This window comes from Aythya marila (genome assembly GCF_965140915.1).
Source record: "Aythya marila genome assembly, chromosome: W".
Taxonomy (NCBI): Eukaryota; Metazoa; Chordata; class Aves; order Anseriformes; family Anatidae; genus Aythya; species Aythya marila.
The window spans coordinates 3,810,228-4,098,585 of record NC_139081.1 but is presented as its reverse complement, the minus strand read 5'-3'; the positions used below and the strand labels follow the sequence as shown (position 1 = coordinate 4,098,585).

Genomic DNA, 288,358 nt, shown 5'->3' with positions numbered 1-288,358 from the left:
AAAAACTCTGCTACACAGCAGCTGGGAGAGTGAGAGAGGAGTGAGAAACAGCCTTGCAAGCACCAAGGTCAGTGAAGAAGTAGGGGAAGGGGGTACTCCAGGTACCAGAGCAGAAGTCCCCTGCAGCCTGTGGTGAGGACCATAGTGAAGCAGGATGCCCCCCTGCAGCCCATGGAGTACCACGGTGGAGAGCAGGGTTCCACGCTGCAGCCCGTGGAGAGAAGCCCACACAGGAGCAGGTAACCTGGCAGGAGCTGCTGCCCGTGGGGGACCCAGGTTGGAGCAGTTTGCTCCTGAGGGATGGACCCTGTGGTACGGACCCATATCTGGAGCAGTTCTGGAAGAGCTGCTGCCTGTGGGAAGCCCACACCGGATCAGTTCATCAAGGACTGCATCCCGTGGGTGGGACCCCACAGCACAGGGGACGAGAGTGACCGAGAAGGAGTGGCAGAGAAGAAGTGCTGTAGACTGACCACAACCCCCATTCCCCCATGCCCAGGGGAAGGAGGTGAAAAAGGTCAGATGGGGGGAAGGCATTTTTGGTTTCTTTCCTCTGATTCTCACTTCTCTAGCTTGTTAGTAATAGGCAATTAATCTTATTATCTCCCTACTCTGAGTCTTTTTTGCCCATCATGATAGTTGTTGAGCGATCTCCCCATCCTTATCTCAACCCTTGAGCCCTTTTCATCGTATTTTCTCCCCCTTCCCCTTTGAAGAGAGGGAGGCAAGAGTGCAGCCATGGAGGAACACAGATGCCCACCCAAGTAAAACCACCACAATTCAATGTCTATGTAACATTTCTGGACCACAAAGCCACACTTGCAGCTTCTCTAGTTGTCAGACTAAGAAGGATGGATGCAGTAAAACAAATCCTAATATGTTATGGTTGCCCCACACAGAAAGCAACTCAACACCCACTAACGTCTCAGCAGATACAGCTACTCTTCAAAACATGGCATTTTTAGTCTACTTGAACTGGATTCCCATGAAAATGCCGAAGATAACTGTATGTTACATGATCCTGAACCTAATTTGATTTCTGCTCAAATAGTAAAGATGTCTGTCTCTTGCTGGAGAAGGCTGATATTGAAGAGCTAAGACCCAAAATGCGTGTTCATGTGCTGCAAAATATTTCATTAAGAAAGAGACCGCTTCATCCACTGAAATTCTTAAGTAAAAGGATTCATCCCGGGCAGCTGACTGAACCTCACCTTCCAGAGTATCACTTCAGAGAATACCAACGCGTTCTGAGCCTCAGGAGTTTGATTCAGCCCCACCCTGCTTTGCTGTTGGAGTTTACCACAAATACAAGCTCTGGAGAAGGTCGCTAAGTGCAAATGCTGAGAAGAATCTAAAAGTTACTCCTCAGCAAATAAGCAGCTGATGGTGTATGGTGGAGTTACTGCAGCTGTCCCAGATCCTTGAGGGAAGTGACATTTGCCACGCTGAGAGGCAATGTTCGAAGACAATTAGTGATCGTAACAGAGTTAAGGACACCTTGCTATTTTACATTTCCCAAGTACCATACTGACAGCTTCCTACATCAGCTGGTAACACAGAGAGACTACCCTGGAGTTCCCAGCCCCAAGCCCTGTGCTACCCAGAGCACTATACCACCACAGCAGCCTCCCAGCCCTGCACAAAGAATCCCTTGCTTGGTGTCCACTACGAGCTCAGAGAACAAAGAGGAAAATGTCCACCACATTCAGAACTCATGCCTTACTGCATCCTTTTGCTCAGTCTCCTCAGGCCCACTGTAATTTTTAAACTCAAGACATTTCCTTTACAGATATCCAGAGAAGAAAAATTTAGACAATGCAATTTCCGTACAGACATGACCACATATTTGACCAGAAACAGGAAGTCATTAAGATTCATTTGTTAATGACTTTTTTTTTTTTTGAAGTCCACATTAGACAGAAATGCACCAATTTTATAATATGAAGTGTCTGACGGTACCTTCAATTTTCCTGTGTAAGCAGAGAGCTTGGAAATTCGCTAATGTTTATGCCAGTGGACTACACTCATACAAAACTAAAGACCCAAAAGAAAAACAAAGATGTTTTTATTACACAAACACCAAATCATTGTCACAAGAAGTTGTCCCACCCCAGCAACTGGTTGTTCTTTGTTTAAGACACTATCTTCATAATACTTTATTAACCTATAAAATAGTATAAAACATTACTCAACCTTACAAGACACATGATCTTTGCAGTGTTAGGGAAGGTTATTCTCAATTAACTTTGAACTCCCAAAAAAAAGAGAAATGTGCAAAACACAAAGCTAAGTGAAAGTAATAGGCCCAGATCTGATAATAAAATGGTGTACTTATTATCCATACACAATGGAAAATATCTGCAGTGTAATTTCTTACTGAAGGGAACTGAGAGAACTGGCGGAAGAACTCGCCAACCCAGATAAGTACACAACTTAACTACTCTGCTGCTGAAAAAAATCAAGACAATGAGCTAGTCTCAGATACTCAAAAATACTTTTTAATCCACTGATGATTTTCACTTTGCTTTCTGTGAAGACATTGCAAGCAATTCTGTGACTTGCAGATAGATTGAATCATGCTGTAGAACACAGAATGTATCTAATAAAGTTTCTCCCACGCACCCAAACACCTGTATCAACCAGATATCTTCTAGCGTCATGAGACTAGCATACAGAGGAGAAAAATCTGAGGACACCAAGGTCACAGAACAAAAATCCTGACACAAGCATAGGCACAGAATTCCTCACTGATGGGAAATATTGCTGAAAAACAATGCTCATGTAGAGACAAATACAGGAACAAATTAAGGCTGCGGTAGATTACTAAGCAATTGAAGTGAAATTTCAAATATACTCTTCCAAATAAGTCTTTAATTTTTCCATCTTTTCTTAGTTTTTACTGACTTGTAATGATATGCACTTCTTCCACATGCTTGCTTTGAATTCAAAGATCATTATACAGTGGCACGTACCTGTACTACTTGTTTCTGTTGTTGTATTGGCTGTGTGGTTGAAATTTGCGTTTTGTCCCGAGTGCCCCGGGGACGTTCACTGCCCACCGAAGTCATCATATACAGTATATACAAAACAATGTATGTACAAAATAGAAAATCTGAAAGAAAAAAAGCATGAGTTAAGATATGGCTCTGATTGAATACCCAGATAACATAAATGCAGTAGCTTCAGCTTACTTGCCTTTACCAGAAACTCTTGTAAAGGCAAGATTCCTGAGGAAGCAGCTTAAAAATCCTATTATTAGATTTATCACAGTCTTTACAGTAAGAAGAGGGAATAGAGTAGATAAACATTCTTACGAGTTGACAATGGTCTGTCTAGATTTGTACTTGCAGACTACATCTCCCAGACTTTTCCAGGTCTTTAACGTAGACTTTATCTGCTACTCTGCTGGGATTCCAGCTCCAGCTATAGGACTCCTTTAATTTCTATGCTCTCTCCTGTCCTGTTTTGATGACTAGAATTTCACCACACTGGTACCAACTCAGAACACTAATGTAAACATCATATTCACAAACCAGACTGTTTGTCTCTTCCCTATCATTATATGTGTAGGAGAGATTTAAGGAGGTCATTGCCAACACCCACTCAACTCCTCATCCCTCATTTGCAAGAGAAATGCTGATCCTTGCCTTTAAATCCAGGCTCTGTAGACAGGGTTTGTGTTTTCTGTTCTCCCTCATACTAACAGAAACCATTTACCAAACTACCTATTACTCTGCTTTAAACATACTTTTGTTGTAGGCGTTCATAAAAGAAAAACCCAACCTCCCTACACACACACCACTGCTATCTTGTCTGTGACAGTCAGTTTTCATTTCAATTTATCCTCCATCACTAAAAACACTTGGAGAAAAAGCAATTTCTTATTCCCCCATGTTTCTGTGGCACCTAACACAAAACTACCTGATGAATATATAGCTTTTAGCAGCTCTGATAACTGAAAACAGATCTCAGAACAGTCACAGTCAACTGCCAAGTTTCTGTCCCCATGACACTGGGAAGTAAAACTGCAAATTTATGGAACCAAAGACAAAGACACACAAAGCTGCAAAGTCTTTTTTACTGCAACCCCAGCGCACAACCTAGCAGAGCAAATTGCTCTGGCACAAGTTTGGTATTGCTGAGCTCAGGGCACGATAATGCTCAAATGAAAACTGAGCAAACCACTGTGATTACAGACAAGGATGTGTTCAGTACCAAACCAGTCACTAGCCTTCAAAAGCAGTATGTATCCGAAACCTAAGTTGCAACAAGCTGCCACTGTTCAAACACTGATCCCCAGTGCTTAGGAACCTTACCTAGATATCAAAAAGACAATTAACCCTGTTATGATCTTCAGTTTAGAAATATATTTTTGTTGGCCAAAATTAAAAAAATAAAAAAAAAAAAGCATCTTGTTCAATGTGATAGTTAAACTGTTCGACAGAACCTGAGGAAAAATGTATTTCCATGAACTTTTCCATATTTAAGAAGAAAAGGCTTGCCTTTACCAGGAACCAACCGTAGTATGATCTGAACAGGAACACAGTGTTTCTCCAGTTTCATGAATACCTTCACCAAAGCCAAGCTGTTTCACAGTCCCTTTGGGTGGTCTAACTTGGGTGTCTGCAAAAGGCCTGAACAAACAGGCCTTGGGATCACCACATTTTGACAGCCAGACACAGTCAAAGAGGTGATTAAGGAGGCATTGGGGAGGCAAGGACAATCCCCCAGACAAGGGCTGTATATATCGAAACAAGACACTGGAACTCACGATAAGGAAGCAGCAGATGGACAGAGAAACAAATGTAAGGACTATAAATCTCGAAACTGGACATTGGAATTCATGATAAAGATACAACAAACGGAAGAATTAGAAACAACCAGCTCTTGCAATTAGGAAACATGCTGACTCAGCAGATTCCTGACCAAAGGTAAAAAGTACACTGTGAGAAAGACTCGGGGTCTTCCTTCCAAAGGCCACTGCCCATATCCTGAAGACCCCTGCCCACAATTCTTGGGAGGCTCTACGCAGGCGCAAGGTGCCAAAAGGCTAATTAGCATGAGAAGCGAGGGAAGGCGGGGATAGGTGATGAACATGTATGGGCACTTATAGAATATTGATAGATTGATTGTATAAGTTCAAGACTGCTTTCCGCTTTGGGTATGCACGATAGGTGGAGAGATCCCCCCCGTACATCCAGCGCTGCAATAAAGAATATACCACTTAAGGAGATTTCAGCTTCGATCTTTCAATCAGAGGGGTAACTCAAACTCCTGACAAAGTGTTTGACAGAAAGCAAAATATTAAGTAGCTGTGGACACACTCTGAACAAGTTCAACACTTATCTCAGGCTCTCTGCTCATGGCTGTCCACTGATACTTTAAACATGTTCACAGAATTGTCTAGGTTGGAAGAAACCTCCAAGATCACCTAGTCCAACCTCTGACCTAACACTAACAAGTCCTCCACTAAACCATATCACTAAGCTCTACATCTAAACGTCTTTTAAAGACCTCCAGGGATGGTGACTCCACCACTTCCCTGGGCTGCCCATTCCAATGCCTCACAACCCTATCAGTAAAGAAGTTCTTCCTAATATCCAACCTAAAAACTCCCCTGGTGCAACTCTTGCCCATTCCCCCTCGTCCTGTCACCAGGCACGTGGGAGAGTAGACCAACCCCCACCTCACTACAGCCTCCTTTAATGTACTTATAGAGAGTGAGAAGGTTGCCCCTGAGCCTCCTCTTCTCCAGACTAAACAACCCCAGCTCCCTCAGCCACTCCTCGTAAGACTTGTTCTCCAGACCCCTCACGAGCTTTGTTGCCCTTCTCTGGATTCACTCGAGCACCTCGATGTCCTTCTTGTAGCGAGGGGCCCAAAACTGAACACAGTACTCGAGGTGCGGCCTCACCAGAGCCGAGTACAGGGGGACAATCACTTCCCTAGCCCTGCTGGCCACACTGCTTCTTATGCAAGCCAGGATGCTGTTGGCCTTCTTGGCCACCTGAGCACACTGCTGGCTCATTCAGCCAACTATCCACCAATACTCCCAGGTCCTTCTCTGCCTGGCAGCTTTCCAACCACTCATCTCCCAGCCTGTAGTTCTGCTTGGGCTTATTGTGCCCCAGGTGCAGGACCCGGCACTTGGCCTTGTTGAACTTCATGCAGTTGACCTCAGCCCATCGGTGCAGCCTATCCAGATCCTCCTGCAGAGCCTTCCTACCCTCAAGCAAATCGACACACGCACCTAACTTGGTGTCATCTGCAAACTTACTGAGGGTGCACTCGATCCCCTCATCCAGATCATCGATGAAGATATTAAAGAGGACCGGCCCTAATACTGAGCCCTGGGGAACGCCACTACTGACTGGCCTCCATCTGGATTTGACTCCATTCACCACAACTCTTTGGGCCCAGCTATCCAGCCAGTTTCTAACCCAACAAAGCGTGCACCAGTCCAAGCCAAGAGCAGCCAGTTTCTTGAGGAGAATGCTGTGGGAGACGGTGTCAAAAGCCTTGCTGAAGTCAAGGTAGACCACATCCACAGCCTTTCCCTCATCCACCCAGCGCGTCACTTTGTCATAGAAGGAGATCAGGTTCATCAAGCAGGACCTGCCTTTCATAAACCCATGCTGACTGGGCCTGATCGCCTGCTTGCCCTGCAAGTGCTGCGTGATGACTCTCAGGAGGATCTGCTCCATGAGCTTCCCTGGCACTGAGGTCAAACTGACAGGCCTATAGTACCCCAGGTCCACGCTCTGGTCCTTCTTGTAGATGGGCGTCACATTTGCTAGCCGCCAGTCAACTGGGACCTCCCCTGATAGCCAGGACTGCTGGTAACTGATGGTAAGCGGCTTGGTCAGCTCCTCTGCCAGTTCTCTCAGTACCCTTGGGTGGATCCCATCCAGCCCCATCAACTTGCGTACATCTGAGTGCTGTAGCAGGTCACCAACCATTTCCTCATGGATAGCGAGGGCCACATTCTGCTCCCCATCCCCTTCCATCGGCTCAGGGTACTGGGCATCTAGAGAACAACTAGTCTTGCCACTAAAGACTGAAGCGAAGAAGGCATTAAGCACCTCAGCCTTTTCCTCATCTTTTGTAACTAGGTTTCCCCCTGCATCCAGTAAAGGATGGAGATTCTCCTTAGTCCTCATTTTTGTGTTGATGTATTTATAAATACATTTTTTGTTATCTTTAACAGCAGTAGCCAGATTGAGCTCCAGATGAGCTTTGGCCTTTCTAATTTTGTCCCTGCACAGCCTCGCAACATCCTTATAGTCCTCCTGAGTGGCCCGCCCTCTGTCATAAACCCTCTTTTTTCTTTCTAAGCTCAAGCCACAACTCTGTTCAGCCAGGCCGGTCTTCTTCCACACTTGTTTGTCTTTGATCCTTATTTCATCCCCATCCCCCTTCTTACCTAGTTTAAAGCCTTATATATCACAATCTTATACCGTATACAGTCTTTGGATCATCAGTGGGAAAACAGATATGTATCACCTTTCCTGAGGAGCAGTCCTTGATGCCCAGCCTCCTGGATGCTTGTTATCATTCACTTGTTATGAAGAAGGACCTTATAAATCTTTGGAGGTGCTTTTATCAAACAGGAAAGGAAGGTATTATCAACCAACATCAGGACAGTTTGCCTACCGCAGCATACATCTATCTAGAAGTCATCTGGTCATCTTAATATTTCCCTTTCACAGGCCAAACATGTAATATCCACCCCTCCTCTACCAACAGCCCTACCTTGGAAAGGCTCGCTTCCTCCACCAGCTCATTAACTCAATGCAGGTCCTGCATGGGGAAGAAGCAGCAAGCCAGACATTTGTCTTGCAAGACAGGGCCGGCTGCCTTGGAAGATCTTCACATGGCTCCTTCCACCAAAGGCAGCTTACTGCAGACTAATAATTTGTACAGCTTTCTCTGAAATGAGCTCAGGGGTCAGCTAAAAGCCTGGGTGAACTCAGGACACACGCACAGAGGTGAGGAGATAGCTGTAGAGTATGAACCAAACAAGTTATGGAGGTTCTCTTCAAAGACTACATGGAAAGGACATATGATCTCAGGTCACGCTCTGGTTAAGCTATCAATACCACAAGGAAAAAAATATCTAAGCAGCCAAAGTACTTCAAATAAGACTGGTGTCGACCACTAAAGCTGCACCGTGGTGTGTATTCTTCTATTAACCGCAATTGACTTGTCTCAAAACCCCTGTTCCCCACACCTCTAGTAACAGTGTCAGGAAGATACGTAAACCACAGTTAAACTGTTCTGAAAGTATGTACAACACTAGACATGTGCACGCATCAAGGACATGTCAGGCTTGCATCTGTCAGTCCCACCAACTGGAAGGCACAGGAGTTACACTGAAAGCTTGGTTTTATCTCCTACCTATCAATCACTACCATTACCACCAGGTTAGCTATACCCACAAGATGAGTCATCCATGCAACAGCAAAAACAAAACGTCAGCTATTAAATCACACAACAAAAAAACAACTTACTAGGAAAGTTAATCATAGTTTAAACTGGTACCAGAACTAAAGATGCTGAACTGTCGGGGTGCAGCTTTGGCTACTGAACTAAAAAAGGTGTATTGCAGCGATTTGCTCTGGTATAACCACCCATATCTACACAGCCCCCCCAGATTAACCCCATTTTACACATTCAAACAGCCCCGTAAGATTCAGGCTGAAAGCCAGGTGCTCCAAGCAGCAGAAATCAACAGTTAACATGAGCTGGGAGACAGGCCACCATGCAGACCCCATCATTTGCTCTGAACAGGGTCCCATCACCACGGTGGCACACAGAAAGCGGCACTGGGTGCAGGGCATGGTAAAATCACCACCTCACTCCCTTCTCCCCCAGCTCCCTCCCACATCACTGCACTTCTCCTGGAACAGCTTCCAAAGGAATTCTCTGAATAGAAACAGATACAAGCAGCAGGGCTAAAAATAGCCAAGTAGGAGCTGAGACATTTATGACATCCTCAAACTGGTGGAAATGCACTCAACTGCCTCAAAGAATGGCACCAAGTTGTTTCACACTATGACAGACACTGAGGAACAAAGTAGGGAGTGCCACCACGAAGCGAACTGGAAGGGGAGGGGGCAATTCTGACTTGCAACACCATCATCAGATCACATTACAGCACTACAAAAAGCAATGGTTAGATTACAAGCCACAAATGAAATAAAAGCAAATGCATGAAGTAACCCGTAAGGCTGCTCCTCTGAAAAGGCGTTAAAACCTCCTAATATCAGATTTTGGAGCCTACTTTCAGAGTTTTGTTGGCAACACTGAAGAGCTCAGATACCATTCCTATGCTTCTACCAAGCCCTGCTTCTTGAACTAGATCCTCAGGGAAAAAACTGCAAGACTGATAACTTGTGGACACCCGCATTGACAAAAAACAATGTAAACCAGAAGTCTCACTGACATAAAAATCCTTTAAATATAGCAGGATATTCCTGAATATCTTCCTGTAACTTCCCCAAGATCATATTTCACAGGGTTCATCTTAAGCAAGATAAGAATCCACCAAAATAAAAACTTTTGACTGACATATACCATACGTCACTCAATAAAAAATAAAGTAACAGTAAAAAGTTTTACCATCTGGAATAAAAAATTCTAGAAAGAAGAAACAATAGTTTTAAGACAGCATTGAAAGTTCCCTTCCTTAACCATCTTAAGTTTTTACTGTGCATAAAAACTTGATGAAAACTCATGGCTGTTTGATCCAACTGGAAAAAAAAACACCACCTTTGGGAGTCTTTTAGCTGTCTTTCAGCCCCACACTCACTGTTCCAGTCTCCCACTATTTTTATTTATTTTACCTGGCTTGGCTGCCACTCACTTTCTGCCAGCAGCAGGAGGCTCTCACTCCCCTCACCAAACCTCCCAGAGCCGCACCAGTTTATAATACAGGTGAATCTGCACAGAATCTCTTATGATTTTGAAAAACATGTTTTTCTTCCTTCTAGAACATCCTTCCTATCAATGGACCATTAAGAAATCTGTTTTTGCATTAATTTATTCACTTGTTTTCATAAAGCTTACTTTTTATTTCAAATGTGTCTTCTCGTATTTTGCAGGGTCATTTATCACTGTGCTGTACTAAACAGCCCCTGGTTCTGCAGAGGTATGCCAACTTCTCACTGTACAACACATTAGAAACCCCCAAAATGTGTTTTCTGGAATATCCTCAGAAAGCATTAGCTACCTGTCTATTTTACCAACCATCCAAGAGACCAAGCACTGCGCTGCAAGATCAAGTCACTTTTGACAGAAGTGGGCTCTTCACATCTCAGTTTCTGAACCAGCTAGCTTATTTATATTAATTGCAGCACCTCACCCTTAGTGCACGTGTGAGCCCTGAGATTGCATCTGGAATACACACACTGTTAATTGCAGCATACAACTCTAACAGCAGCATTAAAATATTACAACTATCAGCTTTAGCGATTACACTGTACTTATAAAAACACTACTGAACAAATGCTTTGGCAGTGACAGCCTTAAAGGCTTAAACCATTTCAGCAGATGTGTTGTAAACACCAATTTCACCCTAACAAAACAAAAAGCTGTATGGATGTGAGTGGCAAGCAAGGGATGAGCAAGGGATAAGATAAAACATTACAAGTTTTAGAAGTTGCATTACAAGCTTAAGTAACAGTTGTTTAATCACAATAATAATTTTCAGCCATTTACAGAATGTTATGTAGAAATCCTAGCACAACAGGGGACTGTTACTTTCTGTAAAAGCCATGATGACACTGTAAATAAATTAAGAAAGCAGCAGTAGGCAAGTTTAAAATGCAGAACATTTTAAAGATGGTCTCAATTTAACACGAGGGCCGTTTTCATATTCAATGAGCACGCTGCGCAAAACATGGGTTTTTGAAAACTAGTGAGGAGAAGCTGACACACGGGTACAAGGTGAATATAAGTCATAATCAAGAGCAAAAAAACACAGCAACTCACCATTTCACATTCCCCCTCTGATAACAGCAAGAACCCTGAAAAGCCCACTCATCTAAGAGGGCAGCATTCACCCAAAGTTGCTATCAGCAGCAAGTGAACCGCTAAAAAGCTGCTCACCATCACCACTTGGGCACCTGCAGGGGTTTGGGGGTGTTCACAAGGATGGGGGCCTCTGACATGCAGGTATTGCCATTTTGGTCCCTTCGCTTTCCCTCGTCTAAAACCTGGACAACAATACTTGCCAACCCTTCTGCTGTGCTCTAAAACTACAGGGAAGAAGGTATTAGCATACACAGAGTTCTGATGTGCCCAAAAAAGAATCTTGAGTTTTTCAGATTGGTTGTCATAGAAGTTCCTGTGAGATCACAGCTACATCACAGGAAATTTCTCCCCAGGATCGAATACAAGAATGGTTGAATGCGATGAAGCCACTCTCAATACGTTGCATTTAAACGTCACTTAATACAGCACCTGAAAACAGCAATTTTAAGGAGAAATAAGTTTTACTTCCACTTATTCATGCAAGCCATTTGAAGAGTTATGAACACATCCAACAGAAACATTATGCCCTTTCCAGATTTTTTTTTTCAGAAAAAGAAGAGAAGGAAAAAGCATGTTTAAATAGATTATCTTGTTCCCGAAGCCAGAGACATAAAATGATTCAAGGGAAGTTCCCTTAAGTTGTTCAATATTCTACACATGATGAATAAAAGCCAGAAAATTCCCAGAACGTGAAGCTTCAAGAGTAAGGCCTTCCACATGAGTTAGGCATTAACATATATTCAAATGTGCAAGAACTTTTGACAACAAAACCCTTTGTCCAGTTGAATTGTCACAATCCCCATCAAATTAAAAATGTAAAACATAGCCCAAAGAATGCAACTGAATTGGGTCAGAAGAAAAACTAGGATTAAGCCTGAGGAGTCAAAAATCAACCTTACACACTTGTGGATCCATAACAGTCTGTAATTTTAGTTTATAGGCAACTAAAAATAATCCAATGTTTATCTGGGTCTCACTTGTCAGTGGAGATTTCAACATAGTGAAATACAAGTTGTTGTTTAAAAGCTAAAGTATACTGGTGTCAATCTAAAGTTCTTTCACTGTAAAGAAGTATTTCTTTGGCCAAACTTCCCAAATCTTCAGTCAAACATCCAATTGCTGCATAAGATTTGAAAGCCTAAGTTCAAAAAAAGTGTAATCCTCATTACCAGAAACCACCTTTTGTCATCACAAAAATAGGCATTTTAAAGGCACAATTTAATATTTGTTCTATTTTTTTATTATTATTATTATTACCTTTGGTTTCAGTTACAGCACAGTACGATAGCGTTTTAGTTAGCTTTCAGATTCTTGGAGCCAAAATGTTTTGGATTTAAATACAGTTAGAAAATATTCCTGGCATCATGGAAATTTTTATTTTATTTTTTTACACCTGTACTAAGCATACTAGTCTTCATTTTATACAGCCTTAGAAAAAAAATAAATCAATGTCTTCCTTCCACTTTTTTTTTTTTTTTTTTTTTTTTAATTTTGGTCATTTCAAAAATAATACAACATCTGAAACAAAGGAGTAGATGCTAAATACAGCAGGTCAATATTTTCACAGATACATCCCAGAAGCTGAACTACTTGGAAATTCAATTTAAAATAGGCCCTGGAATAGTTAAGCACGCCACTTCCCAACTGGTCTTTGAGATTTCAAGACAGTAGAGCTCCCCTCTTCTCTAGTCATAAAATCCCATACTGGTATAAATATATCCCAACGCACCTTTGGAAAAAACAGCTTAGTGTAAAGCTCTATTTTCTGTCTTTCATGCATTGCCTTCAGCTGGATGTTTTTAGACCTCAACTAGAATAAAGCAGATAGCATTTAGATATGCATTTTGGCAAAGCTTTGCAGTTTGAGCTCTGCTTATGTGAGGTCACTTCGCCTGGCAGAGAAGTTCCAAAGTACAAAGTTGAGATTCTTCAGGAAACGTAAGAGGTGGTTAAGGTCTCAGCATAGTAAACAGAAGGACTATGTGAGTCAGTCTCTAAACAGAGATGGCTTTCCCCACTACGAGAATGCCAGGAGAGAGAGCTTATCCTTTCCCTTTCAACATTTCTCCCTCAAAAGAAAACAAATATTATCTTTTATATATATATATATATATATATAAAATGTATTTCACAGTATGTCTGTTCATATACAAACTTCTAGGAAAAAGGCGACTCAGTGCTGCACTACACAGACAAAAGCAGAACAAAAATGCACTTACAGGAGTACCAGGAGAAATAAGGTGCAAACCAAGCCCTTAACTTTCCAGCTGGCATTACTGCAGTCCAGCTGCTACACACTGAGCAACACCAGTTCATTGCTCTCTTACAATTACCTGAAAGGAAGGTGTGGGGAGCTGGGGGTCAGCCTCTTCCCACAGCTAACCAGGGATAGGACTAGAGGGAATGGCCTCAAGTAGCACCAGGGGAGGTTCAGGTTGGAAATGAGGAGACATTTCTTCTCAGAAAGAGCAGTCAGGCATTGGGACAGGTTGCCCAGGGAGGTGGTGGCATCACTGCCCCTGGGGGCGTTTAAGGAAAGGTTGGACATGGTGCTTAGTGACAGGGTTTAGTGGGGGATATTGGGGGTAGGGAGGTGGTTGGAGCAGATGATCACAGAATTGTAGGGGTTGGAAGGGACCTCGAAAGATCATCGAGTTCAACCCCCCTGCCAAAGCAGGTTCCTCAGAGCAGGCTGCCCAGGTAGGCATCCAGACGGGCCTTAAATATCTCCAGAGAAGGAGACTCCACAACCTCCCTAGGCAGCCTGTTCCAGTGCTCTGTCACCCTCACTGTGAAGGTCTTTCGCATGTTGGTGCGGAACTTCCTGTGCTCTATCTTGTGGCCATTACTCCTTGTCCTCTCCCCACAAACCACTGAGAAGAGGTTGGCCAAATCCCTCTGATCCTGGAGGCCTTTTCCAACCTTACTGAGTCTCTGATTCAGAGACACAGTTGCAGGACCAAGTATTTCGCTGGGCCGACGTAAGAAGGGGTACAGAGAAGAGGTTCCCCTTCCTCCTCCCTGGGTGTACCAGCAGGGTTCCCTATTCCTGTATTATTTCATTACTAACTTTCAGGGCAACTCAAAGCAGGAATTTTGTTTTCAAAGCAAATCAAAGGAGAAACCCATCCTATCAGCGCTCAAACCAAACTCTTCCCCCTTCCCAAACCTGTTGCGTAACCACCCCAAGCCACATCCTCCTCCTGTTCACCCACACTCCACAGGCCACTTTTTGCCTCTCTCCCCCAACACATTGCCTTAAGACCTGTTTAGTCAGAAGGAAAACACCATCAAAAGAGCATGCCAGCGACAGACCCCAACTTCTCTCTTATACAGTGCAGCAACTGGAAGGGGCGGAAGAGCCGCATGTCAGCATCTATTGATAAAGGGACCTATGACCATAAAACCAGTTCCCTACCACCCACCTCTCCCTCAGGTCCTGATGAGGGAGCCAATGACAGCTCCAGCTGCCACGCTCTCCCATTTGTTCTCTCCTGCAGCCAGTTCCCATCCCAAACAGCCACTTAGCCTCTGCTAGGTGAAAAAGCTTTTCGTTACCACAGCCTGACTCAATGTTCAAAACCTGCTTGTTCTGGCCTGCAACGTAAGATGCATCACGCAGTGTGTTTTTATGCTCAAATTTTGCTTAGATATTAAAATCAGCTGAAAAGGGAGAGTTCTGGAGTTCCTTGCCCTATGTTTGATCGTATTTTCCAATAAGCAGGTCATTTCACAACTACAGAAACTTAGAATGCCTTCTATTGACAATTTTAATGGATTTGTTTACTGAGATGAAATATACAAGTTAAATTTTCTCTTCCCTCACTCCCATGACTCAAGCATTCAAAGCACTCCCCAGTAATGAACAGAATCAGCAAGGGAGATGAGTCATAATTATTTGAGGTAAATATCCTAGCAAAAAAATAAATTTTACCGAGGTTTCGTTTCAGAAGACTGCACAAAAAGGGCTGTCCCAGCTTCTCTCAGATTCAAGATCCCCAACTATGAAATACTTTTAGCCATCTAACTTTATTTTAACCTTTGTCTACAGCTGGGGGGGGTCTTGGGGTTTGATGGAAGACGGCTGGATTTGCAAGAACTGGAAGAATAGGTAGATCTAGTTCACTCGTATTTTACCAGGACTTGTCTAATTCCAGAAAGTTTCAGCTTTACACTCATTAAAAAGTAATTCCAAAAACCACGTTGACGCACAGAGCTTCATAAAATGGACTGCTCGGTATACAGAAGTACAAAAAGACCTTTTGTGAAAGGTTAGGGTGAGTTAAGTGCACATTAAACCCTCGTTTACAATCCGTGCAATTCCTAGACAGAACATACGTGGGACTTTGGCAATATTATCACTCCCAGATGATCAAATGTTTGACCCATTTCCCTCACAGAACTGATGAATTACAGCCCTCAGTTCAGCTAGCACCAAGACACCCAATTACCCCTTATTTACAAGCAAAGAAATCACTCTGATTTAAAATACCTTATTGCATTTTCACAGCATTTCCCTACGCACATCTCCAGCGCCCACTCAACTTTCAACCTGCAAGCAGTCACGGATGACTGTTACCTCCGCCCCTCCTAAACTCCATCCCTAATCCACCGCCTTCTCAAAGGCGCGCAGGAACAGATGGCCTTGGGTTTGCCCAAAGGACTATGGATTTGTCAAGCAGTTGAACCCAGAGAAGGCAAAGCTCAAGGGGGATCTCATCACTGTGTACACAAACCTGAAGGGATGGTGGAAAGACAGAGCTAGGCTCTTTTCGGTGCCCAGTGCCAGAACAAGAGGGAATGGGCACAAGCTGGAACACAGGAGACTGTCTGCACAAAATGAAATGGGTTTTCACTGCACAGGTGCTGGAGCACGTGACCCCAAGAGTTTGTGGAGCCTCCCTGCTTGGAGACCTTCAAAAGCCACCTGGACGTGGTCCTACCAGCCTGTTGTAGGTGACCTGCTTCAGCAGGGGGTTGGACCAGGTCATCTCCAGACACTCACTGCCAACCTCAGCCAGTCTGTGGCTGGGTGAAGAAAAAAAGGAAGCAAATCTTAAAACTAGAAAGCTGTATTAGAAACACCCCACAAGCAGCTTCATTTGGGACAACTCTTAAGCTCCAGCAACTCTGCTCAGACAGTCATAAAGAAAAGTGAAAGCTTAATCATTCCTGCAATTAAACCAGGCAGTGAGAGAGTCATTAGGACTTCAATCCAGTAACACATCAAGAGATGAAACGGTAGTCAATGAAGACTGGAGTATACGTATACAGTTGCAAGCAATTTTGTGTTTGCAATCATAGCAGAGACCTATTCAATAAAGATAACATCTTTTCCTAAGATGCAAAGAGAAGTTCCTGGATATGGCTGTTATCTGAACATCAAGAAGCAGCAAAGAAACCCAACAGGTTGAGGATGTGTATCAGGAGCCAGAAACTTTTCTCAAACACTTGAAACAACTTTTGCATGTTAGTTAACTTGCCTCCACCAAGCTCATAACACTGGATTTTGATTTTAACACTGAATTTCAGACAGCTACCCCTTGGCACCTCACCACATTCAAAACACTCAAATCCATTCAGTGGCTATCGAAATGAAGCAAAATACAAGGTCGGGAAGCACAGTGCTGCTCCTCCTCATCACATTCAGGCACCCAAGGTTAACAACAATAAGCCAGGTCATTCATATTCATCTTAAAATGGATCACAAGTCAGTGCTCTGAAGAATGTGGGACTGAAAGCTAGAATTAAAGCCCAGCAGAAGACATCTGACCCTTGGGGTACCCCCCCCCTCAAAAGGATGGAGCACAATTTCTCAAATGCAGCGCTGTACATACAGCCCAATAGCAGAGCAGGGTTTAGCACCGGGATGCCTCACACATCCACATTGCTAAAACAGCATCTAAGACAATAAGCACTTCTAAAAAGTGAGGATGAAAACACAGATTTTCAAAGAAAAAATAAATCGGTGGTTGCCTCCAAGAACAGGGCAACAGGCACTGTGTGATAATACAAAATATCAGTCCCATGTTTACCATAAAACAGCCATGATTCAGTTAACATTTAAAACCAGAGAGGAAACAAAAGATTTAAGAACTATATGCTCTATTCTACATTATTTTATCCACCACTCTCAAAACACCTGTCATTAAATAGTTTTCTCAAAAGGAATCTCAATGTGGTCTCTAAAGCAGCTTCCACAAAGACAACTGGACAAAAGAGAATTATTGCAAAGGAATTTAGAGTTACAAGAGTTACAAACAACTCTGCCCAAAGGAGCTGTGCAAAGTTGGTCACATAACCTATATCTTGCCAGCTCTACAACCTGGAGAGAACACCAACAAAACAACGTGCTCAGCAAGAGTTAAGATGCAGTAAAAGCAAGCCATGAGATCTCAGGCAGAGTGTATCAGCTTTAGTCTGCCTGTCTTCAGCCACTGTTCACTCCTCACAGTATTGAGAAGTCATGGGGGGAAAAAGGGCTGAAGGTAACACACTTGTGAAACAGATTGCAAGAGCCCCCAGATGGACTGGGAGCTCTGACAGTTGGTTGGCCAAAATTAAAGAGTGTCCTTTCACATTAGAGCAAAGCAGAGAAACCTTTTGTACAATTTTTTGGAATATGTGAACCTTAAGTAATTGCAGAGGAGCTTCTTTACAACCTTTCATCCCAACTCACACTTTAAAGAGCATAAGTTGTTTAGGGAAGCTGTATGAAAAACAATACAAGCCCAAACTGGGTCCCTGAAAAGCAAAGAGGACGCAATGGGCTACCAGTGAGCAGACTGCAACAGAAAAATAAATAAAAGCTCCAGCAGAAGGACAACACTGAAGTAGGTATTACTTGTATTTCCTCTAGCACCTTCTATTCACTAGTTTTGAAGCATACAAATATAACACCAAGTTTCTTTCAATCTATTATCTAATGAAGGGGACAAGTCACTGGGCTTCTCTTTTACCAAGGTCATATAAGGCTGCTGCAAGTCTGAAAGCAGGACACATTTTTTCAGAGTCCTGCTCCTGTGCTTTTATCAAACAAGAGGCAAAGATAAAAAGATTAATAAAATATAGATATTTATTTTCTTACTCTTTGACAAATAACCTATTCCAAGTATGGTATTAAACAGTACCAAAACTATAAGTAAACATTACTAGTAATGCTAATTATCAGAATATTAACATTCTATGATACACGCATTTCTGAAGCACTATTAAACAGCTTATTATTCTGCTATGATCACTATCACTAGAGGGACATCAGCAACAAAAATAGAACAGAGCAAAAATGTGATGATTACTTCATTTAGGACCAGACCATAAGTCCATGGAAGAAATAGAGAACATCAGAAATTGCTTCCACAATTGCAAAAAAGACAGCTAATAATAATAATAATAATAAAAAAAATATAAACCCAATAAATAGTAGATTCTAGTAACTGGCAAGACTTCGTTGATAGGATTTTTCTTAGCTTCCCCTACACTGTAGCAGCAAATTTAACTCCTATCTGGAATGGTCAAATCCTTTTGTAATTCATGGCACCAGGAGCTTTTTTGAAGCCTAGCCAAAACAATGCAAGTGAACCTGCCTAAATGTCTGAATTTCCCTGCATTTGATTTTATTACTATAAACAAATTTGTAATCAATACACTGATAGAAGTGCAGCTAGAACAAAGAAGAACAGAGATTGCCCAATTCCCACTCCTCCCTCCCTCCTTGAAGTTACCAAATGCTCACCCATTTTCCAGACTACACATCAAAATCAGTTTACACCAGTTAATCCAGTTTCTTCGTGTAACCCTCCAGGAGTCCCAAAACATCATTAATGCTACAAACTGATTTAGTTTAGCTTGCTTCAAAGTTACCTAGGATAAGATTAAAAATAAATTCTTTCAACAAGTTAAGTCAAACCACCAGAGATCAGGCTGAGGTATAAACACTGAATCAGTCAGGTAAGAATTCAAACCCATACTCCTCTGGAGAACATGATACAACTGAGAGAATTGCTGAAAGGGCCTAGTAAATACAAGAAAAAAAAAAAAAAACTGAGCTGCTGCCCTTTGCCGTACAGGGCTCCATTTCATTGGAAAGTGCAGTTCCGCCAGGCCTGGCACATCCTCCCCCTCCCCTCTCTCACACTCAGCTCCAATTTTTTTTTTTTTTTTTTTTTTGGGGGGGGGAGTGGACAAAACAAACAAACAAAAAAAACCACACTGCTCTCACACCAGGACAGCCCCTCCATTTCGCCAGCCACCACAGAGGGGATCACCTTGATCTGCTGTTTTGTTCTGAGCAAACATCACTTAAATTGAGAGATCAAACATCACTCGAATTGAGAGATGACTGGGGCCTGAGTGCTGCTGGAGAATGGAAAAGCAGGCTGGTCTCGCGACCTTCCTCAGGCAGAGCCCAGCACAAAGCCCTCAGTTTCTGTTTCACACGGCTCTGCACGCTCCTCCCAACACCACCAAGAGCCCTGTGCCTCCACACACGCCTGTAAGAGATCGACCTCACACCTAGCTCCCCCTGAACGAGCCTCATGTGCATTAGAACTGCACCACGGGCATAGCAGCACTTATTTTTTAGTATTTATTGCAGATTTTGGAGTTGAGCTCCTCACCATCACACACAGCAGGCCTGATCTCCACCCAGCCTCTTCTAGAAGGACTCACTTTCCTGCTGTAAATTTTTTTTCTTTTTTAATATAACATAAGCAAGACTGACGGCAAAGCCCTGCCTTGCCGCCCCCCCTCCTCACATAGGGACTGGGTGAAAAGCCAGAGGAGACCCCCAGCGAGCAGAACTCCTTCCCCAGGTAACCCCCCGGTGATCGGGGACACCTCGTCGTGCCACCACCGTCCCCCTGAGCACCAAGTGGGCACCCAGCAAGAGAAACAAGGAAGGCGACACCGAGGCGAGGCCAGGCACAGGCCGCCAGAACGGGTGCGGAGAAGGCCCGGATGGCCCACGGGGACCATGAGGCACAAAAGGAAGGGGGGCAGGCAGCGGCGCGGCGCCGCCAACGCATTGCCCCGGTCGGGCCCGAAGAGCCGAGAGCCTCCGGGCCAAGCCCGAGCGCTGCCGAACCGCCCAACGGTTACAGTGGAGGAAAAAATGGGGGGGGGGGGGGGGTTGTTTGGCGCGCGGGCTCCCCCCCGCCCTCCGCCGGTACCTGCCCAATGTGCTCACAAAGCAGCAGCATCCACGGCCGTCACGTGACTGACCCCTACTCGCCTCCGCGCGCGCCAGGCCGCTACCCCCAACCCCCACGCACTCCCCGCCACGTGACGCCGCGGACGCCCACCCACCGCCTTTTTTTTTTTTTTTTTCTTTTTCCCTACCCTCCCCGCGCGCCGCAGCCCTACACCCACCAGCAGCGCGCACCCATCCGCTAACCCTTCCACCTAATTTCCCCACCTTTCCCCCCCCCCCCACGTGAGCAGGACGAGGGAAGTCGGCCGCTTCCCCCTCACGTGACCGGGACACCGCCTCCCCGCACGGCGGAAGAGGAGGGGTGACCACGCCTACACGGAGGGAAGGGGCGCTGGGGAGGGGCTTGGCCCCGCCCCATTCCGGTTTCGAGGGGGCGGGGGAGGGAGTTGGATGCGCGATAACCACAAAGTACGTTATCACCCGTAAGGTCAGTGTAGTTACATGCCTTCAGGAGTCCTACTTGAAACCGTTTCTTATCACTATTGTCACCACCTAAACCCTGTCCCAAAGCACATCGTCCAACCTTTCCTTAAACACCCCCAGGGACGGTGATACCACCACCTCCCTGGGCAATGTGTCCCAATGCCTGACTGCTCTTTCTGAGAAGAAATGTTTCATCATGTTATATATGGAGTGGTAATTCGTATCAAGAAAATGGTTGATGTTAATAAAGAAGGGGGAGATGTGGGAGTGTGGCCATGGGGGTCGGAAAGCCCCATGGCTGATGATAACATCAGACTTAACGATGAGGCCATCAGGAATGTAAAAGAGTTTAGAGGGAACAAAGAAGGGTGATTCAGGAGACTCCATGCAGTCTCAGGGTTGCTTGTTCTCCAGCTATTACGGCATGGAAGTTTCTGGGGGTTTGCTGTTGTTGTTACATTCAAAGTTGTTTGAACAATGAAAAGTTGTTTTGAAAAGAACTGCTGTGGAGAGAAAGGTATAAGAGGGGAGCCTGCCCTCAAGATAAAAAAGGCAACACGATGAAGTTACGTCATCAATAAAGAAGCAACAAGAAGGAATGAAAAGGAACAGGCTAGCAGAACGGAGACCAGGATGGGAACAGGCACGTTGATCACCTCATGAAGATAGGTTTGGACAGACTCAGCAAACTGCTCAAAGAAGCTCGTACAGAAAGTCGTTGGAAACGGGCACACCGGAGCTGGGAAGAAGCTCAAGCTGAGAGAAGCAGACACGCGCACACAACTGCCCCTCGCTGGTAAGCAGTTGTGCATTATGGGGAATCAAACGTCCTTAGAAACAAAGACTGTCCTGGTAACCTTACAGCTTATTCTCCTTATTAACAATCAGACAGTTTATGATCCTGAAATATGGGACCAAATTGAGGTCAAGGTGTGGGACTCTGCAACTAAAAATTACAAGGTTGCAGTGGGATTGGTCGGCACTGGGCGAGCAATCTCTGAGGCCTTGAAGAGCCGTGTGGGACCACAGTCAGAAACATGTGGTTTGCCAGACAGTGAGGGAGCTGCGGGCTCCTTTACTGATCCTGCTGCTACGCCATCAGCCCCTCCACTGCTACATCCATCGAAGGCTTTTGCTGTTACACCCCCAGGTGACCTGGATGTCCCTTTTGACCCAGGCCCTATTGGCCTTGAAAAGGAGATGGATATGCATTTCTTCGATCTGGGAAGAACAGGATACATAAGGCCCGAAGACTGAGTTGCTTGACAACTTAAAGCAAGACATATTGTTCAAAAGGAATGGAAAATTGAGACTTGTTTGTAATTAAGAAAAGGAATGGAAAATGGAGACAGTTAAGTCATGGAACTTAAAGGATTGTTTGTTACCTTTCCTGATTGTACATATGTATAGGCATACTCGGGTTTAGCATGTAAAAGCAGTGTTCTATATATTTAGAATGTTTGATATTCGTGTGTGTGTGTTGGTGGAGCGTAGACTCCCTGCACACCCAGTGCTGTTTACTTGCCTTTTATACCTTTTATAAATATTTATTTTATAAATATTACTAGATTCAGATTGAGTTGAGACTTCATTTATAACAGTCATTTCCAACCTGAACCTCCCCTGGTGCTGACATGCGGAAAGCAAACTCCACAATCAGTAAGACTGTAAAGTAGGTATGTTTATTCAGCGCTGGGCAGCACAGAGGGGTAGACCCACCAAAGTCGTGTGCACCCCAACACAGCACTTGCCTTGTTTATATGTGGTGAAGAGTTACATATGCATGAAGTTTCTTGAGACTGTGGGAATAGAAATGTTGTTTTTGCAGAGTTACGTTGTTTAAAGTTAAGGAATGTGGTATTGAGATATGCTTACAGTGATAAGAAAGCTTAGCAGGCGACCTTGTAAAATGCAGACAACCAGACTCCTTAGAACAATTAGGTGAAACTCAGGGTGTCAAGTCAAGTCAGATAAGTGAAGAAACATTACCACTTTAAACAGTAAAAAAGTCAAAAGAAATTTGAAATTTAGCAGGCCGGCAACTGAAGGCCATGCATTGTTTGTGAAGCATGGGATAAACTGTGAACCTGGATTACCCTCTCAGTGGGGAAACAGGGAAGGGTCCTGTCATCAAAAAGTATATAAACTGTGTTTTGGATCTAGTAGGTGTTATAAGTTAGACCACACAATTTACTGGTCTATTGAAATTATTTTATTAATCAAATAAGCAGACACAAGCAAAACAGCGCTGGGCGGCTGGGGAGTCTCCGCTCCACCACGGCACGCAACTTCCCCTTTCCAGTGTTGCTGTTTCATAGCACTGAAGTTCCGGCTTGTCAAGACTTGTCGAGACCTGTCGAGACCTGTCGACTTGTCGAGACCTGTCCTGAGACTGCGCAGTCTGTTGTTGGGGGTCGTTATTCTTCCTCCGGTGATCATGCGTTGTGCTTGTGTTCAGGTGGGGGCAAAACAGGATATCTTGCGGTGGGTGGGTGGTATCTTACAAAATCTTTGTTTTAACAAGGATGTTCACCCAACCCCCCTTCCCCATTTGTCCCCATGTTACAATGCCGTGAGTTGTGAAACATTATCTCCTCAGTAGATTCTTTAAATTCTCAAGGACAATGAACAAACCCCTACTAATTTATCACAATCCCTCCTTTTTCTAACATATTTTGTTCATTGAATTTTTGCAATATCTGCTTGCTGAGCATCAAAGTTTCTGCGTCGTCCTCCTCCTGCTCAAGAGATTCATACTTATCACGCACGAGCATAAGATGAGCAGCTTCTAATCGACTTTTCACAATTGCGATTACTTGATTGAATATACATGGTCCAAAAGTCAGTGTTAATATAAGTAACAACAAGGGGGCCCTGCTATGGTTGATAGCAGGGTAGTAAGCCAAGGTGAGTAATTAAACCAGGATTCATACCAATTCTGACGAGCCTCATTTTCCCTTTTGCGTTTTTCTAATCCTTCCCGCAATTTAGTCATTGTATCTCTTACCACCCCAGTATGATCTTTACCAGATGGTATTCAGCCACTGTGTGATGGGTATACATATACTCTTCAGTGTGGTATAGAATCCTTGGTATAATGACCACCTGTACACAAAAATCATGAGATGTGTTAAAAAATTTTAAAGATAGGCAAGGAATGACTCCCAACAATGAACATACCCACCTAGTGTTATTTGCAGGAATTAACCATTTGTGTGTTTGGTACATTGTTTTTTTTTTCAGTGGCATGGCGCAGATCATTTTTATCTCTTGGAACTGTGCCGATACATCTACCTTTTCCCGTAACTTGGGTCAAAGTTATCCCGATTTCCTGACCCCAACTGCACTTGGAAGAATTTGAATATGGGGGCTTAACACTTACACATAGCCAGCACCCTTCAGTTATCTCCTCGGGTACAACCCCTTTCTTTTTTCACAATGCTTGGAAGCAGCGTGGGAAAGGATAACTCTGTCGACTTATTAGAAAACACTGTAGTAGGTTGGGCAGTCCCAGGTATATTTACAGTCTGGACAACCAAACCTTCCCCCATTAACTCTTTATTAGGCCCGACTACCTTGGAAGTCTCGGGTTTTTCCTTCTTTATTAGTATGAGTCCTCCCCTATCTGTTCCGTGTTCGTAAAATCTGACATTTTTCCTAGTACCCAGCTAGTATCGTCCGAGTTTGTTATATTTATATATAGAACCTTGCAAATTTCTTTATTTCCGTGGAAGGTTCCTGTATACCCTATACCATGCCCTCGCCACCTATAACGGGGATCCAATTGTCGGTTACAACCTTGCAGCCCATATTCCACTTGTAAGAATTTATCCCGACCAGCCCCGAGTGTCCAGTCTGTAGCAATGGTTTCACACCCCCGGTATGCACAATAATACACGTTCAGGCATTTACAGTATCCCTTTCCCGGGTTAGAACTTGGGCAGAAATAAAATCCCATATATTCCCAGCATCGGGGCCTCGAGATCAGCTGACATAGTGTAGAAGTAAAGCTTGGCCCCCCCCGATGTTATCTGGGTTGCAATAACCTGTTGATCTTCGAATCGACTTAAAGTCCATTTAAAAGGTTGGTGGGGGTGGTGTTGAGTCGCTATGCAGGATGAAATCACTGCGAGAACCCCCAAATACCGATAGGAATGGCTGAGGCCCATTTCTTTCCCCACTTATTCACTCCTCTGCCTCACTCGTCAGTTGGGTTGCAGCCAACTACGAGGTTTTAGTTCTTCTCGGCAGCAGTAGTGATCTTCAGGGGAGAGCCTCTACCTTAACCCACGATACCTATCGAGTTCGTCGCAATGTGAGCTTCAGGTCTTTGTTTCCTGGAGCGATCTCCCACTTCTCGTCACAGATGGGTCCTTTAACACGGCTGGCATGTGTCCATCCTTTCTCCGCAGTCCGGACGACTGTTTCTGTAGTAAGCAAAACAACATAGGGGCCTTCCCCATCGTGGTGTTAAAAAAAAGTCTCTTTCCAAGTCTTAATTAGAATTGAGGGTGATCAAGTGGCAATTCCAAGTCATAGGGCATACCATATAGCATTTCAAAAGGAGAAATTCCTACATCAGTTCTGGGCTGCGTCCATATGTTTAACAGTGCAAGGGGTAAGCATTTTACCCAAGAAGCCTTAGTTTCCAGCATAAGTTTTGTTAGTTGTTTCTTAATTTCACCATTCATTCGCTCTACCTTCCCAGAAGAGGAGGGGTGCCAGGGGCTGTGAAAATCCCACTCAATCTCTAAGGCCTGCTTTAATCCTTGCAGTAAAGCTTTACACCCATTCAGTCACGTGGTCAATTAGGACAAACAAGTAACTCAGTAAAGTCTACCTGTATACTTTGGAAAGGTCAAAGCCCTGGCTCCCGTCCCCCTCTAGATAGGTTACAGAAGACCTTTTTATTTACCCTTTGACATATAGTACATCCTCTGCATGTGTGCTTCCCTAAAGTATATATTTCTACACAGACATGCTTTCTTAGAACAACATCACACATTGCTTGCACCTCCCAATGACTCTTCTGATGTAAAACAGTTAATATTTGCCTCATTATCACTTCATTCAGCATTTCTCTCCCATCAGGGAGTATCGATTTTCCTTAAAATGATCCACATATTTGTAACATTAATACCTTCTTGGGAGGTTGTAATTGCTCCAAAATCTTTTTTTAGAAAATTCTAAAACCCAAATAGATAGGTGGCCCTGTAAACCCCTGAGGTAAAATTGTCCACCTATATTGTTGCTTCCGCCCCCATTTCAGGGTCTTTCCAGTCAGAGGTGAATATACATGTATGTTTGCTCTCAGGGCCAGAGAGCACTCCATTAATAACACTGTTATTCCAGTCTAACAATTTACTAGTTGAATGCCCAATTTCATCATCAAATCCCTTCCCAACAAGTTAGTATCGGCCTTGGATACATACAATAATTGCCCAGTGATCATTTTATCCCCTGGTCTCAGCTTAGTATTCCCCAAAAGTGGCACTGTTATCCCAGTACCTTCTACCCCCATCACATTTAGGGTTTCATTAGTTAATTTAATCCCTGATGCTTTACAAGTCAGTAATGACTTAACTGTCCCAGTGTATTGGGTTTGATGGCAAGGTTCGGGGGGGTGTGAGGGGTGTGGGAAACTGCAGTGGCAGCCCCCGTGAGAAAAACCCAGAAACCTCCCCGTGGTAGATAAGGGACACTTTCATCTGGCCCCGAAGGGGCCCACTGCTGCCCAGAGCCAAGCCATGAACAATACAGTCCGTGCCTCTGTGAGAGCACATCCACGAAAACAAACAAACAAAGAAACAAACAAAAACCTGCCGCTCAACAGCAGTTGGGAGAGCGAGAAACCCCCCCCCCCCCGCAGACACCAAAGTCAGTGCAGAAGGAGGGGGAGGAGGAGCTCCAGGCGCTGGAGCCGAAGCCCCCCTGCGGCTGCTGGAGAGGCCCCTGGTGGAGCAGGCTGTTCCCCCCCTCCCCGATGCTTGGGAAACTGAACAAACACCACAGCAAATATGCAAATATACCAAAACTTCTTAGACTGTTACTTAGATAATGCCTACATCACCTTTCCCTGCTCATTCAATTTCAAACAGCTCTGTTAAATACTACATGCCACACCTTTAACACCTTCAGCAACCCTTTTAACACTTCCTTTATCTTTCTCCAGCCCATACTTTTCTAATACCAGCACCAAAGGCTCAGTCAGAGTCCAACTTAATTCCATACCTTTTCCTTCCCAGATACTGAAACAACATATCAATCAATATACCATATTTCATCCCATTTTCCTTCTTTCCACAAAAACAACATTGACTGTAATATGGTGTTATAATTAATAGTTCCATTTAGGGGCCACTCCGCTCCATCCTCTAGTTTATAAAGTGGCCACCATTGATTACAATATTTGATAAGAGTTCTTTACTTTCTGTACCCTCTCACCCCACTATATCCCTCCAATGTGTTAGTATACATCCTAGAGGGCTTTTCCTCGGGATTTCTTTGCTTTGAACTTTTCCTATTGTAATCTACAGTGGTTAATATTCCACTGTTTTCCTAGAAGCTCTTTACTAGTCAATCCCAATCCCTCCAAAATCCACAATATATAGATACACAAGTAAAATCAGACCACTGTAAATTAACTGCCTGTTGACAATTATACTGAGGACATTTAAACCTGATGAGCCGATAATATGCCTGGGCAAATTTTGTTCCCTTAGATATACACCTCAATGGCAGTTCTTATATTTACATATTTACATATTAACATATGAATAAAAGAATACTTTAACAAATATGCCCGGGCTTTTATATATATAATATAAAATGTACAGTTATTATTCCAGTTAGAATTATTCCTCAGCAGCTGCAAACATTATGCCAGTTGCCATTAAAGCTCACTTACCCTCCTCCTGTCCTTTTCTTAAAATCTCGGACATCCCCAGAGTTAATGGGGATGGCCACATATTCCATTCCTTGCTGGGGTCCCCCCATCGCTATTTCTCGTAGGGGATATAATCCCTCCCTTAAAGCAGATTTCTGATTTCTTGCCCTGCTTCTGGTTACCGGCCCCTGTGTTTCATGATCCGATTCCAATTCTCCTGGGTTAGCTAATTCGTGGAGTCCATTAAGGACAGGAGCCGTTGATGCGGGCGGTGGAATATAGGGTGGGGGCGGTGTCGGGACTTCCAAGTCCTTTCTCTTTTTATCCCGCCCTCCTTTTTCTTTTAGAGGATATAGATGCATCCTCGTATCTGAATTTATCCAGAGGTGCGCATACTCACTTTCTTCCAGACTAAAGGGTTCCTTTGAGTTTACATAAATATTTAGGCCTGACAAACCCAATCTTTAAAAGACCCAAATACAGGCCAGTAAAGGTGGTCTCCTTGAATCTGTTTACCACCCCAAACTTCAACACAATAATGTATCATTTTTACTTTATTCCTTCCCCGCCTAAAAGGGGAATCCTCCCAATTTTTAATCATTAATCCCGGGGTAACCTAACATCAGATGTTACCCCACCCATGGGACCAGAAGGCTTACTCTTCTTCTGTCCCATCTTCCGGAACACCTTCACACACACACGCATGGATCGCTTCCCCCTTTTCGTGGCCCAGTCCCTCGCGGGATGTGGGAACCGCACTACCGAGGGGTCCACACTTGCTTCGTCCGCAATTGGACGTCTCGTTTGTTGTGTTCCGGGATACCCAACCCCAACCGAACGGATCACCGGCCTATACTTACCCACCCTGTGGGTCTTCGTTCGGGCTTCGTGTACAAAGGTTGCCTGGGGTTTACCGGTTTTATTTGCTTGTGTCTAATTTTTGGGTTCGTCGGTGAAGGATTTGAATGAAAGTAGTCCTAGCGAAGGCCGCTGAAATCAGCGGGGCGCCCCCTCCGAAGATCTTTCAGCACACTGACAAGGGCTGGGAAAAATGGGACATATGAGTTCCAGGAGACAGGGAGATATCCCTGGGGGAGTGCCTACCGACAGTTCTTCCTGAAGAATGATAAGAAATTGGAAAAATAATCTCAAAATTAGAGGAGATGATAAAAGAAAAAAAAAAAAAGGTCAAATATTGTGTATCAGTCTGGACAAAAGAACCAATTAAGGAAACAGCAGTATTTTGGACAATATATGGGTCTGATGAAAATTCAGGCTTTGTTGCAAGAAGAACGGCCAAAAACGCAGCAGACACCAGTATGGTAAGATCATGCTCTTTCTTTATTACCCTAATAGCCTGACTATTTTTATAGCCAATTTAATAGGGGCGGATAGTGTCTCACACAAGATTATTGGTCAAAAGCACTCAGACAAACAACTGCAAGAAAACAACCCCACCTGCAAGAAAACAACCCCCTTGTGATTAGCAGTCACGTAGATCCCGGCCTTGAAGCCAGCTGCTGGCAACAATATTTTTTAATTCCTCAATCGGGTGATATGGGAACACTGTCATGGGAACTCCTCGTAGTCGTCCAGGTAGCTTGGTTTACTCAGCTGCAGCAAGTCATGGCCTCCTTGCTGTTTCAAAAATCCCGTTGGGCCTGTCACAGGACTTGGAGTGGCCACAGGGTCTGTCACTAGGTTGATAGTAGCATCAATTGCAGCTCAATAGGCATAGGCCAGACCCCCAGCACGCTACAGTGATTTGTGTCTCTTTGGAACTGCCAGAGTCACAACACCCCTTTTTCAAGCAGCAAGTCATGTCCTCCTTGCTGTTTCAAAAATCCCTCAACAATTCCCCCTTTTTCTTTTTGAGCAAACCAAGCCCGATGTAACACTTTTGCAAGTAACCTTTTAACCACATTTATTACAATACAACACGCAATGATGATTAACACCACAACAAACAGAATCCTTAATCCGTCTTTGATTAATCCCAGTAACCATCTAGGCATCGTTCCAAACAAATCAGTGAGCCATTGATTGAAAGGATTGATATCATATTGAATCTTTCTCATGTGCTCTTTCAGGAAAGTAATGGATTTGTGAATTGACTCATTATGATCAGAAAGGTTCATGCAGCACATTCCCTCAAAGTCATCACACCCATGCCCTTGAGCCAAGAGCAAGAAGTCAATAGCAGCTTGATCCTGTAAGAGCGCATGGCGCAGGCTATTTTGATCTGGTAACATCTCCTCAAGTATCTCTGTCGTGGCATGGGCTTGCTTCTCGGTCCAGCATACCAATTTTTCTAAGTTATTAAGTGTGGCCGCAGATGCCACTCCTGGCACTAAAATTGCCAATGCCACTCTAGCTGCAACACCAAGCAACTCAACATTATCATTGCAATCTGGTGTGAGCAATGCCTATTTATGTGTGGTGATATCACGCAACTGTGAAAAGCTAGGAGCAAACATAGTAAGTTTACCTAAGTAACATGGACCTCCGATAGCATTTGCAGGGATACCTTGTGTGTTGGGTCTTTCTGAGTGTTGTGTCTATTGCTGCGTAGTGCTGGCACAGCATCAGGACTCCTTCCAAGCCCCCAAGAGCCAGCAGGCTGGGGGTGGGCAAGTGATGGGGAGGGGACATTGCTGGGGCAGCTGACCTAAACCAACCAAAGGGATATTCCATAACACCTGATGTCACACTCAGCAATAAAAGGGGGGGCTCTCGTGGGGGAGGGGGCTGTTCCTCCTGAACAACCACTACGCATTTTGAGGCCCAGATTCCCAGGACGTGGCCGAACACCGCTCACTGATGGGAAGTAGAGAATAATTTTTTTCTCTCTCTTTGCTTCCGCGCGGACTGATTGTTTCTTTTGTTTCTGTTTTTCCTCCCCATTCCCTTTCCCTTTAATTAAACCTTTCTCATCTCAAACCTCGAGTTCTCTGTGTTGTATTTTCTCCCCCTTCCTCTTTGAGGAGAGGGGGAGTGAGAGAGCGGTTTTGGTGGAGCTCGGCTGCCCACCTGAGTAAAACCACCACAGTCCTTTTTGGCGCCCAACGTGGGGCTCGAGGGTTGAGATAACAATAGCATTGATTGAAGGATTTACAACTAACATATTGGTAGTCATAATGCTCGGTTTTCTGGTAATACTTTTCTGTGTGGATATGTTGTATGTAGTCCACTCTCTGTTTTCTTTTTTCCTTTACATCCGATCGGAGAAAGTGTTGAAGTCTGTGCTTGTTTTTTTTTTCATGTTGTGCTGTAACATACTGGCCTTCAGTTTTGTTTGGTATTCAGGCCCGGCATTGTTATCCTCCCGGTCTCATGGAGATTATCTTATTGAAAATATTAAGAATTACAGCGCCTTCTTTTTTGCCCCCAGCAGTCAATCAGTGAATAATATCGGGTGTGGTGCCTTCTACTTTTCTCCCTGTGGACTAATTACAGCAGCCTTTCAGTATCTTGGATACCCCTGGTCAGATATTATCCTCCTATTACTAGGTCTAGTGTTTGTCTTCTTCCCCAAGGTAAAGTAATTTATTAAGAATATTATCCAAGGACCTGTCCCCAGACAAAGTTGTGGGTGGCAAGGTGTGTGGGGTGATTTGGGCAGGTACCTATCACGGTTTTCTCCTCCAATGGTTCTAAATTTCACCCCTGAACAAGTACAAAATCCAAGAAAACTGGTACAATGTTTGAAAGATGTATGCCCTGACCCTGGCAATACTAGAGAACTCCACCAGCTTGCTGTGCTCTGCTGGGGTCTGGCTTACGCCTATCAGATGTCAATTAACATTGCCCAGCACTCTCAAGGGGATAGGGAGGTTCTTGAATTTGATGATGAGACAGCACACATTGTGACCACCCCAGAGGACCGACCATCTATGGTATCAGTCGCCCCTATAGTAAAGACAAAACAGTGGAAACGGAGATCAGGTCGTTTAGTAAGGGAAGAAGCTCCTCCTACAGATGAGGGAGAAGAGGAAAAGGCAAGCGGCTCTAAAGCAGCATTATCACGGCAACATCACGAAGAAGAGACTGAAATCATAGATGAATCAGAAACTACTCGGTCTCTATCCTTGAGTGAGCTGCGAGAAATACGGAAAGACTTCAGTCGCCATCCAGGTGAGCACATCCTCACTTGGCTGCTTCGATGCTGGAATATTGGGGCCAATACCCAACAGCTAGAAGGCAATGAAGCCAAGCAGCTGGGATCCCTTTCTAGAGAAAGGCTCATTGATAGAGTAATTGGAAGAGAGGCACAAGTTATCAGCCTCTGGAGGCGAATCCTAACAGCTGTGAAAGAAAGGTATCCCCACAAAGAGGATATTGTCTACCAGGTAAGCAAATGGACCACTATGGATAAGGGCCTCCAGCAGCTGCGGGAATTAGCTGATGTGTGGAGGAATGGTTAAGTGAAATAGGACACGAGGATGTTGGGCAGTTAAGAGGCAATGGGCTAGTAAAGTACCGTACTCAACTCACAAGAGTCTGGGCACTTACGCAGCTGGCTGAGAGCCAATCAGGCTCAAGGACACGATGCCCTTGAGCGATTGGGAAAGTCCCTAAGGCGGGACGGTAGCTAAAAGAAGGAGAAACTACCTGAAAAGAGCGGGAAAATGTTAGCCAATCCTGAGCTTAGTTTTTGCAATATGTATGAGTTGATTATGTTCGAACTAGATAAAAGGCGACTGAGCTATCCATTAAAGTTGAAGTTCACTGTTCACTCATATTGAGCGTCTGTGTCTTCCTTTCGTCGACAACAATTGGCGCCCGAACAGGGACCGGTCTGAACGGGAACAGGGACTCCGCTGGAGTTGAATCTGCGAGCCACGGTTGGACGGAATACGGGAACCGATCCTGCAACGCAGCTCAGGAGGTGAAAAGGATTAAAAATTGCTGAATCCCCGCACCCGAGGCCTGAAAGGTGAAAGGGACGAAAACTTGGAACCCCCGCACCCGCAGCTCGGAAGGTGGAAGGGAGTCCCCGTACTGAGGATGAGCCTATAAAGGGTCCCGCCGGAAAAGCGCCGCCGAGGTCTTTGCAAAGGCTGCAACTGTATATATAAAGGTATGAAAGACAAGCGGCGTATAATTTGCTCAAATGCTTTTTAGAAAAGCGGAGCATTTTATAGATTGTAAAAAAAAAAAAAAAAAAAAAAAAAATTAATTACCAGGGTTATTAGCATATGCAGTAGCGCAGGGTTGTTTTACAAATCCTGATACAGTTTTTTGAACAAACAGAGTGGCGTAAATTTGGGGACAAATTGTTTGATAATGTTATTAAAGATATTAAGTCTGCTAAAAAACTTAATGAAGCCATGGAGAGCAGTGGCTAATGCATTAGACATACATAAAGCTGAACAAAGAATTGCCGCTGCTGCAACAGAGCGGTCAGGACCACCAGGAAGGGTTAATAAGGTTAATCCACAGCAAATAAATATGGAAGGAACAGATTGCCCATTGCCACCTTCCGTTAGAACTTTTACTATTACACAGGGGGTCTCGGGAAATTCGGAGGTGCCTGTGACAATGTCCTCTGTAGCAGAGGAGAAGCTTTCACTACCAGCAGCTCCAACCGCTCCAATAGAAAGTGAGGAAGGAGCAAGTGGAAGGACCAGTGCTAGCCTATTTCTATCGAATACAAATCCCTTCACAACGGGGACGCAGGGGAGAGAAGGTCTATGGAGGCAAATAGCAAATGAGGCACTGTGTGAAGGGAATTATGAAATGGCAACACAGTTAACACAAGCTTTTCCGGTAGTATACTCGCCACCAGATGCACAGGGGAATGTGACGGTTAATATGACAAATCTAGACTGGAAACTATTAACTCAATTACGATCTACTGTAAATGATTCTGGTTTAAAGGGGGAACCTACTCGGCAAATGTTAGATTATATTTGGGGAACTAATATATTGCTCCCCGGGGACATACGTAGTATAATGAAGCTGATCCTAACACAACATCAACAGCTTCTTTTTAATGCGCATTGGCAAAGTGTTTGTCAAGAGGCAGTAGCTACGATAAGGGCACCTGGAGATCCGTTACATGGTGTCACGTTGGAGGAATTGATGGGGCTCGGACCATATTATAGATTAGAAGCACAAGCGTTGCTGGGTCCAGACAAAGCTAAAGAATCAATGAGATTGGCTCGGAGAGCCTTGGACCAAATTAGAGAGCCAGGGGGGATACCATCCTATATGGGCATCAAGCAAGGAAGGGAGGAACCATTTGGGTTGTTTATTGATCGAGTAGCAAACGCAATACAAGCGGCTGGAGTACCTGATTATCTAAAGGGCACTATTCTAAAGCAGTGTGCAATTCAAAACAGCAACCCTTCAACTCGTAGTATATTAGCTACATTACCGGGAACTTGGACAATTGAGGAGGGTTTAGAAAGGATAGCTCAGGTACCCGTGGGTCCGCAGGCTATGTTGGTAGAAGTAATAAAACAGCTAGGGGATAGTATGAAAGAACAGGCACAGGTATTAAGAGAGACTGTGCAGCAAACGCAGAATCAAGCACTCGCTGCCCTTGCTCCTTTGCAAACGCCCGGAGGCCGTCCTCCGCGACCACGTTGTTTTCGCTGTGGGATCATGGGACATATGAGACGAGAGTGCAAAACGAAATCAGTGTGGTGTCAGAACTGCCAATCCAATATGCATAACACAGTGACCTGTCAACATGGTGCGTCGGGAAACGGCTGGAGCAGCGGGAAGGACCGCCCCGCGACGACACAAAAAGCGGCATTTACGACAGCAACCGGAACGGATCTGTCACCAATGTCTGCCGACCAGCCACCAGAGGGAGCCTCGGCTTGGATTTGGCAACAGCAGTAGATGTAATGCTATTGGACTCTAAACCCACCAGGGTAAAGACAGGAGTTATGGGACCAGTTACTATTAATGGTGATCCTGTGGGAGCTTTATTGATCGGAAGATCGTCTGCTACCCTGAATGGATTACAAATATTGGTTGGACTTATAGATAAAGACTATTTTGGGGAAATACAGATTATGGTTTCTGCAATGTTTCCTCCAATGCATGTACCAAAGGATACAAAGATAGCTCAATTAATTCCGTTGCCACACTTGGCGGCATCTCTACCACCGATGGTCAATAAGGACCGAGGACTCGGAGCATTTGGCTCCACAGGAAAAGTAGTGTTATTAACGCTTGGCATGCAGCAGAGACCACGACAGAAAATCACAGTATGCTTAAAGGATGAGAAACTGCAAATTGAGGCATTGTTGGACACTGGCGCAGATGTGACAATAATCAGTGCGCAAACTTGGCCACCGCGTTGGCCTACATTCGAATCCAGTACCACTGTAGCAGGAGTAGGAGGTATGACTATTGCTCGTCGATCACCAGTACTGCAATGGACAATAGGTGACAAAGTTGTAAAATGCAATGTATCTGTCTTACCGTTGCCAGATGGAGTACAAGCACTGATAGGGAGAGACATTCTTGCTCAGATGGGAATGGTTCTTACGTCAGACCACCATTTATAGGTATGGCCATTGCTTGGACTTTCCCAATCCCACTAAAATGGAAAAATGATGAACCTGTGTGGGTTGAGCAGTGGCCGCTAAAACGGGAAAGTCTAATACATGCTCACGGACTAGTACAAGAGCAGTGTCAACAAGGGCACCTAAGACTGTCAACAAGCCCTTGGAACACTCCAATTTTTGTGATTCCCAAGAAATCGGGGAAATACCGTTTACTTCACGACCTGCGAGCGGTTAATAATCAAATGTGTGCCATGGGAGCACTGCAACCTGGTCTACCTAATCCTGCTATGATACCAGAGGGTTGGCATTTATTGATTGTGGATCTGAAAGACTGTTTTTTCACAATAGCCCTCCATGAAAATGACAAACAGAGGTTTGCCTTTACTCTCCCGGCAATAAATCGTGAAGGTCCGGATCAAAGATTTGAATGGACTGTATTACCCCAGGGAATGCGTAATTCACCTATGTTATGTCAGCTTTATGTTGACGCAGCTCTGCAACCGATTCAACGAAAATGGCCAGAGACAATAATCTATCATTACATGGATGATATTTTGTTAGCCCAGAAGGAACCGTTTTCTCTACAACAGAAAAATGACTTAACACTGACCTTAAAACAAATGGGACTTGTACTTGCACCGGAAAAGGTTCAGGAAACAAGTCCCTGGAAGTTTTTGGGCTGGAAAATTACAGATTCCACCATTCAGCCTCAAAAACTTACAATCCAATCGGACATCAAAACTCTTAATGATGTTCAAAAACTGCTGGGAGATTTACAATGGATCAGGCCAGTAGTCGGGATCCCGAATGAACTATTAAATCCCCTTCGGCCGTTATTAAAAGGAACTGATCCTGCTTCAAAAGTGACACTATCGGAAAAACAACAAGAAATATTACAACAAATCGCATCATTGATCACAACGAGTGTCACGCATCGACGTATATCTGACAGGCCACTCGATCTTACCATTCTATGTGGTTCACAATACCTGATGGGTGCCATAACACAGCAAAAAATAAAAACGGGGGAGAAGGGAGGAGAAACTGTGGTATTAGAGTGGATAGCTCCTCCGTTACAACCTCGATGAACAATTCAAGAAAAAATTGCAACATTAGCAGAATTAGTAAAGAAGGGGAGGAATCGAATATTGCAGGTGGATGGGGTTCCTCCAAATATGATCTGGTTACCCATGAAGCCAGGCGATTTGGAATGGTATATACAAAATTCTGAAGAGTTACAAGCTGCACTACTACAGGATGGCACTACTATAGTAGCAAAAACGTTACAATCAACTGCTCTGACATGGATGGAAAACCAGGGATGGATAACCAAGCCAAAACGATCGCCTATCCCACTTAAGAATGCAGTGACAGTTTTCACTGACGCAGGAAAACGTTCTCGAACTGCTGCAGTGACTTGGAAGGATGAGCATGGTTGGAAACATCAAATTTTACAAGCCCAAGATAAAGACTCATTACAGACACTAGAACTTCTTGCAGTAGTATGGGCATTTATAAAATGGAAAGATACTCCGTTAAATGTGGTATCTGATTCCTTATATGTAGTAGGCATAGCAAATCGTATAGAAGACTCAGGCTTGAGAGACTTAAAAAATGAACGGCTGTCAGAATTAATAATCAGTCTACAGATCGCCATAGCTCAAAGAAGTGAACCGTACGCAGTAATACACATAAGGAGTCATCAGTGGGAAGAAGGCCTGGGAGAAGGCAACGCTCGAGCGGACCGACTAGTTGCCGCAACAGCTACTGAAGCACCACTGTCACCCTTTTGCAGAGCTCGGGAGGCTCATGCTATCTTTCACCAGAACGCTAAGGGACTTGCGCGGGCTTACAAACTGTCTAGAGCTGATGCGCAGGCGATAGTAAAAGCTTGCCCAACGTGTAGTCATTACAATTCGGGAGTGGGAATCGGAATCGGAACAAACCCGAGAGGGATTAAAACCAACGAAGTGTGGCAAATGGACGTCACTCATGTCACAGCATTTGGCAGATTAAGATACCTGCATGTAACGATAGACACTTATAGTCACATGATTTGGGCTACACCGCAGCCTGGGGAAAAAGTTCGGGATGTACGACGTCATCTTGCCAGTTGTTTTGCAGTAATGGGAGTACCACAAACTATAAAGACAGATAATGGTCCAGCCTATGTTAGTGGGCCACTTAAGCGATTTATGGAACTGTGGGACATTAAGCATATAACTGGTATTCCACATTCACCAACTGGTCAAGCTATAGTAGAAAGGGCTAATGGAACAGTTAAGCAGTACTTGGAAAAGTTTAAAGACATTACAGATGTTAGAGAGAGGGTGGATAAAACTTTATTTGTTCTCAATCATTTGTGTGTATTTGGAGATGATGAGGAACCACCCGCGGCACGTCATTACATTAAGTATGAAAATGATAATAAATGTATTATGAGAGTACTGTACCGAGATATGAAAACGGGACAATGGTTGGGGCCTGCTGACGTGATTTATATGGGGCGAGGTTATGTGTGTATCTCTTCCCCTACAGGGCCAACCTGGGTGCCTAGTCGATGTGTTAAACCAGCCATTGAAGAAAAGTCATCAAGTACGGATAACAGCAACCATGGCTGATCTAACGGCGCAAGGGATTCTGGTTGCGTTATCTTTGACAATGACGGTTGGATGTAATAGTGCCATCCTAAGCAAAATCGATCCTCAAACCAATATGTGGGTCACTTGGGCAATCCACGACCAGTTGAAATGGTTAAGGGATCATACGACAAGATAGTTGGTTTGAAGGTTGGCTTAAATCTGTTTTTGGGAACATGGGTGAATGGGTTTTGTTAGTTAAAGAGGGACTTCACTTTCTACTTATAATTGTATTGATTGTGATTGCTGCACGTGTGGTCTTTGGCTGCCTAGCTGAGAGACTAGAGCAACTCACAGAGAGGGTGTTCGTAGCGCAAAATAAAAACGGGGGAATTGTGGAGGAATGGTTAAGTGAAATAGGACACGAGGATGTTGGGCAGTTAAGAGGCAATGGGCTAGTAAAGTACCGTACTCAACTCACAAGAGTCTGGGCACTTACGCAGCTGGCTGAGAGCCAATCAGGCTCAAGGACACGATGCCCTTGAGCGATTGGGAAAGTCCCTAAGGCGGGACGGTAGCTAAAAGAAGGAGAAACTACCTGAAAAGAGCGGGAAAATGTTAGCCAATCCTGAGCTTAGTTTTTGCAATATGTATGAGTTGATTATGTTCGAACTAGATAAAAGGCGACTGAGCTATCCATTAAAGTTGAAGTTCACTGTTCACTCATATTGAGCGTCTGTGTCTTCCTTTCGTCGACAACACTGATGCTTTATAGTGATTTAGACAACGCCCAGGCACCTAAAGACCGCAATGAAGTCCAATGCACAGCGTCCATGTGGCGGAAGTTTGTACGGGCTGCACCCCCAACACATGCCAGCACACTGGCAGTCATGGGTTGGGAGGAGGGGATGGGGCCAACTGTGGACAACGTGTCCAATCAACTTCATAAATATGAAGATGTAGTGGGTTTACGTGGCAAGGTTTTGGTAGCAGGGAGCCATAGGGGTGGTTTCTGTGAGAAAGATCTCGAAGCTGCCCCATGTTTGGGAAGGGCCCCATTGTTTTCCAGATCCGAGCCAATAAGCGATGTTGTTTTGCACCTCTGTGAGAGCATATTTAAGACAGGGAAAAAACGCTGCGCCACACAGCAGCCGGGAGAGTCAAGGGAGTGGGAGAACAGCCTTGCACCAAGGTCAGTGTAGAAGGAGGGGGAGAGGTGCTCCAGGCGCCGGAGCAGAAGTCCCCTGCGGCCTGTGGTGAGGACCATGGTGAAGCAGGATGTCCCCCTGCAGCCCATGGAGTACCACGGTGGAGCAGGGTTCCATGCTGCAGCCCGTGGAGGAGACCACGGTGGAGCAGGTGGCCCTGCACCGACGGAGGCTGCCGCCTGTGGAAGACCCCTGCCGGAGCAGATTCCGGGCCGGACCTGTAGCCCGTGGAGAGGAGACCACGCAGGAGCAGGTGATCTGGCAGGAGCTGCTGCCCGTAGGGGAGCCAGGTTGGAGCAGTTTTCTCCTGAGGGATGGACCCCGTGGTACGGACCCATATCTGGAGCAGTTCTGGAAGAGCTGCTGCCTGTGGGAAGCCCACGCCGGATCAGTTCATCAAGGACTGCATCCCGTGGGTGGGACCCCACAGCACAGGGGACGAGAGTGACCGAGAAGGAGCGGCAGAGAAGAAGTGCTGTAGACTGACCATAACCCCCATTCCCCGTTCCCCTGCGCCGCTCGGGGGGAGGAGGTGGAAAAGGGTGGATGGGGGGGGAAGGTGCTTTTGGTTTTTTTTTTCCTTTGTTTTCTCACTTCTCTCGCTTGTTAGTTGTAGGCAATAAATCTTACTATCTCCTTATGCCGAGTCTGTTTTGCCCGTTACAATAATTACTGCGTGATTTTCTCGTCCTTATCTCAATCCTTGAGCCCTTTTCACATATTTTCTCCCCATTCCTCTTTGAGGAGGGGGAGTGAGAGAGCGGCTGTGGTGGAGCTCGGCTGCCCACTCGAGCGGAACCACGACAGAAGAAAATCTCTCTGCTCCAGTACGGGGCTGCATTTCAGCTGTGGAGAGACTGTCCCAACGGTTAGATGAACACATAGCTTCGTCCTCACCTAGACGGAAAAATCTTTTGGCCATCAAGCGCCAGCAGTCTCCGGCTCAAACAAGGGAGAATCCGGGACGCACACCGCGAGGTACCTTGTGGTTTTATTTACGTGACCACGGGGAAGATATGAGGAAGTGGGACGGTGAACCGACCTCGGCCCTAGCTGCTCGGGTACGTGAGCTACGGAAAGATACAGCAGCAACAAAGAGGGCCCCTAGGAGGATTGCTGCCCCAGTTTCTGTTGAACAGTCCCCCAGAGGCAGTAGAAGGAATAGTATTACTCCTGACCCTGACGAAGAGACTTCTGCTTCACATTTGGAAGAATTAATTGATAGATACTCCGACCAGGACTAGTGGGGCCCTGCCTCTGGCCAGGTAGAGGAGAGGGACAACCGGATTTACTGGACTGTGTGGATTCAATGGCCTGGCACACCGGAACCACAAAAATATAAAGCTTTAGTGGACACAGGCGCACAGTGTACCCTAATGCCGTCAGGCCACCAAGGGGCAGAACCCATCTCTATCTCTGGAGTGACGGGGGGATCCCAAGAGCTAACCGTATTGGAAGCTGAAGTGAGTCTAACTGGGAATGAGTGGCAAAAGCACCCCATCGTGACTGGCCCAGAGGCTCCGTGCATCCTCGGCATAGACTACCTCAGGAAAGGGTACTTCAAGGATCCAAAAGGGTACTGGTGGGCTTTTGGCATAGCTGCCTTGAGCACAGAGAAGATTAAGCAGCTGTCTACCCTGCCTGGTCTCTCACAAGACCCTTCTGCTGTAGGATTGCTGAGGATTGAAGAACAGCAAGTGTCAATTGCGACTACAACTGTGCACTGGCGGCAATATCGCACCAACCGAGACTCCCTGATTCCTATCCATGAGTTAGTTCACCATCTGGAGAGCCAAGGAGTGATCAGCAAGACTCATTCGCCTTTTAACAGTCCTATATGGCCAGTGCGAAAGTCCAATGGCAAGTGGAGGCTAACAGTGGACTATCGGGGCCTGAATGAAGTCACACCACCACTAAGTGCAGCAGTGCCAGACATGCTAGAACTCCAGTATGAACTAGAGTCAAAGGCAGCCAAGTGGTATGCTACAATCGATATTGCTAATGCATTTTTCTCTATCCCTCTAGCAGCAGCATGCAGGCCACAATTTGCTTTCACTTGGAGGGGCATTCAGTATACTTGGAATCAACTGCCCCAGGGGTGGAAACACAGCCCTACCATTTGCCATGGACTGATCTAGACGACACTGGAACAGGGGAACGCTCCTGAACACCTGCAGTACATCGATGATATCATCGTATGGGGTAACACAGCAGAAGAAGTTTTTGAGAAAGGGAAGAAAATAATTCAAATTCTCCTGAAAGTTGGCTTTGCCATTAAACAGAATAAGGTCAAGGGACCTGCACAGGAAATCCAGTTCTTGGGGGTAAAATGGCAGGATGGACGTCGCCACATTCCGACGGATGTGATCAACAAAATAACAGTTATGTCTCCGCCAACTAGCAAAAAAGAAACACAAGCTTTCCTAGGTCTTGTGGGATTTTGGAGAATGCATGTTCCAGGCTATAGTCAGCTTGTGAGTCCTCTATATCGAGTGACTCGAAAGAGGAACTCTTTTGAGTGGGGCCCCGAGCAACAACAGGCCTTTGAACAACTCAAACAAGGAATAGCTCGTGCAGTAGCCCTTGGGCCTGTCCGTACTGGACCAGCTGTGCAAAACATACTGTACAATGCAGCTGGGGAGCATGGGCTTACCTGGAGCCTCTGGCAGAAGACCCCAGGAGAAACTCGAGGCTGACCTCTGGGGTTCTGGAGTCGGGGCTATCGAGGATCAGAAGCCAATTACACCCCAACTGAAAAGGAAATATTAACAGCATATGAGGGGATTCGAGCCGCTTCAGAAGTTGTTGGTACAGAAGCACAACTTCTCTTGGCCCCACGGCTACCTGTGTTACATTGGATGTTCGAAGAGAAAATCCCCACTACACATCATGCAACCGATGCTACGTGGAGTAAATGGGTAGCGTTAATTACACAGCGGGCTCGAATGGGGAAACCCAACCGCCCGGGAATCCTGGAAGAGATTATGGACTGGCCAGAGGGCAGGGATTTCAGAGCACCAACAGAAGAAGTAACTCGTGCTGAAGAGGCACCGACATACAATGAGTTGCCAGAAGACAGAAAGCAGTATGTGTTGTTTACTGACAGATCCTGCCGTGTGGTAGGGAGCCATCGGAAGTGGAAAGCTGCTGTGTGGAGTCCCACACGACAAGTTGTGGAGGCCATGGAAGGGGAAGGTGAGTCGAGTCAGTATGCAGAAGTGAAAGCTATACAACTGGCCCTAGAAATTGCTGAAAGAGAAAAGTGGCTGGTACTGTATCTCTACACTGACTCATGGATGGTGGCAAATGCGCTGTGGGGGTGGCTGCGACAATGGAAACAGAACAACTGGCAGCACAGAGGTAAACCTATCTGGGTTGCTACCCTGTGGCAAGATATTGCTGCCTGGGTAGAAAACCTGGCTGTAAAGGTACGTCATGTAGATGCCCATATGCCTAAGAATCGTGCTACCGAAGAACATCAGAACAACGAAGAAGTAGATTGAGCTTCAAAAATTGAAATAGCTCAGGTGGACCTGGACTGGGGACGTAAGGGTGAGCTGTTTGTAGCTCGATGGGCCCATGAAACATCAGGACACCTGGGGAGGGATGCCACATACAGATGGGCTCGTGATCGAGGGGTGGACCTGACCATTGAGGCCATCACACAGGTTACCCATCAGTGTGAGACCTGTGCTGCAATCAAACGAGCCATGAGGGTAAAGTCTCCCTGGAATAGGGGGAGATGGCTTGGATTTCGATATGGTGAGGCCTGGCAGATTGACTACATCGGACCACTCCCACAAACCCGCCAAGGTAAACGTTACATACTCACCATGGTAGAAGCAACTACTGGGTGGCTGGAAACATACCCCATAAACCATGCCACAGCCCGAAACACTATCTTGGGCCTGGAAAGACAAGTGCTGTGGCGACATGGTACACCAGAAAGGATTGAATCCGACAATGGGAGTCACTTCCGAAACAATTTGATCACTTCCTGGGCCAAGAGACATGGCATTGAATGGGTATATCGCATCCCTTATCACCCACAAGCCTCTGGGAAGGTTGAGAGGTACAATGGACTGTTAAAAACTATGCTGCGAGCATTGGGTGCTGGGACATGGAAACAATGGGACATAAGTCTACCAGAAGCCACTTGGCTAGTTAACAATAGGGGGTCTGACAGCCGTGCTGGTCCTGCTGAAACAAAACCCCTACACGCGGTGAAAGAAGCTAAAGTCCCTGTAGTGCATGTGGGGAAGTGGATGGGGAAGGCACTGTGGGTTGCCCCTGCCATGGGAAAAGGCAAACCCACTCGTGGGATTGTCTTTGCCCAAGGACCAGGGTATACCCGGTGGGTAATGCAGAAAGATGGGGATATCAAGTGTGTGCCTCAAGGAGATTTAACACTGGGAGAAAATTAATCTGTCATCCAAGTTATGTGTTGTAGGAGGACACTGCAGAACCAATGACAGGTCACCTTTGCAAGGAACCGGGCAAGTGCAACTGTGATGTGAGCTAAGCTGGTGCTGGTGTCAAGAAAACCAACTTCGCCTGCGCTGAATGACCACTTTGACAGATGAAGCTGAAGCCATCAACAGTTTTTATGAGCATTTTGGGAAAAGACCTATAGAATAAAGAGAAGTACAGACATAAAAATGTTCAACGGACAGAAAACAATGGTGATGAGAACATCTATATACTAAACTGTACCTGATTGTGACACAAATGTTATGGAATAAGGGGTGGAAGTTGTGTTGGGTAGCCCTAGTGGGGAACGCCTCTGGCCATCCTGAAAAGGTATCTTCATCACCCTAGAAGATGTGAAGAATTGGTATATAGATGGTAGCAGCTTCGTCCACCAGGGATTTCGCCTCACAGGATATGCGGTAACAAACATCAGCCCAAAAGGTAGAAATCATTGCCTTGATAAGAGCTCTTGAGCTGGCAAACATTTGGACAGATTTGAAATATGCCTTTGGTGTGGTGCATGGACACAGGTCAATTTGGAAGGAGAGTGGACTTTTATCTTGCTCAATTAAACATGCAGAAGAGGCTGATAGCAGTTATTAGGGAAGAAGGAAAAAGGAGGCCCAGACAGGAACAGCCCCGGCTAGGCAAGGATCAATGTGCCCTATGTAAGAAATTTGGGCATTGGACAAACGAATGCCCAGAACGGAAAAGAAATGGAAAAGGGAACCAGGGAAGGGAGGTGGTGGTCGCACGTGCAAAAGACGACTGAAGAGCTCTGGGGAAATCTACCCCAGCAGATCCACTGGTTATAAAAATGAAGCTGGAGAAGGAGGGAAAAGAGGTGGAACTTATGGTAGAAGCATGGGCAATATATTCAGTTTTAAATAAAGCATTAGTATCAGTGGGGAATGATTACATTGTAGTGAAGGGGGCAACTGGCCAATCTGAAATAGCATATTTCTGCAAACCATTGAGATATAAATATGGGAAACAGTGGGGCATTCACAAGTTCCTAGACATGCCCAACTCCCCGGAGTCACTCCTAGGGAGAGATTTATTGGAAAGATTACAAGCAACCATTTCATTTAAAAATGGGGAGACTATTCTGGAGGTAAATGATCAAAGATATGTGGAAGTGTTGAGTTTGATATTGACAGCTATTGAGACCAAAGAGGAAATTAGTGAGGAAATCCTAAGTCAAGTGTTTTCCGGAGTATGATCTTCTAATGTACCAGGGAAGGTGAAAAATGCACTTAAACAGTACCCCTTGAAAAAGGAAGATAGAGAAGGAATTAGCCCGATAATTGATTAACATGCTTAACACCAGAGCTAACTTGGTTTACTGTTTTAGACCTGAAGGATGCCTTCTTTTGCCTCCCTCTCCATGAAGCCAGCAAGAAAATCTTTGCATTTGATTGGAAAAGCCCAAAGAGTGGGTGCAAAACACAGATCACATGGACAAGGTTGCCTCAGAGCTTTAAGAACTCACCCACCTTGTTCAGAGAACAACTTACAAAGGACTTGGAGACCTGGGAAGCCCCATCAGGAGAAGGAAGGCTGTTGCAGTATGTAAATGACCTCCTAATAGCCACCCAGACAGAAGAAGCATGTGTGGCCTGGACGGTAAGCCTCCTAAACTTTCTGGGACTCCAGGGGTACAGGGTATTGAAGAAGGCTCAGGTGGTAAAGCAGAAGGTGATCTATGTGGGTTATGAGGTTAGTGCTGGACAACGGATCTTGGGGCAAGATCGTAAAGAAGCGATATGTCAAACCCCCAAACCTGAGACAATAAAAGAACTATGAACCTTTTTGGGAATTATGTGGTGGTGCAGATTGTGGATCTATAATTACAGATTGCTTGTAAAACTGCTGTATGTGCTCATTGCAAATGGGAACAGGGACCTCCAATGGACAAAGGAGGCCACGCGAGCCTTTGACCAACTAAAGAAGGCTCTCATGTCAGCTCCAGCTCTGGGACTTCCAGATGTGAATAAGCCATTCTTCCTCTTCTTCCATGAGAAACAGTGGATTGCCCTAGGAATACTAGAACAGGACCTGGGCCCATATCGAAGGGCAGTTGCTTATTTTTCTAAGCAGCTGGATGCTGCTGCCAAGGGATGGCACGCAAGTTCACCTTGGGACAGAAAATAACTGTGCTAGTGTCTCACACAGTGTCCACAGTGCTGGAAGTGAAAGGTGGTCACTGGCTTTCCCCACAAAGGGTCCTGAAATCAGCAGAAACCAAGGGGAGCCAGTACACCATGACTGCCTGGAGACCATTGAAGCTACCTACTCCAGCCATCCAGATCTGAAGGACACTCCTTTTGATGATGTGGAAATATGGGAGCAGCTATGCCATCAGTGGAAAATGACATGCTGGGTATGCAGTTACCACTTGCAAAGACATAATAGAATCTGGAAAATAAACATCTATAGGGACTAAATAATTAGATTATTGGAAGCAGTTCAGCTGCTTGAAAAGGTAGCAATCATGCACATTAAGGCACGCCAGAAGGTGAGCTCAGCATTGGAGCAACAATTCCGGGCAACAGTGGCAAATTGACTTTTCTGAACTTCCAAGAAAAGGGGGGTGTCGATATTTACTGGTGTTAACAGATACCTTTTCAGGATGGCCAGAGGCTTTCCCCACTAGGGCTACCAAAGCCTGAGAGGTAACTAACTCTCTTGTAGAGAAAACTTTGAAACTACAGTAGGAAGGACTATATCACCTGCTTCTTACTACCTTCACTGCAATTAAGATCAAGGAACAGAGTGCCTGGATTCACCATTCTCAAGTGAAGAAAGCTCTAGAAACCCCCTGGAAAGTAAAGCTGGGTAACAGTGAACTGAAACTAAAGCTCAGTCAAGCAAAATGAGGACATTAGTGTCAGGAGTATTTAGTAATATAATTTGCATAAAATTTAGTTAGCAGAATTGTTTTAGTTTTGTGGCTTATAGTCGTAATTGTGATTCAAGAATTGGAAGGTGCCTCTATGATAATAGAGAATGGTGAGTGGCCTTGGTCCAAAGCCATAACAACAGAGGATAAGAGTATTAATGGAAAGTTAGCAATTGTGGTTATGTGGTGAACAAATGGTAACCATTTATATACATTATAAGAATGGCAAAAAAATAGGAGAAGAATGAACACACCGAAGAACCATAGGGGATGAAATTAAAATAGGGTGCCAAATGATTAACAGCCCCTACAACCATCCTTATTGGCATTGGGAACTAGCCAATGGCAAGTTTCAAAGGTGTTACTGAGATGGGATGTTGTTGACGGAAGGAAGACACAGACGCTCAATATGAGTGAACAATGAACTTCAACTTTAATGGATAGCTCAGTCGCCTTTTATCTAGTTCGAACATAATCAACTCATACATATTGCAAAAACTAAGCTCAGGATTGGCTAACACTTCCCGCTCTTTTCAGTTAGTTCCTCCTTCTTTTAGCCACCGTCCCGCCTTAGGGACTTTCCCAATCGCTCAAGGGCATCGTGTCCTTGAGCCTGATTGGCTCTCAGCCAGCTGCGTACGTGCCCAGACTCATGTGAGTTGAGTACGGTACTTCACTAGCCCATTGCCTCCTAACTGCCCAACATCCACATGTCCTATTTCACTTAACCATTCCTCCACAATGGGAAAAGGCTGAAGACCGAGACCACAAACTAATGATAGATTCAATTAGTATGGTTCAAGATAACATATCTTTAGCTCTTAGTTGTATGCAAGCACAGTTATGGATGCAGGCAATGGCTGCCTTGACCATTAGGGAAGGAAGTGAAGACATTTTTCCAGCTGAAGTCCGAAAGACTGTTTGGGACAATGCCAATGATTTTGAGAAGAAGTTCCAATCTTGGTGGACTCTGGTAAATTTTACCTATGATCCCATTGTTAACATGGCTACTGCCTTCATGCTTACTATACGTAATGGCACAGTTTATGTTATCCACCCCATCATTGCACTAGGATTAAACCATGAGGAGACAGTGCTCTATCCTTCGGAGCATAGAACATGGGCACGGATGGAGAATGGGAAATGGCAGTCTGTAAATCTAGAATCATGTGTTACCCGGGAACAACAAGGATTTATTTGTGAAAGCAATACAATTTATGCTCAGGACGTATGTCTTGACACTGAGCAAGGTGTCTGCCATTTTGAAATTCATCCAAATACTAGTCAAAAGACTGTGCTTGTATATATTAGTCAAGGCTGTGTGTGTTTAAGAACTGCTTGTGCTTTTGTAGAAGTAGATAAGGAGAATATAACTCTCCCTAGCAAAAATCATTCTAACTTTTGTATTTGTAACTTTGTTAGAATCGTCGGGTGTGATTTTCTATATTTGGTACCAGTGGTATCCCACCAGTTGATCAAGTCTAACAACACAATGTATCACAAATTATTACCTACACCTATTGGGATGAACCTCACGTTAGTGAAGCAACTAGTTAAACACCAAGACCTGATCAAAATTTTAAAAGGCATTCAGGAAGACTCTAATCACTGTCCATCATGATACAAAGGGAATAAGCAGAGTTTTTCGAAGAGTAAATCAAGACACAAATAGCAACTGGTGGGACACGCTCTTTGAATGGTCGCCAACTGCAACTGGGATTTTGAACACACTGAGTCACCCAATTATTGTTTTATTGATATTAGTTGGTATAGCTCTATTAGCTTCCTTGACGAAAGTACATGGCAAGGCATTGAGGGATACATATCATAGAGATTGGGAAGAATTTATGTATTAAGCAAAAGAATTTACTAGATTTTCCAGAAAAGGGGGGACTGGAACAAGGGATTAGAAATTAGAGAGCGATTGATTAAGAATGAATAAATGCTACATTTGTGATTGTGGGAATAAAAGTGTTGTTTTTGCAGAGTTACATTGTTTAAGGAATTGTGTAAGGAATGTGGTATTGAGATATGCTTACAGTGATAAGAAAGCTTAGCAGGCGACCTTGTAAAATGCAGACAACCAGACTCCTTAGAAAAATTAGGTGAAAATCAGGGTGTCAAGTCAGATAAGTGAAGAAACATTACCACTTCAAACAGCAAAAAAAGTCAAAAAAATTGAAATTTAACAGGCCCACCACAATCGTGCACACCCACCACGGTAGTTCATCTTCTATTTTCACAACCTGTAAGGATGTAAAGTAGGTATGTTTATTCAGCACTGCACAGCATGGGGGGGGGGGGGGTAGTCCCACCACAATCCTGCGCACCAACCACAGTAGTTCATCTTGTATTTTGTTGTGGTTTAAACTGGTCGGCAGCTGTTAGAGGACACACAGCCGAAAGCACGACAGACACCAGCAGAGTCAGATCATGCTCCATTTTATTGCCCGAATAGCCTAACTTTTATAGTGAACTTAACAGGGGCGGACAGTGTTTCACACAAGATTATTGGTCAAAAGCACTCAGACAAACAACTAGAAGAAAACATCCCCACCTGCAAGAAAACAACCCCCCTTGTGATTAGCAGTCATGTAGATCTTGTCCTTGAAGCCAGCTGCTGGTAACAATATTTTTCTGAATTCCTCAATTGGGCGATGTGGGAATCGTCGTGGGAGTTTCTCATAGTTATTCTGGTAGCTTGGTTTACTCAGCTACAGCAGGCCATGAGATTTGCTAAGGCCTACTCCTGGTTGCTTAAGGCAAGCTCAGATCGAACAATTGTTCCACGGACTCATGTCCACGCCCTGTATGCCAATTCTCAACAGGCAGCTAAACACCACATAGGTGTTCAATCACCCTCCCCCCTCCCTCTCTGGGATGGGGGACAGAAATGGGAAAGTGAAGCCTGTGGGTTGAGATAGAGACAGTTTATTAAGACAGGAAAATAATGATAACAGTAATAATAGTACTACTACTAATAATGTGTACGAAACAAGTGATGCACAATGCAATTGCTCACCACCTGCTGACTGATGCCCAGCCTATCCCCGAGCATCCGGCCCCCCCCACCCTGGCTAGCCACCCCTATATATTGTTCAGCATGATGTCAGATGGTATGGAATACCCCTTTGGCCAGTTTGGGTCAGCTGTCCTGGGTCTGTCCCCTCCCAGCTCTTGCTGCACCCCTAGCCTTCCCACTGGCAGGACAAAGAGAGAAGCTGAAAAGCCCTTGGCTTGGTGTAAGCACTGCTCTGCAACAATTAAAACATCAGCGTGTTATCAGCACTCTTCTCATCCTAAGCCAAAACATAGCACCCTACCAGCTACTAGGAGGAAAATTAACTCTATTCTAACTGAAACATAGGACATATATCCACCCCTTATTCCATACCATTTATGTCAAGCTCAGATTACACTCTTTCCCATACATTCTAATTAATCACCATTTTCATCTAGGGTATATAGCAGTCATGGTAGTGATGACATACAGTATTATATAATAATTAACATGATACAATTCAACTCATGGGCTATTCTTACCCAGTATAAAATCCCCTTGAGGTACACACTGGACCTCCCCATTCTTTTGCATTACCCACCAAGTGCATCCAGGTCCGTGAGCAAAAGCAATTCCACGAATAGGTTTGCCTTTTCCTGAGGCAGGAGTAGCCCAGACTGCTTTACCCAGCATGTTTCTGACGTGCACTACAGGAACTTTGTCCCCTTCTACAGTACGTAGCAAGTTTGATTGGACAGGTCCAGCTAGGTTGGCAGATCCTCTAGAATTGACTAACCAGGTGGCCTTTGCCAAATGCGTATCCCAATTTTTGAACGTCCCAGCATCCATTGCTTTCAGTGTAGTCTTTAACAGTCCATTGTATCGCTTGATTTTCCCAGAGGCTGGTGCATGATGGGAGATGTGATACACCCACTCAATGCCATGTTCTTTGGCCCAAGTGTCTAAAAGGTTGTTTCGGAAATGAATCCCATTGTCTGACTCTATTCTTTCTGGGGTGCCATGTCACCATAGGACTTGCTTTTCAAGGCCCAGGATAGTGTTCCGGGTGGTGGCATGGGGCACAGGATATGTTTCCAGCCATCCGGTGGTTGCTTCCACCATTGTAAGTACGTAGCGCTTGCCGTTGTGGGTTTGAGGGAGTGTGATGGAGGACTCATGGTCCTGAGCTGGAGGACCATGATGGTGGGAATGACAAACTCCCAACCGACCCTGAACGTGTGCAGGATTTGCTGCTCCACCTGGATCCATACAAGTCTGTGGGTCCGGATGGGATTCACCATAGTGTGCTTAAAGAGCTGGCTGACGTCATTGTGGGACCTCTTTCAATTATTTTTCAATTATTTTTCAATTATTTTCCTTGGGAATCTGGAGAGGTCCCAATAGACTGGAAGGTGGCAAATGTGGTGCCAGTTTTCAAGAAGGCTAAGAAAGAAGACCATAGCAATTACAGGCCTATCAGTCTCACGTCAGTGCCTGGTAAAATTATGGAGAAGATGATCCTTGAAGTTACTGAAGTTCCCCTGGGGGACAATGCAGTCATTGGTCCCAGCCAACATGGGTTCATGAGGGGTAGGTCCTGCTTAACAAATTTGATTTCCTTTTATGATAAGATTACCCATCTAGTTGATCAAAGGAAACCAGCTGATGTGATCTTTTTGGACTTCAGCAAGGCTTTTGACACAGTTTCCCATAGGATCCTACTGGACAAAATGTTCAGCATACAACTTAACAAAAATATCATATGATGGGTGAGCAATTGGCTGACAGGCAGGGCTCAAACGGTTGTGGTAAATGAGGCCACATCTGGCTGGCGGATAGTCACTAGTGGGGTCCCTCAAGGCTCCATTTTAGGGCCATTCCTCTTCAATGTTTTTATAAATCATTTGGATGTAGGACTAGAAAGTGTTTTGAGCAAATTTGCCAATGACACCAAACTTGGAGGAGTTGTGGACTCTGCTGAGGGTGGAAAGGCCTTGCAGAGATATTTGGACAGATTGGAGAGCTGGGCAATCACTAACTGCATGAAGTTTAACAAAAGCAAGTACAGGGTCCTGCACCTGGGACGAGGCAACCCTGGCTATATATACAGACTGGGTGACGAGACGCTGGAGAGCAGCCCCACAGAGAAGGATCTGGGGGTTGTGCTTGACAGCAAGTTGAATATGAGCCAGCAGTGTGCCCTGGCAGCCAGGAGGGCCAACCGTATCCTGGGATGCATCAAGCACGGCATTGCTAGTCGGTTGAGGGAAGTGATTGTCCCACTCTACTCTGTGCTGGTGCGGCCTCACCTCGAGTACTGTGTGCAGTTCTGAGCACCACAGTACAAAAAGGACATTAAACTGTTGGAGAGTGTCCAGAGGAGGGCGACTAAGATGGTGAAGGGCCTAGAGGGGAAGACATATGAGGAGCAGCTGAGGTCACTGGGCCTGTTCAACCTGAAGAAGAGGAGGCTGAGGGGGGAACTCATTGCAGTCTACAACTTCCTCGCGAGGGGGAGTGGAGAGACAGGTGACCTCTTATCCTTAATCCTTAGGTGACCTCTCCTCCTTAATCCTTAGGACCCGCGGGAACGGTGTTAAGCCAAGGCAGGGGAAGTTTAGGCTGGACATCAGGAAGAGGTTCTTCACCGAGAGGGTGGTTGCACATTGGAACAGGCTCCCCAATGAAGTAGTCACTGCACCAAGCCTGTCTGAATTTAAGAAGCGATTGGACTGTGCACTTAGTCACATGGTCTAAACTTCTGGGTAGACCTGTGCGGTGCCAGGACTTGGATTTGATGATCCTTATGGGTCCCTTCCAACTCAGGATATTCTATGATTCTATGATGTAATCCATCTGCCAGGTCTCTCCATATTTATATTTCAGCCATCGTCCTCCATACCAAAGAGGCTTTGACTGTTTGGCTTGCTTGATTGCAGCACATGTTTCACAGTCATGAATAACCTGTGCTATAGTGTCCGTGGTCAGGTCCACCCCTTGATCACGAGCCCATCTGTATGTTGCATCTCTACCTTGATGGCCTGAGGTGTCATGGGCCCATAGAGCTATAAATAATTCACCTTTATGTTGCCAGTTAAGGTCCACCTGAGCCACTTCAATCTTAGCAGCCTCATCCTCCTGCTGGTTGTTTTCATGTTCTTCAGTAGCTCGATTCTTGGGCACATGAGCATCTACGTGGTGTACCTTTACAACCAGGTTCTCTACCTGGGCAGTAACATCTTGCCACAATGCAGCAGTCCAGATGGCTTTGCCCCTGTGCTGCCAGTTGTTCTGCTTCCGTTGCTGTAACCACCCCCAGAGGACATTTGCTAATGTTATACTATTATAAATGAAGTCTAAACTCAATCTGAATTTAGTAATATTTATAAAAGACAAGTAAACAGTGCTGGGTGCGCAGGGAGCCTATGCTCTACCAACACACACACACGAACATCAAACTTTCTAAATATACAGAACATTGCTTTTACATACTAAACCAGAGTATGCCTATACATATGTACAATCAGAAAAGGTAACAAACAATTCCTTAAGTCTATTACTATTAATGTCCATGACTGGGGAGCACAGTTGGAGTTGGTAATCCTGGTTGAAGTGCTCCCATATCTTCCATGGCTTCATTAATTTTTCTCAGATCATATAGCAGTCTCCATTTTCCATTCCTTTTCTTGATTACAAACACCGGAGAATTCCAGGGCTAGTCGTGGGAACAATATGTCTCGCTTTAAGTTGTCAAGCAACTCGGCCTTCGGGCCTTATGTATCCTAATCATCCTGGATCGAAGAAAAACATATCCATCTCCTTTTCAAGGCCAATAGGGCCTGGGTCAAAAGGCACGTCCAGGTCACCAGGGGATGTAACAGCAAAAGCCTTCAATGGCAGTAGCGGTGGGGGGGCTGATGGTGTAGCAGAAGGATCAGTAAACGAGCCCGCAGCTCCCTCACTGTCTGGAAAAACACACGTTTCTGACTGTGATCGCACATGGCTCTTCAAGGCCTCAGAGACTGCTTGCCAGGTGCCGAGTAATCCCAATGCAACCTTGTCGTTTTTAGTTGTAGAGTCCCACACCTTGACCTAAGTTTGGTCCCATGTTTCAGGATCATAAATGGTCCGATTGTTAATAAGGAGAATAAGCTGTAAGGTTACCAGGACAGTCTTTGTTTCTAAGGACGTGTGATTCCCCATAATGCGCTACCGCTTACCAGCGAGGGGCAGTTGTGTGTGCGGGTCCGCTTCTCTCAGCTTGAGCTTCTTTCCACCTCCGGTGTGCCTATTTCCAGCGACTTTCTGTGCGAGCTTATTTGAGCGGTTTGCTGAGTCTGGCCGAACCTATCTTCATGAGGCGATCAACGTCCCTGTTTCCATCCTTGTCTCCATTCTGCTAGCCAGTCCCTATTCCTTCCTTATTTTGCTTCTTTATTGATGACGTAACTTCATCATGTTGCCTTTTTTATCTTGAGGGCAGGCTCCCCTCTTATACCCTCCTCCCCACAGCAGTTCTTTTCAAATCAACTTTTCATTGGTCAAACAACTTTGCATATAACAAAAACAGCAAACACCCAGCAACTTCCATGCCTTTATGGCTGGAGAACAAGCAACCCTGAGACTGCATGGCATCTCCTGAATCACCCTTCTTTGTTCCCTCTAAACTCTTTTACATTCCTGATGGCCTCATCGTTAAGAGTCTGATGTTATCATCAACCACGGGGCTTGCCGACCCCCATGGCCACGCTCCCACATCTCCCCCTTCTTTATTAATATCAACCGTTTTCTCGACACGAATTAGCACTCCATATATCACACTACCATCCATGAATCAGTGTACAGATAGAGAACTGGCCAATTTTCTCCTTCAGCAATCTAAATCTAAAGCCAGCTGGATGACTTTCACTTCTGCAAACTGACTCAATTCACCTTCTCCCTCAGCAGCTTCTGCAACTTGTTGTGTAGGACCCCATACAGCAGCCTTCCATCTCCGATGCTTCCCCACAATACGACAGGACCCATCAGTGAACAGGGCATATTGCTTCTCATTCTCTGGTAGCTTGTTGTACAGTGGGGCTTCTTCAGCACGGGCCACCTCCTCCTCTGGTGATATCCCAAAATATTTGCCTTCTGGCCAGTCTATAATCACTTCCAGGATTCCTGGGTGACTGGGTTTTCATATTCGAGCCCACTGAGTAATCAGTGCAACCTACTTGCTCCATGTAGCATCAGTTGCATGATATGTAGAGGGGACCCTTCCTTTGAACATCCAGCCTAGTACTGGCAGTTGGGGTGCCAGGAGGAGCTGTGCTTCAGTACCGACCACTTCTGAAGCAGATCGAACTCCTTCATATGCTGCCAATGTCTCCTTTTCAGTTGGAGTGTAGCAGGCCTCAGATCCTCTGTATCCCCGACTCTAAAACCCTGGGGGTCGACCTCGAGTTTCCCCAGGTTCTTCCTGCCAGTGACTCCAGGTGGGGCCATTCTCCCCGGCTGCAGTGTAGAGCACATTCTTTACATCTGGTCCTGTTCGGACTGGCCCAAGGGCTACTGTATGAACTATCTCCCATTTAGTCTGTTCAGTGTGATATATGGAGTAATAATTCGTGTCAATTAGATGGTTGATGTTAATAAAGAAGGGGGAGATGTGGGAGTGTGGCCATGGGGTTCGACAAGCCCCATGGTTGGTGCTAACATCAGACTCTTAACGATGAGGCCATCAGGAATGTAAAGACTTTAGCGGGAACAAAGAAGGGTGATTCAGGAGATGCCTTGCCCTGTCGGGTTGCTTGTTCTCCCACCCTTAAGGCATGGAAGTTGCTGGGTGTTTGCTGGTTGCTAAGCAAAGTTGTTGACCAATGAATAATTAGTGGAAAAGAACTGCTGTGGGGCGAAGGGTATAAGAGGGGAGCCTGGGACTACTAACAATCCCGTGCTTAATTCCTCGAATTACACTCCTTGTACAGAGAATAATCCAAGGAATGCAGTTTACCACAATCCCGGTGGAAAGTCCTCAAGAAGACAGAGTCTCTGTTATGGTTCAATTGGCCTTGGCCAAATTCGAAGCCAAGACATGAATTAGTGACATTCAAAATAAGAGGAGGGATTGTGATATTGCCGGTGTCTACTAAAGCATTATACTTCTGTGCATCTGACATGCCAGGCCATCGAATCCACACAGTCCAATAAACTCGATTGTCCCTCTCCTCCCCCTGGCTGGAGGCAGGGCCCCTCTAGTCCTGGCCAGAATCTTCTTTTCCGTGTCTAAAGGACTGCCTGCTGAAAGTTGGAGCAGCAAACTTTTCAGATAACTCCTTTTTCCTGATTTCTTTTGCAACTCGTGTACCTGTGCCTCTAGGGTCAAGGTAGATTTTCCATCCCATTTTCTCATATCTTCTCCATGGTCACGTAGGTAAAACCACAGGGTGACATGGGGTGTGTACCCACCATATTGTCTTCCTTGCACGGATGAATGCTTACCCCTGATAGCTGAAACACCGGTTTGTACAGGTGGGGAGGAAAATAATCTCTCTTCAAGTTGGTGGAACTTTTCAGAAAGTTTCTCCACAGCCAAGACGCAGGCCTGTAAGGAAGAGGAGAGACTTTCTTTACACTGCCGGAGCTGTTTAGCCACTTCATCCACTGTGGGTTCCTCCTCCTCTTTCCAGGCCATTATTGCCAATGAGCTGGCATATGATGATGGTGTACTCCGTACAAACTTCCGTCACATGCATTGTGTACACTTGTCGTGGTTTAACCCGACCGGCAGCTAAACACCACGCAGCCGTTCGCTCACCCTCCCCCCTCCCTCTCTGGGACGGGGGAGAGAAATGGAAAGTGAAGCCCGTGAGTTGAGATAAAGACAGTTTAATAAGACAGGAAAAAAATAACAAAAATAATAATAACAATAATAATAATGATGATACAATGGTGATAATACGAAAGTAATAATAGTATGTACAAACAAGTGATGCACAATGCAATTGCTCACCACCCGCTGACCGATGCCCAGCCTAACCCCGAGCAGTCCGGCCCCCTCCCCCCGGCTAGCCACCCCTATATATTGTTTAGCATGACGTCAGATGGTATGGAATACCCCTTTGGCTAGTTTGGGTCACCTGTCCTGGGTCTGTCCCCTCCCAGCTCTTACTGCACCCCCCAGCCTGCCCGTTGGCAGGACAGAGCAAAGGCTGAGATGTCCTTGGCTTAGTATAAGCACTGCTCTGCAACAATTAAAGCATCGGGGTGTTATCAGCACTCTTCTCATTCTAAGCCAAAACACAGCATTCCACCAGCTACTAGGAAGAAAATTAATTCTGTGCTAACTGAAACCAGGACATCTATCCACCCCTTATTCCATACCATTTATGTCATGCTCAGGTTACACTCTTTTCCATACATTCTAATTAGTCACCTATAGTAATCATGGTAGTGATAACATACAGTATAATATACTATTTAACATGGTGCAATTCAGTTCATGGGCTATTCTCACCCAGTATTAAATCTCCTTGAGGTACACACCGGACCTCTCCGTTCTTTTGCATCACCCACCAAGTATATCCAGGTCCCTGAGCGAAAACAATTCCACGAATAGGTTTGCCTTTTCCTGAGGCAGGAGTAGCCCAGACTGTTTTACCCAGCATATTTTTTACATGCACTACAGGAACTTTATCCCCATCTACAGTACGTAACAGGTTTGATTGGGCAGGTCCAGCTCGGTTGGTAGATCCCCTAGTATTGACTAACCAGGTGGCCTTTGCCAAATGCGTATCCCAGTTTTTGAACGTCCCAGCGCCCATTGCTTTCAAGGTAGTCTTTAACAGGCCATTGTATCGTTCAACTTTCCCGGAGGCTGGTGCATGATAGGGGATGTGATACACCCATTCAATACCATGTTCTTTGGCCCAAGTGTCTATAAGGTTGTTTCGGAAGTGAGTCCCATTGTCTGATTCTATTCTTTCTGGGGTGCCATGTCGCCATAGGACTTGCTTTTCAAGGCCCAGGATGGTGTTCCGGGCGGTAGCATGAGGCACAGGATATGTTTCCAGCCATCCGGTGGTTGCTTCCACCATTGTAAGTACGTGGCGCTTGCCATTGCGAGTTTGAGGGAGTGTGATGTAATCAATCTGCCAGGCCTCTCCATATTTATATTTCAGCCATCGTCCTCCATACCAAAGAGGCTTTGACCGTTTGGCTTGCTTGATTGCAGCACATGTTTCACAGTCATGAATAACCTGTGCTATAGCGTCCATGGTCAAGTCCACCCCTCGATCACGAGCCCATCTGTATGTTGCATCTCTACCTTGATGGCCTGAGGTGTCATGGGCCCATCGGGCTATAAATAATTCACCTTTATGCTGCCAATCCAGGTCCACCTGAGCTACTTCAATCTTAGCAGCCTGATCCACCTGCTGGTTGTTTTGATGTTCTTCAGTAGCCCGATTCTTGGGCACATGAGCATCTACGTGGCGTACTTTTACAGCCAGGTTCTCTACCCGAGCAGCAATATCTTGCCACAATGCAGCAGCCCAGATAGGTTTGCCCCTACGCTGCCAGTTGTTTTGCTTCCATTGCTGTAACCATCCCCACAGGGCATTTGCTACCATCCATGAATCGGTGTAGAGATAGAGAACTGGCCATTTTTCTCGTTCAGCAATGTCTAAAGCCAGCTGAATGGCTTTCACTTCTGCAAACTGACTCGATTCACCTTCTCCCTCAGCAGCTTCTGCAACTCGTCGCGTAGGACTCCATACAGCAGCCTTCCATCTCCGATGCTTCCCCACAATACGACAGGACCCATCAGTGAACAGGGCATATTTCTTTTCATTCTCTGGCAACTGGTTGTACAGTGGGGCTTCTTCAGCACGACCCACCTCCTCCTCTGATGATATCCCAAAGTATTTGCCTTCTGGCCAGTCCATGATCACTTCCAATATTCCTGGGCGACTGGGGTTTCCTATTCGAGCCCGCTGAGTAATCAGTGCAACCCACTTGCTCCATGTAGCATCAGTTGCATGATGCGTAGAGGGGACCCTTCCCTTGAACATCCAGCCTAGTACCGGTAATCGGGGTGCTAGGAGGAGCTGCGCTTCAGTACCGACCACCTCCGAAGCAGATCGAACTCCTTCATATGCTGCCAATATCTCCTTTTCAGTTGGAGTATAGCGGGCCTCAGATCCTCTGTATCCCCGACTCCAAAACCCCAGAGGCCGACCTCGAGTTTCCCCAGGTTCTTTCTGCCAGAGGCTCCAGGTGGGGCCATTCTCCCCGGCTGCAGTGTAGAGCACATTCTTTACATCTGGTCCTGTTCGAACTGGCCCAAGGGCTACTGCATGGACTATTTCCTGCTTGATTTGTTCAAAGGCTTGTCGTTGTTCAGGGCCCCATTCAAACTCATTCTTCTTACGAGTTACTTGGTAGAGTGGGTTTACAATCAGACTGTAATTTGGGATGTGCATTCTCCAAAACCCCACAACACCTAGGAAAGTCTGTGTTTCTTTTTTGTTAGTTGGTGGAGACATAGCTGTTATTTTGTTGATCACATCCATTGGGATTTGACGACGTCCATCTTGCCATTTTATTCCTAAAAACTGGATCTCCCGTGCAGGTCCTTTGACTTTATTTTGTTTTATGGCAAAACCGGCTTTCAGAAGGATTTGGACTATTTTCTTCCCTTTCTCGAAAACTTCCTCTGCTGTGTCACCCCTCACAATAATGTCATCGATGTACTGCAGGTGTTCAGGAGCTTCCCCCTGCTCTAGTGCAGACTGGATCAGCCCATGGCAAATGGTAGGGCTGTGTTTCCACCCCTGGGGCAGCCTATTCCAAGTATATTGGACTCCCCTCCAAGTGAAGGCAAATTGTGGCCTGCACTCTGCTGCTAGAGGGATGGAGAAAAATGCATTAGCGATATCAATTGTGGCGTACCACTTGGCTGCCTTCGATTCAAGTTCGTACTGAAGTTCCAGCATGTCCGGCACTGCAGCACTCAGTGGTGGCGTCACTTCATTCAGGCCACGATAGTCCACTGTTAGTCTCCACTCGCCATTAGACTTTCGCACTGGCCATATGGGACTATTGAAAGGTGAATGAGTCTTGCTGATCACTCCTTGGCTCTCCAATTGACGAATTAGCTTATGGATGGGAATCAGGGAGTCTCGGTTGGTGCGATATTGCCGCCGGTGCACAGTTGTGGTAGCAATTGGCACTTGCTGTTCTTCGACCCTCAGCAACCCCACAACAGAGGGGTCCTCTGAGAGACCAGGCAAGGTAGATAATTGTTTAATGCCCTCCGTCTCTAAAGCAGCAATACCAAAAGCCCACCGGAACCCTTTTGGGTCCTTGCAGTATCCTCTTCTAAGATAGTCTATGCCAAGGATACATGGAGCATCCGGACCAGTCACAATGCGGTGCTTTTCCCACTCATTCCCAGTCAGACTCACTTCAGCCTCCAATACAGTCAACTGCTGAGATCCCCCTGTCACTCCACAAATATAGATGGGCTCTGGTCCTTTATATCTCGATGGCATTATAGTACATTGTGCACCGGTGTCTACTAAAGCCTTATACTTCTGTGCGCGTGATGTGCCAGGCCATCGAATCCACACAGTCCAATAAACTCGATTGTCCCTTTCCTCCCCCTGGCTGGAGGCAGGGCCCCCCTAATCCTGGTCAGAATCTTCCTCGTTTCTGTGTTTGAAGGACTGTCTGCTGGAAGTTGGAGCAGCAAACTTTTCGGAGAATCCCTTTTTCCTGATTGTTTTCTTTTGCAACTCACGTACCCGTGCCTCTAGGGTCGCGGTAGATTTTCCGTCCCACTTTCTCATGTCCTCTCCATGGTCTCGTAAGTAAAACCACAGGGTGGCACGGGGTGAGTACCCACCATATCGTCTTCCTTGTGTGGGTGAACGCCTACCCCTGACAGCTGAGACACTGCTTTGTACAGGTGCGAAGGAGAATAATCTCTCTTCAAGTTGGTGAACCTTTTCAGAAAGTTTCTCCCAAGTGTTCTCCTTTGGTCGGTGGGCACTGGTTGGTTCAGGTGGGGAGGACAATAGATTCTCTTCAAGTTGGTGAACCTTTTCAGAAAGTTTCTCCACAGCTGAGACGCAGGCCTGTAAGGAAGAGGAGAGACTTTCTTCGTACTGCCGGAGTTGTTTAGCCGCTTCACCCACTGTGGGTTCCTCATCCTCTTTCCAGGCCATTATTGCCAATGAGCTGGCATATGATGATGGTGCACTCCGTACAAACTTCCGCCACATGGGTCGTGTACACTTGACTTCATCTGGATCTGTGGATGTTTGTTTGAGGTCTGGATCCTCATAAATCACTTCCCGTACGGCTAATTCCCTCAGGTACTGGATTCCCTTCTCCATAGTGGTCCACTTGCCTGGTAGACATAAAATATCTTCCTTGAAGGGATACCTTTCCCTCACAGCTGAGAGGAGACGCCTCCAGAGGCTGGTGGGTCGTGCTCCATCTGCAATTGCTTTGTCAATGCCGGCGTCTCGAGCAAGGGATCCCAGCCGCTTGGCTTCCCTGCCGTCTAATTCCACACAATTGGCTCCAGAGTCCCAGCACCGGAGCAGCCAGGTGACAAGCTGCTCACCTATACAGCGACCAAAATCTTTTCGCACATCTCGTAGCTCGCGCTCGTTTAGGCTTCGGGTAGTTACTGTTGCTCTTTCGGCATCCTCATCTTCCTCCTCCTGAATCCTTGACGGCCCAGCGTCGTCATCATCTTCGTCATCTCTATACTTAGTTTTGGCAGAAGCCTTACCTGGATTGGCAGAAGACTCTCTGCGTTCTAAACGACTTGAATTTCTATACCATATTTTCACCTTCTCTACAGGGGCAGCTTGCACTGCTACTGCTCGTTTCTCTGACTTTGTTACAGGGTCTGCCACAGGGGTTGGAATGCCCTCTGCAGGGTCAACTTGCACTGCTACAGCTCGTTTCTCTGACACGGCCACAGGAGCTGGAGCGGCTACAGGAGCTGGAGCAGTTGCAGGAACCGGAGCTGTAGCGGCTACAGGAGCTGGAGCTGGAGCTGGAGCAGTTGCAGGAGCTGGGACTGGAGCAGCAGTAGGAGCTGGAGCTGGAGCGGCTTCAGGAGCTGGAGCTGGAGCGGCTTCAGGAGCTGGGACTGGAGCAGTTGCAGGAACTGGGACTGGAGCAGCTGCAGGAGCTGGGACTGGAGCGGCTGCAGAATCCACCGTAGGGGTCACAGTGGCCGTTGGATCTGTCACAGGGTTTGGAGTGGCCGCAGGGTCTGTCACTAAGTTGACAGCAGTATCAATGGCAGCTCGATAGGCATGAGCCAGGCCCCAGCACGTTACAATGATTTGTGTTACTTTGGAACTGCCAGAATCATTACACCTTTTTTTCAAGCATTCTGCCAGTTTTTGAGGATTTTGCCATTGTTCAGGGGTGAATTTCCAACACACTGGGGGTGCCAACTGCTCTAGATGCCTGCCCATATCCACCCATACTCCCTGCCACCCACAACTATACTGCCTCCGGGCAGATCTCCGGATGAGCTTCATAAGTAGTTGTTTAACTTTAAGCAGAATCTGAAGTGCATTCATGAGGCAGAACAACAAGACTATGGTATTCTGAGTATTCCAGAAATATTCAATATCTTGGAGAGCTATTGTGACAAGCTCAGGGGATAAGAGGGTGGTGAAGGAGGAAGGCAGAGTGACCCAGGAGGATACAGGGGTGGTGAAGGAGAAAGGGAGAGTAAGCAAGTAAGGAAAAATATCCTCCCCTTTCCCCTCCACAGATTGACTCTCTAATGGAGAAAAACAATAGGTATAATTGCTAATAGTTCCCAAGATGCTGTTTCCAAAGTACAGAGTCCACGATGTTACTGAGTATAAATACCAAGTTAGAGTCATGACCAGATATCTTATCGTCTCATAAGCCATTGCTATAACACTTAGTACCATAATGGTCTGAAACCAGGGCCCGGAGAGGAGAAACAACACTACAGAGAGCAAATACGGAAAATAATGTACTATAATACTCAATTTGGAAAACAGGCGCAGCAGAGTTGTGATTAAAGCAATCAGCATCATGACAAGTGACTATTAAGCAGGTCTAATCCTTACACCAATTTTAGTTTAACACACTCTGATCAGATCTGCCGTTATCTCAACCTTTCGGGCCCCACGTTGGGCGCCAAAAAGACTGTCGTGGTTTAACCCGACCGGCAGCTAAACACCACGCAGCCGTTCGCTCACCCTCCCCCCTCCCTCTCTGGGACGGGGGAGAGAAATGGAAAGTGAAGCCCGTGAGTTGAGATAAAGACAGTTTAATAAGACAGGAAAAAAATAACAAAAATAATAATAACAATAATAATAATGATGATACAATGGTGATAATACGAAAGTAATAATAGTATGTACAAACAAGTGATGCACAATGCAATTGCTCACCACCCGCTGACCGATGCCCAGCCTAACCCCGAGCAGTCCGGCCCCCTCCCCCCAGCTAGCCACCCCTATATATTGTTTAGCATGACGTCAGATGGTATGGAATACCCCTTTGGCTAGTTTGGGTCACCTGTCCTGGGTCTGTCCCCTCCCAGCTCTTACTGCACCCCCCAGCCTGCCCGTTGGCAGGACAGAGCAAAGGCTGAGATGTCCTTGGCTTAGTATAAGCACTGCTCTGCAACAATTAAAGCATCGGGGTGTTATCAGCACTCTTCTCATTCTAAGCCAAAACACAGCATTCCACCAGCTACTAGGAAGAAAATTAATTCTGTGCTAACTGAAACCAGGACAACACTTGACTTTATCTGGATCTGTGGATGTTTGTCTGAGGTCTGGGTCCTCATAAATCACCTCCCGTACGGCTAATTCCCTCAGGTACTGGATTCCCTTCTCCATAGTGGCCCACTTACTGGTAGACATAGAAGTTCTTCCTTGAAGGGATACCTTTCCTTCACTGCTGAGAGGAGACGCCTCCAGAGGCTGTGAGGTCGTGCTCCATCTGCAATTGCTTTGTCAATGCCTGTGTCTCTAGCAAAGGATCCCAGCTGCCTGGATTCCCTGCCCTCTAATTCCACACAATTGGCTCCGGTGTCCCAGCACTGGAGCAGCCAGGTGACAAGCTGCTCACCTATTCAGTGACCAAAATCTTTTCGCACATCTCGTAGCTCAGGCTGGTATAGGTTTCGGGTAATTACTGTTGAAGTTTTGACATCTTCATCTTCATCCTCCTCCTCTGATGGCCCAGCCTCATCTTCTCTATACCTAGACCTAGCAGAAGACTCTTTGCATTCTAAACGACCTGAATCTCTATATCATTTTTTCACCTTGTCTACAGGGGCAACTTGCACTGCTACAGCTCATTTCTCTGACCCAGCCACAGGGCCTGTCACAGGTGTTGGAATACACGCTGGGCCCATCACAGGGGTTGGAGTGGCTGCAGGAGCTGGAGAGGCAGCGGGGTCCATCGTAGGGGTTGGAGTGGCCGTTGGGCCTGTCACAGGACTTGGAGTGGCCGCAGGGTCTGTCACTAGGTTGATAGTAGCATCAATTGCAGCTCAATAGGCATAGGCCAGACCCCCAGCACGCTACAGTGATTTGTGTCTCTTTGGAACTGCCAGAGTCACAACACCCCTTTTTCAAGCAGCAAGTCATGTCCTCCTTGCTGTTTCAAAAATCCCTCAACAATTCCCCCTTTTTCTTTTTGAGCAAACCAAGCCCGATGTAACACTTTTGCAAGTAACCTTTTAACCACATTTATTACAATACAACACGCAATGATGATTAACACCACAACAAACAGAATCCTTAATCCGTCTTTGATTAATCCCAGTAACCATCTAGGCATCGTTCCAAACAAATCAGTGAGCCATTGATTGAAAGGATTGATATCATATTGAATCTTTCTCATGTGCTCTTTCAGGAAAGTAATGGATTTGTGAATTGACTCATTATGATCAGAAAGGTTCATGCAGCACATTCCCTCAAAGTCATCACACCCATGCCCTTGAGCCAAGAGCAAGAAGTCAATAGCAGCTTGATCCTGTAAGAGCGCATGGCGCAGGCTATTTTGATCTGGTAACATCTCCTCAAGTATCTCTGTCGTGGCATGGGCTTGCTTCTCGGTCCAGCATACCAATTTTTCTAAGTTATTAAGTGTGGCCGCAGATGCCACTCCTGGCACTAAAATTGCCAATGCCACTCTAGCTGCAACACCAAGCAATTCAACATTATCATTGCAATCCGGTGCAAGCAATGCCCATGTATGTCTGGTGATCTCACGCAACTGTGAAAAGCTAGGAGCAAATATAGTAAGTTTACCTAATGGACCTCCGATAGCATTTGCAGGGATACCTTGCCAGGCCCTATCCCCACAAATCAGAAAAACATCAGGAGGTAAGGCCATAGCTGTACGATTGTTCCAAATGCTGTAGTTGTTACCTCTTGTCTCCGCGCCATAAGCCCCTAAACCCTGCCTAGCAGTGTCATTGTAACCACAGGTGTTTCTGTACCCGTATGGCCCTTTCCAAGTTCCTGTGGCAGGACCTCGGTAATTCATTCTTATTTGTGGTAACACATTTGGTGCTGCTATATTTATTGTTTGAAAATGAATACTCGCAGGAGGGTCTTCTCGGTCACTAGTCAAACATAAGTGATTCAAGACAAACACCGTCTCGGACAATCGCTCATCGATGTTTGTGGAGGAATGGTTAAGTGAAATAGGACATGTGGATGTTGGGCAGTTAGGAGGCAATGGGCTAGTGAAGTACCGTACTCAACTCACATGAGTCTGGGCACGTACGCAGCTGGCTGAGAGCCAATCAGGCTCAAGGACACGATGCCCTTGAGCGATTGGGAAAGTCCCTAAGGCGGGACGGTGGCTAAAAGAAGGAGGAACTAACTGAAAAGAGCGGGAAGTGTTAGCCAATCCTGAGCTTAGTTTTTGCAATATGTATGAGTTGATTATGTTCGAACTAGATAAAAGGCGACTGAGCTATCCCTTAAAGTTGAAGTTCACTGTTCACTCATATTGAGCGTCTGTGTCTTCCTTCCGTCGACAACAGATGTTCTTGATCTCTTTTAACCTCACTAATTGTTCCTTTAAAACCTGATGTGATTGTTCAACCATCACTTGGCCTGTGGGAGAATATGGAACACCTGTGATATGCTTTACTCCCCACATTTTCATAAATTTTCTAACCCTTTTGCTGACATACGCTGGACCATCGTCCGTCTTGATCTGCTGTGGCACTCCCATAATGGCCACACACACCATCAGATGTCTACGCACAAGGTGTGCTTTTTCTCCCCCCTGTGCCATTGCCCATATGAATCTTGAAAAAGTATCAATACTCACATGCACATATATTTTAGTACTATATTCCGGCACATGCGTTACATCCATTTGCCATACCTCAAGTGCCTTAATACCCCGTGGGTTAATTCCCAAACCTAACCCTGGTCCATGATGACTACAGGAAGCGCACGCTCTTACTATTCCTTTCGCCTCTGTCCAAGCAAATCCAAGCATTCTCCGAAGACCCTTTGCATGCTGATGGAACATTTTGTGCAACACTCGCGCATGTGCAAAATCACTCTCAGGCCCCTCTGTGACTATACTCACCTACTTGTCTGCTTGTGAATTACCTTCTATTAACTCAATTGAGAACTGGTGACTACGTATATGGATAACACAGTAAGGTGCAGTTCTCCCCTGAATGGCATCTCGCAGCTGCAGAAATAATAACAATCTGTCCCTCTTAGTTTGCCATATCAAGGCATCCTCTATCCATTTTACCATGTTGACAACATACAGAGAGCCTGAGACGAAATTAATTGGCTCATGCATCCAGCACTGACAAGCCCAAACAACTGCAGACAATGCCAATGTTTGTAATGAATCCCCTGTCTCCCCCGGAATTATGTATTTCTCCCAACTTCCGTTCTCGTACCACACACACACAGCCTTCCTACTTGCTGCACCTGCATCAGTGTATACAGTGCGACCCACCACTGGTCGGGACGAAAGCCGTGGTACTATCTGCCATTTATATGATCTTATAACTTGCCAGAGAGGCCCCTTTGGAGTTCAGGAATGTACCAATCCCGGGTAATCTAACATAGCTTCTTGTAGTGGCATGGACTGCTGTAAACACCATTCCAAATGATCCTAAGTCATCGGCAGACTAATATCTCCTGGTTCCTGCCCGCTGATCTCAATACTTTGAGAGTGACCCTAACGTACTAATTCTGCAATAACTTCTGCCCATGTTTGAACACTCATTTTTGGCTGAATCGGTAGGAAAATCCATTCCAGAACTCGAAAATGCTGCCCTATCATTCCACCCTTGCCATCACCTTTTTCATTTATGCCATTCCTACTTTCAGTGCTGTTAGTGTCAGTGGCATCCTCCTGATACTGTTTCTGTCTTTGTCACCCCTTACTCTCCCCCTTTTCTTTTTGCCACTGACCAAGCACCGCAAATGGATGAGACTTGCTAATGGATGAGATTGCTAATTAGGAAGGAGAGTGCAACGTCTGCTATACATCTGCAAGCAGTGCCAGCTGCAACCTTAAAAGCTATTTGTGAAAGAGCCTGCCGGTGGTCATTTGTTAGTGTAAACTGCAGCTCTGCACTCCTGCACCGCAATAAAGGTAGTAATATAGCTAAGTTGTCATTAGTAAACCGTACAATGTGGCAACCCCTCTGAATATTATTCAGGAACATTTGTACATTTATCAAATTATGTAACACCATAGTGTTATAAGTTAGACCACACAATTTACTGGTCTATTGAAATTATTTTATTAATCAAGTAAGCAGACACAAGCAAAACAGCGCTGGGCGGCTGGGGAGTCTCCGCTCCGCAACAGCACGCAACTTCCCCTTTCCAGTGTTGCTGTTTTATAGCATTCAAGTTCTGGCATGTCAAGACTTGACTTGTCGACTTGTCGAGACCCGTCGACTTGTCGAGACCTGTCAACTTGTCGAGACTAGTTCTGAGGCTTCGCAGTCTGTTGTTGGGGGTCGTTCTGGCCCACCAAACCGAATGTCATCCATATAATGGTAAATAATTATGTCACACCACGCTGTCCGAATTGGTTGTAATGCCAAGGCCACATATAATTGATCTCCACCCCTCTGCTATGTGCCAACTCGCCACACGGTGGCGGTCGTCTGCCGTTTCCGCTGACGCCTCCGATGTCCCAAAGCAACTCGACTCCGGATGTCCCGCGTCTCACCGTGATACGTCACTTCACGTCTCACCGCGATACTTCACTGCTATGCGTCTCACCGCAAAACCTCTGTCTCTGCGTCTCACCACGTCTGTCCGGGTCTGTGCTCCGAGTCTCTCAGCGTCCCGCATGTAACTGCGTCTCTGTTCCTAAGCTCTCTGCGTCTCTCTGCATCTCTCAGCGTCTCTCACGTCCCTCAGCGTCTCCGTGTCTCGCCGGGTCTCAGCCTGTTCGGGCGCCATTTGTTTCAGGAAGAACGGCCGAAAAAACGACAGACACTAGTATGGTCAGATCATACTCTCCCTTTATTACCCGAATAGCCTGACTTTTATAGCAAACTTAACAGGGGCGGATAGTGTCTCACACAAGATTATTGGTCAAAAGAACTTAGACAAACAACTGCAAGAAAACAACCCCACCTGCAAGAAAACAACCCCCTTGTGATTAGCAGTCACGTAGATCCTGTCCTTGAAGTCAGCTGCTGGCAACAATATTTTTTAAATTCCTCAATTGGGAGATGTGGGAACACTGTCATGGGAACTTCTCATAGTCCTCCTGGCAGCTTGGTTTGCTCAGCTGCAGCAAGTCATGGCCTCCTTGCTGTTCCAAAAATCCCTCAACATAACACCATGCTAGTCTGAACATCCCAAGGATATCCAACATCTTGGAGAACTATTGTAAGTATCTCAGAGGATAAGAGGGTGGTGAAGGAGAAAGGGAGAGTGAACAAGTAGGAAAAAATATCTTCCCCTGTCCCCTCCACAGATTGGCTCCCTGAAGAAAAAAAGCAATAGGTGTAATTGTTAATAGTTTCCAAGATATGGTTTCCAAAGTAGAGTTGATGACAGTGCTGAGTACAAATACCAGGTTAGAGTCATGACCAGAAATTTCATCATATCATAAGCCACTGTTACACTGCACAGTACCATAATGATCTTAAACCAGGGCCTGGAAAGGATAAACAGCACAACAGGGAGCACATACAGAAAGTAACGTGCTATAATACTCAATTTCGAAAACAGGCACAGCAGACCTGAGATCAAAGCAATCAATGCTGTGACTAGCAACTATTAAGCAGGTCTAATACTTATACCAATTTTAGTTTAACACACTCTGGTCAGATCTGTCATTATCTCAACCCTTCGAGCCCCACGTTGTGCGCCAAAAGGACTGTTGAGGTTTAACCTGGCCGGCAGCTCAGCACCACACAGCCGTTTGCTCCCCCTCCCCCCTCCCTCTCTGGGAATGGGTAGGGTGTCAGAAAGAAATGTAAACCTGTGGGTTGAGATAGAGACAGTTTATTAGGACAGAAAAGAAAGGGAAATGATAATAATGATAACAGTACTACTACTACTTTGTACGAAACAAGTGATACATAATGCAATTGCTCACCACCCGCTGACTGATGCCCAGCCTAACCCCGAGCAGCCGGCCCCCCCACCCTGGCTAGCCACGCCTATATATTGTTCAGCATGACATCAGATGGTATGGAATACCCCTTTGGCCAATTTGGGTCAGCTGTCCTGGGTCTGTCCCCTCCCAGCTCTTGCTGCACCCCCAGCCTGCCTGCTGGCAGGACAGAGCAAGAAGCTGAAAAGTCCTTGTCTTAGTGTAAGCACTGCTCTGCAATAGTTAAAACATCAGCATGTTATCAGCACTCTTCTCATCCTAAATTCAAAACACAGCACCCTACCATCTACTAGGAGGAAAATTAACTATCCTATCTGAAACCAGTTCAGTATGCAGTACTGAGTGATTAAGAGAAAGCAGAAGTGTGCCACAGGATGCAACATCCCTGCTGGAATTGCTTTGCTTCTCAGCTGCTAATCTGTGCTTGCCGAAGTGTTTGTAAACTTTCATTTGGAAAGGAGTCAAGGAACTTGGGTTTTGTAACGTCGCCTTCCCGTCTGTCTTTCCACAAATGAATTTATTGAATGAGCTTGATTTTGCTGTTAGAAACATACTATAATGGTGATTGATAATTGTATCAAAGTGATTATATTTGATGGTTATGTCTTCAAGACTCTTTATTCTTGAAACATTCCCTTTATTTGTGTTTCAGACAGCTGCAGTGCTATATATAAATTAAAGAACTATATAGGCACAATAGTTCTTGATGTTTCTGTTTGGTACTATTCCCTCATTTTCAGTTTTAAGTGCAGGTCTGGTTGTCCCCCTCTCTTCTACCCCATGTTAAAAAGGGAATGGTAGAGCAAGAAAAAAGACTTTGAAAGGTACTGGGAAGATTGCTTTTATGGGATGTAAGGAATAAGCAAAGTATCACAGAATCACAGAATTGTAGGGGTTGGAAGGGACCTCATGAGGTCATCGGGTCCAACCCCCCTGCCAAAGCAGGTTCCCTAGAGCAGGCTGCTCAGGTAGGCATCCAGACGGGCCTTGAATATCTCCAGAGTAGGACTTCGCAGACTGCAAAACAGAGGGTTGTGGTAGACATCTGTAAAGTTTCTAGCGAGAAAGTTCTGTGGGGAAATGAGTTCATCACTCATGCAAATATGAGTGAGGGGATATTAAATCAGTAAGTTATAGGTTCAGAACGAATGTAAGGAAGTGGTTTTAATATATGAAGTTAACCTGAGAAACTCTTTACTTAAGGTCTTGTGGATGCTGAAAATTTATATGTGGGGTGTTTTGACAAATGTATTCAAAAAAAATCACAGGAAAAAAAAAAAAACAAAAACAAAAACAACAACAAAAAAACAACAAACATAACAACAAACTAACTAACCAAATTGAAAAACAATGCTGAATGAACAAGGCTGGTGAATTATGTAAATTGTTTGGCTCAGGAAGTGTCTGAGCTACAAATGGCTGAAGATCAGGATTGTGTCCAGAGGAATGGTGTTGTGGTTTCAACTCTTATACGTTTCCACAGACTTTGACGGTAGTCAATGACAAGATTGTATGTAGATCTACTTCTCGGCTTCATTCAGCACATAAATTATTAGATTCATGTGTAGCAATTCAACTCGTTTGCAAAGTGAAAGTGGATTTATCACTTGTACTTCTGTTCCTGAATTCCTTTCCTTTTCATTCTTTCAGAGCAATGTGCACATGGCAAAACTGTGGAGACCAACACCAAATTAAATCTAGCGAAACAGAAATAAAAGTTGTGGGAATAGAAATGTTGTTTTTGCAGAGTTACATTGTTTAGAAGGAGGGAATGTGGTACTGAGATATGCTTACAGTGATAAGAAAGTTTAGCAGGCGACCTTGTAAAATGCAGACAATCAGACTCCTTAGGACAATTAGGTGAAAATCATGGTGTCAAGTCAAGTCAGATAAGTGAAGAAACATTACCACTTCAAGCAGTAAAAATGTGAAAAGAAATTTGAAATTTAACAGGCCGGCGACTGAAGGCCATGCATTGTTTGTGAAGCATCAGATAGATTGTGAATCTGGATTACCCACTCAGTGGGGAAACAGGGGAGGGTCCTGCCATCAAAAGGTATATAAACTGTGTTTTGGAACTAGTAGATGCGCTCTCTCCTGCTTGTGGGGCGCCCGCCATTGCAATCGCGAATAAATTACTACTTCACTGAGATCCTCGCCTGAGCCTAAGTTATTGGCTACGGAGTGTTTCTCACAAAGTGAAAGGGGAAAACATGAGGTTTTAATTTTGGATTTAAAGTACCTGACAAGGAACCTTTCAAACATTTCCTGGCTACGTAAGAAAATAGAGCAGTGTGCCTTTTTCGTAAATATCAGACTAGTCCAAATTGTGTTTGTGATAGCCTATTTTTTATCTTAAAAAGTTAAGAAGAAAAGATATCTGGAAGAAAATGAGCTTCTGTAACCAGAATTGCATATCTAAACATTTTCTTGTTTTAAAACCTTAGCACAGTTGGAAAAGAACATATTTGAATTTGCTTTGCCAGAACTAGTAAGGATGTTGGTTTTTCTAAAACAAGAATGCAGAGCAGACCTTCTTGAGGTCACAGTTTGAAGTCTGTTTAGTTTCGCTGTAGTTAGCATTATGTGATTTTTTTTTTTGAGATTAACCAGAACTTAGGTTTAACATAGTGTGGTGGTTCCGCTCGAGTGGGCAGCCGAGCTCCACCACAGCCGCTCTCTCACTCCCCCTCCTCAAAGAGGAACGGGGAGAAAATACGATGAAAAGGGCTCAAAGGATGAGATAAGGACGAGATAAGCTTGGTTTGCTCAGCTGCAGCAAGTCATGGCCTCCTTGCTGTTCCAAAAATCCCTCAACATAACACCATGCTAGTCTGAACATCCCAAGGATATCCAACATCTTGGAGAACTATTGTAAGTATCTCAGAGGATAAGAGGGCGGTGAAGGAGAAAGGGAGAGTGAACAAGTAGGAAAAAATATCTTCCCCTGTCCCCTCCACAGATTGGCTCCCTGAAGAAAAAAAGCAATAGGTGTAATTGTTAATAGTTTCCGAGATATGGTTTCCAAAGTATAGAGTTGATGACAGTGTTGAGTACAAATACCAGGTTAAAGTCATGACCAGAAATTTCATCATATCATAAGCCACTGTTACACTGCACAGTACCATAATGATCTTAAACCAGGGCCTGGAAAGGATAAACAGCACAACAGGGAGCACATACAGAAAGTAACGTGCTATAATACTCAATTTGGAAAACAGGCGCAGCAGACTTGAGATTAAAGCAATCAATGCTGTGACTAGCAACTATTAAGCAGGTCTAATACTTATATCAATTTTAGTTTAACACACTCTGGTCAGATCTGTCGTTCTCTCAACCCTTCATGCCCCACATTGGGCGCCAAAAAGGACTGTTGTGGTTTAACCTGGCCGGCAGCTCAGCACCACACAGCCATTTGCTCACCCTCCCCCCTCCTTCTCTGGGATGGGGGACAGAAATGGGAATGTGAAGCCTGTGGGTTGAGATAGAGACGGTTTATTAGAACAGAAAAATAATAATAATAGTACTACTAATAATAGTACTAACAATAACGTGTACGAAACAAGTGATGCACAGTGCAATTGCTCACCACCTGCTGAACGATGCCCAGCCTATCCCCAAGCAGCTGGCCCCCCCACCCCGGCTAGCCACCCCTATATATTGTTCAGAATGGCGTCAGATGATATGGAATACCCCTTTGGCTAATTTGGGTCAGCTGTCCTGGGTCTGTCCCCTCCCAGCTCCTGCTGCACCCCCAGCCTGCCTGCTGGCAGGACAGAGCAAGAAGCTAAAAAGTCCTTGGCTTTTGAAATGAGTTCCAGGAAATCATTTCCATTGTCTCAGTCCTGTCCTGATTAGTTCACAATACCTATAGAAATCCCTTATCTTCCAGAGCCCTCCTATCTCAGTCCTGATTAGTTTACATTACCTATAGAAATCCCTTTAGCATCTATTTCGTACTTCAATCTCTTTTGAAGGAAAAATGGGCCTAAAAACTGTAGTGCAAACTTTAATTAGGGATGGAAGACGATAGGGATTAGGGATAGGAAGAAGACAGAGTAAAGGCTCATAATCAGACCCCAAAACCAACGGAGATTCAATTGGCCTTGGCCAAATTTGAAGCCAAGACACGAATTAATGACATTCAAAAGAAGAGGAGGGATAATATTGTGATATATGGAGTAATAATTCATGTCAAGAAGATGGTTGATATAGAACAATGAAAAACACTGAGTAAACTGTTAAAATTTGTTGTTTAATGTTATATGATAATCATATCATTAGTGCAGTTTCAAGGGTTAACGAAACGTGGGAAAAGATGGCCTGGCATAAGTTAGTGTCAATCACATTTTGTTACATTCGGGAACCTTGTGGAGGGCAGAGCATGGGCAGAGGTGGAAGCTACACCCTGCAGTCTGGACAAGATCCAGGAACCCACAGAGTCTGCGCAGGAACAAAAAGTTACTAGCGGTGATGAAGAAGAACCGTGAGCCTTCATCCCCACGACCCGCAACGACCACCACCAAGAGATAATGCGCAGGCGCCAAAAGGAGGAGTTTGTGAAAATACTAATTATAATACGAAGTGGGGATAGGTCATACATATGTATAGGCGTACTCGGATTTCTCATGAATATGTAAAAGTGATGTTCTATATATATATTTAGAAAGTCTGACGGTTGTGCGCGCATGTTGGTAGAGCATAAGCTCCCCATGCACCCAGCGCTGTTTACTTGCCTTTTATAAATATTACTAAATTCAGATTGAGTTGTATCTTCATTTATAACAATATAAACTGTACTATGTGACTAGTAGGCGTGCTCCTGCTTGTGGGATGCCCGCCATTGCAATCGCAAATAAAAATGCTACTTCACTGAGATCCTTGCCTGAGCCTGTTATTGGCTACAGAATGTTTCTCACACTACCACAGCAGCATACCTGGGAACCTTGTCTCACCTTCAAAATGGTTAGATACAGTTCATTTTTTAATAATAAGAAAAAAACCTCACGGTCCCTAGCCCCCCTCCCCCCCCCCCGGTTTCTTTCATCACCTCTGCAGGCCCTCAGAGTAATGTCACCCTGCCATGCAGGACAGCCTACTCAAACTCCAGCTGCACGAGCTGATACCTGGGACAGGCAGAAAAGGAACAAAAGACTTTTTCTTTTTTTTCTCCTGGCACTGCTGAAAACTACTATTCAAATGCAAACACACTTCTGAGAACTCCTGTGCTTCTCCAGTTTGGGCTTGATGGGCAATACCTTGGGGAAGCTGTCCCCGGGGCTCCGATGACTACAGTTTAAAATTACTGTATTCCTTTACATATAAACAGTGTCATTAGACTTGTACTTTTAAAAAATAAGATCAACCAAGGCCAGGGCCAGGCTCTGCAGATAAAGTAGTAGCTTATCTCTTACAAATATTTTTAATATTTTTTAATTACAAGTAGTCCTCGCTCCAGGTAATGTAACTGACACAAAGTACCTGCACACACTCAGCCCCTAGACTTTCACAGAAAGCCCAGGAGCAACCACTCTAGTAGAAAGGAATCCTACCTCACAGCAAAGTAGGGGAGGGGGCACATGGCCAAGATAGCATAAAAACAGGGGAAAAGTCATTTGGAGCAAATATAATAAAAAGGGATTTCAAAAACCCTTCATGTAAAGGATCAAGGAGGTTAAAGCAAAAACTGGTTCAAAAAGATGTACAAAACTGTTGGAGACCAACAGAAAACTCTGCCAAAAATAACTTGTGTTTAAATCATAACTCAATGGCATCACACAATTTCATTGAAAAGAAAAGAAAAGAAAAGAAAAGAAAAGAAAAGAAAAGAAAAGAAAAGAAAAGAAAAGAAAAGAAAAGAAAAGAAAAGAAAAGAAAAGAAAAGAAAAAAAGAAAAGGAGTGGAAATCTGTGTAAAGATCAGCATTTGTAAAGAGTTATCATTAGCTCCAGAGACCAGCGTAATTCCCATGAAGTCCTGATGGAAGGGGGCCTCCTGCCACAAAGAGTTTTGTTCCAGACGAGTCGTAGCAGTGGGTGTAAACAGCATTTGGGAAGAAATTAATTTCAGAAAAATAATTCCTCCAGGTTTCATCATGATTCTGTTAAAGAAAAGTTCAGACTGTTACTGATGCCAAACAAACAGGAAGCCTTGTTTCACAGAAGCAGAATGTAGTTTCCAGAGCCTAAGAGGGATCTTTTCCTTTGTTAATACTACCTGAAGCTTCAGACAGAACAACTTGAATTGGAAGATACCAGATCCTTCCTGAAGCTTTTTCTGAGGAGGTTTGAACCAAACAGTGGAGGTGGGGAGGGTGAAGGGTAGGGAAGATAGCAAGTCCGATTAATTTTTAAAGTTGCAACACAACGATAAAAAAGATAATGAAGTTAGACATAGCCATTAACTGCTTTATAGAAACATAAATGGACATTGAACTCAAGTGCCTGCCATGGCATTATTTCAGGAAACCAGAGTTTCTAAAATTGTATAAAGTTAAACTAAATCTCTCAGATTACCACATTAATTTATCACACTTTTAAGGTAGACAACATAACTTGTTTGATGTACTAACAACTAGAAGATAGACTACAATCAAAACTATGAAGAGGGAAAAAAAACTAGTTAATTTATGGATCAGTGGATAAGCAGAGTAGTCAGTACGCCTTACATTCAAGCAGCTGGCCACTCAATACCTTTGTGAAAACAATCTTGCAGCATTTCTTGATTTTCATTATTACAGATAGATCCCATTACTATAAAAGCAGCTTGTTCAAGCCCTATAGCTACAAGCTACTACTCACCAGCCAACCTTTCCCCGTAGTCAACTTCAAAATTTCACTTCCTCCTAATTTCTGCTTCTGTCCATAGCAGGCACGTGGGGGCTTTTCATCCAGGAACCTCTGGGCTCTGATATCATAGAACAGTAAGGAGCCGTGTCCTGTTCCCACTGTGATGATGTGTTCATAGAAGCTCACTGATCGAATACCTGACAAACAGAGAAAGGACACACAATCCAGTGAGGACCAGGCACGCTTTGGCTCTGCAACGCTGCTGCTTGATGCCTAATGCTTTCTTCAACAAAAACTACCTTCTAGTTTTCTCCACATCAGTTTTCCCATTTCTATGGAGCAGTGTAGATAAATCCCATTTATACTACTGAAGCAGCAGCTTCAATTGTATACGTAATATAATATACATAATTTATAATATATGTAAAATTGTAAAATATAATATACATAAAATATAATATATGTAAAATTGTATGTATGTATGTGTATATACACACACACACTATTCCCCTTCTCCTCTGAGGCCATCTACTCCACTGATGGTGCATAGCAAGAAGCTTCATTCTCAGCAGGCCCCAGCTCTGCCAGATAAGCAAAGATCTAAGATGTTTAAGATCAAGAGCAAGCTTGTTCTGTCTGCAACGAGCTTCTAAGTGAACCTGCAGGAGTGAGTGCATGGCAGCACATAGCGGAAAGGATGCATATTGGTGTCTCCCACGAGCTCACCCTTATCTAGCTACCTGCCAAGCTGGGAGAAAGAGCCAATGAGAAAAATTACTCTGCTTCCACCACATGCATCTTGCAGATCTAGAGCAACAAAAGTAGTTCAAAGTAGTAGGCCAAAAAAAATAATGGTCCATTGTGGCTGGCCCAGAGGCTCCATGCATCCTTGGCATAGACTACCTCAAGAGAGGGTACTTCAAGGATGCAAAAGGGTACCGGTGGGCTTTTGGCATAGCTGCTTTGAGCACAGAGAAGATTAGACAGCTGTCTACCCTGCCTGGCCTTTCAGAAGACCCTTCCGTTGTAGGATTGCTGAAGGTTGAAGAACAGCAGGTACCAATTGCTACCAGAACAATGCACCGACGGCAATATCGCACCAACTGAGACTCCCTGATTCCCATCCATGAGTTGGGAGAGTCAAGGAGTGATCAGCAAGACTCGCTCACCCTTTAATAGTCCCATATGGCCAGTGTGAAAGTCTAATGGCGAGTGGAGGCTAACGGTGGACTACTGCGGCCTGAATGAAGTCACGCCACCGCTTTGTGCTGCAGTGCCGGACATGCTAGAACTTCAGTACGAACTAGAGTCAAAGGCAGCCAAGTGGTACGCCACAGTTGATATTGCTAATGCATTTTTCTCCATCCCTTTGGCAGCAGCATGCAGGCGGCAGTTTGCTTTCACTTGGAGGGGCACCCAATACTCCTGGAATCGACTGCCCCAGGGGTGGAAACACAGCCCTACCATTTGCCACGGACTAATCCAGTCTGCACCGGAACTAGGGGGAGCTCCTGAACACCTGCAGTACATTGATGACATCCTCGTGTGGGGCAACACAGCAGAAGAAGTTTTTGAGAAAGGGAAGAAAGTAATCCAAATTCTCCTGAAAGCTGGTTTTGCCATTAAACAGAGTAAGGTCAAGGGGCCTGCACAGGAAATCCAGTTCTTGGGGGTAAAATGGCAGGATGGACGTCACCATATTCCGATGGATGTGATCAATAAAATAACGGCAGTGTCTCCGCCAACTAGCAAAAAAGAAACGCAAGCTTTCCTAGGCCTTGTGGTATTCTGGAGAATGCATGTTCCAGGCTATAGTCAGCTTGTGAGTCCTCTATATCGGGTGACTCGAAAGAGAAACTATTTTGAGTGGGGCCCCGAGCAACAACAGGCCTTTGAATAAATCAAACAAGAAATAGCTCGTGCAGAAGCCCTTGGATGTTCGTAGGAAAATTCCCACTACACACCATGCGACTGATGCTACGTGGAGTAAGTGGATAGCGTTAATTACACAGCGGGCTCGAATGGGAAAACCTAATCACCCAGGAATCCTGGAAGAAATGGACTGGCCGGAAGTCCATTTAATCAGGAAGTCCATATAATCAGTTGCCAGAAGACAGAAAGCAGTATGTGTTGTTTACTGACGGATCCTGCCATGTGGTAGGGAGCCATCCGAAATGAAAACCTGCTGTGTGGAGTCCCACACGACGAGTTGTGGAGGCCATGGAAGGGGAAGGTGAGTCGAGTCAGTATGCAGAAGTAAAAGCCATACAACTAGCCCTAGAGATTGCTGAAAGAGAAAAATGACCAGTACTGTGTCTCTACACTGATTCATGGATGGTGGCAAATGCTCTGTGGGGGTGGCCGTAGCAATGGAAACAGAGCAACTGGCAGCGCAGAGGTAAAACTATCTGGGCTGCTACCCTGTGGCAAGACATTGCTGCCCGGGTAGAAAACCTGGATGTAAAAGTACGTCATGTAGATGCCCACATGCCCAAGAGTCATGCTACCGAAGAACATCAGAACAACAAAGAAGTGGATTGAGCTTCAAAAACTGAAGTGGCTCAGGTGGACCTACACTGGGAATGTAAGGGTGAGCTGTTTGTAGCTCGATGGGCCCATGAAACATCAGGACATCTGGGGAGGGATGCCACATACAGATGGGCTCGTGATCGAGGGGTGGACCTGACCATTGAGGCCATCACACGGGTCACCCATGAGTGTGAGACCTGTGCTGCAATCAAACGAGCTATGAGGGTAAAATCTCCCTGGAATAGGGGGAGGTGGCTAGGGTTTCAATATGGTGAGGCCTGGCAAATTGACTATATCGGACCACTCCCACAAACCCGCCAAGGCAAACAGTGCATACTCACCATGGTAGAAGCAACTACAGGGTGGCTGGAAACATACCCCATAAACCATGCCACGGCCCGAAACACTGTCTTGGGCCTAGAAAGGCAAGTGCTGTGGCGTCATGGTACACCAGCGAGAATTGAGTCTGACAATAGGAGTCATTTCCGAAACAATCTTGTCACCTCTTGGGCCAAGAGGCATGGTACTGAGTGGGTGTATCACATCCCTTATCACCCACAAGCCTCTGGGAAGGTTGAGTGGTACAATGAACTGTTAAAGACTATGTTACGAGCATTGGGTGCTGGGACGTGGAAACAATGGGACATAAGTCTACCAGAAGCCACTTGGCTAGTTAACAATAGGGGGTCTGACAGCCGTGCTGGTCCTGCTGAAACAAAACCCCTACACGCGGTGAAAGAAGCTAAAGTTCCCGTAGTGCATGTAGGAAAGTGGATGGGGAAGGCATTGTGGGTTGCTCCTGCCTCGGGAAAAGGCAAACCCACTCGTGGGATTGTCTTCGCTCAAGGACCGGGGTATACCCGGTGGGTCATGCAAAAGAATGGGGATATCAAGTGCGTGCCTCAAGGTGATTTAACCTTGAGAGAAAACTAATCTGTAATCTCAGTTATATGTTGTAGGAAGACACTGCAGGATCAACGACAGGTCAACTTTGCAAGGAACCGGGCAATGGAACAAGGACTTGAGCTAAGCTGGTGCTGGCGTCCAGACATCCAACTCCGCCTGCCCTGAGTGACCACTTCAGCAGATGAAGGCCAAATCGTCAACAGTTCTTATGAACATTTTCTGAGAAAGACCTATAGAATGAAAAGATATACCTGCCTATTAATCTGTTAAAGGACATGGAGTAATGGTGATGAGAATACTTAAATGCTAAAGTATAGGGGAATTTGAGAGTGACACAAATGTTATGGAATAAGGGGTGGAGGTTGTACTGGGTGTGGCTGGGACGTTAACTTTCCCTGCAGCAGCCCACATAGTGCTGTGCTCTGTACTTGTAGCTAGAACAGCAGTGGTATCACACCAGTGTTGTGTCTGCTGCTGAGCAGTGCTGGCACAGCATCAGGACTCTCTCTAACCCTCCTAGGGGGTGGACAAAAAAGTGAGAAAAGAAACATCACCAGGGCAGCTGACCTAAACCAGCCAAAGGGATATTCCATATCATATGATGTCACACTCTGCAATAAAAGAACCCAACAGAACACTTACTTACAGAAACAGGTGGAGTATCAGTGCACATGGCATACTTTTCAGTGCTATTTATTAATAAAAAAGCGCTCTGAAATGCAGAAGTGTGGATCTTTCTCTAATAAAAAAAAAAAAAAAAAGCTGAAGGAAACAGTGGTGTATCCATTACTAAGATGTTTAGAACACATTTTGAAGAACAGCGCTTCACATTGGCTCCTGAAGTACCACCTCAGATTATCCACAAACTAGCAGCACAACCTGTGCCTAGAACTGATCAAGGCAAGCTCTCTAACATTCCCAACACTGTACCATGGAATATTTGGGTCAGCAAATTGAGTTTTACTCCTGAAAGACAGGGAGGCCCTACATATTGCAGAAGGAAATGAAGATGCAGTAGCATGTCCTAAGCAAAGAACAAGCACAGAGTCTGTGCGTCACAAGCTCTGTCCACTACATTAACATTGCTGTCTTCAGGGTGTGAAGTCAAGGGCATAAAACAATTTACTACATGCCAGCCAAGCAGAAAGCAGTTCTTGCTGATCAAGAACTAGAGTACAGGGCCCTACATATTCCTGTACAGCTAAGAAAAGCAACACTTACCAGATGCACTGAAAAGCATTAATTGCCTTCTTATGTACAGCAGCTAGGGTTACATTGGGTAAAAAAACAGATTCTAGGTTGGTAAGACTGGAAATGGTGCTCACTCTAACCTGCTCATATATACACAACACTAATAACCTGAAGTTTGTGCAAACTTCCCACATTCGTTGTGAATTCGTTTGGAAGCTGACAGCACATTCAGATAACACTTCAGAGAACTTACAAGTCAACCCAAATTTTAGTCCACAAATCACCAAACAGACTTCAATTATTTTATTTTATTTTATTTTATTTTATTTTATTTTATTTTATTTTATTTTATTTCATTTCATTTCATTTCATTTCATTTCATTTTCCTTTTCTCTTCTCCTTTCTGCAGCCTGTGCTGCCCCACAGCAAGTCCCAGGGAAAAGAAAGCCGAAGCACTCAGCAACTCAGGAAGCAATATTACTTCAGTGCCCCCACCAGTGCCCTAAGTGGCAGAATACCACAGTGAACCTGTAGAAGATGAGAAAGAGTAACCATATGCGCTTTGACTACACATGCCAGAAGGTGAAGCCATTTGATCCACATCTGTGACACATCATTTCTTTGGGGAAGTACCCTTCTCTTTGTGGGTTTTTCTTTGTCTTTTCATTTTGGAACTATGAAGACTAAAGAGCTTGGCCTTTTTTCTTTTTAAATTTGGCAGCAAGGAAGAAAGAAGATGAAAGAAGGAATGTCTTTTTGTTTTTCCACTTGTTTGCACTGTGGATTGAACATTAGTTGCACTAATTGTTGAACAAAGGCTCTGAGACACAGGCTCAAGCCAGTGTCTCAGAAATGCTACCTACACACAGATCACGCCCAGCAGGATCACAGACTCAGGGCAGAAACTTCCAGCCACCACTGATTGGGCGATACACTCCCGTGTCTTGGTACCTCTTCCCTATGACGCTGAAGAGTAACAGCACCAGAGGACCTCCAGAGAGCCCTGGCTGGCTGTGATTCAGGGCAAAGGCTGGTGCTGGAAAGCTGTTTAGGGCTGGTGAACCATTATTTCTCATTCTAAAGAAAATTCTCCCATATCTCAAAGAAACAGACCCTGACATTTATCTGGACAGCACCACACAAACTCCAGTAAAGGCAGACAAGGGCTAGGGAAGTTTTATTTACATGCATCCTCTTTTGATAACTTGCCCAATGAAGAGACTGACACTCAGAGCTGAGCTAAACAAGGACTGCAACTTTTTAGCCTTAGATTAATATGTTTTAAGATGGAAAATCTCAACACAATGCCTCCTTTTCATGGTTTAATTAAAGGACATGGAAAGAAGCATATAGGATCATGCTGACAGTGCTTACATTTGGTCCTGGCATAAGGTTAAATTGAACAGACTACAGAAGAAAAAGAAACAGTACTCATATCTATAATCATTCTATGACTACTATTGTTACCTTTTTTTGAGTGAGCTTTTGTATATTTAAACAAAGACACACTGAAAGTTAGAAATCTCACTCGTCTTCAACATTAGAGTAAGCATTCACTCACAACACAGACTCCAAATAGGATAGCAAAGAGCAGAAACATGCATTTTACTTCCGGTCCCGGAGAAAAATGCAAATTGGTAGTGGTAAGATAACTGGCTTTGCTGTATGATGAAGTAAAATAGAGAAATACATTTTTAAAAAGTAGATGTAGACTTTAAAGAGCTCAGTACTATTTGGATGGTATATAGTTTGGCTGTTCTTAAGAAATCATCTAGTTTCAGAGTTGCTTTTAGCTTGTCTTATGCCAAGACAAGTGGCCTAAAACCAAAATCTACATATACTGTTAGTGATTTAATATATCACATGAAAAACCTCTTATTTGTTTAAAAAGCTTATCTTAAATTGTTACTCCTGAAAGGAAACAGTTTGAAGCACTCTTTGACAAGTTTCTTACCACTGCCTCGTTCTTTGGAACAGACGGATTTAACATTGTGAGGTGGCTGCCTCGGATCCAGAAAGGAGACGTGTGCCTGCGATCCTACAGCATACACTGACCACTCCTGACCGTAAGCCAAACACACATTCTCCCTGCAGTATGGCAACTTTGTGGAGAGTAACTGGAAACAGAGGAAAGACAAAAAAAAGAAACACAACCCATTACAATAAAAGAGGAAGAAGTTACAGATTTTTTCTGTTAAGCTACGTTCAATGCAAGTTGCAGTGGGGAAAAAAAGCAGCTAAAAAAGTTCAGCACAAAACCAGAACTTTAAGAGAAAACCAAAAACCTGACCCACAGAAAAAAAAAAAAGCCATGGAAGAGATGGGATGCCTTATCAAACCAAACTAGGATGCTAAAGGCTGAAGTATGCGAAGGACAAAGGACATTTTTGGTAAATTGTTTTAAATTCTTTTAGGCTGCTGTTACTACTTCTACAGGTGTAGAGGCACCAGTTCTCTGAAAAAGCTTACCTCATATACCAGCAGAAACATGCCTGATTTTAATCTGCAATTACACTTCAACAAGTATAACTTCCTATATGAACACTTGAGACAGGGAACAAGATGAGGCATGTTGATTCCTAGGCCTTAGCTAGCACAATTGTATGTTAACGACCCCAAGGATAAGGGAGTAAAAGACTGTATGTATAGATAATAGAACCAGCAAGAACTGGCTTGATTGCTTGTCTGTCAAAGACAGGAAAGGCCAGAAGATTAGCAGCGAGGAAGACTTCTGGCCTTCATCAAAAGACCACCAGAGTACGCCAGATGACCACCCAAGGACTCCAGTACACATACAAATAGAGACAGAACCTACGTTAATGATTCTTCAGAGACCTGATGAATATGCAAGAGCCTTAAGGGAAATGAAATGAATATGTATTTGTCCCACTAATATAAGCACATTGCCAGTAACCCTTGGTACACAAGTTAGGTGGAGCGATCCCCCTCGTGCCCGGTGTGTGTGTGCAGAGCCAAATAAACATACCTGCTTTATAACCATTCCAAGGTTATAGAGTCTGATTTCCGCAAATCACCCTGCTAAAAAAAGTATCCATGTTCTATGCAGCAGGGCACTCAGCTCATGCAGAGCTGGTAGAAGGTTAAGAGTAGTGAGTTTCTCTCCTCAAGTTCTATTTTTAGTAATTTTATACAAAGCTTATGTGTTTTACAAACTGCTGTTTTCTTCAAGCATTTAAAGGAAATGAAGAAATAGTGAACAGCAATAAACGCTAGGCAATTTTCCAAGTTTAACACCAAAACAGAAAAGCACCTTTGATAGCGCGTGCTCTGCTTTCCAAAGATGAAAATACCCATCTAGGGACACAGCTCCCAGCTCCTGTTAAGATTAAAAAAAAAAAAAAAAGTTTCTGTATTATAAATGTCCTTATAAACCTCACACTCTACTAGGCAAGCTACATCCTCCAGATTGAGCTCATCTGTAATCCTGTATGTGCTTATCAAGATAGCCTTTCATTTCACATTGATCTTGAGAGAACACAATATATCATAAAAGTGCCAGATAGAATAAGAATTATTAAAACAAATAACCAAAAATAACTTTCAATGTATGGATCTTGTTAGACAAACAAATAATGACTTATTAGGCAGTACAACCTAGTTAGCAACTAGCAGCTCCCACATTGATACTGACTCCGCAGTAATAATTTATTTCCAGGCACTACTGTATAGGAAAAAGCTGTATGAAGTCTTCATTGCAAAGGAGTAATTAACATGGTGAAAAATAAAGCCAACAGGAGCACTGTGTTGCTGAGAGCACACTTGCTTTGGCTTCAAACCTCCTCTGTTCTGTGAGGACAGAAACAAAAGCAGTAGAAGATGAATTGCTACTCCTACTTGCTCCAGTAAGTTTCATCTCTAGTAATAGAAAGAGATCAGCGTGAGGGGAGCTTAATATTTTCTGTTTGTCAAATGCCAACAAAATAACACCGGAGCAAGCACTGGTGCCTGCCCTGTGTGTCAGTTACCTCTCTTGCTGAGCAATCCAGTAACAACTCAGCCATCAAAACAGGAACTACCTGAATGTCAGCTGGTCTTCATTAAGTGTGAAGGAAAGCAACAACTGTGCCCAAGAGTGGGATTCAAGCTGCAAGGGGGTGTTTTGGTACTTTCTTTGCTTCTTGTAAACATTCCCCCTTGCTCCCTTAGGGTGCAAGTCTAAACATCAAACCCACAGTGATATTGTTCCTTTTCATAACAATACATGACTTCCCTGCCTCCAGCTTTTCTGAATTCACTTGGGGGCAGAGGTAGACATAGCAGATGAAGGCGACCATTTCACATGAGAAGGACGCAAAAGGATTGGGAAAAATATGTTAGGCTGCCTCTCCGATATATTTCATTTATATTTTTTTCTAGTACATCTGGACAGTTTCAGGACTTCTTATCTGTCTTGAGTAGCTTACTGACCTTGTTTATATTGTTGAAAGCCAGTGCTCGGACTTTGCAATTGTCAGGATTGGTGTTCTCCTTGGGGATATCCTTCAGAGCACGGTGTGTTATGTGGGCATAGACAGGAACTTGAGACAGGTTGTGCCTGGCATTGCTTTTGGACAGCACATCCTCTGTGACTTCCCAGAGACCCATCGAACCATCCCGAGAACCTGGATGAATAGTCCAAAACAGCATTTCATATAGACATAATTGCGCTTTTTTAAAGAAGGAACTGCAATAAACAATAGAGGCTGGAAACAGGAAAGCATACTACTGCTATTAGTTTAACTGAAAACACTGCTGGGCGTCATTAATTAGGATTAACAACATGATCTTCCTAAGCTATAAAGTTAGTAATATTGTGACCTCATTATTAAGGGTTTTTTTTTTTTGTGTATGGTTTCTAAGCATTGAATTGATTTTCAAACTGAACATTAAAAAAAAATAATATCACCATTAGAGATTCACACATGGAATACACTCAGAGGTGACAGAAAAGCCAACACATTTAGCTCAGTTTACCAATTTGGGAACAAAAATGTAGTTTTTGCACAGAGTTACATTGTTTAGAGGGAAGGGATGTGGTATTGAGATATGCTTGCAGTGATGACAAAGCTTAACAGACAACCTTGTAAAATGAAGACAACCAGACTCCCTAGTGCAAATTAGGTGAAATTCATGGTATCAAGTCAAGCCAGATAAGGGAAGAAACATTACCACCTCACAGATTAAAAAAGTCAAAAGAAATTTAAAAAATACCAGGCTGGCAACTGAAAGCCATTCATTATCTGTGAGGCATCGGATAGGTTGTGAACCTGAACTACCCAGTCAATAGGGAAACAGGGGAGGGTCCCGGTCGTCGAGAGATAAAATATATAAACTGTGTTATAGGACTAGTAGGTGCACTCCTGCTTGTGGGATGCCCACCATTGCAATCGCGAATAAAAATGCTACTTCACTTGAAGCCAGGGATAGAAGAATGGGGGCTTGCTTAGTTGCATTAAAAATAGATGTTGCTGAGTGTCTTTGCTTACTACTGGGCAAATCAACCGAAACAAGGAGTCTTGGGGCCTCTCACAAAGGATGGTTCCCATTAAAAACAGAGACAAGGTTGCAGTGGAATTGCTCGGCACCTGGCGAGCAATCCCTGAGGCCTTAAAGAGCCATTTTGGACTTTAGTCAGACACGTGTGGTTTGCCAGATAGTGAGGGATCTGTGGGCTTGTCCACCGATCCTTCTGCTACACCATCGGCCCCTCTGCTGCTACTGCCATCGAAGGCTTTTGCTGTTACGCCCCCAGGTGACCTGGAAGTGCCTTTTGACCCAGGCCCTAATGACCTTGAAAAGGAGATGGATATGCTTTTCTTCGATTCGGGAAGAATGGGATACATAAGGCCCAAAGACTGAGTTGCTTGACAACTTAAAGCGAGACATATTGTTCAAAAGGAATGGAAAATGGAGACTTTTAAGTCATGGAACTTAAAGGATTGTTTGTTACCTTTTCTAATTGTACAAATGTATAGGCATACTTGGGTTTAGTATGTAAAAGCAATGTTCTGTATATTTAGAATGTTTGATGTTTGTTTGTGTGTGTTGGTGGAGCGTAGACTCCCCGCACACCCAGTGCTGTTTACTTGCCTTTTATAACTTTTATAAGTATAAATATTACTAGATTCAGATTGAGTTGAGACTTCATTTATGACATGATGAAGAAGAGTTATCAGCCTTCATCCCCATGACCCCCGGAGACCACCACCAGGAGACACTGTGCAAGCGCAGATGGGAGGAGTTTATGGAAATGATTTATTGGAACTAATTTTAATACTAAGCAGGGATATGTCATGCATATGTATAGGTACATTGGGAAACTTCATGCATATGTAACTCTTCACTGCATATAACCAAGTCAAGTTACCACGTTGGTGTGCGCATGCCTTTGGGAGCTATCCCCACATATACCCGGCGCCAAAATAAACCTCATACCTAATTTATAACTCATTTGCTTTGAGCTGTAGAGTTCTTCCATGAATCACACTGAGATCCTCACCTGAGCCTGAGCCTCTGTTATTGGCTACAGAGTGTTTCTCACACCAAGGCTGAGATCAACTCAGTCTGCCAAGCCATTGCAAAAGCCTCTCAAAAAATTTCGTTAGGTTTATGCAGATTTTGGGTCATTTGATTTCTGCCAGTATCCCAGTATACACGTATATCACATATAATTGCACATGAAACTGTGCGATTTCTTGTTTAAAGAACAAAACAAGGAACTGAAGCTGAACTAGCAAAAATTCACATTTTCCTATCGAATTTAGAGATATTAAGCCAAAATACGAAACAAAAAGAGTAGGCAAAGAAGGACGAACTTCTTTGGTTCGCAGATTAGTGCAGACTTAGCCAAAGCCTCATGCCCATCCCTTCTGGTGTTTAGACAACTCAATTCCATCTAAGTCATCTCTGACAGACTTAACACATACCTCTTTCTTCCCTACACTATGAAAACCACATCCCTTCTCACACAAGGAAAGTATAAGATGTATTTCGTATCTTAAAGATGCTAGAAAAGACTAAATATCTACATCAGCCTATTTATAGACTTTGCTACCTCATAAATGTTATATATGGAGTGGTAATTCATGTCGAGAAAACGGTTGATATTAATAAAGAAGGGGGAGATTTGGGAATGTGGCCATGGGGGTTGGAAAACCCCATGGTTGGGATAACATTAGACTCTTAACGACGAGGCCATCAGGAATATAAAAGAGTTTAGAGGGAACAAAGAAGGGTGATTCAGGAGACTCCATGCAGTCTGGGGTTTCTTGTTCTCCAGATGGTTTCTTGTTCTCCAGCCCTTAAGGCATAGATGTTTCTGGGTGTTTGCTGTTGTTGTTACATTCAAAGTTGTTTGACCAATGAAAAGTTGTTTTGAAAAGAACTGCTGTGGAGAGAAGGGTATAAGAAGGGAAACTGCCCTCAAGATTAAAAAAAAAAAAAAGAAAAAAAAAAAAAGAAAAAGGCAACACTATGAAGTTACATCAATAAAGAAGCAGGAAAAAGAAGTGAAGAGGGACAGGCTGGCAGAATGGAGACCAGGACGGGAACAGGCACTTTGATTGCCTCATGAAGATAGGTTCGGCCAGACTCAGCAAACTGCTCAGAGAAGCTCGTACAGAAAGTCGCTGGAAACAGGCGCACTGGAGCTGGAGAGAAGCTCGAGCTGAGAGAAGCGGACCTGTGCACACAACTGCCTCTCACTGGTAAGCAGTTGCGCATTATAGGGAATCATATGTGCTTAGAAACAAAGACTGTCCTGGTAACCTTAGAGCTTATTCTCCTTATTATCAATCAGACAGTTTATGAGCCTGAAATATGGGACCAAACTGAGGTCAAGGTGTGGGACTCTGCAACTTTAGGAAGGCTCTGCAGGAGGATCTGGATAGGCTGCACCGATGGGCTGAGGTCAACTGCATGAAGTTCAACAAGGCCAAGTGCCGGGTCCTGCACCTGGGGCGCAATAACCCCAAGCAGAGCTACAGGCTGGGAGATGAGTGGTTGGAGAGCTGCCAGGCAGAGAAGGACCTGGGAGTATTGGTGGATAGTTGGCTGAACATGAGCCAGCAGTGTGCTCAGGTGGCCAAGAAGGCCAACAGCATCCTGGCTTGCATTAGAAACAGTGTGACCAGCAGGGCTAGGGAGGTGATCGTCCCCCTGTACTCGGCTCTGGTGAGGCCGCACCTCGAGTACTGTGTTCAGTTTTGGGCCCCTCGCTACAAGAAGGACATCGAGGTGCTTGAGCGAGTCCAGAGAAGGGCAACGAAGCTGGTGAGGGGCCTGGAGAACAAGTCCTACGAGGAGCGGCTGAGGGAGCTGGGCTTGTTCAGCCTGGAGAAAAGGAGGCTCAGGGGCGACCTTATCGCTCTCTACAGGTACCTCAAAGGAGGCTGTAGTGAGGTGGGGGTTGGTCTGTTCTCCCATGTGCCTGGTGACAGGACGAGGGGGAATGGGCTTAAGTTGCACCAGGGGAGATTTAGGTTGGATCTTAGGAAGAACTTCTTTACCGAAAAGGTTGTTAGACATTGGAACAGGCTGCCCAGGGAAGTGGTGGAGTCACCATCCCTGGAAGTCTTTAAAAGATGTTTAGATGTAGAGCTTAGGGATATGGTTTAGTGGGGACTGCTAGTGTTAGGTCAGAGGTTGGACTTGATGATCTTGAGGTCTCTTCCAACCTAGAAATTCTGTGATTCTGTGATAACTAGAAACGACAAGGTTGCAGTGGGATTGCTCGGCACCTGGCGAGCAATCTCTGAGGCCTTAAAGAGCCATGTGGGACCACAGTCAGAAACATGTGGCTTGCCAGATAGTGAGGGAGCTGTGGGCTCCTTTACTGATCCGACTGCTACAACATGGGCCCCCCTGCTGCTACAGCCATCGAAGGCTTTTGCTGTTACGCCCCCTGGTGACCTGGACGTGCCTTTTGACCCAGGCCCTATTGGCCTTGAAAAGGAGATGGATATGCTTTTCTTCGATCTGGGAAGAACGGGATACATAAGGCCTGAAGACCGAGTTGCTTGACAACTTAAAGCAAGACATATTGTTGAAAGGGAATGGAAAATGGAGACTTGTTTATAATTAAGAAAAGGAATGGAAAATGGAGACTGTTGAGTCATGGAACTTGGAGGATTGTTTGTTACCTTTTCTGATTGTACATATGTATAGGCATACTCAGGTTTAGTATGTAAATATTCTGTACATTTAGAATGTTTGATGTTCGTATGTGTGTGTTGGTGGAGCATAGACTCCCCGCACACCCAGTGCTGTTTACTTGCCTTTTATACTTTTAGAAATATTTGTTTTATAAATATTACAAAATTCAGATTGAGTTGAGACCTCATTCATAACATAAAGAATAAACTGCAAAGGCACATAAGGAAAACATCTTGTTGCAGTAGTGTTGCAGTACTAATGGTGCAGCACAGCAGAGATGGCTTTGCCCCCTTGCAGATGATTTGGTCATTTGCCACCATCACCCAGCAGACAAATACAAAAGGAGCTTCCTAATGGCACTGAAACAGCAGGCAGCATGCCTCATTACATCCTGCTACTCAGTTTACATGCTGATGGTTTCTAATGGCACCCAATCTTTTTATGGAGGCTGAATGCTCAGCAGTAGAATTTCTAAACATCTTGACAGACTTTAGGAGGAAGCTGTCCCTTTTAATAGCCCTAACAGGGGAAAAAGAAAATGTATGGTGTTTAACTGGTTAGCCCTGAAGCCAAGGAGAGCATCATTGGTTACCGTAGGCTCATCCTGGGAATTATTCATCTTAGGTTGAAACTTTTGACATGGAAATCATTGTCTAGTCAGTACAGCAATTGTTGCATTCTCCCTCAGTCACAGCTGCTCACCGTTAGGATTTTTCATTTTATGCTTATTGACTACTGAAATACACTGCTGCCTGGTTTAGAGGCAAGCCTTTGCCATGTTCTGGTTGAAGCTAACATAGGCAAGAATAATCAAGCCTGTGGCCCACTTTGAACTCTCCACAGTTTTGACAGCAATGAGATAATGTACTGCTGAAGCTCAAACGTTGAGCTGTACAAGAGTGCTGTTGTCTGTCATGGGAAAAAATGCCCAGCTCTTTCTTCCTGTGGCACTTGTGGGAACAAAAATGTTGTTTTTGCACAGTTATATTGTTTAAAAGGAAGGAATGTGGTACTGAGATATGCTTGCAGTGATAAGAAAGCTTAACAGATGACCTTGTAAAATGCAGACAACCAGACTCCTTAGGACAATTAGGTGGAAATCATGAGAGGACAACACCAGAATGAAGTTCTTAAGAAAAATTCTCTTGTTTTGAATTGTGGTATCTCATCCCTTCTGCCCAGATAAGGCAATCTGAACAGCATCTCATATGATGAAATTCCTATATCCTTTCTTGGTGCTGTTTGAATCTGGAGGAGTGCTAAAGGTAAGCATTTGTCTGAGCTGGAGTCACCTTTTCCCTGCAGCAGCCCGCACAGTGCTGTACTCTGTACTCGTAGCTGGAACAGCACTGATATCACTCCAGTGTTGTGTCTATTGCTGCGAAGTGCTGGCACAGCATCAGGACTCCTTCCAAGCCCCCAAGAGCCAGCAGGCTGGGGGTGGGCAAGTGATGGGGAGGGGACATTGCTGGGGCAGCTGACCTAAACCAACCAAAGGGATATTCCATAACACCTGATGTCACACTCAGCAATAAAAGGGGGGGCTCTCGTGGGGGAGGGGGCTGTTCCTCCTGAACAACCACTACGCGTTTTGAGGCCCTGATTCCCAGGACGTGGCCGAACACTGCTCACTGATGGGAAGTAGAGAATAATTTTTTTCTCTCTCTGTGCTTCCGCGCGGACTGATTGTTTCTTTTGTTTCTGTTTTTCCTCCCCATTCCCTTTCCCTTTAAACCTTTCTCATCTCAAACCTCGAGTTCTCTGTGTTGTATTTTCTCCCCCTTCCTCTTTGAGGAGAGGGGGAGTGAGAGAGCGGTTTTGGTGGAGCTCGGCTGCCCACCTGAGTAAAACCACCACAGCATTTTACCCAAGGAAGTTGGGTTTCTAACACTAATTTAGTTAATTGCTTCCTTAATGTCTGGTTCATTCGCTCTACCTTCCCAGAAGGGGAGGGGTGCCAGGGGCTGTGAAAATCCCACTCAATCTATAAGGCCTGCATTAACCCTTGAAGTACTTGTGAAGTGAAATGACTTTCTTGATCTGAATCAATGTTTTCAACTATCCCATATCTAGGGACTATTTCACAGACACACAGGGGTTGGAAGGGACCTCGAAAGATCATCGGGTCCAACCTCCCTGCCAAAGCAGGTTCCTTAGAGCAGGCTGCCCAAGTAGGCATCCAGACGGGCCTTGAATATCTCCAGAGAAGGAGACTCCACAACCTCCCTGGGCAGCCTGTTCCAGTGCTCCGTTACCCTCACTGTGAAGAAGGTCTCTCGCATGTTGATGCGGAACTTCCTGTGCTCCAACTTGTGGCCATTATCCCTTGTCTTGTCCCCACAAACCACTGAGAAGAGGTTGGCCAAATCCCTCTGTCTCCCACACCTCAGGTATTTATACACATTGATGAGATCCCCTCTTAGTCTTCTTTTCTCCAGGCTGAACAGACTCAGGTTTCTCAGCCTTTCCTCATAAGGAAGATGCTCCAGGCCCCGTATCATCTTTGTGGCCCTCCGCTGGATTCTTTACAGGAGATCCCTGTCTTTTTTGTACCAGGGAGCCCAGAACTGGACACAGTACCCCAGGTGAGGCCTGCCCAGGGCAGAGTAGAGGGGGAGGATCACCTCCCTTGACCTGCTGGCCACACTCCCTTTTAATGCATGCCAGGATCCCGTTGGCCTTCTTGGCCATGAGGGCACACTGCTGGCTCATGGTCAACCTGTCGTCCACCAGGACCCCCAGGTCCTTCTCCTCAGAGCTCCTCTCCAGCAGGTCGTCCCCCAGCCTGTACTGATAGATGCGGTTGTTCCTTCCCAGGTGCAGGACTCTACACTTGCTCTTGTTAAACCTCATTTGGTTTCTTCCTGACCAGCTCTCCAGCCTGTCCAGGTCTCATTGAATGGCAGCACAGCCTTCTGGCGTGTCAGCCACTCCTCCCAGCTTTGTGTCATCGGCGTACTTGCTGAGGGCGGACACTATTCCCTCATCAAGGTTGTTGATGAAGATGTTGAACAAGACCGGACCCAGCACCGACCCCTGGGGAACACCGCTAGTCACAGGCCTCCAGCCGGACTCTGTGCCGCCGATCACCACCCTCTGAGCTCAGCCAGTTCTCAACCCACCTCACTGTTCACTCCTCTATCCCATACTTTCTCAGCTTTGCTAGCAGGATGTCGTGGGAGACAGTATCAAAAGCCTTGCTAAAGTCAAGGTAGATGACATCCACTGCTCTCCCCCCATCTACCCAGCTGGTGATGCCATCATAGAAGGCAACGAGGTTGGTTGAGCACAACTTCCCCTTGGTGAATCCATGCTGACTACTCCTCATAACCTTCTTCTCTTCCAATTGCTTGGAGATGGCATCCAGAACAAGCTGTTCCAACACCTTTCCAGGGACAGAGGTGAGACTGGCCTGTAGTTTCCTGGATCCTCCTTCTTGCCCTTCTGGAAGACCGGAGTGACATTGGCTATCCTCCAGTCTTCAGGCACCTCTCCTGTTCTCCAGGACCTTTCAAAGATGATAGAGAGCGATTCGGCAATCACCTCTCCCAACTCCCTCAGCACACGTGGATGCATCCCATTGGGACCCATGGATTTGGGTGCGTTGAGCCCGCTCAGACACTCCCGAACCACTCTCTCGTCAACAAGGGGGGAACCCTCCATTTCCCAGACTCTTTCTCCTTCCTCCAGGGTCAAGGAGTCCCGGGGGGAGTCCTTGAAGCAAAGACTGAAGCAAAGAAAGCACTCAGTATCTCCGCCTTCTCAATGTCTCCCATTACCAGGACACCCCCCTCGTTCAGTGTGGTGGTTTTACCGTGCTGGGCAGCTAAACCCCACAACCGCTCTCTCACTCCCCCTCCTTTAGATAAGGAGGGGGAGAAGTAAAGCAAAGAACAACTCACGGGTTGAGATAAGGATAATTTAATTAAAGGGAAATAATTATAATAATTAAATAAAGACTACCATGAACTAAACAATTTAACTAAGGGGAAATAAAAGGGAAAGGGGAAAAAGGGAGGAAAACAAACAAACAAAATAAATGAAAGCTATATGGAAGTGCAGAGGAAAGAAATTACTCTCTACTTCCCACAAATGAGCGATGATTGACCACGTCCTTGAAGCAAGGCCTCAACGCACGCAGCCGGTGTTCGAGAGGAGGACCGACGTCTTCTCAACGAGAGCCCACCCCTCCCCTCTTCTTCCTGTTTCCACCTTTTATTGCTGAGTGTGACACCACATGGTATGGAATATCCCTTTGATTGGTTTAGGTCAGCTGCCCTAGTGATGTTTCTCTCCTCACTTTTTTGCCCACCCCCTAGGAGGGTTAGAGAAAGGCCCAATGCTGTGCCACTGCTGCTCAGCAGTAGACACAACACTGGTGTGATAACACTGCTGTTCCAGCTACAAGTACAGAGTACGGCACTGAATGGGCTGCTGCCGGGAAAGTTAACATTCCAGCCAGACCCAGTACATTCAGCAAGGGACCCACATCATCCCTAGTCTTCCTTTTACCGTTTACATACTTAAAAGATAAAAAGAAGGGTTTCTTTTATCTCTTTTGCAAACCTCATCTCTAGGTGGGCTTTAGCTTTCCTCGTCACATCCCTGCAGGCTCTGACAACACTTCTGTACTCCTCCCAAGAGGACAGGCCGTTTTTCCACATTTCATAGAATTTCCTCTTCCTTTTGATCTTATCGATGAGCTCCTTGCTCATCGACGCAGTTTTCCTGACCCCCTTACCCAGTTTCCTACTCTTCAGGATGCACTGATCCTGAGCTTGGAAGAAGTGCTGTTTAAATGTTGCCCAGAATGTTTGCTCCAGTGATACCTTAGCCACCATGTTCGCAGTGGCAGATACCAAGGGGAAAGCTTACACCCATCCAATCACGTGGTCAATTAGGACAAACAAGTACTTAAGTCTCCCTACTTCAGGTAACTCAGTGAAGTCTACCTGTATCCTTTGGAGAAGTCAAATCCCTGGCTCCCGTCCCCCTCTAGGTGGGTTACGGATGACCTTTTTATTTACCTTTTGACATATGGTACATCCTCTGCATATTTGCTTCACTGAAGTGTATATTCCTACACAGACATACTTTCTTAGCGCAACATCACACATTGCTTGCACCTCCCGATGACTCTTGATGTAAAACAATTAATATTTGCCTCATTGGTGCTTTATTCATCATTTCTCTCCCATCAGGGAGTATCCATTTTCCTTCAGACTTCGTGGCTCCTGATTCCTTAAAAAAAATCTTTCTCTTAAAACTTTTTAGTTCTTTCTTAGTTTTCAACAATTCCCTGAATCCTCTCTGGATTTATTCTTCATTTTCCTTCCGACATTAGATGCCTTATATACTCGACTTCTTTTTTCTGCATCTTGAGAGGAGGCTGAAAGAATTTTAGTAGATAAGACAGGTAAGGGACATGTACTATATCTTCCGCTACCTATTGTGCAAAGAAATTGAGGCAGGAAATTCTGGGATTCCTCACGAAAAACAGTTCCTGACAGAAAACAGGAAACATTTCAAGAACCAACTCAAACCGAATCTGCAGTTTAAGCAGAAGCTGAGAAGCTTATGAATCTGCGCTGAGATGAGGGATCAACCAGTGGTGATGAGGAAGACTCACTAATCTTCATCCCCATGACCCTCAGCGACCAGTACCAGAAAACACTGCGCAAGCGTGGATAGGAGGATTCTATGAAAATGACTCTCTGGAACAAAGCAGGGATAGGTCATGCATATGTATAGGCGTCTTGAGAAACTTCATGCATATGTAACTCTTCACCACATATAGCCGAGGCAACTGCCGTGTTGGGGTGCACACGACTTTGGTGGGACTACCCCCAGTGCCAGCCAGCGCTGAATAAACATACCTACATTACAATCTTACTGATTGTGGAGTTTGCTTTCCGCACATCAGTTTGGCAAGCCAGCCAGGAGACGCTCTGCTCAGCTGTGGGATTGCCTGCGGAGCGGATGCCCCTAGGTGCACCCTGAGCATTTTCCTCGGAGGGGACTCCACTCTCAGCCGCTCACTGAAGAAGTAGACAAGGACCTCCTGAAGCTGCAGATAAATGGTATGTTTTACAGTACAGGAAGGGCCTGTAAGTCATATGCATGGCTGGGGCAGCTGGTAAATTGTGCAGAGATATCTGGAGTGCAGCATAGTCCCCATATGGGAGGAGGGTACCCTACAGGCTGACCGATAGAGCAGTCAAGGGAGATTTGGTGACCGACAGAGTGGTCAAGGGGCATTTGCTGACCGATAGAGTGGTTGCTAGCGATCTTGGGAGTAGATCGAGCAAATCCGATCTTACTGCTGCATCCCAGTTTTGGGAGCCAGGACGGACCTGCTAATGACTATAAGAAGCAGAAGAAGGGTAAGCGGGCCTCTCAAAATTGTGATTTATTGGAGTGTTAATAATTGAATGTCTTATTTGTGGATGTCTGGGTATCTCATGTTGAAAGCATCTGTGTAAGTGTATGCGTTTGAAACAAAGTATCGTTGTGGAGTGAGTCACTCCACAAAGAACACAGTCAGAAACCATACTTGTTTGGTTGGTTATCATTCTAAATTATATATTCTTGTAGTATGAACGAGAAGTGCAAGGGGCCGCTCTGTGTGATTGCGTGATTGTGCTGTGAGTGAGACGCAGCATCGCTGTGAAGCGAGTGCGAAGTTCCAATACACGGTTCCGTATTCTCCACGAGGGGAATGGCCGGAGGCGAACAAAGTGCTGTTTTATCCAAGTTTTGGTTGGTGATGCCCAATATATGGGCCCGGTGGTGTATCTTGTAATCCTATTTTGTTCTTAAATGTTTTGAGTGTAACAAGGAGGAAGGCGGGAGCATTATCTTAGCATGTCCAAAACTGGACATGCATTTAGCTAAGGAAGGGGGACTATGTACAGTAATAAATCAGACTTGTGTATATATAAAAAAGCAAAAACAAATAGAGACAGATTTGGGAAAAATTTGTGGGAAAAAAAAAATCCTACATGCAGTAGCTCAGGATGATTCCTCTTGGGGAATTCCCCCTTGGGGGATTAGAGATTTGTTAGAAAAATCAACTTCCTGGCTACCGAATTTAACTTGGCTGAAACAGCTATTTGTCACAATAATCATAGTCGTAATTTGTCCATTGCACCCTGCAATGGACAGTACTCATTCTGTTAGTACTGTTAGTATCAAGGAAGGCAAAATTCTCAATATTCTCAATATCTCTTCTACCTTGTTCTAATTTTTACCAGAGCCTAGACTATGCTCCTTATTTTCTTATTCTCAGATAGCGGATGTCCTCTTGATCATTCCCCTTTCTTCCCCTGTAAACAACATACTTAGTACTGCCAAGCACTTCACCATGCAAGGGGTATCGTACACCAGATTTCCCGAGACTCTTCCTTTCTCTCTCTTATCTCATGCTTCATCCATCTACAGACGGGCCCCTTGCAGATCTACAGAACCACAGGTCAAGACTCCACACTTGCTTCGTACAAAAGTACGTCTCAATCACACATCACACAGAGTCTCACCCGACCCCCAAGGCAATACTTAATATTTCTTACCTTGGTCTGTGCACAGAGTTACTGGGTCAATTCTTAAAAAACAGAGTGCCTACCTTCTTCCTTTCCCTAATATTTCATGGATCCTGCCTCTTTAATCAGCCTTGAGCCCTCTGATAGCTCTCCGCAGAACCGCCACTGTCGATGCACAGGACCGCTGAAATCAGCCGGACATGCCTTCCTGTTGCTGCGGCGGTGAGGCTCCCCGGCAGGTGACAGGATCCCGGATGAGCCCCCAAATTGTGAGAAACACTATGTAGCCAATAACTTAGGCTCAGATGAGGATCTCAGTGAAGTTGCATTTTTATTCGTGATTGCAATGGTGGACATCCCACAAGCAGAAGCGCGCCTACTAGTCACATAGTACAGTTTATATACTTTGTTTCTCAACAACCGGGACCCTCCCGTTTCCCCATTGACTGGGTAGCCCAGGTTCACAACCTATCTGACGTTTCACAGATAATACATGGCTTTCAGTTACCAGCCTGTTATTTTTTAAAATTTCTTTTGACTTTTTTAATCTGCGAGGTGGTAATGTTTCTTCCCTTATCTGGCTTGACTTGATACCATGAATTTCACCTAATTTGCACTAGGGAGTCTGGTTGTCTGCATTTTACAAGGTTGTCTGTTAAGCTTTGTCATCACTGCAAGCATATCTCAATACCACATCCCTTCCCTCCAAACAATATAACTCTAAACAATGTAACAACTCTAGAAAAAAACACCTCTTTCTTACACGGTCACCTGCACCCAGTAAATGCTTTTCTGTTGAATATTTATTTAGTACTTGTCTTTCTTCCCCCTCCTGCCCCCCATACATTGGGCATTCCCAAGAAGCAGCATGTCTGGTACTTCCTGTGCTTATGTTACCAATTCTGGTGCAAAACCAACATTTTTGGTCCCACAATTCCTCCCTTCTCTTCTTTATAAGTTGTTGATTTTTGCAAAACTTCTCTAAGGTGTAATTTGGAAGATAGCTTCCTCTTCTTCACTTTCTTTGCTTTCCATCTCCTCTAATATCATCATCTTATCTGAGTAAGGTGGTGACTCCATGGTCATTTGTTTCAATAGTGCAGTTTCAATTAACCCCTGGACTAGTCCTCTTACACAGGGCATAGTGCAACAACCAATGGCTGTCAAAACTCCTGCTACTATGATAAAGGATGTAAATATGGACATTACCATCCCTTTCCATTTACCAAACCAAGATTCCAACCATCCTGTGATGGAAGTATCTGTTCCTGAATTTTCTGCTAATTCATTGGAAAGGGTGGAAAGCCCTTGCAATGCTCTAGTTACTGTGCCATCCGGGGCAGTATTGTTGGGTATAAAAGCGCAAGAAGGGTTCCCAGAATCACGCACAAACCTCCTTTCTCCGCGAGCATCATATCCATTTTGCTGGTGTCATCTAGTTGCTCAGCTCTTTCTTACACAGTCACCTGCACCCAGTAAATGCTTTTCTGTTGAATATTTATTTAGTACTTGTCTTTCTTCCCCCTCCTGCCCCCCATACATTGGGCATTCCCAAGAAGCAGCATGTCTGGTACTTCCTGTGCTTGTTACCAATTCTGGTGCAAAAAAAACAACATTTTTGTTCCCACAACTGAGAAGGTGGCTGGGCGCTGGGACACGCTCCACGGGGAAGCGGTCATGGTGAGAGAGGGAGTTAAGAGAATCCTAGTAGACAGAATGCTGACTAATGAATACCTAGATTATTGTATTAAAAACAGATGCTGCTTAATGTCTTTGCTTACTACTGTGCAAATCAACTGAAACAAGGAGTCTTGGGGCCTCTCACAAAGGATGGTTACTGATAAAAACAGAGATCCTGTCTCAAGAACAGGCTGAGACCGACCCTGTGGTTTGGACAAGAGCCAAGAGCAGCTGAGTCTGCACAAAGGCAGGGGGTCAACTAGTGGTGATGAAGAAGAATTATCAGCCTTCATCCCCACGACCCCCGGAGACCACCACCAGGAGACACTATGCAAGCGCAGATGGGAGGAGTTTATGGAAATGACTTCTTGGAGATAATTTTAATATGAAGCCAGGATAGGTCATGCATATGTATACACACATTGGGAAACTTCATGCATATGTAACTCTTTACTGCATATAACCAAGGCGAGTTCACAGAATCACAGAATCATCTAGGTTGGAAGAAACCTCCAAGATCACCTAGTCCAACCTCTGACCTAACACTAACCAGTCCTCCACTAAACCATATCACTAAGCTCTACATCTAAACGTCTTTTAAAGACCTACAGGTGACTCCACCACTTCCCTGGGCAGCCCATTCCAATGCTTAACAACCTTTTCGGTAAATCATTTTTTCCTAAGATCCAACCTAAACCTCCCCTGTTGCAACTTTAGTCCATTCCCCCTCATCATATCACCGGGCACATGGGAGAATAGACCAACCCCCACCTCACTGCAGCCTCCTTTAAAGTACCTGTAGAGTGTGAAAAGGTCACCCTTGAGCCTCCTCTTCTCCAGACTGAACAACCCCAGCTCCCTCAGCCACTCCTCGTAAGTCTTGTAAGAGAACTGGCTCTAGTACTGAGCCCTCGGGAATGCCACTAGTGACCGGCCTCCAGCTGGATTTGACTCCTTTCACCACAACTCTTTGGGCCCAGCTATCCAGCCAGTTTCTAAACTAATGAAGCATACGCCAGTCCAAGCCAAGAGCAGCCAGTTTCTCGAGGAGAATGCTGTGGGAGACGGTGTCAAAAGCCTTGCTGAAGTCAAGGTAGACCACATCCACAGCCTTTCCCTCATCCACCCAGCGTGTCACTTTGTCATAGAAGGAGATCAGGTTCGTCAAGCAGGACCTGCCTTTCATAAACCCATGCTGACTGGGCCTGATCACCTGGTTGCCCTGCACGTGCTGCGTGATGACACTCAAGATAATCTGCTCCATGAGCTTCCCTGGCACTGAGGTCAAACTGACAGGTCAAACTGACAGGTTCCTTGGGTCTGCCCTCCGGCCCTTCTTGTAGATGGGCATCACGTTTGCTAGCCGCCAGTCAACTGGGACCTCCCCCAATAGCCAGGACTGCTGATAAATGATGGTAAGCAGCTTGGCCAGCTCCTCCGCCAGTTCTCTCAGTACCCTTGGGTGGATCCCATCCGGCGCCATCGACTTGAGCATATCCAAGTGCCGTAGCAGGTCACCAACCAGTTCTTCGTGGATAGTGAGGGCCACATTCTGCTCCCCATCCCCTTCCACCAGCTCAGGGTACTGGGTATCCAGAGAACAACCGGTATTGCCGCTAAAGACTGAGGCAAAGAAGGCATTAAGCACCTTCGCTTTTTCCTCATCTTTTGTAATTAGGTTTCCCCCCGCATCCAGTAAAGGATGTAGATTCTCCTTAGTCCTCCATTTTGCGTTGATGTATTTGTAAAAAGATTTTTTGTTATCTTTAACAGCAGTAGCCAGACTGAGCTCCAGATGAGCTTTGGCCTTTCTAATTTTGTCCCTGCACAGCCTCGCAACATCCTTATAGTCCTCCTCAGTGGCCCGCCCTTTTTTCCAAAGATTATAAACCCTCTTTTTTTCTCTTAATCTCAAGATGCAACTCTTTGTTGAGCCAGGCCGGTCTTCTTTCACGCCGGCTCGTCTTTGGGCACGTGGGGATGGACTGATCCTGTTCCATTAAGCAGTACAACAGTCAGGAATGATGGGGACCTGGGGCATCTACCCCAGCAGGTCCACTGGTTGAAATAAAGCTAGGGAACAAAGGGAGAGGCTTGAATTTTTTGTTGGTTAAGGGAGCTTCTTTCTCTGTGTTAATTCAAAAATTGACTCTGGAAAAGCGCTGAGTCTGTAAATGTAATAGGAGCAATTGGCAAACAGGAAAAGGCATTTTTTTGCAATGCTTGAAATTTAAATTGGGAAAAATGATTGGAATTCATCAATTTTTATACTTACACAATTTGCCAAGGTCCTTCTTAGGAAGGGACTTGCTGGAAAAACTGGATGCAAAAATTTCTTTTGAACAAGGAAAACTGGAAATAACCTTTTGACAAAATTAGAGAACAGTCACGTTTGGTTCATGGTACTAGATTGAAAGGATGCCTTTTTCTGCCTGCCCGTGGCAACTGAAAGCCAGAAACTCTTTTCCTTTGAATGGGAAAATCCTAATAGAGGATGGAAAACTCAGCTTACTTGGACTGTGTTACCACAGGGGTTCAAGAATATCCCTGTGTTATATATGGAGTGGTAATTCATGTCCAGAAAATGGTTGATATTAATAAAGAAGGGTGAGATTTGGGAGTGTGGCCATGGGGTTCGGAAAGCCCTGTCCGTGGTTGATGATAACATCGGACTCTTAACGATGAGGCCATCAGGAATGTAAAAGAGTTTAGAGGGAACAAAGAAGGGTGATTCAGGAGACTCCACACAGTCCCAGGTTTCTTGTTCTCCAGCCGTTAAGGCGTGGAAGTTTCTGTGTGTTTGCTGTTGTTGTTATATTCAAACTTGTTTGACCAATGAAAAGTTGTTTTGAAAAGGACTGCCGTGGAGAGAAGGGTATAAGAGGGGAACCTGCCCTCAAGATAAAAAAAAAAAAAGGCAACACGATGAAGTTATGTCATCAATAAAGAAGCAAAAAGAAGGAATAAAAAGGAACAGGCTAGCAGAACGGTGTCCAGGATGGGAACAGGCACATTGATCACCTCATGAAGATAGGTTTTGATATTGTATAGACTCACTTTAGGATAGAATAAATCTTGTGGTTAAAAATTAATGAGAACAAAATATATGACATCTTGTTATCTGTCGACCTTCTGTTATGTTGAAGCATCTTGTTAATTGAAACATCCCGTTATCTGTCGACCCTCAGTCAGACTGAGACTTGAGATAACTTGAGTCAACCTTCTGTTATGTCTTGTTAACTGAGACATCCCCGTTATCTGCCAACCCTCAGTTAGGCCGAAAGCCAACTCAGCTTGGAAAACAACTGATTCATCCTACCTGGCATTTTTTAAGCAAAAGGTGAAAAGTGCATCACGAGATCCCAAAGACCACTGCCCACATCCTGAAGACCCCGGCCCACAATTCTTGGAAGGCTTTGCACAAGCGCAAGGACTGATAAGCTAATTAGCATACGAAGCGAGAGTAGGCGGGTTTAAGTAATGAATATGTATAGGCGTTAATAGAATTCCCTTGGGAGAATAGAATTTTCCCTTGGGAGGCGGTTCTGAAGGGCAGAGGAGTCCAGGAAGGCTGGGCTCTCTTCAAGAGGGAAATCTTAATGGCGCAGGAACGGTCTGTCCCCACGTGCCCAAAGACGAGCTGGCGGGGAAGAAGACCAGCCTGGCTCAACAGAGAGTTGCATCTTGAGCTTAGGAGAAAAAAGAGGGTTTATAATCTTTGGAAAAGTGGGCAGGCCACTAGGGAGGACTATAAGGATGTTGCAAGGCTGTGCAGGGACAAAATTAGGAAGGCCAAAGCTCATCTGGAGCTCAGTCTGGCTACTACCATTAAAGATAACAAAATACGTTTTTATAAATACATCAGCACAAAAAGGAGGACTAAGGAGAATCTCCATCCTTTACTGGATGCGGGGGGAAACTTAGTTACAAGAGATGAGGAAAAGGCGGAGGTGCTCAATGCCTTCTTTGCCTCAGTCTTTAGCGGCAATACCTGTTGTTCTCTGGATACCCAGTACCCTGAGCTGGTGGAAGGGGATGGGGAGCAGGATGTGGCCCTCACTATCCACGAAGAACTGTTTGGTGACCTGCTACGGCACTTGGATATGCTCAAGTCGATGGCGCCGGATGGGATCCACCCAAGGGTACTGAGAGAACTGGCGGAGGAGCTGGCCAAGCCGCTTACCATCATTTATCAACAGTCCTGGCTATCAGGGGAGGTCCCAGTTGACTGGTGGCTAGCAAACGTGATGCCCATCTACAAGAAGGGCCGGAGGGCAGACCCAAGGAACTATAGGCCTGTCAGTTTGACCTCAGTGCCAGGGAAGCTCATGGAGCAGATTATCTTGAGTGTCATCACGCAGCACGTGCAGGGCAACCAGGTGATCAGGTCCAGTCAGCATGGGTTTATGAAAGGCAGGTCCTGCTTGACGAACCTGATCTCCTTCTATGACAAAGTGACGCGCTGGGTGGATTATTTGGAATAATCGGTAAAGGAAATTTTTTGGGACAACAGTGGTAAATTGATTTTTTCAGAACTCCCTAGGAAAGGGGGGTATTGTTATTTACTGGTTCTGACTGACACGTTTTCAGGATGGCCCGAAGCTTTTCCTTGTCGAACAAACAAAGCAAGTGTTATAACTTAGAGAGAACTAAAGGAGAACTAAAGAATACATAGGGCCACTCCTTGATAGGGAAGGTCTCCTCACAGACGATGACGTAGGCAAAGCAGAGACGCTTAACGCCTTCTTTGCCTCTGTCTTCAATGCCGATGATGGGCTTCGGGACCCAGGGTGTCCTGAGCTGGAGGGCCGGGACGGTGGGGATGACAAACTCCCAACTGACCCTGAACGTGTGCGGGATTTGCTACTCCACCTGGATCCCTACAAGTCCATGGGTCCGGATGGGATTCATCCCCGGGTGCTGAAAGAGCTGGCGGATGTCATCACGGAACCTCTTTCAATTATTTTTCAACGATCCTGGGAATTTGGAGAGGTCCCGGTAGACTGGAAGCTGGTAAATGTTGTGCCAATTTTCAAGAAGGGTCAGAAAGAAGACCCTAGCAATTACAGGCCTGTCAGTCTCACGTCAGTGCCTGGTAAAATCATGGAGAAGTTGGTTCTCGGACTTATTGAGGCGCACCTGGGGGACAAAGCAGTCATTGGTCCCAGCCAGCATGGGTTTGTGAAGGGTAGGTCCTGCCTAACTAACCTGATTTCCTTTTATGATAAGATCACCCGTATGGTGGACCAAGGGAAACCAGCTGATGTGATTTTTTTGGACTTCAGCAAGGCTTTTGACACGGTTTCCCATAGGATCCTACTGGACAAAATGTCCACCATACAGCTAAATAAAAACATCATAAGATGGGTGAGCAATTGGCTAACGGGCAGGGCCCAAAGGGTTATGGTAAATGGGGCTGCGTCAGGCTGGCGGGCGGTCACCAGTGGGGTCCCTCAAGGCTCCATTTTAGGGCCGGTACTTTTCAATATTTTCATAAACGATCTGGATGTAGGAATAGAGGGTATTTTGAGCAAGTTTGCTGATGACACCAAACTTGGAGGAGTTGTGGACTCGAATGAGGGCGTAAAGGCCTTACAGAGGGATCTGGACAGGTTGGAGAGCTGGGCGATCACCAACCGCATGAAGTTCAATAAGAGCAAGTGCCGGGTCCTGCACCTGGGACGGGGAAACCCTGGCTGCACGTACAGACTGGGCGATGAGACGCTGGAGAGCAGCCTAGAAGAGAGGGATCTGGGGGTCGTGGTAGACAGCAAGTTGAATATGAGCCAGCAATGTGCCCTGGCAGCCAGGAGGGCCAATCGTGTCCTGGGGTGCATCAAGCACGGCATCGCTAGTAGGTCAAGGGAGGTGATTGTCCCGCTCTACTCTGCGCTGGTGCGGCCTCACCTCGAGTACTGTGTGCAGTTCTGGGCACCACAGTATAAAAAGGACATGAAACTGTTGGAAAGTGTCCAGAGGAGGGCTACGAAGATGGTGAAAGGCCTGGAGGGGAAGACGTACGAGGAACGGCTGAGGTCACTGGGCCTGTTCAGCCTGGAGAAGAGGAGGCTGAGGGGAGACCTCATCACAGTCTACAACTTCCTCGTAAGGGGGTGTCGAGAGGCAGGAGACCTTTTCTCCATTAACACTAGTGACAGGACCCGCGGGAACGGGGTTAAGCTGAGGCAGGGGAAATTTAGGCTGGACGTCAGGAGGGGGTTCTTCACAGAGAGGGTGGTTGCACACTGGAACAGGCTCCCCAGGGAAGTGGTCACTGCACCGAGCCTGTCTGAATTTAAGAAGAGATTGGACTGTGAACTTAGGCACATGGTCTGAACTTTTGGGTAGACCTGTGCGGTGTCAAGAGTTGGACTTGATGATCCTTAAGGGTCCCTTCCAACTCAGGATATTCTATGATTCTATGATTCTATTCTATAAATGATGAGAACTGATCTAAATGAGTTATAAATGAGTTATGAGAACTGCTTTGTATCAAAATTGCCTAGCTTTGGATTATTTACTAGCACAAGAAGGAGAAGTCTGTGGAAAATTTAGCTTTAGTAATTGCTGTTTAAAGATTGATGAAAAGGGTGTTTCTTCCTAGTAACTGATAGAATGTTATGTTCTGGTTTAGGATGAGAAGAATGCTAATAATATGCTGATGTTTTAATTGTTACAGAGCAGTGCTTACACCAAGCCAAGGATGTTTCAGCTTCTCACTGTCCTGCCAGCAGGCAGGCTGGGAGGAGGGCCGGACTGATCGGGGTTAGGCTGGGCATCGCACAGCAGGTGGTGAGCAATTGCATTGTGCATCACTTGTTTCGTACACATTATTACTAGTAGTAATATTATTATTATTATTATTATTATTATTGTTTTTATTTTCTTGTTTTTATCTCAACTCACAGGCTTCAATTTCCCATTTCTCTCTCCCATCCCAGAGAAGGAAGGGGGGAGGTGAGCGAGCGAGCACAAACCTAGAAGGATATGGAATGGGATTTATTTTCATGGCAGCCTGGTGGACCATGGGTTAAAAGGGTGTTATTTTTATTGTTATGTGGTGTAATGATGTTATTGTTTATACCTTGCATGATACCTTGCCTTACATTATTAATACACCGCGTGATAAATAGTACATTGGTAATAACTTCATTAAAAAAGGAAGGGGATATGTCAATTATGATGCTTAAGAATTGGACCCTCCAAGAACAGACTGATGAAATCCAGTTATTAACAACAGAAGAGACACGAATTGTTGATATTGAAAAGAAGATAAGGGATTGTTAGGAATGTTTTAACAATTCGTGTCCATAAAGAACAGTCCTGTCTGCCTCTGGGTCCTGCACTGGCAATTTAATTCTTGAACCACAGATGCAGTGTGTCCCAGTCTCCCCCTCATTCTAGTCAATTTATCAAGTCTTCAGAAAATACTCCTCAAATTTATGGACCTGTTTGCTTTTGTTATTCCGGACTTCTATTTCTAACAGTTACAGCCTTTTTTCTGTCTTCTTCGAGATTAACTTAACACTGCTATAGGTGTGACTGTCCCTGTGAATGGCTGGTGAAGAATGTTTTAATTACTGGTGAAGTGTCAATAAGAAAGCTATTTGTGTTTGTATGAAGTCTTTGATGTCTGGGGGTTTCAGAACAACTGATAACAACTAGTGACTGTTATGGGATACTATGCAGGCCTCTGATATCTGGCCAGGTGGCCAAGAGATTAAGAAGAAGAAAAAAGAAGCTGAAGGACGGCTGGGAGACAAGACCTGCAGAAAATGTTCTATAAACTTGGTACGGTGCCAAAGGAGTACAAAGGGGAAGGACGAGAAAAAAGCTTGGAGAGGAAGACTACGAGCCTTCAGCATGAAAGACCCCTAGAGACCCCCAGAGGAGACTGATGCGCATGCTCCAGTAGGAGGGACTGCACCCCGGAAGCTAATTATAATATCTGTTTTTTTTTAGAAGTAGTAATGAATATGTATTAGTCTAGGAGCATAAAAATCAGCTACTTGATGTAACTGGTGTGCGTCCTGGTGGAGCGGAGACTCCCGGTGCACCCAGCGCTGTTTGCTTACCTCTATTCTTTTATATTCTTTTAATAAATCCTATTTTTTTATTTAATCCTATTTTGAAGATTGAGCCATTTCTAACACCCTCAATACCTTGCCATGCACATTTGTCAAGGAGGCTAACATGGACATTCATTGTAACAATTTCCAATTCCAAACAATTGGCCTCCAACTGGACTTGACTCCATTTACCACGACTCTTTGAGCCCGGCTATTCAGCCAGTTTGTAACCCAACGAAGCGTGCGCCAGTCCAAGCCAAGTGTTGTTAAATGAAATAATACCATGCTTTGGGATTCCAGTAGCAATGTCTTCTGATAGAGGTTCACATTTTTGTGCACAAGTGGTACAACAGAAAAGTAAGATTCTAAAGATAGATTGGCAACTGCATACTCCTTATAGACCGCAGACAAGTGGACAGGTAGAAAAAATGAACCATTTAATTAAACAACAAATAGCTGAAATCGGACAAGAAGCTAATTTGTCATGGCCTCAATCCCTCCCTTTAGCATTACTTAGAATCAGAGTTAAACCTAGAGTAAAAGAGAATTTGAGCCCCTTTGAAATCTTATATGGAAGGCCATATCAATTTCTATTTAGTGGAGAGGATCTAATGCAGCTGGGATCAGAATATTTATATACTTATATAACCGAACTTCAAAAACAATTAAATAAAGTACATAAATTTGTGTTAGGGACCAGGGCTAGAGGGTTGGATCAACCAATCTACCCCTTTAAGCCTGGGGACTATATATATATAAAGACTTTTTCAGGACAACCCCTAGAGGAAAAATGGAATGGACCATATCAAGTGTTGCTGACAACTTACACTGCTATCAAGATTAGAGAACGAGCCTCTTGGATCCACTATTCCCAAGTGAAGAAAGCTCCAGAAGCCCCCTGGAAAGTAACGCCAGGTGACGATGAACTGAAACTAAAGCTTAGTCGAACAAAATGAGGACATTACGGTCGGGAGTATTTGGTAATACAGAATCACAGAATCACAGAATTTCTAGGTTGGAAGAGACCTCAAGATCATCGAGCCCAACCTCTGACCTAAAGTAAAACTGTTAATAAACTGATTTCCAAAAATGGCCAACGAGAAGGCTGTATTCGCCCAGGTAAATTGGACTACAACAAACTAATAATAGATGCACTTAGTATGGTTCAAGATAATGTATCCTTAGCTCTTAGTTGTATGCAAGCACAGTTATGGTTGCAGGCAACGGCTGCCTTGATCATTAGGGAAGGAAGTGAAGACATTTTTCCAGCTGAAGTCCGAAAGACTGTTTGGGACAATGCCAATGATTTTGAGAAGAAGTTCCAGACCTTGTGGACCCTGGTAAATTTTACTTATGATCCCATTGTTAACATGGCTACTGCCTTCGTGCTTACTATACGTAATACCACAGTTTATGTTATCCACCCCATCATTGCACTAGGATTAAACCATGAGGAGACAGTGCTCTATCCTTCGGAGCATAGAACATGGGCACGGATGGAGAATGGGAAATGGCAGTCTGTAAATCTAGAATCATGTGTTACCCGGGAACAACAAGGATTTATTTGTGAAAGCAATACAATTGATGCTCAGGATGTATGTTTTGACACGGAGCAAGTTGTCTGCCACCTTGAAATTCATCCAAATACTAGTCAAAAGACTGTGCTTGTATATATATTTGTCAAGGCTGTGTGTGTTTAAGAACTGCTTGTGATTTTGTAGAAGTAGACAAGGAGAACATAATTCTCCCTAGCAAAAATCATTCTAACTTTTGTATTTGTAACTTTGTTAGAATCGTCGGGTGTGATTTTCTATATTTGGCACCAGTGGTATCCCACCAGCTGATCAAGTCTAACAACTAATCACTGTCCATCATGATACAAAGGAAATAAGCAGAGTTTTGCAAAGAGTAAAACAAGACACAAGTCACAACTGGTGGGATAAATTCTTTGGATGGTCGCCAAATGCAACTGGGATTTTGAACACATTGAGTTACCCAATTATTGTTTTATTGATATTAGTTGGTATAAGTTTAATATTGTCTTTTGTATTACTTGTTTGGAATTGGAAATTGTTACAACGAATGTCCATGTTAGCCTCCTTGACAAATGTCCATGGCAAGGTATTGAGGGGTACATATCATAAAGACTGGGAAGAAAAATTTTCGTATTAAGTAAAAGAATTTACTAGATTTTCCAGAAAAGGGGGGAATGATATTGTATAAACTCACTTTAGGATAGAATAAATCTTGTGGTTAAAAATTAATGAGAACAAAATAGATGACATCTTGTTATCTGTCGACCTTCTGTTATGTTGAAGCATCTTGTTAATTGAAACATCCTGTTATCTGTCGACCCTCAGTTAGGCTGAAAGCCAACTCAGCTTGGAAAACAACTGATTCAGCCAACCTGGCATTTTTTAAGCAAAAGGTGAAAAGTGCATCACGAGGAAGATCTACGGTCTTCCTCCCAAAGACCACTGCCCACATCCCAAAGACCCCGGCCCACAATTCTTGGAAGGCTTTGCGCAAGGACTGATAAGCTAATTAGCATACGAAGCGAGAGTAGGTGGGTTTAGGTAATGAATATGTATAGGCGTTAATAGAATATTCATCGTTTTGCTGTATAAATATGAGATGGTTTGTTACTTCGAACATGCACGATTGGTGGAGAGATCCCCCGTGCATCCAGCGCTGCAATAAAGAATATACCACTTAAGGAAATTTCGGCTTCAATCTTTAAACCAGTTTGGACAGACTTAGCAAACTGCTCAGAGAATCTCGTACAGAAAGTCGCTGGAAATGGGCGCACTGGAGATGGGAAGAAGCTCAAGCTGAGAGAAGCAAACCCGCGCACACAACTGCCTCTCACTGGTAAGCAGCTGCGCATTATGGGGAATCATACGTCCTTAGAAACAAAGACTGTCCTGGTAACCTTACAGCTTATTCTCCTTATTAACAATCAGACAGTTTATGATCCTGAAACATGGGACCAAATTGAGGTCAAGGTGTGGGACTCTGCAACTAAAAACGACAAGGTTGCAGCGGGATTGCTCGGCACCTGGCGAGCAGTCTCTGAGGCCTTAAAAAGCCATGTGGGACCACAGTCAGAAACGTGTGGTTTGCCAGACAGTGAGGGAGCTGTGGGCTTGTCCACCGATCCTTCTGCTACACCATCGGCCCCTCTGCTGCTACTGCCATCGAAGGCTTTTGCTGTTATGCCCCCTGGTGACCTGGACATGCCTTTTGACCCAGGCCCTATTGGCCTTGAAAAGGAGATGGATATGCTTTTCTTCGATCCGGGAAGAACGGGATACATAAGGCCTGAAGACCGAGTTGCTTGACAACTTAAAGCAAGACATATTGTTCAAAAGGAATGGAAAATGGAGACTGTTAAGTCATGGAACTTAAAGGATTGTTTGTTACCTTTCCTGATTGTACGTATGTATAGGCATACTCGTGTTTAGTATGTAAAGCAATGTTCTGTATATTTAGAATGTTTGATGTTTGTGTGTGCGTGATGGTGGAGCGTAGACTCCCCGCTCACCCAGTGCTGTTTACTTGCCTTTTATACCTTTTATACCTTTTATAAATATTCCTTTTATAAATATTACTAAATTCAGATTGAGTTGAGACTTCATTTATAACACCTGGAATATAGAAACAATAGCCCTGTAATAATACAATATTTGGGAAACAACTATCCTGTGACCTTGAAGCTTGAAAGACCAAACAGGAAATGAGGACACTGTTGCAATACACACAAGTGATAGCTACTAAAGAAGAAAAGAAATGTGTAGCATTGACTATTATTTTACTAAATTTTTTTTCGGCACTAATACTGTGAACCCAGCCTCTTTCCTGAGTAACAGAGTTTCCAGATCACCCATTCATGATTGCATCAAGACCATGGACACAGTATACTCCAGCTGACCAGAATTAAAAGATGTACCCCTAGAAGATGCGGAGGATTGGCATTTAGATGGCAGCAGCTTCGTCTGCCAGAAAATTTGATGAATTGATGAGCATCAATACATCCTGAGCATCAATTGTATTGCTTTCACAAATAAATCCTTGTTGTTCCCGGGTAACACATGATTCTAGATTTACAGACTGCCATTTCCCATTCTCCATCCGTGCCCATGTTCTATGCTCCGAAGGATAGAGCACTGTCTCCTCATGGTTTAATCCTAGTGCAATGATGGGGTGGATAACATAAACTGTGGCATTACGTATAGTAAGCATGAAGGCAGTAGCCATGTTAACAATGGGATCATAAGTAAAATTTACCAGGGTCCACAAGGTCTGGAACTTCTTCTCAAAATCATTGGCATTGTCCCAAACAGTCTTTCGGACTTCAGCTGGAAAAATGTCTTCACTTCCTTCCCTAATGATCAAGGCAGCCGTTGCCTGCAACCATAACTGTGCTTGCATACAACTAAGAGCTAAGGATACATTATCTTGAACCATACTAAGCGCATCTATTATTAGTTTGTGGTCTTGGTCTTCTGCATTTTCCCATCTCGGTAACACCTTTGAAACTTGCCATTGACTAGTTCCCAATGCCAATAAGGATGATTGTGGGGGTTGTTTTAGTTTTGTCAAATCACTTGTTGCTGTGGCTAGCTTATTCATTAATATTTCTGAATCAATTCCATTTAAAACTCCTAACCCTGTTCCTAGCCTTCCAGTTAAGTCTCTTTGTGTGCTGCCCCTGAAGTGTGCTTGCTTTTGTGACCATATTGTCCAGTCTTCAAATGATGTCTTTAGGAAAGGAGAACAGGCTGGTTGAACTGCCGAGATGTTAATTTGTATTAGCAATTCAACACGCTTGAGTGACCATTTTGGATTAAATTGCTGTTGGCCTGTGTTCCTTACTACATATGGGCCTGTTTCATAAATTTTGGGTTCCAGTTTGATTGGAGGTGGGGCATGGGTTGTAGAGGGTCTCACTGTTGTAGGAAGTGCCGAATATGAGGCCCTCACCCTTCTTGACTTTGAACTTTTGGCCATTATTAGTCCAAAAACAGCTGATTACTACATTTTGTGTTAATATAAAATTATACCAGCAATCCAATTTACCTGGGCGAATACAACCTTCTCATTGGCCATTTTTGGAAATCAGTTTTACTAAAATCCCCGTTACTTTCTCATGGGTCATTCCATTAATCATTTGGCACTCTATTTTAATTTCATCCCCTATGGTTCTTTGGTGTGTCCACTCTTCCCCTAATTTTTGCCATTCTGATGGTTTATATAAATAGTTACCATTTGTTCACCAGATGATCAGAAATGCTAACTTTCCATTAAAGTTCTTATCCTCTGTTGTTACGGCTTCAGTCCAAGGCCACTCACCACTCTCTGTTATCACAGAGGCACCTTCCTGAATCACAATTACAACTATAAGCCATAGAAACAAAACAATTCTATCAACAAATTTTCTGCCAACCGTATTACCAAATACTCCAGACCGTAATGTCCTCATTTTGTTCGACTAAGCTTTAGTTTCAGTTCATCGTCACCTGGCGTTACTTTCCAGGGGGCTTCTGGAGCTTTCTTCACTCGGGAATAGTGGATCCAAGAGGCTTGTTCTCTAATCTTGATAGCAGTGTGAGTTGTCAGCAACATTTGATATGGTCCATTCCATTTTTCCTCTAGGGGTTGTCCTGAAAAAGTCTTTATATATATATAGTCCCCAGGCTTAAAGGGGTGGATTGGTTGATCCAACCCTCTAGCCCTGGTCCCTAACACAAATTTATGTACTTTATTTAATTGTTTTTGAAGTTCGGTTATATAAGTATATAAATATTCTGATCCCAGCTGCATTAGATCCTCTCCACTAAATAGAAATTGATATGGCCTTCCATATAAGATTTCAAAGGGGCTCAAATTCTCTTTTACTCTAGGTTTAACTCTGATTCTAAGTAATGCTAAAGGGAGGGATTGAGGCCATGACAAATTAGCTTCTTGTCCGATTTCAGCTATTTGTTGTTTAATTAAATGATTCATTTTTTCTACCTGTCCACTTGTCTGCGGTCTATAAGGAGTATGCAGTTGCCAATCTATCTTTAGAATCTTACTTATCTGTTGTACCACTTGTGCACAAAAATGTGAACCTCTATCAGAAGACATTGCTACTGGAATCCCAAAGCGTGGTATTATTTCATTTAACAAGACTTTAACCACTTCTCTTGCTTTGTTTGTTCGACAGGGAAAGGCTTTGGGCCATCCTGAAAAAGTGTCAGTCAGAACCAGTAAATAACGATACCCCCCTTTTCTAGGGAGTTCTGAAAAATCAATTTGCCACTGTTGTCCCGGATAATTTCCTTTACCGATTATTCCAAATTTTATTCTATTCTTGGTATTGGGGTTATTGTGTAAACAGATGCTACATTGTTGAGTTACTTGTTTTATTGTTGTATATAAATTTTGTCCCACTATTGTCTGAGTCAGGTTCTTATGCAATGTGTCAGCTCCCCAATGTGTTTTATTGTGTTCTGTAAGAACTATGGGCCATGTCAAATTAGAGGGTATTATTACGCAGTTATCTTTTAAATATACTCATCCATCTGGTTTCATTTTACCTTTCAAATCTTCAATTAATTTTAAGTCTTCTTTTGTATAATTTGGCTTTTGGTTCATGTATATAGTTTGGATTTTACTGTCTGGTATCAAAGACAATGCCTTCACCTCAATTATTTCAGCTGCCCGCTTAGCCTCCTGATCTGCCAATCGATTTCCAATTTCAAAATCGGCATTCCCCTTTTGGTGTCCCCGACAATGCATGATAGCTACCTTTTCTGGTTGTTTTACTGCCTCTAACAACCTTAAAATTTCTTCAGCATGCTTTATCTGTTTTCCTTGAGCGGTCAGCAATCCACGTTCTCTCCAAATCGCTCCATGAGCATGTACCACGCCGAATGCATATTTAGAATCTGTCCAAATATTTATTTTCCTTCCTGCTGATAGTTCCAGTGCTCGCGTAAGAGCAATTATCTCTGCTTTCTGGGTGGACGTCCCAGGGGGTAATGGTTTAGACTCGATTATCTGTTGAGCAGCTGTAACAGCGTATCCTGCCTTACGTTGTCCTTGTTTTACGAAGCTGCTTCCATCAGTATACCAAGATTCGTCAGCATCTTCTAAAGGTTCTTCCTTAAGATTGGGTCGACTAGAATACACAGCCTCCATTGTTTCTATACAATCATTGGTTAAAGGTTCATCTAGAGTTCCGCTAAGGAAAGAAGCTGGATTTACGATGTTAGTGACCACAATTTCCACATCATCTTGTTCTACTAATATTGCTTGATATTTTAAAAATCTCTGTGGTGAAAGCCAATGGTTTCATTTTTGTTCCAAAACTGTTGAGACCATATGGGAGACTAACACTGTCATTTTCTGTCCCATTGTAAGCTTCCGAGCTTCTTGTATATTGATAACAACAGCTGCAACAGCTCGAAGGCATCCGGGCCATCCTTTACTTACTTCATCTACTTGTTTAGAGAAGTAAGCTACTGCTCGTTTATAGGGACCCAATCTTTGTGCTAGTACTCCCAAAGCTATCCCTTGTCTCTCATGAGAAAACAACCAAAAGGGTTTTGAGAGATCCGGTAATCCCAAAGCCGGAGCTTGCATCAATTCTCGTTTAAGTTGTTTAAAGGTGTTTCGTGCTTCTCCAGTCCAGACTAACTTTGACTGATTACTCTTTATCAATTCATATAGAGGCTTTACCATTAGTCCATAATTATAAATCCAAAGGCGACACCAACCTGTCATTCCTAAAAAGGTTCGTAGCTCCTTTACCGTTTGGGGTTCTGGAGTCTGGCAAATGACTTCCTTACGTTCAGTTCCTAGTTCTCGCTGACCTCCCGAAATTCCAAATCCCAAGTAGGTCACGCGTTGTTGAACCAGCTGAGCTTTCTGTTGAGAGACTCAATATCCATTTAAACCCAGAAAATTAAGAAGACTTATAGTCCATTGAATGCAACTCTCTTTAGTCTCGGTAGCTATTAAGATATCATCTACGTATTGTAACAAAGCTCCTTCAGTGTCCATAGGTATCCAAGTTTCAAGTTCCTTTGCTAATTGGTTTCCAAAAATAGTGGGGCTATTCTTGAATCCTTGAGGTAGCACTGTCCACGTAAGCTGCATCTTTCTGCCTGAGTCGGGGTTTTCCCATTCAAAAGCAAATAAGTTTTGGCTTTCTGTGGCTAAGGCTAGGCAGAAGAAGGCATCTTTTAAATCCAGTACAGTAAACCAGACTTGACTATTCTTTAATTTAGCCATCAAAGTATAAGGGTTTGCCACTACTGGATGTATATCCTCAGAGATTTTATTTATGGCCCTCAGATCCTGAACTAGCCTATAGCTTTTTCCATCTGCCTTTTTAATCGGCAATATGGGTGTATTTTATTCTGATTCACATGCAATCAACAATCCATACTGTAGAAATTTATCAATTATCTCTTTAATACCTTTCCTATCTTCTATCCTCAAAGGATATTGCTTAACCTTAACGGGTTTCTCTCCTGGCTTTAATTTAATAATTATTAAGGTCACATTTTTAGCTCTTCCAGGGACTTCAGTGGCCCAAACTCCTGGATATACTTGATCTGTGATCTCTAAAGGTATTTCACTTTTAGGGTTAGTTTGTAGTATTGCCAGGGTTTCTTTTGGATGTTGTTGGAAGCATATTCTCAATTCCCAATTCATCCAGATTTTAGTATTTACTTAACCGTTCATAATTTTCAGGATGATTAGGGTCTTAGTGGGGCGTCGGTCAGGGAAATGCAATTGTCCACAGTTCCCTGAGCGGTCCCATCGGCAATCTGAGCTCGCACATGAACTCAGGTTGTTTTAAGAGTTAACTGCTTTTCTGTTTCCATGACAACTCTCTGGGACCCATCATGATCCCTTTGCCCCAGAGGGCTGATACCCAAGATTTTAAGATCTCAGCCCTGGGCTGAGGCAGAACTGTTAACATTCCTACATCCTCTTTCCCTGCTCATTCAACTTCAAACACCTTTAACACTTTCAACAACCCTTTTAACACTTCCTTTATCTTTCTCCAGCCTGTACTTTTCTAATGCCAACATCAAAGGTGCAGTCAGGGACCAACTTAATTCAGTACCTTTTCCCACCAAGATGCTGATACAACATTCCACCCTATTTTCCTTCTCAAAAACAACATTGACTGTTGAAAAGTATTATAGTTTAAGGCTCCATTAAAAGGCCACTTTTCTCCACGTTCCAGCTTATAAAGCGGCCACCATTGATTACAATATTTTATCAATGTTTTCCTGTTTACACTTCCACCGGCATATCCTCCAATATCCTTCCAATGACTCAAAACACATCCTAAAGTGCTTTTCTTTGGAATTTCACAGCTTGTTTGCACCCCCATATTCCAGTTCACACTTTCAGAATACACGTATCACTTACAAAAATGCGGGCAAGCAGGTATCTTTCAATAGTGATGTCATGAAACTACTACTATTACCAGGAGATATTGCCAAAGTCACAATAACAATAATCAGAGTCAAATTCCACATGTCAGATAACCAAATATGTGATATTTGTATATCACATATTATATGTATACGGAATATGTGATAACCAAAATATGTAACACTGTAATGATATCTTTCTTATAACAACGCCACAAACCTATTATTATCACCAGGAATATTGCCAAAATCAAAGTAACAATAACCAGAGTTAAATACCACATTCCATGAGTCAGAAAACCGAAATAGGCAACACAATTCCAGATGGACCTTAAAGCAAGCTCTTTCCTTAAGGTCCCCAAACATATACTTATGGTGCCAACCACAAAGTATATACCAAACACTGCCTTGCAGAAGATCACCTTCCGACCTACAGACAGTTCCAGATGACCGGTCTACCAGACAAACAAACCAAAATAAAGAATATACTCACTTACAATGATGGGGTCCTTGTCTGCCTCCGCAGTGATCCGGTGAGTCGAGGAGTCCCTCCGGGAAATCCCGGGGGTACCCTAGGGAGTCCTGTCCCCAGCGGGTCCTGCGGTCTGTCAGAGAGGTTGTCCCATCTGGGTCGCCATATTGATTCAAAGATCGAAGCTGAAATTTCTTTAAGTGGTATATTCTTTATTGCAGCGCTGGATGCACGGGGGATCTCTCCACCTATTGTGCATGTTTGAAGTAACAAACTATCTCATATTTATACAGCAAAACAATGAATATTCTATTAACTCCTATACATATTCAATACCTAAACCCGCCTACTCTCGCTTCATATGCTAATTAGCTTATCAGTCCTTGCGCTTGCGCAAAGCCTTCCAAGAATTGTGGGCCGGGGTCTTCGGGATGTGGGCAGTGGTCTTTGGGAGGAAGACCGTAGATCTTCCTCGTGATGCACTTTTCACTTTTTGCTTAAAAAATGCCAGGTTGGCTGAATCAGTTGTTTTCTAAGCTGCAGAAATGCCGAGTTGGCTCAAGATATCTCAAGTTTCAGCCTAACTGAGGGTCGGCAGATAACGGGATGTTTCAGTTAACAAGACATAATAGAAGGTTGACTCAAGTTATCTCAAGTTTCAGCCTAACTGAGAGTCGACAGATAACGGGATATTTAAATTAACAAGATGCTTCAACATAACAGAAAGTCGACAGATAACAAGATGTCATCTATTTTGTTCTCATTAATTTTTAACCACAAGATTTATTCTATCCTAAAGTGAGTTTATATGATATCAGTGGAGAACCTGGTTGTAAAAGTACGCCACGTAGATGCTCATGTGCCCAAGAGTCAGGCCACTGAAGGACATCAAAACAACCAGCAGGTGGATCAGGCTGCTAAGACTGAAGTGGCTCAGGTGGACCTGGACTGGCAACATAAAGGTGAATTATTTATAGCTCGATGGGCCCATGACACCTCGGGCCATCAAGGTAGAGATGCAACATACAGATGGGCTCGTGATCAAGAGGTGGACCTGACCATGGACACTATTGCACAGGTTATTCATGATTGTGAAACATGTGCTTCAATCAAGCAAGCCAAACAGTCAAAGCCTTTTTGGTATGGAGGACAATGGCTGAAATATAAATATGGAGAGGCTTGGCAGATTGATTACCTCACACTCCCTCAAACCCGCAATGGCAAGCGCCACATAAATACAATGGTGGAAGCAACCACCGGATGGCTGGAAACATAGCCTGTGCCCCATGCCACTGCCCGGAACACTATCCTGGGCCTTGAAAAGCAAGTCCTATGGCGACATGGCACCCCAGAAAGAATAGTCAGACAATGGGACTCATTTCCGAAACAACCTTTTAGACATTTGGGCCAAAGAACATGGCATTGAGTGGGTGTCTCACATCCCCCATCATGCACCAGCCTCTGGGAAAATCAAGTGATACAATGGACTGTTAAAGACTACACTGAAAGCAATGGGTGCTGGGATATTCAAAAATTGGGATACGGATTTGGCAAAGGCCACCTGGTTAGTCAATACTAGGGGATCTGCCAACCGAGCAGGACCTGCCCAATCAAGCCTGTTATGTACTCTATGTGAGGAATGTTTTAACAATTCGTGTCCATAAAGAACAATTCTGTTTGAATTGTTTGAATCCTGTCTGCCTCTGGGCCCTGCACTGGCAATTCAATGCTTGAACCACAGCTGCAGTGTGTCCCAGTCTCCCCCTCATTCCTCATTCTAGCCAATTTATCACTTCTTAAATTTATGAACCTGTTTGCTTTTGTTATTCCGGACTTCTATTTCTAACACTGCTATAGATGTGTCTGTGAATGGCTGGGGAAGAATGTTTTAATTACTCGTGTGTCTGGGAGTTTCAGAACAACTGATAACAACTAGTGACTGTTATGGGATACTATGTGGATCTTTGGTATCTGGTTAGGGGGGGGCCGAGAAAGAAGCTGAAGGGCGGCTGGGAGACAAGATTTGAAGAAGGTGTTTTGAAGAAGGTGTTCCGTAAACTTGGGATGGTGCCCAGTAAGTACAAAGGGGAAGAGGAAGACTGCGAGCCTTCAGCATGGAAGACCCCTAGAGACCCCCAGAAGAGACCCCAGAGGAGACTGCGCATGCTCCAGTAGGAGGGACTGCACCCCGGAAGCTAATTTTAATAATCTATTTTTTTTAGAAGTAGTAATGAATATGTATTAGTCTAGGAGCATAAAAATCAGTTGCTTGATGTAATTGGTGTGCATCCTGGTGGAGCGGAGACTCCCGGTGCACCCAGCGCTGTTTGCTTACCTCTATTCCTTTATATCCTTTAATAAATCCTATTTTTCATTTAATTCTAATTTGAATCCTGAGCCATTTATAACAATTTGGGGGCTCGTCCAGGATGGCTATAGTTCCTGAATTCTGATTTAATCTAGGAGGGGCGCCCCACCATTTGGTGGCTCCTGTTTGAGTCAGATCGGGACTAATGCCATCCTGAACCTGAATAAAGGTAAGCAAAGAATTTTGATTTTTTTGAGCTCCCTTGCCGGCTGTGTTTTTGTGCCCGTAATTCTGCGCGCGAAGATCCGGACGAAGACGACAGGGTCGTTTGGATACCGTCTGGTTGGGTTCCGGTGTCCGGGATCGAACCGGACGAAGACGACAGTCGTTTGGATACCGTCTGGTTCGATCCCAGACGAAGACGCTTGTGGATACCGTCCGGTTGGACTCTGGACGAAGACGACTGATTCGTAAGATACCGTCCGGTTGGGTAAAGGTACGGTTGCCCGTGTTTGTGTGTGAGAGTGTAACTGAGGCTTCTAAAGTCTGAGGCGTAGAAGTCTTTTTGTTTTCTCACTGGTTCTAATCTCCTGTCGGGGGGGCTGGGCTGGTGAATGGAGTGATACGTGGGTGGGTGATAGGTCCTAAGCCCCCTGCAAGACACTCTCACTCGGGGCAACCAAGGGCTGTGGGAATTGCCACTAGTAAAATTCCCAGATGGGTCAGATAAAATCAAAGACCAAGGACCAGAAAGGGAGCGAAATACCAGATATACCACCAGAAAGTCCATTAGGAATAATGATTGGAAATTGGAACAATAGGGGCCCCAGAAAAGGAAAAAATAAATTAAAATTGGTTCATTACTGTATGATAGAATGGCCAAAAAAACCTTTAAGACCGTGTGTTTTCTGGCCTGTTTTTGGATCGTTTGATGATTGGATTTGTCAGGCTTTGAATATATACGTTAATTCAAAAGAGCCTTTCTGTCAGGAAGAAAGTGAGTATGCAGAATTGTGGATTGGGACTCCACGTCCAGCCTCAATATTAGCACTAAAAACAAATGAGGATTCTGGAGGGGAGGAAAAGCAGGAAAAAGGAAAGAATGATGAATGGGAGCCGCTGGATAATTTACCACCACCACCACCACCTCTGGGTCCTAATAACACACTCCCGGCTCTCCCGGCTCCCCCTCCGGTAATCTCTCCGGCAGTGCAGCCATGGTCCCTGCCTCCACCACAAACAGCACCAGAATTAGACCTGCCTCCGGCTGCATGCACAAGAAGTAAGACTGCCGCACCTGAAGAAACCTCTCTATATCCATTAAGAGAAGTACCCCTTGGAGGCAATCAGGGAGGATTTGGGTTCGTGGCAGTCCCTTTAAATACCACAGAGGTGAGATCTTTTAGGAAAGAAATGGGGACTCTGTTAAATGACCCCCTCGGAGTAGCCGAAAGACTAGATCAATTCCTGGGTCCTAACACTTATACCTGGGAAGAAATACAATCCATTTTAGCAATCTTATTTACTGTTGAGGAAAGGGGAATGATTAGGCAAGCTGGAATGAGGATTTGGGAAAGACAAAATCAAGCTGGACCCCCAGGAGATCAAAAATGGCCAAATGTGGATCCCCACTGGGATCACCAGCAACCCCAGGGAAGACAAAACATGAGAGATTTGAGAACAATGATTATACAAGGGATCAGAGAAGCGGTTCCACGAGGAAAAAACATTAATAAAACATTCAATGAACAACAAGGAAAAGAGGAATCTCCAACAGAATGGTTGGAGAGATTAAAGAAAAGTTTACAAATGTATTCGGGGATCGATCCGAATACAGCAATTGGAACCGCACTCCTTAGAACACAATTCGTAGCCAAATCCTGGGTGGACATAAGAAAGAAATTGGAAAAGTTAGAAAATTGGCAAGAGAGAGGATTAGAAGAGTTACTTAGAGAAGCGCAAAAAGTATATGTCAGGAGAGATGAGGAGAAACAAAAAACAAAAGCCAAGATCTTTGTAGCAGCAGTAAAAGAAAGTCAGAAAAAGCCCTTGTTAGGAGAGAGGGAGAAGAGAAGAAGTATAGAAGAAACCCCTAGAGGTCAGCCTTCTCAAGGGAATTCAGCGATCCCCGCTTGTTACTATTGTCAAAAAAGAGGACATTTACAGAAGAATTGTCGTAAGCGGGAACAAGACGGGAAAATGTTTAAAGAAGAATAGGGGTGTCAGGGGCTATATCTTCTGGGGACTTCAACATCAACAGAGCCCTTGATAAAACTATTAATTGGTCCCCATAAAGAAGAAGTACTATTTTTAGTAGATACAGGAGCTGAAAGATCCACTATTCAAAAGCTCCCAGAGGGAATAAAAGAAGGGAAGAGTTATACGTCTGTAATAGGGGCAAGAGGGGAGCCCTTTAAGGTTCCTGTTTTAAAAGATGTGGAAATAGAAACTGATCAAAAGATTTGTCTTAATGATTTACTTTTGCTTCCTGAAGCGGGGTACAATTTACTAGGAAGGGATTTGATTTTAAAATTGAACTTAAGCATTCAGAGTCAAGGGGATAAATTGCAAATCAAATTATACACTTTAACCCAAAAAGATGAAGAAGTTATTAACCCTTTAGTGTGGTATAAGGAGGGAGAAATTGGAAAAATGGAAATGGACCCCATAAATGTTCAGATAATGGATCCACATCGTCCTATTCGAATTAAACAATATCCTATACCAATGGAGGGTCGAAGGGGATTAAAACCTATAGTTGATAGACTTTTGGAGGAAGGGACTTTAGAACCGTGTATGTCACCTCACAATACACCCATCCTCCCTGTGAAGAAATCGGATGGGTCATACAGACTGGTACAGGATCTGAGAGCTGTAAATCAGCGAACAATCACTAAATTCCCTGTGGTAGCAAATCCTTACACCCTGCTGAGTCATGTCTCTCCCAAATATACTTGGTATAGTGTAATAGATCTGAAAGATGCTTTTTGGACCTGTCCTTTAGATGAAAATTCCAGGGATTACTTTGCTTTCAAGTGGGAAGACCCGGAGACAGGACGAAAACAACAATTAAGGTGGACTGTGCTACCACAAGGGTTTACTGAGTCACCGAATCTATTTGGACAAACTTTGGAAAAAGTTCTACAAGATTTTACATTACCTGGGGAGGTAAAGTTATTGCAATATGTGGATGATTTGTTAATAGCTGGAGAGACTGAAGAAGGAACCCGAAAAGCCACTATTAATTTGTTAAATTTTCTGGGGGAAAAGGGATTAAAAGTGTCCCGATCAAAGTTACAATTTGTGGAACAGGAGGTAAAATACTTAGGACACTGGTTAAGCAGGGGAGAAAAGAAATTGGATCCTGACAGGGTATCTGGGATCCTCTCCTTAAGACCCCCCACAAACTAAAAAGGAAATTCGGCAAGCATTGGGATTATTAGGATATTGTAGACCGTGGCTTGAAGGCTACAGTGAAAAAGTTAAATTTTTATATGAAAAACTAATTGATAATCGATTCAAGTGGTCCACAGAAGATGATCAAAAATTTGAAGAAATAAAAAAAGCATTAATACAAGCACCTGTATTAAGTCTCCCAGATCTAGAGAAACCCTTTTCTCTCTTTGTGAACACATCAAACCAGACAGCATATGGAGTCCTTACTCAAGATTGGGCAGGAATTAAAAAACCCGTGGGGTATTGTTCCAAATTACTTGATCCAGTAAGTAGGGGGTGGCCTGCTTGTCTTCAAGCCTTGGTTGCTACAGCATTATTGATAGAAGAAGTGAGAAAGATTACTTTTAGTGCTCCCTTAAAAGTGTATACTCCACACAATGTCAGAAGTGTCTTACAACAGAGAGCGGAGAAATGGTTAACAGACAGCCGGATCCTAAAGTATGAAGCTATACTAATTGACTCCCCTGATTTAGAACTGAAGGTAACCTCTGCTCAGAGCCCAGCACAATTTTTATTTGGAAAACCCTCAGAGGAACTACAACATAATTGTTTGGAGGTAATCGAGACCCAGACTAAAGTGAGACCCGATTTGAGAGATACTGAATTAGAAAAGGGAGAGATACTATTCATAGATGGTTCCTCTCGAGTAGTAGAGGGAAAAAGAAAAACAGGGTATGCCATAATTAATAAACACCTGGAATCTGTGGAATCAGGCCCCCTGAGTCCATCATGGTCAGCTCAGGCTTGTGAGCTGTATGCCCTATACAGGGCCCTGGAACTATTAAAGGGAAAAAGTGGAACTATATATACAGATTCTAAATACGCATATGGAGTGGTTCACACCTTTGGAAAAATTTGGGAGGAAAGAGGTTTAATTAATACTCAAGGGAAGAATCTTATACATCAAGAATTAATAAGGAAAATTTTAAAAGCTTTAAGGGAACCTAAAGAAATAGCAGTAGTACATGTAAGAGGGCATCAGAAAGGATTGGAATACCACACTAGGGGAAATAATCTAGCAGATAAAGAAGCTCAGGAAGCAGCTTTAAGAATTCAGGCTGCTAAAATTAATATAGTACAGGAAGAAGTAAGACAAGAAGAAGAAAAACAAGAAGAAGAAAAGAAGTTTACTCCTGAAGAACAAACAAAACTGGAGAAAATAGGTGCTAAATTAGAACAAGGAAAATGGACATTGCCAGATGGGCGAGAAATGTTATCAAAAGCTTATGCAAGACAAATATTGGAACGTTTGCATACCCAAACACACTGGGGTACAAGAGCATTAAGTAATCACTTACTTAAACAATTTGGTTGTATAGGGGTTTTTGAAATAGCAAAGCAAATCACACAAGGTTGTTTAACTTGTCAGAAAATAAATAAGAAAATATTTCGACAGGCGGCAGCGGGAGGAAGAAAAACAGCATATCGGCCTTTTGAGAGAGTACAAGTTGATTTTACTGAATTGCCTAAAGTAGGGAGAATCAAGTATTTATTGGTAATTGTTGATCATTTAACACAATGGGTGGAAGCTTATCCTGTGGCACGAGCTACGGCACAAACGGTGACAAAAATTTTATTGGAACATCTGATACCTAGATATGGGATAATCCAGTACATTGATTCTGACCAAGGCACACACTTTACTTCTAAAATAATAAAATTATTATGTCAATCATTAGGTATTCAGTGGGAATATCATACTCCGTGGCACCCACAAAGCTCAGGGAAAGTAGAGAGAATGAATCAAACAATAAAACAGCAATTGGCTAAATTAATGATTGAGACACAATTGCCCTGGACTCGATGTTTACCATTGGCACTTTTAAACATAAGAACTAAATCACACAGTGAGACTGGATTATCACCATATGAAATGTTATACGGTATGCCTTACTCACAGGGAATGCCCCTGGGGGATAATGTAGTTGAGGATCGAAGTATCCAGAAATATATAATTACTATTGGGAAGAGGTTGCAAGAACTAAGAGAAATTGGAATACTGGTTCAGACACCACCTTTAGGATTTACCATCCATCAAATACAACCAGGGGATAAGGTCTTAATAAAAACTTGGAAAGAAGAATCCTTACAACCCCGGTGGGAGGGACCGTATCTTGTTTTACTTACCACTGAAACAGCTGTGAGAACAGCAGAAAGGGGTTGGACCCATGCATCCAGAGTGAAAGGACCAATAAATACCAAAACCTGGAAGGTTGAGTCCGCTCCTGGGGAACTGAAGTTAAAACTAAAAAGAACTAATGTTCCGGAAATAGGGCCTGCTCTGCATGAAATACCAGAAGAAGGGGACAAGCCTGCAATGAAGAAAGGGGAGAAGGCAAGACCGGGGCAGGACTCTCCACTGCGGTGTGTATAGTGTGTATAATCTACCGAGGGAGGCAACCCCTACGGGTATTGACTGCCGAGTGTGAGGGCCTCGACCGGACTTCTCCCGCACTGAAATCAAGCTGTCCCAGAAAAAGAAACAAGCGAGCAGACGAAAAATGTATGTATGTAGTAAGAGTTTTTTTTTAACCTATTGTAATTAGTTTTCCAGGAGCTGAACCACCCTCGAAGGCTGAACAGTGACACCAGTTTAAGTAGATTCTGGAAGTGGATCCAACCCCTTGATTGAGGACATTTCTCACACCCCTACATACCCCCCCCAGACGACGTAGAAGGATGAGAAGGATGCTATACTTCCTGGTACTATTCTTACAAGGGCAATTGAGCCATGGGAATAACTTTTTTATTCTGGGGGAGGAAGTGGCTAAGACTTTTAATCTTAGCAATTGCTGGGTTTGTGGGGGACCAAGAGGAGCTGAAAGTTGGCCTTGGGTAGCTGGCCCAGTCGAACCTAAATGGTGGGTTAGTAATTTAAGTGAAGTTCATAATGGAACACAATTCTGGAAAGAGGAAGAAGGCCCGTGGCAATTGTATTCATCAGAAAAAGGTATATATTGTTTAAACAGAACAGGGACAGTAAAGGTGGGAGAAAGCATTTGTAAATGGACTCTGTCCCCTGGATATGAATGTACTGATCCTGAATGTAGACCTATAAACTGTACAGCAAGTAAAGGAAAATGGAATGCTACATATGTCCAGCTGAAAAATGGGACTTGGCTGAAATGCTCATCTAAGGAATTCTTTGGACCTGGGTGTAAAGCCATGGCAAGAGCACAATCAAAAGGACAATTCGATGTTCAAATCTTGAGTTGTCAGCGTGATAACACCACTAGGGAACAGCATGTGGTAAAAATCTATCGCTGGAGGTGGCAAAATGAGAACGGGACGCAAGTGTTTTTTAAACATTTCTGGTCAGCCAATAATATGACAAGTCGTGAAGGAGAAATTAGCTGTAATTGTGAGTGGGAATCTAGTGTAGGGGCTTGGAAGTGTATATATACGAGTATTAAGGAAGCAAACATTGTAACTGGGCCACTTGGTAACGAAAACACCTTGTATTTTCATGCCCCAAGGAATAGAAAAAACTGGGATGGTCCTTTTCCAAATGGGACGTGGGCTTTAAAAGGACATTATTGGATATGTGGCAAACGGGCCTATAAAAGGTTACCAAAAGATTGGTCAGGAATATGCTACGTGGGATACATAAGACCTTTATTCTTTTTATTATCTCAAATACAAGGGAATCACTTAGGAGTAAAATTATATGATGATCTCAATAGGGAGAAACGATATATTGATACCTCTTTAGCTGGAGGTAGTGCTCAAAAATGGAGAGAAAATGAATGGCCCCCTGAAAGAATCATACAGTATTATGGACCAGCTACATGGAATCCGAATGAAGTAATATCTGGAGCTCGAGAACCTATTTATAATTTGAATCGCATAATTAGGTTACAAGCAGTTCTCGAAACAATAACTAATCAAACAGCAACAGCTCTGGATCTCCTAGCTGACCAATCTACCCAGATGAGGAATGCTATTTTCCAACATAGAATGGTCTTGGACTATTTACTAGCAGAAGAAGGGGGTGTGTGTGGTAAACTAAATTATTCTAATTGTTGCTTACAAATTGACGATAATGGGAAAGTAGTTAAAAAGATAACCAAGGAAATTAGAAAATTAGCCCACGTCCCAACACAAACCTGGAAGGATATGGAATGGGATTTATTTTCATGGCTGCCTGGTGGACCACGGGTTAAAAGGGTGTTATTTTTATTATTATGTGGTATAATGACGTTATTATTTGTACCTTGTATGATACCTTGTCTTACACTATTAATACGCCGGGTGATAAATAGTACATTGGTAATAACTTCATTAAAAAAAGAAGGGAGTATGTCAATTATGATGCTTAAGAATTGGACCCTCCAAGAACAAACTGATGAAATCCAATTATTAATAACAGAAGAGACACGAATTGGAGATATTGAAAAGAAGATAAGGGATTGTGAGGAATGTTTTAACGATTCGTGTCCATAAAGAACAATTCTGTATGAATTGTTTGAATCCTGTCTGCCTCTGGGCCCTGCACTGGCAATTCAATGCTTGAACCACAGCTGCAGTGTGTCCCAGTCTCCCCCTCATTCTAGTCAATTTATCAAGTCTTCAGAAAATACTCCTCAAATTTATGGACCTGTTTGCTTTTGTTATTCCGGACTTCTATTTCTAACAGTTACAGCCTTTTTTCTGTCTTCTTCGAGATTAACTTAACACTGCTATAGGTGTGACTGTCCCTGTGAATGGCTGGTGAAGAATGTTTTAATTACTGGTGAAGTGTCAATAAGAAAGCTATTTGTGTTTGTATGAAGTCTTTGATGTCTGGGGGTTTCAGAACAACTGATAACAACTAGTGACTGTTATGGGATACTATGCAGGCCTCTGATATCTGGCCAGGTGGCCAAGAGATTAAGAAGAAGAAAAAAGAAGCTGAAGGACGGCTGGGAGACAAGACCTGCAGAAAATGTTCTATAAACTTGGTACGGTGCCAAAGGAGTACAAAGGGGAAGGACGAGAAAAAAACTTGGAGAGGAAGACTACGAGCCTTCAGCATGAAAGACCCCTAGAGACCCCCAGAGGAGACTGATGCGCATGCTCCAGTAGGAGGGACTGCACCCCGGAAGCTAATTATAATATCTGTTTTTTTTTAGAAGTAGTAATGAATATGTATTAGTCTAGGAGCATAAAAATCAGCTACTTGATGTAACTGGTGTGCGTCCTGGTGGAGCGGAGACTCCCGGTGCACCCAGCGCTGTTTGCTTACCTCTATTCTTTTATATTCTTTTAATAAATCCTATTTTTTTATTTAATCCTATTTTGAAGATTGAGCCATTTCTAACACCCTCAATACCTTGCCATGCACATTTGTCAAGGAGGCTAACATGGACATTCATTGTAACAATTTCCAATTCCAAACAATTGGCCTCCAACTGGACTTGACTCCATTTACCACGACTCTTTGAGCCCGGCTATTCAGCCAGTTTGTAACCCAACGAAGCGTGCGCCAGTCCAAGCCAAGTGTTGTTAAATGAAATAATACCATGCTTTGGGATTCCAGTAGCAATGTCTTCTGATAGAGGTTCACATTTTTGTGCACAAGTGGTACAACAGAAAAGTAAGATTCTAAAGATAGATTGGCAACTGCATACTCCTTATAGACCGCAGACAAGTGGACAGGTAGAAAAAATGAACCATTTAATTAAACAACAAATAGCTGAAATCGGACAAGAAGCTAATTTGTCATGGCCTCAATCCCTCCCTTTAGCATTACTTAGAATCAGAGTTAAACCTAGAGTAAAAGAGAATTTGAGCCCCTTTGAAATCTTATATGGAAGGCCATATCAATTTCTATTTAGTGGAGAGGATCTAATGCAGCTGGGATCAGAATATTTATATACTTATATAACCGAACTTCAAAAACAATTAAATAAAGTACATAAATTTGTGTTAGGGACCAGGGCTAGAGGGTTGGATCAACCAATCTACCCCTTTAAGCCTGGGGACTATATATATATAAAGACTTTTTCAGGACAACCCCTAGAGGAAAAATGGAATGGACCATATCAAGTGTTGCTGACAACTTACACTGCTATCTATTAGAGAAGTGCACTATTAGAGAACGAGCCTCTTGGATCCACTATTCCCAAGTGAAGAAAGCTCCAGAAGCCCCCTGGAAAGTAACGCCAGGTGACGATGAACTGAAACTAAAGCTTAGTCGAACAAAATGAGGACATTACGGTCGGGAGTATTTGGTAATACAGAATCACAGAATCACAGAATTTCTAGGTTGGAAGAGACCTCAAGATCATCGAGCCCAACCTCTGACCTAAAGTAAAACTGTTAATAAACTGATTTCCAAAAATGGCCAACGAGAAGGCTGTATTCGCCCAGGTAAATTGGACTACAACAAACTAATAATAGATGCACTTAGTATGGTTCAAGATAATGTATCCTTAGCTCTTAGTTGTATGCAAGCACAGTTATGGTTGCAGGCAACGGCTGCCTTGATCATTAGGGAAGGAAGTGAAGACATTTTTCCAGCTGAAGTCCGAAAGACTGTTTGGGACAATGCCAATGATTTTGAGAAGAAGTTCCAGACCTTGTGGACCCTGGTAAATTTTACTTATGATCCCATTGTTAACATGGCTACTGCCTTCGTGCTTACTATACGTAATACCACAGTTTATGTTATCCACCCCATCATTGCACTAGGATTAAACCATGAGGAGACAGTGCTCTATCCTTCGGAGCATAGAACATGGGCACGGATGGAGAATGGGAAATGGCAGTCTGTAAATCTAGAATCATGTGTTACCCGGGAACAACAAGGATTTATTTGTGAAAGCAATACAATTGATGCTCAGGATGTATGTTTTGACACGGAGCAAGTTGTCTGCCACCTTGAAATTCATCCAAATACTAGTCAAAAGACTGTGCTTGTATATATATTTGTCAAGGCTGTGTGTGTTTAAGAACTGCTTGTGATTTTGTAGAAGTAGACAAGGAGAACATAATTCTCCCTAGCAAAAATCATTCTAACTTTTGTATTTGTAACTTTGTTAGAATCGTCGGGTGTGATTTTCTATATTTGGCACCAGTGGTATCCCACCAGCTGATCAAGTCTAACAACTAATCACTGTCCATCATGATACAAAGGAAATAAGCAGAGTTTTGCAAAGAGTAAAACAAGACACAAGTCACAACTGGTGGGATAAATTCTTTGGATGGTCGCCAAATGCAACTGGGATTTTGAACACATTGAGTTACCCAATTATTGTTTTATTGATATTAGTTGGTATAAGTTTAATATTGTCTTTTGTATTACTTGTTTGGAATTGGAAATTGTTACAACGAATGTCCATGTTAGCCTCCTTGACAAATGTCCATGGCAAGGTATTGAGGGGTACATATCATAAAGACTGGGAAGAAAAATTTTCGTATTAAGTAAAAGAATTTACTAGATTTTCCAGAAAAGGGGGGAATGATATTGTATAAACTCACTTTAGGATAGAATAAATCTTGTGGTTAAAAATTAATGAGAACAAAATAGATGACATCTTGTTATCTGTCGACCTTCTGTTATGTTGAAGCATCTTGTTAATTGAAACATCCTGTTATCTGTCGACCCTCAGTTAGGCTGAAAGCCAACTCAGCTTGGAAAACAACTGATTCAGCCAACCTGGCATTTTTTAAGCAAAAGGTGAAAAGTGCATCACGAGGAAGATCTACGGTCTTCCTCCCAAAGACCACTGCCCACATCCCAAAGACCCCGGCCCACAATTCTTGGAAGGCTTTGCGCAAGGACTGATAAGCTAATTAGCATACGAAGCGAGAGTAGGTGGGTTTAGGTAATGAATATGTATAGGCGTTAATAGAATATTCATCGTTTTGCTGTATAAATATGAGATGGTTTGTTACTTCGAACATGCACGATTGGTGGAGAGATCCCCCGTGCATCCAGCGCTGCAATAAAGAATACACCACTTAAGGAAATTTCGGCTTCAATCTTTAAACCAGTTTGGACAGACTTAGCAAACTGCTCAGAGAATCTCGTACAGAAAGTCGCTGGAAATGGGCGCACTGGAGATGGGAAGAAGCTCAAGCTGAGAGAAGCAAACCCGCGCACACAACTGCCTCTCACTGGTAAGCAGCTGCGCATTATGGGGAATCATACGTCCTTAGAAACAAAGACTGTCCTGGTAACCTTACAGCTTATTCTCCTTATTAACAATCAGACAGTTTATGATCCTGAAACATGGGACCAAATTGAGGTCAAGGTGTGGGACTCTGCAACTAAAAACGACAAGGTTGCAGCGGGATTGCTCGGCACCTGGCGAGCAGTCTCTGAGGCCTTAAAAAGCCATGTGGGACCACAGTCAGAAACGTGTGGTTTGCCAGACAGTGAGGGAGCTGTGGGCTTGTCCACCGATCCTTCTGCTACACCATCGGCCCCTCTGCTGCTACTGCCATCGAAGGCTTTTGCTGTTATGCCCCCTGGTGACCTGGACATGCCTTTTGACCCAGGCCCTATTGGCCTTGAAAAGGAGATGGATATGCTTTTCTTCGATCCGGGAAGAACGGGATACATAAGGCCTGAAGACCGAGTTGCTTGACAACTTAAAGCAAGACATATTGTTCAAAAGGAATGGAAAATGGAGACTGTTAAGTCATGGAACTTAAAGGATTGTTTGTTACCTTTCCTGATTGTACGTATGTATAGGCATACTCGTGTTTAGTATGTAAAGCAATGTTCTGTATATTTAGAATGTTTGATGTTTGTGTGTGCGTGATGGTGGAGCGTAGACTCCCCGCTCACCCAGTGCTGTTTACTTGCCTTTTATACCTTTTATACCTTTTATAAATATTCCTTTTATAAATATTACTAAATTCAGATTGAGTTGAGACTTCATTTATAACACCTGGAATATAGAAACAATAGCCCTGTAATAATACAATATTTGGGAAACAACTATCCTGTGACCTTGAAGCTTGAAAGACCAAACAGGAAATGAGGACACTGTTGCAATACACACAAATGATAGCTACTAAAGAAGAAAAGAAATGTGTAGCATTGACTATTATTTTACTAAATTTTTTTTCGGCACTAATACTGTGAACCCAGCCTCTTTCCTGAGTAACAGAGTTTCCAGATCACCCATTCATGATTGCATCAAGACCATGGACACAGTATACTCCAGCTGACCAGAATTAAAAGATGTACCCCTAGAAGATGCGGAGGATTGGCATTTAGATGGCAGCAGCTTCGTCTGCCAGAAAATTTTCCTCACAGGATATGCGGTAACAAACATCAGCTCAAAAGGTGGAAATCATACCCTTGATAAGAGCTTTTGAGCTGGCAAAAGGCAAAAGAATTAACATTTGGACAGATTTGAAATATGCCTTTGGTGCGGTTCATGCATATGGGGCAATTTGGAAAGAGAGAGCACTTTTATCTTCCTCAGTTAAACATGCAGAACAGGTACTGAAGGTATTCCAAGCTGTATACCTGCCTACTAAAGTTGCCATTATGTACTGTAAACGACATCAAGCAGGGGATACTGATATTGGAAGAGGAAATAGACTGGCTGATGCAGAAGCCAAAGGGGAGGCAGAATGGGCATCTGAGAATCAAATTTTGGCACTAGTACCAAGAACAGAAAAACAGGCATTAACAAAAGCCTTAGAAAATGATTTAGAGAACATAATAAAGCATGCTGGGGAGCTGAAGTAGTATAACAGTTTTAGAAAATGGATGGGACCTAATTTGTATACCAATGTTAGACAGGTATAAAAGTAAACCATAGACAGGAATCAAGCTCCAAACAGTGGTAAATTATTTTTTCAAACTCCCAAGAAAATGGGGGTATCAGTATTTATTGGTATTAACTAACACCTTTTCAGGATGGCCAAAAGCATTCTCAACCAGAACAGCCGAGGCTTGGGAGGTAACTAAGATATTACTACAAGAAATAATACCTCATTTTGGGGTTCCAGGTTTCGGGTACAGACTGGCAACTTCACATACCCCATATCGCCCTCAGTCGAGTGGCCAAGTAGAAAAAAAAAAGAACAGCAAATTGCGAAATTGGAACAAGAAGCAAATTTGGTGTGGCCTCAGTCTCTTCCTTTAGCCCTTTTGCATATACAAACTAGACCAAGGGCAAAGGAAGGGCTAAGCCCCTTTGAAATCTTATATGGACAACCCTATGGAATACAAAGAGGAATATCCATGCAAGTTGGGGATGAAATTATGACCTCCTATAATGGTGGCCTTAGGTAAACAGCTCAATGAAATTGGAAAGCATGTGAGTGGGACTCGGGGTAGAGGATTAGGTGGACCAGTGCACAATATAGCAGAACGCCTGGATCCATCACACCAGAGTGAAAAAGACACCCAAGACCCCATGGAAGGTTACTCAGGTGCAACCTGGAAGGTTACATTTTTCACGGTCTTAATGGTATCATTGGTCAAGGAAACTGAACAGTGGGAGCACAATACCTATGTGAAACTCACCCAGGCAGTGAGTGATAGTTTACCTAAGAAATGGAACATGTCCATTTGGCAAGGACGATTGTGAACATCTAGGGGAGAGATTTGAACTACTCCCATGCGAAAATGTTAACATATACACCAGATGCTAACTTGCTGTGTATATGTTAACAAACAAAAACAGACTGAGACTGACCTGGAGAAAATAATAAAATTTTGCATGCAGTAGCTCAGGATGATACATCCTGGGGATTTACACACTTGGTAGAAAAATTGACTTCCTGGTTGCCAAACCTAACATGGCTGAAGCAGTTGTTTATCACAATAATCGTGGTCATAGTTTTGTCCATGGTTCTTTGCGTGGTGAACTGATGTACCTTATGGTGTTTTAAGAATACAGGAAACTCCTACAGCAAGTAGAAAAAGAACCAACTGGAAACTGGAGTCTAACAAATACTTTGAAAGAGTGTTAGATAGGGAAACACTATATTGAACCCAGAAATAGTAAAAGAATTTATTAACTTTTTAGAAAAGGGGGTACTGCTAGAGGGAGTTAGGAGAATCTTAGCAAATAGAGATAGAGCGCTGACAGTATCAAACTAGTGGATACTGCTTAATGTCTTTGCTAACTATTGTGCATTGTACAAATTAACTAAAGCAAGAAACCTTGGGCCCCTTACCAAGGTTAGTCCCTTGATAAGAATGTGAGCCTGTCTTAAGAAAATGGTAGAAACTGGTCCTGAGGATGGACAAGAGTCAAGGAGCAACTGAGACTGCGCAAAGACAAGAGGTCAACTAGCGGTGACGAGGAAGAGTCGCCAACCTTCATCCCCACACTCCCGGCGACCACAACCAGGAGACAGTGCGCAAGCACAGATGGGAGGAGCTTATGGAAATGACTTATTGGAATTAATTTTAATATGAAGCCGGGACAGGCTATGCATATGTATAGGTGCATTGTGAAACTTCATGCATATGTAACTCTTTACTGCATATAACCAAAGCAAACGCCGTGTTGGGGTGCGCATGACTTTGGTGGGACTAACCCCCGTACCACCCAGCACTGAATAAACATACCTACCTACTTCACAATCTTACTGATTGTGGAGTCTGCTTTCCGCAAGTCAGATAAAGGTGATTCCCTAAGACTTATCAAGTGCTGCACATCAGTATAGTAAAATAATGACAAAAATATTACCAGAAACAGCCATAGTATCACTGATCCACGCAACTGAAAATATCCAGTCCTTATGTCCATCCTAAAAGGAAAAAAAAAAGTCAGATTAGCTGTGCCATTATACTCTTGAGCAGTCTCTCAAAGCAGACAAGTATTCTCCACTTCGAATTTTAGTACAAGCACAAAAAGGACAGACGTATGTTAGAAACATTATACAGGTGAAATTCCAGTATCAGTCCGGAGCAGTTTAAGTATCCAGCAGCAATTTTAACTTTTTTGTCAGTTTGATTAAACTAAGTGTATAATTGATATATATATTGTGTATATATATGTATACATACATACATATATATGTGTATATATGTATGCATAATTAATATATATTAATTATATTAATATATCCGAGAGGGTGGTCGCACACTGGAACAGGCTCCCCAGCAAAGTAGTCACTGCACCAAGTCTGTCTGAATTTAAGAAGCGACTGGACTATGCACTTAGTCACATGGTCTAAAATTTTGGGTAGACCTGTGCAGTGCCAGGAGTTGGACTTGATGATCCTTATGGGTCCCTTCCAAGTCGGGATATTCTATGATTCTATGAATAGTTAGAGAGCAATTAAGTGATGGAAAAACAGGTCTTAAACCAAAGACAAATTGACCTTAAATCTAAGTGCTTAGAATTTCCATTTTGAAAGCAGTGTTTTTTGCAGAATAGTCACACGCTTCCTCAGAGACATGTCCTTACTATAAATGGTAACTAAAACATTATGTTTGCAATTGATAAGCTATAGAATAATTTTTCAAGACTACTACTTCAAGTACCTTTTCCCCTGGGGGGGATCCCTAAACCTGCAGTTCTGTTTGAAAAGCTGCAGGTACAGCAGCATGCTAGTGAACAGCAAGTCATGTAGATCTTCAGAGTCAAGCCTTTTCAGCAGTAGCAGATAGCCAGCTGCAGAACTCTGACCTCTGCTGTTGTCAGTAACATCTACATGAAGGCCTGAGTCAAAAGGAAGGAGAAATATTTAAGGCATCTTGTCAAGAAAGACCACTTCATCGGGAATGTTTTAAACGTTTCAGGAATTCTTCACTCTTCACCACAAGACTCCCAAATCTAACCTCACTCTGACCTTAGGCACTTCAAAGTAGTAATTCTTTTAAGTGACAGAATAAACCTTCCCCAAATATTCCCACTTACATCTCCCACACAGACAGGATCAAGTGTAGGCAGACGATAAATTGCAAGACTGTTGGGGTTGTCTCCACCTGTGGCCAGAAGGGTCCTTGAGGGGTTGAGCTCAATGGCGTGAATACCACAGCCCTGTTGGTTCACCATGCCAGGTTCACGGTCTTTCAGAATAGGAATCTTGGTAATTTGACCAGTCTGGACATCTACCACAAATAACTGGGAAAAAAACAAAAAACAAACAGAAGATGCAAGTCATTGCTGAACAAAGATCAGAAAAACAAGATGATCAAAGATGCACTCTATTATGAATTACTCTTTCTCCACAAATCCTGCAAGTATGACTGAAAAAAAAAAGTATAAATTAATTCTTAAAATTAGTGAACTGACTTAATTACAGAGGGGTTTATTTCAATGATCCCATTTGGTTTTGAATGCAATGGAAGAGAAAGGAGAGAATTGTCATGGCATGTTTCCCATTTAACCAAACATTCAAATTTGAAGTTTATTGCCCTGTTTGTTACTTTGACAAAACAAAATTGTTTTCCAGTTTCTCTTAACACCAGGGAGAAAGACAGACCCACCTTCAAACAGTGAGTAAGCCCAAGAGTACTTCGCCCAAGTCTCCTGCAGCCCAGATAAGAATACTTATCATTAAGTTTTGGCTTTGACAAAGTGATACCTTATAAGTTTAGAGTTTATTTTCTGGTGTAGTGGGTTTACGTGGCAAGGTTTTGGTAGCAGGGGGCCATAGGGGTGGCTTCTGTGAGAAGAAGCTGCCCCATGTCAGGTAAGGGCCCCACTGCTGACCAAAGCCGAGCCAGTAAGCGATGTTTGTGCCTCTGTGAGAGCATATTTAAGGGGAAACAAACAAACAAAAAAACAAACAAAACCTGCTGCTACACAGCAGCTGGGAGAGTGTTCCGGAGCAGAAGTTCCCTGCGGCCTGTGGTGAGGACCATGGTGAAGCAGGCTGTCCCCCTGCAGCCCATGGAGTACCACGGTGGAGCAGGGTTCCACGCTACAGCCCATGGAGGAGACCATGTTGGAGTAGGTGGACCTGCACCGACGGAGGCTGCGGTCTGTGGAGGACCCCCACCAGAGCAGATTCTGGGCCAGACCCGTGGCCCATGGAGAGGAGCCCACACAGGAGCAGGTGACCTGGCAGAAGCTGCTGCCCGTGGGGGACACAGGTTGGAGAAGTGTGCTCCTGAGGGATGGACCCCGTGGTACGGACCCATATCTGGAAGTTCTGGAAGAGCTGCTGCCTGTGGGAAGCCCATACAGGATCAGTTTGGGAAGGACTGCATCCCATGGGAGGAACCCCATGTGGAGCAGGGGAAGAGAGTGACTGAGAAGGAGCGGTGGAGACGAAGCGCAGCCCCCTTTCCCCCATTCCCCTGCGACGCTCAAGGGGAGGAGGTGGAAGAGGGCGGATGGGGGGAAGGCGTTTTTGGTTTCTGTCCTTTGTTTCTTGCTTCTCTAACTTATTAGTAATAGACAATAAATCTTACTATCTCCCTACTCTGAGTTTTGCCTGTCACGATAATTGTTGAGCGATCTCCCCATTCTTATCTCAACCCTTGAGCCCTCTGCATTGTATTTTCTCCCCCTTTCCCTTTCAGGACGGGTGTGGCATAAGACCACATGGACACCAGGGTTCTTTCAGGATCAGTAACTTCTACTACTTTATTGATGACATAACTTCAACTCTCTCCTATTGAGGACAGGCTCCCTTCTTATACCATTATACTTCTTATACCTCTACAACAGTACTTTTCCACCAACTATTCATTGGTCAATAACTCTGCCCAGCAACAGCAAACACAAAGCAACTTCCATGTCTTAACGACTGGAGAACAAGCAGTACATAGTTTTTGGGAAAAATATCTTTAGTTTCAAAAGTAGATATCTCACCACTTCTACTTTTTCACCAGGTACTCCAAACAACATCTCATATGGTGAAACTCCTACATCTTTTCTAGAAGCAGTTTGAATTCTGAGAAGTGCTAAAGGTAAACACTTTGTCCAGGGAGGCTTAGTCTCTGAAACCAGTTTTGACAGATCTTTCTTTAATGTCTGATTCATTCACTCCACTTTCCCAGAGGAGGAAGGATGCCATGGGGTATGAAACTCCCATTTTATTCCTAAGGTTCTCATTAATCCTTGTAAAACAGATGAAGTAAAATTACTTCCTTTATCTAAGTCTATATTTTCAACAACCCCATATCTAGGGATTATTTGTTCCAGGATTATCTTTATTGCCACACTAGCTGTTGCTGTTACTGAAGGAAAAGCTTCTACCCATCCTGACAAATGGTCAATTAATACCAGCAAGTACTTAAATCTACCTACTTCAGGTAATTCAGTAAAATCTACTTGGATGCTTTGGAAAGGTAAAATCCCTGGCTCCCGTCCCCCTCTAGGTGGGTTACGGATGACCTTTTTATTTACCTTTTGACATATGGTACATCCTCTGCATATTTGTTTCACTGAAGTGTATATTCCTACACAGACATACTTTCTTAGCGCAACATCACACATTGCTTGCACCTCCCGATGACTCTTGATGTAAAACAATTAATATTTGCCTCATTGGTGCTTTATTCATCATTTCTCTCCCATCAGGGAGTATCCATTTTCCTTCAGACTTCGTGGCTCCTGATTCCTTAAAAAAAATCTTTCTCTTAAAACTTTTTAGTTCTTTCTTAGTTTTCAACAATTCCCTGAATCCTCTCTGGATTTATTCTTCATTTTCCTTCCGACATTAGATGCCTTATTTACTCGACTTCTTTTTTCTGCATCTTGAGAGGAGGCTGAAAGAATTTTAGTAGATAAGACAGGTAAGGGACATGTACTATATCTTCCGCTACCTATTGTGCAAAGAAATTGAGGCAGGAAATTCTGGGATTCCTCACGAAAAACAGTTCCTGACAGAAAACAGGAAACATTTCAAGAACCAACTCAAACCGAATCTGCAGTTTAAGCAGAAGCTGAGAAGCTTATGAATCTGCGCTGAGATGAGGGATCAACCAGTGGTGACGAGGAAGACTCACTAATCTTCATCCCCATGACCCTCAGCGACCAGTACCAGAAAACACTGCGCAAGCGTGGATAGGAGGATTCTATGAAAATGACTCTCTGGAACAAAGCAGGGATAGGTCATGCATATGTATAGGCGTCTTGAGAAACTTCATGCATATGTAACTCTTCACCACAGCCGAGGCAACTGCCGCGTTGGGGTGCACACGACTTTGGTGGGACTACCCCCAGTGCCAGCCAGCGCTGAATAAACATACCTACATTACAATCTTACTGATTGTGGAGTTTGCTTTCCGCACATCAGTTTGGCAAGCCAGCCAGGAGACGCTCTGCTCAGCTGTGGGATTGCCTGCGGAGCGGATGCCCCTAGGTGCACCCTGAGCATTTTCCTCGGAGGGGACTCCACTCTCAGCCGCTCACTGAAGAAGTAGACAAGGACCTCCTGAAGCTGCAGATAAATGGTATGTTTTACAGTACAGGAAGGGCCTGTAAGTCATATGCATGGCTGGGGCAGCTGGTAAATTGTGCAGAGATATCTGGAGTGCAGCATAGTCCCCATATGGGAGGAGGGTACCCTACAGGCTGACCGATAGAGCAGTCAAGGGAGATTTGGTGACCGACAGAGTGGTCAAGGGGCATTTGCTGACCGATAGAGTGGTTGCTAGCGATCTTGGGAGTAGATCGAGCAAATCCGATCTTACTGCTGCATCCCAGTTTTGGGAGCCAGGACGGACCTGCTAATGACTATAAGAAGCAGAAGAAGGGTAAGCGGGCCTCTCAAAATTGTGATTTATTGGAGTGTTAATAATTGAATGTCTTATTTGTGGATGTCTGGGTATCTCATGTTGAAAGCATCTGTGTAAGTGTATGCGTTTGAAACAAAGTATCGTTGTGGAGTGAGTCACTCCACAAAGAACACAGTCAGAAACCATACTTGTTTGGTTGGTTATCATTCTAAATTATATATTCTTGTAGTATGAACGAGAAGTGCAAGGGGCCGCTCTGTGTGATTGCGTGATTGTGCTGTGAGTGAGACGCAGCATCGCTGTGAAGCGAGTGCGAAGTTCCAATACACGGTTCCGTATTCTCCACGAGGGGAATGGCCGGAGGCGAACAAAGTGCTGTTTTATCCAAGTTTTGGTTGGTGATGCCCAATATATGGGCCCGGTGGTGTATCTTGTAATCCTATTTTGTTCTTAAATGTTTTGAGTGTAACAAGGAGGAAGGCGGGAGCATTATCTTAGCATGTCCAAAACTGGACATGCATTTAGCTAAGGAAGGGGGACTATGTACAGTAATAAATCAGACTTGTGTATATATAAAAAAGCAAAAACAAATAGAGACAGATTTGGGAAAAATTTGTGGGAAAAAAAAAAATCCTACATGCAGTAGCTCAGGATGATTCCTCTTGGGGAATTCCCCCTTGGGGGATTAGAGATTTGTTAGAAAAATCAACTTCCTGGCTACCGAATTTAACTTGGCTGAAACAGCTATTTGTCACAATAATCATAGTCGTAATTTGTCCATTGCACCCTGCAATGGACAGTACTCATTCTGTTAGTACTGTTAGTATCAAGGAAGGCAAAATTCTCAATATTCTCAATATCTCTTCTACCTTGTTCTAATTTTTACCAGAGCCTAGACTATGCTCCTTATTTTCTTATTCTCAGATAGCGGATGTCCTCTTGATCATTCCCCTTTCTTCCCCTGTAAACAACATACTTAGTACTGCCAAGCACTTCACCATGCAAGGGGTATCGTACACCAGATTTCCCGAGACTCTTCCTTTCTCTCTCTTATCTCATACTTCATCCATCTACAGACGGGCCCCTTGCAGATCTACAGAACCACAGGTCAAGACTCCACACTTGCTTCGTACAAAAGTACGTCTCAATCACACATCACACAGAGTCTCACCCGACCCCCAAGGCAATACTTAATATTTCTTACCTTGGTCTGTGCACAGAGTTACTGGGTCAATTCTTAAAAAACAGAGTGCCTACCTTCTTCCTTTCCCTAATATTTCATGGATCCTGCCTCTTTAATCAGCCTTGAGCCCTCTGATAGCTCTCCGCAGAACCACCACTGTCGATGCACAGGACCGCTGAAATCAGCGGGACATGCCTTCCTGTTGCTGCGGCGGTGAGGCTCCCCGGCAGGTGACAGGATCCCGGATGAGCCCCCAAATTGTGAGAAACACTATGTAGCCAATAACTTAGGCTCAGACGAGGATCTCAGTGAAGTTGCATTTTTATTCGTGATTGCAATGGTGGACATCCCACAAGCAGAAGCGCGCCTACTAGTCACATAGTACAGTTTATATACTTTGTTTCTCAACAACCGGGACCCTCCCGTTTCCCCATTGACTGGGTAGCCCAGGTTCACAACCTATCTGACGTTTCACAGATAATACATGGCTTTCAGTTACCAGCCTGTTATTTTTTAAAATTTCTTTTGACTTTTTTAATCTGTGAGGTGGTAATGTTTCTTCCCTTATCTGGCTTGACTTGATACCATGAATTTCACCTAATTTGCACTAGGGAGTCTGGTTGTCTGCATTTTACAAGGTTGTCTGTTAAGCTTTGTCATCACTGCAAGCATATCTCAATACCACATCCCTTCCCTCCAAACAATATAACTCTAAACAATGTAACAACTCTAGAAAAAAACACCTCTTTCTTACACGGTCACCTGCACCCAGTAAATGCTTTTCTGTTGAATATTTATTTAGTACTTGTCTTTCTTCCCCCTCCTGCCCCCCATACATTGGGCATTCCCAAGAAGCAGCATGTCTGGTACTTCCTGTGCTTATGTTACCAATTCTGGTGCAAAACCAACATTTTTGGTCCCACAATTCCTCCCTTCTCTTCTTTATAAGTTGTTGATTTTTGCAAAACTTCTCTAAGGTGTAATTTGGAAGATAGCTTCCTCTTCTTCACTTTCTTTGCTTTCCATCTCCTCTAATATCATCATCTTATCTGAGTAAGGTGGTGACTCCATGGTCATTTGTTTCAATAGTGCAGTTTCAATTAACCCCTGGACTAGTCCTCTTACACAGGGCATAGTGCAACAACCAATGGCTGTCAAAACTCCTGCTACTATGATAAAGGATGTAAATATGGACATTACCATCCCTTTCCATTTACCAAACCAAGATTCCAACCATCCTGTGATGGAAGTATCTGTTCCTGAATTTTCTGCTAATTCATTGGAAAGGGTGGAAAGCCCTTGCAATGCTCTAGTTACTGTGCCATCCGGGGCAGTATTGTTGGGTATAAAAGCGCAAGAAGGGTTCCCAGAATCACGCACAAACCTCCTTTCTCCGCGAGCATCATATCCATTTTGCTGGTGTCATCTAGTTGCTCAGCTCTTTCTTACACAGTCACCTGCACCCAGTAAATGCTTTTCTGTTGAATATTTATTTAGTACTTGTCTTTCTTCCCCCTCCTGCCCCCCATACATTGGGCATTCCCAAGAAGCAGCATGTCTGGTACTTCCTGTGCTTGTTACCAATTCTGGTGCAAAAAAACCAACATTTTTGTTCCCACAACTGAGAAGGTGGCTGGGCGCTGGGACACGCTCCACGGGGAAGCGGTCATGGTGAGAGAGGGAGTTAAGAGAATCCTAGTAGACAGAATGCTGACTAATGAATACCTAGATTATTGTATTAAAAACAGATGCTGCTTAATGTCTTTGCTTACTACTGTGCAAATCAACTGAAACAAGGAGTCTTGGGGCCTCTCACAAAGGATGGTTACTGATAAAAACAGAGATCCTGTCTCAAGAACAGGCTGAGACCGACCCTGTGGTTTGGACAAGAGCCAAGAGCAGCTGAGTCTGCACAAAGGCAGGGGGTCAACTAGTGGTGATGAAGAAGAATTATCAGCCTTCATCCCCACGACCCCCGGAGACCACCACCAGGAGACACTATGCAAGCGCAGATGGGAGGAGTTTATGGAAATGACTTCTTGGAGATAATTTTAATATGAAGCCAGGATAGGTCATGCATATGTATACACACATTGGGAAACTTCATGCATATGTAACTCTTTACTGCATATAACCAAGGCGAGTTCACAGAATCACAGAATCATCTAGGTTGGAAGAAACCTCCAAGATCACCTAGTCCAACCTCTGACCTAACACTAACCAGTCCTCCACTAAACCATATCACTAAGCTCTACATCTAAACGTCTTTTAAAGACCTACAGGTGACTCCACCACTTCCCTGGGCAGCCCATTCCAATGCTTAACAACCTTTTCGGTAAATCATTTTTTCCTAAGATCCAACCTAAACCTCCCCTGTTGCAACTTTAGTCCATTCCCCCTCATCATATCACCGGGCACATGGGAGAATAGACCAACCCCCACCTCACTGCAGCCTCCTTTAAAGTACCTGTAGAGTGTGAAAAGGTCACCCTTGAGCCTCCTCTTCTCCAGACTGAACAACCCCAGCTCCCTCAGCCACTCCTCGTAAGTCTTGTAAGAGAACTGGCTCTAGTACTGAGCCCTCGGGAATGCCACTAGTGACCGGCCTCCAGCTGGATTTGACTCCTTTCACCACAACTCTTTGGGCCCAGCTATCCAGCCAGTTTCTAAACTAATGAAGCATACGCCAGTCCAAGCCAAGAGCAGCCAGTTTCTCGAGGAGAATGCTGTGGGAGACGGTGTCAAAAGCCTTGCTGAAGTCAAGGTAGACCACATCCACAGCCTTTCCCTCATCCACCCAGCGTGTCACTTTGTCATAGAAGGAGATCAGGTTCGTCAAGCAGGACCTGCCTTTCATAAACCCATGCTGACTGGGCCTGATCACCTGGTTGCCCTGCACGTGCTGCGTGATGACACTCAAGATAATCTGCTCCATGAGCTTCCCTGGCACTGAGGTCAAACTGACAGGTCAAACTGACAGGTTCCTTGGGTCTGCCCTCCGGCCCTTCTTGTAGATGGGCATCACGTTTGCTAGCCGCCAGTCAACTGGGACCTCCCCCAATAGCCAGGACTGCTGATAAATGATGGTAAGCAGCTTGGCCAGCTCCTCCGCCAGTTCTCTCAGTACCCTTGGGTGGATCCCATCCGGCGCCATCGACTTGAGCATATCCAAGTGCCGTAGCAGGTCACCAACCAGTTCTTCGTGGATAGTGAGGGCCACATTCTGCTCCCCATCCCCTTCCACCAGCTCAGGGTACTGGGTATCCAGAGAACAACCGGTATTGCCGCTAAAGACTGAGGCAAAGAAGGCATTAAGCACCTTCGCTTTTTCCTCATCTTTTGTAATTAGGTTTCCCCCCGCATCCAGTAAAGGATGTAGATTCTCCTTAGTCCTCCATTTTGCGTTGATGTATTTGTAAAAAGATTTTTTGTTATCTTTAACAGCAGTAGCCAGACTGAGCTCCAGATGAGCTTTGGCCTTTCTAATTTTGTCCCTGCACAGCCTCGCAACATCCTTATAGTCCTCCTCAGTGGCCCGCCCTTTTTTCCAAAGATTATAAACCCTCTTTTTTTCTCTTAATCTCAAGATGCAACTCTTTGTTGAGCCAGGCCGGTCTTCTTTCACGCCGGCTCGTCTTTGGGCACGTGGGGATGGACTGATCCTGTTCCATTAAGCAGTACAACAGTCAGGAATGATGGGGACCTGGGGCATCTACCCCAGCAGGTCCACTGGTTGAAATAAAGCTAGGGAACAAAGGGAGAGGCTTGAATTTTTTGTTGGTTAAGGGAGCTTCTTTCTCTGTGTTAATTCAAAAATTGACTCTGGAAAAGCGCTGAGTCTGTAAATGTAATAGGAGCAATTGGCAAACAGGAAAAGGCATTTTTTTGCAATGCTTGAAATTTAAATTGGGAAAAATGATTGGAATTCATCAATTTTTATACTTACACAATTTGCCAAGGTCCTTCTTAGGAAGGGACTTGCTGGAAAAACTGGATGCAAAAATTTCTTTTGAACAAGGAAAACTGGAAATAACCTTTTGACAAAATTAGAGAACAGTCACGTTTGGTTCATGGTACTAGATTGAAAGGATGCCTTTTTCTGCCTGCCCGTGGCAACTGAAAGCCAGAAACTCTTTTCCTTTGAATGGGAAAATCCTAATAGAGGATGGAAAACTCAGCTTACTTGGACTGTGTTACCACAGGGGTTCAAGAATATCCCTGTGTTATATATGGAGTGGTAATTCATGTCCAGAAAATGGTTGATATTAATAAAGAAGGGTGAGATTTGGGAGTGTGGCCATGGGGTTCGGAAAGCCCTGTCCGTGGTTGATGATAACATCGGACTCTTAACGATGAGGCCATCAGGAATGTAAAAGAGTTTAGAGGGAACAAAGAAGGGTGATTCAGGAGACTCCACACAGTCCCAGGTTTCTTGTTCTCCAGCCGTTAAGGCGTGGAAGTTTCTGTGTGTTTGCTGTTGTTGTTATATTCAAACTTGTTTGACCAATGAAAAGTTGTTTTGAAAAGGACTGCCGTGGAGAGAAGGGTATAAGAGGGGAACCTGCCCTCAAGATAAAAAAAAAAAAAGGCAACACGATGAAGTTATGTCATCAATAAAGAAGCAAAAAGAAGGAATAAAAAGGAACAGGCTAGCAGAACGGTGTCCAGGATGGGAACAGGCACATTGATCACCTCATGAAGATAGGTTTTGATATTGTATAGACTCACTTTAGGATAGAATAAATCTTGTGGTTAAAAATTAATGAGAACAAAATATACGACATCTTGTTATCTGTCGACCATCTGTTATGTTGAAGCATCTTGTTAATTGAAACATCCCGTTATCTGTCGACCCTCAGTCAGACTGAGACTTGAGATAACTTGAGTCAACCTTCTGTTATGTCTTGTTAACTGAGACATCCCCGTTATCTGCCAACCCTCAGTTAGGCCGAAAGCCAACTCAGCTTGGAAAACAACTGATTCATCCTACCTGGCATTTTTTAAGCAAAAGGTGAAAAGTGCATCACGAGATCCCAAAGACCACTGCCCACATCCTGAAGACCCCGGCCCACAATTCTTGGAAGGCTTTGCACAAGCGCAAGGACTGATAAGCTAATTAGCATACGAAGCGAGAGTAGGCGGGTTTAAGTAATGAATATGTATAGGCGTTAATAGAATTCCCTTGGGAGAATAGAATTTTCCCTTGGGAGGCGGTTCTGAAGGGCAGAGGAGTCCAGGAAGGCTGGGCTCTCTTCAAGAGGGAAATCTTAATGGCGCAGGAACGGTCTGTCCCCACGTGCCCAAAGACGAGCTGGCGGGGAAGAAGACCAGCCTGGCTCAACAGAGAGTTGCATCTTGAGCTTAGGAGAAAAAAGAGGGTTTATAATCTTTGGAAAAGTGGGCAGGCCACTAGGGAGGACTATAAGGATGTTGCGAGGCTGTGCAGGGACAAAATTAGAAAGGCCAAAGCTCATCTGGAGCTCAGTCTGGCTACTGCCGTTAAAGATAACAAAATACGTTTTTATAAATACATCAGCACAAAAAGGAGGACTAAGGAGAATCTCCATCCTTTACTGGATGCGGGGGGAAACTTAGTTACAAGAGATGAGGAAAAGGCGGAGGTGCTCAATGCCTTCTTTGCCTCAGTCTTTAGCGGCAATACCTGTTGTTCTCTGGATACCCAGTACCCTGAGCTGGTGGAAGGGGATGGGGAGCAGGATGTGGCCCTCACTATCCACGAAGAACTGTTTGGTGACCTGCTACGGCACTTGGATATGCTCAAGTCGATGGCGCCGGATGGGATCCACCCAAGGGTACTGAGAGAACTGGCGGAGGAGCTGGCCAAGCCGCTTACCATCATTTATCAACAGTCCTGGCTATCAGGGGAGGTCCCAGTTGACTGGTGGCTAGCAAACGTGATGCCCATCTACAAGAAGGGCCGGAGGGCAGACCCAAGGAACTATAGGCCTGTCAGTTTGACCTCAGTGCCAGGGAAGCTCATGGAGCAGATTATCTTGAGTGTCATCACGCAGCACGTGCAGGGCAACCAGGTGATCAGGTCCAGTCAGCATGGGTTTATGAAAGGCAGGTCCTGCTTGACGAACCTGATCTCCTTCTATGACAAAGTGACGCGCTGGGTGGATTATTTGGAATAATCGGTAAAGGAAATTTTTTGGGACAACAGTGGTAAATTGATTTTTTCAGAACTCCCTAGGAAAGGGGGGTATTGTTATTTACTGGTTCTGACTGACACGTTTTCAGGATGGCCCGAAGCTTTTCCTTGTCGAACATACAAAGCAAGTGTTATAACTTAGAGAGAACTAAAGGAGAACTAAAGAATACATAGGGCCACTCCTTGATAGGGAAGGTCTCCTCACAGACGATGACGTAGGCAAAGCAGAGACGCTTAACGCCTTCTTTGCCTCTGTCTTCAATGCCGATGATGGGCTTCGGGACCCAGGGTGTCCTGAGCTGGAGGGCCGGGACGGTGGGGATGACAAACTCCCAACTGACCCTGAACGTGTGCGGGATTTGCTACTCCACCTGGATCCCTACAAGTCCATGGGTCCGGATGGGATTCATCCCCGGGTGCTGAAAGAGCTGGCGGATGTCATCACGGAACCTCTTTCAATTATTTTTCAACGATCCTGGGAATTTGGAGAGGTCCCTGTAGACTGGAAGCTGGTAAATGTTGTGCCAATTTTCAAGAAGGGTCAGAAAGAAGACCCTAGCAATTACAGGCCTGTCAGTCTCACGTCAGTGCCTGGTAAAATCATGGAGAAGTTGGTTCTCGGACTTATTGAGGCGCACCTGGGGGACAAAGCAGTCATTGGTCCCAGCCAGCATGGGTTTGTGAAGGGTAGGTCCTGCCTAACTAACCTGATTTCCTTTTATGATAAGATCACCCGTATGGTGGACCAAGGGAAACCAGCTGATGTGATTTTTTTGGACTTCAGCAAGGCTTTTGACACGGTTTCCCATAGGATCCTACTGGACAAAATGTCCACCATACAGCTAAATAAAAACATCATAAGATGGGTGAGCAATTGGCTAACGGGCAGGGCCCAAAGGGTTATGGTAAATGGGGCTGCGTCAGGCTGGCGGGCGGTCACCAGTGGGGTCCCTCAAGGCTCCATTTTAGGGCCGGTACTTTTCAATATTTTCATAAACGATCTGGATGTAGGAATAGAGGGTATTTTGAGCAAGTTTGCTGATGACACCAAACTTGGAGGAGTTGTGGACTCGAATGAGGGCGTAAAGGCCTTACAGAGGGATCTGGACAGGTTGGAGAGCTGGGCGATCACCAACCGCATGAAGTTCAATAAGAGCAAGTGCCGGGTCCTGCACCTGGGACGGGGAAACCCTGGCTGCACGTACAGACTGGGCGATGAGACGCTGGAGAGCAGCCTAGAAGAGAGGGATCTGGGGGTCGTGGTAGACAGCAAGTTGAATATGAGCCAGCAATGTGCCCTGGCAGCCAGGAGGGCCAATCGTGTCCTGGGGTGCATCAAGCACGGCATCGCTAGTAGGTCAAGGGAGGTGATTGTCCCGCTCTACTCTGCGCTGGTGCGGCCTCACCTCGAGTACTGTGTGCAGTTCTGGGCACCACAGTATAAAAAGGACATGAAACTGTTGGAAAGTGTCCAGAGGAGGGCTACGAAGATGGTGAAAGGCCTGGAGGGGAAGACGTACGAGGAACGGCTGAGGTCACTGGGCCTGTTCAGCCTGGAGAAGAGGAGGCTGAGGGGAGACCTCATCACAGTCTACAACTTCCTCGTAAGGGGGTGTCGAGAGGCAGGAGACCTTTTCTCCATTAACACTAGTGACAGGACCCGCGGGAACGGGGTTAAGCTGAGGCAGGGGAAATTTAGGCTGGACGTCAGGAGGGGGTTCTTCACAGAGAGGGTGGTTGCACACTGGAACAGGCTCCCCAGGGAAGTGGTCACTGCACCGAGCCTGTCTGAATTTAAGAAGAGATTGGACTGTGAACTTAGGCACATGGTCTGAACTTTTGGGTAGACCTGTGCGGTGTCAAGAGTTGGACTTGATGATCCTTAAGGGTCCCTTCCAACTCAGGATATTCTATGATTCTATGATTCTATTCTATAAATGATGAGAACTGATCTAAATGAGTTATAAATGAGTTATGAGAACTGCTTTGTATCAAAATTGCCTAGCTTTGGATTATTTACTAGCACAAGAAGGAGAAGTCTGTGGAAAATTTAGCTTTAGTAATTGCTGTTTAAAGATTGATGAAAAGGGTGTTTCTTCCTAGTAACTGATAGAATGTTATGTTCTGGTTTAGGATGAGAAGAATGCTAATAATATGCTGATGTTTTAATTGTTACAGAGCAGTGCTTACACCAAGCCAAGGATGTTTCAGCTTCTCACTGTCCTGCCAGCAGGCAGGCTGGGAGGAGGGCCGGACTGATCGGGGTTAGGCTGGGCATCGCACAGCAGGTGGTGAGCAATTGCATTGTGCATCACTTGTTTCGTACACATTATTACTAGTAGTAATATTATTATTATTATTATTATTATTATTATTGTTTTTATTTTCTTGTTTTTATCTCAACTCACAGGCTTCAATTTCCCATTTCTCTCTCCCATCCCAGAGAAGGAAGGGGGGAGGTGAGCGAGCGAGCACAAACCTAGAAGGATATGGAATGGGATTTATTTTCATGGCAGCCTGGTGGACCATGGGTTAAAAGGGTGTTATTTTTATTGTTATGTGGTGTAATGATGTTATTGTTTATACCTTGCATGATACCTTGCCTTACATTATTAATACACCGCGTGATAAATAGTACATTGGTAATAACTTCATTAAAAAAGGAAGGGGATATGTCAATTATGATGCTTAAGAATTGGACCCTCCAAGAACAGACTGATGAAATCCAGTTATTAACAACAGAAGAGACACGAATTGTTGATATTGAAAAGAAGATAAGGGATTGTTAGGAATGTTTTAACAATTCGTGTCCATAAAGAACAGTCCTGTCTGCCTCTGGGTCCTGCACTGGCAATTTAATTCTTGAACCACAGATGCAGTGTGTCCCAGTCTCCCCCTCATTCTAGTCAATTTATCAAGTCTTCAGAAAATACTCCTCAAATTTATGGACCTGTTTGCTTTTGTTATTCCGGACTTCTATTTCTAACAGTTACAGCCTTTTTTCTGTCTTCTTCGAGATTAACTTAACACTGCTATAGGTGTGACTGTCCCTGTGAATGGCTGGTGAAGAATGTTTTAATTACTGGTGAAGTGTCAATAAGAAAGCTATTTGTGTTTGTATGAAGTCTTTGATGTCTGGGGGTTTCAGAACAACTGATAACAACTAGTGACTGTTATGGGATACTATGCAGGCCTCTGATATCTGGCCAGGTGGCCAAGAGATTAAGAAGAAGAAAAAAGAAGCTGAAGGACGGCTGGGAGACAAGACCTGCAGAAAATGTTCTATAAACTTGGTACGGTGCCAAAGGAGTACAAAGGGGAAGGACGAGAAAAAAACTTGGAGAGGAAGACTACGAGCCTTCAGCATGAAAGACCCCTAGAGACCCCCAGAGGAGACTGATGCGCATGCTCCAGTAGGAGGGACTGCACCCCGGAAGCTAATTATAATATCTGTTTTTTTTTAGAAGTAGTAATGAATATGTATTAGTCTAGGAGCATAAAAATCAGCTACTTGATGTAACTGGTGTGCGTCCTGGTGGAGCGGAGACTCCCGGTGCACCCAGCGCTGTTTGCTTACCTCTATTCTTTTATATTCTTTTAATAAATCCTATTTTTTTATTTAATCCTATTTTGAAGATTGAGCCATTTCTAACACCCTCAATACCTTGCCATGCACATTTGTCAAGGAGGCTAACATGGACATTCATTGTAACAATTTCCAATTCCAAACAATTGGCCTCCAACTGGACTTGACTCCATTTACCACGACTCTTTGAGCCCGGCTATTCAGCCAGTTTGTAACCCAACGAAGCGTGCGCCAGTCCAAGCCAAGTGTTGTTAAATGAAATAATACCATGCTTTGGGATTCCAGTAGCAATGTCTTCTGATAGAGGTTCACATTTTTGTGCACAAGTGGTACAACAGAAAAGTAAGATTCTAAAGATAGATTGGCAACTGCATACTCCTTATAGACCGCAGACAAGTGGACAGGTAGAAAAAATGAACCATTTAATTAAACAACAAATAGCTGAAATCGGACAAGAAGCTAATTTGTCATGGCCTCAATCCCTCCCTTTAGCATTACTTAGAATCAGAGTTAAACCTAGAGTAAAAGAGAATTTGAGCCCCTTTGAAATCTTATATGGAAGGCCATATCAATTTCTATTTAGTGGAGAGGATCTAATGCAGCTGGGATCAGAATATTTATATACTTATATAACCGAACTTCAAAAACAATTAAATAAAGTACATAAATTTGTGTTAGGGACCAGGGCTAGAGGGTTGGATCAACCAATCTACCCCTTTAAGCCTGGGGACTATATATATATAAAGACTTTTTCAGGACAACCCCTAGAGGAAAAATGGAATGGACCATATCAAGTGTTGCTGACAACTTACACTGCTATCAAGATTAGAGAACGAGCCTCTTGGATCCACTATTCCCAAGTGAAGAAAGCTCCAGAAGCCCCCTGGAAAGTAACGCCAGGTGACGATGAACTGAAACTAAAGCTTAGTCGAACAAAATGAGGACATTACGGTCGGGAGTATTTGGTAATACAGAATCACAGAATCACAGAATTTCTAGGTTGGAAGAGACCTCAAGATCATCGAGCCCAACCTCTGACCTAAAGTAAAACTGTTAATAAACTGATTTCCAAAAATGGCCAACGAGAAGGCTGTATTCGCCCAGGTAAATTGGACTACAACAAACTAATAATAGATGCACTTAGTATGGTTCAAGATAATGTATCCTTAGCTCTTAGTTGTATGCAAGCACAGTTATGGTTGCAGGCAACGGCTGCCTTGATCATTAGGGAAGGAAGTGAAGACATTTTTCCAGCTGAAGTCCGAAAGACTGTTTGGGACAATGCCAATGATTTTGAGAAGAAGTTCCAGACCTTGTGGACCCTGGTAAATTTTACTTATGATCCCATTGTTAACATGGCTACTGCCTTCGTGCTTACTATACGTAATACCACAGTTTATGTTATCCACCCCATCATTGCACTAGGATTAAACCATGAGGAGACAGTGCTCTATCCTTCGGAGCATAGAACATGGGCACGGATGGAGAATGGGAAATGGCAGTCTGTAAATCTAGAATCATGTGTTACCCGGGAACAACAAGGATTTATTTGTGAAAGCAATACAATTGATGCTCAGGATGTATGTTTTGACACGGAGCAAGTTGTCTGCCACCTTGAAATTCATCCAAATACTAGTCAAAAGACTGTGCTTGTATATATATTTGTCAAGGCTGTGTGTGTTTAAGAACTGCTTGTGATTTTGTAGAAGTAGACAAGGAGAACATAATTCTCCCTAGCAAAAATCATTCTAACTTTTGTATTTGTAACTTTGTTAGAATCGTCGGGTGTGATTTTCTATATTTGGCACCAGTGGTATCCCACCAGCTGATCAAGTCTAACAACTAATCACTGTCCATCATGATACAAAGGAAATAAGCAGAGTTTTGCAAAGAGTAAAACAAGACACAAGTCACAACTGGTGGGATAAATTCTTTGGATGGTCGCCAAATGCAACTGGGATTTTGAACACATTGAGTTACCCAATTATTGTTTTATTGATATTAGTTGGTATAAGTTTAATATTGTCTTTTGTATTACTTGTTTGGAATTGGAAATTGTTACAACGAATGTCCATGTTAGCCTCCTTGACAAATGTCCATGGCAAGGTATTGAGGGGTACATATCATAAAGACTGGGAAGAAAAATTTTCGTATTAAGTAAAAGAATTTACTAGATTTTCCAGAAAAGGGGGGAATGATATTGTATAAACTCACTTTAGGATAGAATAAATCTTGTGGTTAAAAATTAATGAGAACAAAATAGATGACATCTTGTTATCTGTCGACCTTCTGTTATGTTGAAGCATCTTGTTAATTGAAACATCCTGTTATCTGTCGACCCTCAGTTAGGCTGAAAGCCAACTCAGCTTGGAAAACAACTGATTCAGCCAACCTGGCATTTTTTAAGCAAAAGGTGAAAAGTGCATCACGAGGAAGATCTACGGTCTTCCTCCCAAAGACCACTGCCCACATCCCAAAGACCCCGGCCCACAATTCTTGGAAGGCTTTGCGCAAGGACTGATAAGCTAATTAGCATACGAAGCGAGAGTAGGTGGGTTTAGGTAATGAATATGTATAGGCGTTAATAGAATATTCATCGTTTTGCTGTATAAATATGAGATGGTTTGTTACTTCGAACATGCACGATTGGTGGAGAGATCCCCCGTGCATCCAGCGCTGCAATAAAGAATACACCACTTAAGGAAATTTCGGCTTCAATCTTTAAACCAGTTTGGACAGACTTAGCAAACTGCTCAGAGAATCTCGTACAGAAAGTCGCTGGAAATGGGCGCACTGGAGATGGGAAGAAGCTCAAGCTGAGAGAAGCAAACCCGCGCACACAACTGCCTCTCACTGGTAAGCAGCTGCGCATTATGGGGAATCATACGTCCTTAGAAACAAAGACTGTCCTGGTAACCTTACAGCTTATTCTCCTTATTAACAATCAGACAGTTTATGATCCTGAAACATGGGACCAAATTGAGGTCAAGGTGTGGGACTCTGCAACTAAAAACGACAAGGTTGCAGCGGGATTGCTCGGCACCTGGCGAGCAGTCTCTGAGGCCTTAAAAAGCCATGTGGGACCACAGTCAGAAACGTGTGGTTTGCCAGACAGTGAGGGAGCTGTGGGCTTGTCCACCGATCCTTCTGCTACACCATCGGCCCCTCTGCTGCTACTGCCATCGAAGGCTTTTGCTGTTATGCCCCCTGGTGACCTGGACATGCCTTTTGACCCAGGCCCTATTGGCCTTGAAAAGGAGATGGATATGCTTTTCTTCGATCCGGGAAGAACGGGATACATAAGGCCTGAAGACCGAGTTGCTTGACAACTTAAAGCAAGACATATTGTTCAAAAGGAATGGAAAATGGAGACTGTTAAGTCATGGAACTTAAAGGATTGTTTGTTACCTTTCCTGATTGTACGTATGTATAGGCATACTCGTGTTTAGTATGTAAAGCAATGTTCTGTATATTTAGAATGTTTGATGTTTGTGTGTGCGTGATGGTGGAGCGTAGACTCCCCGCTCACCCAGTGCTGTTTACTTGCCTTTTATACCTTTTATACCTTTTATAAATATTCCTTTTATAAATATTACTAAATTCAGATTGAGTTGAGACTTCATTTATAACACCTGGAATATAGAAACAATAGCCCTGTAATAATACAATATTTGGGAAACAACTATCCTGTGACCTTGAAGCTTGAAAGACCAAACAGGAAATGAGGACACTGTTGCAATACACACAAATGATAGCTACTAAAGAAGAAAAGAAATGTGTAGCATTGACTATTATTTTACTAAATTTTTTTTCGGCACTAATACTGTGAACCCAGCCTCTTTCCTGAGTAACAGAGTTTCCAGATCACCCATTCATGATTGCATCAAGACCATGGACACAGTATACTCCAGCTGACCAGAATTAAAAGATGTACCCCTAGAAGATGCGGAGGATTGGCATTTAGATGGCAGCAGCTTCGTCTGCCAGAAAATTTGATGAATTGATGAGCATCAATACATCCTGAGCATCAATTGTATTGCTTTCACAAATAAATCCTTGTTGTTCCCGGGTAACACATGATTCTAGATTTACAGACTGCCATTTCCCATTCTCCATCCGTGCCCATGTTCTATGCTCCGAAGGATAGAGCACTGTCTCCTCATGGTTTAATCCTAGTGCAATGATGGGGTGGATAACATAAACTGTGGCATTACGTATAGTAAGCATGAAGGCAGTAGCCATGTTAACAATGGGATCATAAGTAAAATTTACCAGGGTCCACAAGGTCTGGAACTTCTTCTCAAAATCATTGGCATTGTCCCAAACAGTCTTTCGGACTTCAGCTGGAAAAATGTCTTCACTTCCTTCCCTAATGATCAAGGCAGCCGTTGCCTGCAACCATAACTGTGCTTGCATACAACTAAGAGCTAAGGATACATTATCTTGAACCATACTAAGCGCATCTATTATTAGTTTGTGGTCTTGGTCTTCTGCATTTTCCCATCTCGGTAACACCTTTGAAACTTGCCATTGACTAGTTCCCAATGCCAATAAGGATGATTGTGGGGGTTGTTTTAGTTTTGTCAAATCACTTGTTGCTGTGGCTAGCTTATTCATTAATATTTCTGAATCAATTCCATTTAAAACTCCTAACCCTGTTCCTAGCCTTCCAGTTAAGTCTCTTTGTGTGCTGCCCCTGAAGTGTGCTTGCTTTTGTGACCATATTGTCCAGTCTTCAAATGATGTCTTTAGGAAAGGAGAACAGGCTGGTTGAACTGCCGAGATGTTAATTTGTATTAGCAATTCAACACGCTTGAGTGACCATTTTGGATTAAATTGCTGTTGGCCTGTGTTCCTTACTACATATGGGCCTGTTTCATAAATTTTGGGTTCCAGTTTGATTGGAGGTGGGGCATGGGTTGTAGAGGGTCTCACTGTTGTAGGAAGTGCCGAATATGAGGCCCTCACCCTTCTTGACTTTGAACTTTTGGCCATTATTAGTCCAAAAACAGCTGATTACTACATTTTGTGTTAATATAAAATTATACCAGCAATCCAATTTACCTGGGCGAATACAACCTTCTCATTGGCCATTTTTGGAAATCAGTTTTACTAAAATCCCCGTTACTTTCTCATGGGTCATTCCATTAATCATTTGGCACTCTATTTTAATTTCATCCCCTATGGTTCTTTGGTGTGTCCACTCTTCCCCTAATTTTTGCCATTCTGATGGTTTATATAAATAGTTACCATTTGTTCACCAGATGATCAGAAATGCTAACTTTCCATTAAAGTTCTTATCCTCTGTTGTTACGGCTTCAGTCCAAGGCCACTCACCACTCTCTGTTATCACAGAGGCACCTTCCTGAATCACAATTACAACTATAAGCCATAGAAACAAAACAATTCTATCAACAAATTTTCTGCCAACCGTATTACCAAATACTCCAGACCGTAATGTCCTCATTTTGTTCGACTAAGCTTTAGTTTCAGTTCATCGTCACCTGGCGTTACTTTCCAGGGGGCTTCTGGAGCTTTCTTCACTCGGGAATAGTGGATCCAAGAGGCTTGTTCTCTAATCTTGATAGCAGTGTGAGTTGTCAGCAACATTTGATATGGTCCATTCCATTTTTCCTCTAGGGGTTGTCCTGAAAAAGTCTTTATATATATATAGTCCCCAGGCTTAAAGGGGTGGATTGGTTGATCCAACCCTCTAGCCCTGGTCCCTAACACAAATTTATGTACTTTATTTAATTGTTTTTGAAGTTCGGTTATATAAGTATATAAATATTCTGATCCCAGCTGCATTAGATCCTCTCCACTAAATAGAAATTGATATGGCCTTCCATATAAGATTTCAAAGGGGCTCAAATTCTCTTTTACTCTAGGTTTAACTCTGATTCTAAGTAATGCTAAAGGGAGGGATTGAGGCCATGACAAATTAGCTTCTTGTCCGATTTCAGCTATTTGTTGTTTAATTAAATGATTCATTTTTTCTACCTGTCCACTTGTCTGCGGTCTATAAGGAGTATGCAGTTGCCAATCTATCTTTAGAATCTTACTTATCTGTTGTACCACTTGTGCACAAAAATGTGAACCTCTATCAGAAGACATTGCTACTGGAATCCCAAAGCGTGGTATTATTTCATTTAACAAGACTTTAACCACTTCTCTTGCTTTGTTTGTTCGACAGGGAAAGGCTTTGGGCCATCCTGAAAAAGTGTCAGTCAGAACCAGTAAATAACGATACCCCCCTTTTCTAGGGAGTTCTGAAAAATCAATTTGCCACTGTTGTCCCGGATAATTTCCTTTACCGATTATTCCAAATTTTATTCTATTCTTGGTATTGGGGTTATTGTGTAAACAGATGCTACATTGTTGAGTTACTTGTTTTATTGTTGTATATAAATTTTGTCCCACTATTGTCTGAGTCAGGTTCTTATGCAATGTGTCAGCTCCCCAATGTGTTTTATTGTGTTCTGTAAGAACTATGGGCCATGTCAAATTAGAGGGTATTATTACGCAGTTATCTTTTAAATATACTCATCCATCTGGTTTCATTTTACCTTTCAAATCTTCAATTAATTTTAAGTCTTCTTTTGTATAATTTGGCTTTTGGTTCATGTATATAGTTTGGATTTTACTGTCTGGTATCAAAGACAATGCCTTCACCTCAATTATTTCAGCTGCCCGCTTAGCCTCCTGATCTGCCAATCGATTTCCAATTTCAAAATCGGCATTCCCCTTTTGGTGTCCCCGACAATGCATGATAGCTACCTTTTCTGGTTGTTTTACTGCCTCTAACAACCTTAAAATTTCTTCAGCATGCTTTATCTGTTTTCCTTGAGCGGTCAGCAATCCACGTTCTCTCCAAATCGCTCCATGAGCATGTACCACGCCGAATGCATATTTAGAATCTGTCCAAATATTTATTTTCCTTCCTGCTGATAGTTCCAGTGCTCGCGTAAGAGCAATTATCTCTGCTTTCTGGGTGGACGTCCCGGGGGGTAATGGTTTAGACTCGATTATCTGTTGAGCAGCTGTAACAGCGTATCCTGCCTTACGTTGTCCTTGTTTTACGAAGCTGCTTCCATCAGTATACCAAGATTCGTCAGCATCTTCTAAAGGTTCTTCCTTAAGATTGGGTCGACTAGAATACACAGCCTCCATTGTTTCTATACAATCATTGGTTAAAGGTTCATCTAGAGTTCCGCTAAGGAAAGAAGCTGGATTTACGATGTTAGTGACCACAATTTCCACATCATCTTGTTCTACTAATATTGCTTGATATTTTAAAAATCTCTGTGGTGAAAGCCAATGGTTTCATTTTTGTTCCAAAACTGTTGAGACCATATGGGAGACTAACACTGTCATTTTCTGTCCCATTGTAAGCTTCCGAGCTTCTTGTATATTGATAACAACAGCTGCAACAGCTCGAAGGCATCCGGGCCATCCTTTACTTACTTCATCTACTTGTTTAGAGAAGTAAGCTACTGCTCGTTTATAGGGACCCAATCTTTGTGCTAGTACTCCCAAAGCTATCCCTTGTCTCTCATGAGAAAACAACCAAAAGGGTTTTGAGAGATCCGGTAATCCCAAAGCCGGAGCTTGCATCAATTCTCGTTTAAGTTGTTTAAAGGTGTTTCGTGCTTCTCCAGTCCAGACTAACTTTGACTGATTACTCTTTATCAATTCATATAGAGGCTTTACCATTAGTCCATAATTATAAATCCAAAGGCGACACCAACCTGTCATTCCTAAAAAGGTTCGTAGCTCCTTTACCGTTTGGGGTTCTGGAGTCTGGCAAATGACTTCCTTACGTTCAGTTCCTAGTTCTCGCTGACCTCCCGAAATTCCAAATCCCAAGTAGGTCACGCGTTGTTGAACCAGCTGAGCTTTCTGTTGAGAGACTCAATATCCATTTAAACCCAGAAAATTAAGAAGACTTATAGTCCATTGAATGCAACTCTCTTTAGTCTCGGTAGCTATTAAGATATCATCTACGTATTGTAACAAAGCTCCTTCAGTGTCCATAGGTATCCAAGTTTCAAGTTCCTTTGCTAATTGGTTTCCAAAAATAGTGGGGCTATTCTTGAATCCTTGAGGTAGCACTGTCCACGTAAGCTGCATCTTTCTGCCTGAGTCGGGGTTTTCCCATTCAAAAGCAAATAAGTTTTGGCTTTCTGTGGCTAAGGCTAGGCAGAAGAAGGCATCTTTTAAATCCAGTACAGTAAACCAGACTTGACTATTCTTTAATTTAGCCATCAAAGTATAAGGGTTTGCCACTACTGGATGTATATCCTCAGAGATTTTATTTATGGCCCTCAGATCCTGAACTAGCCTATAGCTTTTTCCATCTGCCTTTTTAATCGGCAATATGGGTGTATTTTATTCTGATTCACATGCAATCAACAATCCATACTGTAGAAATTTATCAATTATCTCTTTAATACCTTTCCTATCTTCTATCCTCAAAGGATATTGCTTAACCTTAACGGGTTTCTCTCCTGGCTTTAATTTAATAATTATTAAGGTCACATTTTTAGCTCTTCCAGGGACTTCAGTGGCCCAAACTCCTGGATATACTTGATCTGTGATCTCTAAAGGTATTTCACTTTTAGGGTTAGTTTGTAGTATTGCCAGGGTTTCTTTTGGATGTTGTTGGAAGCATATTCTCAATTCCCAATTCATCCAGATTTTAGTATTTACTTAACCGTTCATAATTTTCAGGATGATTAGGGTCTTAGTGGGGCGTCGGTCAGGGAAATGCAATTGTCCACAGTTCCCTGAGCGGTCCCATCGGCAATCTGAGCTCGCACATGAACTCAGGTTGTTTTAAGAGTTAACTGCTTTTCTGTTTCCATGACAACTCTCTGGGACCCATCATGATCCCTTTGCCCCAGAGGGCTGATACCCAAGATTTTAAGATCTCAGCCCTGGGCTGAGGCAGAACTGTTAACATTCCTACATCCTCTTTCCCTGCTCATTCAACTTCAAACACCTTTAACACTTTCAACAACCCTTTTAACACTTCCTTTATCTTTCTCCAGCCTGTACTTTTCTAATGCCAACATCAAAGGTGCAGTCAGGGACCAACTTAATTCAGTACCTTTTCCCACCAAGATGCTGATACAACATTCCACCCTATTTTCCTTCTCAAAAACAACATTGACTGTTGAAAAGTATTATAGTTTAAGGCTCCATTAAAAGGCCACTTTTCTCCACGTTCCAGCTTATAAAGCGGCCACCATTGATTACAATATTTTATCAATGTTTTCCTGTTTACACTTCCACCGGCATATCCTCCAATATCCTTCCAATGACTCAAAACACATCCTAAAGTGCTTTTCTTTGGAATTTCACAGCTTGTTTGCACCCCCATATTCCAGTTCACACTTTCAGAATACACGTATCACTTACAAAAATGCGGGCAAGCAGGTATCTTTCAATAGTGATGTCATGAAACTACTACTATTACCAGGAGATATTGCCAAAGTCACAATAACAATAATCAGAGTCAAATTCCACATGTCAGATAACCAAATATGTGATATTTGTATATCACATATTATATGTATACGGAATATGTGATAACCAAAATATGTAACACTGTAATGATATCTTTCTTATAACAACGCCACAAACCTATTATTATCACCAGGAATATTGCCAAAATCACAGTAACAATAACCAGAGTTAAATACCACATTCCATGAGTCAGAAAACCGAAATAGGCAACACAATTCCAGATGGACCTTAAAGCGAGCTCTTTCCTTAAGGTCCCCAAACATATACTTATGGTGCCAACCACAAAGTATATACCAAACACTGCCTTGCAGAAGATCACCTTCCGACCTACAGACAGTTCCAGATGACCGGTCTACCAGACAAACAAACCAAAATAAAGAATATACTCACTTACAATGATGGGGTCCTTGTCTGCCTCCGCAGTGATCCGGTGAGTCGAGGAGTCCCTCCGGGAAATCCCGGGGGTACCCTAGGGAGTCCTGTCCCCAGCGGGTCCTGCGGTCTGTCAGAGAGGTTGTCCCATCTGGGTCGCCATATTGATTCAAAGATCGAAGCTGAAATTTCTTTAAGTGGTATATTCTTTATTGCAGCGCTGGATGCACGGGGGATCTCTCCACCTATTGTGCATGTTTGAAGTAACAAACTATCTCATATTTATACAGCAAAACAATGAATATTCTATTAACTCCTATACATATTCAATACCTAAACCCGCCTACTCTCGCTTCATATGCTAATTAGCTTATCAGTCCTTGCGCTTGCGCAAAGCCTTCCAAGAATTGTGGGCCGGGGTCTTCGGGATGTGGGCAGTGGTCTTTGGGAGGAAGACCGTAGATCTTCCTCGTGATGCACTTTTCACTTTTTGCTTAAAAAATGCCAGGTTGGCTGAATCAGTTGTTTTCTAAGCTGCAGAAATGCCGAGTTGGCTCAAGATATCTCAAGTTTCAGCCTAACTGAGGGTCGGCAGATAACGGGATGTTTCAGTTAACAAGACATAATAGAAGGTTGACTCAAGTTATCTCAAGTTTCAGCCTAACTGAGAGTCGACAGATAACGGGATATTTAAATTAACAAGATGCTTCAACATAACAGAAAGTCGACAGATAACAAGATGTCATCTATTTTGTTCTCATTAATTTTTAACCACAAGATTTATTCTATCCTAAAGTGAGTTTATATGATATCAGTGGAGAACCTGGTTGTAAAAGTACGCCACGTAGATGCTCATGTGCCCAAGAGTCAGGCCACTGAAGGACATCAAAACAACCAGCAGGTGGATCAGGCTGCTAAGACTGAAGTGGCTCAGGTGGACCTGGACTGGCAACATAAAGGTGAATTATTTATAGCTCGATGGGCCCATGACACCTCGGGCCATCAAGGTAGAGATGCAACATACAGATGGGCTCGTGATCAAGAGGTGGACCTGACCATGGACACTATTGCACAGGTTATTCATGATTGTGAAACATGTGCTTCAATCAAGCAAGCCAAACAGTCAAAGCCTTTTTGGTATGGAGGACAATGGCTGAAATATAAATATGGAGAGGCTTGGCAGATTGATTACCTCACACTCCCTCAAACCCGCAATGGCAAGCGCCACATAAATACAATGGTGGAAGCAACCACCGGATGGCTGGAAACATAGCCTGTGCCCCATGCCACTGCCCGGAACACTATCCTGGGCCTTGAAAAGCAAGTCCTATGGCGACATGGCACCCCAGAAAGAATAGTCAGACAATGGGACTCATTTCCGAAACAACCTTTTAGACATTTGGGCCAAAGAACATGGCATTGAGTGGGTGTCTCACATCCCCCATCATGCACCAGCCTCTGGGAAAATCAAGTGATACAATGGACTGTTAAAGACTACACTGAAAGCAATGGGTGCTGGGATATTCAAAAATTGGGATACGGATTTGGCAAAGGCCACCTGGTTAGTCAATACTAGGGGATCTGCCAACCGAGCAGGACCTGCCCAATCAAGCCTGTTATGTACTCTATGTGAGGAATGTTTTAACAATTCGTGTCCATAAAGAACAATTCTGTTTGAATTGTTTGAATCCTGTCTGCCTCTGGGCCCTGCACTGGCAATTCAATGCTTGAACCACAGCTGCAGTGTGTCCCAGTCTCCCCCTCATTCCTCATTCTAGCCAATTTATCACTTCTTAAATTTATGAACCTGTTTGCTTTTGTTATTCCGGACTTCTATTTCTAACACTGCTATAGATGTGTCTGTGAATGGCTGGGGAAGAATGTTTTAATTACTCGTGTGTCTGGGAGTTTCAGAACAACTGATAACAACTAGTGACTGTTATGGGATACTATGTGGATCTTTGGTATCTGGTTAGGGGGGGGCCGAGAAAGAAGCTGAAGGGCGGCTGGGAGACAAGATTTGAAGAAGGTGTTTTGAAGAAGGTGTTCCGTAAACTTGGGATGGTGCCCAGTAAGTACAAAGGGGAAGAGGAAGACTGCGAGCCTTCAGCATGGAAGACCCCTAGAGACCCCCAGAAGAGACCCCAGAGGAGACTGCGCATGCTCCAGTAGGAGGGACTGCACCCCGGAAGCTAATTTTAATAATCTATTTTTTTTAGAAGTAGTAATGAATATGTATTAGTCTAGGAGCATAAAAATCAGTTGCTTGATGTAATTGGTGTGCATCCTGGTGGAGCGGAGACTCCCGGTGCACCCAGCGCTGTTTGCTTACCTCTATTCCTTTATATCCTTTAATAAATCCTATTTTTCATTTAATTCTAATTTGAATCCTGAGCCATTTATAACAATTTGGGGGCTCGTCCAGGATGGCTATAGTTCCTGAATTCTGATTTAATCTAGGAGGGGCGCCCCACCATTTGGTGGCTCCTGTTTGAGTCAGATCGGGACTAATGCCATCCTGAACCTGAATAAAGGTAAGCAAAGAATTTTGATTTTTTTGAGCTCCCTTGCCGGCTGTGTTTTTGTGCCCGTAATTCTGCGCGCGAAGATCCGGACGAAGACGACAGGGTCGTTTGGATACCGTCTGGTTGGGTTCCGGTGTCCGGGATCGAACCGGACGAAGACGACAGTCGTTTGGATACCGTCTGGTTCGATCCCAGACGAAGACGCTTGTGGATACCGTCCGGTTGGACTCTGGACGAAGACGACTGATTCGTAAGATACCGTCCGGTTGGGTAAAGGTACGGTTGCCCGTGTTTGTGTGTGAGAGTGTAACTGAGGCTTCTAAAGTCTGAGGCGTAGAAGTCTTTTTGTTTTCTCACTGGTTCTAATCTCCTGTCGGGGGGGCTGGGCTGGTGAATGGAGTGATACGTGGGTGGGTGATAGGTCCTAAGCCCCCTGCAAGACACTCTCACTCGGGGCAACCAAGGGCTGTGGGAATTGCCACTAGTAAAATTCCCAGATGGGTCAGATAAAATCAAAGACCAAGGACCAGAAAGGGAGCGAAATACCAGATATACCACCAGAAAGTCCATTAGGAATAATGATTGGAAATTGGAACAATAGGGGCCCCAGAAAAGGAAAAAATAAATTAAAATTGGTTCATTACTGTATGATAGAATGGCCAAAAAAACCTTTAAGACCGTGTGTTTTCTGGCCTGTTTTTGGATCGTTTGATGATTGGATTTGTCAGGCTTTGAATATATACGTTAATTCAAAAGAGCCTTTCTGTCAGGAAGAAAGTGAGTATGCAGAATTGTGGATTGGGACTCCACGTCCAGCCTCAATATTAGCACTAAAAACAAATGAGGATTCTGGAGGGGAGGAAAAGCAGGAAAAAGGAAAGAATGATGAATGGGAGCCGCTGGATAATTTACCACCACCACCACCACCTCTGGGTCCTAATAACACACTCCCGGCTCTCCCGGCTCCCCCTCCGGTAATCTCTCCGGCAGTGCAGCCATGGTCCCTGCCTCCACCACAAACAGCACCAGAATTAGACCTGCCTCCGGCTGCATGCACAAGAAGTAAGACTGCCGCACCTGAAGAAACCTCTCTATATCCATTAAGAGAAGTACCCCTTGGAGGCAATCAGGGAGGATTTGGGTTCGTGGCAGTCCCTTTAAATACCACAGAGGTGAGATCTTTTAGGAAAGAAATGGGGACTCTGTTAAATGACCCCCTCGGAGTAGCCGAAAGACTAGATCAATTCCTGGGTCCTAACACTTATACCTGGGAAGAAATACAATCCATTTTAGCAATCTTATTTACTGTTGAGGAAAGGGGAATGATTAGGCAAGCTGGAATGAGGATTTGGGAAAGACAAAATCAAGCTGGACCCCCAGGAGATCAAAAATGGCCAAATGTGGATCCCCACTGGGATCACCAGCAACCCCAGGGAAGACAAAACATGAGAGATTTGAGAACAATGATTATACAAGGGATCAGAGAAGCGGTTCCACGAGGAAAAAACATTAATAAAACATTCAATGAACAACAAGGAAAAGAGGAATCTCCAACAGAATGGTTGGAGAGATTAAAGAAAAGTTTACAAATGTATTCGGGGATCGATCCGAATACAGCAATTGGAACCGCACTCCTTAGAACACAATTCGTAGCCAAATCCTGGGTGGACATAAGAAAGAAATTGGAAAAGTTAGAAAATTGGCAAGAGAGAGGATTAGAAGAGTTACTTAGAGAAGCGCAAAAAGTATATGTCAGGAGAGATGAGGAGAAACAAAAAACAAAAGCCAAGATCTTTGTAGCAGCAGTAAAAGAAAGTCAGAAAAAGCCCTTGTTAGGAGAGAGGGAGAAGAGAAGAAGTATAGAAGAAACCCCTAGAGGTCAGCCTTCTCAAGGGAATTCAGCGATCCCCGCTTGTTACTATTGTCAAAAAAGAGGACATTTACAGAAGAATTGTCGTAAGCGGGAACAAGACGGGAAAATGTTTAAAGAAGAATAGGGGTGTCAGGGGCTATATCTTCTGGGGACTTCAACATCAACAGAGCCCTTGATAAAACTATTAATTGGTCCCCATAAAGAAGAAGTACTATTTTTAGTAGATACAGGAGCTGAAAGATCCACTATTCAAAAGCTCCCAGAGGGAATAAAAGAAGGGAAGAGTTATACGTCTGTAATAGGGGCAAGAGGGGAGCCCTTTAAGGTTCCTGTTTTAAAAGATGTGGAAATAGAAACTGATCAAAAGATTTGTCTTAATGATTTACTTTTGCTTCCTGAAGCGGGGTACAATTTACTAGGAAGGGATTTGATTTTAAAATTGAACTTAAGCATTCAGAGTCAAGGGGATAAATTGCAAATCAAATTATACACTTTAACCCAAAAAGATGAAGAAGTTATTAACCCTTTAGTGTGGTATAAGGAGGGAGAAATTGGAAAAATGGAAATGGACCCCATAAATGTTCAGATAATGGATCCACATCGTCCTATTCGAATTAAACAATATCCTATACCAATGGAGGGTCGAAGGGGATTAAAACCTATAGTTGATAGACTTTTGGAGGAAGGGACTTTAGAACCGTGTATGTCACCTCACAATACACCCATCCTCCCTGTGAAGAAATCGGATGGGTCATACAGACTGGTACAGGATCTGAGAGCTGTAAATCAGCGAACAATCACTAAATTCCCTGTGGTAGCAAATCCTTACACCCTGCTGAGTCATGTCTCTCCCAAATATACTTGGTATAGTGTAATAGATCTGAAAGATGCTTTTTGGACCTGTCCTTTAGATGAAAATTCCAGGGATTACTTTGCTTTCAAGTGGGAAGACCTGGAGACAGGACGAAAACAACAATTAAGGTGGACTGTGCTACCACAAGGGTTTACTGAGTCACCGAATCTATTTGGACAAACTTTGGAAAAAGTTCTACAAGATTTTACATTACCTGGGGAGGTAAAGTTATTGCAATATGTGGATGATTTGTTAATAGCTGGAGAGACTGAAGAAGGAACCCGAAAAGCCACTATTAATTTGTTAAATTTTCTGGGGGAAAAGGGATTAAAAGTGTCCCGATCAAAGTTACAATTTGTGGAACAGGAGGTAAAATACTTAGGACACTGGTTAAGCAGGGGAGAAAAGAAATTGGATCCTGACAGGGTATCTGGGATCCTCTCCTTAAGACCCCCCACAAACTAAAAAGGAAATTCGGCAAGCATTGGGATTATTAGGATATTGTAGACCGTGGCTTGAAGGCTACAGTGAAAAAGTTAAATTTTTATATGAAAAACTAATTGATAATCGATTCAAGTGGTCCACAGAAGATGATCAAAAATTTGAAGAAATAAAAAAAGCATTAATACAAGCACCTGTATTAAGTCTCCCAGATCTAGAGAAACCCTTTTCTCTCTTTGTGAACACATCAAACCAGACAGCATATGGAGTCCTTACTCAAGATTGGGCAGGAATTAAAAAACCCGTGGGGTATTGTTCCAAATTACTTGATCCAGTAAGTAGGGGGTGGCCTGCTTGTCTTCAAGCCTTGGTTGCTACAGCATTATTGATAGAAGAAGTGAGAAAGATTACTTTTAGTGCTCCCTTAAAAGTGTATACTCCACACAATGTCAGAAGTGTCTTACAACAGAGAGCGGAGAAATGGTTAACAGACAGCCGGATCCTAAAGTATGAAGCTATACTAATTGACTCCCCTGATTTAGAACTGAAGGTAACCTCTGCTCAGAGCCCAGCACAATTTTTATTTGGAAAACCCTCAGAGGAACTACAACATAATTGTTTGGAGGTAATCGAGACCCAGACTAAAGTGAGACCCGATTTGAGAGATACTGAATTAGAAAAGGGAGAGATACTATTCATAGATGGTTCCTCTCGAGTAGTAGAGGGAAAAAGAAAAACAGGGTATGCCATAATTAATAAACACCTGGAATCTGTGGAATCAGGCCCCCTGAGTCCATCATGGTCAGCTCAGGCTTGTGAGCTGTATGCCCTATACAGGGCCCTGGAACTATTAAAGGGAAAAAGTGGAACTATATATACAGATTCTAAATACGCATATGGAGTGGTTCACACCTTTGGAAAAATTTGGGAGGAAAGAGGTTTAATTAATACTCAAGGGAAGAATCTTATACATCAAGAATTAATAAGGAAAATTTTAAAAGCTTTAAGGGAACCTAAAGAAATAGCAGTAGTACATGTAAGAGGGCATCAGAAAGGATTGGAATACCACACTAGGGGAAATAATCTAGCAGATAAAGAAGCTCAGGAAGCAGCTTTAAGAATTCAGGCTGCTAAAATTAATATAGTACAGGAAGAAGTAAGACAAGAAGAAGAAAAACAAGAAGAAGAAAAGAAGTTTACTCCTGAAGAACAAACAAAACTGGAGAAAATAGGTGCTAAATTAGAACAAGGAAAATGGACATTGCCAGATGGGCGAGAAATGTTACCAAAAGCTTATGCAAGACAAATATTGGAACGTTTGCATACCCAAACACACTGGGGTACAAGAGCATTAAGTAATCACTTACTTAAACAATTTGGTTGTATAGGGGTTTTTGAAATAGCAAAGCAAATCACACAAGGTTGTTTAACTTGTCAGAAAATAAATAAGAAAATATTTCGACAGGCGGCAGCGGGAGGAAGAAAAACAGCATATCGGCCTTTTGAGAGAGTACAAGTTGATTTTACTGAATTGCCTAAAGTAGGGAGAATCAAGTATTTATTGGTAATTGTTGATCATTTAACACAATGGGTGGAAGCTTATCCTGTGGCACGAGCTACGGCACAAACGGTGACAAAAATTTTATTGGAACATCTGATACCTAGATATGGGATAATCCAGTACATTGATTCTGACCAAGGCACACACTTTACTTCTAAAATAATAAAATTATTATGTCAATCATTAGGTATTCAGTGGGAATATCATACTCCGTGGCACCCACAAAGCTCAGGGAAAGTAGAGAGAATGAATCAAACAATAAAACAGCAATTGGCTAAATTAATGATTGAGACACAATTGCCCTGGACTCGATGTTTACCATTGGCACTTTTAAACATAAGAACTAAATCACACAGTGAGACTGGATTATCACCATATGAAATGTTATACGGTATGCCTTACTCACAGGGAATGCCCCTGGGGGATAATGTAGTTGAGGATCGAAGTATCCAGAAATATATAATTACTATTGGGAAGAGGTTGCAAGAACTAAGAGAAATTGGAATACTGGTTCAGACACCACCTTTAGGATTTACCATCCATCAAATACAACCAGGGGATAAGGTCTTAATAAAAACTTGGAAAGAAGAATCCTTACAACCCCGGTGGGAGGGACCGTATCTTGTTTTACTTACCACTGAAACAGCTGTGAGAACAGCAGAAAGGGGTTGGACCCATGCATCCAGAGTGAAAGGACCAATAAATACCAAAACCTGGAAGGTTGAGTCCGCTCCTGGGGAACTGAAGTTAAAACTAAAAAGAACTAATGTTCCGGAAATAGGGCCTGCTCTGCATGAAATACCAGAAGAAGGGGACAAGCCTGCAATGAAGAAAGGGGAGAAGGCAAGACCGGGGCAGGACTCTCCACTGCGGTGTGTATAGTGTGTATAATCTACCGAGGGAGGCAACCCCTACGGGTATTGACTGCCGAGTGTGAGGGCCTCGACCGGACTTCTCCCGCACTGAAATCAAGCTGTCCCAGAAAAAGAAACAAGCGAGCAGACGAAAAATGTATGTATGTAGTAAGAGGTTTTTTTTAACCTATTGTAATTAGTTTTCCAGGAGCTGAACCACCCTCGAAGGCTGAACAGTGACACCAGTTTAAGTAGATTCTGGAAGTGGATCCAACCCCTTGATTGAGGACATTTCTCACACCCCTACATACCCCCCCCAGACGACGTAGAAGGATGAGAAGGATGCTATACTTCCTGGTACTATTCTTACAAGGGCAATTGAGCCATGGGAATAACTTTTTTATTCTGGGGGAGGAAGTGGCTAAGACTTTTAATCTTAGCAATTGCTGGGTTTGTGGGGGACCAAGAGGAGCTGAAAGTTGGCCTTGGGTAGCTGGCCCAGTCGAACCTAAATGGTGGGTTAGTAATTTAAGTGAAGTTCATAATGGAACACAATTCTGGAAAGAGGAAGAAGGCCCGTGGCAATTGTATTCATCAGAAAAAGGTATATATTGTTTAAACAGAACAGGGACAGTAAAGGTGGGAGAAAGCATTTGTAAATGGACTCTGTCCCCTGGATATGAATGTACTGATCCTGAATGTAGACCTATAAACTGTACAGCAAGTAAAGGAAAATGGAATGCTACATATGTCCAGCTGAAAAATGGGACTTGGCTGAAATGCTCATCTAAGGAATTCTTTGGACCTGGGTGTAAAGCCATGGCAAGAGCACAATCAAAAGGACAATTCGATGTTCAAATCTTGAGTTGTCAGCGTGATAACACCACTAGGGAACAGCATGTGGTAAAAATCTATCGCTGGAGGTGGCAAAATGAGAACGGGACGCAAGTGTTTTTTAAACATTTCTGGTCAGCCAATAATATGACAAGTCGTGAAGGAGAAATTAGCTGTAATTGTGAGTGGGAATCTAGTGTAGGGGCTTGGAAGTGTATATATACGAGTATTAAGGAAGCAAACATTGTAACTGGGCCACTTGGTAACGAAAACACCTTGTATTTTCATGCCCCAAGGAATAGAAAAAACTGGGATGGTCCTTTTCCAAATGGGACGTGGGCTTTAAAAGGACATTATTGGATATGTGGCAAACGGGCCTATAAAAGGTTACCAAAAGATTGGTCAGGAATATGCTACGTGGGATACATAAGACCTTTATTCTTTTTATTATCTCAAATACAAGGGAATCACTTAGGAGTAAAATTATATGATGATCTCAATAGGGAGAAACGATATATTGATACCTCTTTAGCTGGAGGTAGTGCTCAAAAATGGAGAGAAAATGAATGGCCCCCTGAAAGAATCATACAGTATTATGGACCAGCTACATGGAATCCGAATGAAGTAATATCTGGAGCTCGAGAACCTATTTATAATTTGAATCGCATAATTAGGTTACAAGCAGTTCTCGAAACAATAACTAATCAAACAGCAACAGCTCTGGATCTCCTAGCTGACCAATCTACCCAGATGAGGAATGCTATTTTCCAACATAGAATGGTCTTGGACTATTTACTAGCAGAAGAAGGGGGTGTGTGTGGTAAACTAAATTATTCTAATTGTTGCTTACAAATTGACGATAATGGGAAAGTAGTTAAAAAGATAACCAAGGAAATTAGAAAATTAGCCCACGTCCCAACACAAACCTGGAAGGATATGGAATGGGATTTATTTTCATGGCTGCCTGGTGGACCACGGGTTAAAAGGGTGTTATTTTTATTATTATGTGGTATAATGACGTTATTATTTGTACCTTGTATGATACCTTGTCTTACACTATTAATACGCCGGGTGATAAATAGTACATTGGTAATAACTTCATTAAAAAAAGAAGGGAGTATGTCAATTATGATGCTTAAGAATTGGACCCTCCAAGAACAAACTGATGAAATCCAATTATTAATAACAGAAGAGACACGAATTGGGGATATTGAAAAGAAGATAAGGGATTGTGAGGAATGTTTTAACAATTCGTGTCCATAAAGAACAATTCTGTATGAATTGTTTGAATCCTGTCTGCCTCTGGGCCCTGCACTGGCAATTCAATGCTTGAACCACAGCTGCAGTGTGTCCCAGTCTCCCCCTCATTCCTCATTCTAGCCAATTTATCACTTCTTAAATTTATGAACCTGTTTGCTTTTGTTATTCTGGACTTCTATTTCTAACACTGCTATAGATGTGTCTGTGAATGGCTGGGGAAGAATGTTTTAATTACTCGTGTGTCTGGGAGTTTCAGAACAACTGATAACAACTGGTGACTGTTATGGGATACTATGTGGATCTTTGGTATCTGGTTAGGGGGGGGCCGAGAAAGAAGCTGAAGGGCGGCTGGGAGACAAGATTTGAAGAAGGTGTTTTGAAGAAGGTGTTCCGTAAACTTGGGATGGTGCCCAGTAAGTACAAAGGGGAAGAGGAAGACTGTGAGCCTTCAGCATGGAAGACCCCTAGAGACCCCCAGAAGAGACCCCAGAGGAGACTGCGCATGCTCCAGTAGGAGGGACTGCACCCCGGAAGCTAATTTTAATAATCTATTTTTTTTAGAAGTAGTAATGAATATGTATTAGTCTAGGAGCATAAAAATCAGTTGCTTGATGTAATTGGTGTGCATCCTGGTGGAGCGGAGACTCCCGGTGCACCCAGCGCTGTTTGCTTACCTCTATTCCTTTATATCCTTTAATAAATCCTATTTTTCATTTAATTCTAATTTGAATCCTGAGCCATTTATAACATCTAGAAGGGAATAAAGGTCCTGTAGTGCACGTCAGAATCATGCTGGGGAAGACAGTCTGGGCTACTCCTGCCTCATGAAAGGCAAACCCATTTGTGGGATTGCTTTTTCTCAGGGACCTGGATGTACTTGGTGGGTAATGCAAAAGAATGGGGAGGTCCGGTGTGTACCTCAAGGGGATTTAATACTGGGAGAGAATAGCCCATGAGTTACATTATATTATGTTAATTATTATATAATACTGCATGTCATCACTACCATGATTGCTATATACCCTAGATGAATATTAATTAGAATGTATGGGAAAGAGTGTAACTTGAGCATGACATAAATGGTATGGAATAAGGGGTGGATATCTGTCCTGGTTTCAGTTAGGACAGAGTTAATTTTCTTCCTAGTAGCTGGTAGAATGCTATGTTTTGGCTTAGGATGAGAAGAGTGCTAATAACATGTCAATGTCCTATTAATGGTAACAGCCATGCAGACAATGATGAATGAATTTTGATAGAATTGGACAAGCACAGTGGTGTGATGGAACGAGAAAAGGCCTCAACGTGTGACGATCCAACATCACACACCATTTCTTCTGCCCTGAAAGACTGGTGCGACAGATGGAGCACGAAGTCAGTCACAAAAGGGAGAGAAGGGACAGGCAGCACAGAAGGGGTGGTGGTGTGGCTCTCTATATTAGAGAGTCTTTCAATGTTGTAGAACTCGAGGCTGGGAATGACAAGGTCAATGCCCTTTGGGTTAGGATCGGCAGAGACAACAAGGCTATAGACCGCCGAACCAGGATGAGGAGACGGATGAGGAGTTCTACAGGCAGCTGACAGAAGTTGCGAAATCGTCAGCGCTTGTACTCGTGGGGGACTTCAACTTCCCTGACATATTCTGGAAGCACAACACAGCCCAGAGAAAGCAGTCTTAGGAGGTATCTGGAGAGCGTGGAATATAACTTCCTGACGCAGCTGGTTAGTGAACCTACCAGGGGTGGTGCCCCGCTAGACCTTCTCTTCACAAACAGAGAAGGACTGGTAGAGGATGTGATTGTTGGGAGCTGTCTTGGGCAGAGTGACCACGAAATGGTGGAGTTCACTATTCTTGGCGAGGCCAGGAAGGGGACCAGTAAAACCACTGTATCGGACTTTCGGAGGGCTGACTTTGAGCTGCTCAGGACACTAGTTGGTGGAGTCCCTTGGGAGGTGGTTCTGAAGGGCAGAGGGGTCCAGGAAGGCTGGGCGCTCTTCAAGAGGGAAATCTTAATGGCGCAGGAACGGTCTGTCCCCACGTGGCCAAAGACGAGCTGGCGGGGAAGAAGACCAGCCTGGCTCAACAGAGAATTGTGGCTTGAGCTTAGGAGAAAAAAGAGGGTTTATAATCTTTGGAAAAGTGGGCAGGCCACTAGGGAGGACTTTAAGGATGTAGTGAGGCTGTGCAGGGACAAAATTAGGAAGGCCAAAGCTCATCTGGAGCTCAATCTGGCTACTGCCGTTAAAGATAAAAAAAAACGTTTTTATAAATACATCAGCACAAAAAAGGAGGACTAAGGAGAATCTCCATCCTTTACTGGATGCGGGGGGAAACTTAGTTACAAGAGATGAGGAAAAGGCGGAGGTGCTCAATGCCTTCGTTGCCTCAGTCTTTAGCAGCAATACCTGTTGTTCTCTGGATACCCAGTACCCTAAGCTGGTGGAAGGGGATGGAGAGCAGGATGTGGCTCTCACTATCCACGAAGAACTGGTTGGTGACCTGCTACGGGACTTGGATGTGCACAAGTCGATGGGGCCGGATGGGATCCACCCAAGGGTACTGAGAGAACCGGCGGAGGAGCTGGCCAAGCCGCTTACCATCATTTATCAGCAGTCCTGGCTATTGGGGGAGGTCCCAGTTGACTGGCGGCTAGCAAACATGATGCCCATCTACAAGAAGGGCAGGAGGGCAGACCCGGGGAACTATAGGCCTGTCAGTTTGACCTCAGTGCCAGGGAAGCTCATGGAGCAGATTATCTTGAGAGTCATCACGCAGCACTTGCAGGGGAAGCAGGCGATCAGGCCCAGTCAGCATGGGTTTATGAAAGGCAGATCCTGCTTGACGAACCTGATCTCCTTCTATGACAAAGTGACGTGCTGGGTGGATGAGGGAAAGGCTGTGGATGTGGTCTACCTTGACTTCAGCAAGGCTTTTGACACCGTTTCCCACAGCATTCTCCTCAAGAAACTGGCTGCTCTTGGCTTGGACTGGCGTACACTTCGTTGGGTTAGAAACTGGCTGGATAGATGGGCCCAAAGAGTCGTGGTGAATGGAGTCAAGTCCAGTTGGAGGCCAGTCACTAGTGGCGTTCCCCAGGGCTCGGTGCTGGGGCCGGTCCTCTTTAATATCTTCATCGATGACCTGGATGAGGGCATTGAGTGCACCCTCAGTAAGTTTGCAGATGACACCAAGGTATGCGCGTGTGTCGATCTGCTTGAGGGTAGGAAAGTTCTGCAGGAGGATCTGGATAGGCTGCACCGATGGGCTGAGGCCAACTGCATGAAGTTCAACAAGGCCAAGTGCCGGGTCCTGCACCTGGGGCGCAACAACCCCAAGCAGAGCTACAGGCTGGGAGAGGAATGGTTGGAGAGCTGCCAGGCAGAGAAGTACCTGGGAGTGATGACTGATAGTCGTCTGAATATGAGCCAGCAGTGTGCTCAGGTGGCCAAGAAGGCCAACAGCATCCTGGCTTGCATAAGAAACAGTATGACCAGCAGGTCTAGGGAGGTGATCGTCCCACTGTACTCGGCTCTGGTGAGGCCGCACCTCGAGTACTGTGTTCAGTTTTGGGCCCCTCACTACAAGAAGGACGTGAAGGTGCTTGCGCGGGTCCAGAGAAGGGCGACGAAGCTGGTGAGGGGCCTGGAGAACAAGTCCTACGAGGAGCGGCTGAGGGAGCTGGGCTTGTTCAGCCTGGAGAAAAGGAGGCTCAGGGGTGACCTTATTGCTCTTTACAGATACCTTAAAGGAGGCTGTAGCGAGGTGGGGGTTAGTCTATTCTCCCACGTGCCTGGTGACAGGACGAGGGGGAATGGGCTTAAGTTGCACCAGGGGAGTTTTAGGCTGGATGTTAGAAAGAACTTCTTTACCAAAAGGGTTGTGAGGCACTGGAACAGGCTGCCCAGGGAAGTGGTGGAGTCACCATCCCTGGAAGTCTTTAAAAGACGTTTAGATGTAGAGCTTAGGGATATGTTTTAGTGGGGACTGTTAGCGTTAGGTCAGAGGTTGGACTCGATGATCTTGAGGTCTCTTCCAACCTAGAAATTCTGTGATTCTGTAAAATATGAAAACTCAGTGGACATTCTATATATCATAAATGAAAATGGTGATTAATTGGAGTGTATCGGAAATGGTGTAACCTCAGCTTGACATAAATGGTATGGAATAAGGGGTGGATATATGTCCTCGTTTCAGCTAGGACAGAATTAATTTTCCTCCTAGTAGACGGTAGGGTGCTATGTTTTGAATTTAGGATGAGAAGCGTGTCAATAACATGCTGATGTTTTAATTGTTGCAGAGCAGTGTTTACACCAAGCTGAGGACGTTTCAGCTTCTTGCTCTGTCCTGCCAGTGGGCAGGCTATGGGTGCAGCAATAGTTGGGAGGGGACAGACCCAGGACAGCTGACCCAAACTGGTCAAAGGGGTATTCCATACCATCTGACGTCATGCTGAACAATACATAGGGGTGGCTGGCCAAGGCAGGGGGACCGGCTGCTCGGGGATAGGCTGGGCATCGGTCAGTGGGTGGTGAGCAACTGCACTGTGCATCACTTGTTTTGTACATATTATTATTAGTACTATTATTATTATTATTATTATATTTTCTGTCCTAATAAACTGTCTCTATCTCAACCCACAGGCTTCATTTTCCTGATTGTTTTCCCACAGCCCAGAGAGGGAAGAGAGAGGCTGAGCGAACGGCTGTGTGGTGCTTCGCTGCCGGCTGTGTTAAACCACAACATGGGCATATGCGACCACCCTTTATGACTGGTTGTCCACCATACATACCTTACGTCCTTCCATACCTTTTTCCCTCCTGGATGCTGAAACAACATATCAGTATAACATATTTCATCCCATTTTCCTTCTCTCCTCCTTCTTCCACTCTGGATATTCCTATTTGATGTGGCCAGCATGGCCACACTTAAAACATCTTATCAAAACCTGCCCCTGCTGGGATTCAGGCTGCAACACAGGCAGCCTTCCTTGCCTGCCATTCCTTCATCTCTCTTCCTCTCCTTTCCATCCTGGCCCTGACTCCCCCTGAAGATTTTCTTCCTCTTTCACCAACCCTCTGCCTCATTACCTGCTGCACTGTCAATGCCATTAGTTTTGCTCTCTGCTTTTCCTTCTCATCTCCCTTCCTGGCATACACCTCCAGGGCCTCCCGCAGTAGGGCCCCCAGTGACTGTTCACTACATCCTCCCACCCTGCGGAGCCTTCCCCCGCTATGTATATGGCCAGGCTCCAACCACCAAATGAACTTTCAAGAGCCCCCAGGACACCGGGTCCCCGGGACTCACCCCCGAGCACTCCCCCACCCCAACCCCAAGTCTCCCACATGACCCCTGTGCTGCACACTACCACCACTCCAGCCAGGATCAGCAAGTGGGCACCCCTGCTCTGCCGGTATTATCCCTGGTCTTGGAGGATGAGCTCCTTCCCATTCTTGTATAGCAGCTCTCCTCCTGATCATTCTCATTTCTTCCCCTGTAAACAACATACATAGTATACACATCATTTCCCTGAGAGAGGGAGTTAGGAGAATACAATAAATCACTAACTTTTTAAAAAAGAATTTACTAACTTTTATAAAAGGGGGAACAGATAGGAAGTTAGGGGAATCTTATCAAGTAGAGATAGAGTGATAGCATGAAACTGGGATGCTCAAATTAATTAAAGCAAGAAGCCTTGGGCCCCTTTACCAAGGTCAGTCTCCTGATAAGAGTGTGAGCCTATCTTAAGAAACTGGTCCTGCGGATGGACAAGAGCCAAGGAGCAACTGAGTCTGCGCAGAGACAAGAGGTCAACTAGTGGTGACGAAGAAGAGTCATCAATCTTCATCCCCACGACCCCCAACGACCAACACTAGAATACACTGCGCAAGCGCAGATGGGAGGAGTTTATGGAAGTGACTCCTTGGAACTAATTTTAATACGAAGCGGGGACAGGTTATGAATATGTATAGGCGTAGTGTGAAACTTCATGCGTATGTAACTCTTTACTGCATATATCCAAGGCAATTTGCTGTGTCAGGTGCGCACGACTTTGGCGGGACTACCTCCCGTGCTGCCCAGCGCTGAATAAACATACTTACTTTACAATCTTACTGATTGTGGAGTCCGTTTTCCGCAAGTCATCCCCCCAAGAGTATAAGTTAGGTGTTGAGGGATTTTTGAAACAGCAAAGATCCCACAGCTTGCTGCAGCTGAGCAAACCAAGCTACCAGGGCAACTATGAGAAGTTCCCATGACAGCGTTCCCACATCGCCCAATTGAGGAATTTAGAAAAATATTGTTACCAGCAGCTGGCTTCAAGGACAAGGTCTATGTGACTGCTAATCACAAGGGGGTTGTCTTCTTGCAGGTGGGGTTGTTTTCTTATAGTTGTTTGTCTGAGTGGTTTTGACCAATAATCTTGTGTGAGACACTATCCGCCTCTGTTTAGTTCACTATAAAAGTTAGGCTATTCGGGCAATAAAATGGAGCATGATCTGACCATACTAGTGTCTGTCATGTTTTCGGCCATTCTTCCTGCAACAGTTAGGCCCTAGGAATTGGTGTAATAGTTCAGTTAGCCTTATGGGGTCCTCAATTAAAGACTTCATCTCCTTCTTAAAACTCCTAAGCTCTCTGCTGTAGGGAGGGGGGGAGTTCACCTAAGAGGATAAACAGTTAGTATTAGTATTGTTACTATTTGGTAAGGCCAAAAAGGAATCTTATTGTTTACACAAATTTAAAGCCTGAATTTTCATCAGACCAGTATTTTAGCCAAAATACTGCTGTTTCCTTAATTGGCTCTCTTGTCCAGACTGATACACAATATTTAACTATTTTCTTCTTTTATCATCTCCTCTAATTTTGGGGTTATTCTTCCAATTTCTCAGCATCCTTCCTATAGGACTGTTAGTAGGCACTCCCCCAGGGATATCTCCCTGTCCCCTGGAACCCATATTTCCCATTTTTCCTAGCCCTTGTAGGTGTGCTGCTACAGAATTTTCCCTCCTGCAGTGTACCACACACTAACATTCTGATTCTGGAAAATGGGGGTGTACTGCCAAGCACATCACAGTACAAAGGGTACAGCACACCTATTAGTTTACCAGATTCCCTGGTGTACTTCCAAGCACTTCCCTGGGCAAGGATTACCGTACACCAAATTTCCCAAGTCTCTTCCTTTCTCTCCCTTATCTCACGCTTCATCCGTCTCCGGCCGCGCCCCTCATGGAGCTACGGAACCGTGGATCAGGACTCCACATTCGCTTCGTACAAAAGTACGTCTCAATCACAAATCACAGAGTCTCACCAAAACCCCTGTGAGGAATGTTTTAACAATTCGTGTCCATAAAGAACAATTCTGTTTGAATTGTTTGAATCCTGTCTGCCTCTGGGCCCTGCACTGGCAATTCAATGCTTGAACCACAGCTGCAGTGTGTCCCAGTCTCCCCCTCATTCCTCATTCTAGCCAATTTATCACTTCTTAAATTTATGAACCTGTTTGCTTTTGTTATTCCAGACTTCTATTTCTAACACTGCTATAGATGTGTCTGTGAATGGCTGGGGAAGAATGTTTTAATTACCCGTGTGTCTGGGAGTTTCAGAACAACTGATAACAACTAGTGACTGTTATGGGATACTATGTGGATCTTTGGTATCTGGTTGGGGGGGGGCCGAGAAAGAAGCTGAAGGGCGGCTGGGAGACAAGATTTGAAGAAGGTGTTTTGAAGAAGGTGTTCCGTAAACTTGGGATGGTGCCCAGTAAGTACAAAGGGGAAGAGGAAGACTGTGAGCCTTCAGCATGGAAGACCCCTAGAGACCCCCAGAAGAGACCCCAGAGGAGACTGCGCATGCTCCAGTAGGAGGGACTGCACCCCGGAAGCTAATTTTAATAATCTATTTTTTTTAGAAGTAGTAATGAATATGTATTAGTCTAGGAGCATAAAAATCAGTTGCTTGATGTAATTGGTGTGCATCCTGGTGGAGCGGAGACTCCCGGTGCACCCAGTGCTGTTTGCTTACCTCTATTCCTTTATATCCTTTAATAAATCCTATTTTTCATTTAATTCTAATTTGAATCCTGAGCCATTTATAACAATTTGGGGGCTTGTCCGGGATGGCTATAGTTCCTGAATTCTGATTTAATCTAGGAGGGGCGCCCCACCATTTGGTGGCTCCTGTTTGAGTCAGATCGGGACTAATGCCATCCTGAACCTGAATAAAGGTAAGCAAAGAATTTTGATTTTTTTGAGCTCCCTTGCCGGCTGTGTTTTTGTGCCCGTAATTCTGCGCGCGAAGATCCGGACGAAGACGACAGGGTCGTTTGGATACCGTCTGGTTCGATCCCAGACGAAGACGCTTGTGGATACCGTCCGGTTGGACTCTGGACGAAGACGACTGATTCGTAAGATACCGTCCGGTTGGGTAAAGGCAATACTTAGTATTTCTTACCTTGGTCTGTGCACAGAGTTACCGGATCAATTCTTAAACCCGAAGTGCCTACCTTCTTCCCTTCCCCACTACTTAATGGATACTGCCTCTTTAATCAGTCTCAGGCCCTCTATCAGCTCTCTGCAGAACCACCACCGTTGATGCACAGGACCGCTGAAATCAGCAGGGCATGCCTTCCTGTTGCTGCGGCAGTGGGGCTCCCCAGTAGGTGACAGGATCCCGGAGGAGCCCCCAAATTGTGAGAAACACTCTGTAGCCGATAACTTAGGCTCAGGCGAGGATCTCAGTGAAGTTGCATTTTTATTCGCGATTGTAATGGCGGGCATCCCACAAGCAGGAGCGCACCTACTAGTCACATAGTACAGTTTATATACTTTGTTTCTCAACAACCGGGACCCTCCCGTTTCCCCATTGACTGGGTAGCCCAGGTTCACAACCTATCTGACGTTTCACAGATAATACATGGCTTTCAGTTACCAGCCTGTTATTTTTTACATTTCTTTTGACTTTTTTAATCTGCGAGGTGGTAATGTTTCTTCCCTTATCTGGCTTGACTTGATACCATGAATTTCACCTAATTTGCACTAGGGAGTCTGGTTGTCTGCATTTTACAAGGTTGTCTGTTAAGCTTTGTCATCACTGCAAGCATATCTCAATACCACATCCCTTCCCGCTAAACAATGTAACTCTAAACAATGTAACATCTCTAGAAAAAAAACACCTCTTTCTTACATGTTCACATACATCCAGGAAACATTTTTCTGTTGAATACCAATTTGGTACTTGTCTTTCTCCCCCTTCCCCCCCCATATATTGGGTATTCCCAAGTAGCAGTATGTCTGGTACTTCCTGTCCTGGTTTCAGTTAGGACAGAGTTAATTTTCTTCCTAGTAGCTGGTAGGGTGCTATGTTTTGGCTTAGGATGAGAAGAGTGCTGATAACACCCCGATGTTTTAATTGTTGCAGAGTAGTGCTTACACCAAGCTGAGGACGTTTCAGCTTCTTGCTCTGTCCTGCCAGCGGGCAGGCTATGGGTGCAGCAATAGTTGGGAGGGGACAGACCCAGAGCAGCTGACCAAACTGGCCAAAGGGGTATTCCATACCATCTGATGTCATGCTAAACAATATATAGGGGTGCCTAGCTGGGGGAGGAGGGCTGGACTGCTCAGGGTTAAGCTGGGCATCGGTCAGCGGGTGGCGAGCAATTGCATTGTGCATCACTTGTTTTGTACGCATTATTAGTAGTATTACTATTACCATTATGTTACAAATGAAGTCTCAATCTGAATCTAGTAATATTTATAAAAGGTATAAAAGGCAAGTAAACAGCGCTGGGTGTGCGGGGAGTCTATGCTCTACCAACACACACACACAAACATCAAACATTCCAAATATATAGAACACTGCTTTTACATACTAAACCCAAGTACGCCTATACATACGTACAATCAGGAAAGGTAACAAACAAGCCTTTAAATTCCATGACTTAAAAGTCTCCATCTTCCATTCCTTTTGAACAATGTCTTGCTTTAAGTTGTCAAGCAACTCGGTCTTTGGGCCTTATGTATCCCACTCTTCCCGAATCGAAGAAAATCCATCTCCTTTTCAAGGCCAATAGGGCCTGGGTCAAAAAGCACGTCCAGGTCACCAAGGGGTGTAACAGCGAAAGCCTTCGATGGCAGTAGCAGCAGAGGGGCCGATGGCATAGCAGAAGGATCGGTGGACAAGCCCACAGCTCCCTCACTGTCTGGAAAACCACACGTGTCTGACTGTGGTCCCACATGGCTCTTTAAGGCCTCAGAGACTGCTCGCCAGGTGCCGAGCAATCCCGCTGCAAGCTTGTCGTTTTTAGTTGCAGAGTCCCACACCTTGACCTCAATTTGGTCCCATATTTCAGGCTCATAAACTGTCTGATTGTTAATAAGGAGAATAAGCTGTAAGGTTACCAGGACAGTCTTTGTTCCTAATCCCCATAATGCACAACTGCTTACCAGCGAGGGGCAGTTGTGTGCGTGGGTTTGCTTCTCTCAGCTCGAGCTTCTTCCCAGCTCCAGTGCACCTGTTTCCAGCGACTTTCAGTATGAGCTTCTTTGAGCAGTTTGCTGAGTCTGGCCGAACCTATCTTCATGAGGCGATCAAAGTGCCTGTTCCCATCCTGGTCTCCATTCTGCTAGCCTGTTCCTTTTCATTCCTTCTTTCTGCTTCTTTATTGATGACATAACTTCATTATATCGTGTTGCCTTTTTTTTTTTTTTTATCTTGAGGGCAGGCTCCCCTCTTATACCCTTCTCTCCACAGCAGTTCTTTTCAAAACAACTTTTCATTGGTCAAACAACTTTGAATGTAACAACAACAGCAAACACCCAGAAACTTCCATGCCTTAACAGTTGGAGAACAAGCAACCTGAGACTGCATGGCATCTCCTTAATCACCCTTCTTTGTTCCCTCTAAACTCTTATATTCCTGATGACCTCTGTTGCGAAGCACGGACGAAAGCACGACAGACACCAGCAGAGTCAGATCATGCTTCACCATTTTATTGCCCGAATCGCCCAACTTTTATAGTGAATTTTACAGGGGTGGACAGTGTTTCACACAAGATTATTGGTCAAAAGCACTCAGACAAACCGTTAAGAAAATAACACCACCTGCAAGAAAAGAGCCCCCCTTTTGATTAGAAGTTAGGAAAACAACCCCCTTTGTGCTTAACAGCCACGTAGACCTAGTCCTTGAGGCCAGCTGCTGATAACAATATTATCTGAGTTCCTTAATTGGGTGATGTGGGAGTCATTGCAGTGGGAGCTTCTCACAGTTACTCTGGCAGCTTGGTTTGCTCAGCTACAGCAGGCCCTGAGATTTCTAAGGCCTACCCCTGGTTGCTTAAAGCAAGCTTAGATCGAACAATTATGCCAATTCCCAACAATTCCCCCGTTTTCTTTTTGTACAAGCAGTACTTGGTTTTACAGCAGATGTCAAATACATAACATAACACAACTATATAACTTAATCCTAATAACACTACAATTACTGTAAGCACTTAATGGTAACACAATTTGATAGTAAGTAACACAACTTAATAGTAACACACTTAAACCTAATCACTTGATGGTGATCAAAGGCTGTTCTTGACAGTCCTTGAGGTGTCACAGCCCATGTCATTGTCAGAATGATTATCAGGAATCTCTTCATGGTCGTCTTCAGCGTGTGCAGATTCTAAAACTGCTTCAGTCCACTTTGCAGTGATCCACTGGGTACCTGTTTCTGGCACCACTTCAAAATCCCTATAACTTTTTGCAAGTAACCCTTTAACCACATTTATCACAATACTACGTGTAATGATGATTGACACCACAATGAACAGAATCCTTAATCCCCCTTTGACTAATCCCAGTAACCATCTATGCATTGTTTCAAACAAATCAGTGAACCATTGATTGAAAGGATTGATACCATATTGACTCTTTCTCATGTGCTCTTTCAGGAAAGTAATGAATTTGTGAGTTGAAAAGGTCTAAACAGTACATTCCCTTAAATTTCTCCAAGTGGCTACTTCAAACAATGACTCCGTACTAGTGAAACTTGATTTTGCTCAACCGATCACAACTAGCCCTGCTAGTTGCTTAAAATTGACTCCCCGTTTTTCTAACAGCGCTGTAATAAATCCATTTCTTCTGATTTTTGCCGGCACCAATTTCCTATGCTTTTAGCCTGCCCTATGGTTATATCCCGGGATCCTGCACTGTGGCAACAATAACCTGTACTAAGGCTATATTCCGGAATCCTGCACTATGGCAACAATAACCTGCACTATGGTTATATTCCGGAATCCTGCACTATGGCAACAATAACCTGAACTATGGCTATATTCCGGAATCCTGCACTATGGCAATGATAACCTGTACTAGGGCCATATTCCGGAATCCTGCACTACGGCAATAACCTGCACTAAGGCAATAACCTGCACTGTGGCAAACCTGCACTAAGGCAATGACCTGCACTATGGCAAAAGCACGCTCTCATTCACACAGTACAATCACACATACAGAGCACAATCGCACACCCAGAGGCCTCTGGCACATCTCACTCTCAATCATACCACAAGAACATAATTTAGAATGATAAGCAAACAAACAAGTATTGTCTCTCATTGTGTTCCTCGTGAAATGACTTGCAACACTTTGTTTTAAAACCTTACCCTTACACAAATACTTTCAACACAAAATACCTGGACATTTAAGAATAACACATACAATTATTAACACTCCAGTTAGTATCCCTCCAGCAGCTGAAAACATACTGTTTGTCTGCAGCTTCAGGAGATCTTTGTCTGCTCCTGCGGTGAGCAGCTGAGAGTGGAGTCCCCTCCGAACAAAACGCTCAGGGTGCACCTAGGGGTGTCCACACCACAGCCGATCCCCACAGCCAAGCAGTTGTTACGTGCGGCTGCAGATGCCACTCCAGGCACTAAAATTGCCAATGCCGCTCTAGCTGCAACCCCACACAATTCAACATTATCATTGCAATCCGGTGCAAGCAATGCCCATTTATGTCTGGTGATCTCACGCAACTGTAACAAGCTAGGAGCAAATACAATGAGTTTATCTAAGTAACATGGACATCTGATAGCATTTGCAGGGATACCTTGCCAGGCCCTATCCCCACAAATCAGAAAAACATCAGGAGGTAAGGCCAAAGCTGTACAATTGTTCCAAACACTGTAGTTGTTACCCCTTGTCTCCGTGCCATAAACCCCTAAACCCTGCTTAGCAGTGTCATTGTAATCACAGGTGTTATTTGTATTTCTGTACCCGTATGGCCCTTTCCAGGTTCCTGTAGCAGGATCCATCTGATAGCCATGGCTACATTCACATTTGTAGCCACCTTTCAGGTTGATACAGATTTGACTACAGCTACCAGGGTTTTGGCATTCATCAATGTCTCCACAGTTTCTCTTGTCTACAAACTCAAACCCAGCTGGACAGTCACATTCATTTATGATGCATTCCTTCAGGGGCTCATCACCCCAGTCCTTGCAGTCTCTCTGCTGGTTACACACTTTATTGATATCTATGCATTCTCCACTTCTGCACTTGAATTTGCCAGGTCCAGAGCACTGAATAACATTGTTACAGTTTGCTTCATCAGTGCCATCCAGACAGTCTCTCACACCACTGCACTGCCTACTCCCATGGACACAGTTCCCATCTTCACATCTGAACTGGTCTGGCCTGCAGGTCTGAGAAAGGCAGTTAATTTCATCACTTCCATCCTTGCAATCAGGATCTCTGTCACAGTCTTTTTCACCATCACATTTCCAGGACACTGGGATACACTGGGTTGACTGAGGACCACAGCTGATTTCATTTACCCGGCATGCTCTCATATGACACAGCTCAGCACTTTCGTCAGACCCATCTTCACAGTCCAGATCCCCATCACACTGCCGTCTGTTTGGCGCACACTGACCACTGTTGCACACAAAGTCAGATTCAGCACACGTCTTCTTCACACAAGCACTCTCATCACTGCCATCTGAGCAGTCTTCACATTTTGCTCTAACACTGTCAGCAGCAGTGCACAGGCCGGCGAGGGCGAGCAGCAGGCAGAGTGCCCCGCAGCGCGGCAGCGCCCGCCACCGCCCCACACCTGTGTCACTTATACTACTCCTATTACCCGTGCTGTTAGTGTCAGTGGCATCCTCCTGGTACTGTTTCTGTCTTTGTCGCCCCTTACTCTCCCCCTTTTCTTTTTGCCACTGACCATTCACCACAAATGGATGAGACACATGATTACTAGTTAGGAAAGAGAGTGTAACGTCTGCAGGCAGTGCCGGCTGCAACCTTAGAAGCTGTTTGTGAAAGAGCCTGCCGGTGGTCATTTGGCAGTGTAATCTGCGTCTCTGCACTCCTGCCCCGCAATAGAGCTAATTCGTCATTAGTAATCTGTAGAATGTGGCAACCCCACGGAATGTTATCCAGAAACATAGTTATAACACCGATCTGGGGACGAATAGTCTTTTTTGCATTGCAAGATAAACCTCTTATAAAAGGAATGCTAGAGAGAAGCAGCACAGCCGCTGCTGCCGCTGCCTCCATGGTTACGTCAGACAGGCTGCAGGGTCCTGATGTCCGTCCCTCTGCTCTGTGCCGACTCGCCACACGGTGAGAGTCGACTACCGTTGTCCACTGACGCCTCTGGTCTCCCGTAGCAACTCCATCTCGGATGTCCCGCGTCGCACCGCGATTATTTCAATGTCCCGCGTTTTCCGCGGCTCCTTTTCCCGCGTCCCTGCGCGGTTCCGTTTCCCGCGCTTCCCCGCGGATCTTTTCCCACGCTTCCCACGGTTTCCTTTCCCCGTGTCTTACCGTGAGTCCTTTGTACAGTGTTTGCGGCTCGGTGTCTGGTCGTTGCAGCGCCGGTCCGATGTCCGCTCCGATGTCCACTCCGATGTCCCGCGCCGCTCCGATGTCTCAGTCTCGGCGCTGTGATGTCGCGGCGCCGCTGGTCCCCGGCGGCACTGGTCCCGGCGCCGCGCCGATGTCCCGGCGCCCGGCGCCGCTGGTCCCAACGCCGCTGGTCTCCTGCTCTACCTGCGTTCGGATGTGCCGGCGCCGCTGGTGTCCCGCTGCGCTGCGATGTTCGCCCCGACGCCACTGCGATGTCCGTGCTCGGCTGCGATGTCTGCTCCGGTGCTGCGATGTCCTGCTCCGGTGCGATGTCCTGTTCAGGCCCTGTTCAGGTCTCCCGCTGCGATGTCCTGTTCAGGTCCAGTTCAGGTCTCAGCCTGTTCGGGCGCCATTTGTTGCGAAGCACGGACGAAAGCACGACAGACACCAGCAGAGTCAGATCATGCTTCACCATTTTATTGCCCGAATCGCCCAACTTTTATAGTGAATTTTACAGGGGTGGACAGTGTTTCACACAAGATTATTGGTCAAAAGCACTCAGACAAACCGTTAAGAAAATAACACCACCTGCAAGAAAAGAGCCCCCCTTTTGATTAGAAGTTAGGAAAACAACCCCCTTTGTGCTTAACGGCCACGTAGACCTAGTCCTTGAGGCCAGCTGCTGATAACAATATTATCTGAGTTCCTTAATTGGGTGATGTGGGAGTCATTGCAGTGGGAGCTTCTCACAGTTACTCTGGCAGCTTGGTTTGCTCAGCTACAGCAGGCCCTGAGATTTCTAAGGCCTACCCCTGGTTGCTTAAAGCAAGCTTAGATCGAACAATTATGCCAATTCCCAATAGACCTCATCGTTAAGAGTCTAATGTTATCTCAACCACGGGGCTTGCCCACCCCCATGTTTTCGGATAGAAAGTTGCCCAAAATAATGAAACAAGCTATAACACTCATTAAAAGTGAACTACTGACTGAGAGCTCCATATTCTCTTCAACGTTTATGATGACCAGTACTGTGAGGTGACTAAAAAAGCAAAGCTCCTCCTCTTATGACAAGAGCATATTTTTGTTTTGTTATTAAAAACAGTGAATGTAATAATTATTGTATAATAAGTTTGTTAATCTAACCAGTGGGGAAGCTTGTGGGGGCTGTGACAACCCTGTATAGCTGGAAAGTCTCCAGCTGCCCATCCTGATAAGAACACGTATAGTGCTTGCTCAGCAAGATCGCAAACCCGCAACGCAGAGGAAGACTACGGCCTTCATCCTCACGACCACCAAGAGCTCCGAGATGACCCCCTAGCAACAGTACGTGCAACCGCAGGACATACCAGGATATGCCACGTACACCCAGAACAACCAAGCTATAAAAAAGGGGACTCTGGTGGGGGTGAGGTGCGTGTCTTGGTGGAGCAGAGACTCCCGGCGCACCCAGCGCTGTTTGCTTACCTCTATTCCTTTAATAAATTGTAAACTTTGATTGTAACCCTATTTGGGACTCAGTCATTTATAACAGTGAATACCTCTGGCACAGCATAGCCAAAGGCAATTTATAAATGAACTGCTCAAAGTTCCCCATGCCACGCTTAAGCTTTGATTAAAACAACTGCTTTGGTTTATGTTTTTCTGTTGCATTACATGCAACACCAGTGCAGCTCCATTAAAGTTAGACAAGTTGTTTTAGATTCACTCCCAGCTTAAATGCCACAGCTTCACTGCAGGAGATTAGGCAAAAGAATTCATCTTTATTAGGTTGCTTACTCAGGAGATGAGAGAGAAACTCTTGTACTTGAAGTGTTGTTTAATGCTCTACTTAAACATGAGCGCAAAGCAAGTGAGCTAGAGCTACTACACTATTCCTATTTAATATATTTTTCACCATGAAGTTGATTTTTGCCATCAGTACATTTTGCCTAACAAAAGGCAACATCCATCTGTAACATAAGCCTAGCTGCAGAAGCACATACCTCCCTGCAGCATTTGCAGAGCTAACGACAACGTGCTTGAATCCCTCTTCAGTTCCGTGATTATTTGGTCACCAACAATTTCTGCAAGGTTGCGTTCACAACACACTTGCCCATTTATCTTTGCTGCAGCTGCTGTGGAACTAAGCAAGTTACAGAACACAGCAAAAGTGTTGTGGTGCTACAAAGCCTGCAATGATCTCGTTAGGGCAAACGAGATTTTGAGAGCTGGTGTTTCAGCAGGTGTTTGTCCCCTGGAAGCTGTTCCATGAAGGGTGCTGGCTGCTGACCAGCTGAGGTGACGACCACATGTGGAGAAAGAAGGCAGAGAGATTCTACTTCGGGCTTATTCCTGTTATAAGGTGTGTTGGGTCTGTCTGAGCTGGAGTCACCTTTTCCCTGCAGCAGCCCACACAGTGCTGTACTCTGCACTCGTAGCTGGAACAGCACTGATATCACTCCAGTGTTGTGTCTATTGCTGCATAGTGCTGGCACAGCATCAGGACTCCTTTCAAGCCCCCAAGAGCCAGCAGGCTGGGGGTGGGCAAGTGATGGGGAGGGGACATTGCTGGGGCAGCTGACCTAAACCAACCAAAGGGATATTCCATAACACCTGATGTCACACTCAGCAATAAAAGGGGGGGCTCTCGTGGGGGACGGGGCTGTTCCTCCTGAACAACCACTACGCGTTTGAGGCCCTGCTTCCCAGGACGTGGCCGAACACCGCTCGCTGATGGGAAGTAGAGAATAATTTTTCCTCTCTCTGTGCTTCTGCGCGGACTGATTGCTTCTTTTGTCTCTGTTTTTTCCTCCCATTCCCTTTCCCTTTAATTAAACCTTTCTTATCTCAAACCTCGAGTTCTCTGTGTTGTATTTTCTCCCCCTTCCTCTTTGAGGAGAGGGGGAGTGAGAGAGCGGTTGTGGTGGAGCTCGGCTGCCCACCTGAGTAAAACCACCACATAAGGCTGTTTATACAACTAGGCCTTGCTTTTTAGTGCTGCTGCACAAAACACTCCTGCTGTGCAACTATAAATAATTATAGAACATCCAAAACAAAACAAAAAAAAAATCTCTGTCCCTTGCAAGTCAGACCACAGAGTGCAGCTTCTGCTCAGAAGTCATGAAAGCAAAGAGACAATCCCATCAACTCATACGCTTTGAGGATTATAAGATGCTGGATCTATACATTTCTTAAACACTTGATTCATTTCAGCAGAACTAACCAACCTGCAGAGAATAAATTCTGGATTCCACACTAATTTAATCAGAAATAAATACGTGAAATTGCAGCCTTAGCCAATGAGGCCAGACCACTAACTCCAGGAGAAAAGATTTACCGGTTTGTATGATCTCCAGTTATTAATCACGAGACACCATTTTTATATTCCCCTATAACTTCTCAAATCCAAAAATCAGTTTCAGAGCCTGCCATTTCAGCATTCGTTAAAACATATAAAACTATGTGAACAAGGTAAGTTACCTAAACATCAGGACAGAACAACACGTAAAACCAAAATAGAGGATGATGAATAAGAAAAAAACATCTTATGAGCAAATTCTGTCCGACATTATATTTATCATTTAGAAATCATAGGGACAGTCACTAACTCCCTGTTTGCATGGCAAGAGGAAAGATTCAACCCCCCGTTGCACTCCATCCCCCAAAAAAGTCAATTGCCCTGTGCAGATTAGAGAGATGCTGAGCACAGGCACAAGCCTTACGGTCTGGTTCACAGCCATACATGTACATGTATGTGCAGAACCATGCTTTCAGATGAGAATGGGCCACAGATAAATAATACGTTAATTCAAAATTCACCATGTATCATTTTAACTCTGCTCATAATTACTTCCTAACATTTTCCTTGTCAGCCCACATGCTTGGACTATAGACAAATGGAAGAAGAGAAAGTAACAAGCAAGGGAAAGAGGAGCAAGTGAGGTGGCACTTACTGTGTTGCATTTTGTCCCGCACACCACTTGTCGGTGGTTCAGCCACTGGGAAGCAAACACTTTATTAAGGGTTCCAAGGTGAAACTCTCTCTCCTTCAGAACACTGGGAAGCTGCTGGGCTGCATATTCATGCAACAAGCGGTGATAGCTGGACTCATTCTGCATCCACACCTCTCTACCTTTCAGGTAGTACACCAAGGACCGCTTCACCAGGGGGAGCCTTTTCCTTTTGTGAACAGAGTGATCCCACCCATACTGTGAAAAATAAACGTGGAAGTTAGAGGAACTTAAAGCAGCACCCTTCACAGAGTCACAGAATCGTAGGGGTTGGAAGGGTCCTGTCCTGGTTTCAGTTAGAACAGAATTAATTTTCTTCCTAGTAGCTGGTGGAATGCTGTGTTTTGGCTTAGGATGAGAAGAGTGCTGATAACACCCCGATGTTTTAATTGTTGCAGAGCAGTGCTTACACCAAGCCAAGGACATCTCAGCCTTTTGCTCTGTCCTGCCAACAGGCAGGCTGGGGGTGCAGTAAGAGCTGGGAGGGGACAGACCCAGGACAGGTGACCCAAACTAGCCAAAGGGGTATTCCATACCATCTGACGTCATGCTAAACAATATATAGGGGTGGTTAGCTGGGGGGAGGGGGCCAGACTGCTCGGGGTTAAGCTGGGCATCGGTCAGCGGGTGGTGAGCAATTGCATTGTGCATCACTTGTTTGTACATATTATTATTACTTTCCTATTATCACCATTGTAACATTATTGTTATTATTGTTATTATTATTTTCCTGTCTTATTAAACTGTCTTTATCTCAACTCACAGGCTTCACTTTCCATTTCTCTCCCCCGTCCCAGAGAGGGAGGGGGGAGGGTGAGCGAACGGCTGCGTGGTGTTTAGCTGCCAGCCGGGTTAAACCACGACAGTCTTTTTGGCGCTCAACGTGGGGCTCGAAAGGTTGAGATAACGGCAGATCTGACCACAGTGTGTTAAACTAAAATTGGTGTAAGTATTAGACCTGCTTAATAGTCACTTGTCATAATGCTGATCACTTTAATCTCAACTCTGCTGCGCCTGTTTTCCAAATTGAGTATTATAGTACATTATTTTCCGTACTTGCTCTCTGTCATGTTGTTTATCCTCTCCGGGCCCTGGTTTCAGATCATTATGGTACTGAGTGTTGTAGCAATGGCTTATGAGACGATGAGATATCTGGTCATGACTCTAACTTGGTATTTGTACTCAGTAACATCGTCGACTCTGTATTTTGGAAACTGTATCTTGGAAACTATTAGCAATTATACCTATTGTTTTTTCCCATTAGGGAGTCAATCTGTGGAGGGGAAAGGGGAAGATATTTTTTCTTACTCGATTACTCTCCCTTTCTCCTTCACCACCCCTGTATCCTCCTGGATCACTATGCCTTCCTCCTTCACCTCCCTCTTATCCTCCGAGTTTATTACAATAGCTCTCCAAGATATTGAATATCCTTGGGATACTCAGACCAGCATAGTCCTGTTGTTCTGCCTCCTGAATGCGCTTCAGGTTCTGCTTAAAATTAAACAACTACTTAGGAAGCTCATCCGGAGATCTGCCCGGAGGCAGTATAGTTGTGGGTGGCAGGGAGTATGGGAGGATATGGGCAGGCATCTAGAGCAGTTGGCACCCCCAGTGTTTTGGAAATTCACCCCTGAACAACTGCAAAATCCTCAAAAACTGGCAGAATGCTTGAGAAAAAGGTGTCATGATTCTGGCAGTTCCAAAGTGACACAAATCATTGTAACATGCTGGGGCCTGGCTCATGCCTATCGAGCTACCATTGATACTGCTATCAACTTAGTGACAGACCCTGCGGCTATTCCAACCCCTGTGGCAGACCCTGTAACAAGGTCAGAGAAACGAGCTGTAGCAGTGCAAGTTGACCCTGCAGAGGGTATTCCAACCTCTGTGGCAGACCCTGTAACAAGGTCAGAGAAACGAGCAGTAGCAGTGCAAGCTGCCCCTGTAGAGAAGGTGAAAAAATGGTATAGAGATTCAGGTCGTTTAGAACGCAGAGAGTCTTCTGCCAAATCTAGGTATAGAGACAACGGAGACGACGACGACGCTGGGCCATCAAGGGTTCAGGAGGAGGAAGATGAGGATGCCGAAAAATCAACAGTAACTACCCGAAGCCTAAACGAGCGTGAGTTACGAGATGTGCAAAAAGATTTTGGTCGCTGTATAGGTGAGCAGCTTGTCACCTGGCTGCTCCGATGCTGGGACTCTGGAGCCAATTGTGTGGAATTAGACGGCAGGGAAGCCAAGCGACTGGGATCCCTTGCTAGAGACGCTGGCATTGACAAAGCAATTGCAAATGGAGCACAATCTCACAGCCTCTGGAGGCGTCTCCTCTCAGCTGTGAGGGAAAGGTATCCCTTCAAGGAAGAACTTTTATGTCTACCAGGCAAGTGGACCACTATGGAGAAGGGAATCCAGTACCTGAGGGAATTAGCCGTACGGGAAGTGATTTATGAGGATCCAGACCTCAGACAAACATCCAAAGATCCAGATGAAGTCAGGTGTACACGACCCATGTGGCGGAAGTTTGTACGGAGTGCACCATCATCATATGCCAGCTCATTGGCAATAATGGCCTGGAAAGAGGATGAGGAACCCACAGTGGATGAAGCGGCTAAACAACTCCGGCAGTACGAAGAAAGTCTCTCTTCTTCCTTACAGGCCTGCGTCTCAGCTGTGGAGAAACTTTCTGAAAAGGTTCACCAACTTGAAGAGAATCTATCATCCTCCCCACCTGAACCAACCAGTGTCCACCGACCAAAAGAGAACACTTGGGGGAAACTTTCTGAAAAGGTTCACCAACTTGAAGAGAGATTATTCTCCTCTGCACCTGTACAAAGCAGTGTCTCAGCTATCAGGGGTAGGCGTTCATCCACACAAGGAAGACGATATGGTGGGTACTCACCCCGTGCCACCCTGTGGTTTTACTTACGAGACCATGGAGAGGACATGAGAAAATGGGATGGAAAATCTACTGCGACCCTAGAGGCACGGGTACGTGAGTTGCAAAAGAAAACAATCAAGAAAAAGGGATTCTCTGAAAAGTTTGCTGCTCCAACTTCCAGCAGACAGTCCTTCAAACACAGAAATGAAGAAGATTCTGACCAGGATTAGAGGGGCCCTGCCTCCAGCCAGGGGGAGGAAAGGGACAATCGAGTTTATTGGACTGTGTGGATTCGATGGCCTGGCACGTCAGATGCACAGAAGTATAAGGCTTTAGTAGACACCGGTGCACAATGTACTATAATGCCATCGAGATATAAAGGACCAGAGCCCATCTATATTTGTGGAGTGACAGGGGGATCTCAGCAGTTGACTGTATTGGAGGCTGAAGTGAGTCTGACTGGGAATGAGTGGGAAAAGCACCGCATTGTGACTGGCCCGGATGCTCCATGTATCCTTGGCATAGACTATCTTAGAAGAGGATATTGCAAGGACCCAAAAGGGTTCCGGTGGGCTTTTGGTATAGCTGCCTTAGAGACAGAAGGCATTAAACAATTATCTACCTTGCCTGGTCTCTCAGAGGACCCCTCTGTTGTGGGGTTGCTGAGGGTCGAAGAACAGCAAGTGCCAATCGCTACCACAACTGTGCACCGGCGGCAATATCGCACTAACCGAGACTCCCTGATTCCCATCCATAAGCTAATTCGTCAATTGGAGAGCCAAGGAGTGATCAGCAAGACTCATTCACCTTTCAATAGTCCCATATGGCCAGTGCGAAAGTCTAATGGCGAGTGGAGACTAACAGTGGACTATCGTGGCCTGAACGAAGTGACGCCACCACTGAGTGCTGCAGTGCCGGACATGCTGGAACTTCAGTACGAACTTGAATCGAAGGCAGCCAAGTGGTACGCCACAACTGATATCGCTAATGCATTTTTCTCCATCCCTCTAGCAGCAGAGTGCAGGCCACAATTTGCCTTCACTTGGAGGGGAGTCCAATATACTTGGAATCGGCTGCCCCAGGGGTGGAAACACAGCCCTACCATTTGCCATGGGCTGATCCAGTCTGCGCTAGAGCAGGGGGAAGCTCCTGAACACCTGCAGTACATCGATGACATTATTGTGTGGGGTAACACAGCAGAGGAAGTTTTTGAGAAAGGGAAGAAAATAGTCCAAATCCTTCTGAAAGCCGGTTTTGCCATAAAACAAAATAAAGTCAAAGGACCTGCACGAGAGATCCAGTTTTTAGGAATAAAATGGCAAGATGGACGTCATCAAATCCCAATGGATGTGATCAACAAAATAACAGCTATGTCTCCACCAACTAACAAAAAAGAAACACAGACTTTCCTAGGTGTTGTGGGGTTTTGGAGAATGCACATCCCAAATTACAGTCTGATTGTAAACCCGCTCTACCAAGTAACCCGTAAGAAGAATGAGTTTGAATGGGGCCCTGAACAACGACAAGCCTTTGAACAAATCAAGCAGGAAATAGTCCATGCAGTAGCCCTTGGGCCAGTTCGAACAGGACCAGATGTAAAGAATGTGCTCTACACTGCAGCCGGGGAGAACGGCCCCACCTGGAGCCTCTGGCAGAAAGAACCTGGGGAAACTCGAGGTCGGCCCCTGGGGTTTTGGAGTCGGGGATACAGAGGATCTGAGGCCCGCTATACTCCAACTGAAAAGGAGATATTGGCAGCATATGAAGGATTTTGATCTGCTTCGGAGGTGGTCGGTACTGAAGCGCAGCTCCTCCTAGCACCCCGATTGCCGGTACTAGGCTGGATGTTCAAGGGAAGGGTCTCTTCTACGCATCATGCAACTGATGCTACGTGGAGCAAGTGGGTTGCATTGATCACTCAGCGGGCTCGAATAGGAAACCCCAGTCGCCCAGGAATCTTGGAAGTGATTATGGACTGGCCAGAAGGCAAATACTTTGGGATATCATCAGAGGAGGAGGTGGGTCGTGCTGAAGAAGCCCCACTGTACAACCAGTTACCAGAGAATGAAAAGAAATATGCCCTGTTCACTGATGGGTCCTGTCGTATTGTGGGGAAGCATCGGAGATGGAAGGCTGCTGTATGGAGTCCTATGCGACGAGTTGCAGAAGCTGCTGAGGGAGAAGGTGAATCGAGTCAGTTTGCAGAAGTGAAGGCCATTCAGCTGGCTTTAGACATTGCTGAACGAGAAAAATGGCCAGTTCTCTATCTCTACACCGATTCATGGATGGTAGCAAATGCCCTGTGGGGATGGTTACAGCAATGGAAGCAAAACAACTGGCAGCGTAGGGGCAAAGCCATCTGGGCTGCTGCTTTGTGGCAAGACATTGCTGCTCGGGTGGAGAACCTGGAAGAGGAAAGTACGTCACGTAGATGCTCATGTGCCCAAGAATCGGGCTACTGAAGAACATCAAAACAACCAGCAGGTGGATCAGGCTGCTAAGATTGAAGTAGCTCAGGTGGACCTGGATTGGCAGCATAAAGGTGAATTATTTATAGCCCGATGGGCCCATGACACCTCAGGCCATCAAGGTAGAGATGCAACATACAGATGGGCTCGTGATCGAGGGGTGGACCTGACCATGGACGCTATAGCACAGGTTATTTATGACTGTGAAACATGTGCTGCAATCAAGCAAGCCAAACGGTCAAAGCCTCTTTGGTATGGAGGACGATGGCTGAAATATAAATATGGAGAAGCCTGACAGATTGATTACATCACGCTCTCTTAAACTCGCAATGGCAAGCGCCACATACTTACAATGGTGGAAGCAACCACCGGATGGCTGGAAACATATCCTGTGCCTCATGCCACCGCCCGGAACACTATCCTGGGCCTTGAAAAGCAAGTCCTATGGCGACATGGTACCCCAGAAAGAATAGAGTCAGACAATGGAACTCATTTCCGAAACAACCTTATAGACACTTGGGCCAAAGGGCATGGTATTGAGTGGGTGTATCACATCCCCTATCATGCACCAGCCTCCGGGAAAGATGAACGATACAGTGGACTGTTAAAGACTACATTGAAAGCAATGGGTGCTGGGACATTCAAAAATTGGGATACGCATTTGGCAAAGGCCACCTGGTTAGTCAATACTAGGGGATCTGCCAACCGAGCTGGACCTGCCCAATCAAACCTGTTACGTACTGTAGATGGGGATAAAGTTCCTGTAGTGCATGTAAGAAATATGCTGGGTAAAACAGTCTGGGCTACTCCTGCCTCAGGAAAAGGCAAACCTATTCGTGGAATTGTTTTCGCTCAGGGACCTGGATACACTTGGTGGGTGATGCAAAAGAACGGAGAGGTCCGGTGTGTACCTCAAGGAGATTTAATACTGGGTGAGAATAGCCCATGAACTGAATTGTACCATGTTAATTACTATATAATACTGTATGTTATCACTACTATGACTACTGTAGGTGACTAATTAGAATGTATGGAAAAGAGTGTAACCTGAGCATGACATAAACGGTATGGAATAAGGGGTGGATAGATGTCCTGATTTCAGTTAGAACAGAATTAATTTTCTTCCTAGTAGCTGGTGGAATGCTGTGTTTTGGCTTAGGATGAGAAGAGTGCTGATAACACCCCGATGTTTTAATTGTTGCAGAGCAGTGCTTATACCAAGCCAAGGACATCTCAGCCTTTCGCTCTGTCCTGCCAACAGGCAGGCTGGGGGTGCAGTAAGAGCTGGGAGGGGACAGACCCAGGACAGGTGACCCAAACTAGCCAAAGGGGTATTCCATACCATCTGACGTCATGCTAAACAATATATAGGGGTGGCTAGCCGGGGGAGGGGGCCGGACTGCTCGGGGTTAGGCTGGGCATCGGTCAGCGGGTGGTGAGCAATTGCATTGTGCATCACTTGTTTGTACATATTATTATTACTTTCCTATTATCACCATTGTATCATCATTATTGTTATTATTATTATTATTATTTTGTTATTATTTTCCTGTCTTATTAAACTGTCTTTATCTCAACTCACGGGCTTCACTTTCCATTTCTCTCCCCCGTCCCAGAGAGGGAGCGGGGAGGGTGAGCTAACGGCTGCGTGGTGTTTAGCTGCCGGCCGGGTTAAACCACGACAGGTCCTCAAAATCATCAAGTCCAATCCCTCTGCCAAAGCAGGTTCCTTAGAGCAGGCTGCCCAAGTAGGCATCCAGACGGGCCTTGAATATCTCCAGAGAAGGAGACTCCACAACCTCCCTGGGCAGCCTGTTCCAGTGCTCCATCACCCTCACTGTGAAGAAGGTCTCTCGCATGTTGATGCGGAACTTCCTGTGCTCTATCTTGTGACCATTACTCCTTGTCCTGGCCCCACAAACCACTGAGAAGAGGTTGGCCAAATCCCTCTGTCTCCCACACCTCAGGTATTTATACACATTGATGAGATCCCCTCTCAGTCTTCTTTTCTCCAGGCTGAACAGACCCAGGTCTCTCAGCCTTTCCTCATAAGGAAGATGCTCCAGGCCCCGTATCATCTTTGTGGCCCTCCGCTGGACTCTTTCCACGAGATCCCTGTCTTTCTTGTACCGGGGAGCCCAGAACTGGACACAGTACCCCAGGTGAGGCCTGCCCAGGGCAGAGTAGAGGGGGAGGATCACCTCCCTTGACCTGCTGGCCACACTCCCTTTTAATGCACGACAGGATGCCATTGGCCTTCTTGGCCATGAGGGCACACTGCTGGCTCATGGTCAACCTGTCGTCCACCAGGACCCCCAGGTCCTTCTCCTCAGAGCTCCTCTCCAGCAGGTCGTCCCCCAGCCTGTACTGATAGATGCGGTTGTTCCTTCCCAGGTGCAGGACTCTACACTTGCTCTTGTTAAACCTCATTTGGTTTCTTCCTGACCAAATTGGTTTCTTCCTGACTCCAGCTGGTCCAGGTCTCATTGAATGGCAGCACAGCCTTCTGGCGTGTCAGCCACCCCTCCCAGCTTTGTGTCATCGGCGTACTTGCTGAGGGCGGACACTATTCCCTCATCAAGGTTGTTGATGAAGATGTTGAACAAGACCGGACCCAGCACCGACCCCTGGGGAACACCGCTAGTCACAGGCCTCCAGCCGGACTCTGTGCCGCCGATCACCACCCTCTGAGCTCAGCCAGTTCTCAACCCACCTCACTGTTCACTCCTCTATCCCATACTTTCTCAGCTTTGCTAGCAGGATGTCGTGGGAGACAGTATCAAAAGCCTTGCTAAAGTCAAGGTAGATGACATCCACTGCTCTCCCCCCATCTACCCAGCTGGTGATGCCATCATAGAAGACAACGAGGTTGGTTGAGCACAACTTCCCCTTGGTGAATCCATGCTGACTACTCCTCATAACCTTCTTCTCTTCCAATTGCTTGGAGATGGCATCCAGAACAAGCTGTTCCAACACCTTTCCAGGGACAGAGGTGAGACTGACTGGCCTGTAGTTTCCCGGATCCTCCTTCTTGCCCTTCTGGAAGACCGGAGTGACATTGGCTATCCTCCAGTCTTCAGGCACCTCTCCTGTTCTCCAGGACCTTTCAAAGATGATAGAGAGCGATTCGGCAATCACCTCTCCCAACTCCCTCAGCACACGTGGATGCATCCCATCGGGACCCATGGATTTGTGTGCTTTGAGCCCACTCAGACGCTCCCGAACCACTCCCTTGTCAACAAGGGGGGAGATCTCCACTTCCCAGACTCTTTCTCCTTCCTCCAGGGTCGAGGAGTCCCGGGGGGGGGGGGGGGGGTCCTTGAAACAAAGACTGAGGCAAAGAAAGCACTCAGTATCTCCGCTTTCTCAATGTCTCCCATTACCAGGACACTCCCCTCGTTCAGCAAGGGACCCACATCATCCCTAGTCTTCCTTCTACCGTTTACATACTTAAAAGATAATAAGAAGGGTTTCTTTTATCTCTTTTGCAAACCTCATCTCTAGGTGGGCTTTAGCCTTCCTCACCCACAAGCTCTCCACTTGTGCTTCACCCTCCCCCAGGTGGAGCTGGGTACACTCTAATTGCTCCCTCACATAAAGGGCAACCCCACCTCCTCACTACCCTTGTAAATTCAGAATGCTGAAATTGAGGTGGCTACCCTAGTGAATACCATAGCAGATTAGCTTGGATTTGCCAGTCTCCAAAAGTTTATAGAAATAACAAATGTTTGCTACAGAAGCAACACCACAGCGATACCCCCATCACTCCACAGGGGTTTACTGATGTCGTTGCTTACGGATACAGGAGAAAAGAAGGGGGGGAAAACAACAGTTTAAACAGGCGAAGACCGCCCCCCCCCCCAGCCTCAGCCACACCGTTTTGGGGTCACAGCTAAGAGAGGGGGCTGGAGACGGACCAGGGGGGCCGTGGGTCTCCTGCAGCCAGCCTTGGGGTCGGCCCAGTGTATGGCTGCAGAGCTGGGGGCGGCGGGCACGGTGGTTACATGTCGAGCAGCGGCACCCAACGGGATCGGGGCGGGGGGGCAGAACCTCATGACGTCTCCCCCAACAGGGCACCCTCACACCACGGCCCCCCCCTCAGGGCCCCTCCGGCCACCTCCCCAATCCCAGTGTCCCTCTCCTCTCACACCGCCCACCCCCCCAAAGCCTACCTGTTCCCCATGGAGCCCCCCGGGCCCCGCGGCAGTCGCCGCCGCTTTTCGCTTCCTGCTAACTGTTTTCCGGGCCATAGTAGAATGAGGGGGAGGAAGAGAAGCTGAGAACCCGGCCCGAGCCCCACATGGAGCAGGTGGTCTCCAGGGCTAGGGGCATAAGCGTGAGGGAGCCGGGTCGGGCCGCGCCTTACGACATTGCCTCAACGTCTTTGCGACAGCCGCGATGCCGCTTGACGGCAGCTCCTCGGTTTCCTAGCACTACCCTCCCTCCCTCCCTCCCTGCCCCCGCCCGTTGGGGGTTGCTAGGCAACTCGCGCCGTCAGGGCGGAGCGGCGCAACCCCGCGGTGGCTGAGGGGAGGCGGCCCGAAGAACCCATCATCGGGCCCGGATCTCTCTCGGTGCCAGTCCGCAGGGCCTCTGCCGCTGCTGAGGGGCCACAGGTGCACCGACAGAGTGTTCCCAGCTGGAAGGGACCCAAGGGTCACCCAGTCTGGCTCCTCACAGGACCACCCAAACCCTATGTCTAGGAGCCTTTTCCAAGCGCTCCATGACCTCCACCAGGCTCGGTGATATTGACATGCAGAAAACGGACTCCACAATCAGTAAGATTGTAAAGTAGGTATGTTTATTCAGCGCTGGGCAGCACGGGGGGTAGTCCCACCAAAGTCGTGTGCACCCCAACGCGGCAACTTGCCATGGTTATATGCAGTAAAGAGTTACATATGCATGAAGTTTCCCAATATGCGTATACATATGCATGGCCTATCCTGGCTTCATATTAAAATTAGCTCCAAGAAGTCATTTCCATAAACTCCTCTCATCTTGCATAGCGCTTGCATAGTGTCTCCTGGTGGTGGTCTCTGGGGGTCGTGGGGATGAAGGCTGATAACTCTTCTTCATCACCACTAGTTGACCCCCTGCCTTTGTGCAGGCTCAGCTGCTCTTGGCTCTTGTCCAAACCACAGGGTCGGTCTCAGCCTGTTCTTGAGACAGGATCTCTGTTTTTATCGGTAACCATCCTTTGTGAGAGGCCCCAAGACTCCTTGTTTCAGTTGATTTGCACAGTAGTAAGCAAAGACATTAAGCAGCATCTGTTTTTAATACAATAATCTAGGTATTCATTAGTCAGCATTCTGTCTACTAGGATTCTCTTAACTCCCTCTCTCACCATGACCGCTTCCCCGTGGAGCGTGTCCCAGTGCCCAGCCACCTTCTCAGTTGTGGGAACAAAAATGTTGTTTTTTTTGCACCAGAATTGGTAACATAAGCACAGGAAGTACCAGACATGCTGCTTCTTGGGAATGCCCAATGTATGGGGGGCGGGAGGGGGAAGAAAGACAAGTACTAAATAAATATTCAACAGAAAAGCATTTACTGGGTGCAGGTGACTGTGTAAGAAAGAGCTGAGCAACTAGATGACACCAGCAAAATGGATTGGGAAAACAGAATAGCATTAGATATTGTGAGAAACACTCTATAGCCAATAACTTGGCTCAGGTGAGGATCTCAGTGAAGTAGTAATTTATTCACGATTGCAATGGCAGGCATCCCACAAGCATGAGCACACCTACTAGTTCCTAAACTAGCAGGTTCAAGTTCTACAAGTAGGTTCAAGTAGGTTCATTCAAAAATCAAGGATGTAAATATGGACATTACCATCCCCTTCCATTTACCAAACCAAGATTCCAACCATCCGGTAGTGGAAGTGTCTGTTCCTGAGTTTTCTGCCAATTCACTGGCAAGGGTGGTAAGCCCTTGCAATGCTCTAGTTACTGTGCCATCCGGGCAGTATTGTTGGGTATAAAAGTGCAACAGTGGTTGCTCAGTATCACACACACACCTCTAAACTTGAGTACGCCTATACATATGTACAATCAGAAAAGGTCCTTTAAGTCTATTACTATCAATGTCCATGCTATTCCTATCAATGTCCATGACTGGGGGAGCATAGCTGGAGTTGGTAATCCTGGCTGAAGTGCTCCCATATCTTCCATGACTTATAACAGTCTCCATTTTCTTGATTACAAACACTGGAGTATTCCAGGGCTAGTCGTGGGAACAATATGTCTCGCTTTAAGTTTTCAAGCAACTCGGCATTTGGGCCTCATGCATCCCACTCTTCCCGGATCGAAGGGAAACATATCCATCTCCTTTTCAAGGCCAATAGGGCCTGGGTCAAAAGGCACGTCCAGGTCACCAGGGGGCGTAACAGCAAAAGCCTTCGATGGCTGTAGCAGCAGAGGGGCCGATGGCGTAGCAGTCGGATCAGTAAAGGAGCCCGCAGCTCCCTCACTGTCTGGGAAAACACAAGTGTCTGACTGTGGTCCCACATGGCTCTTTAAGGCCTCAGAGACTGCTCGCCAGGTGCCGAGCAATCCCACTGCAACCTTGTCATTTTTAGTTGCAGAGTCCCACACCTTGACCTCAAATTGGTCCCATATTTCAGGATCATAAACTGTCTGATTGTTAATAAGGAGAATAAGCTGTAAGGTTACCAGGACAGTCTTTGTTCCTAAGGACGTGTGATTCCCCATAACGCACAACTGCTTACCAGCAAGGTGCAGTTGTGTGCGCGGGTCCGCTTCTCTCAGCTTGAGCTTCTCTCCAGCTCCAGTGCACCTATTTCCAGCGACTTTCTGTACAAGCTTCTCTGAGCGGTTTGCTGAGTTTGGCCGAACCTATCTTCATGAGGCGATCAATATCCCTGTTCCTGTCCTCGTCTCCGTTCTGCCAGCCTGTTCCTTTTCATTCCTTCTTTCTGCTTCTTTACTGATGACATAACTTCATTATATTGTGTTGTCTTTTTTCATCTTGAGGACAGGCTCCCCTCTTATACACTTCTTCCCACAGCAGTTCTTTTCAAAAACAACTTTTCATTGGTCAAACAACTTTGCCCTGCAACAGCAAACACCCAGCAACTTCCATGCCTTAATGGCTGGAGAACAAGCAACCTGAGACTGCATGGCATCTCCTCAATCACCCTTCTTTGTTCCCTCTAAACTCTTTACATTCCTGATGGCCTCATCATTAAGAGTCTGATGTTATCATCAACCATGGGGCTTGCTGACCCCCATGGCTACACTCCCACATCTCCCCCTTCTTTATTAATATCAACCATCTTCTTGACACAAATTATTACTCCATATATAACAATAATGTAAGTTATTTTTCAATACTCCTGTGGGAATAGAAATGTTTTTGCAGTTACATTGTTTAGAGGGAAGGAATGTGGTATTGAGATATGCTTGCAGTGATTAGAAAGCTTAACAGACAACCTTGTAAAATGCAGGTAAACAGATTCCTTAGAACAATTAGGTGAAAAGCACGGTGGTAATTCAAGTGAGTAAAGTGAAGAAACCTTACCACTTTAAACAGTTAAAAAAAAAAGTCAAAAGAAATTTGAAATTTAACAGGCCAGGAACTGCAGGCCATGCATGGTCTTTGAAGCATCAGATCGATTGTGAACCTGGATTAACCACTCAGTGGGAAACAGGGGAGGGTCTTGTCATCAAAAAGTATATAAACTGTGTTTTGGAACCAGTAGGCACACTCTCCTGCTTGTGGGGTGTCTGCCATTGCAGTCGTGAATAAATTACTACTTCACTGAGATCCTCCCCTGAGCCTAAGTTGTTGGCTACGGAGTGTTTCTCACACTCCCAAGCCCTGCTTTCCCAGAATCCACATATTGTAACAGTAATACCTCCTCGGGAGGTTGGAATTGCTTCAAAATCTGTTCTAGAACTTGCCCAAATAAATTGATGGCCCTGTAAACCCCTGAGGTAAAACCATCCATTTGTGTTGTTGCTTCCACCCCCATTTCAGGGTCTTTCCAGTCAGAGGTGAATGTATCATTGCTCTCAGGGCCTGAGAGCACCCCATTAATAACACTGTTATTCTAGTCTAACAATTTACTAGTTGAATGCCCAATTTCATCATCAAATCCCAGAATCACAGAATTGTCTAGGTTGGAAGAGACCTCAAGATCATCGAGTCCAACCTCTGACCTAACACTAACAAGTTCTCCACTAAACCATATCACTAAGTTCAACATCTAAACGTCTTTTAAAGACATCCAGGGATGGTGACTCAACCACTTCCCTGGGCAGCCTGTTCCAATGTCTAACAACCCTCTCGGTAAAGAAGTTCTTCCTAATATCTAACCTAAAACTCCTCTGGTGTAACTTTAGCCCGTTCCCCCTCGTCCTGTCACCAGGCACGTGGGAGAATAGACTAACCCCCACCTCGCTACAGCCTCCTTTAATGTACTTATAGAGAGCGATAAGGTCACCCCTGAGCCTCCTCTTCTCCAGACTAAACAACCCCAGCTCCCTCAGCCGCTCCTCATAAGACTTGTTCTCCAGACCCCTCACCAGCTTTGTTGCTTCTCTGGACTCGCTTGAGCAGCTCCACGTCCTTCTTGTAGTGAGGGGCACAAAACTGAACACAGTAATCGAGGTGCGGCCTCACCAGAGCCGAGTACAGGGGGACAATCACTTCCCTAGACCTGCTGGCCACACTGCTTCTTATGCAAGCCAGGATGCTGTTGGCCTTCTTGGCCACCTGAGCACACTGCTGGCTCATATTCAGACGACTATCAACCAATACTCCCAGGTCCTTTTCCGCCAGGCAGCTTTCCAACCACTCATCTCCCAGCCTGTAGCTCTGCTTGGGGTTATTGCGCCCCAGGTGCAGGACCCGGCACTTGGCCTTGTTGAACTTCATGCAGTTGGCCTCAGCCCATTGGTCCAGCCTATCCAGATCCTCCTGCAGAGCCTTCCTACCCTCAAGCAGGTCGACACACGCACCTAACTTGGTGTCATCTGCAAACTTACTGAGGGTGCACTCAATCCCCTCATCCAGATCATTGATGAAGATATTAAAGAGGACCGGCCCCAGTACTGAGCCCTGGGGAACGCCACTACTGACTGGCCTCCATCTGGATTTGACTCCATTCACCACAACTCTTTGGGCCCGGCTATCCAGCTAGTTTTTAACCCAACGAAGTGTACGCCAGTCCAAGCCAAGAGCAGCCAGTTTCTTGAGGAGAATGCTGTGGGAGACGGTGTCAAAAGCCTTGCTGAAGTCAAGGTAGACCACATCCACGGCCATTTCCTCATCTACTAAGCGTGTCACTTTGTCATAGAAGGAGATCAGGTTTCATAAAGCCATGCTGACTGGGCCTGATCGCCTGCTTCCCCTGTAAGTGCTGCATGATGACACTCAAGATAATCTGCTCCATGAGCTTCCCTGGCACTGAGGTCAAACTGACAGGCCTATAGTTCCCCGGGTCTGCCCTCCTGCCCTTCTTGTAGATGGGCGTCATGTTTGCTAGCCGCCAGTTGACTGGGACCTCCCCCGATACCCAGAACTGTTGATAAATTTTGGAAAGCAGCCTGGCCAGCTCCTCCACCAGTTCTCTCAGTATCCTCGGGTGGATCCCATCTGGTCCCATCGACTTGCGTACATCTAAGTGCCGTAGCAGGTCGCCAACCATTTCCTCGTGGATAGTGAGGGTCACATTCTGCTCCCCATCCCCTTCCACCAGCTCAGGGTACTGGGTATCCAGAGAACAACTGGTTTTGCCGCTAAAGACTGAGGCAAAGAAGGCATTAAGCACCTCTGCCTTTTCTTCATCTTTTGAAACTAAGCTCCCCTCCGCATCCAGTAAAGGATGGAGATTCTCCTTAGTCCTCCGTTTTGCATTGATGTATTTGTAAAACCATTTTTTGTTGTCTTTGATGGCAGTACCCAGGTTGAGCTCCAGATGAGCTTTGGCCTTTCTAATTTTGTCCCTGCACTGCCTCGCAACATCCTTATAGTCCTCCCGAGTGGCCCGCCCTCTTTTCCAAAGATTATAAACCCTCTTTTTTTTTCTCCTAAGCTCAAGCCACAATTCTCTGTTCAGCGAGGCCGGTCTTCTTCCACACCAGCTCGTCTTTGGGCACGTGGGGACAGACCGCTCCTGCACCATTAAGATTTCCTTCTTGAAGAGTGCCCAGCCTTCCTGGACTCCTCTACCCTTCAGAACCGCCTCCCAAGGGACTCTACCAACCAGTGTCCTGAACAGTTCAAACTCGTCCCTCCGGAAGTCCAATACAGCAGTTTTACTGGTCTCCTTCCTGGCTTCTCCAAGAATGGAGAACTCTACCGTTTCATGGTCACTCTGCCCAAGACAGTTTCCAACCACCACATCTCCCACCAGTCATCTCCCACAAGCATCAGATAGATTGGGAACCTGAATTACCCACTCAGTGGGGAAACAGGGGAGGGACCTGTCATCAAAGAGTATATAAACTGTGTTTTGGAACCAGTAGGCACGCTCTCCTGCTTGTGGGGTGCCCGCCATTGCAATCGCGAAGAAATTACTACTTCACTGAGATCCTCGCCTGAGCCTAAGTTATTGGCTACAGAGTGTTTCTCACAATTTGGGGGCTCGTCCGGGATCCAGTCACCTACTGGGGAGCCCCACCGCTGCAGCAGCAGGAAGGCATGCCCCGCTGATTTCAGCAGTCCTGTGCATCCACGGTGGCGCTTCTGCGGAGAGCTGACAGAGGACCCGAGACTGGTTAAAGAGGCAGGACCCTTGAAGTAGTGGGGAAAGGAAGAAGGTAGGCACTGCGGGTTTTAAGAATTGACCCAGTAACTCTGTGCACAGACCAAGGTAAGAAATATTAAGTATTGCCTTGGGGGTCGGGTGAGACTCTGTGTGATGTGTGATTGAGACGTACTTTTGTACGAGTGTGGAGTCCTGATCCACGGTTCCGTAGCTCCGCAAGGGGCGCAGCCGGAGACGGACGAAGCATGAGATAAGGGAGAGAAAGGACGAGTCTCGGGAAATTTGGTGTACGATACCCCTTGCACGGTGAAGTGCTTGGCAGTACACCCCCATATTCCAGAATCGGAACGTTAGTGTGTGGTACCCTGCAGGAGGGAAATTTCTGTAGCAGCACACCGACGAGGGCTAGGAAAAATGGGGAATATGAGTTGCAGGGGACAGGGAGATATCCCTGGGGGCGTACCTTCCTTTGGGAAGGACCTCCTGGGGAATTCCTCAAGAAATGCCAGGAAACATGAAAAATTGGACAGACTAACCAAATACCGAATGGGTGGCCAGCACCCAATGGATATTATTGGATCGGTGGTAAACTAGCATATACTAAATTACCTAAAAATTGGACGGGATCATGCGTATTGGGAACAATAGACTCTAGGGCTCACCCCTAGACTTGGCAGAACTGGCACCTGAACTGGTAAGGCATGAGACGTCTCAAACGTCAGCTCATCTGCATGTAGCCAGCCCTTAGTATTACTGCTATCTAAAGCTAATTATAACAGCTGTTGCCTTCTGAGCACAGGGCTAGAGTTCTGCTCATAGTATAGCAAATTTTTTTTCCACAATACATCAAATGCTCATGATAGAATATGCAGAGAAAGACTCTAAATGGGATAAAAAGTCAGCAGTAAGTCAGTGATGCACCTCCCTGCCTTTGTCCTCAAAGGATTTTTAGTTATGATTAGCGTCATGTTTAGCATGACGTCAGGTATGGAATACCCCTTTGGCCACTTTGGGTCAGCTGTCCTGGGTCTGTCCCCTCCCAGCTCCTGCTGCACCCCTAGCCTGCCCGCTGGCAGGACAGAGCGAGAAGCTGAAGAGTCCTTGGCTTTTGAAATGAGTTCCAGGAAATCATTTCCATTGTCTCAGTCATATACATATACATACATATACAATTGTATATGTAATATAATATACATAATATATAATATATGTAAAATTGTATGTATGTATGTGTATATACACACACACACTATTCCCCTTCTCCTCTGAGGCCATCTACTCCACTGATGGTGCATAGCAAGAAGCTTCATTCTCAGCAGGCCCCAGCTCTGCCAGATAAGCAAAGATCTAAGATGTTTAAGATCAAGAGCAAGCTTGTTCTGTCTGCAACGAGCTTCTAAGTGAACCTGCAGGAGTGAGTGCATGGCAGCACATAGCGGAAAGGATGCATATTGGTGTCTCCCACGAGCTCACCCTTATCTAGCTACCTGCCAAGCTGGGAGAAAGAGCCAATGAGAAAAATTACTCTGCTTCCACCACATGCATCTTGCAGATCTAGAGCAACAAAAGTAGTTCAAAGTAGTAGGCCAAAAAAAATAATGGTCCATTGTGGCTGGCCCAGAGGCTCCATGCATCCTTGGCATAAACTACCTCAAGAGAGGGTACTTCAAGGATGCAAAAGGGTACCGGTGGGCTTTTGGCATAGCTGCTTTGAGCACAGAGAAGATTAGACAGCTGTCTACCCTGCCTGGCCTTTCAGAAGACCCTTCCGTTGTAGGATTGCTGAAGGTTGAAGAACAGCAGGTACCAATTGCTACCAGAACAATGCACCGACGGCAATATCGCACCAACTGAGACTCCCTGATTCCCATCCATGAGTTGGGAGAGTCAAGGAGTGATCAGCAAGACTCGCTCACCCTTTAATAGTCCTATATGGCCAGTACGAAAGTCTAATGGCGAGTGGAGGCTAACAGTGGACTACTGCGGCCTGAATGAAGTCACGCCACCGCTTTGTGCTGCAGTGCCGGACATGCTAGAACTTCAGTACGAACTAGAGTCAAAGGCAGCCAAGTGGTACGCCACAGTTGATATTGCTAATGCATTTTTCTCCATCCCTTTGGCAGCAGCATGCAGGCGGCAGTTTGCTTTCACTTGGAGGGGCACCCAATACTTCTGGAATCGACTGCCCCAGGGGTGGAAACACAGCCCTACCATTTGCCACGGACTAATCCAGTCTGCACCGGAACTAGGGGGAGCTCCTGAACACCTGCAGTACATTGATGACATCCTCGTGTGGGGCAACACAGCAGAAGAAGTTTTTGAGAAAGGGAAGAAAGTAATATGAATTCTCCTGAAAGCTGGTTTTGCCATTAAACAGAGTAAGGTCAAGGGGCCTGCACAGGAAATCCAGTTCTTGGGGGTAAAATGGCAGGATGGACGTCACCATATTCCGATGGATGTGATCAATAAAATAACGGCAGTGTCTCCGCCAACTAGCAAAAAAGAAACGCAAGCTTTCCTAGGCCTTGTGGTATTCTGGAGAATGCATGTTCCAGGCTATAGTCAGCTTGTGAGTCCTCTATATCGGGTGACTCGAAAGAGAAACTCTTTTGAGTGGGGCCCCGAGCAACAACAGGCCTTTGAATAAATCAAACAAGAAATAGCTCGTGCAGTAGCCCTTGGATGTTCGTAGGAAAATTCCCACTACACACCATGCGACTGATGCTACGTGGAGTAAGTGGATAGCGTTAATTACACAGCGGGCTCGAATGGGAAAACCTAATCACCCAGGAATCCTGGAAGAAATGGACTGGCCGGAAGGCAGAGATTTCGGAATGCCGACAGAAGAGGTAACCCATGCTGAAGAGGCACCGCCATATAATCAGTTGCCAGAAGACAGAAAGCAGTATGTGTTGTTTACTGACGGATCCTGCCATGTGGTAGGGAGCCATCCGAAATGAAAACCTGCTGTGTGGACTCCCACACGACGAGTTGTGGAGGCCATGGAAGGGGAAGGCGAGTCGAGTCAGTATGCAGAAGTAAAAGCCATACAACTAGCCCTAGAGATTGCTGAAAGAGAAAAATGACCAGTACTGTGTCTCTACACTGATTCATGGATGGTGGCAAATGCTCTGTGGGGGTGGCCGTAGCAATGGAAACAGAGCAACTGGCAGCGCAGAGGTAAAACTATCTGGGCTACTACCCTGTGGCAAGACATTGCTGCCCGGGTAGAAAACCTGGATGTTAAAGTACGTCATGTAGATGCCCACATGCCCAAGAGTCACGCTACCGAAGAACATCAGAACAACAAAGAAGTGGATTGAGCTTCAAAAACTGAAGTGGCTCAGGTGGACCTACACTGGGAATGTAAGGGTGAGCTGTTTGTAGCTCGATGGGCCCATGAAACATCAGGACATCTGGGGAGGGATGCCACATACAGATGGGCTCGTGATCGAGGGGTGGACCTGACCATTGAGGCCATCACACGGGTCACCCATGAGTGTGAGACCTGTGCTGCAATCAAACGAGCTATGAGGGTAAAATCTCCCTGGAATAGGGGGAGGTGGCTAGGGTTTCAATATGGTGAGGCCTGGCAAATTGACTATATCGGACCACTCCCACAAACCTGCCAAGGCAAACAGTGCATGCTCACCATGGTAGAAGCAACTACAGGGTGGCTGGAAACATACCCCATAAACCATGCCACGGCCCGAAACACTGTCTTGGGCCTAGAAAGGCAAGTGCTGTGGCATCATGGTACACCAGCGAGAATTGAGTCTGACAATAGGAGTCATTTCCGAAACAATCTTGTCACCTCTTGGGCCAAGAGGCATGGTACTGAGTGGGTGTATCACATCCCTTATCACCCACAAGCCTCTGGGAAGGTTGAGAGGTACAATGAACTGTTAAAGACTATGTTACGAGCATTGGGTGCTGGGTCATGGAAACAATGGGACATAAGTCTACCAGAAGCCACTTGGCTAGTTAACAATAGGGGTCTGACAGCCGTGCTGGTCCTGCTGAAACAAAACCCCTACACGCGGTGAAAGAAGCTAAAGTTCCCGTAGTGCATGTAGGAAAGTGGATGGGGAAGGCATTGTGGGTTGCTCCTGCCTCGGGAAAAGGCAAACCCACTCGTGGGATTGTCTTCGCCCAAGGACCGGGGTATACCTGGTGGGTCATGCAAAAGAATGGGGATATCAAGTGCGTGCCTCAAGGTGATTTAACCTTGAGAGAAAACTAATCTGTAATCTCAGTTATATGTTGTAGGAAGACACTGCAGGATCAACGACAGGTCAACTTTGCAAGGAACCGGGCAATGGAACAAGGACTTGAGCTAAGCTGGTGCTGGCGTCCAGACATCCAACTCCGCCTGCCCTGAGTGACCACTTCAGCAGATGAAGGCCAAATCGTCAACAGTTCTTATGAACATTTTCTGAGAAAGACCTATAGAATGAAAAGATATACCTGCCTATTAATCTGTTAAAGGACATGGAATAATGGTGATGAGAATACTTAAATGCTAAAGTATAGGGGAATTTGAGAGTGACACAAATGTTACGGAATAAGGGGTGGAGGTTGTACTGGGTGTGGCTGGGACGTTAACTTTCCCTGCAGCAGCCCACATAGTGCTGTGCTCTGTACTTGTAGCTAGAACAGCAGTGGTATCACACCAGTGTTGTGTCTGCTGCTGAGCAGTGCTGGCACAGCATCAGGACTCTCTCTAACCCTCCTAGGGGGTGGACAAAAAAGTGAGAAAAGAAACATCACCAGGGCAGCTGACCTAAACCAGCCAAAGGGATGTCACACTCAGCAATAAAATGTGGAAAAAGGAAGAAGAGGGGAGGAGTGGGCTCTCGTGAAAACTTCCATCCTCCTCCCGAACACTGGCTACGTGCATTGAGGCCCTGCTTCAAGGATGTGGTCAAGCATCGCTCATTTGTGGGAAGTAGAGAGTAATTTCTTCCCTCTGCACTTCCACATAGCCTTTATTTGTTTTGTTTATTTTCCCTTTCCCCCTCCCTTTTCCCCTTTCCCTTTTTTTCCCTTTAGTTAAATTGTTTAGTTAATAATAATCTTTCCTTCATATTTTTTTTCCCTGTAATTAAATTATCCTTATCTCAACCGGTGAGTTGTTCTTTAATTTACTTCTTCCTCTCCTCATTTAGGGAGGGGGAGTGAGAGAGCGGTTTTGGTGTTTAGCTGCCTAGCACGGTAAAAGCACCACAACTCTGTCCTGCCAGCAGGCAGGCTGTGGGTGCAGCAGGAGCTGGGAGGGGACAGACCCAGGACAGCTGACCCAAACTGGTCAAAGGGGTATTCCATACCATCTGACGTCATGCTGAACAATATATAAGGGTGGCTGGCCAGGGCTGGGGGACCGGCTGCTCGGGGATAGGCTGGGCATCGGTCAGCGGGTGGTGAGCAATTGCATTGTGCATCACTTCTTTTGTACACATTATTATTAGTAGTACTATTATCATTATCATTATCATTATCATTATTATTATTATTATTATTATTATTATTTTCCTGTCTTAATAAATGGTCTTTATCTCACCCCATTGTCGTGGTTTAACCCGGCTGGCAGCTAAACACCACGCAGCCGTTCGCTCACCCTCCCCCCTCCCTCTCTGGGACGGGGGAGAGAAATGGAAAGTGAAGCCCGTGAGTTGAGATAAAGACAGTTTAATAAGACAGGAAAATAATAATAATAATAATAATAATAATAATAATAATAATAATAATAATAATAATACAATGATGATAATAGTACTACTAATAATAATATGTACAAACAAGTGATGCACAATGCAATTGCTCACCACCCGCTGACCGATGCCCAGCTTAACCCCGAGCAGTCCGGCCCCCTCCCCCGGCTAGCCACCCCTATATATTGTTTAGCATGACGTCAGATGGTATGGAATACCCCTTTGGCTAGTTCGGGTCACCTGTCCTGGGTCTGTCCCCTCCCAGCTCTTACTGCACCCCCAGCCTGCCTGTTGGCAGGACAGAGCGAAAGGCTGAGATGTCCTTGGCTTGGTATAAGCACTGCTCTGCAACAATTAAAACATCGGGGTGTTATCAGCACTCTTCTCATCCTAAGCCAGGGATTGTGGGTTCGAGTCCCATCTGGGGTGCCAACTGGTCTAGATGCCTGCCCATATCCTCCCATACTCCCTGCCACCCACAACTATACTGCCTCCGGGCAGATCTCCGGATGAGCTTCCTAAGTAGTTGTTTAACTTTAAGCAGAACCTGAAGCGCATTCAGGAGGCAGAACAACAGGACTATGCTGGTCTGAGTATCCCAAGGATATTCAATATCTTGGAGAGCTATTGTAATAAACTCGGAGGATAAGAGGGTGGTGAAGGAGGAAGGGAGAGTGATCAAGGAGGGTACAGGGGTGGTGAAGGAGAAAGGGAGAGTGATCAAGTAAGAAAAATTATCTTCCCCTTTCCCCTCCACAGATTGACTCCCTAATGGAAAAAAACAATAGGTATAATTGCTAATAGTTTCCAAGATACAGTTTCCAAAGTATAGAATCGAAGATGTTACTGAGTACAAATACCAGGTTAGAGTCATGGCCAGATATTTCATCATCTCATAAGCCACTGATACAACACACAGTACCATAATGGTCTGAAACCAGGGCCCAGAGAGGATAAACAACATGACAGAGAGCACATACGGAAAATAACGTGCTATAATACTCAATTTGGAAAACAGGCGCAGCACAGTTGAGATTAAAGCAATCAGCATTATGACAAGTGACTATTAAGCAGGTCTAATACTTACACCAATTTTAGTTTAACACACTCTGGTCAGATCTGCCGTTATCTCAACCTTTCGAGCCCCACGTTGGGGGCCAAAAAGACTGTCGTGGTTTAACCCGGCTGGCAGCTAAACACCACGCAGCCGTTCGCTCACCCTCCCCCCTCCCTCTCTGGGACGGGGGAGAGAAATGGAAAGTGAAGCCCGTGAGTTGAGATAAAGACAGTTTAATAAGACAGGAAAATAATAATAATAATACAATGATGATAATAGTACTACTACTAATAATATGTACAAACAAGTGATGCACAATGCAATTGCTCACCACCCGCTGACCGATGCCCAGCTTAACCCCGAGCAGTCCGGCCCCCTCCCCCGGCTAGCCACCCCTATATATTGTTTAGCATGACGTCAGATGGTATGGAATACCCCTTTGGCTAGTTCGGGTCACCTGTCCTGGGTCTGTCCCCTCCCAGCTCTTACTGCACCCCCAGCCTGCCTGTTGGCAGGACAGAGCGAAAGGCTGAGATGTCCTTGGCTTGGTATAAGCACTGCTCTGCAACAATTAAAACATCGGGGTGTTATCAGCACTCTTCTCATCCTAAGCCAAAACACAGCGTTCCACCAGCTACTAGGAAGAAAATTAATTCTGTTCTAACTGAAACCAGGACACCCATAGGCTTCACTTTCCTGTTTCCCCCATCCCAGAGAGGAAGGGGGGAGTGTGAGCAAACGTCTGTGTGGTGTTTAGTTGTCGACTGGGTTAAACTACAACAATATCTAATGCTATTCTGTTTTCCTAAGCCATTTTGCTGGTGGCATCTAGTTGTTCAGCGATTCCTCTTATCACATCCCTTGTATAGTTTATGAATCTCTTCTGAGATTCATAAACTGTGGATTCATTCCACATTCTTATTGATTGTTACCCACCAGAACAGTGACTCAAACCCTGCAGCAATTTGATTCCTGGCTTTCTGTTCATCAGGAACTCCCCTAGGCACCCCTATAGAATCTATGCATACTCTGTCATCGAATGATATTCCTAAGCTTCTTTGACTTCTTCTGGGTATTTCTGATATTTCTAATGCCAGGGTGAAGGGTACAGTTAATTGAACTTGTGCACAAATGCCTCCCCAGTTAGGTGGTACGGTGGACCGTAAGGTCTTCCCTCCACAGTACCACCAGAGATCTGCCCTGGGGATCTCAAGTCTTGAGCAGTTTCCCATCGAGTCCTTGGTAGCATTCAAGGTCCTTGTGCACAAGGCAAATTCTCCCAGGTGACGGGTAGCACTCACACCCTGCTGTGAGAGGCAAGCTGTATGGTTACCTATAGCTGTAGAGAATGCAGGGGGATCCCTGATGTTGCTATCACGCAAGGAAGGGAACAGCAAAGAGAGAGACTTACAGGCCTCATTTCCCCAGGCAGTCTTTTCTTGGTACAATGCAATCATACATCGCATCCCCTGGGTGTCCTTGGTCCACCCCACTGGGAAGGACACTATCTGGGCAGTCGGTCATCCCGAGGCACAAGCATAGCAATTGCTATGGTTGAGACTCTGGACAGTCCCCGAGACTCACACCCGAGTACTCCCCCACCCCGACCCCAAGTCTCCCACATGACCCCTGTGCTGCACACTATCACCACTCCAGCCAGGATCGGCAACATCCCCATACCCTGTTTCAATCTCAAATGTTTGCCTTATATCTTTTATTTCTTTAACTGTGACAACTGCTGCATTTCGAAGAGGGCCTCCTGTTTTCTCTCCTGTTTTCTCCTTGAGTTTCTCCCTTTCTCTGATGGCAAGAGAGTATTGTTTCCATACAGCTATTCTCAGTCTGGCTGTTGGGTCTCTCCCAATTACATCTGCTCCGAGACCATAAGTATTGGGTCTCGGAGCATTGGGCATTTAAATCTCTACAAGTTAACACCTCACAAGCATCAAACGTGATGGATTGTGCTGTCACATTCACCCATATTTTGATGGGGGTACCCCGTCTTACTGTTATCTGGTTATGCCTTTTCCAAGTTGCCAATTGACCAAGGCCTTCTCTGAGGCCTACAATCACTAGAAACAAAATTAATAATTGATTTTTCCTAACATTATTTTTAAACCTTAGTGTTACAAATGAAGTCTCAACTCAATCTGAATTTAGTAATATTTATAAAAGAATATTTACAAAAGGTATAAAAGGCAAGTAAACAGCGCTGGGTGTGCGGGGAGTCTACGCTCCACCAACACGCACACATGAACATCAAACATTCTAAATATAAACAACATTGCTTTTACATACTAAACCTGAGTATGCCTATACAATCAGAAAAGGTAACAAACAATCCTTTAAGTTCCATGACTTAACAGTCTCCATTTTCCATTCCTTTTCTTAATTACAAACAAGTCTCAATTTTCCATTCCTTTTGAACAATATGTCTCGCTTTAAGTTGTCAAGCAACTTGGCCTTCAGGACTTAAGTATCCCGTTCTTCCCGAATTGAAGAAAGGCACATCCATCTCCCTTTCAAGGCCAATAGGGCCTGGGTCAAAAGGCACGTCCAGGTCACAAGGGGGCATAACAGCAAAGGCTTGCGATGGCTGTAGCAGCAGAGGGGCTGATGGTGTAGCAGAAGGATCAGTAAAGGAGCCCGCAGCTCCCTCACTATCTGGCAAACCACACGTTTCTGACTGTGGTCCCACATGGCTCTTTAAGGCCTCAGAGACTGCTCGCCAGGTGCTGAGCAATCCCGCTGCAACCTTGTCATTTTTAGTTGCAGAGTCCCACACCTTGACCTCAATTTGGTCCCATATTTCAGGATCATAAACTGTCTGATTGTTAATAAGGAGAATAAGCTGTAAGGTTACCAGGACAGTCTTTGTTCCTAAGGATGTGTGATTCCCCATAATGCGCAACTGCTTACCAGCGAGAGGCAGTTGTGTGCGCGGGTTCGCTTCTCTCAGCTTGAGCTTCTTCCCAGCTCCGGTGCGCTTATTTCCAGCAAATTTCTATACGAGCGGTTTCTATCTGAGCGGTTTGCTGAGTTTGGCCGAACCTATCTTCATGAGGCGATCAATATCCCTGTTCCTGTCCTCGTCTCTGTTCTGCCAGCCTGTTCCTTTTCATTCCTTCTTTCTGCTTCTTTATTGATGACATAACTTCATCGTGTTGCCTTTTTTTTAATGCCTTTTTTTTTTATCTTGAGGACAGGCTCCCCTCTTATACCCTTCTCTCCACAGCAGTTATTTTCAAAACAACTTTTCATTGGTCAAACAACTCTGAATATAACAACAACAGCAAACACCCAGAAACTTCCATGCCTTAATGACTGGAGAACAAGAAACCCTGAGACTGCATGGCATCTCCTGAATCGCCCTTCTTTGTTCCCTCTAAACTCTTTTATATTCCTCATCCTTAAGAGTCTGATGTTATCATCAACCATGGGGCTTGCCGACCCCCATGGCCATACTCCCAAGTCTCCCCCTTCTTTATTAATGTCAACCATTTTCTCGACACGAATTACCACTCCATATATAACATTAGGTTTCCAAATAATTACCAATACTTAGAATAAGATGTACACTGCTACTACAACAAAACCCCCTTGGGAACACTTCATTTCGCTATAGGTCAGGCCTTTCTCTCAATCACAAGTCATTCATTAGTTACCTGTGAAAATAAAAGGTTAGTTTACAGTTGTAAGCTTTTATCCTGCTCAGAGTCTATTATGAGGTTTTTCTTTTTGATTTCAACTTCCAAGAAGTCTTCTGTAGGAACAACTCCCCAGGTACTAGGGTTGACAGGTGCTTTCACTCGATTATAGTGAGTCCAACCTTTTTCCGCAGTTCTTACAGCTGTTTCAGTGGTTAGTAGTACTCGGAATGGTCCTTCCCCTTCAGGCCGGAGTTTTGATTCTCTCCAGGTGCGCATCAGGACCCACTCTCCTGCATGGAATGAATGTACTGGGAATTCCAAAGTTGTGGTTTGAGCCAACAGTCCACGAACCCTGAGAGATGCTAAGGAAGAAGATAATCGAAGTACATAGATTTTGAGAAAAATATCTTTAGTTTCAAAAGTAACCGCTTCTACCCAGGTACGGTAGTCCAAACAACATCTCATATGGTGAATCTCCTACATCTTTTCTAGAAGCAGTTTGAATTCTGAGAAGTGCTAAAGGTAAACACTTTGTCTAGGGAAGCTTAGTCTCTAAAACCAGTTTTGACAGATGTTTCTTTAATGTCTGATTCATTTGCTCCACTTTCCCAGAGGAGGAAGGATGCCATGGGGTACTGATTCAAAGATCAAAGCCGAAATTTCTAAGTGACGAAGTATCCTTTATTGTCAGCGCTGGATGCACGGGGGATCCTTCTACCTAACGTGCATGTTCGAAGTAACAAACTATCTCATATTTATACAGCAAAACAATGAATATTCTATTAACACCTATACATATTCATTACCTAAACCCACCTACTCTCGCTTCATATGCTAATTAGCTTATCAGTCCTTGCGCTTGTGCAAAGCCTCCCAAGAATTGTGGGCCGGGGTCTTCGGGACGTGGGCAGTGGTCTTTGGGAGGAAGACCGTAGGTCTTCCTCGTGATACACTTTTCACCTTTTGCTAAAGAATGCCAAGTTGGCTGAATCAGTTGTTTTCCAAGCTGTAGGAATGCCGAGTTGGCTCAAGTTATCTCAAGTTTCAGCCTAACTGAGGGTCAACAGATAACGGGGTGTTTCAGTTAACAAGATGCTTCAACATAACAGAAGGTCGACAGATAACAAGATGTCATCTATTTTGTTCTCATTAATTTTTAACCACAAGATTTATTCTATCCTAAAGTGAGTTTATATAATATCAGTATGAAACTCCCATTTTATTCCCAAGGTTCTCATTAATCCTTGTAAAATAGATAAAGTAAAATTACTTCCTTGATCCTAGTCTATATTTTCAACAACCCCATATCTAGGGATTATTTGTTTCAGGATTACCTTTATCACCACACTAGCTGTTGCTGATACTGAAGGAAAAGCTTCTACCCATCCTGACAAATGGTCAATTAATACCAGCAAGTACTTAAATCTACCTACTTCAGGTAATTCAGTAAAATCTACTTGGATGCTCTGAAAAGGTCGAAGTCCTGGCTCCTGTCCACCCAGAGGCTGTTTCTGCAGAGCCTTCTTATTCACTCATTAGCATGTAATGCAACTGTTACACACCTGCTTATCTATGGTATACATGCCTACACATATATATTTTCTTAATACAGCGTCACATTGCCTGGACTCCCCAGTGGCTTCCTTGATGTAGAACAGCTAAAAATTCCCTCATTTTTTGTTTATTTACCATTTCTTTTCCATCAGGGAGAGTCCACCGTCCTTCAGACTCCTTTGCTCCTAACTCCCTGAAGGCTTCTATCTCTTTTTCACTGAATATTTGCTTTTCAGGTGGAGGTTTTATTTCAGGTACAAGAAGCAGCTTTGCTTCTACTTCTAATTGCAAAGCTGATTCTTTAGCCTTTTCATCTGCAATTCTGTTTCCCCATTCAACTAGGGAGTTTCCTTTTTGATGTCCTTTCACATGCACCACAGCAATCTCTTCTGGTAGTAACAGATTTTCCAAAATCTGTCTAATTAATTCTTCATGGACCAATTCCTTTCCCTTGCTGTTTACTAAGCCCCTTTCTTCCCAAATTTTTTCCAGTGTACTACCCCATATGCATATCGTGAGTCAGTATATATAGCTCCCCGTTTCCCTTGTAACAACTTTAATGCTTGATTTAATGCATATGATTCACAAGTTTGAGCTGACCAATTACTAGGCAGTTTTCCCATTTCTTCAACATTCCCATCTGTCCTTTCAATGATAGCATAACCATTACATCGCCTTCCTTGTACCACCCTAGAATTGTCTTCATATTGTTGAAGCTGGCAGGACACATCATACATTGTTGGTCCCATCCCCTCCTCCCAGCGAATTGCTGCCAGGGTACTGGCATGTGCTGATGGTGCACTCCGCACAAATTTACGCCACATGGATGTTGTGCACTGGACTTCATCGGGGTCTTGAGGTGTCTGGGCATTGTCCAAATCACTATAAATCATCTCCCGCACAGCTAATTCCCGCAGATGCTGGAGACCTTTATCCATAGTGGTCCACTTGCCTATGTGATATACAATATCTTCCTTATGGGGATATCTTTCTTTGATAGCTGCCAGGAGTTGTCTCCAGAGGCTGAGGGCCTGTGCTCCTCTCCCGATTACTTTGTCGATTACCCTTTCTCTAGAGAGGGATCCCAGCTGCTTGGCTTCATTGCCTTCTAATTGTAGGCTATTGGCCCCAGCATCCCAGCATCGAAGCAGCCACGTGAGGATGTGTTCACCTGGGCGTCGACCATAATCCTTTCGTATTTCTCGCAACTCACTCAGGGATAGGGATCGAGTGGTTTCTGATTCCTTTATGATTTCCATCTCTTCTTCCTGCTGTTTTTGTGATGGCTCTGCTTTAGAGGTGCCTGCCATTTCCCCTTCTCCCTCCTTCTTAGGAGAGCCTTCTTCCCTTACTAAACGAGCTGACCTCCGTTTCCATTGTTTTGACTTGACTATGGGGGCGACTGATACCATAGTCGGTTGGTCCTCTGGGTCAGCCACAGCATGTGTTACTTGGTCAACAGATTCAGAGACTTCCTCCCTCTCTTCAAGTTGCTGGATGATGTTAAACAGTGTTTGATAGGAATAAGCCAGGACCCAGCACAATGCTGCAAGCTGTCGTTCTCCGGCATTATCAGGGTCAGGACATACAACTCTCAAACATTCTACCAAGTTTTTAGGATTTAGCACTTGCTCAGGGGTGAAGTTCAAAACTATTGGAGGAGACACTCGTGACAGGTATCTGCCAACATCATCCCACACACCTTGCCACTCACCACAAGACTGTTTCGGGACAGATTCCCAAGTAAGTTTTTTAAACAATCGACTAATCTTAGAGAGAAAATGAAACCTGTTATTCAGAATTAGAAATAGCAATACATGGGTTACAGATGGATCTTCAAAATACTCCCAAACTGTTGTAATTAGCCCACTGTGAAAGAAGGGAAAGGTACCATTCCTAATATTATTAATAAACTGGTGTCCAGATGAGAAAAGGAAGGCAGTGTAGTTCTGAATATTCTCTGAAAGATAGTTTCCATGAGACCCAAATGATAACAGCGCAGAGCCTGAATTCCAGATTAAACCCAAGGTCAGTGCTTGGCAGCACAGCGAATTAAAAAAAGTGAACACAGATTGTAGCACTTTGTTGGATCAGATATAGAGGAGAAGGGAGAATATGACACGGATTGCATGACATATGAACAAAGCTATTATTAACAGGACAATGGACATGGTTACTAGCAAGCAAGCGTGTTAGTTGTATGCGTTTAATCAATTCTATTGTTATCTCAACCCTTCGAGCCCCACGTTGGGTGCCAAAAAGGACTGTGCTGCGCAGCTAAACCCCACAACCGCTATCACACCCCCTCCTTTAGATGAGGAGGGGGAGAAGTAAAGCAAAGAACAACTCACGGGTTGAGATAAGGATAATTTAATTAAAGGGAAATTATAATAATTAAATAAAGACTACCATGAACTAAACAATTTAACTAAGGGGAAATAAAAAGGGAAAGGGGAAAAGGGAGGGGAAAAGGAAAAAAATAAAAAGAAGGGAGGAAAACAAACAAACAAAATAAATGAAGGCTATATGGAAGTGCAGAGGAAAGAAATTACTCTCTACTTCCCACAAATGAGCGATGATTGACCACATCCTTGAAGCAAGGCCTCAACGCACGCAGCCGGTGTTCGAGAGGAGGACTGACGTTTTCTCAACGAGAGCCCATGTACTGGGTCTGGCTGGAATGTTAACTTTCCCGGCAGCAGCCCATTCAGTGCCGTATTCTGTACTTGTAGCTGGAACAGCAGTGTTATCACACCAGTGTTGTGTCTACTGCTGAGCAGCAGTGGCACAGCATTGGGCCTTTCTCTAACCCTCCTAGGGGGTGGGCAAAAAAGTGAGGAGAGAAACATCACTAGGGCAGCTGACCTAAACCAATCAAAGGGATATTCCATACCATGTGGTGTCACACTCAGCAATAAAAGGTGGAAACAGGAAGAAGAGGGGAGGGGTGGGCTCTCGTTGAGAAGACGTCGGTCCTCCTCTCGAACACCGGCTGCGTGCGTTGAGGTATACCCTGGTCCTTGGGCGAAGACAATCCCACGAGTGGGTTTGCCTTTTCCCGAGGCAGGAGCAACCCACAATGCCTTCCCCATCCACCTTCCTATATGCACTACGGGAACCTTAGCTCCTTTCACAGTGTGTAGGGGTTTTGTTTTGGCAGGACCAGCACGGCTGTCAGACCCCCTATTGTTAACTAGCCAAGTGGCTTCTGGTAGATTTGTGTCCCATTGTTTCCACGTCCCAGCACCTAATGCTCGTAACATAGTCTTTAACAGTCCATTGTACCTCTCAACCTTCCCAGAGGCTTGTGGGTGGTAAGGGATGTGGTACACCCACTCAATACCATGCCTCTTTGCCCAGGAGGTAACAAGATTGTTTCGGAAATGACTCCCATTGTCAGACTCAATTCTCTCTGGTGTACCATGACGCCACAATACTTGTCTTTCCAGGCCCAAGACAGTGTTTCGGGCTGTGGCATGGTTTACAGGGTATGTTTCCAGCCACCCTGTAGTTGCTTCTACCATGGTGAGTATGTACCGTTTGCCTTGGCGAGTTTTTGGGAGTGGTCCGATATAGTCAATTTGCCAGGCCTCACCATATTGAAACCCTAGCCACCTCCCCCTGTTCCAGGGAGATTTTACCTTCATGGCTTTCTTGATTGCAGCACAGGTCTCACACTCATGGGTAACCTGTGTGATGGCCTCAATGGTCAAGTCCACCCCTCGATCACGAGCCCATCTGTAAGTGGCATCTCTCCCCAGATGTCCTGATGTTTCATGGGCCCATCGAGCTACAAACAGCTCACCCTTACGTTCCCAGTGTAGGTCCACCTGAGCCACTTCAGTTTTTGAAGCTCAATCCACTTCTTTGTTGTTCTGATGTTCTTCGGTAGCGTGACTCTTGGGCATGTGGGCATCTACATGACGTACTTTAACATCCAGGTTTTCTACCCGGGCAGCAATATCTTGCCACAGGGTAGCAGCCCAGATAGGCTTACCTCTGCGCTGCCAGTTGCTCTCTTTCCATTGCTGCAGCCACCCCCACAGAGCATTTGCCACCATCCATGAGTCAGTATAAAGATACAATACTGGCCAATTTTCTCTTTCGGCGATATCTAGGGCTAGTTGTATGGCTTTTACTTCTGCATACTGACTCGACTCACCTTCCCCTTCCATGGCTTCCACAACTCGTCGTATGGGATTCCACACAGCAGCTTTCCATTTCCGATGGCTCCCTATCACACGGCAGGATCCGTCAGTAAACAACGCATACTGCTTTCTGTCTTCTGGCAACTCATTGTATGGTGGTGCCTCTTCAGCACGGGTTACCTCTTCTGTTGGCACTCCGAAATCTCTGCCTTCCGGCCAGTCTATAATCTCTTCCAGGATTCCTGGGCGATTGGGTTTTCCCATTCGAGCCCGCTGTGTAATTAACGCTATCCACTTACTCCATGTAGCATCAGTTGCATGGTGTGTAGTGGGAATTTTCTCTTTGAACATCCAATGTAACACAGGTAGCCGCGGTGCCAAGAGGAGCTGTGCCTCTGTACCCACAACTTCTGAAGCAGCTCGAACACCCTCATATGCTGTGAGTATTTCCTTTTCAGTTGGGGTGTAATTGGCTTCTGATCCTCGATAGCCCCGACTCCAGAAGCCCAGAGGTCGACCTCGAGTTTCTTCTGGGGTTTTCTGCCAAAGGCTCCAGGTGAGCCCATGCTCCCCAGCTGCAGTGTACAGTATATTTTGCACAGCTGGTCCAGTACGGACAGGCCCAAGGGCTACTGCACGAGCTATTTCTTGTTTGATTTGTTCAAATGCCTGTTGTTGCTCAGGGCCCCACTCAAAATAGTTTCTCTTTCGAGTCACTCGATATAGAGGACTCACAAGCTGACTATAGCCTGGCACATGCATTCTCCAGAATCCCACGAGGCCTAGGAAAGCTTGCGTTTCCTTTTTGCTAGTTGGCGGAGACATTGCTGTTATTTTATTGATCACATCCATTGGAATATGGCGACGTCCATCCTGCCATTTTACCCCCAAGAACTGGATTTCCTGTGTAGGCCCCTTGACCTTGCTCTTTTTAATGGCAAAACCAGCTTTCAGGAGAATTTGGATTATTTTCTTCCCTTTCTCAAAAACTTCTTCTGCTGTGTTGCCCCACACGAGGATGTCGTCAATGTACTGAAGATGCTCAGGAGCTCCCCCTTGCTCCAGTGCAGACTGGATCAGTCCATGGCAAATGGTAGGGCTGTGTTTCCACCCCTGGGGCAGCCGATTCCAGGTGTATTGGGTGCCCCTCCAAGTGAAAGCAAACTGCGGCCTGCATGCTGCTGCTAAAGGGATGGAGAAAAATGCATTAGCAATATCAATTGTGGCATACCACTTGGCTGCCTTTGACTCTAGTTCGTACTGAAGTTCTAGCATGTCTGGCACTGCAGCACTCAGTGGTGGCGTGACTTCATTCAGGCCTCGATAGTCCACTGTTAGCCTCCACTCGCTATTAGACTTTCGTACTGGCCATATAGGACTATTAAAGGGTGAGCGAGTCTTGCTGATTACTCCCTGACTCTCCAGTCGGTGAACCAACTCATGGATGGGAATCAGGGAGTCTCGGTTGGTGCGATATTGCCGTCGGTGCACCGTTGTGGTAGCAATTGGTACCTGTTGTTCTTCAACCTTCAGCAATCCTACAACAGAAGGGTCTTCTGAAAGGCCAGGCAGGGTAGACAGCTGCCTAATCTTCTCTGTGCTCAAAGCAGCTATGCCAAAAGCCCACCGGTATCCTTTTGGATCCTTGAAGTACCCTCTCTTGAGATAGTCTATGCCAAGGATGCACGGAGCCTCTGGGCCAGTCACAATGGGATGCTTTTGCCACTCATTCCCAGTTAGACTCACTTCAGCTTCCAGTACAGATAGTTGTTGGGATCCCCCTGTCACTCCAGAGATACAGGTGAGTTCTGTCCCTTGGTAGCCTGATGGCATTATGGTACATTGTGCGCCAGTGTCCACTAAAGCTTTGTATTCCTGTGGTTCTGATGTTCCAGGCCATCGGATCCACACAGTCCAATAAATCCGGTTATCCCTCTCCTCTACCTGGCCAGAGGCAGGGCCCCTCTAGTCCTGGCTGGAGCGTCTGCCACTTAATTCTTGCAAATGCACAAATTCTGGCAAATGAGAGGTAGAGGTCCCTTCATCGTGGTCAAGAATAACATCAGCTCTTCTACTGCCTCTGGGGTACTGCCCAATAGAAACTGGAGCAGCATTTCTCTTAGGAGCCCCTCTTCTTGCTGCTGTATTTCCTTTCAGTTCACGTACCCGAGCAGCTAGGGTTGAAGTAGGTACACCATCCCATTTCCTCATATGTTCCCCATGGTCACGCAGATAAAACCACAAGGTGCCACGTGGTGTACGTCTTGGGTACTCTCTCTCTTGAGCAGGCGAATGCTGATTCTTAGTGGCTGAAGTATCACTCTGTCTAGATGAGGGGGAATATACTTTCTCCACAAGCTTGTCAAGTCCTTTAGAATAGAATATACTTTCTCCACAAGCTTGTCAACCCCACTCCCGAAAAAAAATCGGGAGTTCTGTGGCTTCTTTAACCTCTGATTTTTCTACCCCAGATATCAATAATTCATCTACATACTGTAACAACGTCACCCCTTCTAGAATCTGAAATTTTTCTAAAATATTTTCCAATTCTTGCCCAAACAAATTAGGGGATTTTGTGAATCCTTGAAGCAAAACAGTCCAACTATTAGTCCATCTACTTGCTCCAGCAAGTACCTGCAAGCTGACATGCAGGATAAAAAAGGACTGGAGATGGCTGAGGACCTCAGGAAGCCCCAAGACAGACAATCCTCATGGACCTTCTAGATGTGTGTCCAGCTTAGATCCCAGCAGTAAACCACCCAAATACTTCCCAAGAAGCTAATTCTAGTGTTCACTTATCTTGTCACATTACCCGGCTTCAAAGTCCCCTTGTCTTCCCATTCCCTGTGCAGATGGAGCAGTTTGTTCCCTTCTGTGAGAAATACTCTGTAGCCAATAACATAGGCTCAGGCAGGGATCCTTGTGAATCCTTGAGGAAAAACAATCCATCTATATTGCTGTCATTGCATCTATGTGCTTCCCAAGAAGCTAATTATTGCTGATGAAGCAAACTGTAACAATGTTGTTCAGTGCTCTGGACCTGGCAAATTCAAGTGCAGAAGTGGAGAATGCATAGATATCAATAAAGTGTGTAACCAGCAGAGAGACTGCAAGGACTGGGGTGATGAGCCCCTGAAGGAATGCAACAAAAATGAATGTGACTGCCCAGCTGGGTTTGAGTTTGTAGACAAGAGAAACTGTGGAGATATTGATGAATGCCAAAACCCTGGTATCTGTGGTCAAATCTGTATCAACCTGAAAGGTGGCTACAAATATGAATGTAGCCGTGGCTATCAGATGAATCCTGCTACAGGAACCTGGAAAGGGCCATACGGGTACAAAAATACAAATAACACCTGTGATTACAATGACACTGCTAAGCAGGGTTTAGGGGTTTATGGCACGGAGACAAGGGGTAACAACTACAGTGTTTGGAACAATTGTACAGCTTTGGCCTTACCTCCTGATGTTTTTCTGATTTGTGGGGATAGGGCCTGGCAAGGTATCCCTGCAAATGCTATCAGATGTCCATGTTACTTAGATAAACTCATTGTATTTGCTTCTAGCTTGTTACAGTTGCATGAGATCACCAGACATAAATGGGCATTGCTTGCACCGGATTGCAATGATAATGTTGAATTGTGTGGGGTTGCAGCTAGAGTGGCATTGGCAATTTTAGTGCCTGGAGTGGCATCTGCGGCCGCACGTAACAACTGCTCGGCTGTGGGGATCGGCTGCGGCATGGACGCCCCTAGGTGCACCCTGAGCGTTTTGCTCGGAGGGGACTCCACTCTCAGCTGCTCACCACAGGAGCAAAGATCTCCTGAAGCTGCAGACAAACAGTATGTTTTCGGCTGCTGGAGGGATACTAACTGGAGTGTTAATAATTGTATGTGTTATTCTTAAATGTCCAGGTATTTTGTGTTGAAAGTATTTGTGTAAGGGTAAGGTTTTAAAACAAAGTGTTGCAAATCACTTCACGAGGAACACAATGAGAGACAAAACTTGTTTGTTTGGTTATGATTCTAAATTATATTGGCCGCACGTATTGTTTGCTTATCATTCTAAATTATATTCTTGTGGTTGTGGTATGATTGAGATTGAGATGTGCCAGAGGCCTCTGGGTGTGCGATTGTGCTCTGTGTGTGCGATTGTGCTGTGTACTGTGTGAGTGAGAGCGCGCTTTTGCCATAGTGCAGGTTATTGCCATAGTGCAGGTTGCCATAGTGCAGGTTATTGCCATAGTGCAGGATATTGCCATAGTGCAGGAAGGAAGGTTCCCGGGATATTGCCATAGTGCAGGATATTGCCATAGTGCAGGCTGAAATCATAGGAAATTAGTGCCAGCAAAAATCATAGGAAAATGGAGGATGAAGTAGCCCTAGATTTATTACAGCGCTTTTTAGAAAAACGGGGAGTCGATTGCAAGCAACTAGCAGGACTAGTTGCGATCGGTCGAGCAAAATCATGTTTCACAAGTACGGAGTCATTGTTTGAAGTAGCCACTTGGAGAAATTTAAGGGAATGTACTGTTTAAACCTTTTTGATCATAATTTATTACTTTCCTGAAAGAGCACATGAGAAAGATTCAATATGGTATCAACCCTTTCAATCAATGGTTCACTGATTTGGTTGAAACAATGCATAGATGGTTACTGGGATTAGTCAAAGAGGGATTAAGGATTCCGTTCGCTGTGGTGTCAATCATCATTGCACGTGGTATTGTGATAAATGTGGTTAAAGGGTTACTTGCAAAAATGTTATAGGGATTTTGAAGCGGTGCCGGAAACAGGTACCCAGTGGATCCCTGCAAAGTGGACTAAAGCAGCCATAGACTCGGCACACGCCGAAGACGACCATGAAGAGGTTCCTGATACTCATTCTGACAATGATGTGGGCTGCGACACCTCAAGGACTGCCAAGGACAGCCGTCGATCCTAAGGAGAATGTCTGGGTATCCCTGGCTAGGGAACTGAATACCACCACCTTCTGTGCAAGTCTAGCCAGCCCTAGCACACCTTCTGTTACATACCTTGTCGGGTTACCATTAAGTGATTAGGTTTAAGTTGTGTTACCATTAAGCGAGTAGGTTTAAGTTGTGTTACCATTAAGTGATTACAGTAATTGTAGTGTTATTAGGTTTAAGTTGTGTTATGTCATGTATTCGACGTCTGATGGAAAAAACCTTCGGCCAAGTACTGCTCGTACAAAAAGAAAAAGGGGGAATTGTTGGGAATTGGCACAAAGGGCGTGGACATGAGTCCGTGGAACAGTTGTTCGATCTGAGCTTGCTTTAAGCAACCAGGAGTAGGCCTTAGCAAATCTCATGGCCTGCTGTAGCTGAGCAAACCAAGCTACCAGGGCAACTATGAGAAGCTCCCACGACAATGATTCCCACAACGCCCAATTGAGGAATTCAGAAAAATATTGTTACCAGCAGCTGGCTTCAAGGACAAGATTTACGTGACTGCTAATCACAAGGGGGTTGTTTTCTTGACTGCTAATCACAAGGGGGTTGTTTTCTTGACTGCTAATCACAAGGGGGGTTGTTTTCTTGCAGGTGGGGATGTTTTCTTCTAGTTGTTTGTCTGAGTGCTTTTGACCAATAATCTTGTGTGAAACACTGTCCGCCCCTGTTAAGTTCACTATAAAAGTTAGGCTATTCGGGCAATAAAATGGAGCATGATCTGACTCTGCTGGTGTCTGTCGTGCTTTCGGCCGTGCGTCCTCTAACATCTTACCACTACCAATTTGCATTTTTCTCCGGGACCGGAAGTAAAATGCATGTTTCTGCTCTTTGTTATCCTATTTGGAGTCTGTGTTGTGAGTGAATGCTTACTCTAATGTTGAAGACGAGTGAGATTTCTAACTTTCAGTGTGTCTTTGTTTAAATATACAAAAGCTCACTCAAAAAAAGGTAACAATAGTAGTCATAGAATGATTATAGATATGAGTACTGTTTCTTTTTCTTCTGTAGTCTGTTCAATTTAACCTTATGCCAGGACCAAATGTAAGCACTGTCAGCATGATCCTATATGCTTCTTTCCATGTCCTTTAATTAAACCATGAAAAGGAGGCATTGTGTTGAGATTTTCCATCTTAAAACATATTAATCTAAGGCTAAAAAGTTGCAGTCCTTGTTTAGCTCAGCTCTGAGTGTCAGTCTCTTCATTGGGCAAGTTATCAAAAGAGGATGCATGTAAATAAAACTTCCCTAGCCCTTGTCTGCCTTTACTGGAGTTTGTGTGGTGCTGTCCAGATAAATGTCAGGGTCTGTTTCTTTGAGATATGGGAGAATTTTCTTTAGAATGAGAAATAATGGTTCACCAGCCCTGAACAGCTTTCCAGCACCAGCCTTTGCCCTGAATCACAGCCAGCCAGGGCTCTCTGGAGGTCCTCTGGTGCTGTTACTCTTCAGCGTCATAGGGAAGAGGTACCAAGACACGGGAGTGTATCGCCCAATCAGTGGTGGCTGGAAGTTTCTGCCCTGAGTCTGTGATCCTGCTGGGCGTGATCTGTGTGTAGGTAGCATTTCTGAGACACTGGCTTGAGCCTGTGTCTCAGAGCCTTTGTTCAACAATTAGTGCAACTAATGTTCAATCCACAGTGCAAACAAGTGGAAAAACAAAAAGACATTCCTTCTTTCATCTTCTTTCTTCCTTGCTGCCAAATTTAAAAAGAAAAAAGGCCAAGCTCTTTAGTCTTCATAGTTCCAAAATGAAAAGACGAAGAAAAACCCACAAAGAGAAGGGTACTTCCCCAAAGAAATGATGTGTCACAGATGTGGATCAAATGGCTTCACCTTCTGGCATGTGTAGTCAAAGCACATATGGTTACTCTTTCTCATTTTCTACAGGTTCACTGTGGTATTCTGCCACTTAGGGCACTGGTGGGGGCACTGAAGTAATATTGCTTCCTGAGTTGCTGAGTGCTTCGGCTTTCTTTTCCCTGGGACTTGCTGTGGGGCAGCACAGGCTGCAGAAAGGAGAAGAGAAAAGGAAAATGAAATGAAATGAAATGAAATGAAATGAAATGAAATAAAATAAAATAAAATAAAATAAAATAAAATAAAATAAAATAAAATAAAATAAAATAAAATAAAATAATTGAAGTCTGTTTGGTGATTTGTGGACTAAAATTTGGGTTGACTTGTAAGTTCTCTGAAGTGTTATCTGAATGTGCTGTCAGCTTCCAAACGAATTCACAACGAATGTGGGAAGTTTGCACAAACTTCAGATTATTAGTGTTGTGTATATATGAGCAGGTTAGAGTGAGCACCATTTCCAGTCTTACCAACCTAGAATCTGTTTTTTTACCCAATGTAACCCTAGCTGCTGTACATAAGAAGGCAATTAATGCTTTTCAGTGCATCTGGTAAGTGTTGCTTTTCTTAGCTGTACAGGAATATGTAGGGCCCTGTACTCTAGTTCTTGATCAGCAAGAACTGCTTTCTGCTTGGCTGGCATGTAGTAAATTGTTTTATGCCCTTGACTTCACACCCTGAAGACAGCAATGTTAATGTAGTGGACAGAGCTTGTGACGCACAGACTCTGTGCTTGTTCTTTGCTTAGGACATGCTACTGCATCTTCATTTCCTTCTGCAATATGTAGGGCCTCCCTGTCTTTCAGGAGTAAAACTCAATTTGCTGACCCAAATATTCCATGGTACAGTGTTGGGAATGTTAGAGAGCTTGCCTTGATCAGTTCTAGGCACAGGTTGTGCTGCTAGTTTGTGGATAATCTGAGGTGGTACTTCAGGAGCCAATGTGAAGCGCTGTTCTTCAAAATGTGTTCTAAACATCTTAGTAATGGATACACCACTGTTTCCTTCAGCTTTTTTTTTTTTTTTTTATTAGAGAAAGATCCACACTTCTGCATTTCAGAGCGCTTTTTTATTAATAAATAGCACTGAAAAGTATGCCATGTGCACTGATACTCCACCTGTTTCTGTAAGTAAGTGTTCTGTTGGGTTCTTTTATTGCAGAGTGTGACATCATATGGTATGGAATATCCCTTTGGGGATATTTATGGAATATCCAAAGATAAGATTAGATTTACAAGAGGTGCCCTTAGAGGAAGGGGAAATATTTTTTATAGATGGATCTTCTAGGGTGGTACCTCAGTGCCAGGAAAGCTCATGGAGCAGATCCTCCTGAGAGTCATCATGCAGCACTTGCAGGGGAAGCAGGCGATCAGGCCCAGTCAGCATGGCTTTATGAAAGGCAGGTCATGCCTGACGAACCTGATCTCCTTCTATGACAGAGTGACGCGCTGGGTGGATGAGGGAAAGGCTGTGGATGTGGTCTACCTTGACTTCAGCAAGGCTTTTGACACCGTCTCCCACAGCATTCTCCTCAAGAAACTGGCTGCTCTTGGCTTGGACTGGCGCACGCTTCGTTGGGTTAGAAACTGGCTGGATAGCCGGGCCCAAAGAGTCGTGGTGAATGGAGCCAAGTCCAGTTGGAGGCCAGTCACTAGTGGCGTCCCCCAGGGCTTGGTGCTGGGGCCGGTCCTCTTTAATATCTTCATCGATGATCTGGACGAGGGCATCGAGTGCACCCTCAGTAAGTTCGCAGATGACACCATGTTAGGTGCGTGTGTCGATCTGCTTGAGGGTAGGAAAGCTCTGCAGGAGGATCTGGATAGGCTGCACCGATGGGCTGAGGTCAACTGCATGAAGTTCAACAAGGCCAAGTGCCGGGTCCTGCACCTGGGGCGCAATAACCCCAAGCAGAGCTACAGGCTGGGAGATGAGTGGTTGGAGAGCTGTCAGGCAGAGAAGGACCTGGGAGTGATGGTGGATAGTCGGCTGAATATGAGCCAGCAGTGTGCTCAGGTGGCCAAGAAGGCCAACGGCATCCTGGCTTGTATCAGGAACAGTGTGACCAGCAGGGCTAGGGAGGTGATCGTCCCCCTGTACTCAGCTCTGGTGAGGCCGCACCTCGAGTACTGTGTTCAGTTTTGGGCCCCTCGCTACAAGAAGGACATGGAGATGCTTGAGCAGGTGCAGAGAAGGGCGACGAAGCTGGTGAGGGGCCTGGAGAACACGTCCTACGAGGAGCGGCTGAGGGAGCTGGGCTTGTTCAGCCTGGAGAAGAGGAGGCTCAGGGGCAACCTTATCGCTCTCTATGGGTACCCCAAGGGAGGCTGTAGCGAGGTGGGGGTTGGCCTGTTCACCTTCCCCTGGGGGGGAAGGTGAGTCGAGTCAGTATGCAGAAGTAAAAGCCATACAACTAGCCCTAGATATCGCCGAAAGAGAAAATTGGCCAGTATTGTATCTTTATACTGACTCATGGATGGTGGCAAATGCTCTGTGGGGGTGGCTGCAGCAATGGAAAGAGAGCAACTGGCAGCGCAGAGGTAAGCCTATCTGGGCTGCTACCCTGTGGCAAGATATTGCTGACCGGATAGAAAACCTGGATGTTAAAGTACGTCATGTAGATGCCCACATGCCCAAGAGTCACGCTACCGAAGAACATCAGAACAACAAAGAAGTGGATTGAGCTTCAAAAACTGAAGTGGCTCAGGTGGACCTACACTGGGAACGTAAGGGTGAGCTGTTTGTAGCTCGATGGGCCCATGAAACATCAGGACATCTGGGGAGAGATGCCACTTACAGATGGGCTCGTGATCGAGGGGTAGACTTGACCATTGAGGCCATCACACAGGTTACCCATCAGTGTGAGACCTGTGCTGCAATCAAGAAAGCCATGAAGGTAAAATCTCCCTGGAACAGGGGGAGATGGTTAGGGTTTCAATATGGTGAGGCCTGGCAAATTGACTATATCGGACCACTCCCAAAAACTCACCAAGGCAAACGGTACATACTCACCATGGTAGAAGCAACTACTGGGTGGCTGGAAACATACCCTGTAAACCATGCCACAGCCCGAAACACTGTCTTGGGCCTGGAAAGACAAGTATTGTGGCGTCATGGTACACCAGAGAGAATTGAGTCTGACAATGGGAGTCATTTCCGAAACAATCTTGTTACCTCCTGGGCAAAGAGGCATGGTATTGAGTGGGTGTACCACATCCCTTACCACCCACAAGCCTCTGGGAAGGTTGAGAGGTACAATGGACTGTTAAAGACTATGTTACGAGCATTAGGTGCTGGGACGTGGAAACAATGGGACACAAATCTACCAGAAGCCACTTGGCTAGTTAACAATAGGGGGTCTGACAGCCGTGCTGGTCCTGCCAAAACAAAACCCCTACACACTGTGAAAGGAGCTAAGGTTCCCGTAGTGCATATAGGAAGGTGGATGGGGAAGGCATTGTGGGTTGCTCCTGCCTCGGGAAAAGGCAAACCCACTCGTGGGATTGTCTTCGCCCAAGGACCAGGGTATACCTCAACGCACGCAGCCGGTGTTCGAGAGGAGGACCGACGTCTTCTCAACGAGAGCCCACCCCTCCCCTCTTCTTCCTGTTTCCACCTTTTATTGCTGAGTGTGACACCACATGGTATGGAATATCCCTTTGATTGGTTTAGGTCAGCTGCCCTAGTGATGTTTCTCTCCTCACTTTTTTGCCCACCCCCTAGGAGGGTTAGAGAAAGGCCCAATGCTGTGCCACTGCTGCTCAGCAGTAGACACAACACTGGTGTGATAACACTGCTGTTCCAGCTACAAGTACAGAATACGGCACTGAATGGGCTGCTGCCGGGAAAGTTAACATTCCAGCCAGACCCAGTACATGGGCTCTCGTTGAGAAAACGTCAGTCCTCCTCTCGAACACCGGCTGCGTGCGTTGAGGCCTTGCTTCAAGGATGTGGTCAATCATCGCTCATTTGTGGGAAGTAGAGAGTAATTTCTTTCCTCTGCACTTCCATATAGCCTTCATTTATTTTGTTTGTTTGTTTTCCTCCCTTCTTTTTATTTTTTTCCTTTTCCCCTCCCTTTTCCCCTTTCCCTTTTTATTTCCCCTTAGTTAAATTGTTTAGTTCATGGTAGTCTTTATTTAATTATTATAATTTCCCTTTAATTAAATTATCCTTATCTCAACCCGTGAGTTGTTCTTTGCTTTACTTCTCCCCCTCCTCATCTAAAGGAGGGGGTGTGATAGCGGTTGTGGGGTTTAGCTGCGCAGCACAGTCCTTTTTGGCACCCAACGTGGGGCTCGAAGGGTTGAGATAACAATAGAATTGATTAAACGCATACAACTAACACGCTTGCTTGCTAGTAACCATGTCCATTGTCCTGTTAATAATAGCTTTGTTCATATGTCATGCAATCCGTGTCATATTCTCCCTTCTCCTCTATATCTGATCCAACAAAGTGCTACAATCTGTGTTCACTTTTTTTAATTCGCTGTGCTGCCAAGCACTGACCTTGGGTTTAATCTGGAATTCAGGCTCTGCGCTGTTATCATTTGGGTCTCATGGAAACTATCTTTCAGAGAATATTCAGAACTACACTGCCTTCCTTTTCTCATCTGGACACCAGTTTATTAATAATATTAGGAATGGTACCTTTCCCTTCTTTCACAGTGGGCTAATTACAACAGTTTGGGAGTATTTTGAAGATCCATCTGTAACCCATGTATTGCTATTTCTAATTCTGAATAACAGGTTTCATTTTCTCTCTAAGATTAGTCGATTGTTTAAAAAACTTACTTGGGAATCTGTCCCGAAACAGTCTTGTGGTGAGTGGCAAGGTGTGTGGGATGATGTTGGCAGATACCTGTCACGAGTGTCTCCTCCAATAGTTTTGAACTTCACCCCTGAGCAAGTGCTAAATCCTAAAAACTTGGTAGAATGTTTGAGAGTTGTATGTCCTGACCCTGATAATGCCGGAGAACGACAGCTTGCAGCATTGTGCTGGGTCCTGGCTTATTCCTATCAAACACTGTTTAACATCATCCAGCAACTTGAAGAGAGGGAGGAAGTCTCTGAATCTGTTGACCAAGTAACACATGCTGTGGCTGACCCAGAGGACCAACCGACTATGGTATCAGTCGCCCCCATAGTCAAGTCAAAACAATGGAAACGGAGGTCAGCTCGTTTAGTAAGGGAAGAAGGCTCTCCTAAGAAGGAGGGAGAAGGGGAAATGGCAGGCACCTCTAAAGCAGAGCCATCACAAAAACAGCAGGAAGAAGAGATGGAAATCATAAAGGAATCAGAAACCACTCGATCCCTATCCCTGAGTGAGTTGCGAGAAATACGAAAGGATTATGGTCGACGCCCAGGTGAACACATCCTCACGTGGCTGCTTCGATGCTGGGATGCTGGGGCCAATAGCCTACAATTAGAAGGCAATGAAGCCAAGCAGCTGGGATCCCTCTCTAGAGAAAGGGTAATCGACAAAGTAATCGGGAGAGGAGCACAGGCCCTCAGCCTCTGGAGACGACTCCTGGCAGCTATCAAAGAAAGATATCCCCATAAGGAAGATATTGTATATCACATAGGCAAGTGGACCACTATGGATAAAGGTCTCCAGCATCTGCGGGAATTAGCTGTGCGGGAGATGATTTATAGTGATTTGGACAATGCCCAGACACCTCAAGACCCCGATGAAGTCCAGTGCACAACATCCATGTGGCGTAAATTTGTGCGGAGTGCACCATCAGCACATGCCAGTACCCTGGCAGCAATTCGCTGGGAGGAGGGGATGGGACCAACAATGTATGATGTGTCCTGCCAGCTTCAACAATATGAAGACAATTCTAGGGTGGTACAAGGAAGGCGATGTAATGGTTATGCTATCATTGAAAGGACAGATGGGAATGTTGAAGAAATGGGAAAACTGCCTAGTAATTGGTCAGCTCAAACTTGTGAATCATATGCATTAAATCAAGCATTAAAGTTGTTACAAGGGAAACGGGGAGCTATATATACTGACTCACGATATGCATATGGGGTAGTACACTGGAAAAAATTTGGGAAGAAAGGGGCTTAGTAAACAGCAAGGGAAAGGAATTGGTCCATGAAGAATTAATTAGACAGATTTTGGAAAATCTGTTACTACCAGAAGAGATTGCTGTGGTGCATGTGAAAGGACATCAAAAAGGAAACTCCCTAGTTGAATGGGGAAACAGAATTGCAGATGAAAAGGCTAAAGAATCAGCTTTGCAATTAGAAGTAGAAGCAAAGCTGCTTCTTGTACCTGAAATAAAACCTCCACCTGAAAAGCAAATATTCAGTGAAAAAGAGATAGAAGCCTTCAGGGAGTTAGGAGCAAAGGAGTCTGAAGGACGGTGGACTCTCCCTGATGGAAAAGAAATGGTAAATAAACAAAAAATGAGGGAATTTTTAGCTGTTCTACATCAAGGAAGCCACTGGGGAGTCCAGGCAATGTGACGCTGTATTAAGAAAATATATATGTGTAGGCATGTATACCATAGATAAGCAGGTGTGTAACAGTTGCATTACATGCTAATGAGTGAATAAGAAGGCTCTGCAGAAACAGCCTCTGGGTGGACAGGAGCCAGGACTTCGACCTTTTCAGAGCATCCAAGTAGATTTTACTGAATTACCTGAAGTAGGTAGATTTAAGTACTTGCTGGTATTAATTGACCATTTGTCAGGATGGGTAGAAGCTTTTCCTTCAGTATCAGCAACAGCTAGTGTGGTGATAAAGGTAATCCTGAAACAAATAATCCCTAGATATGGGGTTGTTGAAAATATAGACTAGGATCAAGGAAGTAATTTTACTTTATCTATTTTACAAGGATTAATGAGAACCTTGGGAATAAAATGGGAGTTTCATACTGATATTATATAAACTCACTTTAGGATAGAATAAATCTTGTGGTTAAAAATTAATGAGAACAAAATAGATGACATCTTGTTATCTGTCGACCTTCTGTTATGTTGAAGCATCTTGTTAACTGAAACACCCCGTTATCTGTTGACCCTCAGTTAGGCTGAAACTTGAGATAACTTGAGCCAACTCGGCATTCCTACAGCTTGGAAAACAACTGATTCAGCCAACTTGGCATTCTTTAGCAAAAGGTGAAAAGTGTATCACGAGGAAGACCTACGGTCTTCCTCCCAAAGACCACTGCCCACGTCCCGAAGACCCCGGCCCACAATTCTTGGGAGGCTTTGCACAAGCGCAAGGACTGATAAGCTAATTAGCATATGAAGCGAGAGTAGGTGGGTTTAGGTAATGAATATGTATAGGTGTTAATAGAATATTCATTGTTTTGCTGTATAAATATGAGATAGTTTGTTACTTCGAACATGCACGTTAGGTAGAAGGATCCCCCGTGCATCCAGCGCTGACAATAAAGGATACTTCGTCACTTAGAAATTTCGGCTTTGATCTTTGAATCAGTACCCCATGGCATCCTTCCTCCTCTGGGAAAGTGGAGCAAATGAATCAGACATTAAAGAAACATCTGTCAAAACTGGTTTTAGAGACTAAGCTTCCCTAGACAAAGTGTTTACCTTTAGCACTTCTCAGAATTCAAACTGCTTCTAGAAAAGATGTAGGAGATTCACCATATGAGATGTTGTTTGGACTACCGTACCTGGGTAGAAGCGGTTACTTTTGAAACTAAAGATATTTTTCTCAAAATCTATGTACTTCGATTATCTTCTTCCTTAGCATCTCTCAGGGTTCGTGGACTGTTGGCTCAAACCACAACTTTGGAATTCCCAGTACATTCATTCCATGCAGGAGAGTGGGTCCTGATGCGCACCTGGAGAGAATCAAAACTCCGGCCTGAAGGGGAAGGACCATTCCGAGTACTACTAACCACTGAAACAGCTGTAAGAACTGCGGAAAAAGGTTGGACTCACTATAATCGAGTGAAAGCACCTGTCAACCCTAGTACCTGGGGAGTTGTTCCTACAGAAGACTTCTTGGAAGTTGAAATCAAAAAGAAAAACCTCATAATAGACTCTGAGCAGGATAAAAGCTTACAACTGTAAACTAACCTTTTATTTTCACAGGTAACTAATGAATGACTTGTGATTGAGAGAAAGGCCTGACCTATAGCGAAATGAAGTGTTCCCAAGGGGGTTTTGTTGTAGTAGCAGTGTACATCTTATTCTAAGTATTGGTAATTATTTGGAAACCTAATGTTATATATGGAGTGGTAATTCGTGTCGAGAAAATGGTTGACATTAATAAAGAAGGGGGAGACTTGGGAGTATGGCCATGGGGGTCGGCAAGCCCCATGGTTGATGATAACATCAGACTCTTAAGGATGAGGAATATAAAAGAGTTTAGAGGGAACAAAGAAGGGCGATTCAGGAGATGCCATGCAGTCTCAGGGTTTCTTGTTCTCCAGTCATTAAGGCATGGAAGTTTCTGGGTGTTTGCTGTTGTTGTTATATTCAGAGTTGTTTGACCAATGAAAAGTTGTTTTGAAAATAACTGCTGTGGAGAGAAGGGTATAAGAGGGGAGCCTGTCCTCAAGATAAAAAAAAAAGGCATTAAAAAAAAGGCAACACGATGAAGTTATGTCATCAATAAAGAAGCAGAAAGAAGGAATGAAAAGGAACAGGCTGGCAGAACAGAGACGAGGACAGGAACAGGGATATTGATCGCCTCATGAAGATAGGTTCGGCCAAACTCAGCAAACCGCTCAGATAGAAACCGCTCGTATAGAAATTTGCTGGAAATAAGCGCACCGGAGCTGGGAAGAAGCTCAAGCTGAGAGAAGCGAACCCGCGCACACAACTGCCTCTCGCTGGTAAGCAGTTGCGCATTATGGGGAATCACACATCCTTAGGAACAAAGACTGTCCTGGTAACCTTACAGCTTATTCTCCTTATTAACAATCAGACAGTTTATGATCCTGAAATATGGGACCAAATTGAGGTCAAGGTGTGGGACTCTGCAACTAAAAATGACAAGGTTGCAGCGGGATTGCTCAGCACCTGGCGAGCAGTCTCTGAGGCCTTAAAGAGCCATGTGGGACCACAGTCAGAAACGTGTGGTTTGCCAGATAGTGAGGGAGCTGCGGGCTCCTTTACTGATCCTTCTGCTACACCATCAGCCCCTCTGCTGCTACAGCCATCGCAAGCCTTTGCTGTTATGCCCCCTTGTGACCTGGACGTGCCTTTTGACCCAGGCCCTATTGGCCTTGAAAGGGAGATGGATGTGCCTTTCTTCAATTCGGGAAGAACGGGATACTTAAGTCCTGAAGGCCAAGTTGCTTGACAACTTAAAGCGAGACATATTGTTCAAAAGGAATGGAAAATTGAGACTTGTTTGTAATTAAGAAAAGGAATGGAAAATGGAGACTGTTAAGTCATGGAACTTAAAGGATTGTTTGTTACCTTTTCTGATTGTATAGGCATACTCAGGTTTAGTATGTAAAAGCAATGTTGTTTATATTTAGAATGTTTGATGTTCATGTGTGCGTGTTGGTGGAGCGTAGACTCCCCGCACACCCAGCGCTGTTTACTTGCCTTTTATACCTTTTGTAAATATTCTTTTATAAATATTACTAAATTCAGATTGAGTTGAGACTTCATTTGTAACACTAAGGTTTAAAAATAATGTTAGGAAAAATCAATTATTAATTTTGTTTCTAGTGATTGTAGGCCTCAGAGAAGGCCTTGGTCAATTGGCAACTTGGAAAAGGCATAACCAGATAACAGTAAGACGGGGTACCCCCATCAAAATATGGGTGAATGTGACAGCACAATCCATCACGTTTGATGCTTGTGAGGTGTTAACTTGTAGAGATTTAAATGCCCAATGCTCCGAGACCCAATACTTATGGTCTCGGAGCAGATGTAATTGGGAGAGACCCAACAGCCAGACTGAGAATAGCTGTATGGAAACAATACTCTCTTGCCATCAGAGAAAGGGAGAAACTCAAGGAGAAAACAGGAGAGAAAACAGGAGGCCCTCTTCGAAATGCAGCAGTTGTCACAGTTAAAGAAATAAAAGATATAAGGCAAACATTTGAGATTGAAACAGGGTATGGGGATGTTGCCGATCCTGGCTGGAGTGGTGATAGTGTGCAGCACAGGGGTCATGTGGGAGACTTGGGGTCGGGGTGGGGGAGTACTCGGGTGTGAGTCTCGGGGACTGTCCAGAGTCTCAACCATAGCAATTGCTATGCTTGTGCCTCGGGATGACCGACTGCCCAGATAGTGTCCTTCCCAGTGGGGTGGACCAAGGACACCCAGGGGATGCGATGTATGATTGCATTGTACCAAGAAAAGACTGCCTGGGGAAATGAGGCCTGTAAGTCTCTCTCTTTGCTGTTCCCTTCCTTGCGTGATAGCAACATCAGGGATCCCCCTGCATTCTCTACAGCTATAGGTAACCATACAGCTTGCCTCTCACAGCAGGGTGTGAGTGCTACCCGTCACCTGGGAGAATTTGCCTTGTGCACAAGGACCTTGAATGCTACCAAGGACTCGATGGGAAACTGCTCAAGACTTGAGATCCCCAGGGCAGATCTCTGGTGGTACTGTGGAGGGAAGACCTTACGGTCCACCGTACCACCTAACTGGGGAGGCATTTGTGCACAAGTTCAATTAACTGTACCCTTCACCCTGGCATTAGAAATATCAGAAATACCCAGAAGAAGTCAAAGAAGCTTAGGAATATCATTCGATGACAGAGTATGCATAGATTCTATAGGGGTGCCTAGGGGAGTTCCTGATGAACAGAAAGCCAGGAATCAAATTGCTGCAGGGTTTGAGTCACTGTTCTGGTGGGTAACAATCAATAAGAATGTGGAATGAATCCACAGTTTATGAATCTCAGAAGAGATTCATAAACTATACAAGGGATGTGATAAGAGGAATCGCTGAACAACTAGATGCCACCAGCAAAATGGCTTAGGAAAACAGAATAGCATTAGATATTGTTGTAGTTTAACCCAGTCGACAACTAAACACCACACAGACGTTTGCTCACACTCCCCCCTTCCTCTCTGGGATGGGGGAAACAGGAAAGTGAAGCCTATGGGTGTCCTGGTTTCAGTTAGAACAGAATTAATTTTCTTCCTAGTAGCTGGTGGAACGCTGTGTTTTGGCTTAGGATGAGAAGAGTGCTGATAACACCCCGATGTTTTAATTGTTGCAGAGCAGTGCTTATACCAAGCCAAGGACATCTCAGCCTTTCGCTCTGTCCTGCCAACAGGCAGGCTGGGGGTGCAGTAAGAGCTGGGAGGGGACAGACCCAGGACAGGTGACCCGAACTAGCCAAAGGGGTATTCCATACCATCTGACGTCATGCTAAACAATATATAGGGGTGGCTAGCCGGGGGAGGGGGCCGGACTGCTCGGGGTTAAGCTGGGCATCGGTCAGCGGGTGGTGAGCAATTGCATTGTGCATCACTTGTTTGTACATATTATTAGTAGTAGTACTATTATCATCATTGTATTATTATTATTATTTTCCTGTCTTATTAAACTGTCTTTATCTCAACTCACGGGCTTCACTTTCCATTTCTCTCCCCCGTCCCAGAGAGGGAGGGGGGAGGGTGAGCGAACGGCTGCGTGGTGTTTAGCTGCCAGCCGGGTTAAACCACGACAGTCTTTTTGGCCCCCAACGTGGGGCTCGAAAGGTTGAGATAACGGCAGATCTGACCAGAGTGTGTTAAACTAAAATTGGTGTAAGTATTAGACCTGCTTAATAGTCACTTGTCATAATGCTGATTGCTTTAATCTCAACTGTGCTGCGCCTGTTTTCCAAATTGAGTATTATAGCACGTTATTTTCCGTATGTGCTCTCTGTCATGTTGTTTATCCTCTCTGGGCCCTGGTTTCAGACCATTATGGTACTGTGTGTTGTATCAGTGGCTTATGAGATGATGAAATATCTGGCCATGACTCTAACCTGGTATTTGTACTCAGTAACATCTTCGATTCTATACTTTGGAAACTGTATCTTGGAAACTATTAGCAATTATACCTATTGTTTTTTTCCATTAGGGAGTCAATCTGTGGAGGGGAAAGGGGAAGATAATTTTTCTTACTTGATCACTCTCCCTTTCTCCTTCACCACCCCTGTACCCTCCTTGATCACTCTCCCTTCCTCCTTCACCACCCTCTTATCCTCCGAGTTTATTACAATAGCTCTCCAAGATATTGAATATCCTTGGGATACTCAGACCAGCATAGTCCTGTTGTTCTGCCTCCTGAATGCGCTTCAGGTTCTGCTTAAAGTTAAACAACTACTTAGGAAGCTCATCCGGAGATCTGCCCGGAGGCAGTATAGTTGTGGGTGGCAGGGAGTATGGGAGGATATGGGCAGGCATCTAGACCAGTTGGCACCCCAGATGGGACTCGAACCCACAATCCCTGGCTTAGGATGAGAAGAGTGCTGATAACACCCCGATGTTTTAATTGTTGCAGAGCAGTGTTTATACCAAGCCAAGGACATCTCAGCCTTTCGCTCTGTCCTGCCAACAGGCAGGCTGGGGGTGCAGTAAGAGCTGGGAGGGGACAGACCCAGGACAGGTGACCCGAACTAGCCAAAGGGGTATTCCATACCATCTGACGTCATGCTAAACAATATATAGGGGTGGCTAGCCGGGGGAGGGGGCCGGACTGCTCGGGGTTAAGCTGGGCATCGGTCAGCGGGTGGTGAGCAATTGCATTGTGCATCACTTGTTTGTACATATTATTATTAGTAGTACTATTATCATCATTGTATTATTATTATTATTATTATTATTATTATTATTATTATTATTATTATTTTCCTGTCTTATTAAACTGTCTTTATCTCAACTCACGGGCTTCACTTTCCATTTCTCTCCCCCGTCCCAGAGAGGGAGGGGGGAGGGTGAGCGAACGGCTGCGTGGTGTTTAGCTGCCAGCCGGGTTAAACCACGACAATGGGGTGAGATAAAGACCATTTATTAAGACAGGAAAATAATAATAATAATAATAATAATAATAATGATAATGATAATGATAATGATAATAGTACTACTAATAATAATGTGTACAAAAGAAGTGATGCACAATGCAATTGCTCACCACCCGCTGACCGATGCCCAGCCTATCCCCGAGCAGCCGGTCCCCCAGCCCTGGCCAGCCACCCTTATATATTGTTCAGCATGACGTCAGATGGTATGGAATACCCCTTTGACCAGTTTGGGTCAGCTGTCCTGGGTCTGTCCCCTCCCAGCTCCTGCTGCACCCACAGCCTGCCTGCTGGCAGGACAGAGTTGTGGTGCTTTTACCGTGCTAGGCAGCTAAACACCAAAACCGCTCTCTCACTCCCCCTCCCTAAATGAGGAGAGGAAGAAGTAAATTAAAGAACAACTCACCGGTTGAGATAAGGATAATTTAATTACAGGGAAAAAAAATATGAAGGAAAGATTATTATTAACTAAACAATTTAACTAAAGGGAAAAAAAGGGAAAGGGGAAAAAGGAGGGGGAAAGGGAAAATAAACAAAACAAATAAAGGCTATGTGGAAGTGCAGAGGGAAGAAATTACTCTCTACTTCCCACAAATGAGCGATGCTTGACCACATCCTTGAAGCAGGGCCTCAATGCACGTAGCCAGTGTTCGGGAGGAGGATGGAAGTTTTCACGAGAGCCCACTCCTCCCCTCTTCTTCCTTTTTCCACATTTTATTGCTGAGTGTGACATCCCTTTGGCTGGTTTAGGTCAGCTGCCCTGGTGATGTTTCTTTTCTCACTTTTTTGTCCACCCCCTAGGAGGGTTAGAGAGAGTCCTGATGCTGTGCCAGCACTGCTCAGCAGCAGACACAACACTGGTGTGATACCACTGCTGTTCTAGCTACAAGTACAGAGCACAGCACTATGTGGGCTGCTGCAGGGAAAGTTAATGTCCCAGCCACACCCAGTACAACCTCCACCCCTTATTCCGTAACATTTGTGTCACTCTCAAATTCCCCTATACTTTAGCATTTAAGTATTCTCATCACCATTATTCCATGTCCTTTAACAGATTAATAGGCAGGTATATCTTTTCATTCTATAGGTCTTTCTCAGAAAATGTTCATAAGAACTGTTGACGATTTGGCCTTCATCTGCTGAAGTGGTCACTCAGGGCAGGCGGAGTTGGATGTCTGGACGCCAGCACCAGCTTAGCTCAAGTCCTTGTTCCATTGCCCGGTTCCTTGCAAAGTTGACCTGTCGTTGATCCTGCAGTGTCTTCCTACAACATATAACTGAGATTACAGATTAGTTTTCTCTCAAGGTTAAATCACCTTGAGGCACGCACTTGATATCCCCATTCTTTTGCATGACCCACCAGGTATACCCCGGTCCTTGGGCGAAGACAATCCCACGAGTGGGTTTGCCTTTTCCCGAGGCAGGAGCAACCCACAATGCCTTCCCCATCCACTTTCCTACATGCACTACGGGAACTTTAGCTTCTTTCACCGCGTGTAGGGGTTTTGTTTCAGCAGGACCAGCACGGCTGTCAGACCCCTATTGTTAACTAGCCAAGTGGCTTCTGGTAGACTTATGTCCCATTGTTTCCATGACCCAGCACCCAATGCTCGTAACATAGTCTTTAACAGTTCATTGTACCTCTCAACCTTCCCAGAGGCTTGTGGGTGATAAGGGATGTGATACACCCACTCAGTACCATGCCTCTTGGCCCAAGAGGTGACAAGATTGTTTCGGAAATGACTCCTATTGTCAGACTCAATTCTCGCTGGTGTACCATGATGCCACAGCACTTGCCTTTCTAGGCCCAAGACAGTGTTTCGGGCCGTGGCATGGTTTATGGGGTATGTTTCCAGCCACCCTGTAGTTGCTTCTACCATGGTGAGCATGCACTGTTTGCCTTGGCAGGTTTGTGGGAGTGGTCCGATATAGTCAATTTGCCAGGCCTCACCATATTGAAACCCTAGCCACCTCCCCCTATTCCAGGGAGATTTTACCCTCATAGCTCGTTTGATTGCAGCACAGGTCTCACACTCATGGGTGACCCGTGTGATGGCCTCAATGGTCAGGTCCACCCCTCGATCACGAGCCCATCTGTATGTGGCATCCCTCCCCAGATGTCCTGATGTTTCATGGGCCCATCGAGCTACAAACAGCTCACCCTTACATTCCCAGTGTAGGTCCACCTGAGCCACTTCAGTTTTTGAAGCTCAATCCACTTCTTTGTTGTTCTGATGTTCTTCGGTAGCGTGACTCTTGGGCATGTGGGCATCTACATGACGTACTTTAACATCCAGGTTTTCTACCCGGGCAGCAATGTCTTGCCACAGGGTAGTAGCCCAGATAGTTTTACCTCTGCGCTGCCAGTTGCTCTGTTTCCATTGCTACGGCCACCCCCACAGAGCATTTGCCACCATCCATGAATCAGTGTAGAGACACAGTACTGGTCATTTTTCTCTTTCAGCAATCTCTAGGGCTAGTTGTATGGCTTTTACTTCTGCATACTGACTCGACTCGCCTTCCCCTTCCATGGCCTCCACAACTCGTCGTGTGGGAGTCCACACAGCAGGTTTTCATTTCGGATGGCTCCCTACCACATGGCAGGATCCGTCAGTAAACAACACATACTGCTTTCTGTCTTCTGGCAACTGATTATATGGCGGTGCCTCTTCAGCATGGGTTACCTCTTCTGTCGGCATTCCGAAATCTCTGCCTTCCGGCCAGTCCATTTCTTCCAGGATTCCTGGGTGATTAGGTTTTCCCATTCGAGCCCGCTGTGTAATTAACGCTATCCACTTACTCCACGTAGCATCAGTCGCATGGTGTGTAGTGGGAATTTTCCTACGAACATCCAAGGGCTACTGCACGAGCTATTTCTTGTTTGATTTATTCAAAGGCCTGTTGTTGCTCGGGGCCCCACTCAAAAGAGTTTCTCTTTCGAGTCACCCGATATAGAGGACTCACAAGCTGACTATAGCCTGGAACATGCATTCTCCAGAATACCACAAGGCCTAGGAAAGCTTGCGTTTCTTTTTTGCTAGTTGGCGGAGACACTGCCGTTATTTTATTGATCACATCCATCGGAATATGGTGACGTCCATCCTGCCATTTTACCCCCAAGAACTGGATTTCCTGTGCAGGCCCCTTGACCTTACTCTGTTTAATGGCAAAACCAGCTTTCAGGAGAATTCGGATTACTTTCTTCCCTTTCTCAAAAACTTCTTCTGCTGTGTTGCCCCACACGAGGATGTCATCAATGTACTGCAGGTGTTCAGGAGCTCCCCCTAGTTCCGGTGCAGACTGGATTAGTCCGTGGCAAATGGTAGGGCTGTGTTTCCACCCCTGGGGCAGTCGATTCCAGGAGTATTGGGTGCCCCTCCAAGTGAAAGCAAACTGCCGCCTGCATGCTGCTGCCAAAGGGATGGAGAAAAATGCATTAGCAATATCAACTGTGGCGTACCACTTGGCTGCCTTTGACTCTAGTTCGTACTGAAGTTCTAGCATGTCCGGCACTGCAGCACAAAGCGGTGGCGTGACTTCATTCAGGCCGCAGTAGTCCACCGTTAGCCTCCACTCGCCATTAGACTTTCACACTGGCCATATGGGACTATTAAAGGGTGAGCGAGTCTTGCTGATCACTCCTTGACTCTCCCAACTCATGGATGGGAATCAGGGAGTCTCAGTTGGTGCGATATTGCCGTCGGTGCATTGTTCTGGTAGCAATTGGTACCTGCTGTTCTTCAACCTTCAGCAATCCTACAACGGAAGGGTCTTCTGAAAGGCCAGGCAGGGTAGACAGCTGTCTAATCTTCTCTGTGCTCAAAGCAGCTATGCCAAAAGCCCACCGGTACCCTTTTGCATCCTTGAAGTACCCTCTCTTGAGGTAGTCTATGCCAAGGATGCATGGAGCCTCTGGGCCAGCCACAATGGACCATTATTTTTTTTGGCCTACTACTTTGAACTACTTTTGTTGCTCTAGATCTGCAAGATGCATGTGGTGGAAGCAGAGTAATTTTTCTCATTGGCTCTTTCTCCCAGCTTGGCAGGTAGCTAGATAAGGGTGAGCTCGTGGGAGACACCAATATGCATCCTTTCCGCTATGTGCTGCCATGCACTCGCTCCTGCTGGTTCACTTAGAAGCTCGTTGCAGACAGAACAAGCTTGCTCTTGATCTTAAACATCTTAGATCTTTGCTTATCTGGCAGAGCTGGGGCCTGCTGAGAATGAAGCTTCTTGCTATGCACCATCAGTGGAGTAGATGGCCTCAGAGGAGAAGGGGAATAGTGTGTGTGTGTATATACACATACATACATACAATTTTACATATATTATATATTATGTATATTATATTACATATACAATTGTATATGTATGTATATGTATATGACTGAGACAATGGAAATGATTTCCTGGAACTCATTTCAAAAGCCAAGGACTCTTCAGCTTCTCGCTCTGTCCTGCCAGCGGGCAGGCTAGGGGTGCAGCAGGAGCTGGGAGGGGACAGACCCAGGACAGCTGACCCAAAGTGGCCAAAGGGGTATTCCATACCTGACGTCATGCTAAACATGACGCTAATCATAACTAAAAATCCTTTGAGGACAAAGGCAGGGAGGTGCATCACTGACTTACTGCTGACTTTTTATCCCATTTAGAGTCTTTCTCTGCATATTCTATCATGAGCATTTGATGTATTGTGGAAAAAAAATTTGCTATACTATGAGCAGAACTCTAGCCCTGTGCTCAGAAGGCAACAGCTGTTATAATTAGCTTTAGATAGCAGTAATACTAAGGGCTGGCTACATGCAGATGAGCTGACGTTTGAGACGTCTCATGCCTTACCAGTTCAGGTGCCAGTTCTGCCAAGTCTAGGGGTGAGCCCTAGAGTCTATTGTTCCCAATACGCATGATCCCGTCCAATTTTTAGGTAATTTAGTATATGCTAGTTTACCACCGATCCAATAATATCCATTGGGTGCTGGCCACCCATTCGGTATTTGGTTAGTCTGTCCAATTTTTCATGTTTCCTGGCATTTCTTGAGGAATTCCCCAGGAGGTCCTTCCCAAAGGAAGGTACGCCCCCAGGGATATCTCCCTGTCCCCTGCAACTCATATTCCCCATTTTTCCTAGCCCTCGTCGGTGTGCTGCTACAGAAATTTCCCTCCTGCAGGGTACCACACACTAACGTTCCGATTCTGGAATATGGGGGTGTACTGCCAAGCACTTCACCGTGCAAGGGGTATCGTACACCAAATTTCCCGAGACTCGTCCTTTCTCTCCCTTATCTCATGCTTCGTCCGTCTCCGGCTGCGCCCCTTGCGGAGCTACGGAACCGTGGATCAGGACTCCACACTCGTACAAAAGTACGTCTCAATCACACATCACACAGAGTCTCACCCGACCCCCAAGGCAATACTTAATATTTCTTACCTTGGTCTGTGCACAGAGTTACTGGGTCAATTCTTAAAACCCGCAGTGCCTACCTTCTTCCTTTCCCCACTACTTCAAGGGTCCTGCCTCTTTAACCAGTCTCGGGTCCTCTGTCAGCTCTCCGCAGAAGCGCCACCGTGGATGCACAGGACTGCTGAAATCAGCGGGGCATGCCTTCCTGCTGCTGCAGCGGTGGGGCTCCCCAGTAGGTGACTGGATCCCGGACGAGCCCCCAAATTGTGAGAAACACTCTGTAGCCAATAACTTAGGCTCAGGCGAGGATCTCAGTGAAGTAGTAATTTCTTCGCGATTGCAATGGCGGGCACCCCACAAGCAGGAGAGCGTGCCTACTGGTTCCAAAACACAGTTTATATACTCTTTGATGACAGGTCCCTCCCCTGTTTCCCCACTGAGTGGGTAATTCAGGTTCCCAATCTATCTGATGCTTGTGGGAGATGACTGGTGGGAGATGTGGTGGTTGGAAACTGTCTTGGGCAGAGTGACCATGAAACGGTAGAGTTCTCCATTCTTGGAGAAGCCAGGAAGGAGACCAGTAAAACTGCTGTATTGGACTTCCGGAGGGACGAGTTTGAACTGTTCAGGACACTGGTTGGTAGAGTCCCTTGGGAGGCGGTTCTGAAGGGTAGAGGAGTCCAGGAAGGCTGGGCACTCTTCAAGAAGGAAATCTTAATGGTGCAGGAGCGGTCTGTCCCCACGTGCCCAAAGACGAGCTGGTGTGGAAGAAGACCGGCCTCGCTGAACAGAGAATTGTGGCTTGAGCTTAGGAGAAAAAAAAAGAGGGTTTATAATCTTTGGAAAAGAGGGCGGGCCACTCGGGAGGACTATAAGGATGTTGCGAGGCAGTGCAGGGACAAAATTAGAAAGGCCAAAGCTCATCTGGAGCTCAACCTGGGTACTGCCATCAAAGACAACAAAAAATGGTTTTACAAATACATCAATGCAAAACGGAGGACTAAGGAGAATCTCCATCCTTTACTGGATGCGGAGGGGAGCTTAGTTTCAAAAGATGAAGAAAAGGCGGAGGTGCTTAATGCCTTCTTTGCCTCAGTCTTTAGCGGCAAAACCAGTTGTTCTCTGGATACCCAGTACCCTGAGCTGGTGGAAGGGGATGGGGAGCAGAATGTGACCCTCACTATCCACGAGGAAATGGTTGGCGACCTGCTACGGCACTTAGATGTACGCAAGTCGATGGGACCAGATGGGATCCACCCGAGGATACTGAGAGAACTGGTGGAGGAGCTGGCCAGGCTGCTTTCCAAAATTTATCAACAGTTCTGGGTATCGGGGGAGGTCCCAGTCAACTGGCGGCTAGCAAACATGACGCCCATCTACAAGAAGGGCAGGAGGGCAGACCCGGGGAACTATAGGCCTGTCAGTTTGACCTCAGTGCCAGGGAAGCTCATGGAGCAGATTATCTTGAGTGTCATCATGCAGCACTTACAGGGGAAGCAGGCGATCAGGCCCAGTCAGCATGGCTTTATGAAAGGCAGGTCATGCCTGACGAACCTGATCTCCTTCTATGACAAAGTGACGCGCTTAGTAGATGAGGAAATGGCCGTGGATGTGGTCTACCTTGACTTCAGCAAGGCTTTTGACACCGTCTCCCACAGCATTCTCCTCAAGAAACTGGCTGCTCTTGGCTTGGACTGGCGTACACTTCGTTGGGTTAAAAACTAGCTGGATAGCCGGGCCCAAAGAGTTGTGGTGAATGGAGTCAAATCCAGATGGAGGCCAGTCAGTAGTGGCGTTCCCCAGGGCTCAGTACTGGGGCCGGTCCTCTTTAATATCTTTATCGATGATCTGGATGAGGGGATTGAGTGCACCCTCAGTAAGTTTGCAGATGACACCAAGTTAGGTGCGTGTGTCGACCTGCTTGAGGGTAGGAAGGCTCTGCAGGAGGATCTGGATAGGCTGGACCAATGGGCTGAGGCCAACTGCATGAAGTTCAACAAGGCCAAGTGCCGGGTCCTGCACCTGGGGCGCAATAACCCCAAGCAGAGCTACAGGCTGGGAGATGAGTGGTTGGAAAGCTGCCTGGCGGAAAAGGACCTGGGAGTATTGGTTGATAGTCGTCTGAATATGAGCCAGCAGTGTGCTCAGGTGGCCAAGAAGGCCAACAGCATCCTGGCTTGCATAAGAAGCAGTGTGGCCAGCAGGTCTAGGGAAGTGATTGTCCCCCTGTACTCGGCTCTGGTGAGGCCGCACCTCGATTACTGTGTTCAGTTTTGTGCCCCTCACTACAAGAAGGACGTGGAGCTGCTCAAGCGAGTCCAGAGAAGCAACAAAGCTGGTGAGGGGTCTGGAGAACAAGTCTTATGAGGAGCGGCTGAGGGAGCTGGGGTTGTTTAGTCTGGAGAAGAGGAGGCTCAGGGGTGACCTTATCGCTCTCTATAAGTACATTAAAGGAGGCTGTAGCGAGGTGGGGGTTAGTCTATTCTCCCACGTGCCTGGTGACAGGACGAGGGGGAACGGGCTAAAGTTACACCAGAGGAGTTTTAGGTTAGATATTAGGAAGAACTTCTTTACCGAGAGGGTTGTTAGACATTGGAACAGGCTGCCCAGGGAAGTGGTTGAGTCACCATCCCTGGATGTCTTTAAAAGACGTTTAGATGTTGAACTTAGTGATATGGTTTAGTGGAGAACTTGTTAGTGTTAGGTCAGAGGTTGGACTCGATGATCTTGAGGTCTCTTCCAACCTAGACAATTCTGTGATTCTGGGATTTGATGATGAAATTGGGCATTCAACTAGTAAATTGTTAGACTAGAATAACAGTGTTATTAATGGGGTACTCTCAGGCCCTGAGAGCAATGATACATTCACCTCTGACTGGAAAGACCCTGAAATGGGGGTGGAAGCAACAACACAAATGGATGGTTTTACCTCAGGGGTTTACAGGGCCATCAATTTATTTGGGCAAGTTCTAGAACAGATTTTGAAGCAATTCCAACCTCCCGAGGAGGTATTACTGTTACAATATGTGGATGATCTTTTATTGTCAGGACAGGAGAAAACAGTTGTGAAGGAAGCTACTAACAAGCTATTCAACTTTCTGGGAAAGCAGGGCTTGGGAGTGTGAGAAACACTCCGTAGCCAACAACTTAGGCTCAGGGGAGGATCTCAGTGAAGTAGTAATTTATTCACGACTGCAATGGCAGACACCCCACAAGCAGGAGAGTGTGCCTACTGGTTCCAAAACACAGTTTATATACTTTTTGATGACAAGACCCTCCCCTGTTTCCCACTGAGTGGTTAATCCAGGTTCACAATCGATCTGATGCTTCAAAGACCATGCATGGCCTGCAGTTCCTGGCCTGTTAAATTTCAAATTTCTTTTGACTTTTTTTTTTAACTGTTTAAAGTGGTAAGGTTTCTTCACTTTACTCACTTGAATTACCACCGTGCTTTTCACCTAATTGTTCTAAGGAATCTGTTTACCTGCATTTTACAAGGTTGTCTGTTAAGCTTTCTAATCACTGCAAGCATATCTCAATACCACATTCCTTCCCTCTAAACAATGTAACTGCAAAAACATTTCTATTCCCACAGGAGTATTGAAAAATAACTTACATTATTGTTATATATGGAGTAATAATTTGTGTCAAGAAGATGGTTGATATTAATAAAGAAGGGGGAGATGTGGGAGTGTAGCCATGGGGGTCAGCAAGCCCCATGGTTGATGATAACATCAGACTCTTAATGATGAGGCCATCAGGAATGTAAAGAGTTTAGAGGGAACAAAGAAGGGTGATTGAGGAGATGCCATGCAGTCTCAGGTTGCTTGTTCTCCAGCCATTAAGGCATGGAAGTTGCTGGGTGTTTGCTGTTGCAGGGCAAAGTTGTTTGACCAATGAAAAGTTGTTTTTGAAAAGAACTGCTGTGGGAAGAAGTGTATAAGAGGGGAGCCTGTCCTCAAGATGAAAAAAGACAACACAATATAATGAAGTTATGTCATCAGTAAAGAAGCAGAAAGAAGGAATGAAAAGGAACAGGCTGGCAGAACGGAGACGAGGACAGGAACAGGGATATTGATCGCCTCATGAAGATAGGTTCGGCCAAACTCAGCAAACCGCTCAGAGAAGCTTGTACAGAAAGTCGCTGGAAATAGGTGCACTGGAGCTGGAGAGAAGCTCAAGCTGAGAGAAGCGGACCCGCGCACACAACTGCACCTTGCTGGTAAGCAGTTGTGCGTTATGGGGAATCACACGTCCTTAGGAACAAAGACTGTCCTGGTAACCTTACAGCTTATTCTCCTTATTAACAATCAGACAGTTTATGATCCTGAAATATGGGACCAATTTGAGGTCAAGGTGTGGGACTCTGCAACTAAAAATGACAAGGTTGCAGTGGGATTGCTCGGCACCTGGCGAGCAGTCTCTGAGGCCTTAAAGAGCCATGTGGGACCACATCAGACACTTGTGTTTTCCCAGACAGTGAGGGAGCTGCGGGCTCCTTTACTGATCCGACTGCTACGCCATCGGCCCCTCTGCTGCTACAGCCATCGAAGGCTTTTGCTGTTACGCCCCCTGGTGACCTGGACGTGCCTTTTGACCCAGGCCCTATTGGCCTTGAAAAGGAGATGGATATGTTTCCCTTCGATCCGGGAAGAGTGGGATGCATGAGGCCCAAATGCCGAGTTGCTTGAAAACTTAAAGCGAGACATATTGTTCCCACGACTAGCCCTGGAATACTCCAGTGTTTGTAATCAAGAAAATGGAGACTGTTATAAGTCATGGAAGATATGGGAGCACTTCAGCCAGGATTACCAACTCCAGCTATGCTCCCCCAGTCATGGACATTGATAGGAATAGCATGGACATTGATAGTAATAGACTTAAAGGACCTTTTCTGATTGTACATATGTATAGGCGTACTCAAGTTTAGAGGTGTGTGTGTGATACTGAGCAACCACTGTTGCACTTTTATACCCAACAATACTGCCCGGATGGCACAGTAACTAGAGCATTGCAAGGGCTTACCACCCTTGCCAGTGAATTGGCAGAAAACTCAGGAACAGACACTTCCACTACCGGATGGTTGGAATCTTGGTTTGGTAAATGGAAGGGGATGGTAATGTCCATATTTACATCCTTGATTTTTGAATGAACCTACTTGAACCTACTTGTAGAACTTGAACCTGCTAGTTTAGGAACTAGTAGGTGTGCTCATGCTTGTGGGATGCCTGCCATTGCAATCGTGAATAAATTACTACTTCACTGAGATCCTCACCTGAGCCAAGTTATTGGCTATAGAGTGTTTCTCACAATATCTAATGCTATTCTGTTTTCCCAATCCATTTTGCTGGTGTCATCTAGTTGCTCAGCTCTTTCTTACACAGTCACCTGCACCCAGTAAATGCTTTTCTGTTGAATATTTATTTAGTACTTGTCTTTCTTCCCCCTCCCGCCCCCCATACATTGGGCATTCCCAAGAAGCAGCATGTCTGGTACTTCCTGTGCTTATGTTACCAATTCTGGTGCAAAAAAAACAACATTTTTGTTCCCACAACTGAGAAGGTGGCTGGGCACTGGGACACGCTCCACGGGGAAGCGGTCATGGTGAGAGAGGGAGTTAAGAGAATCCTAGTAGACAGAATGCTGACTAATGAATACCTAGATTATTGTATTAAAAACAGATGCTGCTTAATGTCTTTGCTTACTACTGTGCAAATCAACTGAAACAAGGAGTCTTGGGGCCTCTCACAAAGGATGGTTACCGATAAAAACAGAGATCCTGTCTCAAGAACAGGCTGAGACCGACCCTGTGGTTTGGACAAGAGCCAAGAGCAGCTGAGCCTGCACAAAGGCAGGGGGTCAACTAGTGGTGATGAAGAAGAGTTATCAGCCTTCATCCCCACGACCCCCTGATTCAAAGATCGAAGCCAAAATTCCTTTAAGTGGTATATTCTTTATTGCAGCGCTGGATGCACGGGGGATCTCTCCACCTATCGTGCATACTCAAAGCAGAAAGCAGTCTTGAATTTATACAATCAATCTATCAATATTCTACAAGCACCTATACATATGCATTACCTATCCCCGCCTTCCCTCGCTTCTCATGCTAATTAGTCTTTTGGCACCTTGCGCCTGCGTAGAGCCTCCCAAGAACTGTGGGCAGGGGTCTTTGGAACGTGGGCAGGGGTCTTTGGGAGGAAGACCCCGAGTCTTCCTCACAGTGTACTTTTCACCTTTGGTCAGGAATCTGCTGAATTGGCAGGTTTCTTAATTGCAAGAGCTGGTTGTTGCTAATTCTTCCGTTTGTTGTATCTTTATAATGAATTCCAATGTCCAGTTTTGAGATTTATAGTCCTTACGTTTGTTTCTCTGTCCGTCTGCCGCTTCCTTATCATGAGTTCCAGTGTCTTGTTTCGAGATATACAGTCCATGTCTGGGGATTGTCCTTGCCTCCCCAATACCTCCCCAATACCTCCTTAATCAATCCCCCCTTTTCTTTTCCCATGCAAATTCTTTTGCATCAGATACTTTCATTATTTACAGCAACACAACAAAGCAGGCATCTAAACAACATGCACACAAATATTCCTAATACTACTAATGCGATTAGAGCAATGAACACTTGTTTCAACCATTGAAAATTGGGCAACCAGGAGGTTAACTTATTCCATATTTCACTAAAACTCCACGAAAGATCATCTTTACTGATATGTAGGATCCTTGTCTGCTTCCATATTTCTTCCAGGTCGGTAGAGATCCTTCCACTCTGATCTACATACACACAACAACTTGTGTTTATTACTGTACAGACTCCCCCTTGAGCGGCCAGTAACAAGTCTAGGGCCATCCGATTTTGTAATACTACCTGTGATAAACTAGATATCTCTTCTTGTTGAGCCTTTATAGCATCCAGAGTTTTGTTTTCTAACTTCTCTATAATTGCAGAAATATTAACTATTGCCTTTTCCAATTCACTCACTCCTAACCATGGGATAAACCATCAAACAAAACTATGAAAAGCGGTGTGTCTCTCTACCAATGGATTGTTAATTTTTCGTCTGATTCTCCGCATATGATTTCTCAAGTAACCTCGAGGCACTACATCATGTACTGTCATATTGGGGACTACCGCTCCAAGAGTGCAAGTTCCCTTCCAATTCTCAGGCAAGACCTTACGGGCTGTATCATTGCATAGCCAATACCACCCTTTTCCTTCTGGAACCGTCCAGCTGGTTGAATTTGCCCAGCCGCTAGTCGTACTAATATCAATTGTTCAATTACAAGATGTCTGATTTCCCACATAAGTAGTATCCGTATTTATACAATGCTGTTTTCCTATACCCTTAGGCGGGTTACACCTTTGTACACATACATAATAGGATTCTAACGGCACGAAGCTACTCACTTCTAGTTCCAAAACTTCTTAATATTTTCGACCCCAAGATGTGTTTTCCCACAAATTAGTCCAAGATAAGTTTGCAGGCAAGGGAATCCCGATTAACGATACACCCTTATTCCCATGCTGTGGCAGATGGATGCATACCCAACAGTTCGTCTTATTAGTTACTTGAGAAATTGTTTGTATTAAGGTCAGGTGTAAGTTCTCATCCCAAGTTGCCCACCCCGAATCCGAGAACCGTACCCCTGCAATCATTAGGATCTGGAAAACCGTAATTTTGTTGGTCCAATTGGAGTGGTGGTCTATATCCTCGCCGGGACCTTCTTCACCCTTGAATTGTGGATCCAAGCTTCTTGCTTCTTAATCTTAATGGCGGTGTGTGTTGTCAGTAATACTTGGTATGGTCCCATCCACTTTCCTTCCATTTTTCCTGTAGGGGTTGTCCTGAAAAAGTCTTTATATATATATATAATTCCCGAGCTTAAAGGGGTGGATTGGTTGATGCAACCCTCTAGCCCTGGTCCCTAAAACAAATTTATGTACTTTATTTAATTGTTTCTGAAGTTCAGTTATATAAGCATATAAATATTCTGATCCTAACTGCGTTAGGTCCTCTCCACTAAATAGAAATTGCTATGGCCTTCCATATAAGATTTTGAAGGGACTCAAATTCCCTTTTATTCTAGGTTTAACTCTAATTCCAAGTAATGCTAAAGGGAGGGATTGAGGCCATGACAAATTAGCTTCTTATCCAATTTTAGCTATTTATTGTTTAATTAAATGGTTCATTTTTCTACCTGTCCACTTGCCTGTGGTCTATAAGGAGTATGCAGTTGCCAATCTATCTTTAGAATCTTACTTATCTGTTGTACCACTTGTGCACAAAAATGTGAAACTCTATCAGAAGACATTGCTACTAGAATCCCAAAGCATGGTATTATTTCATTTAACAAGACGTTAACCACTTCTCTTGCTTTGTTTGTTCGACAGGGAAAGGCTTCAGGCCTTCCTGAAAACGTGTCAGTCAGAACCAGTAATAATGATATCCCCCTTTTCTAGGGAGTTCTGAAAAATCAATTTGCCACTGTTGCCCCGAATAATTTCCTTTACCGATTATTCCAAACTTTATTCTATTCTTGGTATTGGGGTTATTGTATAAACAAATGCTACATTGTTGAGTTACTTGTTTTATCATATCGTCCCACTAATGTCTGACGCAGGCTCTTATGCAGTGTGCCAGCTCCCCAATACGTTTTATTGTGTTCTGTAAGAACTATGGGCCATGTCAAACTAGAGGGTATTACTATGTGGTTATCTTTTAAATATACTCATCCATCTGGTTTCATTTTACCTTTCAAATCTTCAATTAATTTTAAGTCTTCTTTTGTATAATTTGGATATAGTTTGGATTTTACCGTCTGGTATCAAAGACAATGCCTTCACCTCAGTTATTTCAGCTGCCTGCTTAGCCTCTGCCAATCGATTTCCAATTTCAAAATCGGTGTTCCCCTTTTGGTGTCCCTGACAATGCATGATAGTTACCTTTTCTGGTTGTTTTACAGCCTCTAACAATTTTAAAATTTCTTCAGCATGTTTTATCTGTTTTCCCTGAGCAGTCAGTAATCCACGTTCCTTCCAAATCGCTCCATGAGCATGTACCACGCCGAATGCATATTTAGAATCTGTCCAAATATTTACCCTTTTTCCAGCTGCCAGTTCCAATGCTCTCGTGAGTGCGACTATCTCCGCCTTTTGAGCTGATGTTCCAGGGGGTAAAGGCTTAGACTCAATTACCTGCTGAGTAGTTGTTATAGCATATCCAGCTTTACGTTGTCTTTGCATAACAAAACTGCTCCCATCCGTGAACCAAGTTTCTTCCGCATCTTCCATGGGCTCCTCCTTAAGGTCTGGTCGGCTGGAATACACAGTCTCTATAGTTTCTAAACAATCGTGAATCACAGGTTGTGCTGGAGCATCACTAAGAAAAGAGGCTAGATTCACAATATTAGTTATCACAATTTCCACGTTGTCCTGTTCTACCAATATTGCTTGATATTTCAAAATCATCAATTCTTGTTTAAGTTGTTTAAAGACTTTTTGTGCTTCTCCAGTCCAGACTAACTTTGACTGGTTAATCTTTATCAATTCACATAGAGGCTTTACCAATAGTCCATAATTATAAATCCAAAGGCGACACCAACCTGTCATTCTTAAAAAGGTTTGTAGCTCCTTTACCATTTGAGGTTCTGGAGTCTGGCAAATGACTTCCTTATGTTCAGTTCCTAGTTCTCGTTGTCCTTCCGAAATTTCAAATCCCAGATAGGTCACACTTTGTTGAGCCAGCTGGACTTTCTGTCAAGAGACTTGATATCCATTTAAACCCAGAAAATTAAGACGACTTATAGTCCATTGAATACAACTCCCTTTAGTCTCGGTAGCTATTAAGAGATCATCTACATATTGTAACAAAGCACCTTCAGTGTCCGGAGGCATCCATGTTTCGAGTTCCCTTGCTAATTGGTTTCCAAAAATAGTGGGGCTATTCTTGAATCCTTGAGGTAGTAATGTCCACGTAAGCTGCGTCTTTCTGCCTGAATCGGGATTTTCCCATTCAAAGGCGAATAGGTTTTGGCTTTCTGTGGCTAAGCCTAGGCAGAAGAAGGCGTCTTTTAAATCCAGTACGGTAAACCAGACTTGACTATTCTTTAATTTAGTCAGCAAAGTATAAGGGTTTGCCACTACTGGATGTATATGCTCAGTGATTTTATTTATGGCCCTCAAATCCTGAACTAGCCTATAGCTTTTTCATCTGCCTTTTTAATTGGCAATATGGGTGTATTGTATTCTGATTCGCATTCAATCAATAATCCGTACTGTAAAAATGTATTAATTATCTCTTTAATTCCTTTCCTATCTTCTATCCTCAAAGGATATTACTTAACCTTAACGGGTTTCTGTCCTGGCTTTAATTTAATAATTATTAAGGTCACATTTTTAGCTCTTCCAGGGACTTCGGTAGCCCAAACTCCTAGACATACTTGATCTGTGATCTCTAAAGGTATTTCACTTTTAGGGTCAGTTTGTATTAGTGCCAAGCTTAACACATTTATTAGTTGTTTTTCTCCTATTCTTAATTCCATTTTCCCTTTTTCAAAGACAATTTCTGCTCCTACTTGCTCTAATAAATCTCTACCTAAGAGTGCCCATGAGGAGCTAGGCATATATAAAAATCTGTGTATGCCCCATTTTTTCCGTAACTTGTACTTCAAAGGTTCACAAAAATAAGCCTTTTCGGTTACACCTTGTCCTGGTTTCAGTTAGAACAGAGTTAATTTTCTTCCTAGTAGCTGGTAGAATTCTGTGTTTTGGCTTAGGATGAGAAGAGTGCTGATAACACCCCGATGTGTTAATTGTTAAAGAGCAGTGCTTATACCAAGCCAAGGACATCTCAGCTTCTTGCTCTGTCCTGCCAACAGGCAGGCTGGGGGTGCAGTAAGAGCTGGGAGGGGACAGACCCAGGACAGGTGACCCGAACTAGCCAAAGGGGCATTCCATACCATCTGACATCATGCTAAACAATATATAGGGGTGGCCAGCCGGGGGGAGGGGGCCGGACCACTCGGGGCCAGGCCGGGCATCGGTCAGCGGGTGGTGAGCAACCGCACTGTGCACCACTTGTTTGTACACATTATTAGTAGTGGTACTATTATCATCATTGTATTATTATTATTATTATTATTTTGTCTTATTAAACTGTCTTTATCTCAACTCACGGGCCTCACTTTCCACCTCTCTCCCCCGTACCAGAGAGGGAGGGGGAGGGTGAGCAAACGGCTGCGTGGTGTTTAGCTGCCGGCCGGGTTAAACCACGACACGCCTTTTACCCTAACATAATAATTCTGTGAAGGCATTAATGCTTGATTTAGAACTGAATATGTTGCCCCATATCAATAAGAAATTTCACTTCCATTCCTCCCCTAGCTTCATTATAACCAGTGGAGGATCCGCTAGGGTAGATTCACCAAGTCCCCATTATTCCTGTTGAAATCAGGGGTCGATTACCCTAGGAAAAGGCTAGTCAATTTGTCCTCCGAAGCCAGGTCCAAACCGTTTTGTTTTATTTATTTATTTATTTATTTATTTTCATTACATTTCAGAGTTGGTCCAAAAATTCCATAGGGGTTTCTTTTAGACCTTGTTGGAAGCATATTCTCAATTCCCAATTCATCCAGATTTTAGTATTTACTTAACCGTTCATAATTTTCAGGATGATTCGGGTCTTAGTGGGGGTCGGTCAGGGGAATGCAATTGTCCACAGTTCCCTGAGCGGTCCCATCGGCAATCTGAGCTCGCACATGAACTCAGGTTGTTTTAAGAGTTAACTGGTTTTCTGTTTCTGTGACAACTCTCTCGGACCCATCATGGTCCCTTTGCCCTAAAGGGCTAACACCCGGGATTTTAAGATCTCTGCCTCGGGCAGAGGCAGAACTATTAACATTCCTACATCCTCTTTCCCTGCTCATTCAACTTCAAACACCTTTAACACTTTCAACAACCCTTTTAACACTTCCTTTATCTTTCTCCAGCCTGTACTTCTCTAATGCCATCATCAAAGGCTCAGTCAGGGGCCAACTTAATTCCGTACCTTTTCCCACCAAGATGCTGAAACATCAGTATACAACATTTCATCCTGTTCTGCTTCTCAAAAAACAACATTAACTGTAGCAAAATATTATAGTTTAAAGTTCCATTTAGGGGCCACTTTTCTCCACATTCCAGCTTATAAAGCGGCCACCACTGATTACGATATTTTATCAATGTTTTCCTGTTCACACTTCCACCGGCAGATCCTCCAATATCCTTCCAGTGACTTAAAACACATCCTAACACACTTTTCTTTAAAATTTCACTGCTTGTTTGCCCCCCCATTTTCCAGTTTACACTTTCAGAATACACATGTTACTTGCAAAAGCATATCACAAAACGTATCACTCACAAAAATACGGGCACGCAATATCTTTCAGTAGAGATGTCACAAAACTACTATTACCAGCAATATTGCCAAAATCACAATAACAATAGTCAGAGTCAAATTCCACATGCGATAAGTCAGAAAACCAAACTGTGTAACACCGTAACGATATCTTTCTTATAACAATGCCACGAACCTACTATTACCACCAGGAAAATAGCCAAAATCGCAGTAACAAGAACCAGAGTTAAATACCATACTCCATGAGTCAGAAAACCGAAATAGACAACACAATTCCAGATGGACCTTAAAGCGAGCTCCTTCCTTAAGGTCCCCAAATATACTTATGGTGCTTACCACAAAGTATATACCAAACACTGCCTCGCAGAAGATCACCTTCTGACTTACAGACAGTTCCAGATACAGATGGACCCCAAGGTCCTCAGATATACTTGTGGTACTAACCACAAAGTATATACCAAATACTGTCCTGCAGAAGTCACCTTCCGACTTACTGAACAGTCCCAGATGACCGGTCTACCAGAAAACCAAACCAGAATAAAGAATATACTCACTTACAATGATGGGGTCCTTGTCTGCCTCCGCAGTGATCCGGTGAGTCGAGGAGTCCCTCCGGGAAATCCCGGGGGTACCCTAGGGAGTCCTGTCCCCAGCGGGTCCTGCGGTCCGGCAGAGAGGTCGTCCCATCTGGGGTGCCAGATTGATTCAAAGATCGAAGCCGAAATTCCTTTAAGTGGTATATTCTTTATTGCAGCGCTGGATGCACGGGGGATCTCTCCACCTATCGTGCATACTCAAAGCAGAAAGCAGTCTTGAATTTATACAATCAATCTATCAATATTCTACAAGCACCTATACATATGCATTACCTATCCCCGCCTTCCCTCGCTTCTCATGCTAATTAGTCTTTTGGCACCTTGCGCCTGCGTAGAGCCTCCCAAGAACTGTGGGCAGGGGTCTTTGGAACGTGGGCAGGGGTCTTTGGGAGGAAGACCCCGAGTCTTCCTCACAGTGTACTTTTCACCTTTGGTCAGGAATCTGCTGAATTGGCAGGTTTCTTAATTGCAAGAGCTGGTTGTTGCTAATTCTTCCGTTTGTTGTATCTTTATAATGAATTCCAATGTCCAGTTTTGAGATTTATAGTCCTTACGTTTGTTTCTCTGTCCGTCTGCCGCTTCCTTATCATGAGTTCCAGTGTCTTGTTTCGAGATATACAGTCCATGTCTGGGGATTGTCCTTGCCTCCCCAATACCTCCCCAATACCTCCTTAATCACCCCAGAGACCACCACCAGGAGACACTATGCAAGCGCTATGCAAGATGAGAGGAGTTTATGGAAATGACTTCTTGGAGCTAATTTTAATATGAAGCCAGGATAGGCCATGCATATGTATACGCATATTGGGAAACTTCATGCATATGTAACTCTTTACTGCATATAACCATGGCAAGTTGCCGCGTTGGGGTGCACACGACTTTGGTGGGACTACCCCCCGTGCTGCCCAGCGCTGAATAAACATACCTACTTTACAATCTTACTGATTGTGGAGTCCGTTTTCTGCATGTCAATATCACCGAGCCTGGTGGAGGTCATGGAGCGCTTGGAAAAGGCTCCTAGACATAGGGTTTGGGTGGTCCTGTGAGGAGCCAGACTGGGTGACCCTTGGGTCCCTTCCAGCTGGGAACACTCTGTCGGTGCACCTGTGGCCCCTCAGCAGCGGCAGAGGCCCTGCGGACTGGCACCGAGAGAGATCCGGGCCCGATGATGGGTTCTTCGGGCCGCCTCCCCTCAGCCACCGCGGGGTTGCGCCGCTCCGCCCTGACGGCGCGAGTTGCCTAGCAACCCCCAACGGGCGGGGGCAGGGAGGGAGGGAGGGAGGGTAGTGCTAGGAAACCGAGGAGCTGCCGTCAAGCGGCATCGCGGCTGTCGCAAAGACGTTGAGGCAATGTCGTAAGGCGCGGCCCGACCCGGCTCCCTCACGCTTATGCCCCTAGCCCTGGAGACCACCTGCTCCATGTGGGGCTCGGGCCGGGTTCTCAGCTTCTCTTCCTCCCCCTCATTCTACTATGGCCCGGAAAACAGTTAGCAGGAAGCGAAAAGCGGCGGCGACTGCCGCGGGGCCCGGGGGGCTCCATGGGGAACAGGTAGGCTTTGGGGGGGTGGGCGGTGTGAGAGGAGAGGGACACTGGGATTGGGGAGGTGGCCGGAGGGGCCCTGAGGGGGGGGCCGTGGTGTGAGGGTGCCCTGTTGGGGGAGACGTCATGAGGTTCTGCCCCCCCGCCCCGATCCCGTTGGGTGCCGCTGCTCGACATGTAACCACCGTGCCCGCCGCCCCCAGCTCTGCAGCCATACACTGGGCCGACCCCAAGGCTGGCTGCAGGAGACCCACGGCCCCCCTGGTCCGTCTCCAGCCCCCTCTCTTAGCTGTGACCCCAAAACGGTGTGGCTGAGGCTGGGGGGGGGGGCGGTCTTCGCCTGTTTAAACTGTTGTTTTCCCCCCCTTCTTTTCTCCTGTATCCGTAAGCAACGACATCAGTAAACCCCTGTGGAGTGATGGGGGTATCGCTGTGGTGTTGCTTCTGTAGCAAACATTTGTTATTTCTATAAACTTTTGGAGACTGGCAAATCCAAGCTAATCTGCTATGGTATTCACTAGGGTAGCCACCTCAATTTCAGCATTCTGAATTTACAAGGGTAGTGAGGAGGTGGGGTTGCCCTTTATGTGAGGGAGCAATTAGAGTGTACCCAGCTCCACCTGGGGGAGGGTGAAGCACAAGTGGAGAGCTTGTGGGTGAGGAAGGCTAAAGCCCACCTAGAGATGAGGTTTGCAAAAGAGATAAAAGAAACCCTTCTTATTATCTTTTAAGTATGTAAACGGTAGAAGGAAGACTAGGGATGATGTGGGTCCCTTGCTGAACGAGGGGAGTGTCCTGGTAATGGGAGACATTGAGAAAGCGGAGATACTGAGTGCTTTCTTTGCCTCAGTCTTTGTTTCAAGGACCCCCCCCCCCCCCCCGGGACTCCTCGACCCTGGAGGAAGGAGAAAGAGTCTGGGAAGTGGAGATCTCCCCCCTTGTTGACAAGGGAGTGGTTCGGGAGCGTCTGAGTGGGCTCAAAGCACACAAATCCATGGGTCCCGATGGGATGCATCCACGTGTGCTGAGGGAGTTGGGAGAGGTGATTGCCGAATCGCTCTCTATCATCTTTGAAAGGTCCTGGAGAACAGGAGAGGTGCCTGAAGACTGGAGGATAGCCAATGTCACTCCGGTCTTCCAGAAGGGCAAGAAGGAGGATCCGGGAAACTACAGGCCAGTCAGTCTCACCTCTGTCCCTGGAAAGGTGTTGGAACAGCTTGTTCTGGATGCCATCTCCAAGCAATTGGAAGAGAAGAAGGTTATGAGGAGTAGTCAGCATGGATTCACCAAGGGGAAGTTGTGCTCAACCAACCTCGTTGTCTTCTATGATGGCATCACCAGCTGGGTAGATGGGGGGAGAGCAGTGGATGTCATCTACCTTGACTTTAGCAAGGCTTTTGATACTGTCTCCCACGACATCCTGCTAGCAAAGCTGAGAAAGTATGGGATAGAGGAGTGAACAGTGAGGTGGGTTGAGAACTGGCTGAGCTCAGAGGGTGGTGATCGGCGGCACAGAGTCCGGCTGGAGGCCTGTGACTAGCGGTGTTCCCCAGGGGTCGGTGCTGGGTCCGGTCTTGTTCAACATCTTCATCAACAACCTTGATGAGGGAATAGTGTCCGCCCTCAGCAAGTACGCCGATGACACAAAGCTGGGAGGGGTGGCTGACACGCCAGAAGGCTGTGCTGCCATTCAATGAGACCTGGACCAGCTGGAGTCAGGAAGAAACCAATTTGGTCAGGAAGAAACCAAATGAGGTTTAACAAGAGCAAGTGTAGAGTCCTGCACCTGGGAAGGAACAACCGCATCTATCAGTACAGGCTGGGGGACGACCTGCTGGAGAGGAGCTCTGAGGAGAAGGACCTGGGGGTCCTGGTGGACGACAGGTTGACCATGAGCCAGCAGTGTGCCCTGGTGGCCAAGAGGGCCAATGGCATCCTGTCGTGCATTAAAAGGGAGTGTGGCCAGCAGGTCAAGGGAGGTGATCCTCCCCCTCTACTCTGCCCTGGGCAGGCCTCACCTGGGGTACTGTGTCCAGTTCTGGGCTCCCCGGTACAAGAAAGACAGGGATCTCGTGGAAAGAGTCCAGCGGAGGGCCACAAAGATGATACGGGGCCTGGAGCATCTTCCTTATGAGGAAAGGCTGAGAGACCTGGGTCTGTTCAGCCTGGAGAAAAGAAGACTGAGAGGGGATCTCATCAATGTGTATAAATACCTGAGGTGTGGGAGACAGAGGGATTTGGCCAACCTCTTCTCAGTGGTTTGTGGGGCCAGGACAAGGAGTAATGGTCACAAGATAGAGCACAGGAAGTTCCGCATCAACATGCGAGAGACCTTCTTCACAGTGAGGGTGATGGAGCACTGGAACAGGCTGCCCAGGGAGGTTGTGGAGTCTCCTTCTCTGGAGATATTCAAGGCCCGTCTGGATGCCTACTTGGGCAGCCTGCTCTAAGGAACCTGCTTTGGCAGAGGGATTGGACTTGATGATTTTGAGGACCTGTCGTGGTTTAACCCGGCCGGCAGCTAAACACCACGCAGCCGTTAGCTCACCCTCCCCGCTCCCTCTCTGGGACGGGGGAGAGAAATGGAAAGTGAAGCCCGTGAGTTGAGATAAAGACAGTTTAATAAGACAGGAAAATAATAACAAAATAATAATAATAATAATAACAATAATGATGATACAATGGTGATAATAGGAAAGTAATAATAATATGTACAAACAAGTGATGCACAATGCAATTGCTCACCACCCGCTGACCGATGCCCAGCCTAACCCCGAGCAGTCCGGCCCCCTCCCCCGGCTAGCCACCCCTATATATTGTTTAGCATGACGTCAGATGGTATGGAATACCCCTTTGGCTAGTTTGGGTCACCTGTCCTGGGTCTGTCCCCTCCCAGCTCTTACTGCACCCCCAGCCTGCCTGTTGGCAGGACAGAGCGAAAGGCTGAGATGTCCTTGGCTTGGTATAAGCACTGCTCTGCAACAATTAAAACATCGGGGTGTTATCAGCACTCTTCTCATCCTAAGCCAAAACACAGCATTCCACCAGCTACTAGGAAGAAAATTAATTCTGTTCTAACTGAAATCAGGACATCTATCCACCCCTTATTCCATACCGTTTATGTCATGCTCAGGTTACACTCTTTTCCATACATTCTAATTAGTCACCTACAGTAGTCATAGTAGTGATAACATACAGTATTATATAGTAATTAACATGGTACAATTCAGTTCATGGGCTATTCTCACCCAGTATTAAATCTCCTTGAGGTACACACCGGACCTCTCCGTTCTTTTGCATCACCCACCAAGTGTATCCAGGTCCCTGAGCGAAAACAATTCCACGAATAGGTTTGCCTTTTCCTGAGGCAGGAGTAGCCCAGACTGTTTTACCCAGCATATTTCTTACATGCACTACAGGAACTTTATCCCCATCTACAGTACGTAACAGGTTTGATTGGGCAGGTCCAGCTCGGTTGGCAGATCCCCTAGTATTGACTAACCAGGTGGCCTTTGCCAAATGTGTATCCCAATTTTTGAATGTCCCAGCACCCATTGCTTTCAATGTAGTCTTTAACAGTCCACTGTATCGTTCATCTTTCCCGGAGGCTGGTGCATGATAGGGGATGTGATACACCCACTCAATACCATGCCCTTTGGCCCAAGTGTCTATAAGGTTGTTTCGGAAATGAGTTCCATTGTCTGACTCTATTCTTTCTGGGGTACCATGTCGCCATAGGACTTGCTTTTCAAGGCCCAGGATAGTGTTCCGGGCGGTGGCATGAGGCACAGGATATGTTTCCAGCCATCCGGTGGTTGCTTCCACCATTGTAAGTATGTGGCACTTGCCATTGCGAGTTTAAGAGAGCGTGATGTAATCAATCTGTCAGGCTTCTCCATATTTATATTTCAGCCATCGTCCTCCATACCAAAGAGGCTTTGACCGTTTGGCTTGCTTGATTGCAGCACATGTTTCACAGTCATAAATAACCTGTGCTATAGCGTCCATGGTCAGGTCCACCCCTCGATCACGAGCCCATCTGTATGTTGCATCTCTACCTTGATGGCCTGAGGTGTCATGGGCCCATCGGGCTATAAATAATTCACCTTTATGCTGCCAATCCAGGTCCACCTGAGCTACTTCAATCTTAGCAGCCTGATCCACCTGCTGGTTGTTTTGATGTTCTTCAGTAGCCCGATTCTTGGGCACATGAGCATCTACGTGACGTACTTTCCTCTTCCAGGTTCTCCACCCGAGCAGCAATGTCTTGCCACAAAGCAGCAGCCCAGATGGCTTTGCCCCTACGCTGCCAGTTGTTTTGCTTCCATTGCTGTAACCATCCCCACAGGGCATTTGCTACCATCCATGAATCGGTGTAGAGATAGAGAACTGGCCATTTTTCTCGTTCAGCAATGTCTAAAGCCAGCTGAATGGCCTTCACTTCTGCAAACTGACTCGATTCACCTTCTCCCTCAGCAGCTTCTGCAACTCGTCGCATAGGACTCCATACAGCAGCCTTCCATCTCCGATGCTTCCCCACAATACGACAGGACCCATCAGTGAACAGGGCATATTTCTTTTCATTCTCTGGTAACTGGTTGTACAGTGGGGCTTCTTCAGCACGACCCACCTCCTCCTCTGATGATATCCCAAAGTATTTGCCTTCTGGCCAGTCCATAATCACTTCCAAGATTCCTGGGCGACTGGGGTTTCCTATTCGAGCCCGCTGAGTGATCAATGCAACCCACTTCCTCCACGTAGCATCAGTTGCATGATGCGTAGAAGAGACCCTTCCCTTGAACATCCAGCCTAGTACCGGCAATCGGGGTGCTAGGAGGAGCTGCGCTTCAGTACCGACCACCTCCGAAGCAGATCGAACTCCTTCATATGCTGCCAATATCTCCTTTTCAGTTGGAGTATAGCGGGCCTCAGATCCTCTGTATCCCCGACTCCAAAACCCCAGGGGCCGACCTCGAGTTTCCCCAGGTTCTTTCTGCCAGAGGCTCCAGGTGGGGCCGTTCTCCCCGGCTGCAGTGTAGAGCACATTCTTTACATCTGGTCCTGTTCGAACTGGCCCAAGGGCTACTGCATGGACTATTTCCTGCTTGATTTGTTCAAAGGCTTGTCGTTGTTCAGGGCCCCATTCAAACTCATTCTTCTTACGGGTTACTTGGTAGAGCGGGTTTACAATCAGACTGTAATTTGGGATGTGCATTCTCCAAAACCCCACAACACCTAGGAAAGTCTGTGTTTCTTTTTTGTTAGTTGGTGGAGACATAGCTGTTATTTTGTTGATCACATCCATTGGGATTTGATGACGTCCATCTTGCCATTTTATTCCTAAAAACTGGATCTCTCGTGCAGGTCCTTTGACTTTATTTTGTTTTATGGCAAAACCGGCTTTCAGAAGGATTTGGACTATTTTCTTCCCTTTCTCAAAAACTTCCTCTGCTGTGTTACCCCACACAATAATGTCATCGATGTACTGCAGGTGTTCAGGAGCTTCCCCCTGCTCTAGCGCAGACTGGATCAGCCCATGGCAAATGGTAGGGCTGTGTTTCCACCCCTGGGGCAGCCGATTCCAAGTATATTGGACTCCCCTCCAAGTGAAGGCAAATTGTGGCCTGCACTCTGCTGCTAGAGGGATGGAGAAAAATGCATTAGCGATATCAGTTGTGGCGTACCACTTGGCTGCCTTCGATTCAAGTTCGTACTGAAGTTCCAGCATGTCCGGCACTGCAGCACTCAGTGGTGGCGTCACTTCGTTCAGGCCACGATAGTCCACTGTTAGTCTCCACTCGCCATTAGACTTTCGCACTGGCCATATGGGACTATTGAAAGGTGAATGAGTCTTGCTGATCACTCCTTGGCTCTCCAATTGACGAATTAGCTTATGGATGGGAATCAGGGAGTCTCGGTTAGTGCGATATTGCCGCCGGTGCACAGTTGTGGTAGCGATTGGCACTTGCTGTTCTTCGACCCTCAGCAACCCCACAACAGAGGGGTCCTCTGAGAGACCAGGCAAGGTAGATAATTGTTTAATGCCTTCTGTCTCTAAGGCAGCTATACCAAAAGCCCACCGGAACCCTTTTGGGTCCTTGCAATATCCTCTTCTAAGATAGTCTATGCCAAGGATACATGGAGCATCCGGGCCAGTCACAATGCGGTGCTTTTCCCACTCATTCCCAGTCAGACTCACTTCAGCCTCCAATACAGTCAACTGCTGAGATCCCCCTGTCACTCCACAAATATAGATGGGCTCTGGTCCTTTATATCTCGATGGCATTATAGTACATTGTGCACCGGTGTCTACTAAAGCCTTATACTTCTGTGCATCTGACGTGCCAGGCCATCGAATCCACACAGTCCAATAAACTCGATTGTCCCTTTCCTCCCCCTGGCTGGAGGCAGGGCCCCTCTAATCCTGGTCAGAATCTTCTTCATTTCTGTGTTTGAAGGACTGTCTGCTGGAAGTTGGAGCAGCAAACTTTTCAGAGAATCCCTTTTTCTTGATTGTTTTCTTTTGCAACTCACGTACCCGTGCCTCTAGGGTCGCAGTAGATTTTCCATCCCATTTTCTCATGTCCTCTCCATGGTCTCGTAAGTAAAACCACAGGGTGGCACGGGGTGAGTACCCACCATATCGTCTTCCTTGTGTGGATGAATGCCTACCCCTGATAGCTGAGACACTGCTTTGTACAGGTGCAGAGGAGAATAATCTCTCTTCAAGTTGGTGAACCTTTTCAGAAAGTTTCCCCCAAGTGTTCTCTTTTGGTCGGTGGACACTGGTTGGTTCAGGTGGGGAGGATGATAGATTCTCTTCAAGTTGGTGAACCTTTTCAGAAAGTTTCTCCACAGCTGAGACGCAGGCCTGTAAGGAAGAAGAGAGACTTTCTTCGTACTGCCGGAGTTGTTTAGCCGCTTCATCCACTGTGGGTTCCTCATCCTCTTTCCAGGCCATTATTGCCAATGAGCTGGCATATGATGATGGTGCACTCCGTACAAACTTCCGCCACATGGGTCGTGTACACCTGACTTCATCTGGATCTTTGGATGTTTGTCTGAGGTCTGGATCCTCATAAATCACTTCCCGTACGGCTAATTCCCTCAGGTACTGGATTCCCTTCTCCATAGTGGTCCACTTGCCTGGTAGACATAAAAGTTCTTCCTTGAAGGGATACCTTTCCCTCACAGCTGAGAGGAGACGCCTCCAGAGGCTGTGAGATTGTGCTCCATTTGCAATTGCTTTGTCAATGCCAGCGTCTCTAGCAAGGGATCCCAGTCGCTTGGCTTCCCTGCCGTCTAATTCCACACAATTGGCTCCAGAGTCCCAGCATCGGAGCAGCCAGGTGACAAGCTGCTCACCTATACAGCGACCAAAATCTTTTTGCACATCTCGTAACTCACGCTCGTTTAGGCTTCGGGTAGTTACTGTTGATTTTTCGGCATCCTCATCTTCCTCCTCCTGAACCCTTGATGGCCCAGCGTCGTCGTCGTCTCCGTTGTCTCTATACCTAGATTTGGCAGAAGACTCTCTGCGTTCTAAACGACCTGAATCTCTATACCATTTTTTCACCTTCTCTACAGGGGCAGCTTGCACTGCTACTGCTCGTTTCTCTGACCTTGTTACAGGGTCTGCCACAGAGGTTGGAATACCCTCTGCAGGGTCAACTTGCACTGCTACAGCTCGTTTCTCTGACCTTGTTACAGGGTCTGCCACAGGGGTTGGAATAGCCGCAGGGTCTGTCACTAAGTTGATAGCAGTATCAATGGTAGCTCGATAGGCATGAGCCAGGCCCCAGCATGTTACAATGATTTGTGTCACTTTGGAACTGCCAGAATCATGACACCTTTTTCTCAAGCATTCTGCCAGTTTTTGAGGATTTTGCAGTTGTTCAGGGGTGAATTTCCAAAACACTGGGGGTGCCAACTGCTCTAGATGCCTGCCCATATCCTCCCATACTCCCTGCCACCCACAACTATACTGCCTCCGGGCAGATCTCCGGATGAGCTTCCTAAGTAGTTGTTTAACTTTAAGCAGAACCTGAAGCGCATTCAGGAGGCAGAACAACAGGACTATGCTGGTCTGAGTATCCCAAGGATATTCAATATCTTGGAGAGCTATTGTAATAAACTCGGAGGATAAGAGGGAGGTGAAGGAGGAAGGCATAGTGATCCAGGAGGATACAGGGGTGGTGAAGGAGAAAGGGAGAGTAATCGAGTAAGAAAAAATATCTTCCCCTTTCCCCTCCACAGATTGACTCCCTAATGGAAAAAAACAATAGGTATAATTGCTAATAGTTTCCAAGATACAGTTTCCAAAATACAGAGTCGACGATGTTACTGAGTACAAATACCAAGTTAGAGTCATGACCAGATATCTCATCGTCTCATAAGCCATTGCTACAACACTCAGTACCATAATGATCTGAAACCAGGGCCCGGAGAGGATAAACAACATGACAGAGAGCAAGTACGGAAAATAATGTACTATAATACTCAATTTGGAAAACAGGCGCAGCAGAGTTGAGATTAAAGCGATCAGCATTATGACAAGTGACTATTAAGCAGGTCTAATACTTACACCAATTTTAGTTTAACACACTGTGGTCAGATCTGCCGTTATCTCAACCTTTCGAGCCCCACGTTGAGCGCCAAAAAGACTGTCGTGGTTTAACCCGGCTGGCAGCTAAACACCACGCAGCCGTTCGCTCACCCTCCCCCCTCCCTCTCTGGGACGGGGGAGAGAAATGGAAAGTGAAGCCTGTGAGTTGAGATAAAGACAGTTTAATAAGACAGGAAAATAATAATAACAATAATAACAATAATGTTACAATGGTGATAATAGGAAAGTAATAATAATATGTACAAACAAGTGATGCACAATGCAATTGCTCACCACCCGCTGACCGATGCCCAGCTTAACCCCGAGCAGTCTGGCCCCCTCCCCCCAGCTAACCACCCCTATATATTGTTTAGCATGACGTCAGATGGTATGGAATACCCCTTTGGCTAGTTTGGGTCACCTGTCCTGGGTCTGTCCCCTCCCAGCTCTTACTGCACCCCCAGCCTGCCTGTTGGCAGGACAGAGCAAAAGGCTGAGATGTCCTTGGCTTGGTGTAAGCACTGCTCTTTAACAATTAACACATCGGGGTGTTATCAGCACTCTTCTCATCCTAAGCCAAAACACAGCATTCCACCAGCTACTAGGAAGAAAATTAATTCTGTTCTAACTGAAACCAGGACAGGACCCTTCCAACCCCTACGATTCTGTGACTCTGTGAAGGGTGCTGCTTTAAGTTCCTCTAACTTCCACGTTTATTTTTCACAGTATGGGTGGGATCACTCTGTTCACAAAAGGAAAAGGCTCCCCCTGGTGAAGCGGTCCTTGGTGTACTACCTGAAAGGTAGAGAGGTGTGGATGCAGAATGAGTCCAGCTATCACCGCTTGTTGCATGAATATGCAGCCCAGCAGCTTCCCAGTGTTCTGAAGGAGAGAGAGTTTCACCTTGGAACCCTTAATAAAGTGTTTGCTTCCCAGTGGCTGAACCACCGACAAGTGGTGTGCGGGACAAAATGCAACACAGTAAGTGCCACCTCACTTGCTCCTCTTTCCCTTGCTTGTTACTTTCTCTTCTTCCATTTGTCTATAGTCCAAGCATGTGGGCTGACAAGGAAAATGTTAGGAAGTAATTATGAGCAGAGTTAAAATGATACATGGTGAATTTTGAATTAACGTATTATTTATCTGTGGCCCATTCTCATCTGAAAGCATGGTTCTGCACATACATGTACATGTATGGCTGTGAACCAGACCGTAAGGCTTGTGCCTGTGCTCAGCATCTCTCTAATCTGCACAGGGCAATTGACTTTTTTGGGGGATGGAGTGCAACGGGGGGTTGAATCTTTCCTCTTGCCATGCAAACAGGGAGTTAGTGACTGTCCCTATGATTTCTAAATGATAAATATAATGTCGGACAGAATTTGCTCATAAGATGTTTTTTTCTTATTCATCATCCTCTATTTTGGTTTTACGTGTTGTTCTGTCCTGATGTTTAGGTAACTTACCTTGTTCACATAGTTTTATATGTTTTAACGAATGCTGAAATGGCAGGCTCTGAAACTGATTTTTGGATTTGAGAAGTTATAGGGGAATATAAAAATGGTGTCTCGTGATTAATAACTGGAGATCATACAAACCGGTAAATCTTTTCTCCTGGAGTTAGTGGTCTGGCCTCATTGGCTAAGGCTGCAATTTCACGTATTTATTTCTGATTAAATTAGTGTGGAATCCAGAATTTATTCTCTGCAGGTTGGTTAGTTCTGCTGAAATGAATCAAGTGTTTAAGAAATGTATAGATCCAGCATCTTATAATCCTCAAAGCGTATGAGTTGATGGGATTGTCTCTTTGCTTTCATGACTTCTGAGCAGAAGCTGCACTCTGTGGTCTGACTTGCAAGGGACAGAGATTTTTTTTTTGTTTTGTTTTGGATGTTCTATAATTATTTATAGTTGCACAGCAGGAGTGTTTTGTGCAGCAGCACTAAAAAGCAAGGCCTAGTTGTATAAACAGCCTTATGTGGTGGTTTTACTCAGGTGGGCAGCCGAGCTCCACCACAACCGCTCTCTCACTCCCCCTCTCCTCAAAGAGGAAGGGGGAGAAAATACAACACAGAGAACTCGAGGTTTGAGATAAGAAAGGTTTAATTAAAGGGAAAGGGAATGGGAGGAAAAAACAGAGACAAAAGAAGCAATCAGTCCGCGCAGAAGCACAGAGAGAGGAAAAATTATTCTCTACTTCCCATCAGCGAGCGGTGTTCGGCCACGTCCTGGGAAGCAGGGCCTCAAAACGTGTAGTGGTTGTTCAGGAGGAACAGCCCCGTCCCCCATGAGGGCCCCCCTTTTATTGCTGAGTGTGACATCAGGTGTTATGGAATATCCCTTTGGTTGGTTTAGGTCAGCTGCCCCAGCAATGTCCCCTCCCCATCACTTGCCCACCCCCAGCCTGCTGGCTCTTGGGGGCTTGAAAGGAGTCCTGATGCTGTGCCAGCACTATGCAGCAATAGACACAACACTGGAGTGATATCAGTGCTGTTCCAGCTACGAGTGCAGAGTACAGCACTGTGTGGGCTGCTGCAGGGAAAAGGTGACTCCAGCTCAGACAGACCCAACACACCTTATAACAGGAATAAGCCCGAAGTAGAATCTCTCTGCCTTCTTTCTCCACATGTGGTCGTCACCTCAGCTGGTCAGCAGCCAGCACCCTTCATGGAACAGCTTCCAGGGGACAAACACCTGCTGAAACACCAGCTCTCAAAATCTCGTTTGCCCTAACGAGATCATTGCAGGCTTTGTAGCACCACAACACTTTTGCTGTGTTCTGTAACTTGCTTAGTTCCACAGCAGCTGCAGCAAAGATAAATGGGCAAGTGTGTTGTGAACGCAACCTTGCAGAAATTGTTGGTGACCAAATAATCACGGAACTGAAGAGGGATTCAAGCACGTTGTCGTTAGCTCTGCAAATGCTGCAGGGAGGTATGTGCTTCTGCAGCTAGGCTTATGTTACAGATGGATGTTGCCTTTTGTTAGGCAAAATGTACTGATGGCAAAAATCAACTTCATGGTGAAAAATATATTAAATAGGAATAGTGTAGTAGCTCTAGCTCACTTGCTTTGCGCTCATGTTTAAGTAGAGCATTAAACAACACTTCAAGTACAAGAGTTTCTCTCTCATCTCCTGAGTAAGCAACCTAATAAAGATGAATTCTTTTGCCTAATCTCCTGCAGTGAAGCTGTGGCATTTAAGCTGGGAGTGAATCTAAAACAACTTGTCTAACTTTAATGGAGCTGCACTGGTGTTGCATGTAATGCAACAGAAAAACATAAACCAAAGCAGTTGTTTTAATCAAAGCTTAAGCGTGGCATGGGGAACTTTGAGCAGTTCATTTATAAATTGCCTTTGGCTATGCTGTGCCAGAGGTATTCACTGTTATAAATGACTGAGTCCCAAATAGGGTTACAATCAAAGTTTACAATTTATTAAAGGAATAGAGGTAAGCAAACAGCGCTGGGTGCGCCGGGAGTCTCTGCTCCACCAAGACACGCACCTCACCCCCACCAGAGTCCCCTTTTTTATAGCTTGGTTGTTCTGGGTGTACGTGGCATATCCTGGTATGTCCTGCGGTTGCACGTACTGTTGCTAGGGGGTCATCTCGGAGCTCTTGGTGGTCGTGAGGATGAAGGCCGTAGTCTTCCTCTGCGTTGCGGGTTTGCGATCTTGCTGAGCAAGCACTATACGTGTTCTTATCAGGATGGGCAGCTGGAGACTTTCCAGCTATACAGGGTTGTCACAGCCCCCACAAGCTTCCCCACTGGTTAGATTAACAAACTTATTATACAATAATTATTACATTCACTGTTTTTAATAACAAAACAAAAATATGCTCTTGTCATAAGAGGAGGAGCTTTGCTTTTTTAGTCACCTCACAGTACTGGTCATCATAAACGTTGAAGAGAATATGGAGCTCTCAGTCAGTAGTTCACTTTTAATGAGTGTTATAGCTTGTTTCATTATTTTGGGCAACTTTCTATCCGAAAACATGGGGGTGGGCAAGCCCCGTGGTTGAGATAACATTAGACTCTTAACGATGAGGTCTGTTGGGAATTGGCATAATTGTTCGATCTAAGCTTGCTTTAAGCAACCAGGGGTAGGCCTTAGAAATCTCAGGGCCTGCTGTAGCTGAGCAAACCAAGCTGCCAGAGTAACTGTGAGAAGCTCCCACTGCAATGACTCCCACATCACCCAATTAAGGAACTCAGATAATATTGTTATCAGCAGCTGGCCTCAAGGACTAGGTCTACGTGGCCGTTAAGCACAAAGGGGGTTGTTTTCCTAACTTCTAATCAAAAGGGGGGCTCTTTTCTTGCAGGTGGTGTTATTTTCTTAACGGTTTGTCTGAGTGCTTTTGACCAATAATCTTGTGTGAAACACTGTCCACCCCTGTAAAATTCACTATAAAAGTTGGGCGATTCGGGCAATAAAATGGTGAAGCATGATCTGACTCTGCTGGTGTCTGTCGTGCTTTCGTCCGTGCTTCGCAACAAATGGCGCCCGAACAGGCTGAGACCTGAACTGGACCTGAACAGGACATCGCAGCGGGAGACCTGAACAGGGCCTGAACAGGACATCGCACCGGAGCAGGACATCGCAGCACCGGAGCAGACATCGCAGCCGAGCACGGACATCGCAGTGGCGTCGGGGCGAACATCGCAGCGCAGCGGGACACCAGCGGCGCCGGCACATCCGAACGCAGGTAGAGCAGGAGACCAGCGGCGTTGGGACCAGCGGCGCCGGGCGCCGGGACATCGGCGCGGCGCCGGGACCAGTGCCGCCGGGGACCAGCGGCGCCGCGACATCACAGCGCCGAGACTGAGACATCGGAGCGGCGCGGGACATCGGAGTGGACATCGGAGCGGACATCGGACCGGCGCTGCAACGACCAGACACCGAGCCGCAAACACTGTACAAAGGACTCACGGTAAGACACGGGGAAAGGAAACCGTGGGAAGCGTGGGAAAAGATCCGCGGGGAAGCGCGGGAAACGGAACCGCGCAGGGACGCGGGAAAAGGAGCCGCGGAAAACGCGGGACATTGAAATAATCGCGGTGCGACGCGGGACATCCGAGATGGAGTTGCTACGGGAGACCAGAGGCGTCAGTGGACAACGGTAGTCGACTCTCACCGTGTGGCGAGTCGGCACAGAGCAGAGGGACGGACATCAGGACCCTGCAGCCTGTCTGACGTAACCATGGAGGCAGCGGCAGCAGCGGCTGTGCTGCTTCTCTCTAGCATTCCTTTTATAAGAGGTTTATCTTGCAATGCAAAAAAGACTATTCGTCCCCAGATCGGTGTTATAACTATGTTTCTGGATAACATTCCGTGGGGTTGCCACATTCTACAGATTACTAATGACGAATTAGCTCTATTGCGGGGCAGGAGTGCAGAGACGCAGATTACACTGCCAAATGACCACCGGCAGGCTCTTTCACAAACAGCTTCTAAGGTTGCAGCCGGCACTGCCTGCAGACGTTACACTCTCTTTCCTAACTAGTAATCATGTGTCTCATCCATTTGTGGTGAATGGTCAGTGGCAAAAAGAAAAGGGGGAGAGTAAGGGGCGACAAAGACAGAAACAGTACCAGGAGGATGCCACTGACACTAACAGCACGGGTAATAGGAGTAGTATAAGTGACACAGGTGTGGGGCGGTGGCGGGCGCTGCCGCGCTGCGGGGCACTCTGCCTGCTGCTCGCCCTCGCCGGCCTGTGCACTGCTGCTGACAGTGTTAGAGCAAAATGTGAAGACTGCTCAGATGGCAGTGATGAGAGTGCTTGTGTGAAGAAGACGTGTGCTGAATCTGACTTTGTGTGCAACAGTGGTCAGTGTGCGCCAAACAGACGGCAGTGTGATGGGGATCTGGACTGTGAAGATGGGTCTGACGAAAGTGCTGAGCTGTGTCATATGAGAGCATGCCGGGTAAATGAAATCAGCTGTGGTCCTCAGTCAACCCAGTGTATCCCAGTGTCCTGGAAATGTGATGGTGAAAAAGACTGTGACAGAGATCCTGATTGCAAGGATGGAAGTGATGAAATTAACTGCCTTTCTCAGACCTGCAGGCCAGACCAGTTCAGATGTGAAGATGGGAACTGTGTCCATGGGAGTAGGCAGTGCAGTGGTGTGAGAGACTGTCTGGATGGCACTGATGAAGCAAACTGTAACAATGTTATTCAGTGCTCTGGACCTGGCAAATTCAAGTGCAGAAGTGGAGAATGCATAGATATCAATAAAGTGTGTAACCAGCAGAGAGACTGCAAGGACTGGGGTGATGAGCCCCTGAAGGAATGCATCATAAATGAATGTGACTGTCCAGCTGGGTTTGAGTTTGTAGACAAGAGAAACTGTGGAGACATTGATGAATGCCAAAACCCTGGTAGCTGTAGTCAAATCTGTATCAACCTGAAAGGTGGCTACAAATGTGAATGTAGCCATGGCTATCAGATGGATCCTGCTACAGGAACCTGGAAAGGGCCATACGGGTACAGAAATACAAATAACACCTGTGATTACAATGACACTGCTAAGCAGGGTTTAGGGGTTTATGGCACGGAGACAAGGGGTAACAACTACAGTGTTTGGAACAATTGTACAGCTTTGGCCTTACCTCCTGATGTTTTTCTGATTTGTGGGGATAGGGCCTGGCAAGGTATCCCTGCAAATGCTATCAGATGTCCATGTTACTTAGATAAACTCATTGTATTTGCTCCTAGCTTGTTACAGTTGCGTGAGATCACCAGACATAAATGGGCATTGCTTGCACCGGATTGCAATGATAATGTTGAATTGTGTGGGGTTGCAGCTAGAGCGGCATTGGCAATTTTAGTGCCTGGAGTGGCATCTGCAGCCGCACGTAACAACTGCTTGGCTGTGGGGATCGGCTGTGGTGTGGACACCCCTAGGTGCACCCTGAGCGTTTTGTTCGGAGGGGACTCCACTCTCAGCTGCTCACCGCAGGAGCAGACAAAGATCTCCTGAAGCTGCAGACAAACAGTATGTTTTCAGCTGCTGGAGGGATACTAACTGGAGTGTTAATAATTGTATGTGTTATTCTTAAATGTCCAGGTATTTTGTGTTGAAAGTATTTGTGTAAGGGTAAGGTTTTAAAACAAAGTGTTGCAAGTCATTTCACGAGGAACACAATGAGAGACAATACTTGTTTGTTTGCTTATCATTCTAAATTATGTTCTTGTGGTATGATTGAGAGTGAGATGTGCCAGAGGCCTCTGGGTGTGCGATTGTGCTCTGTATGTGTGATTGTACTGTGTGAATGAGAGCGTGCTTTTGCCATAGTGCAGGTCATTGCCTTAGTGCAGGTTTGCCACAGTGCAGGTTATTGCCTTAGTGCAGGTTATTGCCGTAGTGCAGGATTCCGGAATATGGCCCTAGTACAGGTTATCATTGCCATAGTGCAGGATTCCGGAATATAGCCATAGTTCAGGTTATTGTTGCCATAGTGCAGGATTCCGGAATATAACCATAGTACAGGTTATTGTTGCCATAGTGCAGGATTCCGGAATATAGCCTTAGTACAGGTTATTGTTGCCACAGTGCAGGATCCCGGGATATAACCATAGGGCAGGCTAAAAGCATAGGAAATTGGTGCCGGCAAAAATCAGAAGAAATGGATTTATTACAGCGCTGTTAGAAAAACGGGGAGTCAATTTTAAGCAACTAGCAGGGCTAGTTGTGATCGGTTGAGCAAAATCAAGTTTCACTAGTACGGAGTCATTGTTTGAAGTAGCCACTTGGAGAAATTTAAGGGAATGTACTGTTTAGACCTTTTCAACTCACAAATTCATTACTTTCCTGAAAGAGCACATGAGAAAGAGTCAATATGGTATCAATCCTTTCAATCAATGGTTCACTGATTTGTTTGAAACAATGCATAGATGGTTACTGGGATTAGTCAAAGGGGGATTAAGGATTCTGTTCATTGTGGTGTCAATCATCATTACACGTAGTATTGTGATAAATGTGGTTAAAGGGTTACTTGCAAAAAGTTATAGGGATTTTGAAGTGGTGCCAGAAACAGGTACCCAGTGGATCACTGCAAAGTGGACTGAAGCAGTTTTAGAATCTGCACACGCTGAAGACGACCATGAAGAGATTCCTGATAATCATTCTGACAATGACATGGGCTGTGACACCTCAAGGACTGTCAAGAACAGCCTTTGATCACCATCAAGTGATTAGGTTTAAGTGTGTTACTATTAAGTTGTGTTACTTACTATCAAATTGTGTTACCATTAAGTGCTTACAGTAATTGTAGTGTTATTAGGATTAAGTTATATAGTTGTGTTATGTTATGTATTTGACATCTGCTGTAAAACCAAGTACTGCTTGTACAAAAAGAAAACGGGGGAATTGTTGGGAATTGGCATAATTGTTCGATCTAAGCTTGCTTTAAGCAACCAGGGGTAGGCCTTAGAAATCTCAGGGCCTGCTGTAGCTGAGCAAACCAAGCTGCCAGAGTAACTGTGAGAAGCTCCCACTGCAATGACTCCCACATCACCCAATTAAGGAACTCAGATAATATTGTTATCAGCAGCTGGCCTCAAGGACTAGGTCTACGTGGCCGTTAAGCACAAAGGGGGTTGTTTTCCTAACTTCTAATCAAAAGGGGGGCTCTTTTCTTGCAGGTGGTGTTATTTTCTTAACGGTTTGTCTGAGTGCTTTTGACCAATAATCTTGTGTGAAACACTGTCCACCCCTGTAAAATTCACTATAAAAGTTGGGCGATTCGGGCAATAAAATGGTGAAGCATGATCTGACTCTGCTGGTGTCTGTCGTGCTTTCGTCCGTGCTTCGCAACAGAGGTCATCAGGAATATAAGAGTTTAGAGGGAACAAAGAAGGGTGATTAAGGAGATGCCATGCAGTCTCAGGTTGCTTGTTCTCCAACTGTTAAGGCATGGAACTTTCTGGGTGTTTGCTGTTGTTGTTACATTCAAAGTTGTTTGACCAATGAAAAGTTGTTTTGAAAAGAACTGCTGTGGAGAGAAGGGTATAAGAGGGGAGCCTGCCCTCAAGATAAAAAAAAAAAAAAAGGCAACACGATATAATGAAGTTATGTCATCAATAAAGAAGCAGAAAGAAGGAATGAAAAGGAACAGGCTAGCAGAATGGAGACCAGGATGGGAACAGGCACTTTGATCGCCTCATGAAGATAGGTTCGGCCAGACTCAGCAAACTGCTCAAAGAAGCTCATACTGAAAGTCGCTGGAAACAGGTGCACTGGAGCTGGGAAGAAGCTCGAGCTGAGAGAAGCAAACCCACGCACACAACTGCCCCTCGCTGGTAAGCAGTTGTGCATTATGGGGATTAGGAACAAAGACTGTCCTGGTAACCTTACAGCTTATTCTCCTTATTAACAATCAGACAGTTTATGAGCCTGAAATATGGGACCAAATTGAGGTCAAGGTGTGGGACTCTGCAACTAAAAACGACAAGCTTGCAGCGGGATTGCTCGGCACCTGGCGAGCAGTCTCTGAGGCCTTAAAGAGCCATGTGGGACCACAGTCAGACACGTGTGGTTTTCCAGACAGTGAGGGAGCTGTGGGCTTGTCCACCGATCCTTCTGCTATGCCATCGGCCCCTCTGCTGCTACTGCCATCGAAGGCTTTCGCTGTTACACCCCTTGGTGACCTGGACGTGCTTTTTGACCCAGGCCCTATTGGCCTTGAAAAGGAGATGGATTTTCTTCGATTCGGGAAGAGTGGGATACATAAGGCCCAAAGACCGAGTTGCTTGACAACTTAAAGCAAGACATATTGTTCAAAAGGAATGGAAGATGGAGACTTTTAAGTCATGGAATTTAAAGGCTTGTTTGTTACCTTTCCTGATTGTACGTATGTATAGGCGTACTTGGGTTTAGTATGTAAAAGCAGTGTTCTATATATTTGGAATGTTTGATGTTTGTGTGTGTGTGTTGGTAGAGCATAGACTCCCCGCACACCCAGCGCTGTTTACTTGCCTTTTATACCTTTTATAAATATTACTAAATTCAGATTGAGTTGAGACTTCATTTGTAACATAATGGTAATAGTAATACTACTAATAATGCGTACAAAACAAGTGATGCACAATGCAATTGCTCGCCACCTGCTGACCGATGCCCAGCTTAACCCTGAGCAGTCCAGCCCTCCTCCCCCAGCTAGGCACCCCTATATATTGTTTAGCATGACATCAGATGGTATGGAATACCCCTTTGGCCAGTTTGGTCAGCTGCTCTGGGTCTGTCCCCTCCCAACTATTGCTGCACCCATAGCCTGCCCGCTGGCAGGACAGAGCAAGAAGCTGAAACGTCCTCAGCTTGGTGTAAGCACTACTCTGCAACAATTAAAACATCGGGGTGTTATCAGCACTCTTCTCATCCTAAGCCAAAACATAGCACCCTACCAGCTACTAGGAAGAAAATTAACTCTGTCCTAACTGAAACCAGGACAGGAAGTACCAGACATACTGCTACTTGGGAATACCCAATATATGGGGGGGGGAAGGGGGAGAAAGACAAGTACCAAATTGGTATTCAACAGAAAAGTGTTTCCTGGATGTATGTGAACATGTAAGAAAGAGGTGTTTTTTTTCTAGAGATGTTACATTGTTTAGAGTTACATTGTTTAGCGGGAAGGGATGTGGTATTGAGATATGCTTGCAGTGATGACAAAGCTTAACAGACAACCTTGTAAAATGCAGACAACCAGACTCCCTAGTGCAAATTAGGTGAAATTCATGGTATCAAGTCAAGCCAGATAAGGGAAGAAACATTACCACCTCGCAGATTAAAAAAGTCAAAAGAAATGTAAAAAATAACAGGCTGGTAACTGAAAGCCATGTATTATCTGTGAAACGTCAGATAGGTTGTGAACCTGGGCTACCCAGTCAATGGGGAAACGGGAGGGTCCCGGTTGTTGAGAAACAAAGTATATAAACTGTACTATGTGACTAGTAGGTGCGCTCCTGCTTGTGGGATGCCCGCCATTACAATCGCGAATAAAAATGCAACTTCACTGAGATCCTCGCCTGAGCCTAAGTTATCGGCTACAGAGTGTTTCTCACAATTTGGGGGCTCCTCCGGGATCCTGTCACCTACTGGGGAGCCCCACTGCCGCAGCAACAGGAAGGCATGCCCTGCTGATTTCAGCGGTCCTGTGCATCAACGGTGGTGGTTCTGCAGAGAGCTGATAGAGGGCCTGAGACTGATTAAAGAGGCAGTATCCATTAAGTAGTGGGGAAGGGAAGAAGGTAGGCACTTCGGGTTTAAGAATTGATCCGGTAACTCTGTGCACAGACCAAGGTAAGAAATACTAAGTATTGCCTTGGGGGTTTTGGTGAGACTCTGTGATGTGTGATTGAGACGTACTTTTGTACGAAGCGAGTGTGGAGTCCTGATCCACGGTTCCGTAGCTCCACGAGGGGCGCGGCCGGAGACGGATGAAGCGTGAGATAAGGGAGAGAAAGGAAGAGACTTGGGAAATTTGGTGTACGGTAATCCTTGCCCCGGGAAGTGCTTGGAAGTACACCAGGGAATTTGGTAAACTAATAGGTGTGCTGTACCCTTTGTACTGTGATGTGCTTGGCAGTACACCCCCATTTTCCAGAATCAGAATGTTAGTGTGTGGTACACTGCAGGAGGGAAAATTCTGTAGCAGCACACCTACAAGGGCTAGGAAAAATGGGAAATATGGGTTCCAGGGGACAGGGAGATATCCCTGGGGGAGTGCCTACTAACAGTCCTATAGGAAGGATGCTGAGAAATTGGAAGAATAACCCCAAAATTAGAGGAGATGATAAAAGAAGAAAATAGTTAAATATTGTGTATCAGTCTGGACAAGAGAGCCAATTAAGGAAACAGCAGTATTTTGGCTAAAATACTAGTCTGATGAAAATTCAGGCTTTAAATTTGTGTAAACAATAAGATTCCTTTTTGGCCTTACCAAATAGTAACAATACTAATACTAACTGTTTATCCTCTTAGGTGAACTCCCCCCCTCCCTACAGCAGAGAGCTTAGGAGTTTTAAGAAGGAGATGAAGTCTTTAATTGAGGACCCCATAAGGCTAACTGAACTATTACACCAATTCCTAGGGCCTAACTGTTGCAGGAAGAATGGCTGAAAACATGACAGACACTAGTATGGTCAGATCATGCTCCATTTTATTGCCCGAATAGCCTAACTTTTATAGTGAACTAAACAGAGGCGGATAGTGTCTCACACAAGATTATTGGTCAAAACCACTCAGACAAACAACTATAAGAAAACAACCCCACCTGCAAGAAGACAACCCCCTTGTGATTAGCAGTCACATAGACCTTGTCCTTGAAGCCAGCTGCTGGTAACAATATTTTTCTAAATTCCTCAATTGGGCGATGTGGGAACGCTGTCATGGGAACTTCTCATAGTTGCCCTGGTAGCTTGGTTTGCTCAGCTGCAGCAAGCTGTGGGATCTTTGCTGTTTCAAAAATCCCTCAACACCTAACTTATACTCTTGGGGGGATGACTTGCGGAAAACGGACTCCACAATCAGTAAGATTGTAAAGTAAGTATGTTTATTCAGCGCTGGGCAGCACGGGAGGTAGTCCCGCCAAAGTCGTGCGCACCTGACACAGCAAATTGCCTTGGATATATGCAGTAAAGAGTTACATACGCATGAAGTTTCACACTACGCCTATACATATTCATAACCTGTCCCCGCTTCGTATTAAAATTAGTTCCAAGGAGTCACTTCCATAAACTCCTCCCATCTGCGCTTGCGCAGTGTATTCTAGTGTTGGTCGTTGGGGGTCGTGGGGATGAAGATTGATGACTCTTCTTCGTCACCACTAGTTGACCTCTTGTCTCTGCGCAGACTCAGTTGCTCCTTGGCTCTTGTCCATCCGCAGGACCAGTTTCTTAAGATAGGCTCACACTCTTATCAGGAGACTGACCTTGGTAAAGGGGCCCAAGGCTTCTTGCTTTAATTAATTTGAGCATCCCAGTTTCATGCTATCACTCTATCTCTACTTGATAAGATTCCCCTAACTTCCTATCTGTTCCCCCTTTTATAAAAGTTAGTAAATTCTTTTTTAAAAAGTTAGTGATTTATTGTATTCTCCTAACTCCCTCTCTCAGGGAAATGATGTGTATACTATGTATGTTGTTTACAGGGGAAGAAATGAGAATGATCAGGAGGAGAGCTGCTATACAAGAATGGGAAGGAGCTCATCCTCCAAGACCAGGGATAATACCGGCAGAGCAGGGGTGCCCACTTGCCGATCCTGGCTGGAGTGGTGGTAGTGTGCAGCACAGGGGTCATGTGGGAGACTTGGGGTTGGGGTGGGGGAGTGCTCGGGGGTGAGTCCCGGGGACCCGGTGTCCTGGGGGCTCTTGAAAGTTCATTTGGTGGTTGGAGCCTGGCCATATACATAGCGGGGGAAGGCTCTGCAGGGTGGGAGGATGTAGTGAACAGTCACTGGGGGCCCTACTGCGGGAGGCCCTGGAGGTGTATGCCAGGAAGGGAGATGAGAAGGAAAAGCAGAGAGCAAAACTAATGGCATTGACAGTGCAGCAGGTAATGAGGCAGAGGGTTGGTGAAAGAGGAAGAAAATCTTCAGGGGGAGTCAGGGCCAGGATGGAAAGGAGAGGAAGAGAGATGAAGGAATGGCAGGCAAGGAAGGCTGCCTGTGTTGCAGCCTGAATCCCAGCAGGGGCAGGTTTTGATAAGATGTTTTAAGTGTGGCCATGCTGGCCACATCAAATAGGAATATCCAGAGTGGAAGAAGGAGGAGAGAAGGAAAATGGGATGAAATATGTTGTACTGATATGTTGTTTCAGCATCCTGGAGGGAGGAAGGTATGGAATTAAGTTGGCCCCTGACAGCATTTGATGAAAGTACAGGCTGGAGAAAGATAAAAAGAATTTTTAAGAGTTATTGAAGATGTTAAAGCTGTGGTATGTAGTGTTTGACAGAGCTGTTTGAAGTTGAATGAGCAGGGAAAGAGACTGTAGGCATTATCTAAGTAACAGTCTAGAAGTTTTGTTATATTTGCTGTGGTGTTTGGTCACTTTCACAACTATCCAGAATAGGGGGGAGGGGGGGTAGCCTGCTCCACCAGGGGCCTCTCCACAGGCTGCAGGGGGACTTCGGCTCCAGTGCCTGGAGCGCCTCCTCCCCCTCCTTCTGCTCTGACTTTGGTGTCTGCGGGGAGGTGTCTCGCTCTCCCAGCTGCTGTTTTTGTTTGTTTGTTTTCGAGGATGTGCTCTCACAGAGGCATGGACTGTGTTCCTCATGGCTTGGCTCTGGGCAGTGGTGGGCCCCTTTGGGGCCGGCTGAAATTGTCCCTTTTCTGCCACGGGGTGGCTTCTGGATTCTTCTCGCGGACGCTGCCACTGCAGCTTCCCCCCCAACCTTGCCCCCGAACCCAATACACTGGGGCAGCTGGGTCATTACTGGCCTGTAAAGTATCAGGGATTAAATTAACTAATGAAACCCTAAAAAGTGATGAGGGGTAGAAGGGGCTGGGATAACAGTGCCACTTTTGGGGGACACCAAGCTGAGACTAGGGGATAAAATGTTTACTGGTTAATTATTGTATGTACCCAAGGCAGGGACTAACTTGTTGGGAAGGGATTTGATGATGAAATTGGGCATTCAACTAGTAAATTGTTAGACTGGAATAACAGTGTTATTAATGGAGTGCTCTCAGGCCCTGAGAGCAAAGATATATTCACCTCTGACTGGAAAGACCCTGAAATGGGGGTGGAAGCAACAATAAAAATGGACAGTTTTACCTCAGGGGTTTACAGGGTCACAAATTTATTTGGGCAAGTTCTAGAACAGATTTTGAAGCAATTGCACCTCCCGAGGAGGTATTACTGTTACAAATATGTGGATGATCTTTTATTGTCAGGACAGGAGAAAACAGTTGTGAAGGAAGCCACTAACAAGCTATTCAACTTTCTGGGAAAGCAGAGCTTGGGAGTATTGAAAATTAAATTACAATATGGAGAAAGAGAAGTCAGGTATTTAAGGCATCTAATGTCTGAAGGAAAATAAAGAATAAATCCAGAGAGGATTCAGGGAATTGTTGAAAACTACGAAAGAACTAAAAAGTTTTAAGAGAAAGATTTTTTTTAAGGAATCAGGAGCCACGAAGTCTGAAGGAAAATGGATACTCCCTGATGGGAGAGAAATGCTGAATAAAGCACCAATGAGGCAAATATTAATTGTTTTACATCAAGAGTCATCGGGAGGTGCAAGCAATGTGTGATGTTGCGCTAAGAAAGTATGTCTGTGTAGGAATATACACTTCAGTGAAGCAAATATGCAGAGGATGTACCATATGTCAAAAGGTAAATAAAAAGGTCAACTGTAACCCACCTAGAGGAGGGCAGGAGCCAGGGATTCGACTTTTTCCAAAGTATACAGGTAGACTTCACTGAGTTAGTTTTGTCCTAACTGACCGCATGACTGGATGGGTGTAAGCTTTACTGCAAGGGTTAAAGCAGGCCTTAGAGACTGAGTGGGATTTTCACACCCCCCCTGACACCCCTCCCCTTCTGGGAAGGTGGAGCGAATGAACCAGACATTAAAGAAGCAATTAACTAAATTAGTGTTAGAAACCCAACTTCCTTGGGTAAAATGCTTACTCCTACAGGTTCAAACAGCACCAAGAAAGGATATAGGAATTTCACCATATGAGATGCTGTTTGGATTGCCCTATCTGGGCAGAAGGGATGAGATACCACAATTCAAAACGAAAGAGTTTTCTTACGAACTGTATGCTGGGGTTGTCCTCTTCTTTGTCATCTCTCAGGACCCATGGGTTGTTGGCTCAAACCCCACCTTTGGAATTCCCCATTCACGACCATCACCCAGGAAATTGGGTCCTCATTCGGACCTGGAAAGAGTCAACTCCGGCCTGAATGGGAAGGACCGTTACTAACCACTGAAACAGCTGTAAGAACTGCGGAAGAAGGTTGGACTCACTATACTTGAGTGAAGGCATCCATCCACCCTAGTGCCTGGGAAGCTGTTCCTACAGAAGACGGACTTGTTGGAAGTTGAAATCAAAGAGAAAAATCTCATAGTGGACTCTGAGTGGGATAAAATCATAGAATTGTAAACTAACCTTTTATTTTCACAGGTAACTAACGACTGTGACTTGTGATTGAGAGAAAGGACAGACCTATAGCAAATCGAAGTGCTCCCAAGAGGGGTTTGTTATAGTAGTAGTGTACATCTTATTCTTTGCATTGATAATTATTTGGAAACCTAAGGTTTAAAAATAATGACAGTGAAAAAATCAACTATTAATTTTGTTTCTAGTGATTGTAGGCCTCAGAGAAGGCCTCGGTCAATTGGCAACTTGGAAAAGGCATGGCCAGATAATAGGAAGACGGGATACCCCATCAAAATATGGGTGAATGTGACAGAGGGTTATGTACCACAGTCCATCATGTTTGATGCTTGTGAGGTGTTAGCTTGGGGAGATTTAAATGCCCAACGACAATCGAGCAGGGAGAACAAATAACTGGGAGAGACCCAACAGCCAGATTGAGAATAGCTGTATGGAATCGATCCTGTATTGCCATCAGAGAAAAGGAGAAATTCAAGGAGAAAATGGGAGAGAAAACAGGAGGCCCTCTTTGAAATGCGGCAGTTCAAACATTTGAGATTCAAACAGGGAATGGGGATGTGAATGCCAGGATAGAATGGCTCAAATATACTGTCCAGAGTCTCGACCATAGCAATTGCTATGCTTGTGCCTCGGGATGACCGATTGCTCAGATAGTGCCCTTCCCAGTGGGGTGGACCAAGGATTCCCAGGGAATGCGATGTGTGATTGCATTGTACCAAGAAAAGACTGCCTGGGGAAATGAGGCCTGTAAGTCTCTCTCTTTGCTGTTCCCTTCCTTGCGTGATAGCAACATCAGGGATCCCCCTGCATTCTCTACAGCTATAGGTAACCATACAGCTTGCCTCTCACGGCAGGGTGTGAGTGCTACCCGTCACCTGGGAGAATTTGCCTTGTGCACAAGGACCTTGAATGCTACCAAGGACTTGATGGGAAACTGCTCAAGACTTGAGATCCCCAGGGCAGATCTCTGGTAGTACTGTGGAGGGAAGACCTTACGGTCCACTGTACCACCTAACTGGGGAGGCATTTGTGCACTTGTTCAATTAGCGATACCCTTCACCCTGGCATTAGAAATATCAGAAATACCCAGAAGAAGTCAAAGAAGCTTAGGAATATCATTCGATGACAGAGTATGCATAGATTCTATAGGGGTGCCTAGGGGAGTTCCTGATGAACAGAAAGCCAGGAATCAAATTGCTGCAGGGTTTGAGTCACTGTTCTGGTGGGTAACAATCAATAAGAATGTGGAATGAATCCACAGTTTATGAATCTCAGAAGAGATTCATAAACTATACAAGGGATGTGATAAGAGGAATCGCTGAACAACTAGATGCCACCAGCAAAATGGCTTGGGAAACCAGGATAGCATTAGATATGATGCTCGTGGAGAAAGGAGGTGTGTGTGTGTGATACTGGGCAACCATTGTTGCACTTTTATACCCAACAATACTGCCCCGGATGGCACAGTAACAAGAGCATTGCAAGGGCTTACCACCCTTGCCAATGAATTGGCAGAAAATTCAGGAGCAGACGCTTCCATCACAGGATGGTTGGAATCTTGGTTTGGTAAATGGAAAGGGATGGTAGTGTCCATATTTACATCCTTGATCGTATTAGCAGGATTTTTGACAGCCATTGGTTGTTGCACTATGCCCTGTGTAAGAGGACTAGTCCAGGGGTTAATTGAAACTGCACTATTGAAACAAATGACCATGGAGCCACCACCTTACTCAGATAAGACGATGATATTAGAGGAGATGGAAAGCAAAGAATGTGAAGAAGAAGAAGATATCTACGAAATTAGACCTTAGTAAAGTTATGCAAAAATCAACAATTTGTAAAGAAGAGAAGGGGGGAATCATGGGAATAAAAATGTTGTTTTTGCAGTTACACTGTTTAAAGGTAAGGAATGTGGTATTGAGATATGCTTGCAGAGATAAGAAAACTTAGCAGGTGACCTTGTACAATGCAGACAACCAGAATCCTTAGAGCAATTAGGCAGAAATCACTGTGTAAGAAATATTACCACCTCAAAGAGTATAAAAGTCAAAAGAAATTTGACTTATAACAGGACAGCAACTGAAAGCCATGTATTGCCTTTGAAGCACTAGATAGGTTGTGAACCTGGATTATCCAGTCAATGGGGAAACAGTGGAGGGTCCCAGTCGTCAAGAAAAAAAGTATATAAACTGTGTTTTGGAACGAGTAGGCGTGATCTTGCTTGTGGGATGCCCGCCATTGCAATAGCAAAAAAAAAATGCCATTCACTGAGATCCTCGCCTGAGCCTGTGGCTCTTATTGGATACAGAGTGTTTCTCACAATATTGCACCGGTGGCAGCAGCAGCTGTTCCAGGAAGGGAGACAGGGACTGCAATTAATGCTGTCCCTAGAGAAGGAGTGTACTCAAGTCTCTAATAAGAATTAGAACAAGGTAGAAGAGATATTGAGAATTTCACCTTCCCTGATACTAACAGCACTAACACTAACTGTGTATCCTCTTAGGTGAACTCCCCCCCTCCCTACAGCAGAGAGCTTAGGAGTTTTAAGAAGGAGATGAAGTCTTTAATTGTGGACCCCATAAGGCTAGCTGAACAATTAGACCAATTCCTAGGACCTAACTTATACTCTTGGGGGGAAATGATGTGTATACTAAGTATGTTGTTTACAGGAGAAGAAATGAGAATGATCAGGAGGAGAGCTGCTATACAAGAATGGGAAGGAGCTCATCCTCCAAGACCAGGGGTAATACCGGCAGAGCAGGGGTGCCCTGTTGCGAAGCACGGACGAAAGCACGACAGACACCAGCAGAGTCAGATCATGCTTC

At 45.0% G+C, this 288,358-nt stretch overlaps 3 protein-coding genes and 1 long non-coding RNA gene across 7 annotated transcripts in view; 2 read left to right on the top strand and 2 right to left on the bottom strand.

Annotated features, from left to right (window-relative positions):
* The window catches only part of LOC309889449 (ubiquitin-associated protein 2-like), a 117,152-nt gene extending 98,325 nt beyond the window's left edge, over positions 1-18,827 (bottom strand). For all 3 annotated transcript variants that reach the window (XM_082782302.1, XM_082782300.1, XM_082782301.1), the window contains exons 1-2: positions 18,770-18,827; positions 2,973-3,112 (exon numbers count right to left, since the gene is read on the bottom strand). In XM_082782302.1, the coding sequence (XP_082638428.1) occupies positions 2,973-3,112; positions 18,770-18,773 (144 nt within the window). In that variant the 5' untranslated portion in view covers positions 18,774-18,827. The remainder of the gene's footprint in view (positions 1-2,972; positions 3,113-18,769) is intronic.
* Positions 18,828-67,386: 48,559 nt separating this feature from the next.
* Positions 67,387-71,039, top strand: LOC309889391. Its single transcript, XR_014319223.1, has 2 exons — positions 67,387-68,154; positions 70,538-71,039. It is a non-coding gene; the product is annotated as an uncharacterized lncRNA (long non-coding RNA).
* Positions 71,040-74,566: 3,527 nt separating this feature from the next.
* On the bottom strand, positions 74,567-198,589 carry LOC309889539 (DDB1- and CUL4-associated factor 12-like). Its single transcript, XM_082782389.1, has 9 exons — positions 198,402-198,589; positions 188,824-189,078; positions 135,242-135,448; positions 134,066-134,126; positions 84,730-84,923; positions 83,573-83,638; positions 82,256-82,418; positions 75,688-75,872; positions 74,567-74,987 (listed from the first exon to the last, which is right to left on the bottom strand). The coding sequence occupies exons 1-9, from the start codon at positions 198,477-198,479 to the stop codon at positions 74,829-74,831; spliced, it is 1,368 nt and encodes a 455-aa protein (XP_082638515.1). The 5' UTR covers positions 198,480-198,589; the 3' UTR covers positions 74,567-74,828.
* A 62,031-nt stretch (positions 198,590-260,620) lies between these two features.
* LOC309889558 (DDB1- and CUL4-associated factor 12-like) lies at positions 260,621-285,350 on the top strand. 2 transcript variants are annotated; one of them, XM_082782421.1, is made up of 3 exons: positions 260,621-260,808; positions 270,131-270,385; positions 285,210-285,350. In XM_082782421.1, the coding sequence occupies exons 1-3, from the start codon at positions 260,731-260,733 to the stop codon at positions 285,336-285,338; spliced, it is 462 nt and encodes a 153-aa protein (XP_082638547.1). In that variant the 5' UTR covers positions 260,621-260,730; the 3' UTR covers positions 285,339-285,350. The 2 variants fall into 2 exon arrangements, with proteins under 2 accessions (XP_082638547.1, XP_082638548.1); XM_082782422.1 differs by lacking the exon at positions 285,210-285,350 and adding an exon at positions 273,730-273,800.
* Positions 285,351-288,358: the final 3,008 nt, after the last annotated feature.

Coding starts and splice junctions, on each gene's coding strand:
- LOC309889539 (XM_082782389.1), bottom strand. CDS start 198,479: ATGGCCCGGAAAACAGTTAGCAGGAAGCGAAAAGCGGCGGCGACTGCC. Junction 135,449..188,823: donor GCGGGACAAAATGCAACACA/GTAAGTGCCACC, acceptor TTTTTTTCCCAG/TTATTTGTGGTAGATGTCCA. Junction 75,873..82,255: donor TTCCAAAGAACGAGGCAGTG/GTAAGAAACTTG, acceptor TCTGTTTGTCAG/GTATTCGATCAGTGAGCTTC.
- LOC309889558 (XM_082782421.1), top strand. CDS start 260,731: ATGGCCCGGAAAACAGTTAGCAGGAAGCGAAAAGCGGCGGCGACTGCC. Junction 260,809..270,130: donor GGGGGCTCCATGGGGAACAG/GTAGGCTTTGGG, acceptor TATTTTTCACAG/TATGGGTGGGATCACTCTGT. Junction 270,386..285,209: donor GCGGGACAAAATGCAACACA/GTAAGTGCCACC, acceptor GTCATCTCTCAG/GACCCATGGGTTGTTGGCTC.